The sequence below is a fragment of the Sciurus vulgaris genome (assembly GCF_902686455.1).
Source record: "Sciurus vulgaris genome assembly, chromosome: 8".
Classification (NCBI taxonomy): Eukaryota; Metazoa; Chordata; class Mammalia; order Rodentia; family Sciuridae; genus Sciurus; species Sciurus vulgaris.
This window is the reverse complement of record NC_136468.1, coordinates 42314944-42603301: the sequence shown is the minus strand read 5'-3', so window position 1 is coordinate 42603301 and position 288358 is coordinate 42314944. Positions and strand designations below refer to the sequence as shown.

At 36.0% G+C, this 288358-nt stretch overlaps 2 long non-coding RNA genes across 2 annotated transcripts; one reads left to right on the top strand and one right to left on the bottom strand.

The window, feature by feature from the left end:
- The first annotated feature begins 90299 nt into the window (after nt 1-90299).
- Nucleotides 90300-224252, top strand: LOC306668565. The gene is made up of 2 exons (XR_013765902.1): nt 90300-90780; nt 223733-224252. It is a non-coding gene; the product is annotated as an uncharacterized lncRNA (long non-coding RNA).
- LOC306668567 lies at nt 91594-227021 on the bottom strand. Its single transcript, XR_013765904.1, has 2 exons — nt 226358-227021; nt 91594-91924 (listed from the first exon to the last, which is right to left on the bottom strand). It is a non-coding gene; the product is annotated as an uncharacterized lncRNA (long non-coding RNA).
- Between the last annotated feature and the right edge of the window lie 61337 nt (nt 227022-288358).

Here is a 288358-nt window from a genome sequence, read left to right as displayed (position 1 = left end):
CTCTGGTCTGATTCTGAGGTCCTTGATCCTTTTTGAGTTGAGTATTGTGCATGGTGAGAGATACGGGTTTAGTTTCATTCTGTTGCATATAAATTTTCAATTTTCTCAGCACCATTTGTTGAAGAGGCTATTTTTTCTTCATAGCATATTTTTGGTACCTTTGTCTAGTATGAGAAAATTGTATTTATTTGGGTTTGTATCTGTGTTCTCGATTCTCTACCATTGATCTACCTGTCTATTTTGATACCAATATTGTGCCGTTTTTGTTACTATTGCTTTGTAGTAGAGTTGAAGATCTGATATTGCAATACCCCCAGCTTCATTTTTCCTATAAAGGATTGCTTTAGCTATTCTGGGTTTCTTATTCTTCCAGATAAATTTCATAATTGCTTGCTCTATTTCTGTAAGGAATGTCATTGGAATTGTAATTGGAATTGCATTGAATCTGTATAGCTCTTTTGGTAGTATGGCCATTTTGACAATATTAATTCTGCCTATCCAAGAACATGGGAGATCTTTCCATCTTCTAAGGTTTTCTTTAATTTCTTTCTTTAGTGTTCTGTAGTTTTCATTGTAGAGGTCTTTCACCTCTTTTGTTAGATTGATTCACAAGTATTTTATTTTTTTCGATGCTATTGTGAATGGGGTAGTTTTCCTAATTTTTCTTTCCAAAGATTCATCACCTATGTATAAAAATGCATTAGATTTATGAGCATTGATCTTATATCCCGCTACTTTACTAAATTCACTTATGAGTTCTAAAAGTTTTCTGGTGGAATTTCCTGGTTCCTCTAAGTATATAATCATATCATCAGCAAATAGGGATAGTTTGAGCTCTTCTTTTCCTATTCGAATCCCTTTAATTTCTTTGGTCTGTCTAATTGCTCTGACTAGAGTTTCAAGGATAATGTTCAATAGAAGTGGAGAAAGGGGGCATCCCTGCCTTGTTCCAGTTTTTAGGGGGAACGCTTTCAGTTTTACACCATTTAGAATGATATTAGCCATGGGCTTAGCATAGATAGCCTTTACAATATTAAGGAATGTTCCCACTATCCCTATTTTTTCTAGTGTTTTGAGCATGAAGGGGTGCTGTATTTTATCAAATGCTTTTTCTGCATCTATCAAAATAATCATGTGATTCTTGACTTTAAGTCTGTTCATATGGTGAATTGCACTTATTGATTTCCATATGTTGAACCAACCTTGCATCCCTGGGATAAAACCCACTTGATCGTGGTACACTATCTTTTTAATATGTTTTTGTATGCAATTTGCTAAAATTTTGTTGAGAATTTTTGCATCGATGTTCATTAAGGATATTGGTCTGAAATGCTCTTTCCTCAATGTGTCTCTGTCTGGTTTAGGTATCAGGGTGATATTGGCTTCATAGAATGAGTTTGGGAGGGTTCCCTCCTCTTCTATTTTATGGAATACTTTGAGGAGTATTGGAATGAGCTCTTCTTTAAAGGTTTTGTAGAAGTCGGCTGAGAACCCATCTGGTCCTGGACTTTTCTTTGTTGGTAGGCTTTTGATGACCTCTTCTTTTTCATTGGTTGAAATTGATTTATTTAAGTTGTGTATGTCCTCCTTGTTCAGTTTAGGTAATTCATATGTCTCTAGAAACTTGTTGATGTCTTCGAGGTTTTCTGTTTTGTTGGAGTATAGATTTTCAAAATAGCTTCTAATTATGTTTTGTATTTCACTCGTGTCTGTTGTGATATTTCCTTGTTCATTCCGAATTTTAGTAATTTGGGTTTTCTCCTTCTCTTTGTTAGTGTGGCTAAGGGTTTATCACTTTTGTTTATTTTTTCAAAGAACCAACTATTTATTTTGTCAATTTTTTGAATTGTTTCTTTTGTTTCAATTTCACAATTTCAGCTCTGATTTTAACTATTTCCTATCTTCTACTGAATTGGTGGTGGTCTGTTCTTCTTTTTCCAGCACTTTGAGCTGTAGTGTTAAGTCGTTTATTTGTTGATGTTTTTCTTCTTTTATTGAATGCGCTCCATGAAATAAATTTTCCTCTAAATACTGCTTTCATAGTGTCCCAGAGATTTTGATATGATGTGTCTTTGTTCTCATTAACCTCTAAGAATTTTTTAATTTCCTTCCTAATATCTTCTGTTATCCATTCAACATACAATAGCATATTGTTTAATCTCCAGGTGTTGGAGTAGTTTCTGTTTCTTACTCTTTCATTTATTTCTAATTTCAATCCATTATGATCTGATAGAATACAAGGTAGTGTCTCTATCTTCTTGTATTTGCTTATGTTAGCTTTGTGGCATAATATGTGGTCTATTTTAGAGAAGGATCCATGTGTTGCTGAGAAGAAAGTGTATTCGCTCTTTGTTGGATGATATAGTGTATAAATGTCTGTTAAGTCTAAATTACTGATTGTGTTATTGAGATCTATGATTTCTTTGTTCAATTTTTGTTTGGATGATCTGTCCAGTGGTGAGAGAGGTGTGTTAAAATCACCTAGTATTATTGTGTTATGGTCTATCTGGTTTCTGAAATTGAGAAGGATTTGTTGGACATACATGGAAGAGCCACTGTTTGGGGCATAGATATTTATGATTGTTATGTTTTGCTGATTTATGCTTCCCTTAAGCAGTATGAAATGTCCTTCTTATCCCTTCTGACTAACTTTGGCTTGAAGTCCACATTATCTGAAATGAGGATGGATACCCCAGCTTTTTTGCTGAGTCCATGTGCATGATGTTTTTTCCCCATCCTTTCACCTTTAGTCTATGGGTATCTTTTTCTATGAGATGAGTCTCTTGCAGGTAACATATTGTTGGATCTTTCTTTTTAATCCAATCTGCCAGTCTATGTCTTTTGATTTATGAGTTCAGGCCATTAGTATTCAGGGTTATTATTGAAATATGATTTGTATTCCCAGTCATTTGGCTCATTTTTGTTTTTTGACACGACTTGATTTCTCCTTTATTTGGCTGTTCCTTTAGGGATGTTCTTCCCTTTGCTGATTTGCATCATTGTTTTTCATCTCTTCCTCATGGAATATTTTACTGAGAATGTTCTGTAATGCTGGGTTTCTTTATGTAAATTCCTTTAGCTTTTGCTTATCATGGAAGGATTTTATTTCATCATCAAATTTGAAGGTAAGTTTTGCTGGGTATAAGATTCTTGGTTGGCATCCATGTTCTTTCAGGGCTTGAAAAATGTTGTTCCAGGCCCTTCTAGCTTTTAGTGTCTGGATTGAAAAATCTGCTGATATCCATGTTGGTTTCCCCCTGAATGTAATTTGTTTCTTTTCTCTCACAGCCTTTAAATTTCTGTCTTATTTTCTATGTTAGATATTTTCATAATAATGTGCCTTGGTGTGGGTCTGTTGTACTTTTGTGTATTTGGAGTCCTATAAGCCTCTTGTACTTGATTTTCCATTTCATTCTTCAGATTTGGGAAATTTCCTGATATTATTTTATTGAATAGATTGTTCATTCCTTTGGTTTGTTTCTCTAAGCCTTCTTCAATCCCAATAATTTTTAAATTTGACCTTTTCATGATATCCCATAGTTCTTGGAGATTCTGTTCATGATTTCTTACCATCTTCTCTGTTTGTTCAACTTTGTTTTCAAGATTAAATATTTTGTCTTCAATATCTGAGGTTCTGTCTTCCAGGTGTTGTATCCTATTGGTTATACTTTCTATGAAGTTCTTAATTTGGTTTATTGTTTCATTCATTTCAAGGATTTCTGTTTTTTTGCTTTTTTTCAATATCTCTAACTCTTTATTGAAATGATCTTTTGCTTCCTGTATTTGCTCTTTTAACTGTTGATTGGTGCGATCATTCAATACCTGCATTTGCTCTTTCATCTCATCATTCAATGCCTGCATTTGCCCTTTCATCTCATTGTTTGCTTCCCTGATCATTTTAATTAATTATGTACATTCTGACCTCCCTTTCTGTCATTTCTTCTGCCATGCTGTCATTGGATTTATTGATGTAACATCTAGATTTGTTTGCGGCATTTTCTTCCCTTGTTTTCTCATAGTGTTCAGGTATCACTGGGTCGCTAAGATTTTGCAGATTTCCTCTATTGACTTACAGTGTCTCTGAAGATTTCTAGTATATCCACTCTTAGCCTTTAGTAGCCTGAAGACTTGGAGGAAGTTGATAGTGCGGTGCTCCACAAGGATGCTGCCTCTCTAGGGTTGGTGGCCTTCAGGTGGGGTATATTCCCTGGTAGTGGGCAGAGGTGCCTCCACTTGTTGACCAATGGTCATCCAAAGGGGAACTGGGCTGTGGGCTGAGGCAAGACCTGTTTGTGCCTGTGTCTCTGGTTTTACCATCCCTGTGGGAATACCTCACCTGGCAGGGAAGACTCACCCAGTGGGGAGGTCTCACTGGTCAGTTCCCTCCTAGAGGTTCCCCTTAATCCACAACTACCACCTGGGTTGGGCAGCCTTCCTCTGCAACGTTCCCAGGGGACCGGACCTACCTCCTGGGCCTGGGAGCCTTGCCCTACACAGAAGAGTCTCCTTAGGCTGCTCCTCATCAGAGAAGCTGCCTGCAGTCCTGGAACCTTCGCTCCTCCCTTCAGCTTGTCTCTGTGCGACTCTTCCACCAAGAAGCCGCCTAGGTCCTGGGACCGTGCTCTGCACCTAATCGCTTGGAAGCAACCCTCCACATGCATCCTCCTTCGGGCAGCCACCCGAGCTCCGGTGTAGTCACTCCAAGTCCAAGCAACTAGCTGCGCACCTCCTCCTCTGGGCAGCCGCCCAGAGTCCCAGTGCAGTCTCTCCGAGTCCAAGCAACTCACTGTGCACCTCCTCCTCCTCCAGGCAGCTGCCCAGATTTCCAGAGAAATCACTCTGAGTCCAAACAACTTGTAGCACGCCTCCTCCTCTGCGCAGCCCCCGAGAGCTCCAGTGGGTTGCTCTGAGTCCCAGAATTGTGCTGAGTAGCCTCCTCTACAATGCTCCAATTGTCCAGGTTCACTGCTCCAGTGGGAGTAGGGGTGTCTCATTAGGCAACTCTACTTCACAAAGTTCCCTGCGTTCTAGGACTACCGTCCCATCTCGGATGCCTCCTCAACAGGAGAGACTCACCCAGTGGCTTTGAGTTGGTCCCAAGTCTCTCAATATCTCCTCTTATTGAATCCTGAGTCCTCGAGCAACATGAAATGCAGCCACCCTCTAGTCCACCATCTTGAAACCCCCTCTAGTATTTCTTGAGAGTATTTTCTTTACCCTGTCTCTTGTGGACTAAGGTTTTGATTAATATACCTTGGTTCAAGTTTATATTGAATTTTTTTGTTTTGTTGTCTTTTTTGTTATGTTTTGTTATTATTTCCTTATGTCATTTTTCTCTTATTTCCCTTGATTCTCCTCCTCTCTTTTCTTATGCAAACAAATTCCATTGTTCTCTCTTGCACTCTTCCTTTAACTCTTTACTAGTACTCTTTCTCATTCTGCCCCTCAAGTATTACATCCTACAACTCTTTTTCCTTTTTGCAATAGAAATCCCTTTTGTAAACATAATATTATTATTATTGGCAACTGCCTACCATATCATTTCTGTTTATGTGCCAATTAACATTGTAAATGGTAAAATAGGAACCAAGTGTTTAGTTTAATGGTGAATATTTATTTCAATGGTTGTTGTTATTTGTCTCCCCCTAAAACATGAGGAACTAGAAATATTCAGAAACATATAAATTCAAAGGGTGGAAGCTCTACTGCTTCAGATTCTTACTAATAAGTGGGTAGATATACAAACAACATGAAAAAGCAAGGGAACAAACCATCCGAAACAAATCAAAATACCTTATTCACAGAATTTGATGATATCACAATGGAGGAAATGTCAGAGAAGGAATTTAGAAAGTTCAGAGTTAAACTGATCTAGAGATCAATGATGATGGAAGGAGTGAAATTAGAGAGAAAATCCAAGAAGTGAAAGACAAATAAGGATATAGAAATTCTGAAGAAGAATCAATCATATATTCTTGAAATGAAGGAATCAAAAAAGTGAACTTTAAAATCAAGGGAAAGCATCCCCAGCAGACTAGACCACTTGGAAGACAGTTTCAGGCAATGGAGAATAATATATAATCTTGAATATAAAATTGACTACAGAGAAAAGATGTTAAGAGAACAGAAACAGAATTTTCAAGAAATATGGCATAACATGAAAATACAAAATTTAAGAGATATCAAGATATATGAAGACTTGGAGATACAAACCAAAGGAGTGAACAATCTTTTCATTGAAATAATATCAGAAAATTTCCCAAAACTTAAGGATGAAATGGGAAACCAATTGCAGGAGGCTTATAGAATTCCAAATATATATAAAAAATTACAAAAGACCTACACCAAGGCACATCATTATGAAAATTCCCAACATACAGAATAAGAATAAAATTTTAAAGGCTGCTAGAAAAAAATGACAGTAACATTGAGAGGGAAATTAATCCAGATCTCAACTGGTATCTCAACCCAGACCCTAAAAGCTAGGAGGTCCTGGAATAATATATACCAAGTCCTGAAAGAAAATAGATGCCAATCAAGAATACACTCTCCAGCAAAATTAAGCTTCAGATATGATGATGAAATAAAAATCTTCCACAATAACAATAGTTAAAAGAATTCACACTTAAAAAGCCTCACTACAAAACATACTCAATGAAATACTTCATGAAGAAATGAAAAATAAAATTGAAAACAAACAAAGAAAGGAAATATATGAGAATAGTCAAAGGAGAAACAAATTCAAACTAAAAATCAGAAATAAATCAAAATGACAGGGGATAAAAATTATTTCTCAATAATAACATTGAATGTCAGTGGTCTAAATTCATCAATCAAAAAACATAGATTGGCAGAGTGAATTAAAAAATAAGACCCAACAATATGCTGTCTCCAAAAGACTCACTTCATAAGGCAAAGACATCCACAGGATTGAAGGTAAAAGGATGGGACAAAACATATCCTTCACATGGATCTTGTAAATAAGCAGGGGTTTCTATCCTCATATCAGATAAAGTGGTTGTCAAACAAAAGTTAAACAGAAGAGACAAGATAGTCATTTCATACTGCTTAAGGGAATTATATGTCAACAAGATATAACAACCATTAACATTTATGTCCTAAACAATGGAGCATCTATGTAAATCAAACAAACCCTTCTCAATTTCAAGAACCAAACAGACCATAATACATTGATACTAGGTTACTTTAACATGCCTCTCTCATCACTGGATAGATATCCTAACAAAAACTAAACAAAGAAGCTATAGAAATAAGAAATGCAATTAATAATTTAGACTTAACAGACATATATAGAATACTTTATCCACCAATGTTTGAATACACTTTCTTCTCAACAGCACATGGAGCATTTTCTAAAGTAGACCACATCTTAGGCCACAAAGAAATGGTTACCAAATTCAAAAAAGAAAAACAGAACTAATACTTTGCATTCTATCAGACCATAATGGAATAAAATTAGAAATCAATGGTATAATAAAAATAGAAGCTCTAAAACCTAAAGACTAAATAAATCAATGAAAGTAAAACATTAAAAAAGCCAATTAAATTGATAAACCCTTAACTATGCTAACCAAGTGAAAGAGGAAAAAATAATCTAATTTCTAAAATTTGTAATGAAAAAGGAAATATCACCACGAACACAACCGAATACAGAGGATAATCAATACCTATGTTGAAAAATTATACTCCAATAAAATATAAAACCTTGAAGACTTCAATAAATTTCTAGAGACATATGACCAACCCAAATTGAACCAGGAGGACATATAAAATGTAAACAGATCAATTTCAAGCAATGAAATTGAAGATGCCAATGAATGCCTACCAACAAAGAAAATCCCAGGACCAGATGAATTCCCAGTTGAACTCTACCAGACCTTCAGGAAGAACTAACAATACTCCTAAAACTATTTTATGAAATAGAAACAGAAGGAACACTTTCAAACTCATTTCATGAAGCTTAGTATCACCCTGATTCCCAAACCAGACAAAGACACACTAAAGAAAGAAAACTTTAGGTCAATATCCCTGATGAACATAGATGCAAAAATTCTTAATAAAATATGTATGGCAAATCACACACAAAATCTCATTTAAAAGATAATGCACCATGATCAAGTTGGTTTCATTCCAGGGATGCAAGCTTGGTTCAACATACAGAAATCTATAAATGTAATTCACCACATCAATAGTCATGAGGACAAGAAATTTATGGTTATCTCAATAGAGGCAGAAAAAACATTTGATAAAATATGTCATTGATTCATGTTCAAACACTAAAAAATTTAGAGATAGTAGGAATATACCTGAACATTGTAAAACTTAAAGAAGTTAAACCCAAGGCCAAATAATTCTAAATGGAGAAAAACTGAAGCCATTCCCTCTAAAAACTGGAACAAGATATGGATGCCCTCTTTCACCATTTCTATTCAACAAATTCCTTGAAACTCTAGGAAAAAGAAGGAAATTAAAGGGATTCAAATAGGAAAAGAAGATCTTAAATTATCTTTATTTTCGACGACAAGATCCTATATTTAGAAGACCCAAAAACTCCACCAGAAAAGTACTAGAACTCATCAATGAATTCAGCAAAGTAGCAGGATATAAAATTAACACCCTTAAATCAATTGTGTGATTCCTCAAACACCAATGATGAATCAGTTGAAAGAGAAATTAAGAAAACTATCCCATTCACAATAGCTTCAAAAAACAAACAAACAACAACAACAACAAAAAAAAAAAAAAAAAACTGGGACTCAATCTAACAAAAAAGAGGTGAAAGAGCCCTATAATGAAAAATAAAGAACACTAAAGAAATTGAAGAAAACCAAACCTTAGAAGATGGAGAGATCTCCCAAGTACTTGGATAGGCAGAATTAATATTGTTAAAATGACCATACTACCAAAAGTGCTGTATAGATTTATTTCAATTCTTATTAAAATTCCAATGATGTTCTTCATAGAATTAGAAAAAGCAGTCATGAAATTCATTTGGAAAACTAAGAACCCAGAATGGCCATAACAATCCTTAGTGAGCAAAACAAGAGGCATCACAATACTAGACTGTAAATTATACCACAGAGCTATAGTAACAAAAACATCATGGTATTGGCACATAAACGGACATGAAGACAGAGGGAAAAGAATAGAAGACACAGAGACAAACCCACTTAAATACAGTTATCTCATTCTGGACAAGCTGTCGTAAGCATACATTGGAGAAAAGAGAGTCTTTTCAACAAATGGTGCTGGGAAAACTGGAAATTCATATGTAGTAGAATGAAATTAAACCCTGCACAAAACTCAATTCATAGTGGATCAAAGACTTAGACCTTAGAACAAACTACTAAAAGAAAAGATATGTCCAACACTCAATCATGCCAATTTAGGAACTGACTTCCTCCACAAGACTCCTAAATTGCAAGAAGTAAAATCAATAATCATAAATGGGATGGTATCAAACTAAAAAAGCTTCTTCACAGCAAAGGAAACTATCAAAAGCATGAACAGAGAATCTACAGAATAGGAGAAAACTTTTGCCACCTGCACATCAGATAGAGCATTAAATCTCCAGGATATATAATGAACTAAAAAAAAAAAAAAAAAAAAAAAAAATTAATGCCAAGAAAACAAATAGCCCAATTAATAAATGGGCAAAGGAACTGAATGGACACTTAAGGGAAGAAGAAATAAGAATGACCAACAAATATATGAAGTAGAATGAAATTAAATGCTCAACATCTCTAGCAATTAGAGAAATGCAAATTAAATTTACACTGAGATTTCATCTCACTCCAGTCAGAATGGCAATTAACAAGAATACAAGTAACAATAAATGTTGGTGAGGGTGTGGGGGAAAGGATACACTCCTACACTGCTGGTGGAATGGCAAATTGTTGGAACCACCCTAGAAAGCAGTATTGAAATTTCTCAGAAAACCTGGAATGGAACCACTATTTGATCTAGTTGTCCCACTCCTTTAAAGTCCCAAAGGACTTAAAAGCATACTACTGTGATGAAACCATATCAAATGTTTATAGTAGCTCAATTCACAATAGCTAAGCTATGGAACCAAATGGGGTGTCCTACAACAGATGAATGGATAAAGAAAATCTGGTATATATACAATAGAATATTACTAAGTCATAAAAAAGAATGATTTTATGACATTTGCTGAAAAATGGATGGATCTGGAGACCATTATACTAATGGAAATAAGCCAATCCCCAAAAAGCCAAAAGTTGAATGCTCTGTCTGACATGTGGATACTAATACACAACAGGGGCAGGGGGAAGGAGTAATAGAAGTTCAGTACACTAGACAAAGGGGAATGAAGGGAAGGGAGAGGGGACAGGAATAGGAAAGACAGTGGAATGATTCTTACATAACTTTCCTATGAATACACTATAATGAATCTCTACATCATGTGCAACCACAAGACTGGGATTCTAATTAGAATAAGATGTACTTTGTGTTTGTATAAATAGGTCAAATTTTACTCTACTGTCATGTATAACTACAAGAACAACAAAGCAAAACAAAACAAAACAAAAAAAGAATGTGGATTCCATTTAATAAATACTGATGGAGATAAAGTGTAGGTGATTCTTTAAGAAGCAGTTTGAAATTCTGGAATAATAAAAATGCATCAGAGCAAGTTATGGCCCACCTAGGCAACCTAATAAAACTGCTTAATTTTGAGCCATTGATAGAAGTTAATAAATGAGAATCTATTTGTGCAGACTGAAGCTGTATTCATTGAGTGGCAGAAGTTTCCTGACTCAAGATGATTTCATTTCCTCTTCTAGAAGTTCAGTTTTAGTAATTGGTTCCACAATGAATAATATTTCCATATACTTAACACTATTTGTTATTTTTAAATCTTCAGAATAAACATATTAACAATGTATAAAAGAAATTTTTCAAACTAGAATTTCTAAAATGTTAGCAATTCTGACATTGTAAAAACAGTAACACAGCTGGCAGCAGTTAGGGCAGGGGGTGGGGAAGAGGAGAGATATTTAGGGTCAAAGACAATAATCAAAAGATATTTGAAGTCTTAGAATGAGTTTCAGTAAATGATTTTATGCTATACTGGCAGTCAAAAAAAATGAAATGTGCATTACAATATTTTTCCTCCAATGGAATGAAGGTAAAGAAAAAATGGTATTAAAAAGCTAAATTCTACTTTCATCATCATAAATCAACATTATACGAATTTGATAATTAAAAATGGAGTTTTAGGCATATTATTTGCACAGTGGTAGCTACCAGGTGGACTAAAGCATGAATTCATTTGCTGAGTATTCACACTTCTTCAGAGGTTATCAGCTTGAACACTGTCAGGATGTGGCAGGTATTATAAACAGAGGAAGTCCTCAGGAGCCAGGATAGCTGAGGGACTGAGCCCGACACCTGAACTCCACGCTTTCCTTGCTAACCAAGAAACTGTGTTATCAGACTTTTTGCATGTGTAAGAGAGACTGAATATAAAAATTTTTGCATGATGTGTAGATTCGGTGAATCAGGGACTCCATAACAAATACTTTGAGTCAATGGTGCAGGCACCCAACAAAATGTGTCTTTTGTCTGTTACTGATGACAAGTTTTCCACCAAGGTAGCATAAATGCTCTTGTTCTGTAACCAAGGTCAAAAATCTGAATGGATATTGTTGTTCCCCATTTACTCAGAATTTGAACATGTTTGCAAGTTGTGAATACTGGACTGAAACAACTAGACATTTGCAAATAAATGGATGGAATTAGAGAATATCATGCTAAGTGAAATAAGCCAATCCCAAAAAACCAAAATGTTTTCCCTGATAAGTGAATGATGATATATTATGGGGGTGGGGTGGTGAGAGAACAATGAAGGAACTTTAGATTATGTAGAAGGAATGAGAGGGAAGGGGGTATGAAAAATGGTGGAATGAGACAGACATCATTACCCTATGTACATGTATGATTACATGAATGGTGTGAATCTACATTGAGCACAACCATAGAGATGAAATGATGTACCCCATTTGTGTACAAGGAATAAAAATGCAGTCTGTAAAACCTAAAAAATAAATAATTTGTTTTTAAAAAATCTTAGAAATTCTCAGCTTCTGTCGAAGTAAATTGTATTTTCTGTATTTCAGTTGATTTATCAAAAGAACAAATAAAGTTTAAATGGGAAAATTTTTTTAAATAAAAATCACTAGATTAGTAAATACACTTAGCATATACCTATTGAACAAAGAGTGAGCTTTTCAAGTATCTATCTGCCCCTCAATTTTCTGATTTTAGTACAATAATAGCTGACTTGTTTCTCTTGGAGAAAAATTTTCTTGGTTAGGGAGTCAGTGGCTAACTTTTATTTCTTGTGCTATGGGAGTCCTGTTAAGGAAGTCTGATCCTAAGTTCAGAACTATATGCCAAAAAAGTAAAAGCTACAAAGGAAAGAGGGGAGAATGTTGTTAATACTGTAGAACAACAGGAAGAATCTAGATTTAGTGGGAGTCAGTTACCTTGATGCAATTCAATAGCCACTGATTCCCTCGTGTCTCTCCTCTAAGCAAAGAACCCAAGTATTAAAGACCTTAAGAACTCACCAAGTTCTTCAATCCTATCATCACTAGCAAAAGCATCTACATTCAAAAGTATTCTGTTTTTGTGTTAACTTTTTATATCATTGTGCTCCCTAACCAAGAAAATAAAGCTGTGTTTTAAACTTTCAGACTCAATCTTGATTTCAAGAAGCAATGTAGAAAGCAATGCATTTAAAGTGGGATTTCTAGCAAGAGAATGTCCAAAATACGACCCTATCTCCATCTCTCTCAAAATTACATTTGAAGTTGGGTAAAGCGATTTTTCCCCACTATGGCAGAGTTGAATTCCATAGAGCAGCCCGCATCCTAGAATAATGTATGGATAGTAGGTGTGTCTCAAATCTCTCTTCTCTCCCAAGAGTGAAAAAAATTGGTGTAATATAAAGTGGTGTGAGATTATAAAATCTGCAGACTCGGGAAGGATAAGCCATGGAGGAAAGCATAGGAAGAGATGGAGTGGATTTCAATGGAGCTGCATGGAAGTATCTGTAAGAAAGAACTATAGTTTCAATCTTTCCTTACTGTGTTAGAGATTCATTCACCCTTCAGTCCACCCTGGAATTGATCACTTGCTCAGCAATGTGTGGAAGGAGCCTATCTTGGTCTTGAACAGACCTAAATGTCTATATGAGAAAAAAATATTAGCTATGACTTTCTTGTTAAACTGCCAAGAGCACACCAGGGCTTTTAAAAATGTCATTGGCCGGCTTTCTACTTACCCCTGGAGACTCTTTACTGCAGTGAGGAAAGAAGGGGCTGTATCACATTCATCATTTCTGACTCTATTCAACCACAGTAAGGTCTAAAACACCTGAAAAGAAATGGTGGGTCCCAGCTGAACATTACAGCAACTTAAGCTGCATGGAGAAGGCAAAGAAACCACATAAAGTTGAAAGGTGAACGTTTGCTTTGTGATTCCAGGGAGTCCAATGAACTTTCAGCAGTCTTTCTAAATTTTTTTCATCTGGATAACATTTTCATCTGGACATGGAATTATATAAAACAGAATTTTTATTAAAATATCTTTATTAAGTAGAACCTATACATCTTAAAACAAACCAAGTCTAATAAATCTTCACTGCTACCTGCCTGTGTGCCCTGGGTACATATGGGAGCAAGGAGTTGGGACACAAAGTAGCAGTTGCAGAAACATTGAGATAATAAATTCATTAACAAAAAAGAATAGAGATATAGGAATGTGTCATATTACAAATAAAAGGAGTAAATAAATATTTCACTACATACCACGCACTTCAGACCACATTATTAAGCTGTATTTAACCACCTCCTCTTGTGTTGCCATTTTTCAGGCACAGCAATTCTTTGGAATCCTATTCGATGTGCTGGCCTGTAACATTTGACCACACTTAGAGCGCAAGTGTAAAATCAATTTTCTGTTCTCCCATTTATCTCTGTGCTGATGTTAGTTGGCTCTCTAATGGAATGACTCTTCTTGAGAGGTAGTTATTTTACTTCAGAGTGGCATTTCAGAAGCCTTAAATGGGCTGAAGAGATGGCATGTGACCTTTAGGAATATTTTAGTTCTACATTTCTTTGAAAAAGAACTGTTTAACCCTGTGTATGTTACTACATCACTGACGCCTCTTTTGTTCCCTTTATATTCACTATACAAGAAAAAAGTTTGATTTTCTTTACACAGAACAATGTTGGGAATTTTGGTTCCTTTAAAATTTGATACTTATGTCTTTATGGAAAGTTATAATTTCACAAATAAGCAATCTATTATCCAATTTCCTGGTAATCATTTCTTTAAGGAATGTATCAGGACAATATCATGTTCTTACCTTGCTTATGATAACCTTTTAACTTGATGTATATAAATACCAAAAAGTCTACATGAAAAGGAAATAATTTAAATGGCCTATTGCAGATAATCTATTTCATTTAAAGACATACCCCAAAATCCTATTATTTAAAAAAAAACTAGAATTTTATAATTTCACTACGCTTAATAAAATCTCATGTATTTCACCTCCTATATCATTTTATTTTTTCTCATATAAATACCTATTTAATTTTATTTTAATATTATTTATGGTGTTGCATGCTGGTAATCCCAGCAGCCCTGAAGGCTGAAGAAGGAGGATCAGGAGTTCAAAGATAGCCTTAGCAGCAACAAGGCTCTAAGCAACTCAGTGAAACCCCATCTCTAAATCAAATACAAAAAAGGGCTGGGGATGTGGCTCAGTGGTTGAGTGCCCCTAAGTTAAATCCCCAGTACCTACCCCCCCAAAAAAATTATTTACAGTTATACTTCCTACAGCCATTCCAATATCACAAAAGCAAAGTTTGAAATTAAAAATGAAAAAATACACAACTTACATAAAGTATATGATAGGCCAGAATCTGAACACAAACTTTAGACACTGTATGGCTCACTACATTCATTATAATCACAGTTGTCTACTTCCTCTTCAACTGTAAATAACTCACAGTGTAAATGATTTTACGGAAATAGAAAATGTATTTGTGAAGTCTTCCTTTTGTGCTTCTCTAGGAAGGTAGGTAGTAAATCTGCTTCTGTTAGGAGGTTATACAAAATGGCCACATTAGCATCTACCAAGTGAACACCAGACAAAACACTTTAGTGTGCATTTTATAAATGCTGTTGGCCACCAATGACAATTTTTAATCATCAGGAAGAAGGAATCCTGTCCCTGTGGAATTTCAGGACTGAGCACATGGCAATAGGGAAGCTCTGCCCCAAGCCCACCCCATTTCCCAGTCAAGACATTTTATACAGATCAAAGTCAATCAGAAATCTCAAGCGTACCCTGGAAAAGGAAAGAATGACCCAGGGGGTTTATCTACACCAGACAATGAAATGGAAGGGATGTCTCCATGGGGCCAGGCAGATGAACTAAGTACTTAGAATTACTAAGTCCTGAATTCCTCCTTCCCCTTTGACTAATTCTCATAAGACCATGCCCTCTTTTAATTTGGAGAATATTGATTTGCTCTTAATAAGGAAGATACCTGAGTCTATATAAGTGGGGACTAGTGACAAGATCAATTGGCCCACCCTACCCACTGCAGGGAGCTCATCCTAACCAAGGCATCTGTATTCACAATAGGTCCTCAAGGGTAAACCCTAGGAAATCAGATTTGAGACTGTAGGTATGATCTTAATATTTTTTATCTTAGCAATATTCAATGTGAAGGACACATGTAAGGAGAAGAAGAGTCATTCTTTACTGAGGTCATCTGTTCCTATTTCTGTTTTGTTTTGCATTTTACCTACACTCTGTGGCTGATTTTAGTTTGGGGGACAGAGAGTTTCCTCTGCTTCTCTTCTGACCTTTGGTTTTAAAGCAAAGCAAGTTCCTCAATCCCTTCTCCCAAATGGGTGACCTGTGGTAATTTTTCAAATTATGTTGAAACAAGAGATTACTCTGTGAAGCAGTTTTTAGTTAAACTAAGACAATTGGTTTGAAAGCAACTTACTTATGCCTTCAATTCACCTCCAATCTAGGTCAAGTTCAACTTATTTGAGTACCAACTAAGTTCTAAAGTCAACGGTTGCTTAATTCTTGAAATGACAAAATATGGAGTCACCTCAAGTATCAAAACTTTCATTTTTTTCTAGTGTTATTTACAAATCAATGCTGCACAAAATTCACTGGAAAGCACTTGAGAAATCTCATTTATGAAATAGTACTTTAGAGTTATCCAGGGTTTTCTCTGTGCTTTAGCATTCTGGATGTCAGCATTCAAAAGTGTTTCTAAATTTTATACCCAACCACCAAGGAGAATGGTGATCATAATTGTATTTGAAAAAAGAAAAGTACTTTGGGAATCATAATAATATGATTTTATGAAAAGTCATCAGCATTCATTCATTTATGAAAAGATTATAGCAATGTTTAAATATGAATTTATTTTAAAAATATGAATATTAAACATAAAGATTTTTAAAACTTTTATGACCAGACAGCAAATATTTGTTACACATTGATAACATTGGGTTAGAATTTTATTAGGATCTAAAATAGATTCTTAAAGGAAAAATTTAATTTTAATACTTCTAATTAAGGCAAGAGTTTATTCAGGTCTCAGTCATTGTAACTGGGGGGTCCATATAACTGAGCACGTGATGGGTTCTGTCACCCTGATGGTGGTGACAGGACAGGGACATTGCCTAGTGCACTGAATGCCTCAGTTTTGGCTCCCAGAGGACTACCTCACCCATAGCAAATTCTCAACAAAAAGTCATTAAATAAAAGAAATGGGATCTAATATGATTAACATACTCTCCTGCCTCTTTAATAATAATGACAAAACATAAAAATGAATTAATTATGGCATTTGCTGGTGGATAGAATTGAAGAACATTCTCCAGGTGATGTTTCTAGATCCAGAAAGTAAAGGGACAAATCTTTTTTTTTTTTTTTTTTTTTTTTTTTTTTTTTTCTGATATGCAGAAGCCAGATCAAAATAAGGGGGAAAAAAGAACAAGAAAAAGCAATGGATTAGAGGAAGAGGATGGGGGGGGGGGGGGGAGGGAAGAGTGGTGGAATGAATCTGATCAAACTAATCTGTATACACTTATGAATATATCACCTTGATATGTATCCTTAGTGCACTGATTTAAAATAAAACCATAAACAAATAGAAGCAAGGGCAGTTGAACAGATGAAAGCAAATCAGGAGAGGGAGGAGGAGAGGGAAAGGGAAGTACTGGGCACTGCATTATAGCAAATTTTATTCCATAATTGCATAAGTATGTCAAAATGAACCCCAATATTATGTACATTTATATCAAGTGAATACAAAAATTTAAAGAAATAGTGGCAAAATTATTGGACATATTAGGTCAGCTCTGTTTCAACCTGATAGGGCAAGCAGGGTCTCATGCAAATATTTAATAATATATATGCTTTATGTAAAATTTCATTATACAACACAAATAGAATTGCTTTCAGTTACAGAAAGTGCATGTGAAGAAAAAATAAACTCTGTGAGGACCAGTATCCTCTTCTCTGAATTGTTTTATATACTACCTAAAGCATTCCTCAAAGGCATGCAAGTAGTTGCCACTAACAATTTATGCCATGCACTTTCATTTTGGGGCAATGCATTTAAATATAAAAGCATCATAGGAATTGCCTGATTTTTCTTTCTCCCTTCCTCTTTACAGTATTCTAAAATATGTGAAAATGTCATTTGGCCATAGTTCTATTTCCAATCTCATTTCTGTTCTTTATATAACATAGCTCTCATGAAGCAAATAAGCCCTGTACAGAAAATTGAAAAATTCTTATCAGTTTAACCAAAGCACAAACTTTGATCCATAAAGTCAGAGACACATTTCTTTTCATTATAAAACAGAGGAATTCAAGCCTTTACATCATGGAGAAGTTCAGTTTCGGCTTGTGTAGTTGCTTGAAATCTAAGGAGCTGAATGACAGAGCAATTCTCCCAGATACATCAAGCTTCACATCATTACACTAAACCTGTTTATTGTGTTGAGCATAACCTCCCACATCTTGTTTTCCTATTTTTTTTTCCTTTTTATAAGGAAGATTCAATTGAATAAGAAATGTGCTTATTTAGATGCCATAGTTAAACTTGTGAATCAAAGCAATGGTTTAACATTCAAATATTTACTTTTTCGTACAATAATACAAAGTTTTAAACCAAGTCAGATTTTTAAGGCCCCTATATAGTCCATTTTTATAAGACAGATACTATTTTAGGCACCTGACAACAATCTTTTAAAAATAAGTGCTGTTATACTTTCTATTTATTAAGCCCAAGTCACTTCTTTGCATTAAGCATAGATAATATTTAAATCAATAATTATTTGTGTTATTGTAAATCTCACAAAATACTTTTTATGAGAGCTTTCTAGAACATGGAAAGATATTAACATTTGGAATATCTCTATCTGGAACACACGTGTGCATGCATACACATGTGCGCACACACACACACAATGTTTAAAGCCAAGTTAGACTGAAACAGCAAAAGTAACTCCATGAGACTTCCTTATATTCCCTTACTGCACAAGTGAAAATTCAGTTTTTTTAAGTATTGGAATAAGATGAGTAGGAAAAGAATTGTAGCTGTATTTAGTCCCTGGAGTCTGCATTAGAAATTCAAAGGCAGCTAGACACTTTGTAATGTTTCAGTGGTTAAATTCAGCTCAAAATTTGTTTAGCAATCCTAGGTCTGATACACTGCATCTTTCAATTTTGCTGAGTAGTTAATGTTAAGTTCCCTGAAGGAATTTCTTCATAGAAGGTTAAAACATAAACTTGCCCCCTTTGAGCTTCTGAACTAGACCACTACACATTCAAAATTTCAAGAAAGCTGTTTATTTTGCAAATCTTCTCAGCCATCAAAATATGGATAGATTTTTTTCCTTAAAATGCCTGATGTTATTGTAATTTCTCTTTTGAGCTTTGGATTTGAATTCACCTAGTTCAAATTTGTTGGCTTTTCTATTTGTGCATTTCCAAGATACAAATAAAATTGATTTTTCTAACTGTCTAGTGTAGACTTGGTTCTTCAGTTTTATCACATCAATATTTTCAATAATTTGGGTCAAATAATTCTTTTCATGGGGGGTTGGGTTGTGTTTAAAAGTTTCATCGACATATACGGCCTCTACTTAGTAAACATCGGTAGCCATGCTCCCTTAACAATCAAAAATATCGTAAGACATTACAAAACAACTAATAAACAGTGAATTGAAGCAGGTATCAAAAGACTATTCTTAAATTTACATTTATTTTTAAGTGATTCATAAAACATAAGAGTGTATCTATTGACATGTTACAGTGTCATTTTATCATTTTGATGTATGTGTACATTGTGTAATGTTCAAATCAGGGTAAACATATCTGTCCCCTAAAATATTTATCAGCTATTTATGGTGAAAACCTCTGAACTCCTATCTTCAAGTTTTTTTTTTTTTTGAAGAGTGCAGTACATTATTGTTACGTATGATCACCCTACTATGCAACAGTTCCCAGAACTTTTTACTTCTAAATTATTACCCATTGATTAACCTCACCTCCTGCTTCTCTTCCTGTTATGGTTTAGGTATGAGGTATTCCCTGAAAGCTCATGTGTGAGACAACTGCAAAAAGAGAAACGATTGGATTATGAGAGCCTTAGACTAGTCACTGAGTTAATCTCCTGGTAGGGATTAACTGAGTGGTAATTGAAGGCAGGAAGAGTGTGGTTGGAGGTGAGTCCCTAGGGCCTTGCCTCAGGGGGTCTATATTTGTCCTTGTTGACCAAAGTGTTCCTCGCTACTTTCCTCTGCCACACACTTCCACCATGATGTTTTGCCACATCTTGGTCCTAAAGAATAGAGTTGGCAGTTTGTGAACTGAGACCTCTGAAACTAATGCCCCAAACAAACTTTTTCTCCTCTAATTGTTCTTGTCAAATCTTTTCATCGTGGCAGTGAAGAAGCTGACTAAAACATTCCCCCATACTATGCCAAGCTTCTGGTAACCACCATTCTCCTCTCAACTTGTATGAGATCAAATTTTTTAGATTCCACATGAGTAAGAACATATGGTACTTTTCTTTCTATACTTGGCTTACTTCACTTGCCATAATGATCTCCAGTTCTACCCAGAGTGTCACAAATGATGGGATTTTATTCTTTTCATAACCAAATAATATTCCCTTGTACATATGTACCACCTTGTCTTTATCTATTCATCAGTGATGGACACTTGGGTTGTTTCCATATCTTGGCTATTATGAATCCTCCTTCAGTTAACATGTTATAAAAATGGGAGTGCAGATGTCTCTTTAAAACACTGATTTCATTTGTCTGGATGTATACCCAGTAGTGGGATTGCAAGATCACATGGTAGTTCTATTTTTTAATTTTTGAGGAATTTCCATAATGACTGTACTAACTTATATCGCCACTAACAGTGTGCAAGGGTTTCCTTTTCTCCATAAACTCACCAGCTCTCTAGCAGCATGGGGGGACAGAGGACTATTCTCAACCCTGACTGGTCATGTAACATTGGATGAAAGTAAAAGATACGATGCTGTTAGATAATTAGTTAGTTACAGTACATCTTCAAATGATCCTGATTCACTCTAAAGCTTTTCACTTAACTGTATTGATTTGTTTGTTTTAATTGTGTTAATGTGTTCTTCCATAAAAGCTACATTAGAACAAAATCAACTAATTGGTTACTACATGATCACACATTTTCAAAAACACACAAAAGTATAAAACCAAAAAAATAACATTGTTTTAATAAGGGAGAGTACACTACAGAGCCATCAAACTTTTTTTTATTTGAGGGAGTGGGTAACCGGGTATTAAACTCAGGGTCATTTGATCACTGAGCCTTATTCCCAGCCCTATTTTGTATTTTATTTAGAAACAGGGTCTCATTGAATTGCTTAGTGCCTCACTTTTCCTGAGGCTGGCTTTGAACTCTCCATCCTCCTGTCTCAGCCTCCCCAGCCACTGGGATTACAGGCCTGGGCCACCATGCCTGGCCCATCAAACATTTTAGTGCTGATACCGCTTAGTCTGAATTTTATACACTGCCATAGTTGTGTAGTGCTCTACTTGTACATAAAAACAAAAATCCAGTCCTGTGATGCAGCCAAATGGAAATCTGTCAGAAATCACTAAAGTCATTTCTTTAAAACATCCACAGGGATGAAGAGTTAGAAGAATTAATATACTCAATGCATCATTACTTCCCAACCTCCTTCAACAAAAAGGAAATCAGCAATTGGTATACTATATATATTTCAGCACAGAACAATAAATAAATGTACATTATACATATAATTCTAAACACAATTGAATAAAGTAATTTTGTTTCTAAAGCAGCAAACAGAGGCATCCATCAATCAGTTTAAATACATTTTTATACAACCCTAGCGAAGAATAAAGTATGAGTTATAAGCAGTGTATCCATTTACATGCTCTCCAGTGAGAACTCTCTGGGAACTGCTGCCACCTGTTGGTCACCAGTTGTAATACATCAGATTCTGGCCCCAGTTGCTAGTCTATGTACACACTATATGGCTATTTACAATTATCAGAATTTATGAACATAATTTTTATCACTTGGAGTTAATCGTGCTTTATTGAAATAATTAGAATGTGTATGAGTGCACAGTTATCATAAGATTTAACTTGTAAAATGTTACTCCAAAAACTGTTAGTTTTGAAATGGAGTAAAACCTTGCTTACAATGGGGTGGCTTCAAAAAGCAGGCACGTAAGTAGGATGGTGGGTGGAAAAATATTTCCACAACAGGCTCTTGATTTTTATTAATAGTTTCTACAAGCTGATCCTTGTTCATTCTCACAACAATACTATCCTTTCACCGAAAGACACTGTTGTCAAACTAACTTCACTGTGGGAAGAGATATAAGAATGTAATCAAATTAAAAACATCAAAACCAATTCATCTCTAACAAGAGTGGGAACCCACATGTTACCAAAAGAGATCCACCATATACAAACACTTGCATAAACATTTAATGGGTTCTTTAAAAAACTGTCCACATGTCAAAATAAATCACTTATAAGGAAAACACAGAAAGATTTCTATGTCTGGCATATCCCACTTATTATAATGACCTCCAGATTCATCAATGTTGTGGCAAATGATAAGACTTCCTTCTTTTTAGACTGAATAGTACTCCACAGTGTTGTTTGCTTTATCCATCCATCCACCGATGAACACTTTGGTTGATCTTGGTTACTATGAATAGTACTGCAATAAACATAGATGTGCAGATGTACCTTCAACATTCTGATTTAATTTTCTTTGGATATACACTCAGAAATAAAATTGCTAATCACAGCAATATACAGATTTAATGTAATCTCTAACAAAATTCCAATGGCACTTCACAGAAATAGAAAAAATTAACACTAGAATTTGAATGGAAACACTAAAGACCCTAAGAGTTATCTAAAAAGGAATAAAGCTAGAAACATCACACTGCCTGATCCCCAAATAGACTACAGAGGCATAGTAATCAAAAAAGCATGATTATGACATAAAAACAAATGCACTGACCAATGGAGCAGACTAGAGAGCCCAGAAATGAATACTAACATTTACAACTAATTTATCTTTGACAAAGGAACCAAGAACACATGATGGGGGAAAAAGTAGTTTCTTCAATAAATACTATTGGAGAACTAGATATCCACTTACAAAATAATTAAGTTGAACCATAAGCTTACACCAAATTCAAAAAGCAGCTCAAAACTGGTTACAGACACATAAGACCTGAAATTCCAAAACATATTAGAAGAAAATAAAGGGGTAAAGCTTCCTGACATTGGTCTGGACATAGATTTATTTAGTATGACTCCAAAGCATAGACAACATAAACAGAATATTTAAATGGGATTACAACAAAATGAAAAGCTTCTGCACAGCAAAGGAAACAAAGAGACAACATACAGAATGGGAGAAGGTGTTTGAAAACCGTATCCAATGAGGGTTTGTTATTCAAAATATATAAGAAACTCAAACAATTGAATAACAAAAAAAAACTCATTAAAAATAGGCAAAAAGTCTGAATACACATTACTCTAAAGAAGATATGCAAATGGCCAATAGGCATATGAGAATATGCTCAACATTACTAATCATGAGGGTAATGAAAACTGAAACCACAATGAGATATCATTTCACAGTTGTTAAAATGGTTCTCTTCCAAAGCATAGAACAGAAAGTCTTGATAAAGATATGGAGAAAAGGAAAAACTAGTGCCCTGTCAGTAGGAGTGTAAATGAGTGTATCCATTGTACAAAACAGTAAAAAAAAAAAAAAAAAAAAAAAAAAAAAAAAGTTCCTTAGAAAGAGAATTACAATATGACCCAATGTGTATTCCTAAGCAAGAACTATATGTTCTAGGCAGCTTCTCTGTTCTCTGTTAGGTGCTAGAGTCTTTCTTAAAGTGTCAAATATTTAAAAAGGACATTTCTAAATGATATGCTTAAGCAAACTCCAGTTCGATTGCTGATGGTTCCAATGAAAACATTTTTCCTTTTTCTATGAGATAAGTAGCAGCTGGAAGAATCACAAAAGCAATGGATCCTGTGATATATCTCAGTGTCACTGAGGGATGCAGAAAGCAGTGGAAAAGAGTTTCAAAGATTAATACCATCCAGAGAGGTATAAAGGTAGAGAAAGACCATGACAGACACAGATCTTAACAGCATAATAACTTTGACATTTTGGAAATGAATATACTGACTCATTTGCCTTCAACCTGTATCCCCATAGTTAGCATCACATACTGGGAGAAATAAAACTGATTGACAGATGGCTCTTGACTTCAAGTAGGTAATGTTCAAGTGTAAAGTCCAAACACTAATATGTACAATAGTACTGTGCATGATAGTGGTATTCACAAGAAATAAACATACAGACCAGCAAGCACGTCTTGTGACAAGAAAGGAAAAAGCCAGAGGAGTCTGCCTAAAGGAAGGAGCTGCCCAACCTGAGGGAGGATGTCTCTAAGATGACTAGCAGTGTACACAGAAATAAGGATAGAGAAGGATCTTTTATATCATCAAAAGTCATGAAAAGAATAAACACAAATAAAAATAAAATCAAGAACAAGAAAGAGAGGTTTTAAAACAACACAAAAGAAAAATATATGATAATGATAACATGCTGTAGAATGCAATAAAATGATTAGAAAGAAGGTAATGGAGATTGAAGGCATCAACTTTATAATTCATATTTTTCTAAAAAACTAAAATTAATAAAAGAAACATATAAGTATTCAAATGTACAATAGAAGTGAATGCTCCTAAAAAAATTTCAAATCTTCATATTAAAATGAGCCAAAAATCTTGATACACAGTGATTAATGTTAACATATACAGTGGTAAAATTAGTAGATTTCAAGAATAAAGAAAAGGTATTGTGTGCAGTGGTACTACAAATACAAATCATTCACATGGAGGAAAAAAGACTAATTGAGACTTTTCTGTAGCATCATTTGATGTCAGAAGATAGCTGACATACAGGAGAAAATGTTAAGCAACTCCTAAGAGTCTGGTTGTCAGAGATAAGTTAGGATGTTTGCTGTAAAGTGAATGCCTATTAGTTGCTGTATCTTGCACTCCTCTCCTTTAATTAGGAAACAGAATGTTTGATGGCATATACTACATTTGGACCAACTATTCTTCCACAGGGGCCTAGGGTGGTCCCAGAGTGGTAAAAAATTTTCCAACTGAGTCGGATTAGAAAGCAAGGGGAGGAGCCCTCAATCCCCATAATTCAGAAGATCTCATGATCAGGGGATCTAGGTATTGATGAAGGACCAGGATGCTTTAAGTTTCCCCCAATAAGATCCAGTAGGGAAGGCACGATGATGTTCCTGAGTTATATGGTTACACTCACAGAGTCCCCAACACTGCCACTCTGATGTTCCTACCTCAGTCTGCACTTGTAAATGCATAGTTTACTGTGAAGGGCTGACTAAATATAAAACAATTTGATCTGGGATAACTCATAATTGTACATGTAATATTAACATTAACTGAAAGATGAACTGTTGAGGCTCTGATGAGAGTCCCATTCAGAAGTGTCACTAAGTAAAAATACAGTTTTCTTGGGGGGAAGAATATCTAGCTATTTATTTTAAGATATATATTTTTTTATAAAGAGATATAGGCCTGGCACAGTGGCACATACCTGTAATCCCAGCAATTTGGGAGGCTGAGGTAGGAGGATCACAATTTCAAAGTCAGTCTCAACAACTTGGCAAAGTCCTAAGCAGCTTGGTGAGAACTTGTCTCAAAATTAAAAAAAAGAAAACGGCTGGGGATGTGGCTCAGCAGTTAAGCATCCTCTGGGTTTAATCCCAGTATCAAAAAAGAAAAAAAAAAGAAAAAAGAAAAAAACAGGGCTTACATGAATTTCAGGGACTGTTGAACCAGCTGAGTAGGACACTGAAAGAACAATATTGGAGCACCAGTGACAAATATATTTGGGGAAATGGGATATGGATATACTGTTCATGCTTTAACTACCTGTCCCCAGGAAACTCACTTCAGTGCAAAAGAAATACACAGTGGGTTGAAGCCTATAAATTGATGGCTTTGTCATGTAGATCATCATCCAGCCATGGCCAACTTTATAAATTATGAAATGACTTATTAAGGAGTTGGAGGTAATTTAAGTTAAAGGAAAAATTATATCACACAGGATGAAATGTATGCTTTGTAGTAGTAATCAGTATATGATCTTACTTTATCCACACATGGAAATTCATGGATCCAGAAGAAAAGGGAAAGGTGGGGTAGTGCATATATCCGGATGGTCCCCAACTTACAATGGCTTCAGTCACGATTTTTCAACTTTACAATGGAATGAAAACAATAGAGTACAGTAGAGATCAAACTTCAGTTTGGGATTTTGATCTTTTCCTAGTCTAGTGATATGAAGTCTGATACTGAGCAGATGCTGGGCTTTGGCAGTGAGCCATGGCTACCAGTCACATGATCACAAGAGATAACAACCAATATTCTCCAGTGTTCTGTGTTGCCAATGTTTTTGGGATACAGGTTTTTATGGTTGGAATTTGAGGTGTCCCCCAAAGCTCCGGTGTTAATGTACAAATGTTCAGAGATGAAATTATTGGGTTACAGAGCTATAACCTGATCAGTACATCCTAGTGTGAGTGGACTGATTAGGTCATAAGTGTAGGCAGGTGGTGCATGACTGGAGTTTGTAGGTCACTAGGGTAATGCCCTAGAAGGTTTTATTTTTCCCAAAGCCTTTTTCTACCTTCTCCCTCTCTTTGCTTCCTAGCTATGAATGGAGTAATTTTCCTCTACCATGCCTTTCTATGACAAGTTTCACCTCACCTTGGGCACAGAGCAATGAACTCAGCTGACCATGAACTAAACCTCTGAACTTGTGAGCCATAATAAGTTTTCCCTACTCTCAGTTTTTCTTGCTGAGAATTTTGGTCACAGAGATGAAAAGCTGACTAGCTTAGAAATTTGCACCAAGAAACAGGGTCATTGTTGTGACTAATCTTGACCATGTGTTTCAGAAGCCTTTGGAACCTGTTTGTGGAGAGGAATTTGGAAAAGTTTAGAAACACAGGATGGAAAATCTTCAGAATGCTGTAAGCAGATTTTAATGGGCAATTCTGGTGGGAGCTCAGTCTAGAATGCCAATAGGAATGCAGGCTGTGCTCATGAGGTTTCAATGGGAATTGAAGAATCTATTGAAAATTGGAATAGAGGACATTTGTTTTATATTTTAGCAAAGAACCTGTCTAAATTTTGTTCATGTCATGAGACTTTGTGTGAGGCTGAATTTAAAAGTGATGGATTAATTTATCCAGTGGAGGAAATTTCAAGAGAGCAAAATATCCAATCAGTGCAATGGATATTATTGACAGTTTTTAGTCAGGTTTACTGATTTGTGAACTCAAAGAAGAGCTGAAGAATTTCAAAAACTTTCAGTTTGACCAGAAAAATGCATGAAAACTGAGACCAAGGAAAATGTGGTTGTTATAGAGATGACAGCAACTAAAGAGATGCTAAGTATTTTGCACAGATACATTAGGAAGGATAATAGAAAACCTGACTACCACACAGGTATTCAATAAATTACATGAGTTATTCAAAACTTCGTAATAAATTAAGGTTTGTGTTAGATGATTTTGTCCAACTCTAGACTACTTTAAGTTTTCTGAGCACATTTAAAGTAGGCTAGGCTAAGCTATGTTGCTTGGTAAGTTAGGTGAATCAAATGCTATTTTGATTTAGCTATATCCTCAATTCACAATGGGTTCATAAGAATCTAACCCTATCATAAGTCTAGTCTGTGCTACATATACCAAATTGTCCTCATAAATCACTTTTGCTATTTTTCAGTTGTAGGGATGGGAAAGGAAGTCTTTCCCTTTCCCTGTATTTTCAGAGCATTTGTCTCTAATCTCACTTCATGTCCCTCTTCTGTGTGCCTGAACAACATCACTTTTACAGTTACACAGTCATTTTCCTGAATAATACTCATACTGACAGAATAGCTGATCTGGAAGAATTCCAGCATCAGATAAGTACTATACCTATAATTGTTCATTAACATAACCTTGGGATACCACTGTTCTATTATCTAAGTAACCAATTCTATCCCCCATGATGTCCCATTTTGGAATAAGAAGATGTACTCCTAGAGACTCTGGGTCTTCACTTCTACCACCAGTCACATAATGGAGAGAGACAGAGAGAGAATGAAACTTTTGCAAAGCAACTTCCCCAGGATGACTCTTAAACTGGCCATCTTTGATTTTTTATTTTTGAGTCTGTTTTGCCTCAGTTCTCTGGATATTTCCCTGAAATGTGTGGTCATATTATGTAAAATATAATGCTAAGGTCAAGAAAAATTAATCAATTAGTGAAAAAGTGATTAAATAAGTATTGAAAAGATCTTTAAATTATTATATCTTGTACCATTGCTGATTCAACCATAAAGTATATGAGACTAACCTTAGAACATAAACCTCAAGAGGTTAAGAGGTTAATGTCCCAAATGTCAATATTCCATTCACAGAGAAAATTCTCCAGCTTAGGCCCTGGACCTTGAAATTTCAACAGAGACTCCAAAAAAAGAAGAAGAAAAAAATCCAAAAATGTCTAGGTCTTTATATAAGCCAGCACTCAAACAGATAGGAGCCAAGGAAAAAAATCAAACAACACATCAGCTATTTAACTCCTGATAATAAGAAATGCTATAAAGAACATAAAACTTGGAAATGTGATTAAAGCAGGTGTGGTGGCACATACCTATATTCCCAGCACTTGGGAGCTGAGGCAGGAGGATCGTAAGCCAGCCTTGGCAATTTAGCAAAGCCCTAAAAAACTTAGTGAGACCCTGTGTCAAAAATTAAAAAAGAACTGGGGATGTGGCTCAGTGGTTAAGTGGCTCTAGGTTCAATCCCTGGTACCAAAACAAAAAAAAGGTGATGACTTGGTTGTAAGTCTAATTTAGCTAGAGTAATTCGAGCAGAGACATTGAGGATGAAATGTTGAGAGGGAGGAAATGTTGAGAATGTGGGAAAGAGGCCTTCCAAGCAGAGAAGATAACTAATGCAAAGACTCCCTGATAGGAAGAGGCTTAGAATACAGTAAGTGAAGATGTGGCATAGTAAAGAAGGGGTAGTACATAGAGGGTGAGATCACAGAGAGAGGAAGACCACATCATGTGAGCCTGGGGGGTAGAGAAGAAGAGGAGGAGAGGGTGGATTGCACTCTAATGGCAATTAAGGCCAAGGGAGTATGTGAAGCAGGAAATGCGTATGATGTGGGTATGATGTGATTTCAGCCTCAAGAGATCACCATGGCTGCTACAGGGAGAATGAGAGGGAAGAAGGAGCTCAGGAAGATTAATTGGACAACTAAAATGATGGTGGTTAAGAGTAAAGTTGTGAAGATGCAGATTCAAAGACTAATCAGATCCAAAGTGTACTTTGGAGAAAGGCCATTAGCAATTCCTGATGGAACAGATGTGGAGTGATTTGAGAAATGAATGATACTTCCCTACGGGACTCGCGCATGAAATAGTTCTCAATTTTTGGTTAATGTATCATGATAGAGACTATAATATCTATGTTAAGCTAGAATTATATAGGAAGTGGTTAAAAGATCTTGAGATACAATTACCTTCCAGGTTTCCAAATTGGTACTATTCTAACCACATAACACCACTGGAATGAGTGCCAATTAAACCCTATCTCTCACCTTTCAAAACACACAATACTTTGGTTTTAGTTTTTAGCCTGTATAAAACAATCTAGTAAAATATACCACTGACAACTTCTTAAAGTTATTTATTTGTGCAGAAATGTTTATAAAATAAACAATAGCCCTTTAACAATAATGTTTGTAAATGTTGCTTCTTTCCTAGGGTTAAATTTTTATTTTGCTTTATCTATTTTTTCATGTATTTATTTCTTCAATTAATTACTAAACAAATATTTATTGAGCTGCTCAAATCTGGAAAGGAAGGTGCTAATGCCTAAGGATAAAAATGTAGGAAGGTGGGGACACAAGGATGAAAGACAGTTCCTACATCAAGAAGATTATGATCTAGTGAAAGAAACACACACACACACATACACACACACAGCAATAATAAAACTCTAAGATTTATAAATGAGATGTCCCCAAAAATTCATGTGTGAGATAATGCAAGAATTTTCAGAAGTGAAATGACTAGTTTATGAGAGATGTAACCTAATGGGTGAGTAAATCCACTTATTACCTGGAATAACTGGTAATAACTGGCAGGTAGGTCTTGGCTGGAGGAAGTAGTTTACTGGGGTGTGGTTTTGGGGTTTATATCTTGTCCCTGGTGAGTGGAGCTCACTCTCTCTGCTTCCTGTTGCCACCTTCTGAGCTGCTTTTCTCTGCCATGCCTTTCCATGATGTTCTATCTTGCCGTGGGTCCAGAGCTATGGAGTCAGACAATCATGGACTGAATCTTTGAAACCACCAACCAAAATAAACTTTTCTTCCCATAATTGTTCTTGTCAGGTCTTTTGGACACAGAAACACAAAAGTTGACTAAAATAAGCTTCATAACTTTTAAAAGCTGTGTGTCAGAAAAAAATCTAGTATTAACAAATTTAACAATATATAGAAGTATTAACTTTCAGGCTTTTGAATCACATCATGTTTAGAAATTCACATTAAATGACTATTATATTCCACAGTTATGCTATTTTAAAATGCATACATGTATCCTATTAGTGGCTTTAGAACAAGTTGTTTGATTATCTCAAACCTACCAGAGACACTGCTAGTAATTGTCTAGCAAGGTTAGAATCATTCCCTATTATTATTCCTAAGCCACCTAAGTGGCAAGGAAAATATTCACAACTAAACAAGATCCATAATACTTTGAGAGTATTTTAAAAATATCTTCTTTGAATATTTTCAAAATATAAATGTCAAAGCTGATTAGACTTTTTTCTGATTTTTATGATCTTTCAAAATAAACTCCTTTAGTTCTAGTGAAAAGAACTTGACCAAAAAAAAAAAGTAAAAAAGTAAACCTTAGACAACTATTGAAAACCAAAGCTCTTTCTCTTCAATTGACTTTAATTTGTGCATATTGCTATAATGTAATTATATTGTACATTACTTGGAACACAAAATCCTGGCAGAAAAAAGGAAGAGCTAAAAGTCCCTAACTCCAAATTTCAAAATTAATTAATTAATTAATATTTGAAGAAAAAGAAATGGGAATTAAGCAATTTCATGTCCCCGTGGAAAACAAAATGGAAGCAATAGGGAATTTTTAAGGAATTTGCTGAACATATACATTACTGGTTTACAGAACTACCTTCTACCATTTCTTCATGTAGAATTTGTGTTTAAAATGAGCCAAGTAGACTAAAAGCTTTTGTGAGGATAAAAATCCTTGAGGTTATTTAGGTAGAAGACATATTTGCACACATGGTCAGAACCACTTCAAAAAAGCAGTATCAGTTCTCAACAGGAGGAACAGCAGTGTTTGTCAGAGTACATTTGGGAAGGAATTTCTCCCAGGACCTTGATAGCGTAAGTGTGAACAGAATAAATAAATCTGTCATTGTGAACAAATTACTCACAAAGCCTGCTCTCAGGGGCTGTGTCTGTTCTCTCACTCGGGCCTTTGGAACTGTGGGATGTTTTCACCTGGGGACAGTGAGAAGAGGCAGACCCTGTCAGAGCAGCACACATATTGACTGAGTGCCATCCCAGACAAGCATCTCCACGTGAACACCTCACCTGGGGTCTGCCGCCCAGGTCCTGTCCTCCCAGCCCGTGACAGCCTGCTCCTCAGATCCTTCCCGAGAGCACTCTTTGTTGATAAAGTCCTGACAAATACCTGTCTGAAATATCATAAAACTGTTGAAAGCTCAATTAATTCCACTTAAAATAGAAATAATGTCTGGATTTCATTCAAATCCAGTTTGATGTGTGTGTCAGCCTAGAATCTATAAAGAGCTCCTGGGACTCGAGTCACTTCAGTAGACCCTACCGTGTTGAGAAGTTGGCACATGTGTGTTGAAAAACACAACCCCTTTTCTTAGTTACTAAATGGTTAAGCCTTGGGAAAACATGTTTTTTCTCCTAATTCTCTTCATGTTTCATTTATTTATTAATGCCTTCCAAATAGTTTAATAATCTTAAAAACGCATTGTATAGCATAGTGAATGAGTTTCCATCTTTGCAGTCTATATTAGTGAAACCTGGAAAGTAACAAGAGAGTGTGCAGAGAGTTGTCTTTCTGATGCAATAGATTCTCAGTCTCTAACACCAAGTCACTGTTTCAGTAAGTTTGCTTTTCCTGTGGACTAAAGATGGATTAAAGCAGTTATGACTCAAATGCTACATAGCTGCTGGGTGAAGAGGTCTGGTTTTTCTCAGAGAGAGTTTGCAAAGGTGAGGAAGAAAGCTTCCCACTTCCCTCTCACCTCTTTTGCCACCCTTTTGTTCTTTCAAATCCTCCCCTCGCAAACATCTGAAATGTGATCTCTGAACCACAGGATTCGAAGAAAAGAACATAGGATATTTTTGATGAAACCAGATCTTTTTTCCTGAGAAAAGAACAAAAACAGAATTATGATACATCATGCAGGTCATTAAACAAGAAAAGTTGTCTGTTTCCATGTCTTCAGGGTGGTTTGGGGGGACTCCTGGGTCAACACAGAGGGTCACTTTCTAGCATCTTTGTCAGTTCTTCTCAGGTCCTGATTCTCTGAGAGAGAAGAAAACACAAATGCACCAATGTGGTACATATCTAGGGAGAATAAAATGACTCAGTCTGTTAAAACATATCTATTGCTGTATATCTTCTTGATTGGTGTTAATAATATGTTACACAGAAATAAAATTTTGTCCATTATATGTTGACTCCAAATAATACATGCCATGAAGAGAAACAGTGCTCATGGCATAAAAGCTACTGTAATATTCATTTTCAATGCTAAGTGAATCCTGTACATGAGTAATGCTGGTTTTTACAAGCCAGGGAAAAAAGACTGAGCTTCTACCCAACTTCAAACTAACTCCCCAAGTTGTAAAGTGGGAGCTTATGTAGGCCCTCAATCGTTCTGAACATTGGTATAACATTTTACATAATTTAGAGAGTAAAAAACAATGAAGAGACTGAAGTATGTGTCTTAGAAGGTCATGTAGAGACTGCCTTATTTTATTAAAGAATCATTCATTTAGTGTGTACCTTGTGCAAGGTAATACATTAAGCAACAATGATACAAAAATAAATTTACCTGTTAAAAGAAAATGAATTTCAAGGGGTATTTAATATTTATAGAGCACCTTTGAGTAGCAGGCACATTACACACATTATCTTATTTAATCAGCACAGTAATCCTAAGAGGTGATTTTATAGGATAGAAAGGAAAGGTCACCTCAGAAAGACCTCTCTCTTACATGAGCCTGGACATCTAGGAGAGGGCAAAGTCATATTTTGATTCTATAACTATTATACAATTATGCTAAATGTTTGCAATGATAATTTCATGGCTAAAAATTATCAGAAGTCTCCTTGGTCGCTTCATCCATTATCATAATTAGATTCAGAGGCGCGAATATAGTCAAGTATAGTTAGAATCATAGGCTAGGAAGGAATTTCATTGTTCAAATAAAATTAAGTTCAGCTGAAAATAAAAGAAATTTATAATAATAGTGGCTTACACAAAGCAAAAACTTATTTCTTTCAAGTAAAGAAAATCTCTGAGAACATAATTTAATATTGGTCTTGATGTTAATGGAGTTTTCAGGGATGTAGGCTCCTTCCACCTTACTAATTTGTCATCCCTAGGTGTAGTCTTCCTTGTGAACCAATAAAGTCCTCAGCATTGCTCCAGCCATCACATCTGTATTCTAGGAAGCAGAATGGGTGAATGAAAGGGTAATGAAGGGCTTAACATCTCTTTTTAAGGAATTCCTTGATTTTACTCCTAAAACTATATCACATGTAATTTGCCCAAATCTGAAAGCTTATGTCCAAACCTTACTATAGGGGAAGCTGAGAAACATAATGTTTGGCTAGCGGCAATGTGCTCAGCTAATAATATCATTCAGGAAGAGAAGGAGAATGCAATGAGGAAACAACAAAAAGTATGCTGAAGAAATAAACTGTTGTATCAACCTGAGTTCAGAAGGAACAAAACCTATAGTCTCAGTTTTTATAAACAGCATAAAAATTTTACTTTTTCAACAGGCTGCATAAATCTCAGAACATAAGCATTTGATGTTAATTTTCATTCTACCCAGAGGTTGATATTCTAAATATTATGGTCTGGTGTGCCATCTGCCCAACAGAACAGATAGATGCCTGAACCTATCACAATGAACATCACCTATAAATAACCACTGCGTAGGCTGTATGGGTACACACTAGGCAGAGAGGAGCTCTGCATGCTTGCTTTCCATCTGTGATCTAAGACAAGCTACAAGACTATTGAACTGAATGTCAAAGGTTTATCTTAAATTTAAAAAAAAAAAAATGAAATGGAGTTTCAGTGTGTTAGCCTGAGGTACATAGGCTCAGCCAATCCAATGTGCCTGAGCCAACTGAAAAAACTAAAGGTTGCCAGAGAGCTTGCAAAGGCCAGGGCCCTATTGTGTAAAGAACTCCGATGACTTCTGGGAAGAAAAGTAATGAGTCACTTAGATTCTGATAGTTGCCTACACTGAGAGGAACAAAGACTCCTCCTGCCCAACTTCTTACTCCAAGATTCTACACAGGAGTTCACCCCGAATGGAATGAGAACTAAAACACCAAATCTGACATGAACATTAGAAAGGAGCAAGTTGGTCCCCTGAGACACATTAACATTAGAAAGGAGCAACTTGGTCCCCTGAGATGCATTAACATCGTTTCCTCTTGAACAATTTATCATGATCCCTGGGAGAGGAAATAAAATGAAAGCTTTGCCATCTCTTTCAAAAGGAGGCGTATGTGAGACAGTGATAATTTGTGACAAAACTCAGATGAAGAGGAAGCATTTCACAGTGGCCTGCAGATTTTCCAACTTTTTGAGATGCAGCATTACTGCCTTTGCTGGACAACCAACAGAGAAAATGAACTAGGTTAGAGGGATATAACTTGTTAATTAATCTGCTGAAAGCTCATACTGAACCAGACTCTGAAACCACTAGCCTTCCTGAAGGAGATAGGTGAACTTCCAGAGTAGACCCACTGATCTCATCCCATACTCTGTGAAACCAGTTGCGAGATGGGTTCCTCCTGTTGACTTATTGTTGTTAACGTGCATTTTAGTTGCCAGTTGAACAACAGCAGCAGCAGCAGCTGCAAGAGACCAGGTAGATTTTCCAAATGCCTGTGACAGCAGGGACTAAGAGCAACCAGATCCATTAGAATAGGACAAAACTTCCTTTGCTAGGACCAAGAATCCAATATGGAAAAGTTTGGAGAAAAGGAGAAATATGCAAAGGAGAAATATCCAGGAATCCCCCTTAGAGCCAGAAGCAGTGTCATTCAGGGCTCCCCAAGTACACCCACAGGTTCAATGATTAGTTATATGAATGCAGAAAACTCAAAAAAGCTATTATACTCAGGTATGATTTATTACAGCAAAAGGATCCATATTAAATTCAGCAACAGAAAAAGCACATTGGGCAAAGTCTCGAAGACAATAAATACCAAGTTTCCTATCGTCTTATCCCAGTGGGAGTCATGGTTGTACCATATAATTCTCCTATTGCTAGCCAGGGAAGCACACCCAAGCCTTGGTTTTCAGAGCTTGAATAAGGTTTGGTCATATAAGCATAGCAAACCACTCATGGCAGACGTTTGCCTCCACATCTGTCAGAGGATCAAGAAGTCAATCCCAAAGCCCCCACCATACATCTTGTTAGTACAGACAGTTTGGCCTGGACCAAGGACTCCAGATAAGCAAATACACCCTTATCAGGTAGAATATTCCAGGGACTTAGAGGTTCCCTCCCAGAAGCCAGACAATGATCAAACTTTTCTTGGGGATCTATAAAATTCAGACAAGGCAGACTTGCAGAAGTTTTTGTTGCCACAGGTAGAAAATGGATAAGTTTGGCATCCATGGAATTTCTATAGACTAAATAAAGCTAAAATGAGACAATTTTGTTACTATTTTCAATTACTTCATTTTACCAGAAGTTGAAATGAAAACCTATGTACACAATCTATTACTTTATTCTAAAAGAATCTTATACATTATATAGTCTGATCCCTTCCCTTAAACATGAGGAAGCAAAAAAGAAAAAAGAAAAACAGACGTAGGGACCGCCACTTGTTCATAAACTGTAACCTCAGACCTATTGGTATTCAACATGTTGCTCTTTTGCAATATTATTAAAATATCAGGTTTAATAATTATACCTTATTTTATGTAGACATAGAAAATACCTATTTAAAGCAAGGATTCACATAAAAGAAAATCTATATCCGTGAGGCCTTTGATTCAATTAATATTTATACATTTCTTTTTTTCTTATTAAATTCATTTTTTTAAATCATTTTACTGGAAACCCCCTTTAACAAGGATACACACAAATTCTAATCTAAGCTATACGTATTCCTGAACAAACCATTATGTGTTTTGGCATTTAAATGTTCTTACTGCTTACTTCACCTGATGCTCAAATTTGTATCAAACCTAATCATCTTATCAGACTTGAAGATTTAGTGTTTTGGTTTTGTTTGTTTGTTTATGTTTTGCTTTGTTTTTAAGCTCCAAGATTCATCTGGGGAAAAGAAGTAGAGAATACAATGGACTCTCAGCTACTTCCTCCTGATGTCCTTGGTCTGCCTTGCACAGGCAGCCATGTGAGGATGTTTGAGTTGTGCCCAAGAGCTCTCAGAAGAGAAGGGAAGGGGCCACATCCAGCCCATGTTCTGGTTGTCAAGTCGGGGGCCACCCACAGACACACCCACTTTCAGGTCTGCCTCTTTGCAAATGCTCTTCCAGGCCCTGTGTGGGCCAGCAGTGGCACAGGCCCCAGAGGTTGTTTGTTACCACCAAGTGACACTTGCCTTTCTGCTTCCATGTCAGATTTGACTTAACAGATTTATAGCAGTCACTGAATTATCAAAGCTGCACCCTCATCGGTAAAATCATACATAAACATTTGTTGTCACTTCAGATATATACATTAGCTTTCTAATTATATTTTATTATATATTATATATATTCTAATTATATTTATTACATATGATAAATTATATTCATGTTCTGATAAAGAAATCTGTTGTATACATTTGAAACCTAAAATAACAATATCAACATGATTATAATATAACATTAAAACATAATTTAAAAACAAACACAAATGGTAGTTATAATCTCTCTTCTCATTGCCTAATCCTTGGGAAAGACTCCTGCACTTCACATACTATTGTTCTAGAATCTGAATCTTGGTTCTAAAAATGCTGCAACCACAAAGCCCGCGTTCCTCTGAACCCTTCCTGGAGTACAATGACACGCCTTCCCTCTGAATCATCTCTATTGAATGCATTCAAACAGCTGCGGCTCTCAGCAGAAGCTCCCTAACAGCATTTCTAAAGGAAGGGCTGTTTCTTAAAACATTATAACATATTTTAAACACACAAAAAGAGTTTTTAAATGCACACTGATTTCCTCACACTGACCTAAATTCCTCCAAGTGCATTTTAAGGTTTCTGTATGCTGATTTGTCAACAGTGAGAATAAAAGACATCTGCTACCATTCTATGTGTGTGATTTCTTCAAATAATGCGAATATCACTATTATATGAAATGGCCACTTGTCTAATTTTAAGGCGTTTATTAATTGGCTATTGGTGTCCTAGTGCATTTTGCTGAACAGAATGATAGAGTCATTAGAAATCAAATCCAGTAACAATATATAACCATTTAAGGAAATGAATGCTCTTTGATTGTTTTAGCAATTCAAGATGAAGCCTGTGAATACAGCCCAAGCACCCAGCAGACTTGTGCAAAGCTGCAATTTTAAGCAGGCACATCAGCCCATTCGACTCCACTCCAATCACAAAGATGCAGGCATAGTAGAGATTCCAGGGAACTGTAGAAGGATTAACAACGTGAACTGTCTTTTGATTATGCCAACATTATTTAGATCACCCTTGTAATTCACAGGATCATGCATCCTCCAGACAAGACTTTGGACTCTGCACAAATGACCCCCTACAGGATTAGCAGGTTCAGCTCTGTCCCCTTGCCTTTGAGAATGATCCAGATCAAGACTACTGTCTTTTCAGACCTCAATTCCTTTAGAGTGTGTCCTCAATGGGACCAGCAAAGCTCTCTGTGATTGGATTTGGCACATTTAGAAAGATATATAATGTTAAGTTTCTTAGGCAATTTTGTATGAATATAGACAAAATTCAAAGAGCTTAAACTTCCAAAAGGTACAATTTACCAGTTTCCTTTGGGTAGACTAGGAATCTTGTTAATTAAATGACATATTGTTTTTCTGGGTATGCCTACAAGATAAAAATCCTAAATGTAACTGATGTCAACATCCGTAGCCTCAAAAATGAATGTCCAGAACCTACTTTCAGAGATTCACTGAGGAAGATAATACCCACACTTATTAAGATGAAGGTGGAAGTGAGACTAGAGCAGAGAGGTTAGGGAAGAGCTATTTAAGAGGAAGTAAGTTCACTTGAAAACAAAAGCCCCAGAGAATCTGATTCCTCCAGACCACACATGCACATATACATATACATATACCCATATCTTCCGAAATGTGCTTTTTTGACTCAAAGCTACATTTTTGCAACTTAACCAAGTTGATGTAAGTAACTATAGTCCACTTACTTACTGTGTACTATTCCATTAGGTTTATTTATCCATTCTCTGATTGAGGGAGATTTATGTTGATTCCAAATTTTAATGCCATCGGCAGTTCTCTTAAGCAATTCTTATATATGTTTTTGTCCATAAGTGTTATTATTTCTCTAAATTAGACTTAGAAATAAAATTGCTGATCCTGCAAATAAAAACATTTAGGTATTTAAGCATTGCTTTCCAAAGAAGATGTATAAATTTTCACCTGTCACCAGCATTTTTAGGACTTTCTGTTTTTTCCACATTTTTAACATAGGGCACTATGAATCTTAAACATCTATCATTTTGGTGGCTTTTAAGGTTTTCCATGGTATTTCACTGGTGCTTCTATTTATTTTGTAATACTGTTGTAAAAAAATGCCATAAACACAAGTTAATAATAACGCTAGTATATTCTCTCCCACTTCTAGAGGTCATAATCCAAAATGGGTCTAGAATCAAGAGGCTAGCAGAGCTACAGTCCTTCTGGAGTTCTAGGGCAGAATCTGTTTCCTTGCCATTTCCATTTTCTATAGACTGCCTCATTCCTTAGCTCATGGTCTCTCTTCCATCTTTGAAGCTGGCACTATGACATCTTCAAATTTCTCTCTGACTCTGATTCTTCTGCTTTCCTCTTCCACTTATAAGGACCCTTGTGATTACACAGAGCCCATCCGAATAATCCAGGATAATCTCCTTATCTAAAGGGTAGCTGATTAGTAACCTAATTCTATTTGCAGCCTTAATTCCTCTTTGCATTGTAACCTAACATATTTATAGTTCCTGGGGACATTTTTGGGGATGATTATTTTGCCTACTATTGGGTTTAATTTCACATTATCCCGCTTTCTATTGAGGTAGAATATTCTTACATGTTTATTGGCTATGGATTTTATGTCTGTGAATTTCTAATTTTTTTTACATTGAGTTTTTTCCTTTTTCATAATATTTGTTAAACATTTTTTAATGCTCAGGTTTCTAGTCTTTTGTAAATTATATGCATTTTAAATAACATCTCCAAGTCTCTAGCTCATTTTTTCCTTTTCTTTTGGTGTTTATAATTAAGAAGTGCTATTATTGCTTAAATGCAGTCAAAATTATCACCTTCTGGCTTATAGTTTTGATAGCATAAAGAATCTCTTCCCCACCTTACAGTTATCTTCATTATTTAAAGCTGTTATATAAAAAGCAAATAACTTCTGAATGTTCATTTTATTTTCAGGTATTTGTTATACTCTTTATCAGTCCTAGTAGTTTTATGTAAATTCTCTTGAATTTTCAAGATAGGTGATTATATGATCTTCAGGTAAGGAAAGATTTTATCTCTCTTTTAATACTTACACATTTTCTTTTCTTACTGTGCAGGCTAGAACCTCAAACATAATATTGAATAAAATTAGTAATAGCAGGTATTTAAAATTGCTTCCTCATGCTTTATCATGACATATATTCTTCCTATAAGTTTTTGGTAAATGTCTTTACAGAGTTATTTCCTTCAACTCTATTTCTATAAGTCTTATAAATATGTGTTAAATTTTATTAAACATTATTTCTCTATTGATCAGCCAGTTTTTCTATTATGAAATAATTTTAAAGGCAAATCTAGATTTGAATATTTGCATCTGAAAAATTATATGTAAATTCACATCTCTTATATTTTCAAGCACCAAATAATAAAAGTACATAGATTACGATTGAATAAAATCTTTCTACAATGTTTCTACATCTTTCTATTAAAATAAAATATACTAAAAGCTATGATAGTATTTCTTAATTCATCAAGATAATCAGAAACACTTACTAATCTATGCTAGAGTGCCAATATTGAAAAATTGTTTTTCTCCCTCTTTCCAGGTTTCAATTTCTTGTAGTAGTCTCCTCCACCTGCCTCTTGCAATTAACCACCAAATCCCAGGTTACTCCTTGTGGGTCCTTGGTTCTTGAAGGTTTCAGTTTTCTAGCTGCTGCTGCTGCTGCTAGAGAGCAACTAATTCTTGGGGTTAGTCATCATTTGTTGCTTTTCGTACCTAGCACTGTTAATTCATGTTAATTCCCTATCTTCAAATAGGGAAAGATGTCATTTCATGCAGTAAAGCCACCCTTGATTTTGTCATTACCAAAGGCTACAGCCTCATCCAACTCTGCATTTTAAGCTCTCTGCCCCCAACAGTAATCTGATTCCAACTCTCCCTTTCTTGTTTTCCTTCAGTTTTTTGTATTTCCAAATTAATACTTGATCAATTGACACCTTAGGGTTTTATGGTCCATCTCACCCTCAAATCTTTCTGAATTCTCTTGAGATATTACTGTCCCTTCAACATGCACTCAGCTCTCTTGCTCACCTTTTACTTTTGTTGCTTCCTCATTCTCACTTCAACCATAAAGAATCCAATACTCTACCCACTCCACATTCGTCCCTAGGGTATAAAAATTTCAGGACTTGCACACATACATACTTACAAGTTGGGCTTAATATTAAATTCAGTCACTAACACTAACCCATTTATTCATTCCTCCACTTGGATAAATGACTGGTTCATTTCATCTAATCTTTTCTCAAACTTATAATGTCTTCTTTTCCATTCTTGCTCTTCAACTGGTGACTTAGCTTTGTGTTTGTTTTTCTGGAAAAATAAGGAAGCCCCGAATGTCCCTACTCTCACTTTAGCTTACCCAGTGACTTCCAACTCTTATCTCCTTCCTCCTCCAAGGAAAAAGCTTCTACTTCCATAGATCTTATTGCCTCTTACTCAAAACATCATCCTAACAGTTCCTTATTCTCTTTCTGCTAAATCATTAAATTTTCTCTTTATACTGGATTTTCTCCATCAGCATAAAATTTTCACCATTATTAAACTATGTGACCCTACTTTCACAGCCAAGTACTGCTCCATAATTCTCCATCCCTCTACAGCAAACACTTTGAAAAGTTGTCCATAAACATTGTTCCTACTTTTGCTATAATCAGGTTGTTTTTCCACTGAACTGCACTTTTGTCAAGGTCACCAGTAAACTTCTTTTTGCTGAGTCCAAGAGGACTCATCTTCTTGGTCTATACAGATAGCTGCTTACGTTATTACCTTCTACTTGAAACCTGGGCATTGTGAAGGCAAGAATTCTGGACTCTTTTGTTTTGTTGTTTCACCTATGTATCTGTAATACCAATTGTCATTTCTGACACTCAGTACTCAACAAATATTTGTCAAATGAATTGTTTCCATTCTGGTGCATCTTTAGCTACCATTTGTTTCCATATTTTGACTGCCAGCCTCTAGCATTCTGATTCTATTCCTTTTCCTTTTTCCTACTTTTAGTATACTATTAATTGGGCTAACAAGATAATGATGTTAAACCTTGCTTAAAAAGACATTCATTATCACTAATAAGGGGTGAAGGATTCTACAGTAACTAAAATGTGTGAACCTGAATTAATTTCATGTTTATTTTGGGCTAACTAGAAACTTTTTTCTTTCTGATTTTGGTTTCTTAATATTTTTTTCATTGTATTTAGAACACTTAAAATGATATCTAACTTCTTAACAAATTTTAAGTGTACAATACATGATTGTTGACTATTGGTATGATGTTATCCAACAGTTCTCTAGAGCCTCCACATCCTGCTTAACTGAAACTATATACTTGTTCATTAGTAATTCTTCATCTCCCTTCCTCCATCCCTGGACTCACCATTCCCTTCCGATTTGATGGATTTGACATTTTTATTTTTTATTTTTATTTTTTTGGTACTGGAGATTGAATCCAGGGGTGCTTAACCACTGAGCCACCTCCTTAGTCCTTTAATGTTTTGAGATTGGGTCTCACAAAGTTGATTAGGGGCTCACTGAGTTGCTGAAGCTGGCTTTGAACTTGTGATCCTCCTTCCTCAGCCTCCCAAATCACTGGCATTATAGGTGTGTGTCATGGCGCCAGCTGAATTTGACATTTTTAGATAACTCATATAAATGACATGCAGTATTTGTCATCCTGTGACTCGTTTATTTTACTTAGCATTACATTCTCAAGGTTCATCCATGTTGTTGCACATTGCAGAATTTCTTGACACTGTTTAAATACAGTTAATTTTATCAGAAAAAGAGATAAGTGAAGTGTGATAATAATTAGCATTAATGATTTTTAAAGATTAAATTACAAGGCCCTTGAGTGTTTTTTCAATAGGAAGGTGATGTGATTTATGGAGAGATGTCAAAAGACACACTATTTTGATGTACAGTTTCATTATAGGATATTCACTGAGAAGTTAATGAAGTTGAATCTGTAGGATCCCACACTTGCTCAGGTCCCCTCTAAGCCCTGGGAGGTTCTAGCAAGCATTCTCATGGTAATAGTTCGGATAAAATGCAGAAACAATTTTTTTTCAAATACAAGTTGTGCAGATCCCTGATATTTCTATTCAATAAAACTCATCCTTAATATCTGTAGGACTGGAGCAAGAATATACTTCATCTTACCCCACCCCACATCCCCTTTCTATTCCAGATTCCATTCTAAGTAAAATTCCCAAACACGTTTGTCATCCCAACTACTCAACTGAACTCCATCTTTGAAGGGTATTCTTCCCACCTCACTTCACAGATGTACCCTTTTCAGACCTAGAGACTTGCACAACTGGAGTGTGGAATGGGATGTGTACCTGGGAGAGATTCCCAGTCATGTCCTGAAAACAGACTTGTGGCCATACAGAGCAGAAAGTTCCACAGACCCAGGTATCTTGATCATGATGGTGGAGGATGCTAGGGATAAGAGTGGGTTTAGGCATGGGACCTGGGTGGACAAATCCCCGTGACCCTCCAGATTCCTTGACCTATAGAAAGAGGCATATATGACAAAGAAACAAAGGAGAAACCCTCTGAAACACAGACACAGGATAGAGACCTCAGTTTCCTAGGTCTAGGAGTGGTGCTGGTCCCTACTTCTCTCTGTCAGTTTCCTTCATGTAATATAATGTGGGAGTGGCCTCAGGAATCTGCTAAGAAGCAGTTGATTTGGGGACAGTGTTTTGTTTTGTTTTTTTATCTATAGAATATGTATTGATATGGGTTTCATTCAGTTCCAAGTGTAGTTTAAGTGGTGCCAGAAATTCTGGTATAAACAGTTTTCAAGATTCTTCTCTCTGCTGTCTATACCAACTCACTCATTGAGGTGACACAGAAGGGCAGGACCAGGAGTTACATGACAAAATGATAGTCCAGTACCTGGAGCCAGAATATGTAGAAAGTGAAAGAGAAACAAGATTTGAGGCATAAAGCAACAGAAGCAAGTGGAGAAGAAACAAAGTTTGAAATGCTATAACTAGAAGACAATGTGCAGGAAATTCTAATCTTAGAATGAGTTTGGGAAATCTATTGAGAGAGATTTTCCCCAGTTTGACAAAAATCCTCTGCATGCATACAGCATCACCAAGTAATAATCCCAAAAGTAAATTTTAAAAATTGTCAATATTTTAAAAATACATGAATCAGCATGCTACAGGAAAGATCAACTGAACTTTTTATTCTTTCAAAGAAAATAATACTGAATCATTGCTACATAAATAGATACTACATAAACAGATGATCAGATACCCAAGACAGAGAAAATAAGATATTAATAAAGGTGTTCTTTTTCTCTAAATTGTGATGTTTGTCACATAGATAAGCTTTTGAAATTTGTGATTTATCAAAATTTATCCATCAAATTAGATATTTCTGCATTCACAATTTTACATTTTGTTTCCATAAGAAGGGTTACCAAAATTCCCTAAGTTTTAGGCCCTACCTAACCTCAATTCACCCTGGCAAAAAAATATGGTAACATATCAGTTTGGAAGTGACAATTCAAAGCAGAAGACATTATAATATGCTCTGAGACTAGGAAGGCCTAGCCCAAGATTTCAAAGCTTCCATGGTAGAACTACCACTGTTCCAGACAGCACTTCAGAGGGAGCAGCCAGATATGATACGCTCACCTTAGCTGTCTTTGAAGGGGAGAGGGATATGTGACTTTTTCTTCTACAGCATTCATTCAGCTGTTTTGGTGACACTGGTTACAAGCCTGTCTGCTTGCCAATCAGCACACATGCACACACACACACACACATACTCACACTCACATGTTCTTTCATTTTACTGCAAAACTTGGTGAATCAGAGCTCAATTGTCAGGTGTACCCATTAGCAAGACCAGGCTTTAGGTCAGTCTGAAAACCATGACTGTATTTTCCCCAAAGAATCCCATTTAAATGGTAAAAAGGATCCTCTTCAAAGAATAAGACTTTTAAATATATCTTTATGACTCTTCGCGAACACTCTAAAAGCTATTTTCAAACTACCTTTGGTACATAGATTTAACAAACAAAAATGTGATTTTATTGGGCCTAGATATTAAACCAGAAACAGACACTTTCGAAGTTAATTGCTGCCTACAAAATATAGAACTATGGCAACACACGTGTTTATTATATGTTGATGTTGCAAGGTTTCTGGAGTGGGTATCTAATAAACACTGATGTGCCTGGTATATCTGTTTCACAGATGAATGAGCAAGTCCCACACTGGGACCACCCAAAAAGGTAAGTTGAGAGAGGGACGAAGAATGGAAATGCATTTTACTTTTCTTTATAGACTCAAGGCACCTTAAACAGCAGGCAGCACTCCACCTGAGGACAAAGGACAAAGGAGAGCTGAAATTTTGTCACTCTCTCAAGCTTTTTATCATAGCAAATCAGACAAGACTCACGGCCATTAGTACACAGTCACTAGTGAGAAGCCATACAGCTGTTCCGCCCTACTACTTTCAGTGTCTGCTATTGGAGCTATCACTGTTCCTGACAAGAGCCCTGAACTATCTTGCCAGAAGGAGAAGCTAGCCAGGGAGCAGCACTCAGAGTGACTACACATCCTCTCCTGAAAGTTATGACAAGAGCCGATCAGTGCTGCCAGGGCAACTTATGCAGACCGTCACTACCCCTTGTTTCTCAGAGAATGCCAGAGGCCCTGACTTCTTAGACACATGCTGACATGAATCTGCTGTATTAAATAAGGAGTATAGGTCTATCCATTTTATTCTAAGAGCTTAGACAAGTCATATCTTAGATTTTGTCAAATAAATATTTATAGAGGGAATAAACGTCTCCATAAAAATCAAGGCAGTGATATCAAGCTAATCATCTTAAAACAATTATGCAAATTAAATAATTCTTGCTGTCTTTTAATCTACTCTTCCAAGCTACTCTAAGACACCAGCTCCCACTTTTGCTTCTTTTTTACCCCTTTTACTGATCCTGTACCCTTGAAGCTTAATTGGCATATTTTCATACTAAATTCATCGAAGGCAATTAAAAGATTCAAGTAAGGAAAACTGAACAGTGGAGGGCTAGCTTTCCTTTAATGTTAAAATGCCACCTGCTAATAATAGCAGGAGCAAAAGGTGCACAATAAGGCACTGATTATTTTATGAGTCTCTCACCTAACAAGAAACACTGTATAAATATGGAAATTTAATATCAAATAGGAAAAGTCACTCAATATTTTCACACAGTTCACTTTACCATCATCAAAAGTTTTCTTAAATCATATGAAAAGCTACTCTTCTAAGTAATTACATTCATTTGGTCCAGTCTGACAGTGCACAACATATGGTAATATGAAAATGTATAATTTTGGATTTTATTTTACTTATTTTTTTTTTTTGCATATTGAATCTTTTTTTTTTAATTGTAAACAAATGGGATACATGTTGTTTCTCTGTTTGTACATGGCGTAAAGGCATACCATTTGTGTCATCATAAATTTACATAGGGTAATGTTGTTTGATACATTGTTATTTTTTTCCCTTCCCCCACCCCTCCCACCCTTCTTTACCCTCTATACAGTACTTCCTTCTTCCATACTTGCCCCCCTCCCTAACCCTAACTCTAACCCTAACACTAACCCTTCCCTCCCCCCCATTATGTGTCATCCTCCACATATTAGCGATATCATTCGTCCTTTGGCTTTTTGAGATTGGCTTATCTGACTTAGCATGATATTCTCCAATTTCATCCATTTGCCTGCAAATGCCATAATTTTATCATTCTTTATGGCTGAGTAATATTCCATTGTATATACATACCACAGTTTCTTTATCCACTCATCAATTGAAGGGCATCTAGGTTGGTTCCACAGTCTGGCTATTGTGAATTGAGCAGCTATGAACATTGATGTGGCTGTATCTCTGTAGTATGCTGATTTTAAGTCCTTTGGGTATAGGCCAAGGAGTGGGATAGCTGGGTCAAATGGAGGGTCCATTCCAAGTTTTCTAAGGAATCTCCACACTGCTTTCCAGAGTGGCTGCACTAACTTGCAGCCCCACCAGCAATGTATGAGTGTACCTTTCTCCCCACATCGTCGCCAACACCTGTTGTTGCTCGTATTCTTCATAATCGCCATTCTAATTGGGGTGAGATGGAATCTTAGGGTGGTTTTGATTTGCATTTCTCTTATTACTAGAGATGTTGAACATTTTTTCATATATCTGGTGATTGCTTGTACATCCTCTTCTGTGAAGTGTGTATTCATTTCCTTAGCCCATTTGTCGACTGGATTATTTGAATTCTTGGAGTAGAGTTTTTTGAGTTCTTTATAGATTCTGGAGATTAGTGCTCTATCTGAAGTATGATTGGCAAAGATATTCTCGCACTCTGTAGGCTCTTTCTTCGCATTGCTGATAGTTTCCTTTGCTGAGAGAAAGCTTTTTAGTTTGAATCTATCCCAGTGGTTCATTCTAGCTTTTATTTCTTGTGCTATGGGAGTCCTGTTAAGGAAGTCTGATCCTAGACCAACAAGGTGAAGATTTGGACCTACTTTTTCTTCTATAATCTGCAGGGTCTCTGGTCTGATTCCGAGGTCCTTAATCCGTTTTGAGTTTAGTTTCGTGCATGGTGAGAGATATGGGTTCAGTTTCATTCTGTTGCATATGGATTTCCAATTCTTCCAGCACCATTTGTTGAAGAGGCTATCTTTTCTCCATTGCATATTTTTGGCACCTTTGTCTAGTATGAGAAAATTGTATTTATTTGGGTTTGTGTCCGTGTCCTCTATTCTGTACCATTGATCTACCTTTCTATTTTGGTACCAATACCATGCAGTTTTTGTTACTATTGCTTTGTAGTAGAGTTGAAGATCTGGTATTGCAATACCCCCTGTTTCACTCTTCCTGCTAAGGATTGCTTTAGCTATTCTGGGTTTCTTATTCTTCCAGATGAATTTCATAATTGCCTGCTCTATTTCTGTAAGGTACGTCATTGGGATTTTAATTGGAATTGCATTGAATTTGTATAGCACTTTAGGTAGTATGGCCATTTTGACAATATTAATTCTTCCTATCCAAGAACATGGAAGATCTTTCCATCTTCTAAGGTGTTCTTTAATTTCTTTCTTTAGTGTTGTATAGTTCTCATTGTAGAGGTCTTTCACCTCTTTTGTGAGATTGATTCCTAAGTATTTTATTTTTTTCGAGGCTACTGTGAATGGGGTAGTTTTCCTAATTTCTCTTTCTGAAGATTCATCACTTATGTATAAAAATGCGTTGGATTTATGGGCATTGATCTCGTAACCTGCTACTTTCCTTAATTCAATTATGAGTTCTAAGAGTTTTCTGGTGGAATTTCCAGGTTCCTCTAAATATATAATCATGTCATCAGCGAACAGGGATGAGTTCTTCTTTTCCAATTCATATCCCTTTAATTTCTTTGGTTTGTCTAATTGCTCTGGCCAGAGTCTCAAGAACGATGTTGAATAGAAGTGGTGAAAGAGGGCATCCCTGCCTTGTTCCAGTTTTTAGGGGGAATGCTTTCAGTTTTTCACCATTTAGAATGATATTAGCCATGGGCTTAGCATAAATGGCCTTTACAATGTTAAGGAATGTTCCCACTATCCCTATTTTTTCTAGTGTTTTGAGCATGAAGGGGTGCTGTATTTTATCAAATGTTTTTTCTGCATCTATTGAAATAATCATGTGATTCTTGACTTTAAGGCTATTAATATGGTGAATTACATTTATTGATTTCCTGATTGTTGAACCAACCTTGCATCCCTAGGATGAAACCCACTTGACCATGGTGCACTATCTTTTTAATATGTTTTTGTATGTGATTTGCTAAAATTTTGTTGAGAATTTTTGCATCGATGTTCATTAAGGATATTGGTCTGAAATTTTCTTTCCTTGATGAGTCTCTGTCTGGTTTAGGTATCAGGGTGATATTGGCTTCATAGAATGAGTTTGGGAGGGTTCCCTCCTCTTCTATTTTATGGAATACTTTGAGAAGTATTGGAATGAGCTCTTCTTTAAAGGTTTTGTAGAACTCGGCTGAGAACCCATCTTGTCCCGGACTTTTCTTTGTTGGTAGGCTTTTGATGACTTCTTCTATTTCAGTACTTGAAATTGGTCTATTTAAATTGTTTATGTCCTCCTCGTTCAGTTTAGGCAATTCATATGTCTCTAGAAACCTGTTGATGTCTTCGAAATTTTCTATTTTGTTGGAGTATAGATTTTCAAAATAGCTTCTAATTATGTTTTGTATTTCAATCCTGTCTGTTGTGATATTTCCTTGTTCATTCCGAATTTTAGTGATTTGGGTTTTCTCTCGTCTTCTCTTTGTTAGTGTGGCTAAAGGTTTATCATTTTTTTTTATTTTTTCGAAGAACCAACTATTTATTTTGTCAATTTTTTGTATTGTTTCTTTTGTTTCAATTTCATTGATTTCATCTCTGAGTTTAACTATTTCCTGTCTTCTACTACTTTTGGTGGTGTTCTGTTCTTCTTTTTCTAGGGCTTTGAGCTGTAGTGTTAGGTCGTTTATTTGTTGAGTTTTACTTCTTTTATTAAATGCGCTCCATGAAATAAATTTCCCTCTAAGTACTGCTTTCATAGTGTCCCAGAGATTTTGATATGATGTTTCTTTGTTCTCATTTACCTCTAAGAATTTTTTAATTTCCTTCCTAATATCTTCTATTATCCATTCATCATATAATAGCATATTGTTTAATCTCCAGATGTTGGAATAGTTTCTGTGTTTTACCCTTTCATTTATTTCTAACTTCAATCCATTATGATCTGATAGAATACATGGTAGTGTCTCTATCATCTTGTATTTGCTAACATTAGCTTTGTGGCATAAGACATGGTCTATTTTAGAGAAGGATCCATGTGCTGCTGAGAAGAAAGTGTATTCGCTCTTGGTTGGATGGTATATTCTATAAATGTCCGTTAAGTCTAAATTATTGATAGTGTTATTGAGATCTATGGTTTCTTTGTTCAATTTTTGTCTGGAAGATCTGTCCAGTGGTGAGAGAGGCGTGTTAAAATCACGTACTATTATTGTGTTATGGTCTATTTGGTTTCTGAAATTGAGAAGGATTTGTTTGACATACATGGATGAGCCACTGTTTGGGGCATAGATGTTTATGATTGTTATATCTTGCTGATTTATGCTTCCCTTAAGCAGTATGAAATGACCTTCTTTATCCCTTCTGACTAACTTTGGCTTGAAGTCCACATTATCGGAAATGAGGATGGATACTCCAGCTTTTTTGCTGAGTCCACGTGCATGGTATGTTTTTCCCCATCCTTTCACCTTTAGTCTATGGGTATCTTTTTCTTTGAGGTGAGTCTCTTGCAGGCAACATATTGTTGGATCTTTCTTTTTAATCCAATCTGCCAGTCTATGTCTTTTGATTGATGAATTCAGGCCATTAACATTCAGGGTTATTATAGAGATATGATTTGGTTTCCCGGTCATTTGGTTCATTTTTTAAATTTTATTTATTTATTTGTTTGACACAACTTGTTTCCTCCTTTATTTGACAATTCCTTTAGGCTAATTCCTCCCTTTGCCGATTTGCTTCTTTGTTTTTCATCTCTTCCTCATGGAATATTTTGCTGAGAATGTTCTGTAATGCTGGCTTTCTTTTTGTAAATTCTTTTAGCTTTTGTTTATCATGGAAGGATTTTATTTCATCGTCAAATTTGAAGGTAAGTTTTGCTGGATATAAGATTCTTGGCTGGCATCCATTTTCTTTCAGGGCTTGAAAAATGTTGTTTCAGGCCCTTCTAGCTTTTAGGGTCTGGATTGAAAAATCTGCTGATATCCGTATTGGTTTCCCCCTGAATGTAATTTGGTTCTTTTCTCTCACAGCCTTTAAAATTCTGTCTTTATTTTGTATGTTAGGTATTTTCATTATAATGTTCCTTGGTGTGGGTCTGTTGTAATTTTGTGTATTTGGAGTCCTATAAGCCTCTTGAACTTGATTTTCCATTTCATTCTTCAGATTTGGGAAATTTTCTGATATTATTTCATTGAATAAATTGTTCATTCCTTTGGCTTGTTTCTCTAGGCCTTCCTCAATCCCAATAATTCTTAAATTTGGCCTTTTCATGCTATCCCATAGTTCTTGGAGATTCTGTTCATGATTTCTTACCATCTTCTCTGTTTGTTCAACTTTGTTTTCAAGGTTAAATATTTTGTCTTCAATGTCTGAGGTTCTGTCTTCCAGGTGTTCAATCCTATTGGATATGCTTTCTATGGAGTTCTTAATTTGGTTTATTGTTTCCTTCATGTCAAGGATTTCTGTTTGGTTTTTTTTTTTTTCAATATCTCTAACTCTTTATTGAAATGATCTTTTGCTTCCTGTATTTGCTCTTTTAATTGTCGATTGGTGCGATCATTCAATGCTTGCATTTGCTCTTTCATCTCATCGTTTGCTTCTTTGATCATTTTAATTATGTACATTCTGTTCTCCTTTTCTGTCATTTCTTCTGCCATGCTGTCATTGGGTTTTATTGATGTAACACCTAGATTTGTTTGCAGCATTTTCTTTCCTTGTTTTCTCATAGTGTTCAGGTATCAGTGGACTGCTGAGGTATTGCAGATTTCCTCTATTGACTTACAATGTCACTAAAGATTTCTATATATATCCCCCCTTAGCCTTCAGTAGGCTGAAGTCTTAGAGGAAGTTGATAATGCGGTGCTCCACAAGGAAGCTGCCTCTCTAAGAGTGGTGGCCTTCAGGTGGGGTATAATCCCTGCTAGTGGGCAGAGGTGCCTCCACTTGTTGACCAATGGTCATCCAAAGGGGACCTAGGCTGCGTGCTGAGGCAAGGCCTGTTTGGGGCTGAGTCTCTGGTTTTACTGTCCTTGTGGGGAAACCTCACCCAGCAGGGAAGACTCACCTGATGGGGAGGTCTCGCTGGTCAGTTCCCTGCTAGAGGTTCCCCTCAATTTACAGCTACCGCCTGGGCTGGGCTGCCTTCCTCTGCAAAGTTCCCAGGGGCCCGGCCCTACCTCCTGGGCCTGGGAGCCTCTCCCTTCGCAGATGAATCTCCTTAGGCTGCCCCTCCTCAGAGAATCTGCCCGCAGGCCTGGAACCTTCGCTCTGCCCTAAGCCTGTCTCTGTGCGACTCTTCCACCAAGAAGCCTCCTAGATCCTGGGACCCTGCTCTGCACCTAATCGCCTGGCTATGCGGCCCCTCCTCTGAGCAGTCACCTGGGGCCCCGAACAATTGCTCTGAGTCCCAGAGACCCGCCACACGCCTGTTCCTCCAGACAGCCGCCCAGTATTCCGGTGCGGTCACTAGGAGTCCAAGAAACTCACTTTGTGCCTCCTCCTCCCACCAACCACCTGTAGCCCTGGGCAATCAATCACTCCGAGTCGAAGTGACCCTCCCCGTTTCTCCTCCTTCTCCAGATAACCCCCTGGGTGTTCAGGAGCGGTCGCTCTGAGTGGCTCTGAATCCACGTGACCCGCTGCACGGGTCCTCTGGGCTACCGCCCGGAGCTCTGGTGCGGCCACTCGAGACCAAGCGACCCACCACGCTTCTCCTCCAGGCAGCCCCCCTGTGTTCAGGAGCTGTCACTTTAAGTCCAAACAACTCACCACTCGCCTTCTCCTCTGAGCAGCTGCCTGGAGCGCTAATGCAGTCACTGCGAGTCCAAACGACCTGCCGCGCTCCTCCTCCTCCTCCTACTCCTCCAGGCAGGCCCCGGGGTTCAGAAGTGATCTGAGTCCAAACAGCTTGCCACGCAGCCCCTCTTCTGGCAACCGCCTGTAGCTCTAGTGTAGTCACCCCGAATCCAAGCGGCCGCGCTTCTCTTCCTCCTCCTCGTCCTCAGGGCAGGCCCCGGTGTTCAGAAGCAGTCATTCTGAGTCCAAACAGCTCGCCGCGCAGCTTCTCCTCTGGCAACCGCCTGTAGCTCTGGTGCAGTCACTCCGAATCCAAGCGGCCACGTTCCTCCTCCTCCTCCTCAGGGCAGGCCCCGGTGTTCTGAGTCCACACAGCTCTCCTCGCCACTCCTCCCCTGGGCAGCTGCTGGAGCCCCAGTGGTGGCTCCGAGTCCCAGCACTGTGCCGAGCGGCCTCCTTTACGGGGCTCCCAGTTGTCCAACTTCACTGCTCCAGCGGGGGGAGGGGCGTCTCGCCGGCAGCTCTACTTCACAAAGTTTCCTGCGTTCTGGGACCACCGTCCCATCCGGGACGCCTTCCCAACGGGTGACAGTCACCCGGCTGCTTTGAGTTGGTCCCAAGTGTCTCAATATCTCCTCTTTTGAATCCTGAGTCCTGGAGCAACATAGAATGCAGCCACCCTGTAGGCCGCCATCTTGAAACCTAATTTTGGATTTTAATTCATCCTTAGAAATCATTGTCCCATTTCAGATGAGAAAATAGGTTGAAGTTCAGTGACTTATCCAAGGTCAAACAGTTCTGTAACCACAGATTAGAACTAGAATTAAGTCCCTCAGTTCTTAGTCTAGTGTCCCTCCTCCAAAAATTATGGCATTTGCAGGCAAATGGATGAAGTTGCAGAATATCATGCTAAGTGAGATAAGACAATCCCAAAAAACCAAGGGACAAATGATCTATCCAATAAGCAGATGATGATACATAATGGGGGGTGGGAGGAGGCAAGAATGGAGGAAGGAGGGACTGTATAGAGGGAAAATAGGGGTGAGAGGGGTGAGGGGGATGGAAAAATAACAGAATGACACAAACATCATTACCCTATGTATATGTATGATTACACAAATGGTATGACTCTACTTCATGTACAACCACAGAAAGAAGTTGTACCCCTTTTGTTTACAATGAATCAAAATAAATAAATTATTTTTAAAAAATTCAGCAAAACCTATTAGGTCCACTGAGGAAAAAAGGTTGACCTCAGGGTTTTAAAAATTGTTTAACAATGCTATCTGGCTATTTAGTATTAGATTAAAATATGCACAAAATAGCCAAACAAAAGTATATTGATACTTTTAATGATTATGCAGCATTTAAATATTGTTTTAAAGTAAATTTGTATAAAAATTGACACCATAAAATGGGCCATGTAAAATGTTAAAGTTTGTTTTCTTCCTTAAAAATTAAAAAAAAAAAAAGATTGATTAAATGTCACAATGATATCAGCAAGAGGACAGGTTAGGATTTAGGAATTTGTCTCCCTCTGCCCCACCCCCAAAAAGTAATTAGATGAGATAAAAATAACCCTAGGAGATTTCAAATCTAACTAAGAACTTGAAGCACACAGTGGAGCAAAACATGGAGAATAACACACACACACACACACACACACACACACACACACAAATAAAACAGGATTGCAGGATTGCTGGGGAGATAAATGATCAATATATCTAAGACTTCCAAAGATGGCTTTTAAAAAAAGGATAGAAACTGGCTGTCCTTATCAGCCACACAGCCCCACTGAGGTACCCCCACAGTCCCCTGTGGCCTATTATGTGGGGGACTGTGGCAAAGGCACAAAACACAATAGAGTCAGGACCTCAGCAGACTCTATTTCAGCTGGGGATTCCCTATAGCTTTCATAGTAGAGAATTCCAAGAAGTTCACTGGTGAGATACCGGCAGCCTGCTCCACTGAGGATACCTTCAGCTTTTATCACTGAAGAACGCAATTGCCACTAACTAATAAGAGAAAGAGATGCTCTCCCGTCTGGAAGAAAATACTGTTGTGCCACCCTAGGAGATGGGCTGTCAATCCCATTCATGCTGCATACCCTGGACCTGGAGACATGGGTACTTGACACATGCCTGGGATCTGGATCCTGTCTTCATGGCCACATTATGAATGCCCCCACCTTGGACACTGGACCACCGCCACCCAGGTATAGGGTAGTTATTGCTCTGCACGTACCTTCACTCCACATTCTGTAGCCACAGCTCATCCAGGAACATCTCCAAAGTCACCAAAACCACCACTACAGCAGGCATATCCATACTGCAAACAAACCCTGGGAAAACATTCACTCTGTATATGCTCATAATTTTCACAGGTGTTTAACTTTAGGACAACAGAATAAAATTCTGTGTTCCCATGTTCTGAACCCTAGTTCCCCAGTTGCTTTATAAGCACCTGAACCTTGCACACCATTAAAAAGGCAAAAGCATTGGCAACTGTACTCTGGCCTTGTAACTGTCACCTCAGACTCAAGAGCTTTAGTCCCTCTATACAAACCACAATCTAGACCTTGGCTCCACATTAAACACCAGTGCCATTGCCATTAAGTGTGCCACAATCTGCATCCAGTTCCTTGATCCCTTGGCCACTACTTTCCTCATAGGAGAAAAGGAAATCAGAGGACTCACAACAGAACTGTGACCCAAAGTAAAACTCTTTTCTTTATGACTTAACTAGTGTATGGTATTATATTATTAATAACAGGAAATGGACTAATGCAGAAACCAAAATGGAAACATGACATAACAAAATGTATAGAATGAAGTAACAGCAGTAAAAAGAGGGAAGTGTACACTAATAAACAAACATATTAAAAAGAAAAATCTCAAATACATAGCCTAATGTCATACCTCAAGAAACCAGAAAAAGAAAAAAAAAATAAAAAACTGAGCCCAAAGGATAAAGTAAATAAGCAAGATCAGGGAAGAAATAAATGAATTAGAGATGAGAAAAATTTAATAGAAAAATTAAAGAAACTAAAAGTTAACCTTTTTTAAAGATAAGGAAAATTGATTAACCTTCAACTGGAAAGAGAACATTTAAATAAAAGCAAAATTTAAAGAGGAGGCATTACAACTGATATCACAGAAATACAAAGGAACATATGACTGTTATGAATTATAGGCTAACAGATAACCTAGAAGGGATGTCTACATTGATTGATGCATACAAACTACTAATCCCAAATCATAAAGAAATAGGCAAACTGACCATACCAATAACAAGAAAGGAGATTGAATCTGTAATAACTTGCCACAGAAGAAAATGACTATAAGAATATTTTAAAAATAACTAACATCAATTCTCCTCAAAATCTTATAAAAAATTAAAGAGAAGGAATAACTACTAAAATCAATTGATAAGGCCAGCATTACCCTGATACCAAAGCCAGACAGAGACTCTAACAAACAGAAAGTACAAGTCAATTCCTAATTAACATAGATGCAAAATTCTTCAAAAATATTATAAAATTGAATTCAATAACACAAAAAGGATTAGAAAACATGAGCAAGTGATATTTACCTCTAGGGTGTCAAGATGATACAACATATACAAATTAATAAATGTGACATACCACATTAACAGAATACAGAACAATAACTGAATGATCACATCAATAGGTGCAGAAAAAGCATTTAACAATATTCAACAAATTTTCATAATAATAACTCAAAAAAGTAGACGTAAAGAATGTACTTCAACATAATAATGGCCATGTGTCACAAGTCCTCAGCTAATACTCTCCTCAATAGGGAAAACCTGAAAAGTTTTCCTGTAGAATGAGGCACAAGTCATGGATGCCCACTCTTACCATTATACTAGAAGTTCAAGCCCCAGAAAGTACACAAGAAAAAGAAATGAAAGACATTCAAACTGGAAAGCAAGAAGTAAAATCATTTCGATCTGCAAATGACATGATCTTATAGAAAGAAAACCCTAAGACTCCATCACTCTTAGAAATAATGAAAAACAAAAGCCCAAAAAATCAAAGACTGAATGTTTTCTCTGATAAGTGCATGACAATATAAAATGAGGAGGGGGTGGCAGGGGGAAGAGAAGATTGAAGGAACTTTGGATAGTGTAGAAGAAAAAGGGGTGAGAGGGGGTGGGGAACAGAAAGATAGTAGAATGAAACAGACAGTATTATCCTATGTATATGTATGATTACATGAATGGTGTGAAATCTACATTGTGTACAACCACAGAAATGAAAAATTGTACCCCATTTATATACAATGAATCAGAATGTAGTCTGTAAAACTAAAAAAAAAAAAAAAAAAAAAAAAAAGAACTTTTAATTATTGAAAAAATACATTGAATTTGCAGGATGAAATATCAACATCCCAAAATCAGTAGCATTTCTATACACTAAACAAAAACTATCTGAATAACAAAGTAAGGAAACTATTCCTTTAAAAAAATAAGATACTAATGGGGTTGGAGTTGTAGCTTAGAAGTAGAGAGTTTGCCTCACACTTGGGAGCCACTGGGTTCCATCCTGAGCACCACATAAAAACAAAGTAGAGGTATTATGTTTGTATGCAACTAAAAAATATATTTTTTTAGAAAGTAAGATACTTAGGAATATATATAACCAAGGAGGTGAAAGATATGCACACCAAAAACCATAAACCATTGATCAAAGAAATTTAAGAAGACACAAGAAAATGGAAAGAGAACACTTGTTTATGTATTAGAGGAATTGATACTGTCCAAATGTCCATACTACCCAAAGTTATTTATAGATTTATCACAACTCCTATCAAAATTCCAGTGGTATTTTCACAGAAACAGAATAAAACTATCTTAAAATTCATATAGAACTACAGAAGACCCTGAATAGCTAAAACAATCTTGAACAAGAACAAAGCTAAAAACATCACACTTCTGATTCCAAATTGCATTTCCAAGATATAATAGTCAAACTAGTACAGTACTAGCATAAAAATGAATATATTAACAAAAAAAACAGAATGGAAAGCATAGACATAATACATACATATATGGTCAACAAAGATTTAACAAAGTATCAAGAATACACAATGTAGGAAAGATTAGTTCTGGAATAGATGGTTGTTTGAAAACTGGATATCCACATGAAAAAAAAATGAAATAGTAAACTTCCTTTCCATCATACACAAAAATCAACTCAAAATGGAACAATGAACATATGACTTGAACTAAACTAAAGCAAAACAAAAGAAAAAACCAGTAGAATAAAATCTTAACATTCATATCTGCAATGATTTTTTTGAATTGGGCACTGAACGCACAGACAACAAAAGCAAAAATAAGCAAATGCATTGTATCAAATAAGCAAAAACTCTATGGAAAATATTGATAAACAATGTAACTGATAAGCAATTATATTAGACAAAAAAGTTTTAAAAAAGGGCAACAGACTTGAAAAGACATTTTTGAAAAAATACATAACCATGATCCACAGTATATGAAATGGCATTCAAAAACACTGATCATCAGGATAATGCAAATCAATACTACAAAGAGTTGTTGTATTACTCCAGTTAAAATGAGTATGGTCAAAAATCAAAAGTTAACAAGTTTCTAAAAGGACAGGACAAAAAATAGCAAAATTTCAGTGGAAAAGTAAATTAATATAGTCATTATGGAAAACATTATGGTGGTTCCATCTAAAAATAAAAAGAAGAGTATCATTTGATCCAACAACCCAATTTCTGAATATAAATCCAAAGGAAATAAAACCACTTTCTCAAAAATGTATCTTCACTCACATGCATATTGCAGCATATTTTTCATAATTGCTAAGGTACAGAAACAATCTAGCATCAGTTGATAAAATGAGTAAAAATATATATACCTCTTTAAATATTTTATATATAGTAGAATATTATTCAGCCTTAAAAAAAATGAAATCCTTCCATTTTTATCATGGATAAACATGGAGGGCTTTATGCTAAGTGCAACAAGCCAGGCTTGGAAATAAAAAAACTACATGATTTCACTTACATGTAGAATCCAAAACAATCAAACCCAAAGAAACATAATAAGAGTGATTACCAGGTGCTAATGAGTGGGGAAATGGGATGTTGGTCAAAAGGTACAAACTTGGGATGAGAGTTCCAGGCAGGAGGATCCCATGTTCTAGAGTAGGCTCAGCAACATAGTAGCCAGACCCTAAACAAAACTAAACAAACAAACAAAAAAAAAAACACACGCATGAAGTAAAAATGACTGGGGTGTAGCTCAGTGGCAAAGCACCCTTGGTGCTTTTTTCAGTACCAGAAAAAAGACACAAACTTACAGTATTATAGAAGTTCTGGAGACCTATTGTATTTACATAGTGGCTATAGTTAATATACTTGAAATTTCATTTTCTAAGAGAGTAGATCTTAATTATTCTCACCACATACAACAAAAAAGGACAACCATGTGAGGTGATGGATACATTATTTAGCTTGATTGTGGTATTTCATAATGTATCAAAATATCAGTTTGTACATCTTGAATGTGTACAACTTTTATTTTGTCAAGTACACCTCAATAAAGCCAAAAAGAAAATATGTTACATATAAAAAATAAATTTAAATAAAATTTAAAATTTTTTTGTATTTCCAATGGTTCTTATCTTTTTTTTTACTTCCCTCTGTTTCTTTATTTTTTTTTTATTGTAAACAAATGGAATACATGCCGTTTCTCTGTTTGTACATGGCATAAAGGCATACCATTTGTGTAATCATAAATTTACATAGGGTATTGTTGTTTGATTCATTCTGTTATTTTTTCCCTTCCCCCCACCTCTCCCACCCCCTTTTCCCTCTATACAGACCTTCCTTCCTCCATTCTTGCCCCCCTCCCTAACCCTAACTCTAACCCTAACACTAACCCCTCCCTCCCCCCATTATGTGTCATCATCCACTTATTAGTGATATCATTCGTCCTTTGGTTTTTAGAGATTGGCTTATCTCACTTAGCATGATATTCTCCAGTTTCATCCATTTGCCTGCAAATGCCATAATTTTATCATTCTTTATGGCTGAGTAATATTCCATTGTATATATATACCATAGTTTCTTTATCCATTCATCAATTGAAGGACATCTAGGTTGGCTCCACAATCTGGCTATTGTGAATTGAGCAGCTATGAACATTGATGTGGCTGTATCTCTGTAGTATGCTGATTTTAAGTCCTTTGGGTATAGGCCAAGGAGTGGGATAGCTGGGTCAAACGGTGGTTCCAGTCCAAGTTTTCTAAGGAATCTCCACACTGCTTTCCGGTTGTTATCTTGTTACCTATAGTTTTGGTGAAAATTAGTGTCTAAGATTGGGTGAATTTAATAGAGATTTGTGATTCTATTGAGTAGTGTCAATAAATCAAAAATCTCTCAAAACCTGCATGATATAAAATTATTCATTAATATAAATATTTTAGGAAGAGCAAATTAATTTTTCATACCAGAAATTAAACCATTTATAAACTTTTTTAAAATGTTGAGAAAAAAATTATTATATTTTTATTTAAAAAATAGTATACCACATTTGATTCATAGCTACTGAAGACAATTAGTGTCTCAATTATTAATAGTTCACTTTTGGTCTTTCCTCCACATAGGAACTAAGTGTGGAAAATATTGAGAAGTAAATAGTATGTGAAAATACATGACTTGTCTTTTGCAAGTGTTATATGGAATAAATTCTAAGTTAAAATACTCTATGCATGAAGGTGAAACTAATTTCACAATTTTTTTACATGAAATTAAGCTCAGGAGGCTGATCTAAGAAATTCAACCACTGCATGAATTTCTCTTCTTCATTTGAATAATCACGTTTATATCTTGCTGTAATATATGGCAACTTTCCATACTCTTGTCTCCATGTTATTCATTATGAAAAGTTATATACCTAACGAATTTTATATCATTAGACTGAAAAAAGTCTTCATGGAAAAAAGAAATTTTGATTAACATAGACTCTGCTATCTTTAAAAAAAGCAATAGCTTTAAACATGAAGGAATTTAAGATTACTGAAGTCATAAAAATAAAATGTTAGCATATGTATTAAGAAATCTTAAATATTTTATTCAATAATGAGTAATTTTGTTATGTTAAGTAATGAATCAAACTAAATGATTCCATTTTGAAAATTTGGGGCTCAAAACTGAACACTTGATTTTTTTGCCCTATTCCTTCAAAACTCTCCTTTCCAAGTATTTCTTGTATGTATCCCTAAACATAAGCACAATGTGTCCAGGTATCCACAGCTTGGAATCACCAGATTCACCTGTTCTACAAAATTCACCAGTATATGTTATCCATTATATGAAATAGATATCAAACTCTAATCTGCACCCCCATCATTCCAACAATAACTTCTGAATGCACTTCTTGTTTTTGTTCTTATTCCTCTTCTTTTTATTCAGTGGCAGGGGTGATTCTTTAAAATGCTAATAAATTCTACCTCAACTTAACTAACATTTAGAAAAATAAAATTTCAGCGTAACCTTGCATAATCTGAAATGATAGACCTCTTACTGCAGGAAGGATCCTTCAGGAAGAATGTAATTCAAAGGCCCATGTGTTAAAGGCTTGGTCCCCAGCATGGCACTATTGGGAGGTGGTGGAATATTTAAGAAGTGGAGACTAGTAGCAGGTCTTAGGTCACTGGGGGGTGCACTCAAAAGTGATTGGGGGATATCAGTCTCTTCCTCTGTCTTTGCTTCCTAGCATATATTAAATGGGCTTCCTTTATTAACACTCCTATTATTATGCACTGCCTTGCCACAGATCCAAAAGCAATAGGGCCATCTGATCAAGGACTGACACCTTCAAAATTATAAGTCAAAATAAACCTTTCCCTTTTTAAGGTGATTATCTCTGGTATTTTGTTACAGTTATAAAACACTAATTCCTCGCCAACATTAGTAAATTCCTTACTCTTATTAAGCACATGTTCTCATTCACAGAGTACAACACATTTCTCCTTTCTCGACATTTGCACATTCTATTTCCTCTACTAAAGAGTGTTCTTCCTCTTTTCTCCTCATGACAGATCTCTCCTCATGGTTCACATCTCAGCTGGAATTTCTTTCAGGAAAAACCTTACCTTTCACCTCTATCTGAAATACATCCTCTGAATTCAATCCAACTTATCCCCATTATTTGACACCTCAATATGTAGTTGTTTAGATTATTAATTTCCACAACATTTAATTATTTGGTTTGTTTATTTCTTATGGCTTAGCCTTTCTCCTACTTTAACTATAACTTCTTTGAGTGCAAGGACCACATCTCTACAAGTTCACTAAAATATCTCCAATGTCTGACAAATTTAATTAATAAAAGATTAAGTTACATTAAGAAATAGTTGGTAAAGATGCAAGAAAAGCCTTTGAATACCCATACTATTTCATGGCTTCCAAAGCTTTTAAAAATAAAAGCAAAGAGGTTTAGGTGGGTAAATAATTCTGTAGATAAAGACATCCTAAGTATCTCTTTCCATGTCCTAATGACTACTCAAGGTATTTTTATTGAAATTTCTAAAGGTGTTTAAAATTAATAGAGAATTTGAGTGAAATCTTTCTGAAATATGACACATTTTTGTGTATTTAATTTTAGAATTTTTGGGGATATATATCTTCTGGGAAATAGAAATATCAAGATCAAATAATGTTATGTTGTCATTATTGGCAGTTTATGCATCAATTTTGATGGATTTTTGCTGATAATGAAGGGCTATATTACCCCTTATAACTTGCATGCATTGGCAATACAGCTGGCAAGAGTTCCTGAGTATCTCAGGCTCTGGAACAGAGATTTTCCTCAGTATGAAGCTAATTAAGCCACACAGGGGCTCCAACCCCTGAACTTGCCCTCATTAGCCCCATGCTGGAACCAACGAAGCCAACTAGCCAGATAGACTGAAGGCCAAACTCCTACTGACATTCTACTTTTTCTTTTCTATCAGGGAAGAATCAGCTTTTGATGTTTATCAGAAAGGCTGATACTAAATTCTATAAATTAATTACATAGATATTTCAAAAGGGAAGTCAAGGAAACAGTTAAAGCACTTTTATATTTTGTAGATATTGCCTATTTCATTATTCCCTGCATTATACCATTTTCCCAAATAATCTGTGCTTCAGAGTTGGAAAACTCATGACTGAAGCACAACGTCATTCAGCATAGAAAGAGTATAAATTAAGGATAAAGGCAAGGTAGCAACCCTAAGTCTATTTATCCTTTTAAAATTAAATAAATGCTTGCGTTAATGTTGCTGACTCATTACTATGTACATAGGCAAACACTGAACAGCAATGATGGAAGCAGCAACAATAGCACCCTATTCATATGTTTTCCCCATACTCTGAGAGCCATTATACACTCCAAGCCAACTAGTGGAATGCATTATCTTGATTGCTTTCAGTAAATGGGCCTTCTACTCTGAATTTTGAGTATCCTGAAATCTGTATTGTTTTTTCCACTTGCACTCTTAATGTTACTTATTTTTGTGTCGATGGTAAAAAACCATTAATCTTGGCAAGAGAAGAACAAGTCATAGTATAGGAGATGGTGGAAGTTCTTTGACATTTTGAAGGGCCTAATGAAAACCAATGCATTCTGGGGAAATATAATGGGATGACCAATAATCACCTAAATGTTAAATGCTTTCTGGATAAAATTTCAGATAAGGTACCAAAAAGCAACTGAAAAGAAAATGCTAGAAATCACATTTTGTTAAGAGTATATTGTATTGTCTGTGTACAGCCCTCTCATTTCTTAAAGTGTACTACCTATACTAAACAAAATATATAAACAACATTTAGTCATAGAGAAACCCAAAAGTTTTCAACTGTGTTTAGATCTTCTGCAAAGCTTCATCAAAGAATCAAAGAAAATAACTGAATATTGCTTTGCAGGAATAATCTTGCAGTCTGAAACTGATTTTTAAAAATACCTTGTCTTCATATGATGCTTTGGTCTCAGATATTAACTGGTATCATTATCCTTCTACCATAAACACTCATAAACCTTGAGAAATGCATGAGGCAACCAGTTTTGATCTTTTCATAGCAGATAGCAAAGGATGGTGATCCCTGAAAAAATGGAAATATAATAGGTAAGCCTAATGACTGCTCACCATTCTGCTGAGAGATATTTTTAAAATCATTGCCCAAGAAATAGAGGCCCAAGCAGAACATAGAAATCTCAGTGAGATTTAGAGGCAAAGATAGGTTAGGTAGAGCTCCTTAGTCAGCTGGATATTATGGGGTCTAGTGCCAGACAGGAGAAAATTAGGCAAGAAAGCAATCCTAAAACTCATCCTAGGAATGAATCTCCTTAAATCAAACTTGTTGAATGTTAGAATTTGCACACACAGGGCAAACACCTACGAGGTCTAAAAGATAGTAATTGGAGATCTGTGAGTTAACTATAGATTCAAAAGATTGAAAAATGCCAAGATTTTAAGGAGTTCTTACCAAACTACCAGAGTGGAGAGTCCTCCCTGAACATCCTAGATAGTCTATGAAAATCACGGAGGTCATTCCTTAGAAGTAAATATTATTTGAGACTCAACCTAATAAAGGTGAACAACAAGACTTGAAAAGTTGAACATATACAAAATAATTTTTCTCACTAAAATATAGCAATTGCTAAGGCAAACTAGTAACAAAATACAGTATTTATTATGTACAATAGGTATAATTAAAAAGAAGAGATGACCGATGGGATTAAATGAAATAATAGCCATTTACACACTTTTTCAAGAGAGAGATTTATTATAAAAGTACAAAGAGCCAGGAGCAGTGGCACATGCCTGTAATTCCAGGAACTTGGGAGACTGAGGCAAGAGGATCGTGAGTTCAAAGTCAGCCTCAGCAAAAATAAGGTGCTAAGCAACTCAGTGAAACCCTGTCTTCTAAATAAAATACAAAGTAGGACTGTGAATGTGGCTCAGTGGCCAAGTGCCCTTTAGTTCAATCCCCTGTACCCCATCCAAAAAAAATTTTTTTTTTAAGTACAGATAGATAAAATTAAAAGAATGGACAAAGACGACATTGAAATTCTCTCAGTAATTACCTCAATAATAATAGATTTAAAATGGAAAGAAAATCATTAAGGATATAGAAAATTCAAACAATGCTGTCAACTAGAATAACCAAATAGATACATATAGTACATTATAATCAAGGAATATAGAGGACATGGAGTTCTTTCCAGGAATTCTTGAATTCTTGAATGTTTGTCAAGACCAACTAGTTGCAAGGTCATTGAGAAAATGTCTCAGTAAGTTTCAAAGAACTGAAATCAAAAGAACATATTCTTTATTCAGGATATTAGACATCAATAATAAATTAGAAATCAAGAACAAAGTGGTACTTGAGAAATTTTCAATGTAATAAGAATTTTTGGAAAATTATACTCTTCCAAATAATCTGAGTCAAAGAAGTATTCACGATCAGAATTAGAAAATATTTTGAACCTAAGTAATAATAATAACATCATCTATCAAAATTTGTACTATATGTTTACAGGGAAATTTATGGCTTTCCGTGGTTATGGTAGCAAGAAAAAAAGGGTTAAAATTAGTGACAATGACAAAGCAGTGCTCAGGGAAATTAAGAAGGCCTTACTATTATAGTTTGATATTGAGTCCCTGAACATTCTAGATAGCCTATTCATAAAAATAGAATGATATTCTATTTTTAGAATATCATTTAAAAGAATCATGACTGAGTAGATTATACCCCAAAATGCAAGATGGGCTTAACATTAATCTAATGAGCATAATTTAATGATCCACATTAACAAAAGATGTAGTCTTATGGTTATTATGTGACCAGAAATATTTAATAAAATTCGACTTCCATTTATGATAATTTCAGCAAGCAAGAAAGGTAACACCACCTCAAACTGATGAAAGACCATCTATTTTTTCCCACATTATTTTATTGGTGTATTATAGTTGTACATAACAAAGGAATGTATTGCTACATATTTGTACATGCACACAATATAACCATATAATTTGGCCAATATCACTCCCCAGCACTTTCATCCTCCCTTCCTACCTCCTATTCCTTGGTCCCTTCCCTCTACTTATCTTCCTTTGGTTTTCATGAGATTCACCCCCACCTTTCTTTTCCTTTTTCCTCTCTAGCTTCTGCATATGAAAGAAAACATTAAGCTGACCCATGACCTTCTGAATTTGATTTATTTCATTTAACAAGAGAAAGACCATCTATTTTTTTAAGTCATGAATAATACTATACTCACCAATGAGAAACTGAACACTTCACATAATTGTAAAGAAATCAAGAATATTCACTCAAACCACTTCCGTTCAACATTGTACTAGAAGTGCTAACCTGTGTAACAAGAAAAGAAAACAAAGAAAAGATTATTCAGAGTCGAAAGAAAAGTGCAAAACTGTTTTTATTCACACATGGCATAATTACATATGGGGAATGAATACTAAAAAATGTTAACTTCTATGAAAACAACAAAGTAAATTTAACAAGATAGCATAATAAAAGATTAAATAAGTCATATTTCCACAGGTAGGAAAACAATAGAAAATAAAATTTTAAAATACCAGAATAAAATATATAAAAAATTATATATAAATTTTTATAAAATGTGCAAAACTATTTCCCTGATAATGACAAAATATTGCTAAGAGCAATAGATCTTAATTAAAAAAAGAGTTTTGCCATTTTTGTGTGAGAAGACTTGTTATTATTAAAACATCAGTTATTCCTAAATTGATATATAGATTCAATGCTGTGAAAATTCCCAGGATATTTTTATAGAAATTAACATGTTGCCTTTAAAATTTGTATGACCGTACAGAAAATTCACAATAGCTAAAATCATCTTGAAATATCTGACTTCGAGACTTAAAATACACTACAGCAATTAGCATTATATAATACTGAACTGACATACAGATAAGAAGCTCAATAAGACAGAAATAACCACAAGGTTACATCATATTTTCAGTAAATTCACCAAAGTAGTAAAGAAATTCTTTCAACAAACAGAACCATTTAAAACAAGGAAAAATAAACCTAGACTTACAGCTGATACTCTGAGCAAAAATTAATTCAATATGGACCATCAACCTTAATGTAAAATCTAAAAACATAGCTTCTAAAGAAAAACACGAGTAAATGTTTGCAGCCTATAGGTAAACAAAAATGTCTTCAAATAATGAAACTGACAGTAATAAAGGAAAATACTGATAAATTAGATTTCAAAAAATTCAAAAGCTTCTAATCGAAAGACAAAACTTTAAAGCTGAATTGGTAAACTGCAGACTGGAAGGTAATATTTGTTATACTACATTTGCAGTAAGAATTTCTATAACTCAATAATAAAAGAGAAAAACTAAATTTAAATAAGTGAAAGACATGATTGGACATTTTAAAAATAATATGAACAAATGGTCAATGAACACATTAAAAATAGGAAATTTAAGTTAAAACTCTTAAGAAGATGCTACTACACCCTCAGAATATACCAATTAAAACTGACACATTTTAGGAAATAGAAGGAACTTTTATACATTATTAATAGAGGTGTACAATGGTAACTGCCACCCTAGAAAATGATTTGGGAATTTTTTCTAAAGTTAAAGTTACCCTATAATCCAGCAATTCTATTTCTCAATATTTCTTGAAATAAATGAAAATACATGCCCACAATACCACTTGTACAAGTTCATAGTTGGGTTATTCATAATAGTAAAAAAAAAAGATGGAAGTAATCCAAATATGAATATATATCAGAAGTATGCAAACTTTAAAAAAAAAACAGATAGTAAATATACTTTGCAGGCCATACAACCTATGTCTCAAATACTCATCTCTACCAGTGATATGCAGAAGCCACAAACAGTATGTAAATAAATATATATGGATTTATTTACAAAAGCAAGCAACTGAATGTATTTAGTACATAACCTGTAGTTTGTGATTGCTTGTATAGTACTTAATGATTCTTTAACATAAGAGTAAGCTGATCTGTATATGAAAAAATGTATGCTATATGATTTTAGAATAGATAAAATCAAAACACAGTAATTGACATCTGGTGAGATTGCCTTTGGGGAATGTGTGGGAGATTGACTTGGAAAGGGAACAAAGAACATTTCTTGGATAATGGAAACTATACCTGATAGGGTGCATGGGTATTTACATTTTTCAAAACTCAGATTATGACTAAATAAAACAATCAAAGCTGTGACATCAAGACATAAAAACTCATGCTGATAATAATGTCTAGAGTTTATCTTTTGTGTTCTATTATGAAAGTAGGATCTGTATATAGGATTTCAATGAAATATTCATAAAAAGTACTTAAAATTTTTCCTCAAGTTTATATTATGAAAATGTTATATCATAATGAAAATATTTTGAAATTTCAGTATTAAAAATGGTAGATTAGGTGGTACATTTGTATTCCCCATTGTGTAAGCCAGTTTTCTATGACATTAAATCATTATACAGAATTTCTAGAGAGATGCAATTTTTCACTCCTAGAAATGAGGAAATGAATGAAAAACCCAAATAAAACTGCATAGATTAAGACAACATCTTTAAATATATATATTTGAAATTCTCTACTGTCCCATACGCATGTGTGCCTGTAAATAATGGCAATAAAGCATACTCCTTAGTGGCTTGGGCTTGGACAAACTTGGATTTAAGTATGACTCTACCACTTAAAAAGCTGTGTGACTTAACCTTTCTTTTGCTGAGTTCATACAGTGAAATGTGGGCAATAATTATATCTAACAAATAGACCTTTCTGAAAAGTCTATGAGAACATAAGAGGAGAATTTAGAACAATATTTTAAACATATCGTGGGCTTAATACTGATTATTTGGTATTGTTCTTATTTTATCAGATATGACAATAGAAAAAATATTGATACTAATATGGAAGCACATATGGATATGGATAGAAACAAATATTAACCATTTTAATAATGGATTCCTCTGGGTGCTGGGATTATGGTTAATTTTTAAGTTTTCTATTTTCCACATTTCCTCAAAAATGATTTTTCAAATAAAAAACTTTAATTTTAAATACTTTAAAAATTACTTATTGCCCCAAATCTCAAATATGCCAATGTCCTCAAATATAGTCCAGCTGCCCTTGAAACATGCAAAGGCATCATCCTTAGTGTGCTGTAACTCTGTGAAAATATCTCCTCAATAATTAAAGCATTAGCCAGTTGGCCTTTTCCATAAAATCATAACAGAAATAGCTGATCATCACATTATGTAGGAAATTCTGTATCCTGTGGCTGGAGATTAATAGAATGGCATATTCCATTGACATTGTCATACTAAGCAACAGTGTTCTCTCCACGCAGCCACAGAAGTGGGTACGCTGTTCAGAGCCAATCTAAGGTGATTACCACAGAACAGCACTCATTTTACTAACAGCAAGGCATATTATCCTTCATGCATGGTCTAGCATCCAAGTTTAATAAGATTCTAAAAGTGAAACTGAGGACATTTGGGAGAAGGACCCTAAATCCTGTCGAAAATATTTTGTCATATCTTATTTGTTTATAACTTGTGTGTCAAATAATCATCTCAATTATGCTAACAAATTGAATTATGAGAAGGGGAATCAGACCTATATCACAACAGAAAGAAGGCAATGATATTATATACTTGAAAGTTTAATTAAAGGAGCACTAAAGTGTCAGGTCTATGCTAAAGTCATTCAATGAAGGAAAAAAAGAGGACAATTTTATATTAGGAAGGCACAGATAAATCAGAAAGTAGCTTTTAAATTATGATCTTTGGCAAGTCTCAGAGATTACAAAAATCAGGACTGTCCTTACAGTTTAGTACCCTTCAGAAGCTTCCCCATCCCACAGAATAAAGTGAAAACTAACTGTGCTTAACAGGTCAGCGTATCCATAATAGGGCTATAACTTTATCCAGTTCCACTCCCATCACCTCTTCTGAGACTTTGGTAACACCCAGGTCCCTGCTGTTCCCTAATGATCCTTTGCTGTTGTGTACATCAATGCCTCAGCACATGCTATTTTCCACATATTAAAGGTTCCTCTCCCCTTTATTTACCTGACTTAGTACTACATATCTTTGCAATTAAGTTTTTAAATTTCCAAGTGCCAGACAGAATTAATGATCCCTTCTCTGTCTTCCTGCTGCCCATACTTTGCACATGCACATCATGTCAACACAGGGATTACTGACACAAGTATTTACTTTCCTAGTGGTGCTGTTTTGAGAGCAGGGCAGAGATTCTGTCTTGACTATGTTAATATCTCTCTGCAAGATAAATAGTAAATGTTTTATAAAAATGTATTAAATGTTGACCATTGAATAAACAAAGTTGAAAGAATCAATGATGTTTTTAAATTATCATAGAATTTAATTTAGAGAAAAACCAAATCACTATTTATGAGTTTTCTTTTCTAATTCTTCATTAAATTTATTTCGGCATGCTAAAATCTACTTTGGTGTATAATTTTTTGAATTATTTGGGTATGACTTATATCCGAATGGCTTCTTTGACCGGTTAGTCTTAAGTCTAAGGAAATCATAATAACAACCAAAGTGGAATACCAAATTCAAACAGGACCATTTCTCACTTGAATAATAGAAGTTATTGTCTGTCAGTGAACTCTACTTGAGACTGAGTGGGTTTCTATGCACACCTCATAATTGGTCCATAACAGAAGTATCAAACCAAGTTTTCCCAGAAATAATTTAATCTTTAGTAAAAAGTTAGATGAAGACTATTGGAGTCAAAATTAGGGAGGGGAAACCTGTGTTGTTTCATCTAAAACTCTGTTTTAGAATTTCTTGTTCCAGGATAACTTATGTACCAAAAAATTATACTTGATATTTTTCTAATTAGAATATTAAGAACAACAAAGTTGCATCCATGGGGTTTTCATTTGGAATGCTAAATCAATTATTGTACACAAATGACATATTTGTAGACTCTCACCAATGTCTGAGCATATATATAGAAATGCAACTTCAGAGGGAGCCAATTGGGCACAGACCAACAATGACAATCAAGGAAAGCAAAGTTTGGGGTGACAAAGAGAGGACAGACTTCAGGTCTGAGATGTTGGGAACCCAAGGTATGAGTTAACAATGGTTAAGACTCAAAGTTCCAGGCAAATAGTCAATTCCAGTCTGTCTATGGTGGATAGAGCACATTAACCATTCTGTAGAGGCTGAGCAGCAAGAGTCCTATCTGACATAAGAGAAACTAGTTAAAATTAAAGCAGCCTTCGTATCCTAGGGACACCAGAGCTTGTGGTCTAAATAAAAGTTCATGAGACTGTCATAATTGTCCTTATGCTGCCCCTTATTAGCTCTGAGACCTTTGGAAAAGTTCCTTGTGATAAACTCACAAGAAAAATTGGACAGTTTAATAAACTAATGCACATAGACCATCTAGAAAAATTCCTGTCACTCAAAAGTGTTTAGTCATCATTTGTTACTACCATCATTAACAAGTTTCCAAAATGGTGATTCAGAATTGGGATGAAGGTACAGAGGCACTTAAATACCCAAAGAAGATATGAACTGGGAACTTGCAATGTAGGCATCTCTTTATCAGAATGAGGACAAGAGAAAAATTAGGATACAGCTTAGAGGTCCAGGGAACAACACTGGATCATGTCCTATGTCTTATTCACTGTCGGGCACCATTTCAGATGCAGAGTGAGGTTCTTGCCCCTTGGAGAGCCATCTTCCCCCATGATCAGTCTTGCTCTGTATGTTCTCTTTTTCTCTCTTATTCATTCCTCTCTCTCTCTCTCTCTCTCTCTCTCTCTCTCTCTCTCTCTCTCTCTCTCTCTCTCTCTCTCTCTCTCTCTCTTTCTCTCAAGAGCAAAGAACACATAAGGATCACCTAGGAAGTCTCTGTAAATTAGTACTTATCGAATCAGCAATGGGTATTCCTGGGTTCTGTGAATGGCAGGCCAGTGTCAGTGTCTTAGTAATTCTGAAACACAGACATTGAAAGAGACATAACATGCTCACCCCAATCTTTTTGTTGTGCAAGGAAATATAATCCTTCACTGCAGGATTTGGGTCTATACATACACACACCCACTTTCATACCATCTTGTCATGACTAGTCCATTTCTCATATTCTGTTCTTGTAAACACCAACTCGAAATAATTTTTTAAAATTTTTTTCTTTGAATTTCAGCAGACAAAATCTGTTTGTCTTATAAATCAATGAAGAGAAAATATTTTCCTTCTAACACTCTTCCAGTATTACATTGTCACAGCCTTTGAATTGCCTATGAAGCCTACACTAATTCTAAATATCAGCCTCTGACTTGTACTTTCCTTGGTGAAAATCATCCTTTTGACTGACGTAAAAGTTTTCCAAGTAATGTGAAGAGGTTGCTAAGTGGAAAATATTTCAAGAGCTCTGAAAATATAAGCTTGACAGAGTTCTAGCCTTGAAATCCTCAGTTTACAAGGAAATTTATTGTGCTCACATGTTGTAGCAGTGGAACGCAGTGTGTGGTATTAAATCAAAACGAAAAGGAGACAGCCCAACACCTACGGTTCTATGCTAGAGAAAAAACTGTCACCGGGAGAAGGAAAAAAATTAAGTACCAGGGAAAAAAATGACTATAAAAAGCACCATGGGACTGTTATAAACTATTATTTTCTAGGCTCTGAGTTTGAGCTAGTAAGAGATCATCAGTTTCTTTAAATGACTTCAACAGACGGAAAATAAAAATTACCAATGAATACACTGGAACCGTGTTTTACAGCTCTATACATTTGAGACATTACAAAGCTAAAAGTAAAACTGAATGCCTTATATAAATAGACTGTAACAGTGCTAGAGGTGACAAGTATGCAGTTTGCCAGAAGGGGAAGACATTATAATTTTGCGTGATGGGGCATGTTGGTGTGCGCAGCCAGGAAGCCATCATTTCCAGAGGAAGACACAGCAGGTGTGGTGGTCACCTGCAGCAATGCTGTTTGGACTCAGTAAGAAGGAGGATCATTTCTAGAGTTAGAAGAGTGTATAAGGACCATCATTTGGACAACTGAAAAATACATATAGTCCATTTAGATAAAAATTAGTGATTTTGCAAGTAGGGATATCATCATTAGTACAGAGTCTTTGTGGTCCAGCTATTTAACACTCTTAACTCTGTGTCTTGGCCTTGAAAATATAATTCACAAGAGTGTCCACTATAACCTCCAACTTCTCATTACAGCCTCAGGTGTGAAAAACATAATAAGAACAAATAATTGAAGACTGTTCCCTGTAACAGGAACCCAGTCAGAATCCCAATTTAGCGCATGGAAAATCTGAGAAAGAGGAGGAGACAGAACAGGAGAATTCTCAGCACTCAAAACCATCATCATGACTCGACTTTGAACTGTCTTCTAAACTAGGAACACACACAGTGTTTCAACCATATTTTTCATCTGTTACACAGCAAATAGGAATAAAATAAGAATGGTGAATATGTATCCCCAACTCCCTGAAATCAGAGCCTGTAGTTTCATGTATCCTCCATAGACCATTCCAAGGTCCATGATTTTAAAAAGTTCTAAATGATAAAAGACAAAGGTGTGTGAGAAAAAAGTCAGACTTCTATGAATTTGGAGTTAGATGATTACCTTTCCTCTCATGTTCTTTACATAGGGCAGCTGCTAAGTTTTTTGCATGTTTCCTGGCAGGAGCTCCTTTGTTGGCTCTGTATATGCTCTGAAAAAAACAGACTCAGCTACTGGTATTTACTCAACAATAGCACAGCCCTATTCGCAACCCCTGCAGACACATACTGAATACAACCAAGTTTGAATTGTGCCAACTAGATTGTTAGGCTGACCCCGCAGAACACTTTATTGTATTTCAAACAACTATTAGTAGCATTTGCAAACAAAATGTGTGATGGTTTTAATTTTAATTAGGACTGTGCAGCTTGTTCAGTTGTTTACCTACCATCTGTCAACCCTTCCTCCTTCTTACCCCAACCTAGGCTTTTTTGGATATATGTACCTCCCGTAAACAGCTCTAATGATTTATAGGACACAGTATTTCTAACTTCCATATTTAATCCTAAATCATTCACCTCATCATTATGATATCCACCAGGAAAATATTACAAAAGTAGAGAGCTGAATATGTATCCATATCCTCTTCTGTTCATCTGGATAATGTTCAAACTTAAGCAGCAAATGAGGCTTTTAATCAAATCCTAATAGTGCAATTTGTTCTGCTGTCTACTCAGACATTCCAAGAGTCAAGGCAAGGCCCTATTATGGGCCCTTCTTATATACAAGATGTTTTCATGGCTCAGCCATGCTTCCTTAGCCTCACTGAACACTGTTCCCCCCAAATCCTCAGAATATTGTTGATAATTTTATTGATGCCTAAGCGTCCAGACATAATACTCCCCCAGGATTACCATCTACTGGATTGGGTTCCTGCCATAAAATTTACTTTTGATGAAGTTCATTCAATGATGATAAAGCACAAGTTAGATAATTTTGTTATAAATAAATGTCCAAACACAAGTTGCCCTGAAAATGATCAGCTTTTAAGGTAATATCACAGGCTTCTTCTAATTAGACTTATGCCACTCAGATATTTTTGAAACACTATAAAAATCCAGGGTCACTTAAAAGTCACAGAAAAAGAACCTAATTTCTTATACACCATGTACAAAATGATGGTGACTAAAACCAAGGTTATCCACTCAAATTCTCAAGGGATTGCATTCAGTGACCAGTCTTAAACCATGCCATGTATTCAAATATAAACTAGGGATACAGACATGTTTGCAAATGTTGACAAGGGTAAGATTTTAACATGAAAACATATTTTTGCTTGGAAATTTTCAAACTTTTTACCATTGCTTGAATAATTTTTTGAGGCAAAGCTCACATGGGGCAATATTTACTCAACAATATTAACCTGGACACATTCCCTAACATTCTATTTATTTTCTTTCATTTTCACTAGAATATAAGTTCCATGGATTTTATTTTTTATTGGTTTCTAGTTTAGAGAACTGCGTCTAGTACATAGGAGGCACCCAAGAAATATTTGTCAAATGAGCAAATGAGTGAGTAGACCTAGGACATAAAGCCAGGCCATGTACTTTGCAAAAGAACACTTAAGAAACACCCTTCCACATAGCCATAGTGCTGAGAACAAAGATAAACACCAAGTGATCATAGCATGTTGCTGGCTCAGTAATGTGGAAAGGATGTCTAAATCTTCACATGCAACCACAAGAAGCATCTTGATGCACTATGATGTTAACATTAATACTAAAAGTTAATCCTTTCTGGGAAATTGATAATCACTTGTCAGTTTTGATTTTTAAGTGTTAAGAGTTTATAGATTGTCTTAAGGGAGCATTCATGAATGATTGTGGGACATGACATCATGTTCATCAAATCATTTCATTCCTAGTACCAGGGGAACCCCGAACACTAAATTATGTCAAGTGCAAGACTTACAAAGAAAAGGTAGAGTGCCTAAGATCTGAAGCCATCACTCTCTATAAAAATACAGAGTTAGGAAACAGTGACTGAATTGTTTGTTTTAAAAGGTGAAACTGAGGTCCACATATTTGGAAACCAAAATTTGTATCCAATTGACAATGAGATACAAAAAAGTGGAAGGTTAGACAGCATATCTTATAATAAAAATAATACTAAAAGTATTTCATACAAGTCAACAAAATCTGTGCTAAGAGATAAATAAGAAGAAAGCTCTGCTTGACTTCAAGCATACAGTTTACATATTACTTTGTATTATTTGCACTAACAAGATAATGCTATTACTGTCAATAAAATTGACAAGACAGTTTTGTTTTTTGACAGCTGCAGCGTGCTTTACAATTAACATATAAAAAATAGAATGAAGTTGATATGTCCTTCTCATCTTCTCTACAACATATTTGAGAAAAACTACTTCTTGCCCTCTGCATTATGATCAACTTACAACATCCAAGTGGCTGCCATGAGCAGGCACTGTTATACCATTTTTATGTGGTTCCATCATGTCCTCTTCAGTGGCCAGTTCATAAAAGCATATGACATGACACCTCTCACATTTCCTTCATGAGGTAGCCTTTTCTAAGTGTCAGGTCCTTAGGAGAGTCTCTTCAACTTTCTACCTAATAATATCCTAGAAATGGTTTCTATATCTTTGCATCAAGACAAAACAGAAGAGAAGCATATTCTGCAAATCTATGCTTTTTACAGGGTGTATGCTATTTCATTTCTATTCTGAAAGATAGCGATGAACAGCCCTGTTTTATGAATTATGAAGCTGAGGGATGCAACCTGCTGAAAGTTAGGCAGCTTGACCATCAGTTTAGCTGTATCGATACCAGATCTTTATTCTCGTTTTCTTACACATGTGCTAGCAACCTTCCTGATGAACTTCTGAGTTGTTCAGTTCTCACAATATACTCTCACATTCCATATCATTGTAATGATCACTCACTGCATATTTGGAATAAGTTTTCCCAGGAGTAAAAAACAAATTAAAGACCTAATTCACAAATGACAGCATCCATGGCATGGAAAATAAAATAGCTATGCCACAAGTGTGAAAGACCATTTCTTCTGAAAACCTGCAGTCTGTGCACACAGACAAATGATTTGTATGCAGCTGGTAGCTTGTCTGAACCCTTCAGGTTATAACCATGACACTGGGATACTTTTGATTTTCTTCTTAATTGAAAATCACATGGTAACGAGGACCAAGTTCTGTGTAGCACAATCTCATCATCTCACAGGGGCAATCAATGACTTCAAAGCCGTCTGGCACTAACAAAAGCCCACTCAAATAGCTTTCAGGAGGACACAATCACTGCCTTTCTCTTTCCTAATTTTTCGGAATGATAGTTTGGAGCAGTGGAGAAAAAGTGTGTGACTAGCAGAGATGATGTGAGTTTTTATATTGGTTTTATTACCTTCTAACTAGGTTACCTTGAGCAAGTCAGTTAACCTCTCTGGGTTGAAATTATCTCCAAGGAAAGAACTGGAGATAATGAAACTTGACCTGCCAACCATAGGTAGGTAGAATTCACAGTACTATGTAAACATAAAGCTGGCAAGGAAGCCTGGAGATTCTCAATCAAAGCCTGACTTTCACTTTCATATTTTTAAAATTCTACTTAATCCTCCACAGTGTAAGAGAATGAGAATTTTTGCAAGATTTGTCTTAAAATTCATCATATTTTCCAGCAAGGTTTTTATTCTTAATTTTTAATGTGGGATGAGTTTTTGGTTTACTTTGAATTGTTTTGTTTCTCACTTCACAAGTTATATATACTCTTGAAGAAAGTCTTGAAATAAACATTGAATTAGTAGGAAAAATCAACCATGACAAATTCCACAAGCAACATTTTAACTTATTAATTTCATTCCTTTTCACTGCACAGATATTTACAAATAAATGTATATTGTTAATATGAAAATAACTTTGCTCTGTAGAAATTTAATTTTTCACTTATCAAGAGGATTTTCAGATTTATTAGTCTGTGAAAATATAAAATTTTTAAATTATACTGCATAAGTGGAACATTTAATTTTTGATCAAATCTCTTTCAATTTGAGACTATTGTCAATGATTATATGTCTATCCTTATATGTAAATTGTTGCCTTGTTTGTTATTTTTGTTTTATTTTATTTGAGCTTTACTTATGATTGGTTATTAAAAGTGGGATTCCTGTGTGAGATTCTTTGAATATTTTAAGACTTTTGTTATAGATTTTTTTTATTGTAAACAAATGGGATACATGCTGTTTCTCTGTTTGTACATGGCATAAAGGCATACCATTTGTGTAATCATAAATTTACATAGGGTATTGTTGTTTGATTCATTCTGTTATTTTTTCCCTTCCCCCCTCCCCGCCCACCCCTCTTTTCCCTCTATACAGTCCTTCCTTCCTCCATTCTTGCCCCCCTCCCTAATCCTAACTCTAACCCAACACTAACCCCTCCCTCCCCCCATTATGTGTCATCAACCACTTATTAGCAATATCATTCGACCTTTGGTTTTTTGAGATTGGATTATCTCACTTAGCATGATATTCTCCAATTTCATCCATTTGCCTGCAAATGCCATAATTTTATCATTCTTTTTGGCTGAGTAATATTCCATTGTATATATATACCACAGTTTCTTTATCCATTCATCAATTGAAGGACATCTAGGTTGGTTCCACAATCTGGCTATTGTGAATTGAGCAGCTATGAACGTTGATGTGGCTGTATCTCTGTAGTACGCTGATTTTAGGTCCTTTGGGTATAGGCCAAGGAGTGGGATAGCTGGGTCAAATGGTGGTTCCATTCCAAGTTTTCTAAGGAACCTCCACACTGCTTTCCAGAGTGGCTGCACTAATTTGCAGCCCCACCAGCAATGTATGAGTGTACCTTTCTCCCCACATCCTCACCAACATCTATTGTTGCTTGTATTCTTGATAATCGCCATTCTAATTGGGGTGAGATGGAATCTTAGGGTGGTTTTGATTTGCATTTCTCTTATTACTAGAGATGTTGAACATTTTTCCATATGATTGTTGATTGCTTGTAGATCTTCTTTGAAGTGTCTATTCATTTTTAAATGCTTTCATAATATCCAATTTAAAGGTTGTGTTTGGGGGCGGTGGGTGGTTGGATTTCAGAAAATACTTGAAGGGATTCTTGAATTGTTGAAGTGGCATAATTTTCTCTATATTTCAAGTTATTTCCAAATAAAAATACACTCTAAAACATGTCTATAATAAAACTGTGCAGATTTAAATTGACATAACTTATAAATGGAACTTCCTATCTTACATTACTCCCATTAAAATTTAACAACTCATCACATATATGTTCACACAGCACAACACAAACCAATCCATAGTAGCTTTACAAATCACAGCAAAAATAAATAAATGTTTTTATGTGGCTAAAAGATGTGTTCCAGTATCCTCTAGGAATATTTAGTGGGCCTAAACATTTTTATCTTTTTGTCTCTGATTATTTACTTAGGATATATTCCTAAAAACAAATTCATTGGAGCAAAAATTTATGAATAAGTTAAAAAAGAAAGCAATCCAATAACTCTTTACAGATACATTGTGAAATTTCTTTCTACAAAGTCATGTTGCTTTTGGAACCCACAAGTTAAATTTTAATTCCGTTTACCAGAACATACTGTTCACTTCCTCTGCATCAGACATTGTTCTAGGTACTAGGGCTACAATGGGAAAAAAAATGAACAGAAATTGCTTCACTCATGGAGTTTATGCACTAGTTAGGAGGAGGGAGAAATTAAACAGGCTCGATAAGTACAATATGTGTTACACTAGATGGGCATAACTGCTAAGAAGAAGCAGCAAGAGTAATGGAAGGAGCTGCTATAAACATTGATGTGGCTGCGTTACTGTAGTATGCTAATTTTAAGTCCTTTGAATATAGGCTGAGGAGTGGGATAGCTGGGTCAAATGTTGAGTTCATCCCAAGTTTTCTGAGGATTCTCCACACTGCTTTCTAGAGTGGCTGCACCAATTGCAACTCCACCAGCAATGTAATAGTGTGCCTTTTTCCCCACATCCATGCCAACATCTGTTATTGTTTGTGTTCTTGATAATAGCCACTCTAATTGGAGTAAGATGAAATCTTAGAGTTGTTTTAATTTGCATTTCTCTAATTACTAGAAATGTTGAACACTTTTTCATATATTTATTAATCACCTGTATGTCTTCTTCTGTAAAGTATTAGTCCAGTTTCTTGGCCCATTTATTGATTGGGTTCTTTGTATTTTTGGTGTAAAGTTCTGTAAATTCTTTATAAATTTTGGAGATTAGTGCTCTATCTGAAGCATGTGTGGAAAAGATTTTCTACCACTCTGTAGGCTCTCTTTTCACATTATTGTTTGAATCCTTTGCTGAGAAAAAGCTTTTTAGTTTGAGTCATTTATTGATTCTTGCTTTGATTTCTTCTGCTTTGGGAGTCTTGTTAAGGAAGTCTGATCCTAAGTCAACATGATGAAGATTCGGGCCTACTTTGTCTTCTATTTGATGCAGGGTCTATGGTCTAATTCCTAAAGTCCTTCATTCATTATGAGTTGAGTTTTGTGCAGGGTGAGAGATAGAAGTTTAATTTCATTTCACCATATATGGTTATAGCAGCTCAGTTCATAATAGCTAGATTGTGGAACCAAACTAGATGCCCTTCAACAGATGAATGGATAAAGAAAGAAACTGTGGTAAATATACACAATGGAATATTATTCAGCTATAAAGAAGAATAATATTATGGCATTTGCAAATAAATGGATGGAATTGGAGAATATCATGCTAAGTGAAATAAGTCAATCCCAAAAAACCAAAGGCCAAATGTTTTCCCTGATAAGTGGTTGATGATATATAATGGAGGTTGAAGGAGTGGGGAGTGAGAGAAAAATGAAGGAACTTTAGATTACATAGAGGGAAATGAGAGGGAGGGGTATGAAAAATGGCGGAATGAGACAGGCATCATTATCCAATGTACATGTATGATTACGTGAATGGTGTGAATCTACATTGTGCACAACCATAGAAACAAAATTAAGTACCCCATTTGATACAATGAATCAAAATGCAGTCTGTAAAAAATAAATAAATAATTTTTTAAAAGTACTGGAAGGAAAGTAATAATGGTGGGATCTATTGTAGATGGAATAGCCGGGAAAGACTTCAAAGAGAATATGACACATCCTGCTCCTGGTACATGATTATTAGCAAAATTTTGTCGTGTCAGGTACAACTGATAGGTTAATATGAAAGCCGAGAATTGGTCAATAGGTTTAACGATGTAGTGGTCCTTATTGACCTTGATAAGATCAGTTTCAGAGGGGTAATAGGAGTCAGAGCATGAACTTAAAGAGTGTCAATGAGGTCACTAGATCTGCAACTATTTCAGTACTTAAGCACGTAGGGAAAGACATTAGTCAGGATCAGGAGAACTGAGAACGCTATAGGATCAATGCCCGAGCTCACAATACACTTTGTTAATTTGGTTGGATTTCCCTTGTGTGTCATAGACCCAACGTAATATTGTCAACCTGGTATTTAATTTAAAATTCTTAAGTGTGGTCAATAAATTACACTGGGGCGAGGACTATAAAGGGTTACTTATCTTCACAAGTACCCTCACTCAGAATTTATTCTCAAGGGTAGCTGTAGAAGTGTTTCAGATTTATCCAAATACACCCCCAGAATATCCATTAATTAGCACAAGGTAAATTAGTAACAATTTTCATTGGCAAAATGAATGTGTTCAAGATATGCAACCAGCTAGAAAAATTTTTGCAATAGCACTTGTCTCAATAAATATTTAAGAATCTTAGTTAGCTAAGCAACCTATTTGAAATATCAATAAGTTAGGAGCTCCATTTAGACCTCTGCATGCTTGGCTAATGGAGAATTCTTATTCTAAATCCAGACTGGAAGGTTGATTGAGCTTACCTTCAGAATACTAACATATTTACCAGGCAGTAAACCCATGCAATGTGTTTGCCTGCAAAACTATGGCTTCCTATATCTCCTTCCATAGCTTATATTTCAATTTCATGCCTGGAGGGCCAGGGACACTTGTGAGCTAGCAAAAGCAAAGTCGGAATATTTCCTGAAAGTACAAAATATGCACAGCAGCTGCACCATCTTCAAGAGGTTCACATGCTATTTGTGTTGAGTTCATAACCTAGATGCCATAGAGGGCGCCATGGTCTCTGAGAAGAATCTGAATCAAGCCTTGCTGTGTATGAATAAGCTCTTTCAAGTGAATTCCTGGGGAGTTATTTCCTGGAATGTCAACAGTAGAGTCTTCAAGAAAATGGGTGACAACTGGTCAGCTGGCACAGGATGCAAGGCCCATTTTCCCTAGGTCATTACCTCTGGGAGAGGCTTGTTGTCAAGAATGGTAAGAGCACTCCACTGTGGGTCTTCTCATGGGGGTTGCTTCAACCTACTGGCCTAGACGCTTTGCTCTATTTGAGGTTCTGCGAACCCTAGAGAAGCCTTGAGTCATCATCACCCAATGATGACTCAAGTGGAAAAAGTAAAACTTCTTTACATTTTCCAAACAATTTGAGCTCAGTATTTTCTTTTAATATTTAAGAATGTTTTCATAACATTTGTATTCATTTATTTTATTTTATTTTCTACTGATTATTTTTGAAAGAATAATTATGTCTTCAGACATTTTTACCCACAAACATGTGGGTGGAATTCCCAGGTGTCCTTAATCACAATCCTGATTGCTATTAGAATATTATAAAACAATTTATTTGCAGAGTCTCTGGGCACATTTCCAGTATCATTCTGATGCTATACAGATAAATTTATTTCTTAAATATTTGAACTGTTCTAAAGCTAATTAGGTATAGAGACTTTAGAATCAAGCAGAAGTGGGTTCTACTAATTCTACAATTTTCAAGCTAAGTAATAATGAGCATATGATTTAATCTTTGTAGTTCATTCCAACCATTTGTAAAATAGATATGATAATACCTTTCCTGTGTTATTATAAGAATTAAAAACTATAGTGTATGTGGTATTTAGCAGAGTGCCTGGCATATAGCAAGTACTGAATATATGATATATTACTGCTGGAGTAGTAATATTTCTTGTAAGTATGTGTATAAAAACTAGCACTCTTGGCACACATGCTTTGGCACCTCCAGTTTCCACCCCTTTCTACAACAGATTCATACATAGTTGGACTATATCACCTTCTCCCCGTGGAAAAACTGCATTACTACCAGGGAAAGATATTAATAAGTCAGACAGTAATAAAATAGGTCTACATTAATCAGAAAGCTACTTGCTCGAACTAAGAGGATGGATTTAATTCTAGTTAGTATTCTACTGAGTATTCCAACTGAGCTTCGCTACTAAAAATTTCTTCTAGGATATGAGGCATGTGTAGATATACATATTTACATGTACTCTTACTAATCTGTATTGTTTCCTGAACTCTGGTTAGTTTTAGTTTTGTTATGGTTGTTCTTTGGGGTGTTTTGTGTGTTTTGTTTTCTATTCAGAGTCTCAATAACTTCCTTTTTACTAAGGATCCATTGAGCATACTTTAATGTATTCTTGTAACTGTTTGGGTATAATATCAAGTGTATTTTCAACCATACAAAGTAAAAATTCTATATCAACATATATCATCCAAAATTAATCCTTTAGAAAAGATTCAACAAATAATTCATGGGACTCAACTTATTATGAAACCACCTTAATCAATTTTCTTTACACAAAATTCTGAAAGAAGACTTAAAGGTCAATTTCATAACATGATTCCAGTATCTTCTGCCCCACTGGATTGCACCATCTTCTCCACTATGTCTAAACTTATTCATTCACATGTGACCTCAAGAATAAGCATCACAGAAATTAGACTGAGACACAACAATACAATTAGAATCTGCAACATACTAAAGAAAGAGAAGCCTTAAGACATTGTAATCCTGTGCTACTCCTGGAAGCCTGTGAGATTTCTTCAATAAATGAGTTAATAACTGCTACATACTCCCCAAGAAACTGAACAGAGAGCACATACAGAACAGTTCAGCACACATCACTGAGCAGGCTATGCTGGAACGTAGTCAGCAGTGGAATAAACTCAGTCAATGAATCTCAAAGCTTCCCAGATCATTTTATTTCAAGATTCCTTCAATGTGCATGTTCTGAGAATCCATAATTTCAGGGTCTTTCAGGGATGCAAAAAGTAAGAGGCCTGGCCCAGGATTTCTGACCCATGACCCATGGAGATAATTCAAATACTTAAGAGAAAAAGGACCTAAAACAAAAATATTGAATATGACGCCAAATATGTATTTGACATGAATAAGAAGTTAAATTGAAGTCAACAGAGAAGTATTCCCATTGGTTGAGGTATGGGGGATGTCTTCAAAGAGAACTTGAGGAATAGCAATAAAGACAAGCAAATTCCAAAATGGCAATACAAAAGATGACAGGTATTCCTTATCAAGTAAGGTTTATCCAACGTTATAGAAACAAATGTACAGGTGCAGTGGAAATTTCATACTCAAGACTTTAAAGAGTTTTGATGGCACTGTGGCAATTGTAGATAAAAATATAAGGTTGTCTTGTGTATTAACGTGTTATTTTCAGATCAAAAGATGTGTCCAGTATCTGGGGAACAAAACTTCACACACATGCACCCCCACACACAGCATGGAGAGGAAGTTTAGTCCCTTCTCTTACTCTCTTCGGATTTCCGAATCTCACTGTTGTGGTGACCTGCCTAGCCATTAATTCAGGTTACCGGACGAGGCAGTGAGGGCATGGGAAAAAGACAAACAGACACACAAATAGAGAAAAAGCTGGGTCTCAGTGGTTCACTAAACCTTGATATGAAAAGAGTGATCATTAACCAGCTCAGCACTTTTATTATATAGGTTTTATCATTAAAAGGATTATTGTGAGAAAGTTTCTTCAAAGCAAGCAGAACCAAAGTCATAAATATGAGCACCCCAATTATGGTTATCAGCTAGTGCCCACAACATTCTACCCCTGAGCAACTGGCATCTGAATCTCAAGGGCAATAACTGACTAGCTCTGTCACTGGCACAGAACCTCCTATTGAACAAGGTGTCATCACAGCAACTGGGCGGTCTCAACAGGCACCTTCAAACTGAGAGTTTCCAAGAGTGGCATCGCCTCTGCCATAGGACGGTTCAAGACCCATCATTCAGCCACCACTCCTAACACACTGTCACAGGTCCTGCCTCCTCTTTCCTTGATAATCATTGCAATTTCTTTCTTCCTCCAAAACCCTATTCTCCATTTAAAAATTCAGTTTAAGCTTATTTTGCCCTTTACCTTTTTATGAAAATTGTCTTCTTCATCAAAGTAGTATTGTAAGAGATGGTACATGTCCCATATTTTTTATTTATATTTATTTTCATTTATTAATCTAGTATTTCTAGTATTAATATCTTGATTATGAGTAAGGTCACGTTATATACTCTGGTGAAAAACAAGGGGAATTTAAAAATAAATTCTCACTATCTTTTAAATGAAGAGAATTAAAAAATAAAAATACATGAGTGTTTCTACTCTAACTATATAAGTGCTTCTAAAACAAGCACTTTTACATGTTATCTTCCAACGTATTTAGTCTAAAGGATGTTTTAATGCTAATATTTAAATCTCATAGACCAGAGTTTATAATTTGTTGGGAATTGGTCTCGGAAAAAAAATTATACCACCTTCTGGTGGATTTTCTTTTCAAATGATATCACTCCATATATTTAATCTCAGGGCGCATTTAATATATGGTAGTCATATGAAGTTGCTATGACAGATATAGAAATTCATTAAACATATTAGATTCTAATGTTAATTGGTTGGAATATCAGAAATTTCTGTACTTAGCATTGACTGAAAAAATATAAAGAAATTTCATGTGAGTATCAATTATAAAAAGTGATGTGTTTACTTAAGTACTGTTGGAGTTTAGAAGACACATTAAGTAAGTTTTTTTTTTTTTTAACCAAAATAAGGTGTACTGTGTAATAAACAAAGGAATCAGGTGGATGGAGAACCAAAATATCTTTATTTAACCAAAAATTCTTGGGTTAAAGATGTAGCTCAGTGGTAGAGTGCTCTGGTTCTTGAATAAATGAAGTTGCAACTAAAGAATGTTTCTCACCATAGCTTCAAATTATTATTTTCTAATCAAAAGTTGAGAATTTTCATGGATTTTAGTACATCATTTTGTTTATAGCAGTGCAAACATGTCTTCATGATTGAAATGTATAATGATAATAAGGGATATAAAAATCATCAGAGAAAAAAATCTAATATTTTGAACATAGAAAGACTGACAAGGTCCCTGCCTTTAGTGGGTTTACAATCTACCAGGAATGCTACTCAAACAATTGCCTACATGCATACACACACACACACACACACACACACACACACACACACACGCACAGTGTGTGAGATAAACATGACGAAAAAAGTGTATGAAATACTGTAATATTGTGGAAACACAACATAAAACCTGATGGAATCCACTGGATTAGGACAGACACAGCATTTGAATGAACATTAAAAAGTGAGGATACACTGAGAGAAGACAACAGAGGCAGTGATAGAGAGGAGGGTGCCAGGCAGAGGGTGTTACATAGAAAAGCCCAGAGAAAGTGTGGAGCATCATATTTGCCTCGACCTGAAGAAAGGTCAGTGGTGGGCAACCCAACTGAGGGGAAAGTGATGAGGAGAGAGATAGGCAGGACACAGGTGAAGAGAGGCTCCCTGGATCATACCATATTTCTTTAGCCTGTATATGATCTCATGAATTCTACTCTTACCCCCTTAAAATCAACTTCAAAAGAGTATCAATGAAGACCATATAATTTATGTACCTTACATTTCCAAAACCCTCCAATAATTTTATACTTACTTAGTGTAAGTGTTTTGACCCTCCTTGGCCTCAAAGCTATCTCTGACCTTTTCCCAGGCTCTGTTTCAGTTCTTAACCCCTAGTATCCACTCCATTACTCTATGCCAACCTTACTGGCCTCCTTGGTATTCCCCAATAATCCAATTACAACATCCCCACTGAGTCCTGGCACTAACCAAAAAGCCTCCATATTTTCTCTAAACTAATCTATTCTTCCTAGCATTTACCACTGTTTGTCAAAAAGCATTTATTTATCAGTTGTTGCCTCCCCAAATCAAATGTCAGTTTCATGTGGAACAAAGAGCTTGTTTTATCTGTTGTTGTATATCTGATGCCTAGAATTATGTATATTATTGATAGTGAATGAATAAATTTGTCTTGTACAGTTAAATAATAATGACAAGATGTTCAAAAGATACTATGAAGAACACATTTGTACTAAAAAAATGCATTGGTATCATGTTGAATATGTTGAACTGAAATGCTCTATGCCTTTGGGACATATTTATGAGCACTAGAACATGATCTGCAGCTTAGGAAAAGCACTGAGTAGCAGATGTAGTTTGCAGGTCATCTGCATAGAGATAAAAATTAAAACCACAAAAGATGTTTTAGTTTTATTTTCTGTTGATTTTTTTTTTTCAGACTGGGGATCAAACCCAGAGCCTTACAAATACTAGGCAAGTAATCTGCTACTGAGCTACATACACAGCCCACCAAACCACACCACATAAGAGATCTGAAAAGGAGAGAGTACACAGTGAAGACAGAGGAGCATCAAGTAGAAATTTGAAAATCTTCAACATAGGGCTATATCAAGAAAAGGAGAGATCCACAGCAAGTGGAAGAAGAAATAAAGGAAAACAGCAAAGGTGAGGGACAGCAAAGGTGAGCAAGCACCTCTCAAGTACTCAAACTTTGCTCGGAAGTAAATGTAAATGTTCGTGTTGAGAGTGACAGAGGCGATGCTGTAGAGGGCCAGGACCAAAAGGTCTTGTCTTACTCGGAAAATACAATGTGACATGGTTATTCATCTCTTCAATTCCAGCATGAAAAAATAGGTTGAACTAAGTGGATTAAGTTCCAGGTTTGGGGAAAGTGACATTCCTAAGGACATTAAATACTGAAAGCTTCTACTTCAGTTTTCAGTATTTTCTATATTTGAGCACTCAAGACAATATTTTTTACAAAAGGCTTTTATGTATCTAACCTCATTAAAAAGCTTCAGAAATACTGGGATAAATTATTCTAAAGAAAAGAATATGTTTTGATTGAATTGCAAAAAATTTAAAGATTTTACTTATCAGGACTTCTCAGTCTTTCCATAGTGATTGAAATTCCTCTATATTTAATCATCTAGAAGAAATTATTCCACAATATATGAATCAAGTGAATGGTTTAATATATCTTGTTTTGTTTTCACTCCCTCCAGTTGACCTTTATGGCTTTGGAAATAAATGCTAGAATTCATCAGGCTTTCAGAAATAAAGTGAATTTTTAGAAGCACTTCATATTACACAAGAAATTCACATAAGAATCATCAAAAAATTAATCAGATGAAAATGTCACCCATCAGGAATTAAGATGACTTAGGTATGCAAGAGTAAGCAGGAGATATTTTACAATCAAAGCACCAGAATGTAGAGTGAGTGGTGTATGCCAGTGACACAGTCATATATACCTTAAACCACTTTAAACAATCCACAGATATTTCATTCGAGAAAATGATTCTTCAATCACTGTAGTATTATTTAAACATAAGGAACTGAGGATGTATTTCAAAGGTAGAGAGAGCACTTGCCTTGCATGCACAAGGCCTTGGGTTCAGTCCCAGCATTAGGACAAAAATACACATAGTATCATGATTTCTTATATCTGAATTGCTCTTTCACTCAATTCCTTGAGATCCTATCTCATGCTACCCTCTCAGATGGGTCCTCTCTGAGAACTACAGATGAAATGACAATTCTTCTGTCAATTTTCACTTCCACTATTACTTATTTCCTGTTGTTGGGAACAGGGTGATATCTGTGCAGCTAACTGTCTTAATCACCAGGATGCAGGCAGTTGTGACTGCACCCTCAAGAGCCAATACAGCGCAAACAGGACTGCTGGGCCCCCGTGCTTACTGAGGTTGTTAAGAGATATTTGTCTGAGGAATGTGCAGTTGCCTAGAAACCTTATCTATCAAGGACGGGGGGCCTAAACCTGACCCATCTCCTGCACAGTTCACCCCTTCCCTCCACCCTTCTTCTTCTAGGGCCATTCAGTTCTGGTGGGACCCAATGAGAATCAAATAAATTGGCAGGACCCAACCAGAGGAGGACTAATGTTTAGCTGTTCAAATGTTAATAACATACAGGTCTTTGTGTGTGAATGCTTGGAAATCTCTTAAATAGAGGGCTTTCTCGCCCCTCGGTGCTGTTCCCTCCCCCCAGCCATTGTATCGGTCTGAGGGGCTGGTTGCGGTCCAGGCTCGAGCTTGCTTTAATAAAACCTCGTTGTGTGATTTGCATTACCGTGTGTTCACTTTGACTCTCCAGGGATTAGTCGGAATGGGACCCTAACATTTGGGGGCTCGTCCGGGATAAATTCATCTGACTCCCGCCCAGGAGAGACAAACTGCCCATGGTACCGAGGTTTCTAAGGAAATTTGCTGTGGAAGGAGGATTGGCCACCTCCTGGTAGGACGTAAGTCCTGGTTAGAGTTTGGGTGAGAATTCTCGTTTGGTGGAAGGAAAGGTTTGCGAGTTACCCTGGAGGTTCCACTGTCGAAAGTCGTGGGAGACGTCCCCGACGATCAGGAGTCACGCCGATGTCCCCAGTGGACGCTGGTTGGGTGGCTGTTTGGTAAGGATCCTTGGTCTGATTTGGTAGTGTGAATGAGAAGGGCATTGCGCCTGTGAGAGTGTGTGGCTGACCGGCTGGTGGATGTTGGAGAGTCCTGTGAAAATTTGTTTTACTGCGTGTATTGCCTCCTTTGTTCTTTTTGGTCTGCTTGGTCCTTTTCTCCTCATTATTATGGGACAGGCTCAGGTGACTCCTAAGACTTTCCTCCTGAGTCACTTCTCAGAGGTCTGGGCCAGAGAATGGAACTTTGGTGTGGACCACCTAAAGCAGGGTGAGTTTGCTACAGTCTGCTCCGCAGAGTAGCCAATCTTCACCAAGATCTACGCCGAGCGAGGTAAGTAAGCTTCTCTCTCCCTGCACCCCACATTTGTTTGAGGTGCAGCTTTCTGTCTCTTCACTTTTGGAGGGTAAAATGGGCTACACAACACTCCCGCACACCCACTCCCTCCTGGATGCTCCCCTTCCCTTGCCAGTCAGACATAGGAGTTCAAACTGTAGGATTAAGACCTGGGACAATTAGTATGGAAATGCCCAGGTTCCCTTTGTTCGAATAGTTAGCCGTCACTAGTCTATCTAGAGTCTCCCTCTTACTGTTCTTGTGCTTAGATGTGCTCACTGTGTTCTCTTTAAGCTGCAAGAGGGAGGCATTTAAAATCAACCCCTCCCATGAGACCCTTCAAGAAAAGGCACGAGAGCTGGCTTCAGTTACATGCCCCATCCCAGGTCTCCTTCTGTGGAAATTTTTACCGGAGACATAGTGCAGGACACATGGCTGTGATGTAATGACTCACAGAAGTTCCCCTGGAAGCACCAAAATATATGGATCCTAAACACCTCTTTGTCTGAGATAGGCTCCCTTTGTCCTCCCTCAGGTCCCCTATTCTTAGGCTTAGGGACACTCATTGCAGGGTACTTTACAGTCCTTCTCCTTGTTCCTAAGAGATTTGTTTACTCCAATCCCCCTAGGCAGAGAGCTCAGCAGCTCCATTCCTCAAAAGTAGTGGGAAATAATGTTTTGTGATTTTCTGCATTCAAACCTAACCTGATTTCTCAACCAGGAAAAAAAGGGTTAAAAAGTCCTGGGCAATCCCTCTCTCCCCCCTGCCTGGCCTTGCTGAAGCCTGCATTGGAATGTGAACTGTAGCAGTTTCAGTGGGAGAGGGGGGAGTAACCTGAGGGGAAAGGAAAAAAAAAAAAAAAGAGGTGCGTTTTAAACTCCTGGGCTGCTACACAGAACTAACTCATTTTCTAGGATTCTTGTTTTGTTTGTTTTTCTTTAATGCAGTATTTTTGAGCTCATAATTTTGATCCTACATACCTAGGTTAATGATTTTTTTTTGATCAGTTCTATTTTTATCCAACTCTAGAGTTAATTTTAAACATCTGTTACATTGCAATGGAGATAAACATTACAAGGCCTTTGCTTTTGTGTTATGTGTATATGTTATTGTTTAAGGTCGTATTGTCTATGTATGTACCTAGACAAAATTGACATAAATAATAAGCGCGCATAAAATTGAAACTTTAAAAATGGATCCAAATACTTTTATTCACGTGATTTAAAAGGGTTCAATTTAAATTGGGTAAACTAATAAAAGTAAAATGTCTTTAGAAATAATTCGCAAGTCTCTAGGTGGTCAAACTAATGAAATGTTGATGTTAAACAATGTCTAATATCAATTGTTTCTAGGACTTTTCTTCAACAGGAAAGAGACAGCAAATACTGTTCAGGACACTTGTTTGATATCTTGTTTTTTTCAAAATAAGTAAATTAAATTTAACATGTATGGGACTACTCAAATGTGTTTGTTAGCGACATCTGATTAATTTGCAAAGTTGAAATGCTAATTGTTAAATAACATTAAGTACTCTTAAGTCCTTAAATTCCATGGAGTAACATACTTAAACATTATTGGTGTTTTCATAGGTTGGTAAATTAAAAAGAGTTTAAAATTGCTTTGTATCATTACTAAAAACAAGGTTATTAAGAGTTATGCCCTAACAGGTAAAACCCCAACCCAGAGGGTGAGCATTCCATCTGCTCCCTTCCCACTTCCCCCTGCTCCCCCTCCAGTTCTGCAAAGCTCCAAGGAGCTCTTAGATTTGGATTTAGAGTTACCATCTCCCCTCTCACTGTGTTTCAGTTAGAGTACTATAAACAACAAAGTATTTTATCTTGTTAAAATGGAGTAATTTACCTAAATTCAGAAATTTCATAAGAGTTGTTTCAGAATGTGAACAAAAAGGGGTCAACAGATAGGAAAAAGAAAATAAAAGGCTCTAGAAATGGAACTATATTTAGTGTAGAACAAAATCTTTCTGGATAAGAAAGTGTTTATATGATGAAATATATGAGGGTCTAAGTGCTAAGAAAGTCTGTGTAAGTAAAGAGCAAATGTCAACAAGTTTGCCTATAACTAAGCTGGTTACAAGTATGTGAGACAATCAGTTAAAGCTGTTTAAGGTTTTTTTTTTTTAAAGTCAAATACTACTGTACTGATATAAACCGAAGTTTAATTTATATGTTAACTTGACAAGGATTTCTTAAAGATACTAATTTACTCTTAACATTATATCTGTTAAGTTTCATTCTTTAGGACAATTAGTCTTGAAAACTGACGTTTATACAATTATGGTTAAACAACTGTTAAAGTATTGTACTACATTAGAGTCTAAATTTTTCTTTCAAAACTAAATTTGGTTAATATAAAGGTATCAAGGTAATTGTAAAATGGTCACTCTTTGTATATTAAATGTGTTCATATTTTCCAGATATACATCTTTAAAGCAGGAAATTTATCAAGCTGCTATTCTCCAGAATAAACTTGTCTGTAATGGTAATTTTAAACTTAAAGAGTACATTTTATTGGGGATTTATTTCTATCATTTAATGTTCTATTATGGGACCTATTATCAATAAGATATATGTAAAATTGGTTACTTATTTCACTGAGATAAAAATTTAAATGTAAATATATTTCTATGAGTTAGTGACAGCCTGATTTGTTTAAAGGTTCATATAGTAGAAGGTGAAAGCATTGCGCTACACAAAAGAAAACTTAAAAGCTCTCTCAGCCTTTCTTTGATTGATTCCTGTTTTGGATATAATGTTAGACTGTGTTAACTAATGTTCATATAGATTCAGGAATCAATATATGTAAACTTCTTAAAATGACATTTAATAAAGAGTGTAATGCGCAATAGCAAAAATGAGACAACAATGACTGAGATTGGGGTCTCTGGCCACATGACTGTAGCATGCCTGGTGCCTGGAAGTGTTCCTGAGCAGGGGCACAAGATGCCTGGCTGCTGTGGCAGTACCCTCCCCGGGGAGGCTCTGTACAGGAGTCCTATCAGCTCTTACATTGATCTCAGGCACACAACTCTTGGGCAGAAAAAAATTGTTTTGCTAGATAATCAGTGTTTCATCAGCTCCCTTCTCTAGTTCCTGCCCACCTTACAGTAACTTTGGACAGTGGACTTCTTTGAGAGCTACACAGAGTTCCTAACATTGCACTTTGCAGTTGTAGAAAAAGCTATGTAGATGTTCTAGTCTCTGTAACTCTCCTGAAAACAAAGAATAATGCTTACATAGTCTTTAACCTAATAATAAGACCTGTATAAAGATTGCTAACATAACTCTTTAGATCTGCATCTCCATCAGAGAACAGAGCTCCATCTGATCTCAGCTTAATCTTCAAACTCTGTGTTTATAAACCTTTGTTTTCTAATACTCCTTTGCCCCTCACTGAACTTGAAAATTTGGTCATGCTGGTCATGGCAAAAAGTGTAAAAATTAGCTTCAGGATTAGAACGCTTTACTTAAGATTTGTGAAGAGCCCTGCCTTACCGGAGATAAGGCTCTGCCTCACCCTGCTGCATTTTAGAATGGCTCCAAAGTAAGCCAGACTTTTACTCATTAAAGTTGTATCCAAAAGTTTGATGTTTGTTGTAAAGATTACTGTGATCTCAAACAGGGTATATAATGTAGAACTCAGCCAAAATTCAAGAGAGCTATTATACAAATATGTTAAATATGTTTTTACTCCTGCTAATTTCATTTTGTAAAACTGTTGCCTGTTACTGTTTGCCGAAGTAGCTGCTTCCAGAACACACAACCTAGGTAACTTGTGATAATAAGCCATCACTTCTAGAACAGATAGTGGTAACTTCCAGTACTAATGCAGACTCCAGTTAGATAAAAGGGTAAATAACTGTAAAGTTATGGACATTAAAGTTAAAGCCCAGTACTCTTACTTTATGACTGGTGAGACTAGCTTGCTGGATGATTAAGATCAAACTTAGAAATTGGAATCAAATACAGAGGCCAAGAAAAAAAAAAAAAAAAAAAAAAAAACAGTATCTTGCCCTCAAAGTCAGCCTGAACCCAGGGAATAAGGGGACTTCTCTAAGAAGTGCTGCAATTCTGGGTCACACAACCTCCTGGTCAAGGAGATTGTTGAGACTAGAGGATGAAAAATCACTCAGTGCATCTGCTGCAGAGGAGGGTCATGGAAAAAAGGGAGACATCCTTGATGCTTCCAAAGGAAGCCACCTCATCAAGGAGACCCTGCCTAACTAATGGCACTAGTGGAGCTAAGAAGCCACTCTTAAGTTCTTCTCTATGAGTGACACCTGTGGGAACTCAGCTGACTCTTTAACAAGACAGGAACCAGGTCAATTTGACAAGCTTGATTTTAGACACCCAGCAAAACAGTTAAAACCAAAATATAGCCATTCTTGGGCATTTAAAAAAAATAATAGTTAAATGTAACTTAAGATGTACACTTGTACTAGCCCACTAAAATAAAGACTGGAAGCTACAAATGAAAGAAAGATTCTTCAGCAAATGTGCCTGATAACTATCAAGAGAAACTGCCAGAGTCAGAAGTTTTTAGTCAGTTCAAGGCCTGCAGAACTTCCTAAGCTACACAGGTAGACTTAATCTATGTTTGCTAGTATGATTATCTATCCCTAAGTAACAGACGTATAGAGATCTCTACTAAACACAGGTTATACCAATAAAGGAATATTTTACAAAATCAGATGACATTAAGTGCCTTAACTATATTTTATGGGGACATCTATGGCATTAAGAGTTAAATGTTGTGTTTACATTCCTGATAAACTGGACAATGTTAAAGTCCCCAAATAAAGGCCTTGTCCTCTCCAGCCTTTGCTAGGCCTAGTTATGGGAACAATTTCTCAGTTCTTCCACCTCCTTGTGAGAGATTAACTTCTGTCATTTTCATGATACTCAGGGACATGTTCCAGATGCTGCAACATTTACTTCATACCAATCTCATTTCAATACTCATGTCTTTTTGTTCTTCTCTCATAGAAGCACCCACCCCAGATGACTTTACAACCTGCTCCTCCCCAACCAGACTTCTAGCTTGGACCCCTCGATTGACCTGATTTTTAAAAGGGAACTCCAAACTGCTTGCCCCACGCTGCCCCCTTCCAGCTCGAAGCAGCCAGAATGGTTGTCACCCCCTTTCCCTACAGCAGCAAGGAGTTCCTAAAATTAGAGGGCGGGAACGAAGCCAGAATTGGGGACAGACAATTAGTGTAGAAATGGGGGATTGGGTCAAATCGAGGAAATGAAGGCCATGAAACCCATCTGCCTCTGGAAGTTGGAGACTGCCCCTGGGAGAATAAAATGTTAAGGATCTCCTAAGCTCATTGATTACCAAATTTACCTGCCTTTAAAGACTGTAAGCAAGGAGGTCTATGTGCAACCCTGGGAGAAGAGTGTTGGTTTTATGCTAATCATTCTGGAGTAGTGAGGGAATCCATGGTTAAGGTCAGAGAGGGTCTCGCCAAGAGAAAGCGAGAGAGGGAGGCCCAAGAAAATTAATTTGTAGCATGGTTCAATAGGTCCCCTTGGCTTGCTACCCTAATCTCTACCCTAGTAGGCCCCTTAGCTCTGCTTTTGCTTATTTTAACTTTGTACCCTGCATTTTAAGTAAGTTAATAGTTTTTGTTAAGGAACATGTAAGCATGGTCCAACTAATGGTGCTGAGACAACAATATGAGAGAATACCAGCCCCAGAAGATGAATATGCACGATGCCTGAATGAGCATGATTCTTCATTATGAACAACTGAAGGGGGGAATGTTGGGAACAGGGTGATATCTGTGCAGCTAACTGTCTTAATCATCAGTATGCAGACAGTTGCGACTGCACCCTCAAGAGCCAATACAGCGCACTGGGCCCCCGTGCTTACTGAGGTTGTTAAGAGATATTTGTCTGAGGAATGTGCAGTTGCCTAGAAACCTTATCTATCAAGGACGGGGGGCCTAAACCTGACCCATCTCCTGCACAGTTCACCCCTTCCCTCCACCCTTCTTCTTCTAGGACCGTTCAGTTCTGGCGGGACCCAATGAGAATCAAATAAATTGGCAGGACCCAACTAGAGGAGGACTAATGTTTAGCTGTTCAAATGTTAACCAATAACGTACAGGTCTTTGTGTGTGAATGCTTGGAAATCTCTTAAATAGAGGGCTTTCTCGCCCCTCGGGGCTGTTCCCTCCCCCCAGCCATTGTATCGGTCTGAGGGGCTGATTGCGGTCCAGGCTCGAGCTTGCTTTAATAAAACCTCGTTGTGTGATTGGCATTACCATGTGTTCACTTTGACTCTCCGGGGATTAGTCGGAATGGGACCCTAACACTGTCTGATCTTTACTCCACTCCAACTACCATGCGATGTCTTTTAAAGTAGTTCATACTATACACTGGGCATTGTACAATTGTATAATATGTGTATAGTATGAACTATGGAGTGGAGAGCAGTGACTTGGATCATGGTCTTTGACTATCTCAGAGTTCTGGCTGCACTTTGCCCTGGGAACTTTCTGTGCAAAGGTACAGGATGAGATTGCCAAGGAGCTATGGTAATGCCCTGCCTGAGGAAGTTCTGTGCAAAGGTATAGAGAAATAATAGTCCTGACCTTGAGCCTAGACACCAGCTGCCAGGACTAGAGAATTCTGAGCATAACAAGATAACCACAATATCTTGCAAGCACTACAAACTTCAAGCCTGCCTGCTTTGCAGAAACTCTGGACAATGGGCTTCTTGGGTACAGCAGGATAATAACAGGATATTCTTAGCACTGCAAGAATAGAATAGTTACAGAAATGTTTCTAGTTACGTCACGTTTTAGTGCATAAACAACAATGTGCACTAACTTCCTGATTGCCAGACCCTATATAATAAATGTGCTAAGTTTGCTCTGGGTCATTATTCCTCCATGAGAGATCAGTGTCCCACCTTTCTCTTTATAGGTATTTGTGTCTTTATTAATTTCCCTTTGCCTTTGCCAGTTTCTAGGAGTTTGACTGTGTGGGTCATGATACTCAAGAAACATTTCTTGTTTGTTTGAATTAATGAATAAATAAAACATAAGAAGAAAATATGCTCTGGGAAGATTAATTTCAAACTACTTTTTATAGCTATGTGATGTTTATAACTGTTCCAGAAAATTATATAATGTGAAAAAATTCTGAAGCAAAAACTTTTTGGATAAAAATCTCAGAGTTTGGTATTAATCTTCTTCCTGTTGCTTCCTAATCATGCAATATGGACAAATTTTTAGGTTTTTCATTTCTGTCAACCACTTATTCTTCCCAAAGACCACCAGTAAACCTACTAATTAAAACAAAGTTAATCTGCTTGACATTATGAGAATGACTTGGTAGGATACAGATCTGAGACATACAGTTCACTAGGCCTGGACTGGTTTTTCAAGCAGGACTGTCAAGGATTGAAAAGGGGCAGAATTTATGATGTAATACTTTTGTATTGATTATCCCAGTGCTGAGAAAGTTCTGAAAAGATTTTAAATTAACAAACTATTAGTCTTGATAAAGAAAACAAATGCTATATTATTTCATCTTCCTAGATTTAATGTATTAATAATCAGCTATGTTATTTTTTGCTTATTCTAAATATTGGGAAAGTTAAGTATGCCAGTGTCCAGTATTTGACACAGAACAAAAAATTACATTGGTTAAAATTCTCACCTATGAGGGTGATAATCCCTTCCCAACTTGCAAAGTGATAAGGAATAAATAAGATAATGTGTTTCAAAAGTTAAAGAAAGACATACTGCTGTTATTACAATATTTAATACAAGGCATGTATATTGAATTCTTGCCTTTGATGCAAAGGATTTTGCCAGTTGCATATGGGAATGAGTTCATGCCAGGCAAAAAGACAAATGCCCAGCATGTTAAGGCAACTTTTGCACAGCAGTGTTTTATTTCAGTGAGTTTAGGCTAGTCAAAATTAAGGAAATTTATTTATTGTAAGCCATTGTAGGTTTTCACATTTGAATATGTATTTTCTTACGAGAAGGACACAGAGTATACTCTCTTCCTTACTTTGTGAAATTATGGAATAACACTCTTCCCTATTTAGAGTAACTCACTGGACTTGTTACCAAAGACAATCTAGTTGACCCTAGAATGGAGAGAAATAAAAGTTGGGGTAGAGTGTAATGAAGGACAATGTCAGCAACGTTTCTTGGAGCTAAAAATGTTCTTGAGGTCCAAAGTCAAAAAATATTTGAGCAATCACAGAGGAGAATACATATAAAATTCTGCAGCAATGAAGGAAACAACAATAGAGTAGAGAAATTATGATTGAGCAATGCTTTATATTAATCAGTTTGTCAGTCTTATTGGCATCGGATCTGCTATTTTGTTGCCACCATTATTCTGCCTCCCCCACACCACTTTACAACTCAGATTGTTAGCCCACGAACCTCCTCGCCAGCCACTGGTCTGTTGTTATTGGCCCACGAAATTCCACTACTTAAGAATGACTCCACCACCATTCTCTCTCCCTCTCTCTCTCTCATTTTCTCTCTCTCACCCTGAAGGCAGACACTCTGCCTATCCACTTAATAAAATCTCTTACATGAGTTCCCACATCTGGAGTGGTTTCTGAGTCCTTTCAAGTCTTGTGTAAGATACACAGGGATAGGGAGAAAAAGCAGTCAGGAAGGCAGTTTGCAATGTTTCACAGTACCCAGAATGAAGACCTCAGGGAAACAGGTGGGGCCACAATACCCAAAATGAAGACCCCAGGGAAACAAATGGGGCCACAATACCCAAAATGAAGACCCCAGGGAAACAGGTGGGGCCACAATACCAAAATGAAGACCCCAGGGAAACAAGTGAGGCCACAATACCCAAAATGAAGACCCCAGGGAAACAGGTGGGGCCACAATACCCAAAATGAAGACCCCAGGGAAACAGGTGAGGCCACAATACCCAAAATGAAGACCTCAGAGAAACAGGTGGGGAGAGGTGGCAGTAGGGTAGTAATGAGTCAAGAAACAGTGAGGCAAACTCTACAGAACAAGGCATAGATTAAGATTTAAGTGCAGATTATGTCGTATTTGGTATAGAGGTGTGGAGTGTGATTCCTGGTAGGATCCTGGTGTCATTGAGAATCAGGAAATATTCAGGGATTAATTGTTAGACAAATGGATTAAAACAGATTTTGACATGGTACATTTCTTTTTCTACTTCTGTTTAAAAGAATGATATGTGAATCTGTGTAACAGCAAAGCTTTTAAGAAATTTCATTTTTCCAAAGTATCAATGCTTCTTAATTTTTAACTTTCCAGGAGAAATCCAATGCTATTAAAACATATTTCATATGTTAATGAAATATTAATTTTATTTTTCATTATACAGAATATACCTTGTAGTTACACCTTCTATCAGTGAGATTGTACCTTTAAAAATGTGTCAACGCAAATGCTTATCATAATTTATCCAAACTGACTCTTTGTCTTCGAAAAGAAAGCTTCACATCTATGGAACTACACTTCATTCAGATAATTAGCACTGTGTAAATTACTGGTAAACCAATTAAAAAAAAGAATAAGACTGTAAACTGAGGAAAAAATAGCTTCTCCTTCAGATGCTAAAGTCAATATTATAAAGGAAGTTTTAAACTCTACCCAAATTACTCAGACTTTCTCCAAAAAGTGTCTTGCCTTAAAAATCATCTGTTAATTCAGCCTAAAATGTCTTCATTTCATTTAACATAACATAAGCCTTGTCACAGTATGAAGTTACCTAAAATAGTTATTATGTCTTTGGGCAAAAATAGGCAGACAGCATTGGTGAAAAAAGTGTGTGAGTGCTTAGCTCCCCTACAGAGATGGAGATTATAATGTCTGGTGTCCCAAATACCAGAAGCAAGACTGGATTAAAACTGTGCCATCGAAAAATTTCCAAACGTAACTGGGTGCTGTCCAAAGTTCTTGCTTCCCAAATATACCTGGTTGCCAGGGATAGGAAGAAGGAAGATGAGGAAATATGATTAATTTTTCCTCATTTGTTAATGTGGGAAGCAACCTTACCTGAGTAAATGGCAAAAGGAGATGAAACACAGTTTCCCATGGTTATTATTTGGGAAGTTTTCTGTGACCTTGGTAAAGGTTTTCTGTCTCAACAAAACCAACAATAAAAATATCTTTCCTTTAGCTTCGGAGATTTGTTTAATTGGTAAAAGGCTCTAAGGTGCTGCGTAAGAAGTGCTAGACAAACATGATGTCTTTTCCATTATTAAGTCCATTTTAAAACATCAGTGAAGCAGTGTTACAAGATCTCTGTACCAACCTTGCCAATCACCAGGAAGATGGTTAATTTAGGGTAGAGAGAACAGAAGAAAAGAAAGGAATCCCCAGAAAGGATGTAAAGAAACATGCCTTTTGAAAGTACATGGGAACTGAGAGTAAAGGGTGTGGGGATAAAGAAAAAGAGGATGTAGATATAATGGTCAGTTCTTGAAATAGGTAAAGCACAGGGGACTTTTAGGGTAGGAAAATTATTAAGATATCTGTATTTGTCAAAATCCAAAGAACATTACAGCACAAATATTTATGTGAATATTTTTAATCAATCTTTTAAGAAATCAGGGGACTCTTATGAAGAAATGAAAACTGTGGAAAGAGAATCTAGTTATGTTATAAAGCCGAGAAACAACCCCACTGAACAGGATAGGGAATTAGGGTGGAGCCCTAAGTAACTTCATAAAGGAGGGGCATCTATAAGATTGTAGGCAGAAGGAACTGCTTATAAGTACTGTCAGCAGTTAATAATGTTCTTCCCAATGGGGCTGAAGGTCCTTAGTTCTGATACTGCCATGCATGTAAACTAGAAAGGAATATTTAAGTAAAGTTTCTTACTGTTGGAGTATGAGGTTACAGATAAGCAAGGGTAAGGTGCCAGAATAAGACAGGAGAGATCAGTATGGAACTTATGTTTGACTTAATATAGATTTAAATGGCTACATAAAAAAAAATCTATGTGTAAAGACACATAAATGGATTAATAGAAACACATTTTTTTTGGTTCTATCATCTGAGATAGCCTAAAAGAAAAACAGTCCAGTAGCAAGGACTACACCTACATCCAGGTCTTGGTCTCCAATGTTATTCTTCATTCTTTAATAAAGGAATCAAGATCCTTGGAGATATGGCTGATTCTAGTACTGGAGTGAGAAATAGAAAGATGAACCTGGAACATCTTATACCATCAGTTTATAAAGGAAGCTATCACATACACAACACATGCCACACACTGAGGGAGTACATCAAAGGAGCACAGTAGCCAATTGGAAGCTCCCAATGGCTAAATCTAAAATAATTTGATCAATATTACAAATTTGGTAGTATTTATTATAATCCAAAGTATAAAATAAATATTTAAGAATCAACACTGACATAAATAAATACATAAATGTGGGATACAATATACACATTCTTTCAGGATTCATATAGTTACTCTGCCTCTAAGCAACCTAACTACCACACCTCATGTCACAGCTATATATAGTTGCTTCCTTATAGAGAGTAAGAAAAGATGCAAAAGAATGACTTTACAGTGAAGAAATCTGACAACACTACCTTAGTCTGGTGATCAAGGCCAACAGGGATAAGTCATGTTGTTAGTAGGTCCTTTGATGTGAGGTGGTGAAAATGATATCTCCTAGTAAGCTATAGCCCCAGTCTTATCATGAGAAACACCAGACAGGCTACAAGAGTAGAGCATGCTACAAAATACCTGATCAGTACTCCTCCAAGCTATAAAGGTCACCAAAAACTAGGGATGTCTCAGAAGTCACCACAAGTCAAGAACAACCTTATGAAACATGATGACTACATATAATGAGACATACTGGATGGAATCCTGAAATGGAAAAACAACAGTAAGTAAAAACTAAGAAAATACTAATAAATCATTAACTTAGTTAAAATTAATGTATTGATATTGGTTTATTAATTATAAGAAATACACTAATATAAGATGTAAGTAATAAAAGAAATTGGATGAAACTGGATGTGAGGTATATGTGAACTCTATGTACTGTTTTAGTTTTTTTTTAATCCATAAATAAAATATATTAAGTTTTTTAAGAAAATAGAAATTTAGAGAAAAGGATTAAAAAAAAAAAAAGATGCATGGCAATAGTCATAATGGTTAAGGCCTGGATGGAGAGGAATTAAATAGGTGTGGGAGGGCTAAAAGGAGGGTAGAAAATGGCATTTTCAAATATTCCTTGATCAGATCTTAATATTTTTTACTTCACTCAGAGTTATTCCTTTTTTTAAAGTTCTGATACAGTTTAGAGGTCCTATGTTCCTCCCTCTTTTCTTCAATGAGGTATAGCAATAAGCACTTCCCCAGATACACACCTCGACCCTCATATTGTTTTGCTCACCAAGTCTGATTTGACCTTAGAGCTCCCTCTCCCTAATCTGTTTTCCAACCCAAGATTGTCCATCCATCCAGTTTGTAGTGAAAGAATGAACATTTTTTTAAGCTGTTTTAAAAAATGAACATTTTTTTTAGCTGTTTTATCTCAACTCCCTAAGGTCTCCCTCCCATTGTCTTAACTCCCTAAGGTCACCCTCCCAGGAATGGGAAAAAAGCCCCTAAAGCTGTTCCAAGAAATAGCCCCAAACAGAGAGTAAAAGAGTAAATTGAGCCAGATAGCTAGATAGTGCTCAAACAGTAGGATTACCAGAAACTATTGACCAGAATCTAGCCCTGTTGTTAAACATTGTAAAACATGTTGTATGTTATCAGACAACTCAGACCCCCTTTGGAATTTCCTGGCAGCTTTGCTCCCCCATTTTTTTCTTTTTTTTCCCTTTTTCTCCCTTTCATGTGCGACCCCTCCCGATGTGTGGTTTTCTGCCTTTATAAACTTGTAAGATTTTCTGCTGGGGACTCGACCCTTGGACTCCTGCGTGAGTCACGAGTCGGTTCCCAGGGCGCTGGAATAAACACCTCTTGTGGTTTGCATCAAGTGACGCCTCCTGTGGTTGATTGGGGTGGCCGTCGATCCAAGGGATAGAGTTGGGGTCTCCTTTTTGGAGGTCCTTCAGTAGTAGCCCATAGAGTTGGATCCAGACAATGCTAAATTAAAATAAAATATAAAGCATAAAATAAAGTAATATATGATAGAGTTTTCTAAAAAGAAAGCTCTTTGAAATTATCTTTCCCATATGAGCCAAGCCTATCTACAGCTATTGCTTTTCTTTTTTTTTTAATTTGTTCAGTTTCGATATACATAACAGTAAAATATATTTTTACATATCATACATACATGAAGCATAATGTAGGATCCCACTCTTCCTGGACATAATGTGGAGTTTCGCTGGTCACGTATTCAAATATAAACATAGGAGAGTTATGTCCGTTCATTCTGCTGTCTTTCCTATTTCCATCACCCTCCTTTCCTTCATTCCTCTTCTGTCTGCCCCCCTCCTTATTGCATGTTATCTCTGCATATCAGAGAGAACATTTGGCCTTTGTTTGTTTGTTTTTTTAGAATTGTCTTATTTCATTTAGCATGATAGTCTCCAGTTCCATTCATTTAGCAGCAAATGGTATAATTTAATTCTTCTTTATGGCTGAGTAATATTCCATTATGTATATATACCACATTTTCTTTATCCATTCCTGTGTTGAAGGGTTTTACAGCTTAGCTATTGTGAATTGAACTGCTATAAATATTGATGTGGCTGTATCACTGTAATATGCTGATTTTAAGTCCTTTTCAGTCTTATATACTGAGGAGTGGTATAATCTGGTTAAATGGTGGTTTCATTCCAAGTTTTCTGAGGAACTGTTGCTTTTCAAGAGATGATGTGTGCTCTCCCAGCTCCCATCAGCTGATGTCTGTGGCAAAGCAAAAAGTCATCCTGAGACTTTCTTCTCTGAGGTGGCTTCAGCTTTGGTAAAACCCTGCTAAGGAATTAGAGTAAAGAACTGTTTTAGTCAGTGTTTTTGCCACTGTGAAAAAGAGACCCGACCAGCAAACAGTAAAAGAAAAAAGTTTATTTGGGTACTCATGGTTTCAGAGGTCGTAGACAGCTGGCTCCATTCCTCAGGGATTGAGGTGAGGCAGGACATCATGGTAGAAGAATGTGGTGAAGGGAAGCAGCTCACAAGATGATCAGAAAGCAGAGAGAGACTCCACTGGCCAAATATAAATACATACCACAAAGTCACACTGCCAATGCCCCACCTCCTCCAGCCATACCCCACCTGCCTCCAGTCACCACTCAGCTAATCCCATCATGAATTAAGTCAGTGTTTAGTTTAAGGCTCTCAAAACCTAATCATTTCCTCTCTGAACCCTTTCACATTGTCTCACATGTGAACTTTTGGGGGACACCTCACATACAAACCCTAACAAGAACCATGATCTTCTGTATATTCATGGAGTATTGTAGAAAAGATTGCCAATGACACTGACATATCCAAAACTAGAAAAACTTTTTAACCTTGTGTGTCATTACCCAATAACGCCAAATTCCCTTTGCTCTGGGTTTTCTACTTTCCAATTATTCACAGTATAAACTGTAGGCTTATCATGGTCAATTTTCAAAGACTCAGACTGATTTTCTCACCACATTATCTACCTTTTGCAAGCCATATGCTCCGAACATATTGAACTACTCACAATTCACATTAATATCATATTCATGTGTTCATTCACTAACTAATCATCATACATCTACTATGTTTCAGGTACTTTACTAAATGGTAGGAAAACAAAGATGGATAAAAAAATTCATAATTACTTGGAAGATAAAATTACCATATGTCAGGGGAATCATCACACAAAACAAATATGCACAATTGGTGTCACAGGCTTGAAGGTAAGTGATTACAATGAAGAAAATGACTATTCATTTATTTATTTATCCATCCAAAAACATTTAAGTAGCTACTATGAGCCGACCGCCATGCTGGCCCCTGGGAATACAATGATGAACAAGATAGAATCCATTCCTGCCTTCACAGATCCTATATGAGTAAGTTAACAAGTTAACATGTTTGTGTATGTGTGCATGCAAACACACACACACACACACACACACACACACACACACACACTAAAGCTTGATAAGTGCCACAAAGAGATTAAAAAAAAAAAAAAAGAAAATTCAAAATACTTAAATTGAAGTGGTCTAGGAAAATTCTCTGAGAAATAATACTTGAACTAAAATTTGAGTGAAGAATGGTTAGAGAGTAAGAAAGAGTGTGTATGAATCATCTGAGCTAAGAAAGAACATAGCTTATTCAGGGAACTGAAAGAGCAGCCATGTGACTGGGCATGGTAGTATGTTTCTAGGCTAACAATAGAGGCCAAGCCTTAATGTTGCAAGACTATGTTAAAGAACTTGGATATCATCCACAAAATGGGAAGCACCTGAATTGTTCATGATCCAATAGACATTTTTTAAAATTCACTTTGACCCTCATGTAGAGAATGGATGATGGTAATAGTGGGACAGCCATGGTCAACACTAGGAGGAATAACCTCATATTTCTTTTGCTAAGAAAATAATAGTCTGTACCTAGAGCCAAAACAATGGAGATGGTTGGATGCAAGAATTATATTTAGAGTAGAATTGACAAGTTCTTGATGATATACCATTTCTTAAAAGCATTGGGAGATGTAAGAGGATCACAAGAAACTTGCTCTATTCTTTAGCTGAATCTTAAATGTTATTATGCAGGTGTGTGCTAATAAACAAGAAATTTGTACCAAACCAGTGTTGTTAAATTCCATGGCTTAACATTTGGGGTGTGGGAGAACATTACAAGTAACTATACTCATTTACTGAAGCCAATACTACTGACTGAAGCACTCTGCTGCGTAATACGGTGTGATTGTGAGCAAATCAGACTGTCGCTAATCCCATGGAGCTTATGGTTCAGTAAGAATCAAAGGATCAAATAAGTAAATAATCAAAACAAAGAATAGAAAACTTTTAGACATGCTAAAAAGGAAGAGTACATGGAGCCCTGAAAATCTATCCACCTATCTTAGAAGAAAGAAAAGCATCCTTAAGGTAACAAAATTTGACTCAAGATCTGAGAAGCAGGTGAGACTTCAAGAAAAGTGTACAGAAAAGTGCAGGAAGTCTTGAGTAACCTTGGAGTTGAAAGGAATGTGACAGATTAAGATATCTGAAAGAGCAGACATGGAAGAGTACAAAAGAAAAGAGGCACAGGGTAAGGAGAGGGTCATTCAGAGCTTTTCAACTAGTATTAAACGTTTTGGATTTTTTCCCAAAAAAAAAAAACTCTGTTGAAATCTTCATATGGTGATCTGGGAACCCAAGGAATATCATGGAGGGATTGCAGTGCATGTCATGGAGTTAGGGATCAAAGTGGTGTTTCTGTATTCAAACTATGAACTATGCAGATTTTTCCTAAATTTCTGGATTTGGATCTGTACTAGAGCTGGCCATATAAATCTATAACCATGAAATTCCACATTTAAAAAAAATTTTCTTTGTTTTAAGTAGTTATGCATGATAGTAGAATGCACTTTGATACATCATATATAATGGAGTATAATTTCCCATTCTTCTGGTTATACATGATGTAAAATCCCATCAGTTGTACAGTTACATATGCACATGGTGTAATAATGTCTGATTCATTCTACTATCCTTCCTACCTCCATACCTCCTCCCTTCCTTTCACTCCCCTCTGCCTAAAGTAACTCTATTCTTCCCTAGAAATCCCACATTTTTAACCCAAAAGGAATGCATTTTATAAAAAGTACATTTATCTTTTTTTAAATGCTAGACAAGAAATTTTTATTTAACTATCAATACACATAATGAGTCACAGAAACATACATAAATATCTTTTAAGATATGGATGTTTCTTCTCCCTTTTTATTCCTTAGGGCTGTAACTCCATGGGAAAATGCTTGCCTCGCATGTGTGAGGCATTGGGTTCTATCCTCAGCACCACATACAAAAAAATAAATAAATATTCCTTTGTTTTCAAACAGTTTAATGTACATAATCTTTGTCTTTTATTGTAGAACCTAAACTTTACACTGTGTTTGAATAAATCAGAAAATTTAAGCAGAGCTCTTGGTTATGTTCCATTTCTTATCATGAAGCAGCCTAGTCAGCATGAGCAATATTCAAAGGTGTAGCAAAGGAAAGACTTGCATATTTTATTTTTCTAGTGGGGGATTATAAATGAGTTCTGAAAAGGCCATAGGTATAGATTCGCTCACTCATTCAGTAGATATGAAATCAATGAGCCCAGGAACTGTGCTGAGAGAAAGGCAGGAAACCAGTTGTCCCCTGCCTCCATGAAGCTTATGATCTATGCCCCTGCTTCCCAAAGGACACCCTGAAGACCAGCATTGTAACCTAGGGTGCTTGTCAACTTTTCAAATTCTTAGGCTTCATCCCAAATCCAGAATCTCTCAGTATGGAAATCTTTCTGGAATTTGTGTCTTGACAAGCTCCAGGAGTGATTTTTAAGCATATATTTAAAATTTTTTTAGTTGACATATAACATTTGTATTTATTTATGCAGTTCCAAAAGCATAGAAGTCTTTTATTTTTGAGGAATATTTGTGTTTTATTTGATCAAGGGCCTTTTTATTAGCTGAATAAGTTTGCTTTTATTCACAAGGTAAAGGAGAAGACATTGTAGGACTATAGGAAAGATTCCATCAGCCAGGAAAATCATATAAATTGTAGCTTTAAGGATGATTTTTAGTGAAAAAGAAGTGAAGAGATATTTCCACAAGTTCATTTGCATAATTCAAGAAAGATACTGTAAGAACGGGAAAAATCTAAATTTATAACAGTGGGTAGAATTGAGAATAAAATTCTATCTGGGCTACATATTGATGGAACTTGATTATAGATGTGAAAAGGAAACGAAGCAGATCTGGGAATAAGAATATTTAAATTTCATTCATTTGCAATAGAAGCACTGATACATCCAACCAGAGATCTATGTAGATGACTACACAGGTCTGTAGTTCAGTGGCAAGGTAAAGGCTAGAAAAGTAAATTAATATATTAATATCAACTAGATAATATTTGATAAAAAAAGATGTGAAATAAATTTAAAAGTTAAAGGTCAAGTATGATGAATCCCAAAAGAGATAACTATTTAGCAATGAAAGGAGACCAAAGACAAGCCATCCTAATTGTAAAATACAGTCCCTCTTAGGTCAAAACTTTCAATGATCAGGAATCACACAGGAATTAGTAAAAATTTCCTATTTTTTATATTAGGATAACAATGCTTCATAGCCATCTTTATATTTCTACATCAGCAATATATTGAAGAAATCAAAAAAGCATTCATTATCTGAGTGAATATTTTTTATAAAAATTTAATTTAAAAAAAATGAATCTGTATGTGTTATATAGAGAGGTCTAAAGGGATATTGGCTAGATGGAGATACTGTGTGCGTCATTTATGAGAACAGTTCCCATTAATTATGCCATGTGTGTAACTCAGTTATTCACCCACTTTATCATGTGCTGGGAAAAGCTTTAAATATTCTAACAGACAAGTTCTTGTTTCCAATTAAAATTTGCCCACAGGAAAGAACTTACATAGCCAAAATTGGAAAACAAAAAGCCAGTTTTTGTTAGTTTTTAAATTTCTAAGTAGATTTTTGAGATTCATGGGGAAAAAATAATAGTTAAGAAAGCCAAAGACTTTTGCTCTTAAAAGCTGTGCTTTGGGAGAAAAAAATAGGGCTTATGTTCCAAAACTTTGAATATCAAAAAGGAAATCTCTGAAGGAAGAAGGGTACAAAATTTAGCATATAAATAAAGGGTTAGAAAATGACAATATAAAAAATCACTCTGACCCACTTCCAGAGTTTGATCAAGTCTGGGGTCTGGGGGTGAATCTGAAGGAAGAGGAGTGAATTGATGGAGAGACACTGTCCCTGTTTCCCATGCCCTAATATTAATTGTGTCATGGTGGGTGTAGGCAGAGAACTGGGGGAGATTTGATGGACCTAATATAATGCATGGAGTTTTTCTGATTGGGATAAAATTTAAGTAGATCTTCAAATCTTCTACAATCCACGAAGAATTGGAGAAATATCCAAAAGTTTTCTTTGACATCAAGAGAAAAATAAAAGAGAGGAAAGGAGAGTAGCCATAAAGCTCTCACCTGTCAAGAACAAAGTGAAGGTGGTAACACTGGCCAGGTTAGGAAAAGCCACATAGCCCAAATCAGATCATTTTAGAAAAGAAAAGGGGTGGTAGCTTAAAAGATAATGTGACAACCAAAGGAGACAGGGGTTTTCAGAATTATACAATGAGATCTTCATGAACAGGGAGTAAATACTAAAACTCTTAGCATAGTGATATATGCTGATGTTAGGTAGATAGTGATCAATACGCAATCATAAAATGATCACAACCTACTAATTGCTAAAGAACATTATTGCTGTAAGGCTACTATTGCTGAGAATTTCTATGAAAATCACATGGGGAAATGACCCCGACTGCCTCTCTAACAGAAAATCATTCACAGCTTTACTCTGCACTCCAGCTGTTGCTTGAATGCATACAGCATGCTTCTATTTTAGGGAATAAACACTTGCTAATTCCTCAGCCTCAAATATTCCACATATCTTGAGGATTCTTTTCCTCTCTTCCTTCCTCTTTTCGTCTCTAATCCAATGTCTCATCAGAAAACCTTTACTGAACAAACTTATTTAAAAGGTGGACATACACACACACACACACACACACATACACACACACATATTCATACACTTGCAAACAATCCTCATTTTCATTTTTCTACTTCCCTTTTCTCCATACTACTAATCGCTACATAATATGGTATGTATTTGTTTATTAACTATCTTAGCTCTTACAATGTATACTCTAAAGAGGTAAATTTTGTCTGATGTGCAACAAGTTATATTTCCAATTCCTATAACAGTACCCAACACACAGGCATTCTATAAATATTAGCAAATGAAGGAATAAAATTTTCGAGACAGATAAGACTTTTCTACATTAGAACTTAATTCTATGAAAATAAGTCTCACATCAGCTGGAGCTTTCTAATATTTTTATTAAACAGATTTTTATTGTTAATTCTTTTGTTTTAATGGGATGTGACTTGCCAGAGAATGATCTTTGTATTAATTTTTCATCACACCTGGAAATAGGCCATTTGCTTGTATCTGTGCTAATTGCATTATTTTCCACACATGGCTTTCTTGCTCAACCCAGTTTGCATAATAATCATTGCATTTAGAAAGAAAAAAAGTAGCTTTCAAATGTGGGCTGGAAATAAAACAGGAATAGGCCTAATTTGTTAGCTGAAAGGAGAAAGTTAATGATAAAAACCTGTTGGCATTTAATCACTTGGTGTCTTTACCAAATGGAAATTTCTTAGATCCCATATCCAGAAGCCTTTACCATATACCAGCCAAGAAATCTATTTCTTGTTTGTTTTAAATAGCTATGTATCCATCAAAACACAAATCTCAGATCCTTTCTAAGTCTGCTCATCATTCTAATAATTAATTTCCTTGAATGTCTTTGGCAGCACACCATCTGCACACCTGGAATGGGATTTTTTTTTCTTTTTCAGATAACTCTGAAAGATGGGCTGATGTATTTTCCTAGAGATGCCAATCACTCAGGCTACTAGTCTCAGGCTGCAGACTCAGGCCCAGTTTTAAAACCCTCGATAAATAGCTGAAGTAAACAGATATCCCATCTTTGAAATAAGCAAGTGTAAAAGGTTACAGTTGCAAGATATTATACCCAAGAGAATGTGTAAAAATATTGTTTAATAACATTTTCTTGTTTCTGAATAAATGGGACAGTCTTCTCAATTTGGACCAGATATAATAAAGATTCCCCACTACATTTCAACTAAATCTTGGGGTGCAGAGGACAAATGCTTTTGAATATAATTCTGGACTCATAGAAAGTAGTGGAAACCTTCAAACCTTTCCTAAAGTTCCAGGAATAAAAATGATGTAAGTATACACACACACACACACACACACACACACACACACACACACACTCACACACAATTTTTAAACTTAGAAGACATCCACTCCTGACAAATTCAAACTTTAAAAAGTTTGTTGGTTATAATAATATCAAAAGAAATACAGATTTTAAGTCTAATAGCATCACTGGGATTAAAAGGATCACATCTTGGTGATAAAAAGTCCAAACAACAACGACGACATAATAAATCTTACTTACATATACCTACTAAAATCCTCAAAATACATAAGAAAAAGTTACCAAAACTAAACTGCGAACTATGCTCTTTTCTCAATAACTGGCATAATAAATAGACCAAGAAATAGAAAAAATAGAATATTTGAACCACCTAATTGTGATTCAATGAACAGTTATTAATCTTTTTACTCAGTAGTTAAATTCATATTTGTGAGACACACATTTATTAATATTGACTATGTAATATATCATAAAAATATATAATGCTTCCAAAACATTCCTGCACATAATTTGACACACCTCCCATGAAAATGTGAGTTCTATGCTCTATTAATTCCTTATATCTGGGTGTGGTCAGAACTGCTTCAACCAGTGGAATACAATGGTAATGCACCATGTGACTTTCATGGCTAAATTATTAAATGGCATGCCAATTCTCCTTTATTTTCTCTTAGATCCCTGAGCCTCAAAATGAGAAGTCCACCTGGACTTAGGCCACCCACTTAAAGAGGCCACAGTTCTCTGGCCAACCATCCCAACTAAACCCAGTGTTACAATCTTAAGTGCTAGAAATGTAACACCATTCAGGACCCTCAAGACCAGTCGGTCTACTGATAACATACAGAACAAAAGAATCACCCTGAAAAGCGAGTGATGATACATAATGGGGCGGGGGAGGCAAGAATGGAGGAAGGAGGGACTGTGTAGAGGGAAAAGAGAGGTGGGAGGGGTGGGGGGAAGGAAAAATAACAGAATGAATCAAACACCATTACCCTATGTAGATGTATGATTACACAAATGGTATGCCTCTACTTTATGTACAACCAGAGAAACAAGTTATACCCCATTTGTTTACAATTTAAAAAAAGAAAAAAAAAGAATCACCCAGATGAGCCCTGAGTAAAACTCTCCTTGCTAAATGATAAGGTATTAAGATAGCTTTCTATACTTTGGTAGGTAACTAAAATAGCACATCTCAGCAACCTTCCAAGAATGAGAATTATATAGATCAGATTTTCTTATCTCAGTGAAATCAAGTTTGAAGTCTGTAACAGAAAGATAAATTAGAATGTGCATTATAGTTTGTGTGGGTGAAATGGAGCTTTGGAATTGAACTCCGTGCCTGTAAATGTTCCCCAAATTATTGTGTGCATATGATACCTGTATAATAAAAAGTATTCTCTATAGAATTCTTGAAAAAAAAAAAGATAAATTAAAACTTCCCTTATATTTAGTAAACTAAAAGTACATAACTGAAGAAAATTCAAATCAAGATGAAAGTTTTATCAATGCTTACTATTGACCATTAATTAAAATTCTACGTATGAAACCCTGTGAGGTAAACTAAAAATGATGACTTACGAAAAATGTTTAGGCTTAAGTGTTTACATTAGAAGAGAAAAAAGTTGAAAAAAAGCTGAGAAAGACTAAGTATGCAATTTAAGAATTAGCATAAGACAACATTTTATACATGATAAATATAAATAATTTTTATTTGCCCATTAAAATAAATAGGTATATAAATACAGAAAAGAATTAGCAAAGAAACTTTAAAATAAACTGAAAGGCATTTTATATTTAGCTTGTAACTTGGCCAGCACATAGATATTCAGGTTTAACCACACAACACGTACAATTCTCAGTCCACAGTGCAGTTAATCATCATCTTCTAATCCTTTTGTTATCTTCATAGAATTCGAAAATGCATATTTGCTTTAGGTTACTAAAGGGATAACTGCTCCAGTTGAACCGCATTTACCCATGAGACTGAACCCATTCACACAGTAGGGTCACAAGGCATATTGCTCTTTGAGATGTTGACTTATGTAAAGAGTTTTACAATGTAACATTTCTTTACCATTGCTCTCTCCTTTTATTCTCATTGTAGTTATCTGTGGATACTTTACAAGAATCTATAGGATGTTTTAAGCTACAATAATATTGTGATTCATGACACCAACCCTTTCCTAGAAAATTCTTACTGATTCATACATAAGATAAAAATGTAAAGGATGATATTCTCTTAATATTTTTATATATTATCTCCAAGATGCATGAATAAATCAATAAATCCTACAACCCAATATTCTTTACTGTAGTCACTTTTAATCTGGTATATTTTCTGATTTAGAGATTCATGTTTTTGCTGAACAGTGTATGTTTTACCACAAGTAAACAACTCAGCACATCCTGTCCCTTTGGCACTAAAAACAAGACTGTGTCCTCTCAAACTCTTCTTTGTTCTTCCCAGGTGCAAACTTATGTCTATTAATTATATAATAAACGAGAGATAAGACTTCATCTGGTAGCAACCTCCCTCTGCTATAAAAAACAGTAGTTGATGGTGAGAAAATGGATCAGAGGTGCAGCAAAAGAAATTGTCAAGAGCTCTTTGGTAAGTTTGAACAAGTAATTTTCATTGTTATCATTGAAAGATGAGCATATAATGATAATTTTATGACTAAATTTCCCATGAAATCAATGTTAGCTATGAAAGTCAGAAAAATTTTAATGACTATTTTACTATTATCCCACCAAATATATCCCCATCAACTGAGATAACCTGCGATTGACATATTCATCAGTACTTGTTTCCTGGTGCTAATCCAGATCCTGATAATGATGTTGCTGATTACTGAGCACTTACTAGATGCCAAGCAGTGCTCTAAGGGTTTTACATTTATTAGTTCATTTATTCCTCAAGATATTACCATAATATAGGTGATATTTTCACTCCATTTTGAAATGGGAGAACTGAGCACAGGAATGTACAACGCTGCGCAATGCCATAGTTTGTAAGTGACAGATTAAAATAAAGAGGTCTGTTATTTACATAAATTATTTTATCATCATAAAAAGAAAAAGAAGGGTGTCAGAGTTATACGCCAATCATATTATTGCAAAAGCTAGTGCAAACATAGAGACTGGTTAGGAACATTTACATTTTTTGCCTCCTTCTCCCACCCTCCCCACTCTCCTTATCCTTACTATAGTTCAAATGCTGAAATGAGCCAATAATTCTTCTTGAAATGCAATCGGTAACACACAGGGGATCTTAACAACATGAACTCATGAAAATATGCATGGTTAAAGGTTCAAAATACAGTGCTAAGTTTCCCTTATTTGTCATGAGATTGTTTTTGCTTCTCATTCAATCACGAACTCTGTGGTGAAAAGCACCATCCTAGACAACAGGAAAAAGACAAAACTAATAAAAGGCATGGTTTCTACCTGTCAAAAGGCAAAAAAAAAAAAAAAAAAAAAAAAAAGATTGGTTACCCTCAGTACATATGTAGGGAAGAAACAAAAATTTTAAATGAGGTATGTTGTCAAAACAGCGTATAAAATGAATATAAGAGATTGTGTTGTAAAGACAGCATCACCACACAAGAGAAATGTGACAATGACTTCTTTTTGTGGTCAAAGAGGAAGGCAAATTGAAGGTTCCCTGTGCAGTGGAATTCATAACGAGGTTTTACAGGTGTGACGGGGAAGATCATGGATAGTCAGGTGTATGCACCTGTCCTTTGTTTATCCATCCAGGTGAAGCTTTTGTCGCCAGCAACAGGCTACTCTTCTTCTGGCAATCGCCATGAGAGGATATCCAGGTGCACAATGCACGGTGGACTTCGTCAGGTGTAACACTTCACAGTTCTGTTACTGGATACGGTTTCCTCAATGCCACATTGCCTGAGTTCTTCATCTGTTATCCATTTTCTATGGAGTCAAAAACAGATTTTTTGCTATTTGAAATGACAGTTGTTACAGATAGCATCCTCCCTAACACACTTATAATCTGGAGGAATCTTTCAAAGCAAAACAGAAAAGCACAGTATCATTCATACTTTGTCCCTACTTTTCAGACTCTCTTGAAGAAATTATTTCATTTTGAACTTTCTCAGGGAGAAACCAAAATTTGAAGATTCTAAAGGCCTTAAAGGCCAGTCGTGGGACACCAGAGCTAGAGTTTAGCAAGAAAAGAATAAAAGTACGAGAAACAGGGGAAATTTATAAGGTAAGAGAGAGAAAAGAGGGCAAGAGAGGACTTACAGTAAAAGATCAAGGCAGAATTCTACATGCCAAAAAGTCTGAACTTGAAGAATTTTATAAACTTTCTTTCCTTCAGAGATTTGTTATGTTTAAGGTTGTCACAGAAAGTACAATGCCTAGCTCTGTTCCTCTCTCTACCCAACCTTTTGCAAAGTAAAAAGAAATCTATGTGTTGAAAACTGACAGTCAGAATAAGTGGTTTTAACAGCTGCTGCTCCAGGCTTTCATTTGGGAAGAAGGAGGGGCTGATACCCAACTCCCCAACCTTGCAGATTGGGTTCCATGCAGCTGTTTATAGCAGTGGGAGAACACATGCTTCTCCTCCCCTCCCTTGATCAGCTTTTGCCTGGTTCTGACATTTCAAGAGGTGGCTCCTGGGATGATCTCTGTAACTGGTAGATGAATCTCTGCTAAAATCTGAACAGATTAATGACCACCTCTTTTCAGAAACAGATCCACACTGTCCCTAATTCTGACTTGCTCCCCTTCCCCTGATTTCCTTGTCTAAATAAACTGTTATTCCTGTAAATCACAGAGGAGCCAGAGTTTCTCAAGTCCATCTATTGTAAATGTATAAGGAAAACAATGTCTTCTCATTGTCATAGCTCTGCAGGCAGAGTGAAGAAATCAGATGCAGCAAGACTCACCCAGGAGAAACTGCCAATGCAATTATATTGCTTTCTTTAATCTCCCCCTTTTTTTCCATATCTTGCTCTTATCACTAAGACAAGAGATCAGAAGCAACTGTCCAGAGCAGTCACTGGAGTATTTTACCATAAGCATCAAAAATTACCCAGAATATCACATTCGATTCCGTAATAGGCACTGGGACAGCACACCTCATTCAGCAGCTGTATTCATTTTGTGTTTGATGACCAAGAGGTAGATGTGCTATCTCTATAATTCAGTGTGGAAAAAGAAGTTAAGTTTCCTTTAAAACTCTATTGTCCAGAAATTTTTAAATAGAGGATAGAACCCAAAATTAATGAGGACTTTATAAATGTGTATGTTTATAAATCATGAAATCATGGAGTTGAAAACTATTTTAAAGATTAACTCCTGCCATCTTGAGTTTTAGTGTCAAATGCAAAAGACTCTCTAGCCACTTGGATCTGTTGCTTGATCTTAAAATTGTAGGAAGACTCATGGTTTTCCCCTAAACTGTTTTCCTCCAGTATATCAGAAAAAATAACTTTAAAAGACATTTCAAATTTCTTTAAAACACTTTCTGGGACAAGGAAGAAGGAAATGTGACACGTTGAGTTTTTTTCAAGGTTTGTGTCACAGTTGGTGATGCTGATGCAACTTGATATCTCAACATGTTCCCACAGAGATAACCAATTGTTTATTCTTTTAGCTATGCAACTTTAGAGAAGAGTGACTAGCATGTACTTATAACAATAATGTATACACTAGGTATTCTACAAATACTCTCATTTTCTTTTTATAGCAACTAAATGATTTTAATTACTTCTCCAGTTTCCAGATGACAAAACTAAAACTTAGAGAGGCCAGTCATAGACTAAAAAATGGTAGAGCTAGAATTTAACATCAGATCTGTCTGACCCCCAAATATACTTTTTCTCTTTATATATGAAAAAATCCAGAAAAAAGAAAAAAAAAAAACTACTGCCCCCAACAAAGCTGTATGTCCCATGAAAATGATAACAGCATATCAAAGTCACACCTGTACTCCCATGTTTATTGTGACACTACTCACAAGAGCAGAGCTAAGATATGGAATCAACATAGATGCCCACTGACAGATGAATGGATAAAGAAAATGTGGTATATAAACACAGTGGAATATTAGTCAGCCATAAAGAAGAATATTTGTTTTAGTCAGGTTTTTTTCACTACTGTGACCTAAAGACTTGATAAGAACACTATAAAGGAGGAAGAGTTTATTTGGGGCTCCCAGTTTCAGAAGTCTGTCTAAATATGTTTTAAGAGTGTGGTGGAGGAACACAGCTGGGAACATTGCACCATGAAGCAAAGAGAGAGCTCAGCTCAATAAGGACAAAATATATACTCAAAGGCATGCATGCCCAATGACCTATCTCTTCCATCCACACCTTACTTGCCTACAGTTACCATCCAGTAATCCCTATTAAAGAATTAATGCACCGATTAGGTTAAGACACTCATAACCCAATCATTTTACTTCTAAGCTTTCTTGCATTGTCTCACTCATGAGCTTTGGGGGGATATCTAACCTAAACCATAACACCATGGAGGACATGATGTTAAATGAAATAAGCCAGACACAGAAAGACTATTACATGTTCTTTCTTATATGTGGATCCTAAAACCACAAACAAAACAAAACAACACAAGTAGGTCGATTGATCTGAATGTAGAACAGTGATTACTAGAAGATAGGAGTTGGAGGTGGAGGTTGGCTAATGGGTACCAAAACAAATTTAGGTAGAAGTAGTGCATTCTAGAGCAGTGTAGTAACTATAGTTCATAACAACCTATTATATATTTTATGAATGCATAGAGGAGAAAAGCTTGAAGTCTCCAAACATAAAGTAATGATAAAGAGATGGAAATGTTAATTATCCTGATTTGGTCAGTAGACATGGTATACACTATACCTCAAATATGAACAATTATGATGTTAATCAAAATTTGAAAAATTTAAATGTTACAAGTTTGCCCATAAATATGTATAATACGTATGTTTTAATTTATCAGTTAAAATGAATTTAATTTTTTAAAGAATTTAAATATTTAAAGAGATGAAAATGCTAACTACCTTGATTTGATTATTTCACATTATATAAATTTATCAAATTATCACATTGCACCCAATCAATATGTACAATTAAAATAACAATAACCAAATTTTTTAAAAAAATCTATGATTTGCTTCTCCTAGACACAGAATATATTCTGCAAAGTGAATATTATTTACTTTGTTGAAAGAAAAAGAATAAGAAAAAAAATCTGTAAATTGTTCAGTTCAAACCTAACTTGGAAATGGTAAACATAATTCCCTCTCAAAAGAAATAATATATAAAGACAGTCAATGAAAATTAGTGACCCCTATAATTATGAAGTGTCTACACATAAGAACAATGAATTTCCAGATTGAAGGTGTCATGCAATTCACATATGTGCACCAAGTCTTCTAGCATATACTCAAAAAATAGTTGCTGAATACCTATTTGTAAAAAATTAGAAGTACTGCAACTACTCTTTCTTTAATGAGTTTTCAAGAGTTAGGAGGAATATCGATCAAAGAGAGTGTATCTCAAAATAAAGTTTTAAAAAAGGCTGAGTAGAATGCTTCTGGATTCAATCCCCAATAATAAAAAAAAAAAAAATTCCAGTATAAACTTATCCTAGAACAAATTTCTAGACAATTAAATATGAGAACATTTTCTATAAACCAGTTAAACATTTCTCATTTTTCTGGCTAAGATCAACAACAACTTCAGCTTTTAGGTAGCTGATCTACAAACTTTCTCTCTTCCAGTCATTTGTTTATTAGAGCCCGTCCTTGATTATGATGTTAAAATCATGCCAACTTCAATATAAGAGAACACCTGGCTGACACTTCACTCTTGAAGATGAAACTGCTCCTATATCATCTGAAAAGGCAATCAATTTATTTAATATATATTAAGTACATATTAAATATATACTTTTTAGTTGTGGATGAACACAGTACCTTTATTTTATTTATTTTTGTATTGTGCTAAGGATTGAACCTAGTGCCTCACACATGCTAGACAAATGCTCTATCACTGAGCTAGAACCCTAGCCCAGGAATCAATTTATTGATTTCATAATCAGTCGGAATATGTTAAAGAGACTAAAAGAGAGAGCTCCAAGGAATAGAGCGGGCCTTCTATGGAGTAAGACCTCTGAAACCATAGCCCTCAAATAAACTTTTCCTCTTTTAAAATTGTTCTGATCAAATCTTTTAGTCACAGTAGCAAAACAAAAAAGAAAAAAGAAAAGCTGACTAAAACATGAATACATACTATTTTTCATCAATTTGGAAATTGTACATCAAGAGATCATTTTATCTGATATTCTTTTGGTGCAGATGCAAACTAAGGACTCTTTGAACAGAAAAGTTTAACAATTATCTGCTCAGAGACTCAAGGCCAAAGAAAAGTTATAAAAAGCTGCAATATTGTATTATTATTGTATTATTCCTGGCATTTCACACAAGAGTACAGGTCACTAGTGGAAGTGATATACCACCCTGATCTCCTACCCCAATAAAATACAGAGCCATGTGTAAGTTTATAACTTACCAATCATAAATGTAAAATGTCTTAGAGTGAATCAGTTGTCCTTCATTGTGTTTACAATTTAGGGAAATCAAAGGGTTGCTCTGGGCCCAGTGCTGTAGCATCAGACTCACAGAACTGGTCAATGCAAACAAGTTTGCAAAATCTGACTTGGTACTGTTTAGTGATCTCAAGTACTCCCGGTGCAGGAAATCTTTTCCTCAGTGGCATTTGGCTGTTGAAACAGCACCTCTCTATCATGCTGCTTATTTCTAAACATATTAATTTCAGCTTGACATTTGCTTTATGAACATTTGATTCTCGGAGTTAAGAAAACAGCTTAACTAGGAGAACAGATATGCAAAATTAAAGGTTATTTATATAATCACTAACAGCGATGTTTAAGACTCTTGGAGGTGCTATTAAATTTTAAGGTTATTTTATCATGCCATACACTTTGAAAGATTAATTCAAATTAGGTTAGAAATGAACACTCTTAAACCCACAAAAAATTTCATTAATAATAGACTATGGGGTTATAACTAAAGAAATGGTAGAGCACAAGAAAGATGTCTACAGAGGTTAAAACTGGGTCCCTTTTTTATGTCTTCATTAAAGAGCTAAAAGTAATAATGAGAATAATATTCAAATCACAAAATATGAAGAAGAAATAATAAAATCATTAGAAGAGAATTGTAGTTGCTTAAAACTTAAATATCAAAATTAGATTAATTTTAAATGGCAAAGATCTGGAAAATGGATATAGAAATTAGAAAAAGAAGACAAAGATGTGAACAGTAATAGTGAAAATAAATAAATCTATAATATTATATGAAAATCTCAATATTAAATGAAAAGACTATTACAGCAGAAATGTTGAAGTTTTCTAGATATAACATAGACTCAGTTTTTCAGTGCTAGATATTACCCCAAAGAAAGCTTTGATGATTACTCTACAGTTATAAAATAGATACAGAATAATATAAAGCAACTAAAACCCACATCTTTTTCTTTTGATGATTTGGTTTTTGAAGTCTATTGGAAAGAGAGTCAATTGTTCAATACTCCTGGGCAGGCAAATTATCCATAATGAGTCTCCTATTCCACATGTTGCTCTTAAACCAAAATTAATCCCTCCAATTAAAGTCACCCACTTTGTGCTGATTCTCAGGGCTCCTATGGAAAATAGGCCTATAAAACGGTGTCCTCCTCAATTCCCAGCTATTAATTGTGGCTATATGAGAGTTCAGTCCACAATAAACTAACACATTCCCTCAAAATGGTACGCAGTATGTTAGTTTTCATTATTATCCAGGGTCACTGTGTGCCAGAGCAGAGAAAGGGGAATCATGAGAGACTCTGGCTCTGAGTATGACGACAAAGAAGCAGCCAGAGAATTGACCATCATGATTCAGGAATCCGTTCTTGGCACAGTACTCCAATGTATTGCCCAGAAGCGAATTCCTGTATTGAGTTTACAAGATCGTCTAGAATGGAGTGAAAACCCACACACCCAACATGACCATGAAGTGTCTCTTGGAAGACTCCAAAAAAGCACCACTGGAACACGATTTTTTGAAATTAGGGATTGAAGACAAATTTCAAAATGTATTCATGAGCAATCTTTTCTTTGAGATTAAGTAGACGCACTTAAGAAATGACACATCCTATCAACAAAGCAAAGAAATTCCTGATCTTTAAAACTCAGGGGACAAAAAGAGAGGAAGGAGCCTCTGAGAGATGCTCATCTGAAAGATGAACAGACCATGTCTCAAACATTAATATAGGTAAGAGTCAAGGGTGATAAGGGCAAAAGAGCAGAACTGTAATTCTTCCTTTTTTAGCTTTTCTAAATATCAGGGACAGACAGTCTAAAAAGGTTAATGCTAACGATGTTGACCATTGAAAAATGAGTGTAGGTACCCCCTCTGCCCATAATCTTTCCTTTGAGATAATCAGAACAAATAGCTGCTCCCTATGGTTAAACAACTGGGAAATGACTAAAATCATTTGCAGTAAACAGACATTTGTAATATAGAATTAGAAGAAAAGAAATGAACTGACATTTCAAAGGCATTCTACAGGAGGAATCTTGAACTGTGAAGACAACCTATCTCTGGATGATATTTCAATTTTGTTGTTTTCATTAGCACATCTTAAATTAATGTTTTAATTTCTAATATTTTCAATGTGCTAAGGCCAGTGAATCATCAATTAGTTAGTCCTCAAGAAAATACTAGAAAAGTAAAATTGTGAATAGCAAAATTCAAGATCCACAAGAAAGCCAAGATGGTTATAGTACTCATTTATGAATTTTTCCAGTGTTCTAAGGTAATCTCTATAATGTTTCTGTTCATAATTTTCCTTTGTTTGTATATTTCTTCTCCTAGATTATAGTCATTTCTAAGTAAGAGATTTTCACTGTAAACTTTTGTCATCTATCCCAGTACATTACATATATCATAAGCTAAAAAAAGTTTTCTAAATGAAAAAAAAAAAAAAACTAGAAGAATTTTCTGCTCTAGAACACATCCCCCTCTTCTTCACAATAAATTTCACTTTTACATTAATCCATTTCTCTTTATTATCAATTTCTTCCTCCATATTGGATTAAGATGTATGTCTGCAATTTTTCTAACTTCTCCCTTGATCCCACATATCATTCTGGGCTCTGTCCTAAATTGCTACTTATTATATCAAAATGTCTCTAAAAATATTTATTTCTAGTTACTGTTATCACTTGTTACTTTCTATTTATTCTTTCATACAGTTCAAACTGACTTCCTATCCTACCACTACAGACTCTCTTCATCAGTCCTCAATGGTGCCCATTTTACAAATCTGATAGATTTTTCTTTAATTTGGTTTTCCACCAATTCTCATGATTTTTACACAATCATTCCACCTTTCTTGACTTAAGGTTTTCTTTCGGAATTCAGACCTCAGCCCACTTTTCTATCAATGTTCTTCCTCTAAATAACTTCATTCATTTACTTTTAATTTTTATTTTATTTTATATTTATTGTTGTTGTTGTTTTCTTTTTGTGGTGCTGGGGATTTAACTAGAGCCTTTTTCTTGACAGGTAAGCACTCTATGAATTGAGCTATATGCCCAGCCCAACTTCATTCATTTCCAAGGCTTAAATTACTCTTTACTGATAACTTCCAAATTTATATTTCCATCCTTGAACTCCTTCAACTTGATTTCCCAACTAGTCTTTTCCATCTCAGTAAAGGATACCACTCTCCCACTCAATTGCTTAAGCCAAAACTATAGGACTTATCTTTCATTTGCCCTTTTCTTTAAACTACCTAAATAAAATCCATAAGCAAATTGTCAGTTCTACTTGTAAAGTAAACCCATATCTGGTCACTTCATTTTATTTTTATAACCATAGCTCTAGTTGAAGTCACTATCATTCTTGAAATGATTTCTACAATGGACAAAAATTTCCATGGTCTCCCTAATTCTACTTTTGTTCTCTCTACACCTCATTTATTCTTTACCCATCAACAACATGATCTTTATAAAAATCAAAACAAAGCATATTATTCTCCTTATCAGTAGATTGATACACTGATGTTTGAATGAACTACTGTAAAACCCTCAAAATTTCCCCAAAGCACTTTGAAAAATCCAACTCCTAGCCCAGGTTTATAAGATCCAGTCATGATCTCATGATCTGGCCCTGGTCTGTCTCTCCAATTTTATCTTTTACTTTCCAATCATTCATTCTTCCATTATTTCCATGAAAACAGTGACTTCTTTTCAAGGACGGTGCCTTTGAATTTGCATGTCTTTCATGATTTTTACACAATCTTCCTATGGCTCCTTATACGACTGAGTTCTTTTTCTTCAAGACTCCTTGCAAACAGAACCTTCTCAAAGAAACTTTTTATGAGCTCCTACCTAAAGTAGCCCTCCCCAGTCCAAGCCCACTCATTCCCTTTCACACAATTATTCTCATTTACTTCAAGAAAATAAATAAGATACAATCTTAATATTTTTATTTTTTTATCATTTGTACTAACTAAAATATAAGATCAAATTATCTTGTTTAAATGCTGTATTTCTAAACCCCAGAATCATGTATGACATATAATATTTTATTAATCTGTAAAAGAATAAATGACTGGATACATGAGAAGTACAGTAACCAAAAACACACATGATCTTAAAAATTTTATTATTACCTAAAATCTTAATCATTACTTATGGATTCCTTTCTCTGGTAGGAATCCACCAGAAAAACAAAACATATGAATTAAATTAGTTCATTAAACCCATTTACTGGGAGTATTGGTTTTTTTGTTTGTTTGTTTTATTTTTAGATTGTAGAAAATGGAGCTCTGGAGACCTTGCCCCTTCTCTTCACCTCAAGGCAGATCCAATATATTCATTGTGCAAAACTGTTGAGCTGTAATTCAATTCTATGTTTGTGGCTATGACCCTGTCACTAACCACCTCAAATACCTAAATGTCTGGCTTTTCAGAACTGATAACCTATGGGGTGCTTAACTCAAGTCTGGAACCATTTGAAGAAACAGGTATAAACTATGATTTGTTATTAAAATGGAGTTTCACTACTTTTCTATATGTTCGACACATGAAATAAGGCCAACTTAATGCCAGCTATTACCTCACTGCACACACACACACACACACACACACACACACACACACACACACACACATTGTAGATCCTTATAGATGTTATAGATCCTTTACTCAATCTGTACTCAATAATATATACTGCTTTAAAGTATAATATATACTGCTTTAAATATAAAGTATATATTATTGAGTACAGAACTAGTCAAGGATCTACAATAAATAGGATCCAAAGTTTTGCTTAGATTATAGCTATTTCCCTCACTGTCATCCATTGCACAAAATTTTGCACAAAATTTTAAATAGATTACTTATTGTTTGTTACTCAAAATTCCATGTGAACAAGATGTTCACATCTCTATTCTCCAGTAAGTTTCATTTTAATACCTTAATGTGTTGTTTAATTAGCAATCTAAAATAGCTATGTTTATGATTTGGATCTGGAATTTATCCATGTATTCAGAGGTAGGGCTTTTGGGAAATGATTGGGTTCTGAACTCATTAGTAGACTAATTCATAGGTGTTTGAATGGACTACTGGGAGGTGGGACCTAGTGGAGGAAGTATGTCTCTAAGAAAAGCCCTAGGAGGGTTTGTTTTTCCTCCAGCCTCTTTCCTGCCCCCTTGTCTTCCTGGCTACCAAAAGCTGAGCAGCAACCCTTGACCAAGCCCTACAACCATGATGTTTAGCCTTGTTTCAGGTTCAAAGCAATGAGGACAGCCAACCATGAGCTGAAACTGTCAACCAAAATAATTTTTCCTACTTTGCTTTATATCAGGTGTGTTGGTCACAGCAATGTAAGGCTGACTAATGCAGCTATATATTTATTTCAATAAAAATGGGAGTGTAACCCCCCTAAAGGATACAGTGCTTTCTTTTCCATGCTAGTTCAGTGACTTCCCACAATATTGCTACTTAAAAGAAATGGTTCTTAAATAAATAAGGTATCTCATTTAAGCCTTAAAACAATCATGTAACATATTTGAGTTATTAAATATTACCTTTAAACAGAACCTAATTCTAAAAAGAAGCCTCAAAGACATTAGAAGACTTGCCCAAGGGTATGCACCTAGTACAGAATTCAGCTTTCAACTTTGTTGTAAGGATGAAAAGAGAGTACAAGTGTTCTGTGAACTCTGGAGGTAATATGCCAACCTTAAAGGTGTTCACCGGAAATAGCAGCAGCAGCTTTCCGTGCTCATAGTTGTCGTTTGTTTTTCAAACTAACCCTGAAAGATGTTACCTTGGATTTTTATCACACTGAATTTTCTCTCTGTTTTTAGCACTAAATATTGTTTAAATGAATTATATTTCAAGTAATAACCAAAATAAAAATGTACAGAAATCTTGGAGGTAAGGAAAATGTCTGAAGAGTGTAGTAAATAGAGAAATATGTAAATAAATAGAATGAAGACCGGAAGAGAAGAAGAAATTGGGGGAAGGAGGAAGGGAAAGAAAGAAGAACTATTAAGCAATGAAATGGAGCAAATTATGTGCATATGCAATTATCACACGACAAAAACACACTATATCAATTATAGTGCCCTAAACAAGCAAACAAATAAATTATTTTTATGATAGTTTCAAAACCCAAAGGAAATTTAAAGATGCCACTCAGTATACATGTAATCGATAATGCCACTAACCAAGTTGGTCTTATGTTTCCCTCAGTTTCACTAAACTTTAGACGGACTTTCTGACTCTAGGCTATGACCTACCTTTTCTTAGAGTGTTTCCTTTAGAAAACCTGAAATCGTAAATTCTCTCTTTGCCCCTTTGAGATATAAATCTTTTTAAAAGCTTCTCGACAGTTTCACACCACGGCAATGTCTTTCTCAAAGACCTGAGAGTCATCTTTTTGGGTCTCATCATTAAAGAAGACAGCACTCCAGTCTCCTCGTTTCTGGGCAGGGTAAGGAGCCTAACTTCAGTGGGTGACCTGCTCCAAGAAATAAAACTACCTTCTGTCATAAAGATATGTAACTTAGTTTTCACTTTGGAAATGGCGATTAAAAAACACAAATGACCTGTGAACCCCCTACTGTCCTCTGGTACTTTCCCGTTAGCTCAGTCTTACCCTTTGAAACTCTACCCTCTCAGCTTCAGCGAAACTGATTCTCAACTTATTTCTGACCTCTCTTCCATGTGCAATAGTCTTGAATAAAAAGTCTTCTTGGCTACTTAACTCTGCTTGGTACAATTTTTAACTTGACACCACATTCATAGAATAGATCAATGTGGGTTAGGAAGATAACCTAACCAGCAGCAAAGCACCTCATTTAAACAAAACACAAACCAGCAGCAAGCACCTCATTTACCATAAAGATATCAACTTTGGAACCAAAATAAGTTTGGTAATGTCAAGTTTATAAACGATTGTCTGAGATAAATGTTTCTGACAAAAGTAAACTTTCCCCCAGTAAAAGGGTCGTTTTCATAGGCAAGAAAGACATGAGAACCATTTATATGAAAGCCATTCATTTCATGCTGTCAGAAATTGCAATAACTTAAATATTAAAAGAAAATTTAGAACTTGAATTTAGAATCATAACCACACAATTGTAATTAACAAATTCTACTAAAGGAACCTACACCAAGGTGCTCAATAGTCAAATGTGATCAATAGTAGACCTTTCCTGTGCCTAAAATACAGAGTTGTACCTTTTTCTTTTTCTACCCTGTCAACTAAAAGGACAATAAAAATAATTCAAGCTACTTGTCATGTGAGAATGTAAATGAGAAAAAAAAAATCAAAAAGAAGCAAAGCATTCAGAAGATAAAGTAAAAAAGAGGAAAATCAGTATTAAATGTCTAAAACCAATATTCAAATTAACATAATCAAGATTAAAAAAAATACCTCTTTAAATTGATACAGCTTGAGTGAAGAAATGAATTTAAACATAAGCTCAAGGTAGTCACAGCAATTTGCCCTTTTCTCATGGCTTGGCCACAGCAAAAATTTTAAATGTTATCTCATTAATATGAAACTTATGAAGAAGGCAGAGCAAGAAATAAAATAGAATCTAATTTCTCATAAATGTGAAGATGGTAGAAGATTAGGTAAGAGAGCAGTTTTCCTAGGGAAAAAAATAATATTGAGGTTGGAATGTGGATTCAAAAATATATGAAGATATATAACACTTTCAAAACTGCCTTACTGAACTGAGAGAAATAATCTTTACTAAAAAAAGAAAAGTTGATATTTGACAAAACCAGCCAAAAGTCTTGAATGATAAAAGTATCTCATATTTACTAAGATTTCAAAAACCAGACTTACTAGGAAATAACTTGACAAAAAAGAAAACATTTTTACAAGAATTAATTGTATATTTGGAAACATTATTTGGTCTTAAAAAATTCCCAAGTGAGAGTTAATAGTTATAAATCACTACTACTATTTCAATTACTCTTATAATGGACATTTGATTGTCAAGAAATATAAGAACCATGAAACAAGAAACATATTTCATCTATTAACATTCTATGTGATTTATACAGCACAGCAGAGCTCAGATAGATGTAATGAAATTCAATTGTACAATTAATTCAGTTCAATGTTTATTTATCAAATTAATTATGTAAAACTAAAAGTACAAATACTCTAATTTTTAAGTCATGGAATACTTATGCAACAGGTATTAGATTGGATCTTAAATCCATCTAAATCTCATTTACTTGGTCAAATCATTATAAAGAAGTTACAACTCAAAAATTGTAAAATGTACTTCTAATGAAATTTGAATCCTTATAGTATTCTCAAAGACTTACTAATACCACATGTAACACAATTAAACAGATAGTATTAAAATGTTATCATTGTTATTCATCATATAGTATCAACCACAACATGATTTAAATTCAATGCAACTTCTATACCAAAAATAAAAAATAAATTCTTCATTTGCACTTTTCCTCTCTTGGGTAATAGATGCCATTAGTCTCAATATTTGTTATCTTATTGATGTTCTTTCTTTTCCTAGAAATATATAGATGTCACCAAAAATCACCATTTGTACCCCTCTGCATTCAATAGTCATCTTTCCACTAAACAGTCAACATAGCACTCATGTTAAAATACAAAGACTTTATATAAGAAATTTGTAATCACCATAGCAAACCAAAAGAAAATACAACTTTTTCCTTTGGAATTTTTACCCAAATGAAGTTGTCTTTGAGGATACAGCAAATATATTTAATGATATTTTTAGTCATATTTATATTGCCATCTAGCTTTAATATAATCAAACAGAGATTCAGCTGAAGTCAGCATAATCATAATTAATCAGTACCTTTAATTCCCTCAAAAATGTCAGGCTTTTTTTAGTCAGGATTTTTATAAAGTGCTGACCCACACAGTGCCACACTTTTTTATTGTCAATTTATAATTTTCTTTTAAGTTTATGTGTGATGACTTTCTTAATTATGAAAATTTTTTAAAGCCTACATTTTGTTGTCTTAAAACTTAAACTTATAGAACTTAGATGGTATCTTTTTGCTCAGAATATAAACATATGTGAGTAAAATTTGCATGTGGAAAAGTATCAGTTCTTATGCTGTGTTTTATTTAAAATATAATGCTTGGTTTCAAAATTGATATTGAGAATTACACAATTTTATTACCCAAACTATACACTGACAGACTCTCCCACCATAAAATCCTGAAAGATCCCATAAATTCTTTCTTGAAAATTCCCATTGAGATAAAGTTCATGCCATTGTATTAAAGTCAAGATTCTGACTGTACAGTTCTGATAATTAGAAAGCCCTTCTTTATATCAAATCCCCCACACAAATATATGATTCTATCTAATTCTAACCAATCATTTTCTTGTGGAAAACCTTGAACTATTGAAACTGTATATGGATAGCTCTTCTTCATTCTCTCTTCCTTTCTGTAATGGGCAAATTCGGTCTTTACAAAATTAAGACATAATTTCATATTCATTTTTAAAGTGTTTGTCAAACTAACGAGAGTGACAACTTTAAATACTCATCAATGGAGGGAAATCTAAGACAGGAGAAGTCACTTGAAGCATCACTACAGGAAGCAAGAGAGAGACATTGATTAATTCTTAAAAAAGAAACCTTATATATCTGGTCAAAAGCAACTCCCATAGCTACTTAATTTAAAGCAAGTCCCCTGACTACAAAGATAGTAGATATTAATACCAATGTTCCTATCCCTAGGTAACAACTATTTCTATTTATAGTCACCATTTTTTAAAATTGATCACCAGTCCCCATTCTCTAGTAAAAGTTCTCTCATTTTCCTTGAGAGGACCAGTAAACTCTATTTTCTCCCTTTCTTTATGCTTTAAAAGGAGCTAATTCTTTGAGCAGTATGTGAATCAGAAATAGACACCTGGAGCATCCCATTTTCTATGGAGATAGTAGTAGGTTTAGCACTGGTCATGTGAATCAAATGGGAGAGAAGCAGGCAATGTTCGTTAATATTACAGAGAGATCTTCATTATATTATCCCCTTAATGCTAAAGAGGAAAAATATATAACCAGGGTTACTGTCAGCCTTCTAATTTTAAAGTCTAACAGAGAAGTATTAACAAATTCCCTGTTAGTAATTAATTTAAATGTAAATGGATTAAACACCCTTATTAAAAGATTAATTTGCTGAATAGATTTTTAAAAATAGTATCCAAAAATATGCTGTGTATAAAAGATTCATGTTAGGTCTAAGGACACACAAAGGCTAAAAGTGAAGAAAAGAGATTATTTAACAAAAAGAGAATACAGAAAGCTATACAAATTTCAGATAAAAATAAACTTTAAAAATTGGAATAAGAGACAAAGAAGGATATTATATAGTGATAATCAAAGATGTCAATTCTTGCCATTCAGTATATGTAAGAAAATATAACAATTAAAAATATTTGTGTACCAAACAACAGAGCTCTTAAACATATAAAGTGAAATTTGACAGAATTAAAGAGAGACAAAAATGAAATGCAATATTAGTAGGAGACTTTGGTACTTTAATTTCAATAACAGCTAAAACAACAACCAAATTTAAAAAAATAGAATTGAACTATAATATGAACCAATTGGACCTGATGTAGATAGATAGCTAGGTATATAAGATAGATAGATAGATAGATAGATAGATAGATAGATAGATAGATAGATAGATAGATAGATAGATAGATGATAGAACACTCAATCTAACCACAGAATATACATTCTTTCTTGTTGTGCATGGAACATTCTTTAGAATAAACCACATGGTAGGCAATAAATCAAGACAATAAATTCAGCAACACTGAAATAATACCAAGTATCTTTCAGATGACAATGAAAGAAGCCTGAGGAATAGTACAAGGAAAACTGGAAAATCCACAAATATGTGGAAATCAAACATGCACTCTTAAACAACTAATGGACCAACATAAAAGAATGCCCTGGAAACAAAAATTCCAAAATAAGAAATTCACAAGGGAAATTAGAAAAATTTAAATACAACAGACAAATTAAAATACAACAAATCAAAATGTATTTTGTTTAAAATATGACAAATCAAAACTTTCAGTAACTGAAAGTTTTACCTCTAATCTGCTACTAGGGATGGAGATATATCTTCATCTGTTCATAGTATAAAAGAAGGGAATTCTCAAATCACAGCCTAACCTTACACCTTCAGAAACTAGAAAAAAAAAAAAAAAGTTAAACCCAAATAGATCAGAAAGAAGAAGATAATAAAGATTAGAGCAGAGATAAATGAAGTAGGTAATATGAAAATAATTGAAAAAATAAACAAAACGAAGATTTAGTGATTTGAAAAGAGTAACAAAATTTTCAAACCCCTACCTCAATTAATAAGAAAAAAAGACAGAAAACTCAGTAACTAAAATCAGAAATTAAAGATAGAACATTACAACTATTGCCTGAGATATAAGTAGGAACAAAGACAATATTACGTACAATTGTATGCTAATACATTGAATAACCTAGAAGAAGTGAGAAAATTCTTAGAAACACACCTACCAAAACTGGATCATGAAGAAATAGAAAATCTGAACAGATTGATAACAAGAAAGGATACTGCATCAGTAAACAAAAACCTCTCAACAGAGAAAAGTTGAGAACCAAATAGTTCTACAGAATCCTACCGAACACTGAGAGGAGAATAAAGGCCAAACTTCCTGAAATTCTTCCAAAAATATTGAAAAGGAGAGAAGACTTATAAGTTCATTTTATGATGCCATAATATGATATCATTGACCATATATCAAAGGCATTTCAAAAAAGAGAACTCCAGAAAAAAATCCCAGCTGAATATTGATGTAAAACAGTAAAATAATAGCAAATCAAATGCAAGTCATATTAAAATAATTAAATACCATGAGCAAATGGGATTTAGTCCTGAAATGCAAGGACAGTTAAACACAAAAATCACTGTAATATTCCACATTAGCAAAATAAAAGCCAAAAATCACCTAATCATCTCTTTTGACTGTAGAATTTGACAAATTTCAACACCCTTTCATGATTAAAGCACTCAGCACCCTAGGAATGGGAAGAAATTGCCTTCATATAATGAAGATTAGTGAAAGTTTTTACCTCAAACATCAGTAACAAGATTACAGTGCCTACTCTTGCCATTTTGCTATTCAACACCAAAGTCCTAAACAGACCAGTTATGCAAGAAAAAAAGAAGTCATCAAACCTGAAAAGGAAAAATAAAATTTTCTCTTCATGGATGACATGGTAAAGATTCCCTTAAAAAATTAAAACTAATGATGTAGGAGATATGAATATACAAAATTAAGATATAACTTATGCTACAACTGATATTTGTTAAATACTTAAAATGCAACTTTTCCAAAATCAATGTCTTTATTCTTAATTAGAAAATTTGAAAATACACACCTCCATATATGTGACTTCTCTTTCCTTAATTTGTTTTATTAACAACAATAATTACTTCTGCAAATGTTTCTGGGTGCGTTGAGATGTAAACAATCCAGACCTATTTTCTGAAACTTATTTAATCCAGATATGAGTTCTCTCATAAATTTGGATTGTCCTAAATTTTGATTTATCTTTTGGAGTTTTAGAATCACTCTTCTTGATGGAAACATAGGAGAAAATATAAATGATACCAGTGCCTAGGAGTTCCATCTACTGATCTATGCCCAGGATGATATTCATCAGAAATGATCATCTATCTTTCTTATTTAACTTCCTTTTCAAGAAAAAGTGTAGGAAATTGCAGGAAACATCATTGTCTTTAACATGAGGCTTCTTATTACAAAGGAAATTACCTTTGCTGGAAAAGAATCTCTTGGGGTTAGTCCCTACGTAGAAGTAATATTGGGTGTTCATGCTAAAAACCCCACAGAAGCATACAAACCAACCCACAGAATACTAGAGAGAGTTTATTTGCTTTACAGAAAAAAGGGGAAATAAATGTAAACCAGAAAAATACGGGAAGGTATGATAGGGAGATGAAAATCAGTAGAAAATTAATTAAAAAATTAGAAAATTATGTGGACTTGATAGAGGCTTTCCTCTGGTCATACAAATATTTAGTAAGGAACACAAGACAGTGTTTAATGTGAACATGTTTTGCTTTGTTTTTCTCTGAAAACTGATAAAACAGCAGACTTTCATATGCAGATTGACATAAGGCTTCATGGAGATGCCATGTGAGGAAGGAGGAATGACGGGCCAGTGAAACAATAAGAACTGTGAAGCTCACAGACACATCAGACAGATTTTAAGTTGTGGCACAGGTTTTCATGAAGATCCTCCTAGATTTTAAGAAGTAGGGAGGCCACATCCAGTTACTAAATAGTTGACAATGACTTGGATGGAAGGAGCTTCATAGAGAGGTGTTTTTTTTGTTTTTTTGTTTTTTCAAATTAAACACTTAATTTATTAATTTAACTATGTGTCATGTAACATTATTTTTTAATTAAAAATCATAAATTTACATAGGGCAATGTTGTTTGATTCATTCTGTTATTTTTTTTCCCTTTCCCCCCCACCCCTCCCACCCCTCTTTTCCCTCTATACAGTTCTTCCTTACTCCATTCTTACCACCCTCCTTATCCCTAACCCTAAACCTAACCCTAACCCTAAGGCTAACCCCTCCTACCCCCCATTATATGTCCTCATCCGCTTATCAGCAAGATCATTCGTCCTTTAGTTTTTTGAGATTGGCTTATCTCACTTAGCATGATATTCGCCAATTTCATCCATTTGCCTACAAATACCATAATTTTATCATTCTTCATGATGGAGTAATATTCCATTGTATATATATATGCCACAGTTTCTTTATCCATTCATCAACTGAAGGGCATCTAGGTTGGTTCCACAATCTGGCTATGGTGAATTAAGCAGCTATGAACATTGATGTGTCTGTATCTCTGTAGTATGCTGATTTTAAGTCCTTTGGGTATAGGCCAAGGAGTGGGATAGCTGGGTCATATGGTGGTTCCATTCCAAGCTTTCTGAGGAATCTCCATACTGCTTTCCAGAGTGGCTGCACTAATTTGCTACCCCACCAGCAATGTATGAGTGTACCTTTTTCCCCACATCCTCGCCAACACCTATTGTTCCTTGTGTTCTTGATAATCGCCATTCTAATTGGGGTGAGATGAAAACTTAGGGTAGTTTTGATTTGCATTTCTCTTATTACTAGAGATGTTGAACATTTTTTCATATATCTGGTGATTGCTTGTACATCTTCTTCTGTGAAGTGTCTGTTCATTTCCTTAGCTCATTTGTTGATTGGATTATTTGTATTCTTGGTGTACAGTTTTTTGAGTTCTTTATAGATTCTGGAAATTAGTGCTCTATCTGAAGTATGAGTGGCAAAGATATTCTCCCACTCCGTAGGCTCTCTCTTCACATTACTGATAGTTTCCTTTGCTGAGAGAAAGCTTTTTAGTTTGAATCTATCCCAGTTGTTGATTTTTGCTTTTATTTCTTATGCTATGGGAGTCCTGTTAAGGAAGTCTGATCCTAAGCCAATAAGTTGAAGGTTTGGACCTACTTTTTCTTCTATAAGATGCAGGGTCTCTGGTCTGATTCCGAGGTCCTTGATCCATTTTGAGTTGAGTTTTGTGCAGGGTGAGAGATAGGGGTTTAATTTCATTCTGTTGCATATAGATTTCCAGTTTTCCCAGCACCATTTGTTGAAGAGGCTATCTTTTCTCCATTGCATATTTTTGGCACCTTTGTCTAGTATGAGAAAATTGTATTTACTTGGGTTTGTGTCCATGTCCTCTGTTCTGTACCATTGATCTACTTGTCTATTTGGGTACCAATACCATGCTGTTTTTGTTACTATTGCTTTGTAATAGAGTTGAAGATCTGGTATTGCAATACCCCCTGCTTCACTCTTTCTACTGAGGATTGCTTTAGCTATTCTGGGTTTCTTATTCTTCCAGATGAATCTCATAATTGCTTGCTCTATTTCTGTAAGGTACATCATTGGGATTTTAATTGGAATTGCATTGAATTTGTATAGCACTTTAGGTAGTATGGCCATTTTGACAATATTAATTCTGCCTATCCAAGAACATGGGAGATCTTTCCATCTTCTAAGGTTTTCTTTAATTTTTTTCTTTAGTGTTCTGTAGTTCTCATTGTAGAGGTCTTTCACCTCTTTTGTGAGACTGATTCCCAAGTAATTTATTTTTTTCGATGCTATTGTGAATGGGGTAGTTTTCCTAATTTCTCTTTCTGAAGATTCATCACTTATGTATAAAAATGCATTGGCTTTATGAGCATTGATCTTGTAACCTGCTACTTTACTGAATTCACTTATGAGTTCTAAGAGTTTTCTGGTGGAATTTCCAGGTTCCTCTAAATATATAATCATGTCATCAGCGAACAGGGATAGTTTGAGTTCTTCTTTTCCAATTCGTATCCCTTTAATTTCTTTGGTTTGTGTAATTGCTCTGGCTAGAGTTTCCAGGACAATGTTGAATAGAAGTGGTAAAAGAGGGCATCCCTGCCTTGTTCCAGTTTTTAGGGGGAATGCTTTCAGTTTTTCACCATTTAGAATGATATTGGCCATGGGCTTAGCATAGATGGCCTTTACAATGTTAAGGAATGTTCCCACTACCCTGATTTTTTCTAGTGTTTTGAGCATGAAGGGGTGCTGTATTTTATCGAATGCTTTTTCTGTATCTATTGAAATAATCATGTGATTCTTAACTTTTAGTCTGTTGATATGGTGAATGACATTTATTGATTTCTGGATGTTGAATCAAACTTGCTTCCCTGGGATAAAACCCACTTGATTGTGGTGCACTATCTTTTTAATATGTTTTTGTATGCAATTTGCTAAAATTTTGTTGAGAATTTTTGCGTCAATGTTCATTATGGATATTGGTCTGAAATTTTCTTTCCTCAATGTGTCTCTGTCTGGTTTAGGTATCAGGGTGATATTGGCTTCATAGAATGAGTTTGGGAGGGTTCCCTCCTCTTCTATTTCATGGAATACTTTGAGAAGTACTGGAATGAGCTCTTCTTTAAAGGTTTTGTAGAAGTCGGCTGAGAACCCATCTGGTCCCGGACTGTTCTTTGTTGGTAGGCTTTTGATGACCTCTTCTATTTCATTGCTTGAAATTGATTTATTTAAGTTGTGTATGTCCTCCTCATTCAGTTTAGGTAATTCATATGTCTCTAGAAACTTGTTGATGTCTTTGAGGTTTTCTGTTTTGTTGGAGTATAGATTTTCAAAATAGCTTTTAATTATGTTTTGTATTTCACTCGTGTCTGTTGTGATATTTCCTTGTTCATTCCGAATTTTAGTAATTTGAGTTTTCTCCCTCTTTCTCTTTGTTAATGTGGCTAAGGGTTTATCAATTTTGTTTATTTTTTCAAAGAACCAACTCTTTATTTTGTTAATTTTTCTAATTGTTTCATTTGTTTCAATTTCGTTGATTTCAGCTCTGACTTTAACTATTTCCTGTCTTCTACTACTTTTGGTGTTGGTCTGCTCTTCTTTTTCTAGGGCTTTGAGCTGTAGTGTTAAGTCGTTTATTTTGATTTCTACTTCTTTTGTTGAATGCGCCCCATGAAATAAATCTTCCTCTAACTACTGCTTTCATAGTGTCCCAGAGATTTTGATATGATATGTCTTTGTTCTCGTTTACTTCTAAGAATTTTTGTATTTCCCTCCTGATATCTTCTGTTGTCCATTCATCATATAATAGTGTATTATTTAATCTCCAGGTATTGGAGAAGTTTCTGTTTTTTATTCTGTCATTTATTTCTAATTTCAATCCATTATGATCTGATAGAGTACAAGGTAGTATCTCTATCTTCTTGTATTTGCTAACAGTAGCTTTGTGGCATAAAACATGGTCTATTTTAGAAAAGGATCCATGTGCTGCTGAGATGAAAGTGTATTCGTTCTTTGTTGGATGGTATATTCTATATAAGTCGGTTAAGTCTAAATTGTTGAGTGTGTTATTGAGATCTATGGTTTCTTTATTCAATTTTTGTTTGGACAATCTATCCAGGGGTGAGAGAGTGTGTTAAAATTGCCTAGTATTATTGTGTTGTGGTCTAGTTGATTTCTGGAATTGAGAAGGATTTGTTTGACATATATGGATGAGCCAATGTTCGGGGCATAGATATTTATGATTGTTATGTCTTGCTGATTTATGCTTCCCTTAAGCAGTATGTAATGTCCTTCTTTATCCCTTCTGAGTAGTTTTGGCTTGAAGTCCACATTATCTGAAATGAGGATGGATACTCCAGCTTTTTTGCTGTGTCCGAGTGCATTGTATGTTTTTTTCCCATCCTTTCACCTTTAGTCTATGGATATCTCTTTCTATGAGATGAGTCTCTTGCTGGCAGCATATTGTTGGATTTTTCTTTTTAATCCAATCTGCCAGTCTATGTCTTTTGATTGATGAGTTCAGGCCATTAACATTCAGGGTTATTATTGTGATATGATTTGTATTCCCAGTCGTTTGACTCATTTTTGTTTTTTGACATGATTTGGTTTCTCCTTTATTTGGCTATTCCTTTAGGCTAGTTCCTCCCATTGCTGATTTGCATTGTTGTTTTTCATCTCTTCCTCATGGAATATTTTGCTGTGAATGTTTTGTAATGCTGGATTTCTTTTTGTAAATTCCTTTAGCTTTTGTTTATCATGGAAGGATCTTATTTCGTCGTCAAATCTGTGTGTGGGAGGGTTGTGTTTTTGTTGTTGTTTTCTTTTCTTTTGTCAAGTTATTCTTCATTCCTGGATTCTAGCACAATTTCTTATTGACTAAGCTTTTCCTACTATATTTATTTTTCTGGTTTTAGAGCTTCCTTCCTGTATTAGTCAGGGATCTCTAGAGAAATAGAACCAATAAAATTTACCTACATTTTTACAGAGAGGAAAATACATAGATATAGATGATATTCAGTAGGGTAGATATCACATTTATATATCATACAAATATTGATACCCAGTAGGATAGCTAGCTATCTTAGATATTGGTATAGATAAATAGATATTAAAGACTTATTTGGAGGAATCCACTTCCATGATTATGGAGGTTGAAAAGTCCCACAGGCTGCTATCTGCAACCTAGAGACCCAGGAAAGCCAGTGGCAGGATTTCGGGCTGGGTTCAGAGACCTGAGAACAAGAGAACAAGGGAACCTATATTGTAAATTCCAGTCCAGGGAAAGGAAAAGACAAATGAACCAGTTCAAAGGGCAGGCTGGAAACAAACAGGAAATAACTCCTCCCTCCTCAGCAGTTTGGATGATGACCACGTGCACTGGTGAGGGCAGTGTACTTTACAAAGACTGTCCATTCAAATGCTAACATCATTCAGAAACAACCTCACAGGCAGAAAAAAATGTTTAATTTGTGCACCTTTGGCCCACTCAAGGTGACATATAAAATTAACAATCACACTTCTGACATCAGTGACAATTGTTATAGTCTCCCCCCTCTTTTTTTTTTTTCTTTCCAGCTAAAACTCCCTTAGAGAAACTGTCATCTTTGTAAGAGCAATCTGAGAGTGCTGACATACCCAAAGGGCACAGACTGAGTGGCTTAAACAACCGGATTTATTTTCTCATACTTCTGTAGCTTAGAAATCCAAGATCAAGGTATCAGCAGATTTGGTTCATCTGAAACCTTTCTACTTCACACACACAGATCAGAGATCTTGGTACAGGCACATTTGTGTCTTGATTCTAAAAAATAATATTTATCCTCCATTTACTGGATTGTGTTTAGGAGGTGTGTGTGTGTGTGTGTGTGTGTGTGTGTGTGTGTGTGTGTTTGTATGTGACTTTGTATGTATATTTATCTTAATTACTCTCAATATTCCAAAACTGGGTCTAGAAATAACTGATTCTTAGTATTATTGTAGAAGTAGTAACGTTTGAATGAAGTGAATCCCACAAATAATTTTTTTTATTGAAAATGGAACGTGTCCATTGGAATTGGTCATTTGGGTCAAAAAAAATCTCAATTTTCACTAGGTAAAGAAGGAAGAGGTAGAAAACTAAGTATAAAATTTTAGCCAAGAACAAACACAAATGAGAACCTAGAAAACAAATGTATTTTGACATGATCTCAGATGTGGGTTATAGAAACGCCACCATTCCTTGAGTGTGAATCCTCTCTTATGGATTTCCAGCACAATGCAGAGACTTCTTAAAAATTAACAGTAAGAAAATATTCAAGGCGCTTTGAGTTCCTCAGAAGGTAGGCATAAAATAAAACCAAGTTACTGACATTATTATCATTATTATTCTTTAAACAGATTGCTTCAGACAGATCATTCCTGGGACTGTAAAGACTAGTATTAGAGTTGACAATATGATAAGTTAATTAATATTAATATTTTTAAAGAGATATGAGAATATTTGGTCCTTAGAATTTTATCTTTCTTTAATCAAATTACTAAATGTAAGTATTAAAGCAATACTCCATACTATCAACAAATACTCAAGTTTTCACATAAAGAGACTACATTTGCATGGAATATATATAGATTTGTCTTCACATGCAATACCAACAGAATTTAAGTATTTAGAAATAATATAATAACATCTTAACTCAAATCTAACTATTTGAAAAGTATAGAAATTTTTAATAAATGTCCTTTTTTAGTATTGTAGAACAAAAGCTGTCACAGACAGGAATCTAACCTTTAGCAGAACTTTCCATTTGATCCTATCAGGCACCAATCTAATAATGACTAGAAATGAGATAATAATGTCTGAAATAAAGTCTGCATATTTGATCATTTTAATAAATGTTCTTTGTAGTCTCGAAAATACATAAGCTGTCACAGCCAGGAATCTAACCTTTAACAAAACAAAAAGATGCTTCGTGTGCTTTCGGATGCATTGTTGGTATTACCCACTTTTGCATACTCACCAGAGACAAAACTCTATGTTAAAGGATTTGTATACAATTTCAATGAGGTATTTGAGTGCCATGAAGAGCTAGAATGAATCAAAATTCAAATATGTTCACTTGTCCAATACATCCAAAAAGGCCAGCCAATTCAAATGTGGCTAAAAAATTCAAATATATAAATTATCATCCATCTTGGTCATAGGTCAATTACTATATGCCAACAAAAATATCAATTTCTTGTGGGGAGTTCTAAACTATTACTCATTCCTTATAAAATGTTCACATAAATGTTACAGTTCTTTTTGAAAACTACCAATAAATAACAGAATTTATTGCAAGCAAATTTACCTTACAAGTAATACTAAATGAATATTTTTCAGAATGAAAGTAAGTGATCCCAGGAGGTAGTTTATCAAAGAAAGAGAACCAGGAAAAACAATTATGTAATTATGAACAAATAAAAAAGTATAAGTGTATATCATTCTTTCTTCTCATAACTGATTTAAAATCAACTGTATAAAATAATATATATATATATACACAACATATTGTTGAGCTTATGATGTAAGAAATGTAATATATCTGCTAAAATCAGTACAAAGAAGGTGTGGGAGAGGAAAGTTGTATTGAGCTAAACAATACAACTACATTTGGTAAGTTACTAATTATGACAATGTATTATTGAGTTTGTAATACTAATTGTTATAATATGAATAGCAATAACCACAAAAAGGAGGAAAGTGAAATGGAGCTAGATAGGAGCAACATTTCTAAATATTACCAGAATTAAGCTAATTCTGCTCAGATATATATGGTAAGCCTTAGAGCAACTTCTAAAATTAAAATCTCAAAACATATAGTGAAAAAAATTAAAGGAATTAAGATGCTACATTAGAAAACATTTAATGATAAAAAAAGTAGTAAAAGAAGAATATAAGACAAGAAGACATGAAAGATATAGAAAATGAAAAGTAAAATAACAAATGTAAATAATATAATTAATAACATTAATATGAATGGATTAAACACTCAATAAAAAAAGGCAGAGATTGACAGACTAGATTAGAAAACATGATCCAACTAAATGTTGTCTATAGGAGGCATGTTTGAAATTTAAAAATACAAGAATATTAAAAATAAAAGGATGAGAAAAGAAAGATACAAATGCTAACCACAAGAAAACTGGAAAGACAATACTAATAAACAAAAGAGACTTTGGGGAAAAATTACTAGAGATAAACACAGGCATTATATAATCATAAGAGGGTCAATCCATCAAGAAGATAAAATAATTGTAATCATTTATGCACCAAATAAGAGATCCAAAATACATAAAGCAAACAAACAGAAATAAAAGGAGAAAATGTTGGAGATTTTACTACTCCACTTTCAATAATGGATAGAATAACTAGACAGAAGACCAAAAAGGACATGAAAGACTTAAGACTATAAACCAACAAGACCAAAAAAACACATCTGTAGAACACCCCATGCACTGAAGCATATGGAACATTCATCTCCATAGAACATATACTAAACCAAAACACAACCTCAATAAACATAAAAGGATAGAAATAATTGAACAAGGAATGAAATTAGAAACCAATAGTTTAAAAAAAAGGGAAATGCAAATATGTATGTAACACACTTCTATATAACAAATAAAGAATAAAAGGAAAATCAGAAAATATGTTGAAATAGTTCTTAAAAAGATATAATATACCCCAATCATAGCTTATATAGAAAACAAAGAAAAATTTAGAGCTGTTAAGTGCCTATATTAACACTGAAAGCAAAAGTAACAGAAATAGGGACGGACCTCAACAGATCAATCGTGCTTTTATTAAGCAATGCAGGGGCACATTTTCAGGGAAGAAAATGGCACCAGGCTACAACAAGGGTCTGAGTTTTGTAGGGTTCAGCAGAGCCAGATCACTGGATGAGTAGGTCGGGTGGGCTCATTTAGGGTGTTACAGGAGGGCAGATAGGGAAGTTCCTGGGGCCTGTTGTCCTGCAGTCAGCTGATTCAGTCAGCAGGGGATCAGGTGTGAGTTCCTTTTGTGTTCTCTCACTTTCCCTTCCCACCTTCCCTCCCACCAAGGCCCTGGCTTCTAAATGCAAAACTTTCAATTTACCACAGACATGTGGCAGTAAGACTGGTGGGAGAACAGCTGCAGGTAGGGGAAATGCCCTAGGGCTTGTTCTCCTTGGCCTTCATTCCAGACTCAGAAAGGGGTATAATAAGTTGGGGAGATGTCATCATATCTGGCTGATTTCCACTGAGAAGGCGTATTGCCAGGGCATCTTCTAGAGTCTTAAGGCAGAACATAGATTTCACGTGTTCTTGGATGGTAGAACTGGAGATGGAGGAGACGCATTCTGTTAGAAATGTCTGGAAAAGATTAATAAAACACGGAAGAAGGGCAAGAAATGAGATGATCAAGAGAATGGGGGTCACAATGGACCAAATCCAGGTTGAGAGTCCTCCCTACCCTCCAAGGGAGGAGGAGGTAGTTGCTAGGTTAAGTTTTGTTCTTTTAGTTTTTTGTTTTTGTTTTTGTTTTTTTATCTTATCCCTTACTAATTCTGACATTAACATAGAAGCAACATTCTTCCCTGAGGAAGAGGCAAAGGTCACCTCTTTCAGCAGTAAGGAGATCTAGGCCCTAATTATTTTGCAGAATGACAGACTCCAGAAAATCCAATTGATTTTCTAAAGTCAGTGCCAATTTGGTGACCTGTTGGATATCTTCAATAACCTGTACTGACAATTCTTTACAGTAGTAAAGAGACATTCCTAATCCCGCTGCTCCTGTTCTGATCCCAGCAGATATCTTTAACTGATGAGTAAAGGAATAAGTTAAAGGGCTCTCTTGTATCTGGTGTGCACCATTATTGGTAAAGGCAAACTTTGGTTGTTAGGTAAAACATCAATTGGAGGAGTAAGGAAGACAGAGGTACAGAGCCCAGTACAATTTTTGGTAGGCAGGGGTAAATATGAGCCTCACAAAGGAAAAACTGCCTCAGAATTTGGGGAACACCAAGGCTGTGGGGATGACACAATTGTACATCTTAGATTCTATTAAAAGAACTATTGTCTTTTATTTTAAATGCCCAGGTATGACTGTACTTTGGTTATAACTGTTTTTGCCAGGTGTTCAAGACCAAATTGATAAAATTGGCATTGTTCCTATCTATTGTTAAGAGTTAGCTGAGTTCCCTCAGGGGGTTACTCTTGGGGAACTTGAGAGCAGCCTCTTAGGTCTTTTAGTGCCATCTGCTAGGATGGTTTAGGGTCTCCTTGATAATGTGGCTTCCCTTGGAAGCATCAGGTATGTCTCCCTTCCCCAGTGACCTTTCTCTTTTGCAGCATGTACACTGGTGTGCTTTCTGTTCTTCAGGGTCTCCTAGATCCCCCAGATCTGGAGGTCACATGGCCCAGAGTTGCAAAGCCTTTAGACATGTCCCCATATTCCCTAGGTTCAAGCTGACTCAGAAGGCAAAAGCCAAATATTGGATAGTTTCTTTCTTAGTCCCTTTACTTCCTTAACTTTAACCTCCAAGTCTTGGTCTTAAACATTCAACAAGCCAGTTTCAGTTTGTTCTAATTAGTACATGACAGTAGAATGCATCTTTACACATTGTACACAAATGGAGCACAACTTCTCATTCCAATGGCTGTATATGGTGCAGTCACACTGGTAGTGTAATCATAAATGTATACGGGATAATAATGTGCTTCTCATTCCACTATCTTTCCCAACCCCACACCGCCTCCTCTCCCCTATTCCCTCTGCCCAATCCAAAGTTTCTTCATACTTCCCTAACACCCCCGCCATTATGGATCAGCATCCACTTATCAGAGAAAACATTCTTGTTTAGGGGGTTTGGCTTATTTCACTTAGCATGATATTCTCTAATTCCATCTACTTACCAGCAAATGCCATAATTTCATTCTTTTTAAGCTGTATAATATTTCATCATAGATAGATAGTTAGATACCACATTCTCTTTATCAATATATCTGTTGAAGGGCATCTAGCTTGGTTCCACATTTTAGCTATTGTGAATTGAGCTGCTATAAAAACTGATATGGCTGCGTCACTATAGTATGCTGATTTTAAGTCCTTTGGGTATAGGCCAAGGAGTGGAATAGCTGAGTCAAATGGTGGTGCCATTCCAAGTTTTCTGAGGAATCTCCATATGGCTTTCCATAGTAGTTGCACAAATTTGCAGTCTCACCAGCAATGTATTAGTGTACCCTTTTCCCCACATCCTCACCAACACTTATTAATGCTTGTATTCTTGATAATTGCTATTCTGACTAGAGTAAGATAAAATCTTAGAGTACTTATGATTTACATTTATCTAATTGCTAGAGATGATGAACATTTTTTCATATATTTGTTGATCAATTGTCAATTGTATGTTTTCTTCTGTGAAGTGCCTGTTCAGTTACTTAACCCATTTATTGATTAGGTTATTTTTCTTTTTTTTTTGGTGGTAAGTTTTTTTGAGTTCTTTATGTATCCTGGAGATTAGTGCTCTATCTGATATGTGTCTGGTAAATATTTTCTCCCATTCTGTAAGTAATCTCTTCATGTTCTTGATTGTTTCCTTTGCTGAGAAAAAAATTTTTAAGTTTGAATCCATCCCATTTATTGATTTTTTATTTTATTTTGTGCACTTTAGGAATCTCATTAAGGAAATCAGGAACTAAGACCACATTATAAATATTTGGGCCTATTTTTTCTTCTATTAAGTGCAGGGTCTTTGTTCTGGTACCTAATTCTTTAATCCACTTTGAGTTAATTTTTGTGCAGAGTGAGAGAGATTTAATTTCATTTCGCTACATAAGTATTTCTAGTTTTCCCAGCACTGTTTGTTGAATAGGCTATCTTTTCTCCAATGTATGTTTTCAGTGCCTTTGTCTAGTATGAGATAACCATATTTATGTGGGTTTGTCTCTGTGTCTTCTATACCATTGGTCTACATGTCCATTTTGGTGTCAATACTATGCCATTTTTGTTACTATTGCTCTGTAGTATAGTTTAAGGTCTAGTTTCTTCATCCTTCATTCTTTTTGCTAAGGGTTGCTTTAGCTCTTCTGGGTCTCTTATTTTTCCAAATTCATTTCATGATTATTCTTTCTAGTTCTATGAAGAATGTCATTGGGATTTTAAGAGGAATTGCATTGAATCTGTATAACACTTTTGGCAGTATGGCCATTTTGACAATGTTAATTCTGCCTATCCAAGAACATGGGAGATCTTTCCATCTTCTAAGGTCTTATTCAATTTCTTTCTTTAGTGTTCTGTAGTTTTCATTGTAGAGCTCTTTCACCTCTTTTGTTAGATTGATTCCCAAGTTTTGTTTTTGTTTTTGTTTTTTTTTGAGGCTACTGTGAATGGGGTAGTTTTCCTAATTTATCTTGTAGTAGATTCATCACAGATGTATGGGAATGCATTTGATTTATGGGTATTGATTTTATATCCTGCTACTTTGCTGAATTCATTTATTAGTTCTAGAAGTATTCTGGTAGAATTTATTGGATATTCTAAATATAGAATCATGTCATTAGCAAATAGTGATAATTTGAGTTCTTTTCCTATTTGTATCTCTTTAATTTCTATTGTCTGTCTAATTGCACTGGCTAGAGTTTCAAGGACTATATTGAATAGAAGTGACGAAAGAGGGCATCACTTTCTTGTTCCAATTTTTAGAGGGAATGCTTTAAATTTTTCTCCATTTAGAATGATGTTGGCCTCGGCTTAGCATAGATAGCTTTTAGAGTGTTGAGGCATGTTTCTACTATCCCTAGTTTTTCCAATGTTTGAACATTTAGAGGTGCTATATTTTGTCAAATGCTTTCTCTGCATCTATTGAGATGATCACATGATTCTTTAAGTCTATTAATGTGATGAATTACATTTATTGATTTCTATGTGTTGAACCAACCTCATACCCCTGGGGTGAACCCCACATGTTTGTGGTGCACTCTCTTTTAAATAAGTATTTGTATGCAATTTGCCAGAATTTTATTCAGCATTTTTACACCTATGTTCATCAGAGATACTGGTCTGAAGTTTTCTTTCTCTCATGTGTCTCCATCTGGTTTTAGTATCAGGGTGATACTAGCCTCATAGAATGAGTTTGGAAGTTCCCTCCTTTTCTATCTCATGGAATAATTTGAGGAGTATTGGTATTAACTCTTCTTTGAAGGTCTTGTAGAACTCAGCTTAGAATCCATCTGGTCCTAGACTTTTCTTGGTTGGCAGGCTTTTGATGGCCTCTTCTATTTCATTACTTGAAATTGATCTGTTTAAATTGTGTATGTCTTCCTGATTCAGTTTGGGTAGATCATATGTCTCTAGAAATGTGTCGATGTCTTTGAAATTTTCTATTTTATTTGAGTATAAATTTTCAAAATGGTTTCTAATTAGCTTTTGTATTTCAGTAGTGTCCATCATATCTGATTTTTCATCACAAATTTTAGTAATTTGAGTTTTCTCTTTCTCTTCATTAGCATAGCTAAGGGCTTATCAATTTTATTTATGTTTTCAAAGAACAATTTTTCATTTTGTCAATTTTTTTTCATTGTTTCTTTTTCAATTTCACTGATTTTAGCTCTGATTTTAATAATTTCCTGTCTTCTACTGCTTATGGTGTTGATTTGTTTTTCTTGTTCTAAGGCTTTGAGCTGTAATGTTAGGTCATTTATTTGTTGACTTTTTATTCTTTTAATGAATGCTCAGGCAATGAACTTTCTTCTTAATCCTACCATCATAGTGTCACAGAGATTTTGATATATTGTATCAGTGTTCTCATTTACCTCTAAATATTTTTTTTATTTCCTCTCTGATTTCTTTTGCTATCTATTTGTCATTCAATACCATGTTTTTTAGTCTCCAAGTATTGAAGTAGCTACTATTTTTTTTGTTTTATCATTGATTTCTAATTTCATTCCATTATGATATGATAGAATGCAGGGTAGTATTTCTACTTTTATGTATTTGCTAAGAGTTTCTTTTGTGGCAATATATATGATCTATTTTAGAGAAGGATCCATGTGCTGCTGAGAAGAACGTATATTCACTTGTTGATGAATGAAATATTCTATATGTTTTTTAAGTCTAAATTGTTAATTTTATTATTGAGTTCTATAGTTTCTTTGTTTATTTTGTGTTTGGAAAATCTATCCAGTGCTGAAAGATAATACTGGGTGTTAAAGTCACCCAGTATTATTGATTTGTGATCTATTTGATTCCTGAAATTGAGAAGAATTTGTTTGATTTACATAGATGCTCCATTGTTTTGGACATAAATATTTATGATTATTATGTCTTATTACTATATGATTCCCTTAAGCAGTATGTAATGTCCTTCTTTATCCCTTCTGACTAACTTTAGCTTGAAGTCCACTTTATCTGATTTGAGGATGGAAATTCCTGCTTGTTTGTACAGTTCATGTGAGTGATACGTTTTTCCCAACCTTTCACCTTTAGTCCCAATTATCTATGCCAATTTTGATATCATATATATGATATGTGGACCCGAACACATGTAGACATGACAACACAATACACAGGTGTGTATGCATAACCAAAAAGGACAAGAAAGAAAGGTTTTGTAGCTTTTTGTAGGTAGGTCTCTACTGCAATGCCTTAGATATTTATTAAAGCCTCTATTAGATTGAGAGATAACCCTTGAAAACCTCTGAACAAAAATAGAGTGTAAGACCTTCTATAATTAGATAACATAAGACTCATCAGAAAAATATATTAATTTATGGGCACAGAATCAAATGTGAATTCACCATAAAACCATGAGCTCAAAAATATAGACTTTAGAAAAACAGCAGTCCTAAAAATCAAAAAATAACTCTGCGGTAATTAGTAAAGAAGCATGCACAACATCTTTATCAGATCAAATTTTACTTTTGGCTCAGAGTAGAGTGAGTTCAGATATTGAAAAAATAAGAGAGAGCTCTGTAATACTTAGATAAAAATTCTCAAGATAAAGGAGGTTTGACCATTTCATTTTTCCTCCCTCAGGATGATCAGCCACAAGCAGTTGGAATTTAAAAGAGACACATCCACCCCACTCCTGGTCCCAAGTCCTATCAGCTCAGCAGGCCTCTGAAATTTGCATTTCAATGCGAGTCTTGGCAAGATAGGGATCTGGTAGAAGCCAAGGGAATCTGCTATTTGAGATACAACTCAAACAATGGGCATTTTTAACATTTTTCCTTTGTAATATCAGTCTCTTAAGGTGTGATCCTGTAATTTATGTTTCCTCAGGAGATCAGTGTTCTTCCCCAGCTGGTAATCAGGCCAGATTTTAGTGGGGTCTTTTAGTTGGATTTGAATAGGGGTTTGGTGTTTAGAAATGTTGGATTGAGAGGTGTCCCAAACTGTAGGGTCAATCCCACAGTAAGGAATAATCAAGAGACTCAAGGGGCACAGAGACCAGGTCTGCACTGGAATGTATTAAGGAAAAAATGGTAGTAGATCTTAAAGGAAGAATGATGATAGAGGTTTTTAATTTGGAGATTCCTACAATAGGAGTATTTACTTCAGAAGTAGGTCCATGCTGTTGTGTTGAAAGGGAAAATCTTGCCCTAGCATTGATCACAGGAGAAATCACCGGGCTATTCACCATCCCTGTAACCTGCTGCTCCTCAGATGTATCATCTGAGGTGATTGGGCAGTGGAGTTTAGACTGCCTCATTCCAGTAATTCAGCATATGGGGCTTGGGAAGGAGGTTGTACTGAGGGGAGGGGTGTCCTTCCCTGGAGACAGTCCTTTTTCCAGTATCCCCATGGTCTGCAGTTGGGACAGGGCTTGATGGGGTGGAGGGGAGGGACTCAGGTTAGGGCAGGCTCTTGCCCAGTGGAGTCTTAGGGCCCTTTTCTAATTAAGTTTCTTATGACTATTAGGTGCAGCTCTGTTGATAAATTGGACATGAGAAAGAGAGTACCAGCGGGGTTGTATATTTGGTAATAGCCTCAGTAGTAGGATTTTCAGAAAGCTAGTCTAATCTGTCCGCAATTTGGGATATATCCATCATAGAAAAGGGAATGTGAACCAGGTCCAATCCCTTCAACCCTGCCACCACCCAGAGAGGGAACATGTGTTTTATTGGAAGAATTTTAAGAGGAGGTCATGTCGAGGGGGAGGGATAGTGTGGGGTTTGAGGAGGGGGTGGGATGAGGGAGCAGAGGGACCCTGGGGTCTGTAAGGACAGTGTTCACCTGCTATTCTGGGGACAGTGAATGAGGAAGAGAGTTGTGACTCAGCAAGGATTAGTTGTGGAGCAGGGCAGGGCTGGCATAGTGAGGGCTTTGAGTAAAGGTAAAAGAGAGTTTGGAGACAGGGAACCTCAGGTCATTTGCCATTTCATTGGAGGAAATTGTCTAAATCTTGGAGAATTTTTTGATCAATGGTGCCAAACTCAGGCCATTGATACAGACTTTCTAATATGTGTTGTGGTCAGATCAGAGTACTCAGCCCAATAAGGTGTTTGCTTTTGAAGTCAGATTGGAAGTGAAATATTTTGAGAGTTTTAAAGAGATAATGTAGGGGCACAGACCCATGAGATGGATTGGTTAGTCCTCCAATGTTGGAGAAGTTTGACCAGTTGGTGATTTAGATCAAAGCATCCCTTGATATCTCTCTCCCATCACCAGAGTTCCACTGGAGAATGAGAGGATGTCCCCTTACACAATCTCAATGGTGGAGGACCCCTGGGGTCTGGATGTGCCAAAAAAGGTGAGGGTCTCAGGCAGGGTGCCTCTGTAAGAGGCCTTAGTGTGAGAGACCAGGGATCTTACCTCTCCAAAGAATGAGAAGGCTTGTGTGGCATGTAGGAACAAAATGGAAGAAAGTGGCCTCTGATATATAGGTCTTAAGTGCAGGGAAGAGGTCTAAGTACAGGGAGGGACTGTGGAGGAAAGTTTAGGAGGATGCCTCCAACACCAGTGAAGGACCCTATACAGATCCTTGCTCCATTCATGCAGCAAGAAGGCAGCAAAAACGTAGCCCAAGAATGGGGCTTTTTTGGCTTGTGTACTGGCCACCTTTTAACCAAAGGAGATTTCTAGGATGTGAAGGGCCTCCTTCTATAAGGCAGAAGGAAAGAGGAGGGGAGAGTCAGCCTGGGAATTCAACCATGGCTGCACCTAGTCACTGGGGTCTTCCCAGAACTCAGGGAACCGTAGGAGTGCTGAATGATCAATGGCCACTTCCCAGGTCTCAGTGGCCATTTAGCATGACTGTTGGGCAAAAAGGCAAAAGGTATGTGTGTGGGGGAGGGGGGCATTCATTGGAATGAGAAAGCATTTAAAAAAAAATACTCACATTCATGGGTTTTTGCATCAAAATGAAAGCAAAAATACCTGAAATGAAGATAGACCTTGACTGATCCATGATGCTTTTATTAAGCAACGGAGGGGCACATTTTCGGGGGAGAAAATGGAAGCAGGCTACAACAAGGGTCTGAGTTTTATAGGTTTCAGTAGAGCCAGATCACCAGGATGAGCAGATTTGGCGGGCTCATTTAGGGTGGGACCCAGGGCAGGCCGGGAAGTTCCTGGGGTCTGTTGTCTTGTGATCAGCCAATTCAGTCAGGTTCAAGTTCCTTTTGTGTTCTCACTTTTCCCTTTCTGCCTTCCCTCTGGCTGAGACCTGGGCTTCTAAATGACAAAAACTTACCACAGACATCTCCCTGTGCACAAGTGGCAAGAAGGCAGGCAGGTGAACAGCTGCAGATAGGGGAAATGCCCCAGGACTTATTCTCCATGTCCTTCAAGACAATAGAGAAATCTCAAATCAATAATCAGATCTACTATCTTAAAATTCTACAAAAAAATAAAATAAAATAAAAATGTACTGGGGATGTGGTTCAGTGGTAGAGTGTTTTCCTGACATGCTTGAGGTCCTGGATTCAATCCCCAGCAAAAAAAAAGAAAAAAAAAAAAAAATGACAAAGAATAGGAATGAAATTTTAACCTAAAGTAGGCAGAAGGAAGGAAAATATAAAGATCAGAGTGGAAATTGATGAAATAAGAATAGAAAAACAATATAAAATAGCAATGAAACCAAAAGCTAGTTTTTTGGAAAGATCAAGAAAATTGATAAAATTTTAGCTATAATCACCAAGAGAAAAAGAGAGAACACTTGGGAAAATAGTCTGTCAGATCTTAAAATGATTAAACTTATAGTTACCAGAAGACCAAGAGAGTCTATTCCAGAAATGAAAAACATATCCACACAAAAATTGTACAGGAGTTTATAGCAACATTATGGTTAAAAGATGAAACAACCTAAATGTCCATCAAGAGACAAATGGATAAACAAATGTGGTATATTCATACAATAGAATGTTATCGATTATTACAAAACTGAAGTATAGCTATGTGCTACACCATGAAAGGACTTGAAACATTATGCTAAGTGAAAGAAGCCAGTCACAACATGCCATACATCATATGATTCCTTTGGTATGAAATTACAGGGTCGAGAAATGTACAGACAAAGAGTCAATCTGTGTGTGGGGATTGGGGTGAGGAGAAGTAGAGGGGTGGTAGATAAAGGATACAGGGCTTCTTTCTGAGGCAATAAAGTGGTCTAAAATCATGGTGCTGAGTACACATATTTATGAAAAAACTAAAACCATTAAATGACACACTTGAAAAGAAATGAAGTTATGGTATGTGAATTATATCTCAATAAAGCTGTTTTAAAAAAAAAAACAAATATATGAAGGGCTTGAAACTATCTATAGCAAAGCAAAGACTTTATAGTATTTGTAATTTGCTACCAGATCCTACTCCAGAGTAACTCTTTAGAATCAGTTTATAAATATGCTGTTTGCCAAACACTCCTCCTTTCTGCTACCAATTTGTACCACTGGTAAAATGTTCAATAAACATTTGTTACATTTTTATGAGATGTCAGTATCCTAGGTCCCAGTAAAATAACAAAAAACATATAGACAAGCATATGGCCCTCAAGGCATTTAGATTCTAGTGGGAAAAGACAGGTAAAACATAATAACGCATCAACATGGTAATTTCAGATTGCCATGAGTACTATGAAAGAAGTAAAGGGTGTAGTGTTAGAGTGATTGAGGAAAGCAATGCTTCTGTAATTCGTGGCTGGGAAAAGTTCTCTAAGAAGATGAGATTTTGAGGCAATAGCCATATGAAGAACGTGAGAACACCTGCCCTCTAGGTTTAGGGGAAAACAAGTGTAAAGAACTAGAGTAAAGTAAAAAAATTAAATTAAATTAAATTAATTTAAATGCTTTCTGTGCTCATGAAACAAAATGGAGGCCAGAGTGAGAGTAACAGGAAAAAGAGCAGGAAGAAGTCAGGTGGGAGGACTGCAGTCAGGTGTGTGGTCTGCAGGGGCCACGGCTGAGTTCATTGTTCATCCTAAGAGATAAGAAGTCATCAAAGGGTTGGAGGCAGTAGAATAACACTAATTAATTTTTATTTCCAAGGAGAATAAGTGGGTGGAGGTAAGACAGCATGGGCAGCAATGCCTCTACGAAGTTAACTCTGAGGACACACAGCTGCATGAAAACTTGGAGTCTTTTAATGGGCTCTTCCATTTGCCAAGCTTCATTCTAAGCATTTTATTCACATGTTTTCATTAACGTCTTCAACCAATCCATGATTTGGAAATATTTCTCATTCAAAAGGTTGGAGAACTCACCGTTCAGAAAAGCTGCCCAGATCACACAGGGAGTTTGCAGCATCTGTTCGTCAAATCAAATTGCACTACTAAAGTTACGATCAAATGCTTCCATTTTTCATACAACTTTGCAAATGAATGACTAGCAGAGGTAAATTCTGAAATATATCCATATTTTAAGGATGCAAATTTCCAGTATCACTCTAATGATGAAATACTGTGGCACAGAATTTCCCCTAGACTTCCAACCACATTTGAAAGTAATCCTTCAATTCTTAAATGTTTTGATACTAGCCAGCTTGCACAGAAGCAACATCTTCCTCAAAAGCTCACCCCAAATTAGGGTCAAAAAAATCAAGGAATGGTACCATGTGCTACACAACTACACTTCTGTCTAGTTCAGAACACTTTCAAACACATTGTTCAGAAAGCCTCTGGTCAAGTTTTCCACTACTGTAAATTCATTTCTTTAGTCTTACTTAGTTCTCTCTACATCTATCTCCCCCCACTTCCCTTTCTCCTCTTCCCCCTCTCAACTAAAGTTTCGATAATATAGAACTTGAAAATAGCGTTTATTTCCAACTACTGCCCACATCTTCAGCTGAGGCATGCAAGTAAAGATCAGTCCTGGACCTGTATTCTCCACTCTGCTTCTGCAGTAGTTTATACATACAGATTTTCTACAGCAGCAAAGCTTTAGAGTTTTTTAATACCTACCAGTTGCAAATTTCACCCTTGTCAGTATTATATCTGTAGGAACCGCCCTGTGCATGGATTATATCCCCCTTCTTCAAGAATATAAGGAGCAAAGGATGTTTTTGGAAAATCAACATAATGGAAGGCATTTCAAATTCTTTTCTCACATGAAGGAACAGCTTATGAGGAAATTGGCAGCTTTTGGTTTATTTGGATAAACGTTTCTGCCATGGATTCTATTTTAAATAATCTTCTTGACTTTTGTCCTACATGTCTGTAGGTGGTATTTGAATTTCACGAGATAGAAAAATAACAAAGCATGATTCTTTTTATGGAATTGCTCTGCAGTGTTCATATTAAAACCAAGACTATCATTACTCTACACACTGTGTAATGAAAGGAAGATTCTTGTGGTGCCTAAGACATGACCCATAATTCTATATAATGCCTGCTACCTTGATATTGTAGGGCCTTTTAATTGTAGAATAGAAAATGGAATCAAATGCTAATGCATTGGTGTAGGGAATATGCATAGGAAATAGGCAAGATTTTCACTCATTAGGAATGACATAACTTTCTTAAAATATTATTAGATTTGTATATTGATTTTATAGGTTCATAGTGTTTTTATATGTGACATTTTATCTGATCTTCAGAATGGGAACTAAAATCCAGGATAAAGTAAAAGAAAGTATCCCTTTACCAATAATGTCTTCATTTTTTATGATGAAACATGGCTAAAAGTCACTCTGTGTCATGCGTTTTATGAAGAAAAATAATGGTTTTTCTTCCTATATTCAAGAGGGTCATCAAGATCATATGCTTAACATTTAGCTGGTATAGATTTATGCCTGACCTAGGCTATTATAAAAGTATGAACTTTTTTTAAAAAGCAATTTCTATTTGCAGTTAATCAAATGAGTGATTTCTTTAAGATAGTATCCTAGCAACTTCAGATAGAAGAGGAAGTCCCTGCTGATATTAAAAAGAGATTTGTTTATCACATATCCAGATCTGACTTCTAAGTGTGCTTCAAAGTGTTGCTTTGATCAAACAACTATCAAAAATTTCCTGTTATAGAAATAACAAGGTTGTAGGAATCTTCATTTCACAATTTCTGATTTTGAGATACTCATAAAGAGATAATGGTTGTTGTCATTTAAACAAACAGTTTTCTTTAAGGAATGTTTTTAGTAAAACTATATCTCTGAAATTCAAACATGTTATCAATCACAAAATATTTAGCTAAAACTTTTCAAATTCTACTGGGTTGACAATGAAAGAAACTTTCTAAACAATCCTTAAACAAACCTCATCTAGCATACTATTCAACTGTAATTCTCAGTCAGCAAGAAAGCAGAACAGTCTGAAGAGCTGCTATCACCCTCAGTCCTATAGGAGCCCATGTGTGTTGCTTTCAGCCAACAAGCATTGAATTCAGTTCTTTCAGGATGTTCCATGATTTCAAGTTTCCTTTAAACTTTACTTAGATAATGTGGTATGATAGGAGAAATTTGAGTTAGAGACATGGCTTTGCCCTACTACTTTTAATGCAGAAGTGCAAGAGATATAGGATAATAAGAGATTATAAGAGATAATCTGTTGCTCAGATTAGACCAGGAGAAGGGAGCAGGACATTCGTAATCAAATATGAATTTGAGTATTGATATCCCAGAAATTATCTAACCTGCACTATAAAATAAACAACTGAATGAGAACCAAGTCATGTAGGACTTTTAATCTGGACTTGAGGAGAACACATCAACAAGATATGCAGAGAAGAAGGTCTTTTTTTTTTTTTTTCAAGTTTTATAATTTGCAATACCATAGAATTTTATACTTTTTTCAATAAAGATAAGAATTTCACATCTTAAATCTTATGCTTCATAATTAGCTCCTAACAGCTAAAGAAAACACGTCTGCAATATTTGTAAAGCTTTACCCTTATATTTTTTCCCTGCTAAATTTGATACTTTAGGAAGAAATTTCCAACAATTTACAGTACTTCTTTGTTTTCTACCTTCCTCCTTATCCTTCTCCACAAATTAGTCACTATTAAGAGAAGTAGGTTAGGACAGGAACAATGCTGAGCACCACAGATATTGGGGGTGATAATGTTTAAGAATCAAGATTTGGGACAATCCATTCAATTTGGAAGGAAAAAGAATCATCTACCTTTAATATAAAAAGCTATGACAGTAACAACATCTGATAAGTCCAGGTCATAATAAATGCTTGGTACTATGTTAAATTTTTACATGCATTAGCTCATATAATTTTCATACAAAAAAGCCCTACAACATATAAATCATTATTATGTCTAATTTATAGATGAGGAAAATGAGGTTTAGAGAGATTATACAACCTTCCCAAAGTCATCCAAGTAGTAGCAAAGTTGAAATCCAACTCTGATCTCCAGCCTTCCAAGCATATGGGCTTATGCATGATGCTATCCAGCCATCCAACAATCCACTTTTAATCCAGTAAATTCAAATACCTCTAGATAATGTAGTATGTCTGGTTCTAGGACCAACAACTCCTTTAAGATTATGTTTGGAAAACAGAACTAACACCGTAACTCCCATGTGTTGTTTCCTCACATTAAAAATGTCAATTTGGGAATATAGTAGGTAGGATTAGCTTTGCCTGCCTATAACAAACCACCACCACCACCACCAAACACAACAATATTTTAAGCAAGAAAGATGTTTATTTTCACTAAAGTAGAAAAAGTTCAGATGTGCACAGTCCAGAGCTGATATGGCAGTTCTGGGATCCAAGTTTTGTCTATCTTCATGCTTCCTAATCTTTAGAACTTACTTCCATTGTCAACATCACTTCATGATCCAAGCTGGTTGTTTAAGTGTTAGCATCTAGTTTGAGTTAAGAAGAAGGAAGAGAAGAGAAAGGGAGAGGGACAAGGGGAAGAATCCAAATGTCTGTGAAAACAAATAACATTTCTAGAAACACCTACACCACATCTTCTACTCATACCTCATTCGCCACCCATAACTCCAAGGGAGGTTGAAAAATGGTCTGATACCTGGGCAGATTTGTGTTAGTCAAGTAGAATGCATAACAGATTATATACCAACAAGTTCCTATCACTGAGATTGAGAGAGAATTAGCAGGAAGGTTGTTCAATATTTTCTTAAGAAACTGGAAGCTGAATCCACTACATGAAAAGGATGGCATCTTCAGATTAGAAAGAACATTTATTGACTCTCTAAGAATTATGTGACTGTACAAAATCTCATAATAGGATTCTATTGCTAATTTAACAAATAAACATTCTTCTAATCATTTATGATTTAAAGTTTGCTATTTTAATATGAAATACAAATTTGATACAAGTAATAAAAGGCTAACCAGAAAAATCCTAAACTATTAGATGTCACATCTGTCTAATATTCCATTTTATTTGGCTCTATTCCTTGAAAAGATGTCATGAATTTATGGCAAACTCTGGTCAAATGTCCAGTGCCTATAATTGACCCTACCAACCTCATGCTTCATATTTTTTTGCTTGCTTTGTTCTTCATTAGCAAATCCACCTTAGAAGCAACACTTTCTCCTCCACCTCCCTTAGTCTAAATAAATCAGAAATATATCCTCTGGAGGCATATTTAATCTGGCTCATAATCGAATAACCTTTTCTCTTTGACACTTTCTTGAGAACAAAAACCACATCATCCCTGCTGCTCCTTCTTCTTCCAAAACTTTACTATGTTTACTTCATTTCTTTCAAGTAGCCACACATGTATTTGCCCAGATCCTCCTTTATATTATCATAAATAATTTGCAGGCACAATAAAGTGTGCTAAAATAAACATTTTACGTGACATCATATTATGCAAACTTATAGGTTGAAGAGATAGAGAGGCAGATTTAGGTTATGGTTTTCTTATCCTTTAAATTTACCCCATATTGGAAAAGGCTCTCTTAAGTAAAAGAAAATAAACATCATGAACAGCCAAGCAAAGGCTAGATGCCAACCAGCAGGGACACTAAGGAATGAATGGTCGTATTGAGTGGACAGTCAATTGATTCCCTAACGTTTTCTCACTAAAATATTTTGTAGAAATTTAAAGGAAATTGAGTTGTACCACAACCCTCCAAATAATAGCTAATAAAACCTCATATTTTATTGGATATTAGCCTAGCTGGTGAAATTACACTTGAACCTCTTATGGGAGTGCCTGTGTAAAATATTTAATACTAATTAGACAATAAATTTCAGATATAGCATTGACATAGGGAGGAGAAGCAAAGAGGTTATTAAATAGAGATGATAATCACTCTGATTTTCACTGCTTTTAAGAGAACTTAAAACCTAATCACCTCTTCAAATGTCTCAGTATTTACATTGATGACAAAGGATGAAATATTGAGAAAAAAAAGGCAAGAGCTCTGAGAAAAGCTAAGTAAAAACCTACTTGTCATTATTAACTACAGTAAATCTAGTTAATTAGTACTAGAAAATTAGATAAAGTTCTATGACTAAATGACTTCCTTGTTCAAAACTATTGAATAAACTAATATGACAACATTAAACAATTCCAATATTTTTAAAAAATTATTGTTACCAAAATAATTTTTCTAAGATTAATGAGGCTTTTAAATTTTTTTGTTTTAACAGTATCATCAAGTAGATTATGGTAATCCTGAGAATAAAGTCTCAAATTTTAATAATTTTACTGTTTTAGAGTTATAGATACAAAGAATAAATGTTTAAGACCCATTTAGAATAAAAACTCTACAAAGTACAAAGCAGAATTTAAAAGGAGAGACCCAGGTCAAGGTGTATACTGCCTCGTAGATTTCCTCTTGATCTTCCTGTCAGTAGTGTGTTAGTTTAATAAGAAATGAAGCATTTTCCCATAATATAACTTGCATTTTCATGGGCAACGTAGAAGAACTGAGGCTAAAGATAATGCAGTTATGGCTTAGAACTCCTGAAAACACTGTTGGAAAAGAAAACAACTAGCTGAATTTAATTTATAAAGAGTTAGGAGAACATGACGCACAGGGTGCTGACTCAATTTCATCTTCAAATTGGAAAATAGCAGTATTAACATAGTTGTTAAGAGAAAAATAGCTTCCTTGTACTATTGCAAAGCATTCTAACAAATTGATATGTTTAATACTAAAATTATGCTTTGAGATTTTGGTGGTATTTTATATTAATTGATTTCTAAAATGGCTTTATTTTTACTGCATCAGTTCATTATGGAAGTCTCTGAAGTAATGTTTTGAAAGAAGTGTGCTGCAATTATATGCACAATAAACCATACCAGTAAAAACTCAGTCTAGACTCATAGATGTTGCATGATGTGGAGACGGCACCAAGTAGAGGAAAGAATATTCAGTTCAAAATTTAAGACAAGATTCATGGTGTAATCTGCTTAGTTTATGAAATTAACAAAGTAATTAATCCCTCAAACTTTCATAAAACTGATATGAAAAATTAAGATTATAATATGAAATAATAAAAGTAAGATAAATAATGTTTGCTGCCTCTTACATCTAAAGAAATGCATATAGTTTAGCAGCTACTCAAAAATGGACAGTTGTCTGCCCCTTTTTCCTTCCATTATTGTTCCACAGTGGAATTTCAACCCTGGAAATAGGAGACAACCAAGTGATCTTTTGTTTTCAGATTTTTTTTAGTTGTAGATGGATACAATACCTTTGTTTTATTTATTTATTTATTTTTATGTGGTGCTGAGGATCCAACCCAATGCCTCCCATGTGCTAGGCAAGCGCTATCACTGAGCTACACCCCCAGCCCCCATGTGATCATTTTTATCACACACACAAAAAAACATACTGAGAAGCATCCAGTCAAGATGACTATGAAAAAAACTACTTAATATTTCCTCTTTACTATTATTTCATCAAATAATAGTAAATTTTAAAATCATTTAGATGTGCAGCATATTTCTGATGGTGAGAAAACACTGAGAGATAAAGCACAGAGACTTCATCTTACCAAAGCAGCTGACTTAGTGAGCAGACTCAGATGCAGGAAAGAGTCTGTACAGCCAAAGAGAGAGTGTTAATTAAAGTTTTACATACTAAACTATTTATCAGCCTCAAACCTTCCTTCTTAATCAGAGGATAAAGGGCATCAGACATTAGAGGGAGGATAGGAAAGCTGTATTATAAAGGAATTCAATTAACCACCTAAGGGGTGTGCAAGGGAGGAATGTGAATGTTGATGCTCCAGGGTAAACCCTTTTGCATGCTGGCATTTAGGCCAGCCCCATGAAAATGGCCAAGTCCCCTTCCCACTTATCTTAAATCCAAACATGTCACAGGACACATTTATAAAGTTACACAGAATTCCCCACCTGCTTTCCTAATGGCTCATTTTCAAAACACAGTTGGACAGTCAAATGTCACCATTCACAGAGAGAAAAGTTGATTCCAGAGCAAAGTAACAATCTAAGAAACAAAAGGAGTGTGAATTTGTTTACTCCAAGAAATGTAAAAGATATGTATCCATAAACTAAGAATCAGTAGCTTTAAAAAAGGAACAAGTAGATAATGAAAGTTCTTGGATAGACCATACGAAATATGATTAGGAGAGAAATAGAACTAGAAGAACTCAAGAAACAATAATCAACTAAACCAACCTGAGGGAAATAAGATTTACCTCAGCCGCCTGAGCTCAAGTCCAAAACTGGATATTATGGATGATTTGATCCCTGATCTTCAAATTCTCTAACTTTCATCAGTAGAAGAGGAACTGAGAGCATTCATCCACAAAGCCCCCTAACTATTAATACCTTCAAGCTTCTGTATAGTGAGCTAGTGTACAGAGAGAGTGGGATTCTGTATAGACAATGGGACCAAAAAGACAACACGGTCTTATTAAGAGAAGTGAACCCTAATAAGCAGAGGAGGAAGAATGGCTGCAGGTTACACATGCTTTCTGAATATATGGCAACAGCAGCCTGTTTGCTCAGTACTAAAGGAACATGTGGAACCCAGGACTTGGCTTTAAAGAAATTCAACTCTTAAGAAACAAATCTTATTTAAATAGAGGCTCATGAACATCAGGCCACAAATACAGAAAACAAGCAAAAAATAATAGGAGAAGCATAGGGAATGGGTGACTGTGCATTTGAAGATATACAAAGTAGGGCTTCATTCATCTCATTTATGGAAAAACTTTTAATGCTTTATACAGATACAGTGTTATTAACAGTGTAACAAAGTTATTAACAAATTTATTAACAGTGTAACAAAATTCAATAGTTGGGAGTATCTGCCCCTACTCCCCCAAAAGTAAGTCTCCTGCCCAACTTCTGGTCTTATTTCTCTGCCATCTCAAACCAAGTGATAGATCATATAGTAATGATTGCATATGCAGTTTATCACTTAAAAGTGATTATCTATGGGATATAACATTATGGTCTTATCTGCTGCAACACCACCAAATTAAGTAGAGATTTTCATTCCCTTCTTTCTTCTCCTATTTCTTGTGCTTTTTATTTATTTTTTATTGTAAACAAATGGGATACATGTTGTTTCTCTGTTTGTACATGGCGTAAAGGCATACCATTTGTGTAATCATAAATTTATATAGGGTATTGTTGTTTGATTCATTCTGTAATTTTTCCCTTCCCCCACCCCTCTCACCCCTCTTTTCCCTCTATACAGACCTTCCTTCCTCCATTCTTGCCCCCCTCCCTAACCCTAACTCTAAACCTAACACTAACCCCTCCTTCCCCCCATTATGTGTCCTCATCCACTTATTAGCAATATCATTCGACCTTTGGTTTTTTGACATTGGCTTATCTCACTTAGCATGATATTCGCCAATTTCATCCATTTGCCTGCAAATGCAATAATTTTATCATTCTTTATGGCTGACTAATATTCCATTGTGTATATATATACCACAATTTCTTTATCCATTCATCAATTGAAGGACATCTAGGTTAGTTCCACAATCTGGCTATTGTGAATTGAGCAGCTATGAACATTGATGTGGCTGTATCTCTATAGTATGCTGATTTTAAGTCCTTTGGGTATAGGCCGAGGAGTGGGATAGCTGAGTCAAATGGTGGTTCCATTCCAAGTTTTCTAAGGAATCTCCACACTGCTTTCCAGAGTGGCTGCACTAATTTGCAGCCCCACCAGCAACGTATGAGTGTACCTTTCTCCCCACATCCTCGCCAACACCTGTTGTTGCTTGTATTCTTGATAATCGCCATTCTAATTGGGGTGAGTGGAATCTTAGGGTGGTTTTGATTTGCATTTCTCTTGTTACTAGAGATGTTGAGCATTTTTCCATATGTTTGTTGATTGCTTGTACATCTTCCTCTGTGAAGTGTCTATTCATTTCCTTAGTCCATTTGTCAATTGGACTTGGTGTAGAGTTTTTTGAGTTCTTTATAGATTCTGAAAATTAGTGCTCTATCTGAAGTATGATTGGCAAAGATTTTCTCCCACTCTGTAGGCTCTCTCGTTGCATTGCTGATAGTTTCCTTTGCTGAGAGAAAGCTTTTTAGTTTGAATCTATCCCAGTTATTGATTCTTGCTTTTATTTCTTATGCTATGGGAGTCCTGTTGAGGAAGTCTGGTCCTAAGCCAACATGTTGAAGGTTTGGACCTACTTTTTCTTCTATAATTTGCAGGGTCTCTGGTCTGATTCCGAGGTCCTTAATCCATTTTGAGTTTAGTTTCGTGCATGGTGAGAGATATGGGTTTAGTTTCATTCTGTGGCATATGGATTTCCAATTCTCCCAGCACCATTTGTTGAAGAGGCTATCTTTTCTCCATTGCATATTTTTGGAACCTTTGTCTAGTATGAGAAAATTGTATTTATTTGGGTTTGTGTCCATGTCCTCTATTCTGTACCATTGATCTACCTTCCTATTTTGGTACCAATACCATACTCTTTTTGTTACTATTGCTTTGTAGTAGAGTTGAAGATCTGGTATTGCGATACCCCCTGCTTCATTCTTCCTGCTAAGGATTGCTTTAGCTATTCTGGGTTTCTTATTCTTCCAGATGAATTTCATAATTGCTTGATCTATTTCTGTAAGGTACGTCATTGGGATTTTAATTGGAATTGCATTGAATTTGTATAGCACTTTAGGTAGTATGGCCATTTTGACAATATTAATTCTTCCTATCCAAGAACATGGGAGATCTTTCCATCTTCTAAGGTTTTCTTTTATTTCTTTCTATAGTGTACTGTAGTTCTCATTGTAGAGGTCTTTCACCTCTTTTGTGAGATTGATTCCCAAGTATTTTATTTTTTTCGAGGCTATTGTGAATGGGGTAGTTTTCCTGATTGTTCTTTCCAAAGATTCATCACTTATGTATAAAAATGCATTAGATTGATGTGCATTGGTCTTATATCCTGCTACTTTACTGAATTCACTTATGAGTTCTAAAAGTTTTCTGGTGGAATTTCGTGGTTCCTCTAAGTATATAATCATATCATCAGCAAATAGGGATAGTTTGAGTTCTTCTTTTCCTATTCATATCCCTTTAATTTCTTTGGTCTGTCTAATTGCTCTGGATAGAGTTTCAAGGACGATATTGAATAGAAGTGGTGAAAGACGGCATCCCTGCCTTGTTCCAGTTTTTAGGGGAAATGCTTTCAGTTTTTCACCATTTAGAATGATATTAGCCATGGGCTTAGCATAAATGGCCTTCACAATGTCATTGCTTGAAATTGATTTATTTAAGTGTGTATGTCCTCCTCGTTCAGTTTAGGTAATTCATATGTCTCTAGAAACTTGTTGATGTCTTCGAGGTTTTCTGTTTTGTTGGAGTATAGGTTTTCAAAATAGCTTCTAATTATGTTTTGTATTTCACTCGTGTCTGTTGTGATATTTCCTTGTTCATTCCGAATTTTAGTAATTTGAGTTTCCTCCCTCTTTCTCTTTGTTTGTGTGGCTAAGGGTTTATCAATTTTGTTTATTTTTTCAAAGAACCAACTATTTATTTTGCCAATTTTTTGTATTGTTTCTTTTGTTTCAATTTCGTTGGTTTCAGCTCTGAGTTTAACTATTTCCTGTCTTCTACTACTTTTGGTGCTGGTCTGTTCTTCTTTTTCTAGGGCTTTGAGCTGTAGTGTTAGGTTGTTTATTTGTTGAGTTTTACTTCTTTTATTAAATGCGCTCCATGAAATAAATTTCCCTCTAAGTACTGCTTTCATAGTGTCCCAGAGATTTTGATATGATGTTTCTTTGTTCTCATTTACCTCTAAGAATTTTTTAATTTCCTTCCTAATATCTTCTGTTATCCATTCCTCATGTAATAGCATATTGTTTAAACTCCAGGTGTTGGAATAGTTTCTGTTTTTTACTCTTTCATTTATTTCTAACTTCAATCCATTATGATCTGATAGAATACAAGGTAGTGTCTCTATCTTCCTGTATTTGCTAACAGTAGCTTTGTGGCATAATATATGGTCTATTTTAGAGAAGGATCCACGTGCTACTGAGAAGAAAGTGTATTGGCTCTTGGTTGGATGGTATATTCTATAAATGTCCGTTAAGTCTAAATTATTGATTGTGTTATTGAGATCTATGGTTTCTTTGTTCAATTTTTGTTTGGAAGATCTGTCCAGTGGTGAGAGAAGCGTGTTAAAATCACCTATTTTTATTGTGTTATGGTCTATTTGGTTTCTGAAATTGAGAAGTATTTGTTTGACATACATGGATGAGCCACTGTTTGGGGCATAGATGTTTATGATTGTTATATCTTGCTGATTTATGCTTCCCTTAAGCAGTATGAAATGTCCTTCTTTATCCCTTCTGAATAACTTTGGCTTGAAGTCCACATTATCTGAAATGAAGATGGATACTCCAGCTTTATTGCTGAGTCCATGTGCATGGCATGTTTTTCCCCATCTTTTCTCCTTTAGTGTATGAGTATCTTTTTCTATGAGGTGAGTCTGTTGCAGGCAACATATTGTTGGATCTTTCTTTTTAATCCAATCTGCCAGTCTATGTATTTTGATTGATGAATTCAGGCCATTAACATTCAGGGTTATTATTGAGATATGATTTGTATTCCCGGTCATTTGGTTCATTTTTAAATTTTATCTATTTATTTATTTATTTATTTATTTGACACAACTTGGTTCCTCCGTTATTTGACAATTCATTTAGGATAATTCCTCCCTTTGCTGATTTGCTTCTTTGTTTTTCATCTCTTCCTCATGGAATATTTCGCAGAGAATGTTCTGTAATGCTGGCTTTCTTTTTGTAAATTCTTTTAGCTTTTGTTTATCATGGAAGGATTTTATTTCATCGTCAAATTCGAAGGTAAGTTTTGTTTTGCTGGGTATAAGATTCTTGGATGGCTTCCATTTTCTTTCAGAGCTTGAAAAATGTTGTTCCAGGCCCTTCTAGCTTTTAGGGTCTGGATTGAAAAATCTGCTGATATTCTTATTGGTTTCCCCCTGAATGTAATTTGGTTCTTTTCTCTCACATCCTTTAAAATTCTGTCTTTATTTTGTATGTTAGGTGTTTTCATAATAATGTGCCTTGGTGTGGGTCTGTTCTAATTTTGTGTATTGGGAGTCCTATATAACCCTCTTGAACTTGATTTTCCATTTCATTCTTCAGATTTGGGAAATTTCCTGATATTATTTCATTGAATAGATTGTTCATTCCTTTGGTTTGTTTCTCTAAGCCTTCCTCAATCCCAATAATTCTTAAATTTGGCCTTTTCATGATATCCCATAGTTCTTGGAGATTCTGTTCATGATTTCTTACCATCTTCTCTGTTTGTTCAACTTTGTTTTCAAGGTTAAATATTTTGTCTTCAATGTCTGAGCTTCTGTCTTCCAGGTGTTCAATCCTATTGGATATGCTTTCTATGGAGTTCTTAATTTGGTTTATTGTTTCCTTCATTTCAAGGATTTCTGTTTGGTTTTTTTTCAATATCTCTAACTCTTTATTGAAATGATCTTTTGCTTCCTGTATTTGCTCTTTTAACTGTCGATTGGTGTGATCATTCAATGCCTGCATTTGCTCTTTCATCTCATCGTTTGCTTCCCTGATCATTTTAATTATGTACATTCTGAACTCCTTTTCTGTTTTCTTCTGCCATGCTGTCATTGGGTTTTATTGATGTAACATCTAGATTTGTTTGGAGCATTTTCTTCCCCTGTTTTCTCATATTGTTCAGGTATCAGTGGACTTTTGAGATACTGCAGATTTCCTCTGTTGACTTATAATGTCCCTGGAGATTTCTAGTATATCCCCTCTTAGCCTTCAGTAGGCTGACATCTTGGAGGACGTTGATAGCGTGGTGCTCCACAAGGAAGCTGCCTCTCTACGGGTGGTGGCCTTCAATTGGGGTATTTTCCCTGCTAGTGGGCAAAGGTGCCTCCACTTGTTGACCAATGGTCATCCAAAGGGGAACTAGGCTGTGGGCTGAGGCAAGGCCTGTTTGGGCCTGTGTCTCGGGTTTTACCGTCCTTGTGGGAAAACCTCACCTGGCAGGGAAGACTCACCTGGTGGGGAGGTCTCGCTGGTCAGTTCCCCTCCTAGAGGTTCCCGTCAATCTACAGCTACCGCCTGGGCTGGTCTGCCTTCCTCTGCAATGTTCCCAGGGGCCTGGACCTAACTCCTGGGCCTGGGAGCCTCACCCTTCACCGACGAGTCTCCTTAGGCTGCCTCTCCTCAGAGAATCTGCCCGCAGTCCTGGAACCTTCACTCTGCCCCTAAGCATGTCTCTGTGCAGCTCTTCCACCAAGAAGCCTCCTAGGTCCTGGGACCCTGCTCTGCACCTAATCGCCTTGCTATGTGGCCCCTCCTCTGAGCAGCCACCTGGAGCCCCGTACAATCGCTCCGAGTCCCAGAGACCCACCGCATGCCTCTTCCTCCAGATAGCCGCCTGGTATTCGGTGCAGTCACTAGGAGTCCAAGCAACTCACTGCGTGCCTCCTCCTCCCGCCAACCACCCATAGCCCTGGGCAGTCACTCCGAGTCCAAGTGACCTGCCCCATTCCTCCTCCTCCTCCAGGCAGCCCCCCAGGTGTTCAGGAGCGGCCACTCTGAGTCGCTCTGAGTCCATGTGACCCGCTGCACGCCTCCTCCGGGCAACCGCCCAGAGCTCTGGTGCGGCCACTGGAGACCAAGCGACCCACGGCACTCCTCCTCCAGGCAGCCCCCCGGTGTTCAGGAGCAGTCGCCTTGAGTCCAACTCACCACTCGCCTCCTCCTCTGAGCAGCCGCCTGGAGCTCTAATGCAGTCACTGCGAGTCCAAGCGACCCACCGCGCTCTTCCTCCTCCTCCTCCTACTCCTCCTCCTCCTCCAGGCAGGCCCCAGTGTTCAGGAACGGTCTCTTTGAGTCCAGACAGCTTGTCACGCGGCTCCTCCTCTGGCAACTGCCTGTAGCTCTGGTATAGTCACTCCAAATCCAAGCGGCCACGCTCCTCCTCCTTCTTCTCCTCCTCCGGGCCGGCCCTGGCATTCAGGAGTGGTTGCTCTGAGTCCAAACAGCTCGCTGAGCAGCTCCTCCTCTGGCAACTGCCTGTAGCTCTGGTGTAGTTGCTCCCAGTCTAAGCGCCTCGCTGCGCTGCTCCTCCTTCTCCTCGGGGCAGGCCCCGGTGTTCAGGAGTGGTTGCTCTGAGTCCAAACAGCTGTCCTCGCAGCCCCTCCTCTGGGCCACCGCCCAGAGCCCCAGTGGTTGCTCCGAGTCCAAGCACTGTGCTGAGTGGCCTCCTCTACGATGCTCCCAGTTGTCTGAGTTCACTGCTCCAGTGGGGGTAGGGGTGTCTCACAGGGGAGCTATACTTCACAAAGTTCCCTGCGTTCCGGGACTACCGCCCCATCCAGGATGCCTCCCCAACGGGAGAGACTCACCCGGCTGCTTTGAGTTGGTCCCAAGTCTCTCAATATCTCCTTTTTTGAATCCTGAGTCCTGGAGCAACATGAAATGCAGCCACCCTCTAGTCTGCCATCTTGAAAACCCCCCTTCTTGTGCTTTCTAAAGTCTGCATTTATACAATGACTTTCTTCTTTTTTCTGGTTTAAAGAAGGTATTACTCTGAAAAAAGAGTAATTCCTAAAATAAAAAATTGCAATGGAAAAGTCCAGAAAATAAGGCCAAAGAAATTTCCTAAAAACAACTGTGTCAATAAATAGGTATTCAAGAATGAGAAATTGTATTGGAAAGTCTTATCAAAGAAAAAATTGTGAAGAAATTTCCAGGTGAAGAGAATCCTGAGATATCATATTGAAAGGCCACAAGAGGTTGAAGTAAGACGAATTTTAATGAACACACTGAGAAATTTCAAAGCATCAAGGATAAAAAGAAGATTCTGAAAAATGCTGGATGAGGGACAAAAATACTACAGGTCACCACTAAAGAATAAAAATTAAACAGAGGTCTCACGTTTAAAATGGGGAGAAAAATTCTAAAAACATAATATAAAATTCACTTAGCAAGCACCTACTTCAAATTTTGTTTCAAATTACTCGATACTACTGTGTGAATAGAGAAATCTTTCTAAAAAAATAAATCTAAAGGGAGAATACCATAAAAATACAGCAAAGTGCTTATTTATGCACACACATGTATATTTATTTAAATGTTTTTTCTGAAGTTTCTAAATTTTAATTCCTTAGTTATTAAAATTTAATATGTGCTTCTTCAGCTAAATGTTTATAATTAATGAAGAAGAGTATTTTCATTTTAATTTGCTGTCTCACTTACTTCATGCTCACTGTTCAGTAAAACTAGAAGCAGGTATACAAGAAACCTTTAGACTTCAAGTTAAACTCTGCCTACAACATAAGAAACACTCTGAGTGTCCCTGGGGGCATAGCTCATGGCCACTCAGATAGGATTGAGAGCTCCAGAGCCTTTAGCCCTGAGATACCTCTCTACTCAGAGTAGACTAAGTGTCTTGCTTGACTAGACATCAAATTCCAAAAAGGGGTGAGATGGAGAAGAGATTGAGACTCTACCCAGCTCTACAAGGTAGCCCACTCTACTGTTGGGAGAGGTAAAGAATAGGTAGGAATTGGAAATACTTTGAAGGAAAAATTATATTTTCACAAAAACCTTACTAAAGTGAGAAATGTATCCCTCAATAATAGAATAATAATAGAAAGTAGAATTACTTTCTACTTTCTTAGAAACTTATTGGGCCCCAAGTCGAAACTACTAATTAGAACCTCTCAAAACTCTGCATGGCTCTATCACAAAATTTCATGGCTCATTCTGGATGCACATACTTAATGAAGCACCTTAGAAGAAAGTGAAAAAGGAATAAAATTATTCTGAGTAAAAATCAGACCAATCATTTAATTCACTTGGTGTATGTGTCCATTTTCAGAGGATATTTAAGAAGTGATAGAGGAATTTGTTGATTCAACAAAGACTGATGTTATGCTGGGTACCACACTATATTCTAGGGGCTTAGGTTTTTTTTCCAGAAAGAAATCAGAGAACCCTGCCTTTTGAAGTTTGCACATCCCCACTCTGACAAGCATGAGTAACCAATATGACATGAAAATCAAATAGTTGCTTAGTAGATTAAAAGTTAATAATTGAGAACTATAAAAAAGAAAGAAAATTTGGGCAACATAAAGGATGTTGGGAATAGAAGCCAACAGAATCAGATCATGTGAAGCCTTTTAGCTTATTGTAGAACTTTAGCAATTCACTCTGAGTAAATTGAGGGCCACTTCTAATAACATAATTGTATTTAATTGTAAAAAATTACTCTGGATTTCTTCTTGCAGCACTGCTATGCAAAAAGCTAGAAAAGTATCATTTCCCTGTTAATAATGAGTAAAAACTGGTGAAAATGAAAATCAATAACTTTCCTTGGGCCCATAAGGAAGTCAAACTACCACTCTAAATCTAGAAAAACAGATGAATCCAGATCTTTCCTGGAGCAGAAACTCTTAGGCCATAAGCTGAAAGGAAGATGGTTTTAATAAGCTTATCTTCATACTGGGCACAGCTGAAGAAAGAACCAGTGAACTCGAAGATATGTTAATAGAAACTTTCAAAAGTGAAATGCAAAACAGAAAACAAGAAGAAAAAGAAAGAAAAATAAATTCAAGAACTTTGATGCCATTTCAAAACGTGGGACATATCTAATTTTAAAAACCATTTTTGCTGATTACACTGGATAAGGATACAAAGCAGGAAAAACCATAGGAGTCATTTTTAATTTCAAGAATGCAAAACAGAAAGTATGCTTGTCTAGGCCACATTGTAATGGTAGAGCTGGTGAAATGTGGTCGGATTCTGGATATATTTAAAATCCTGTTAGACCTACTTTCTAACATAACAAATAGTTTATTTTCATGTTATGAGTTAGAATTCACATGCATAGCTGGAAAAATCCTTAAAAACACAGAGAATACTTTATAGTGGACAAAACTATTCTGGAGTTTATGAGATACAAAATAGGGTTTTTTAGTGCCATGACTGTTCAACTTTTGGTTACACAGTTTTCAAGGCTAATTTTGATTCTTTTGGTAACTACCAGAGAGTGCATTATCATTTGTGACAAAGGCTATACATATATGACTATACATAGTCTTACAGCCAGAAAAAGTAGACTATGTTGACACCGAAGCATTCTGCACTTTGAACTAAGTCAATTGTGTGGAACCATGATTGCCACAAATTTCCAAATAGGAATCATTCTGATTATTTTGCTCCATTAGTGATTATAGCACATTCATTCAGAAGAAAGTTAAAGAAAACCACGTAATAACTTGTTTCCTTTGCACGTAGACACTGCCAATTGCAGCATTTATTATCTGTGAATAACATAAACATAAAATTCATTAACATAAAAATGTTAAATATGCTAATCATATTAGATAGCAATTCTGCTATAATTATTATTAATGATGGAATTATACATACTCTTGTCACATTAGTGTAAGGCAAGGCAATATGCAGTCACCTCTTAGGATAACAACATTGCTTCCCCTTTTTATAACTCTTCTCATTCTTGGCTCCTAAGTGGTTGTACAAACATTAATTAAGATTTACATTACCTCTGTGAGACTGGAAACTGCCATAGCTGTCATCTTGATGTGAGGCTAGAGATGAAACCATATTATTAGAAGCACGAAAGCAGTGCTGGGATTAAAGCTCAAGAAAACCTCACTTGAAAACTGAACCTTTAACCAATACCATTTACCTGCTCCATCATCCTTCATTCATACATTGGTCCAAATTTTGATATTCTGCAGCAGATATCCATGCTTTTGTGAAAACTGTACACAGATTGTAAAAGTCTTCAAATTAAAGTACACTTACTTTGCATATCTTCCCCATTTTAAAAAACTAAAAAAATTTAGTAAGTCATCTTTGCTGGTATCAGTTAATATGATCTTTTATAGACATTTTGAGAAGGCAATCAGGCTTCCAGAATGTTATTCACAACCCCAAGATTACATAGCACTTGAGTTACAGGGTCTGGAATCGAACTTCTGATCCTCTAACTTTCCATTGGACGTGCTCTACTGAGCCGTACTGCAGTGCCCTAAAATGGAGCATGCTAAGAATTTAAATTTACTTTTAGAAGGTCAACTTTGTGGGAAGATTGCTGATCTTTTCCTCACCATTAAAAAAATAAGTAAAAAATAAAAAGCTGTGTTCACATAGCCTATCCTCCATACTTGAAAGTAAAACTGAGAAAGCTTCAATGCTGTTATGGGATCACATTGAAGAAGTTTCCAATTTTCTCACAAATCATCTCCACTTTCATTAAGCATCCTGTTAAAACACCTAAAAGCACATGCTTTCATTTCTTTCTCAATTTTTATTACTTGAAGTATCAAATGTTGATACTTCAAAGTATCAACATTTAATCTAAGATCATTTTGATTGCTTATAAACATTAGCATAATCATTCAGTCTTATTAGGTACAATACTACCCTGTCAGTCATCTTTTTAAAGTGAATTTCTGCATAAATTGGAAAAAACACTTTTAGCTTCAGGGGGTTTTGCCATTTATTCTAAGCCCTCTAAGTAGGTTTGCACAGATAGAATGAGCAACAGTCCAACCATATAGAGACAGCAAAGTGTCTTTTAACTGCATCTTTTTCATGTCAAAGGGTAAAACCAATCATCTCCCTTATATGTTAAAGGGAATCAGAGTCCACACTTCAAAGAGAATGTAGAGCAAGTACTGATCTCGACATTTTCAACATTAAATTACCATCAGTAATGGGCTTCTAAACACACCACCAAATACAACAAAACTTCAGTATTTTCTAGGTCATAATATTGATATTGATATTGATATTTATTTTTTAGCCAAAGCTCCCTACTTGAGGAAAAAATTAAATTATTACTGATATGTAGATTGTGGGTTTCTGTATTATACTATCCTAGGTGCTAATTTTTAAGAATAAATGAGATAAGAAAGAAAATTTTATCACTTTGAAGTGATTTTCAAATACAAAGTAAGATCTTTCACTATGCTTTTTTAAGAGCTATTGAATAATCCCTGACTTACAGAATAAAAAATAAAAAATATTCACTCCTTTAAAATATGTATCCATTTTAATGTAATTATCAATTATCTAAATATGAATATGCTATTTTAAAAGGTTACATAGTTTACTATAGGATGTTAGCTACATTGCTTACTTGGTTAATATTTTTGTGTCATTATTGAACTTCAAAAACTTTTGAAGAAACAATAAAATTCCAAAACATAGTAGAAAAGAGAGGTAGTATCTCTTTCATAATAATAGAAAAGAGATGTAGGATCTCTTTCATACTCTTCCATTACAATTTGATAAAATTATTGAAACTTCCTTAAAAATCATAAAAATAGAGAGGTTGTTGTATTATTTAAAGAAGTTATTTTTCTCTTTTATGTATTTGAGGGGAATTTGTTATTCCACCTGAAAAATTAATAATTGAAGTATGCTAACTTCTGGATAGCAATTTGGGCACATGTAAACATAAAGAATCATTATTACTACATTTGTAGAATCACAAATACTACAAAGGTAGTATTACAAAGGTAAAATATTCTGTTTGAGCTAAAGTTTCCAAAGTAGATATTGACTGAGATTCTATTTTAACACCACAGAGTGTAAAGAACTATTTTGCATGTAAAAAATTAGAGTAAATATTGTTCCCTTTTCCCTTAATAATAGAATATTCAACATTATTGTTATTCTGAATGTTTTAAGTAGCAGGATGTTCTAAACTCCCTGCCCCCAAAAAATCTATCCTAAGATAATTAAACAAATTGATCCATATTGGTAATAATTTTTATTGTCTATTGGAATTTTGAAAACGTTAGACAATTCTCATACATTATTTTGGTATACTTGTTGATACCGACATTCATTCCTGCAATAACTAGGCAAAAAGGGCATTTGCTTGGTCACTTCTGATTTATTAATGTTATCAGTGAGAAGTAGTTTGATCTCCTATTTCCTGTCTTACTAAAGTGTTCATCTATTTCAACTCCTGCGTCTCATCAAGATATCCAGCTATACATTAAAAAGAGGTTGTTTAAGATACAATTTTGCATCAAGTTATGAAAAATTTTGCATCAAGTTATATCTGGTAAGCCAATAAATACCCACAGATAATTAAAGGGTTTAATTTATAAAGAGGCTCTGCCAATCTATGTTGAACTTATTCAACCAGTTTCCTGGCTGCTTTCTGCCAAAGTCCAACAAGGAAAAAGAATATTGGAAATATGTTTTCTAAACATGTCAAAATTTTATACCTCAATATTTCCATCCCTAGACCAGAAGACTTATCTGTCAAATGATAGTATAAAATAATAAATTAATAAAAAGTCTTCTACTTGTTTTAGTTTTTTGTCTTGACTTTTGGCCAGTCTTATGATGGAAAGAATAATTATCTTGCTTTCACCTTCCTCAAGGAAACATTGAAATCTTGCCTCACTTTAAAAATAATATCAGTCATCTACTATTTGGAAGATTATCCATCTGAGCACATGATAAGTGTTTTTGTTTACTTCATATAATTGTTGATTTTATCATGACATTAGAACTGAAAATATTTTCCTGTTTCATAAAGTATTAGAATCCCTATCCCAAGGCTATTACTGAAACCCCACAGAGACCAAATGCATAATTTATGTCTTCTGCATTATATCCTCCTCTACTGTCTTACCCTTTACATAGTTCAAGCTTCACTGAAATAAGGTGGATTTTCAAGGCATGTTCCCCACAAGCTGGTTGAGAGAACCTAGTCACTCTGAGACATCAATAGTTATCAACAGCCTGATTTGGACAAATAAATCAGTCATTTAAAAATAAACAATTAAAACTGTATGAAATTCAGACCTACATCTAATGGTTTTCCTTTTTGGAAATATTTTTATAAAATAATCAGATGCATATAAAACAATGTGCTACACATTAGGGATCTAATCAGTGAAGCAAAGCCTATTATCTATTCCTTTGTAGCATGTATTTGTGAATTATCTTTATTTAAATAAGTAATGCTTCTTGATCAGATATCAGAATTTTCCCCTTCCTCCCTGTACATCTATTCAGAGCTTCTCACTGTCACTGTGAGTTCTTGAAGCTAAAACATCTCAGGTAATTTCCAGAACTCTAAGATAAAGATTAAATAGCATTTGTTCTTACTGTGAGCTTTTCTTCAGCTTCTGATAAAAAAAGGTTTCTAAACCTCAATACTATTAACATTTTAGGTGAGATATTTCATGAGTTTTGGGTTATGTGGGGGACAGATGGAGTGTTCTCTGTTGTGTAAGATGTTTGGCATCATCCCTGGTCTCAACCAACCAGATGCCAGTAATGCCCCTTCCCTACTGTAACAACCAAAATTTCTCCTGTCATTTCCAGATGTTCTAGGAGTCAAGCAAGGGGAAGTGGAATAAAAACTATACCTAATTAATGACCACTTTGATAAAGCTTATAATTGATCTTTCATTGCAGCCATATTACTTCTTCCCTTTGTCCTTCTTCTGTTTGATTTTAGTCTGAAATAGGAAAACCCAAAATATCTTAGATTAAAAGATTTTAGTTCAGTTAGGGAAACTTTCTTCCCTCTCTATACCAGCCCTACTTGGTCTAATTTCAGAATAACAATAAATATTTTTTAATTAGAACAAATTTTCAAATGATGATAATTATTAAATGCTTACAGGTATGCAGACATTTTAGCTAAGAAATTATAATTCTTTAAATACATCCTAAGAAAAGAAATAGACACAGAGATGTACACAGAATCATAGAATCCACAGGAAAAAATTGGAAACAGCCCAATTCTCCAACAATAGGGAGGGGCTAAATAAACTATGTTCTAGAGACATTGGAAAATGCTATGCAGAGTTGTTTGTTTAAATAAGCATTAAAGAGTAATACTTATGGGCACCAAATATAATCAGAATATTTCTGATACAACCCAAAAAATAATGTGTACATTATAGTACCATTTGATAAACTGAAAAATATACTTAGATTAAAAAATGATGTATTGGGGATATGGATTTTATTTTTGTATTTTTCCTTTTTAATTTTCTGTTTTATATATTAGGCATGTATTACTTTTATAAGAAGAAAAGAGTGTTGCTTATTCATTTTCAGCTATTAAATTAACAATTAAAATTATTGCTGAATATATGACTATAGTTTTCTCCTAATTCTCAAAACTGCACTAAAATGGGTAAATTTTACAGTATGTCAGCTATTTGGAGGCAATTATAAATCCTGTGTGCACCATACCAATCCAGGTATTATTTCTGCACCAAAGACTTCTTAAATTAGCAAGAAAAATTATATTTACACTGATGCTATTTTCTGCCAATGTTTGTATTTAAAATTTTACTGCTAGAAAAAAAGCTATCTGATCTTTAATATAAAACCTTTAAATTTTAAGAGCATTCACAATAATAGCAGATATTTTACTTTTAACTGAATTTCCAAAATCTTTACTTTGGCTCTATGAATTGAATGGGAAAATAAAGTTCATTGCTGAAGTTGGCTGATTGTCTATTGAAGCATCTAATGATACTGATATAAAACTGGCATCATTTATGTCTGAAGTTCTTCTGTTAACAGAACCAAAGTTTTCTTTAGTTCTCAAATATGCACAAGAAAACTTATATTTAAAAATAAGCAAAACTAATTTAGAAGATCCATTCAATCTAAGTAAAAGTCATGCTTCAAAGAGCGATGTGTAAATATGCTTTCTGCTGCCACTTGAGTTAAATCCTCACATTTGGCATCATATTTTTAAAAGAACTACTAACTCTGGAAGTAGTTGCTGATGATTCTCCAGCAGGTATTGGTCTTCTGGTTTTCATGTGGTCAGTGATAACACCATAGGCCCAATACTGGGGGTAGTGAATTCAATCATTATTAATGGAATTTTAATTCATTCTTAAATCTATACTTTTATTTAAGTCATTCTTTTAAAAATTTAAGGATTTTACAAAATTAAAATGCAGTGCAAAATAATAAAATAAATGCCTGAAAAGTAAAAAATAAATGATAAAATAATCCTCAGGAGATTGTCAGCAGAGTCAGGATTAGGGCGAGATGAATTAAGACATTCTCCTATGCATATAATTTAAGAGGAACCCAAAAATGGCAATGATGACAATAAATAATATTTAAATGCAATAACTTTTTTTTTTTTGTACCAGGAATTGAACTGAAGGGCACTAAACCACTAAGCCACATCCCCAGATCTTTTTATGTTTTATTTTGACACAGGGTCTCACTAAGTTGCTTAGGGCCTCATTAAATTGCTGAGATTGGTTTTGAACTTGCAATCCCCCTACCTAATCCTCCCAAGCCACTGGGATTACAGTTGTGCACCATCACACCCAGTTAGAAGCAGTAACTTTTAAAAATCAAAATTAATGCAAAAATTCATGATGAAAAAACTACAATTTTTAAAATAGAGACTGTTGTTTGTTTTGGGGTCCTTTATTTTTAAGCAATGGGAACAGCTGTTTCCAACTGGATTCCAGGATATCCCCACCTGCCCCACACAGCTTGGCATACCCTGGTTGGTGAATTTTTAACGGTCGATTGTTGCAAGCAAACAGATTGGGTAATATGGAGATTTGCATATAATCTTCTTCTTTTAATTATAAAGCTTATATACTGAGAGTACTCTAGATCATAATTTTAGAAATTCTAAAATATTTTTATATTTCATACTTGTGGGCTTCTACTGCAAATTAATTTGATTGTATTTTTTCCCTAAAAATAAATTATTTTTAAGTAGTATACATATATACACAATTCTGGAATGAATATGAAAATATTTATGCTCTTTATCCCATGGTTCCTAAGGAATGTGAAAAAGAACAATTACAGATGTGAAATTGTTCTATTTAGTAAGGAAATGAAGTGCTATTTTCAATGAACATTTCTTATAGTAAAATTGTATTTGTGAAGTACTGCCCTCAAAACTGCCACTTAATTATATCTGAAACCTAATCAGGTCACTTATTTAAGGAAAGAGACTATAGGATTCCATTAAATACTAAGCCAAGAAACAATTGAATTCTGGAGTTTATTTATTCTCCTATCTGTAAGGAAGTTATCTAGAAATATTACTTCAATTAGAGTTCTTTGTATTAGCTTTTCTCATCCTTTCAATTTTAAAATAAATATTTTTATATCTGAATAATTTAAAGAATTTTCCGCTAAGGCTGAATAACTGCTACTTCCCCTGGCCTATTTTTCTTGGGTTAAAATTTTTGTTAGGTCCATTATGAGTAAAGTATCAATAAAGAGATAAGAGCTAGCATAAAGCCATCACGGTTCAGGGACTGCACAGATTAGATGCAAATTGACTTAGGGAAAGGAGACAAGCTGGTCTCCCAATCTTCTCATGTTATCTCTCCTCCACCACACCTCCAAGAAACACCTTCCAAATAACCTCGAATAATCACTAAGTTGGGTTTCAGTAGGCAAGAGTTGTCTTTAAGGAAGTCAATGAAACTCCTCCTTCCATTGTTGTGATTTCTCGGCCTCACATGATTAGACCATGAAGAAAAGCACTTCAAACTTATTAAAAACAGTACCCTTCAAATCTTGTCCCATCAGTTCTGTGGCAGTTCAATCAATATTAGATAGCATCAAAAATCTATTTCCTGTCCCTGACAAGAAAAGGAGGTCCAGAAGATTATCAGTCCTGAATGGCAAATGCAAACTGCACACTATCTCAAGTTGCCAACTATGTTTTTTTTTTTTTTTTTTTTTCACACATTTTTGTACCTATGGTCAAAGGCAGATTCTTATAATTAAATAAACTTTAATTTTTAATTATGATTGAAAGATAGTGAAAAGGCAAGCCACCAAATCACCTCACTGCAATGCTCACATTATTTTCTGCTGGACATTTTATCCACGTTAATCAATTGTAGCTACAGTCCTTTAAAATTACTTTCCTCTAAATGGCCATCAAAGATAAAACAGGGGAAAATATGAGAAAGAAACAGGGTACCAGTAAAATTGCAAGAATGAGAATAGTGCATGTACAAATTTGTCAAATATAGTTTGTCAGGAAAAAAAAATAGAAATCTCTATAGCTTTCAATTTCCTTTAAAGAAAAATAATTAAAATATAAGAAATTCCTCACTTTCTTTTAGTAATATATCTGAAGCATAAATATTGAAATCCCACATGCTAATTCAAGATTTCTGCTAGTAATCTATGTTTGACTTTCATAACATCTATTATTTTTCTGAAAATAAAAATCATGGATGATTTTGGAAAAAGAGAAAAAAATAAAGGCCAACTATCACTTAGAACTGAATAGGTCCCTGACAATGTAGTAAGTCACCTTCTGGTTTGGATCTGACATGCCCATCCCCAAAGGCCATGTGTGGAAGGCTGGTGCTATTAGGAAGTGGTGGAAACTTTAGGGGTCTACTTGGGGTTGTGATGTTGAAAAGCATATTTTGTCCCCAGTCCCTTCCTCCCCGACTTGCTGCCAGCCATGGGGTGTGTTGCTTTCCTCTGCCACACCTTTCCCACCATGATGTTCTGCCTCATCACAGGCCCCAAAACAAAGGAGCCAAGCAACCATGGACTAAACCCTCTGAAACCATAAATGAAAATGAATCTTTCCTCCCTTAAGTTGGTTTGCTCAGATATTTTGTCACAGCATCAAAAAGTCCACTAATGCAGTATATTAACTTAATACTTAAAGTAAGCCTCATGGTTGGCACTATTATAATCACCATTTTTAGGATGCAGAAACCTACATAGGGATTCAAATCCACCTAACCTGGTTCCAGGATCCAAGTGATAAGAAAAGAAAAACAATTAACCACAATCCTGCTCCTCAGAGAACATATATTATTAGTCTCACCAATTTATTCTTTTTTTATATATTTTCAGATGTTGATAGGCCTTTATTTTATTCATTTATTTATATGTGGTGCTCAGACTTGAACCCAGTGCCTCTCACCTGCCAGGCAAGCACTGGACCACTGAGCCACCACCCCACTCCCACCCATTTATTTTTCCCAGTGAATTTTCAAGTCGATTCATTGTGGTTCAAAAAAATTACAAAATGGAAGATGTCAATTTTATTGGGAAATTATGCAAAAAAAGAAAAACAATTTTTGTTCTATTCATGAAATACAATTACTCTTACAATCTACTTTTGTTTAAAAAAAAAATTACTAGGATCCAAATTTGCATTCTAAACTTAAATATATAAAAATAAATTTAGATTTGTGTACTAGACTTCCCAAATCCTACTAAAAACAGGGGAAAAAATGAACTGCCAATTAAAAGTACCTACATCTCATCTTATTTGATTCTCTTTTCTGTAAACATTCACACAATTCTGAGTTCAGACTCCATAAGTCTGTTTCCCACCTCCTTGTTTCTCCTTCTAGCCCACTTTTCTTCCCCAATTAGAGATTTTTCAGGGAGAAGTTTTTACAGCCTCCTTCTTAAGGAATTGGAAGAAGTACCCAAGGCCAAGTCCTGTGAACTTCCTCACTACAGGCACCATCTCTGATCCTGTATCTCTGCTCTAAATGTTTGGAATAACATCGTTCTGGTCTCTGATTATTATGATGTTTCCTGAAGAGTTCAGCCATCTCCATTGACAATGCCCTGCCTCAGCAGTAATGGCACCCACTGAAATTTTGAGTCTGGCTGCCACTCCAGTTCTTTCCTTTTCTGGGGGGCCACCTTTCAACCTCTTCTACAGAGATTCCTTGTTCCTCTCTGAAGCAACATTTTCCACCCCAGTCCCCACCATCAGCTGTCTTAGCTCCCTCCATGATCTCCACGGTAGGGAAGTAACTTTGGTATATTCCATGAGACCTCTATGAAAAATTAGATTGTAATAAATCAGTCCCAATAATCATACAACTCCTTCTATCACCTGTACTTTAATCGGTAAGGGCTTTTAAATTCTCTAAGAAACAGAAAGAAAGAAATTTTTCTATCGAACCCACCTGCTATCCTTTTAAGTCCTCCGCCACTTACTCTGTGCCCCCAGAGATTCAGAAACATTAACAGAACTAAAATACCTAAGTTACACACACACACTCAGACTCAGCCACAACATGAGTTTGTGTCATCTTTTGTCTGGTGGGAGTTGCTCCAGGTCAATGGTTCTTAAACTTTTAAGGAGCATCAGAGTCATCTGCAGGGCTTAGTAAAACACAGATTACTTGACTCCACTTTCAGATTTTGTAATCCAGTCTTCCTGAGTCAAAGCCTGAGATTCTGCAAGTCTGACAGTTTCCCACAACAATACAGAGGCTGTCCTTCTGGGGACCTTACAGAAAGAACCACTGCTCTGGTCTTGCTCAAGTGTAATCCATGGACCAGCAGGCACAGCCATCATTCAGGCACATATTATAAATCCAGAGTCTCAGGACCAATCCAGACAAACAGAATCAGAACTTTATAACTTTATACAGTCATTGTTCTATTATTTCAGTGGTCATTTTTTAATAAGCATTTAATGAGCAATCTTATGCATTCTAATATCCCCAGGTGACTGCTTTAAAGTCTTAGAAGCATTGCTCTAAGTGATGAATCTTCCTTCTTCCTTTTTGCATTATCTTTGATACTGCCCATTCTCTTTTAGACAATGAACATACCTTACCTATAAATAGACATAGCTATGGAGTCAAACAGAAAATATGTTTCGAAACATAATTCCCATATTCATAAATGAAGTAATTTATTCATAAATGATTAATTTATTCATAAAATAAATCAACTTTTGCAATTTTTATTACCAATCAAAAATGTTTTCACCACAAAGAACCATGGAATCTTGCTTCTTATTTTAAATGAATTAAGTTTTGGTATAAATATATAACCTCTGGTATGTTTTCTAGTTTATGAAAAAGTCTTATTTTATATACTACAGCAAAATATTTTAGTTTTCTTCCTATTAGTCCATATTTTATATTTCTTATTAAGTTTAATCTTTAGTAGTTTATTTTCTGCTTTGCTATTTGAGTGAATCTTTTTCCACTGTTCCTACCATTCATTCTTAGTAACAGTTATTGCTTTATAAAGTCATCGTTCTACTATTTCAACAGTCACTTTGTAATAAGCACTTAATGAACAATCTTATAGACCAACGGTTCACATGCCTTATTCATATCCACATGTACTACTCCAAAACAAATTTCTTGTTCAGTGTAGTCTTTAAAATAAAGAGTGGGAATTTTTTTCTTTCAAAGAACAATCTCTAATATTGAACATTTATATTCTTTTTGTTCCTATCTTCTAAAGAAAAATATAAAAAAGTAGGTCACAGGGAAAGAGAAAGAACCTCTAAATTTTATGACAGAAATTTATAAGACCATATCACTCCCTAAATAATGTGCATAAATGATGTTATTTAAAAAAATAAAAATTAAATTAAAAATGAATAAATTGCATGGGTTACTATAGTACAAAGACACCAAACTGGTACTGCCTTCACTATATTCTCTTTCAGAGAGTTCACTCCATTATCGGCTATGTGAAATCATTGTTTCAGAACATTTCTTTCTGCTTTTCTGTAATAAATTACTTAAATAATACCCTATCTCCATCTCAAATACTATGTTCAACTTTTTAAAAAATGCTGACCAAGTATGGTAAGAATCACATTGCTATTGATTGGTTTCACTTTGTGCTTATTCAGAAGTCAGGAACACAAGTCTCCCCAAGCCTGGAATGAGACTAGAGGTGATTTTTCTTGATTCTACTCACTTTCTACCTTGTTATAGAATTCTCTCAACAAGCGTTAAGCCATAACTTTACGAGAATAAACACATCGTTATTTCAGCAATTTTAGTCTTTGGGAGAGGCAAGAACATAGTTTCTGGGAACTCTCAGCACTGGAAACTGATTTCCATACTACTTCCTCGCTAGTGAAGCCATCAGATTTGAAGACAACACTCTGGTTTAGTTCAATTTCTGTGATTTGTACAGAATCATTTATACTTGTGACTGACTGGTACCTTTCCTGTTTTAGAAACAAACCATCTGCTGCTGACTTTCATTTGTGGTGTCCAGTGAGAAAAAGTCAGAGCTCACTGATAGATAGCACTTTGATGTTGTTTAACAAATTTTTTTTAAAAAAAAAAGCAATTTCCAAAACTTGACCCCAGATCTCCCTTTTGTCGTGTCATGCCTGCCTTCTGTATTTTTCTCTAAGGAAATATAGTAAGGAACAACTGCTAATTAATCTCCACAAATGTCTGTGTTAGCTCAGGTTGCTATAACAAAAATACCAGTGACTGGGTTATTTAAACACTAAGGATTTAGTTCTTACTGTTCTGGAAGAAATTCAAGATCAAGGCTCAGTGTCTCGTGAGAGCCTGCTCCAAACCCTTTCCCTTAGAAAAGATCTGAGTCACCACTAATAAAATCATTTACTTAATTGTATACAATGGTCTAATAATTACTATTAATATATTATAGAGTAAAAAATAAGACAAGTAAGAGTAAGCCTCCATTCCTTCCCTGGCTTTTCAGTGATAAAGATTCTTACTTTTGGGGTCAGCCCCTGGGTTCCACTTTTTCACACAAAGTCTGAATAAGGAGATGAAATTAAAAAAAAAAAAGAAGAACAAAAAGACAAGGTTGATTTATTTAAGAGAAAGAAGATTGGTAAAGGAGGTAAAAGATGCATGACTTGGGTGTCAGGGAAGTTCTAGGATTGGGACTTGAGAATTACAAGTGAGCTTTGAGGAATGATTGATATTATTAGGAAGGAATAAATAGGGGCAGTTATAGAGAGGAGAGACTTTCCACTTAGAGTCATAAGAGGCTGAGTGGTGTCACTGAAAAGATATATCCATGCCCTAATCCCTGCGACTATTACCTCATTTGGAAAAAGGGTCATTGCAGATGCAAAGTCAAGGATCTTGAGATAAAAAGACTCTCCTGAATTATCTAGGTGGGTCCTAAATACCACTACAAGTGTCCTTACAAGAGACAAGGCAGAGGGATATCAGACAACACACAGAGGGGAAGGCAGCATGGAAATGGAGGAAGAGACTAGAATATTTCAACCCCAAACTGAGGAACTCCTGCAGCACCCAGAAGCTGGATGAAGGAATAGTTCCTCTTCTATAGCTTCCAGAGTGTGGCAAGGCTAACACCTTGATGGCAGACTTCTAGCTTCCAAATTGTGAGAGAACAAATTTTTGTTATTTGGAGCTACTCAGTTTGTGATAATCTGACAGAGATGAACTAAGATATTAATAATGCTTTCCTCTCCTTGATAATTATCAAGGGATGAGGTCAGAATTTAAAGTATTTTTAATTATATTTGCTGCATTTGGATAAGGATTTCCAAAAGCCCCTGTATTAAAGGCTGGGTCTCCAGCCCGTGCTGCTATTGGGAGGTAGTGGAGCCTTTAAGAGACAGGACCTCTTTGGCAGTCTTCCATCATATGGGGTATGCTCTTAAAGAAGATACTGGGACTCTGGACTCTCCTCTATCTGATTCCCAGCTTCCATGAGGTGAGAAGATTCTCCTGCCACTTGCTCCCACAATTATATATGTGCTACCTAGCAATAGGCCCAAAAGCAATGAGCCAAGCAAACATGGACTGAAACCCCCAAAACTATGAATCAAAATAAACCTTTCCTCTTTCTAAGTTATCTTAAGAATTTTATTACAGTAAAAAAATACTTAACTAACAATACTTTATGGAGTTTAAAGTCAGGGTACACAATGCCAACTGACATTAACTGTTTCCTACATGCAGGCACTTTTCTGGATATTTTACATATATTTTTTCCCTCACCAAAAGAAGAATCTGAGGCTTACTGTTTGAGCAGTTTACCCAAGATCAAAAGCAAATGCACAGTGGTAGACCTGGAATTAAAACCAAGGTCTTCTGAATTGGAAACCTAATCTTCTAGTAGCTACAAAGCACTATGCTGCTTTTCATTTAAACTTGCAGTCAAGGGAATAGTTAGATGCTTGTGTGTTTGTCTCTTTATCGAAATGTTCTCTTCCCTTTAAATTAAAAAAAAATATTTTAGTTTGTATGAAAATTCCTTTAAAACTACACACTAATATAGTATCAGTACAAGCTTGGGGAAACAATGTCACTGCCACCTGGGATCTCCACTGCCAACAGCAGAGGTGCCCGGTTAGAGTCTGTTGTTCCCAGCCTCATTCAGCCCCTAACACTGAGGAACTCCTCCCTCTTCTCTTGACAAAATAACTCTTAAGTAGTCACCCTAGGTTTCTGAAAACTTCTAATTAACATCATTTCCCCTCTGTAACATTTACATAATCATTTTTTAGGATGACTATCATTGTGTAAACCAGAAAATTCTTGAAACCAAGAGGTGAATTCTGTTGATTAATTACACAAAGACGAAAGCCTTAAATCAGATTGGCCTTGGCAAACCAGAATATATGGTCATTCTAGTCATTCATTTACTGGGAAAAATATTTTGACCCTGTCTTCCCTTATGGACCATAAGTCCTGGAGGAAAAGGACCTAATTTACTTCTGCCTTCATTTTGTGCCCAATACTGGGAACAGTGTCGGCCACTGGCATTCAGTATATACCCAATAAATACTTGATGAATGAGCAAATCAACCTTGGTCATCAGAGTTTTTGTTTTGTTTTGTATTTTTAATATGGTTGTAAGAGCATGACATATTCTTAAAGTTTATGGTAAATATTTTTAAGATTCTTAAATACCTATCCTTGAAAATTGCTAGAATTATAAGATGATTTAAATTGCGGAAAATAACCTGTGCCAAGGCATAAGGAGCATATGAAAATCAGAACAGCACCCTGTGAACATAGGGCAGTTTTAGCACAATGAGGCAGGTATGTTTTTTTCCTTTGCATAGCAAATACTTGTTATGACAAGTCAGCCTTTCATCGCATCCAATTTGATCTTGTTCCTAGATCCACAGGCTGAGTCACCTCTAATATGTAGTCCAATTTATTATAGCAGTAAACACTGAGAATCCTGTAGTTCCAAATTCTGTAAAACATCAAAACACATTTTTCACTGTTAGAAAAAAAAAATATTGAATACTTTTCAGAAGACCATGGAAATTATCTTTATGATTTTGCTAAAAGACCTAAAGTTATTACCTGATTCTAGCAAATTGTGACATATTTAAGATGCTTAAATATGTCAGTTTTTTCTGTAGAAACCCTATTGTGTTACTTCACAATCTTCAGAAAGACTTATTCTAGTTTTTCTTAATATGAATAGATGATATTCAAGTTTCATTTAAAGAAATAATAATTCTAAAGGCCCTTACAGCTTACCAACTATTACTCAGAAGTAGAAATAGGTTGAATTTGTGTCTTATAAACTAAATTGCACATTTTGGCCTTCTTTACTCTTTTGAGCTATTTGAAAGCATAATGCATATCACATAAATGGATATAAAGCTTGTCTTGACTGTGGGCTTGTAATTGGGCCATTAATAAGAACTAAGTGCCAGCATATACTTTTTCTGAGAAAACATGATAAGGATGGCACAGAAAATCTGGCATCCTTACAGTTCCATTATCAGCTCCAGAAAAAATCTTGGCTGAATTGAAGCAGAAAAACAATTTACCACATCACCAGTTGAAGCAGAATGTTCCAGTTCATCCAAAGACTACTTACTGTACATTTGACTCACTCCTCCAAGAGGCTTAGAAATTGCTCCTGGTCAGATAACTAGCTATCCAAAGATAGACTGACAAGCACAATGTAGGCAAGGGAGATGCTTGTACTGATTCCACTCCAGCCCACCACAGTTGGGCTACTCAACTGCTAAGGGATTAAAAAGATAAGGAATAAGCTATATGGACCAGAAACTGAGTTAATACTTTGAAGAGTTATACCTAAGGCATGAAAAATCCTAATTAAATGAAAGTTGCTCTCACTACATGTCTCACTCTCTCAAAATCTCTTTTTTCCTAAAAAGTAAATAAAATATATTTTCTCCTCAAATTCAACATGTTAAAATATCAATGGCACTGTTTTAGTCAGCTTTTTTTAATACCATAACCAAAAGACCTGACAAGAGGATAAAAAGTTTATGTGACTCTCAGTTTCAGAGGTCTCAGTAAATAGATGCTATGAGGCCAAGGTGAGGCAGAAATCAAGGTGGAAGGGAGTTGCCGAGAAAACTGCACAGGACATGATAACAAGGACACAGAGAGAGCATGCCACTCACCAGGGACAAAATATACACTCCAAAGGCACAGCCCCAGTGACCAACCTCCTCCAGTCACACCCTACTTGCCTACAGTTACAGCCCAGTTAATGCATTCAAGTAGATTAATGCACTGATTAGGTTAAGGTTCTCATAACCTAATCATTCACCTCTAAACTTTCTTGCATTATCTCATACTTGAGTTTTAGGCAACACCTCATATCTAAACCATAACAGGCACGTAACCTTGGATATTGTTCTTTACAAATGTCTATTCAGAATTTTATGTTTCAAAACATTATACGTCTGTGTTGGATAACATACATAATTCTAACAGAACTGAATGTTAGAGGTTAAATATTGAAACAAAAGGAAGGAGAATCAAAACACTTGGTCTTTACTTGAAAGGCTCTCTGAAGAGGTTGATCAATGGAAAGATATTCAAGTATGGAAATCAATCCAGCTGTCAGGAGAGTTTCACCCTTGTCCTTTAGAAAAGGTTAATAAGAATTTATTATTAATGGGTTTGAACTTATGGTTCCACATGAAATGTGAGTAATAGTAGTAAGCTAGGTACATCATTTGAGAAGTAAAGTAATGGCATGAGGTTATTTCTGGGTCAGTAAATGACGATTACTTCATTCTAGGGCAGCCAGAAGTAGAGAACACTTTCTTCATCAGATGTATGACGAACCACAATTTCTCAAAGATAGCTCTGAACAACTCACCTTCCCTCCCTCATCAGTAAGCAGGGACACACCTGGAGCAAAACTCCAGCATCTAAGATGCTCCCGTGGAGCTCCAGTGGCGCAGTCAGTTAGTGCGCAGTACTTCTAAGATGCTCCCATGGTGTGGCCGCTTTAATGCACCATGGCCAGATGCTGGGTCCAATTTTACAGTCCAATCTTATTCCAAATAACTCAACTAAGTTTTTCTCATAAATTATGCTTTTCCGAATGCTCTTTATTAACATTAATATGGATTTATAGAATGAAAAGAGTGTTCTGCTGATATCTAATCTTCTTTTACTTCATTCCTGTCCAAATCATATACCTTTAAAACCACATTATCCTACTCTCATCATATAAGATTCTTTATTATTTAAATTATATACCTGTTATATTGCTATTCATCACTTTTTTGTAAAGTAATATGTGGTGATTTTGGACCAAGGATTTGCTGATGAATATTAATTTTATCTCTTCCTCCTTCCCCAATTACACTTTTGTAGAGTTATTCATCACCATTGAAACAGAGGCTGTGACATTGCAGGAGAGAAACAGTCTCCAGAAGTTACAAATCAAATAATAAGCTCTTATAAACTTTTAAGCACTCTCTATTTAGAGAATTAACATCCTGTAATATTAAGTCATATCCTTCCCAGCTGAGCTTCTTTACTACAGAGGGGAAGTCATATGTAGAAAATAGCATAACTTAAAAATAAAGCTTTCTTTTTAAGACAGCAAGCATGAATGATTAATCTATTTTAATTTGTTTCTTCAGAAAGTAAGTAAAGGATAAAAGTATTGATGTAAAGAATACTAGCTCTAAATAGAAGTACAGATCCTTTGCATTTAAAAAAAACAGTTTCTGAAAATAGATACACAGATTTTAAAATGTGGTTTCCATCATGTATGGAATTATAAGGTAAGGTCTTCATTTCAATTACTCAAAAGTCAAAGGAGTGTAAATAAAACTAACTTCCCTTGCCTACGTCAGGTCAATGGGTCTTCCTGAAGTGTTGATTTCCCAGGGTATATAAAACACTGTGACCACTGCTATGGTCACATACTGTGATGAAACAGAGCTTCTCTAGGCTGTGGTGTTGTCCTGCTCAGCACTGGGTTGCCTAAAAGAACATTCATTTCCCCCAGCTTTATTAAGATATAATTGACAATTAAAAATGATATAATTGTATGGTGTACAATATGTTTTAGTATTTATATAGTAAAGCTATTAAATCAAACATTAATATATCCATCATCTCACAAACTTACCATTTATTACAGTGAGAACATTTAAAATCTATTTTCTTGGATAATTTCAAGCGCTTTATTATTAATTATGCTCACCGTGCTATACAATAGATCTATAGGTTTTATTCATCCTGTTCATTTTAGTCAGCTTTTCCTGATATGACCAAAACATCCACCAAAACAACTTAGAGAAGTAAAAGTTTATTTTGGGCTCACAATTTCAGAGGTCTCAGTACATGGTCAGTCAGCTTCATTGCTCTGGGCCCAAGCAGAGGTGGAGCCTCATGGCAAAAGTGTATGGCAGAGGAAAGCTGCTCACCTCTTGGCAGCCAGGAAGTAGGTAGGGAGGAGGAACCAGAGATAAAATATATATTCCCCAAGTCGCACCCCCAGTTAACTCACTTATTCCAGTCCTGCCCTACCTACCTACAATTACCATTCAGTAATCCATTCAAATTATTAACCCACCAAATGGATTACCATTTGATTAGGTTACAGCTCCCATAATCTAACCGTTGAATCTCCTGCATTAATACAGGAACTGTTGGGGTCACCTCTCATCTAAACTATCTAACTGAAACTCTCTACCCTTTGATGAACATCTCCCCAAGTTCCCCTCCCTGACCCTTGGCAACCATTATTCTACTCTGCTTCTGAGATCAACAGTTTTAGATTCCACAGATAAGTGTGATCACACAATATTTGTGTTTCTCTTGGGGCTTATTTCATACAGTATAAAGTCCCTGAAGTTCATCCATATTGTTGTAAGTGACAGAATTTTCTTCATTTTTTTTAAATGAGTAATATTCTACTGTGTCTTTCTTATACATAAAGAAATACTTTATCCATTTATTAATTGATGGAAACAGACTATTATGAATAATTCTGCAAGGAACGTAGGTGTGCAGATAACTCTTTAACGTGTGGAATTCATTTCTTTTGGATACATATCACAAGTTCATCTTGATGGGTCATAAGGTTAGCTTTACTAATTTACATTCCCACCAAAATGTACAAGGATTCACCACCTAAAAGACCAATTCTAAGAAGATTACCCAACATTTTCCAAAAGAAATATCAAAACTTGCATATCATTAAGCCTTATTTTCTTATTTATTTCAGTCATAACAAACATTCCCTCATTTATAAACAGATCTGTACACTCTCTAAACTGACCCAATTTCTGCCCTGCCCTGTCTTTCAAACTCTGCCACTGGACTGCACTGTATTCTTATCTTCTTCTCTGAACTCCCCTTCACTGCCATAGGGGAAACCTGGCTCTCCATTAAAAGTCTATTACCTCTCAGCCACCTTTCCTTCCACATTTCCATACTGTGCAGCCCAAAAGTGTCTTGCTACAAGTGTCCTCCTTGTTCTTCTTTTTCACAAATATTGGAATTCTATTTTTCATGAAAAGCTCCAGCTTCCTTAAAGAGTTTTCCATCAATCCTCCATTCTCAAAACAGTCTCCCCACGCTACACACCCCCACTTGATTTCTTGTAGTGCTCCTGTGTGACCCCTGGTCATTGACACTCACTTTGAAATTTTAGCACTTACATTATTGTCTTACTGTAGTCTTTACCAACTATATAAGACTAGCATCCAACTCCTCACCTCCAGCACTCGAATATTCTATCCCACCTCAGTCAAGAGTTTTCCTCAATAAATATACACCAGGAAAATTTTAATTTCTAGCATCCCACTTTCTGACCAAAGGCTTTTATCTTTACAGTGTACTTACTTTAGTACCTCCGCCTTCATCTTTATCCCCAGGAATATGTCAGTAGACAAATCTTACTTGTATTACTTTTCTATTGCTGATAACAAATAAAAAATTCACTGGCTTAAAACAGCATACATTTATTATATCACAGTTTCTGAAAGTCAGAAACTCAGACACAATGCAGATCATCTCATTCTCTAGCTACAAGACCCTCTCTCAAAAGACCCAATGCAGGCATTTTCCTTTCTGAGGGTTCTCAAAATGTTTCCACTTCCAAGCTTATTCAGGTTGCTGGGAATTTGTTTCCCTGAAGTTCTAAGACAGGTTCTTATTCCCTTGTTGGCTGTCATCAGGATTTTTTTCTCATCTTCTAGAAGCCACCCAGATCAGTTGGCTTTTGTGCTATACTTTCTCCATCTTTGAAGCCAGCTACAGCAGGCCAAGTCCTACTGTTGGCTTTAAACCACTCAGATCATCCTCTTCCTGTGCTATTTCTCCTCTGCTTCCAGCTATATGAGCTTTTTCACATTTAAGATTTCATGTGATTAGATTGGGTGCACCCAAATAACCCAGGAAATTTTCCCCATCTCAAGGTTTACAACCATAATTACACCTGTAAAGTGGCTTTGGTTACATAGCAGAGTTTATCCACAGGCTCAGGAGCATGGCAGGGATGTCTTTAGGAGTTATTATTATGCCTTCCACTCCACTTTTTAAATTTTTTAAAATATCTTACTGGGGATTGAACCCAGAGTCACCTAACCACTAACATGGAGCCGCATTCCCAGCCCTTTTTTTTTTTTTTTTGTCTTTGTTTTTGTCTTTGTGATAGGGTCTCAGTAAGTTTCTGAGGGCCTCACTAAATTTCTGAGTCTGGCTTTGAATTTGTGATTCTCCTGCCTCAATCTCCCAATTGCTAAGATTCCAGGCTGTGTCACTGGTGCCCAGCTTTCCACTCTACTTCTGACTTCCAAAATTTCTCTCATGACCCCTCTTTTCCCTTCTTACCCAGTTTAGATTTCATGAATCACTATAGCTCCCCCTTTGTAAAATTCCTTCATTGTATCCCTCTCATTCTATCTTATTTGCCTAGAAAAATCCTAATTCTGACTAACAACAACTTCATTCCAAATTCATACTTGTATCTAACAAACATACTGGAGAAAAACACATTAGAATTCATAGCTTCGGTCTCTTTTTAGTCCATGTCTGCCAGCAACTTTCTATGTATTCACTATAAATTCAGTTTCCCACTCTTCAATACACTATTTTACATATTTCCCTTTCTCTTTCAATCTCCAAATCCTAACACTCCAATCTACAACACTCTACTCCCCAATCTCTTTTCAACAATTAACTTTCTTTAATTTCACTGAAACAAAAAATGGTACTGATGAAAAAAGAACTATCCTCATATTCCCACCACCATATTTAATCTACAAACTGTGTTTTGCTTCCACCACAATTGATGAATTTTTCTTTTTTCCTTCTCTTCTCTTTCTTTTCCCCTCAACTCGTGCATTGGATCTAAGACCTAGCTGATTTTTCAAAGTGATACTTCCACAATTACCAATCTTTGCTCCACATACTCAAGTTTCTCCATTCATCTGTATTATTCCCTTCCTTTAATTACCTCTGAATTTTTTGTTACCATTGTAGAATAACTTAAAAGAGTTTTCTATGCCTAGTACTTCTTCTCCCTCACTTCTCCTTAATTCACTGTAATCATGCTATTGTTTTTTTTTTCTTTTTCTTTCTTTGAAATCATTATTCTCTCCATCACCAGTGACCTCTGCCTTGTTAAATCCAATGGTCAATTCTAGGTTTTCACCACACTAAGCCTCTTGGCAGAAGCTGACACCAATAAACCAATAACCACTTTCTTTTTTTTTTTTTTTTTTTTTTTTTTTTTTTTTGGTGATACTGGGGACTGAACCTGGGGCATTGTGCTTACAAGGCAAGCACTCTACCAACTGAGCTATCTCCCCAGTCCCCAATGACCACTTTCTATTTCTTGAAACACTTTGTTCGTTCAACTCTTGGACACCACTTCCCATTGTATTTCTTGTATATCACACTTACCAGTCATCCTTAATCTTTTGGTGTGGATCCTTCTCTTCTCAACCTGTATTAGCATGCACACATCTCAGAAATCCTAAGCCATCTTATTTACTATCTATAAACTAGTTCTCTAGTTAATCTCATGGTTTTAAGTAACATCTATGTGATTAATCCCAAATCTCCAGTCCTATTATTTTCTCTAATTGAATATCAAATCTCCTCTTCCTCTCTCCACATAGGTCTAACTGGCATTTCAAACTTAATGAAATCAAAACAAATTCTTCATTTTATTCCCTGAGACAGAGGCCACTCATAGCTCCCAGATATCAACTATCTTTCTTCCCTTAGTAAATGTTTCCAAATTTTCAACAGGGCATGTGACTAATTGGAATAAAGACCACATTTTTTAGACTTCCTTACAACTAGATATGGCTATATTACAAAGGTTGGGCTAATAGGATGTAAGAGGAAATATCACATAAACCATGGAAAGTGCTATGTGGAATTTCTGGACTATGTCCTGGGAGGAAGGAGGAAACTCCCTTGCCTTTGGTCATGTTAGTGGGCAAAGATAGCACATCCTCCCCAAATAAGAACTTTATGACTGAATTATACTGCCGCCTGCAGAGGCGTTTCTATGGATATTAGGTTTTGAATACAGATTCTTGAGGAACAAACTTTCCTGGACATGGTGAGAGAGTTGGCTAATTTTTCATTTAAAAAAAATTAGACCTTACTTTCCCTCAATCAGCAATATCCCACTAATATGAATCAACAGAAAGCACATTCTGGTTTTTTAAATCTAAAATGAGGATATGAAGCAAAAGTACAACCATAATCTCACTTGCAGTTCAGTGTCCCACCAATTCCCTGTTGACTGATCACTCCATAAATATTTCAGTGAGTTTATCATATGCAAAGCACTGGTTTTGGGCCCAGCAGGTCCTTACCCAGGATACCTAAGCAAGGAATAAAACCCACCAAATCTGGAAGCTCCAACACCATACATGCACTATACAGATCTGTAGACTTAGTTGTGAGGTAAGAGGTTAATTCCTGGATGCTCAGACCAAGCTGCCATACATATTATACCTACATGTATCTATAAATCAAACATTCCACAGTAAATTCTTCCACATATCCAGGGCACAGCTGTATACTAATTCTTTCTTTATGAACCATATAAGGATATTGCTGATTGTGTTGTTTTTTTCAAGTGGAAATTTTAGCTACTACGGAAATCTGAGTGTATATTTTTATGTGCTAGTTGTCTTTCCCTTCCTTATTTTGCTGTGCCATTTTAACATTGCTCATTCCTTCACTTACTAATTGTATCTATAACTTCCATTTAACTGAATTTTTTGAACTACCTAAAACTGGAATAGGACTGGGATGATTACACAATAAAATTAAAATCTGGTGAGTAGAATGGGTTAAAATGATTCCCAAAGTAGTCAACAGGAAGAGGGGGCATGGATTCAGGGCTATATTTAGGTAGCAACTTGGTGCTTCTTCAACATACAGTTTCAGGAATGTTTACCCTTGCTTCAATTTAACAGATTATGCATTGTCATACTTTTATTTTAATATCTTCTCTTTAAATGTGTTTTGAGATAGCTGACTATGAAAGAGATCTGCTATCTGGAATAAGCATTTCATAAATCAATCACTTCTAGACTGTTCAGACCATCAGTAGTCATTTTTCTCATATAGAAAAGCAAACAAACACTACAAAAGCCTTTCATAAATAAAGGCTGAAATTATTCTGAACAGATGAGGTTCAGCTGGAACAATACCAGCATAAACAGAGAAACCAGGAAGGGGATATGGAGGATCAGCTGGTAGAATATGAGGTGACACTGGCCTGTTATTTGTTAGATAGATTATAAAAATTATTAAAAATAAAATATGTAATAAATGTTAGAATTTGTCTCCTTTGTACATTGAGTTATTGAACATTTTACACATTCAAAGGTGATGCTTCTACATTATTTAAATGAAAAGAAACATGACAAACTGAAAGAACTACCTGTGTCTCCTTTAACCTCAAATCTAATGTTATCATGAAGGAAAGAAAAAACAGAGCTGTTGTCCACTATTCTTTTTCTTTTATCTTTATATCATATTTTCTAGTCACAATTTTCACACATCCAAATATTATGTATTAGTATTTTTACACCTTTCATATATTAGAGAGTCATGCCTGGGGTCTACATTTTGAACATGCAATGTTAACTGACATAAGAGAGTAGTACAATCATGACTTCATTCATACGATAATTTCCTTACAGGTTACAGACACTTCCCAGGGCAGCTCAAAATCCACTAACTCAAAGTGATTACGCAATGAAAATACAGCATTAGGTACATCATTCATTTCAGAAGCAGAAAGTAGGACTCTGAATTTAATGTCTTGGGTCAATGATTTTAAAAGATTAACCCTTTAGTTGAAATTTCTCTGCTCATCATAAACAGCAGTTCAGATCATGTGGTGATTTTATATTAACTTAGGAAACCAAACTTCATTTCCCACAATTCCCTTTCCTTTATATTTCCCATGAAGGAGAGAATTTTGTGAGAGATTTGAATGGCCCAAGTGAAGAGCAGTCATTTTGTAGCTCACCCACATTATCATTGCTCAGTTGACTTACCTCATTAACATGAGTCTGCACGTTTGCAGGTTTTATCTTGCTCTTGATCATTCCTACCTTACATTCATCCTTCCTTATAACTGCCTGACTTACGGAGTTCAAGCTACAGGGTTATACAGAAGGCAAAGACCATATAGATATTGCTTAACTCACTCTAAATATTGTGTAGGGTCAAATCCCTGTAACAAAAACAAACTTTTTAATATATATGTACGTACATTTCTTAATTGTTCTGCTTGATTAATTGAGCCCTGAGGTTAAGTCTGAATTTCTACCTTTTATCTTCACCTATATACATGTGATTAAATACAAAAGTCCTCTCTATTCTCATAGACCTCTATCTAGGGGTCAGCTAGCTGGAAAGAGGAGAAAAACTCATTTATTTTCAAAGGCAAGCACAAAAGTAACTCTTTTGTTGCTTCTGAAGTACTTAATTACAATATTTTCTCCTTTTAAATCTTATATTGTATCCTATTTTGAATGGTTTGATGAACATTAAACTCTTATCAATTCTTTGCATAATCTCAGATTGTGTTAAGTCAGCTCTTCATCACTATGACCAAAATACCTTAAAAAACTTAAAGGAGGAGCCTCACTCCTACAATTCCAGTGATTCAGGAAGCTGAAAGGGATGCCAGCCTCAACAATTTAGCAAGACCCTAAGTAGCTTAGCACAACCCTGTTTCAAAAAAGGGAAGGGGGACTGAGGATGTAACTTAGTGGTAAAGCACCACTGGGTTCAATCTCCAGTGTAAAAAACAAAAAACAATTAATTTTAGCTAAAGATTTCAGAAACGTCAGTCCATGGTAAGGCAGGCAGGCAGAAGAGGCCAGGTGGAAGAGGCACGGCAGAAGATCATGGTGGAAAGGCATGGTAGAGGAAATCTTCTCAACTCATAGCAAGTGAGAAGCAGCGAAAGAGAGGAAGGGGCCAAGAATAAGATATCATCCCCAAGGACATGGCCCCAGTGATCTACTTCCTCCAACAATGTGTCACCTGCCTATAGTTCTCACAGTTTTCCAGTAGTCCATTCAAATTATGAATCCATCATAATATATTAAGCCACTATGAGGTCAGAATACTCATGATCACATCATTTTCTTAAACTCCCACCTCTGGACACTGCTGCATTGAGGACCAACTCTTCCACACATGAGCTCTTAGGGACATTCCAAATTCAAACCATAACAGACTGTAAATTCTCTATCTTGTATTCTTTTTTCTCCTGTTTTGGACCCACTGAGATTTCACCAGGAGGGTTTCTTTATTCCTTCAGATAATGAGAGGAAATTTTGTACAGATTACTCATGTAAGAAGAAACATCATGTTTTGGATGAATACATACATAAATATTCATCAAGCTATACTTCAAGATTTGTCCACTATACTGTATATAAATAATATCTTGGCTTTAAAAAGGAAAATATGTTTATATTCCAGTAAATGCTAAAGCATATACTTAAATAGAATACCCTAGAACTGAATCTGGGAAAAATATAACTTTACAATATGTTTCCTCATTAGACATGATAAGAAGAAAATAAATGCATCATTATTCTTGTCCAAAAATCATTGCAGTATTGACTTCTTATAAATTCAATTATGTGCTCATTAGAAAGAGAATAATTCAATCTATTCATGAAATTGTTTAAAAGGAGAAATGCCACCACCCAGTGATAATGAATAATTTGAAAAGTTCATTCTAAATATCTTTAAGAATGCACATGTATAAACAGAAAACTAGGTAGACAAACAACTTGATAGTGGTATAAATAAAATAATATTTACCAATGGGATCTTACCATAGCTAAAAAAAAGAGCACTAATTATGAGTTCAAATCCCCACATCCTCAAGTAAACCAAACAAGTTAAATAATCTTTCTGTGTATCAGTTTTCTCTATGTAAAATTGAGATGAAAGAATTATTTTTCTTATATAATTGTTGTAAGGATCAAATCATGCATTAGCTGTAAAACACATAAATAAATGTTAACTGATATTTTATAGATGAAGATATCTTATTCTATATAGATTTTATAAAGGAAAAAGAAACTGAAGAAATGACTAGTCAATGTTTCTTTAGTACGAGCCCTAAAGATCTCTGTAACCAAGAAGAGAAATGTTAAAAGATATACTATTGTCAAGTTATTTTTGGATATGTTTCTTTTTAGACAGTAGTACTAGTAACTTGTTAATAAGAAAAAAAATGGTGTAAGGATAAGCACTGATGTTTATATTTTCGTTACATTATTTTTTTTATTTCCTCAAAATTTAAAAGATTTTTTCTCAATATCTGTGTTAATAATTCTTCATTATACACAATCTATCCTAAAGTTGATACTTAAGTGGATTCAATATTTATGATCTATCATTCTGCTACTGCTTATACATTTCTGAGTTCTTAATTTGGATTCATCATTTGACAAGTTGAATTTCAGTTTACTCATTTATTCCAGAAAAATTTTGGATTCTGTATCTACTAAATTTTTCCATGTTTGAGAATGGTTTCCTGTTGCCTTAATTCCAAAATAAATATCTCCCTAAAAATAGCCAACCTTCTTTCCTCAAGGTTTTCTTCCTTTGCAAATCTTAGATAGTTTTCCACTGTCCTTAGCTTGACTGCTGTAGAGAAGACTGGAATTTATGCTGGGACGTTTTCCTTTATAACTGTACTTACTTGTTTGGGTTCATTTGCTGATGTCTCTACTTTGGGAATACTAACTATCCTTATAGTTTATCTTCTCTATTGGTTCTTATTTCTATAATTTTCTCTATTCTTGTTTTGCAATTTTTACTTTTTCTTTTCTCTCCTTTTCTGATCATATTTTTCGATGTCAATAATCGGACTTCGTAAGAAACCCAGAATAGCCAAAGCAATCCTTAGCAAGAAGAATGAATCAGGAGGCATCACAGCACAAGACTTTAAATTATACTACACAGCCATAGTAACAAAAAACAGCATGGTATTGGCACCAAAACAGACATGTAGACCTATGGTATAGAATAGAAGACACAGAGACAAACCCACATAAATATGGTTATCTCATACTAGACAAAGTCACCAAAAACATACATTGGAGAAAAGATAGCCTCGTCAACAAATGGTGCTGGGAAAACTGGAAATCCATATGTAGCAAAATGAAATTAAACCCCTACCTCTTACCCTGCATGAAACTCAACTGAAAGTGGATCAAAGATTTAGGTACTTGAAGAGAGACCCTGCGCCTAATAGAAGAAAATAGGTCCAAATCTTCACGTCAGCTTAGGATCTGACTTCCTTAAAAAGACCCTTAAAGCGCAAGAAGTAAAATCAAGACTCAATAAATGGGATGGATTCAAAGTAAAAAGTTTCTTCTCAGCAAAAGAAACAATTGATAACATCAAGAGAGAGCCTTCAGGATGGGAGAAAATCTTTACCACCTGCACCTCAGATAGAGTATTAATCTCCAGGATATAAAAGAACTCAAAAAGCTCAGCACCAAAATAACAAATAACCCAAACAATAAATGGGCTGAGGAACTGAATGGACACTTCACAGAAGAAATATAATGGATCAACGAATAATATGAAAAAATAAGTTCAATATCTCTAGGAATTAGAGAAATGCAAATCAAAACTACTGTAAGATTTCATCTCCTTATAGTCAGAACAGCAGTTATCAAGAATATAAACCAGGTGTGGTGGGGCTCACTTGTAATCCCAGCAGCTTTGGAGACTGAGGCAGGAAGATTGTGAGTTCAAAGCTAACCTCAGCAATGACGAGGCAATAAGCAACTCAGCAAGACCCTATGGCTAAATAAAATACAAACTAGGATGGGAATGTTGCTAGTGCTGAGTGCTCCTGAGTTCAATTCCTAGTACCAAAAAAAAAAAAAAAAGAAAAAAAAATTCAAGCAACAATAAATGTTGGTGAGGATGTGAGGGAAAAAGTACACTCATACGTTGCTGATTGGACTGCAAATTGGTGCAACCATTATGGAAAGCAGTATGGAGATTCCTCAGAAAATTTGGAATAGAGAGTTTACATTGGTATCTTTATTAGAACCCCTACTTTCTCTAATATCATATGAATGAATTCTCTTCAATCCTTTCTTCTGTATCTCGGAAAGTCCTCCCCCCTCCCCTGTACCTAATCTTTCCACCTCTGGGCATTTCAGCAAAAGTCCTGTTTACTCTTTCTTGTATGTTTTACTGATGCCTGAAGGCATGCAGATGAGGTCACATTTAGTTGGGAGGGCATAATTCTTGTGAAAAACCATAAACATTCTGATCCATGCCCATTCAAATAGAGAGGGTCTTATCTCACTCTCATTGGCTTCCACTCATTCTCCTATCACAGACCTTTTAGCCCTGCTTCTGAACACTGATTTTCAATGGAAGAGAGACATGTTTACTTTCAAATGTTTTTGGGGTCTATCATCTGCCATTTGCCTGCCTCTCGCCTGTCCATCGCCTGCCTTACCCCTATCCATCACCCAACGCTCAAGGTTCACCTCCCAATCGTCCAACAACTGCCAGCAGACTGACCACAGACCGCCAGTGGAGCACCAGCTGCCTGCTGCTGCCTGGAAGTTCACTGTTACAGTACCTGCAGGTTTGATTACACGTGGCTGCCGCCATTTTGAGACAACAGCCAAGCCCTGTAGGACCCCTGGCCGGACTGACTGAGTCCCGTCTCCAGGATCCCTCAGCCCAACCACTCCCTGCCTCTGGGGCCCTCACATCAACTGACTGCTCCCTGCCGCCAGGACCCCCAGACCAACTGACTGCGCCCTATCACCAGGAACCCAGACCGACTGATTGCACCCGGCCTCCTGGATCCCAAAACCACACCAAACACACCTGACCTCCAGGACCACTGCTGGACCAACTGCATCCTGTCTCCAGGACCTCCAGCTGACCACGTCCACCCCTGAACTGCAGCTCCCCATTTGCCAACACATTAGGAAGCCAGAGCAGCCATCTTGGATAATCCTGGAAGCCATAGCTCCGATCTTCGGGTGGGGCAAATTCCATCCTGAGATACCTGTTGGAGGCTTGAAGCTCATTGTCAGGTACCTCTCATACATCAGGCTACTGAACACTGGGAGGTTTCATTAGTATATGACTGTTATACAGTAGATTTTTTTTCTCCTTTTTAAAAAAAAATATTTAAGTTTTTATTTCTTTACGTTTCTTGCTTTCTTTTCCTTTTGTTTACCTGTTCCCTCAGAGTCACTTTCTCCCTTATTTACATGCTAACATCCGATTTCTTTTGATTACACTCTCACCTTTCTATTTTCTAGAACTTCTATATATTCTTTTATTATCCCATTAACAGCCATATTCTTCATCCCTCTGCATCCTCTTTGTCCTCCATTAGAAACTGCAGACATTATTGTAAACCTGTTTGTTTTACCGAAGATAACATTTGAACTCATTTTGTTTATTATGACAATTTTGTTATTGTCCCCATAGGGGCTATTTGGTCTAGGATTGCATAGTGTCTGATTTGGGCACTGCTAATATTGATCTCCCCTTAAAGAAAGGGTTTTGGAAACCTATAGGGCCACTATAAGCCTATAGGGGGAAATCTGCAATACTCCAGATCTGCACTGCTAGAGGGGAAGATACATGAACAACATGAAAAAACAAGGGAAGAAAATGATCCAAGCAAATCTAGATTCCATATTAATAGAATCCAATGACAGTATGTTAGAAGAAATGTCAGAAAAGGACTTCAGATTATACATGATTAAGATGATTCACGAAGCAAAGGATGAGATAAGAGAGCAAATGCAGGCAATGAATGATAATACCAATAAGCTGAAAGAGCACCTGCAGGAAGCAAAAGATCATTTCAACAAAGAGATAGAGATTCTCAAAAAAACCCAAACGGAAACCCTTGAAATGAAGGAGACAATAAACCAAATAAAAAACTCAATGGAAAGCATCACCAACAGACTGGACCACTTGGAAGACAGAACCTCAGACAATGAAGACAAAATATTTAATCTTGATAATAAAGTCGCCCAGAGAAGATGGTAAGAAATCATGAACGAAATCTCCAAGAACTATGGGAGATCATGAAAAAACCAAATTTAAGAATTATTGGGATTGAGGAAGGCACAGAGATACAAACCAAAGGAATGAACAACCTATTCAATGAACTAATATCAGAAAATTTCCCAAACCTGAAGAATGAAATGGAAAATCAAATATAAGAGGCTTATAGAACAGCAAATGCACAGAATCACAACAGATCCACACCAAGGCACATTATAATGAAAATGCCTAACATTCAAAATAAAGATAGGATTTTGAAGGCCGCGAGAGAAAAGCATCAGATTACATATAGGGGGAGACCAATATGGATAGCAGCTGACTTCTCAACCCAGACTCTAAAAGCTAGAAGGTCCTGGACCAACATATTTCAAGCTCTGAAAGAACATGGTTGCCAACCAAGAATCCTATACCCAGCAAAACTAACCTTCACATTTGAAGATGAAATAAAATCCTTCCATGATAAACAAAAGTTAAAAGAATTTACAAATAGAAAGCCTGCACTACAGAATGTTCTCAACAAAATATTCCATGAGGAGGAAACGAAAAACAACAATGGAGGTCAGCAAAGGGAGGAACTACCTTAGAGAAAAACCACTCAAAGGAGAAACAAAGCCAAATTAAAAACCAAAAATAAGTCAAATGACTGGGAATACAAATCATTTCTCAATAATAACCCTGAACGTTAATGGCCTAAACTCATCAATCAAAAGACATAGACTGGCAGAATGGATTAAAAAGAAAGACCCAACAATATGCTGCCTGCAAGAGACTCATCTCATAGAAAAAGACATCCACAGATTAAAGGTGAAAGGATGAGAAAAAACCTACCACACACATGGACTCAGTAAAAAAGCGGGGGTTTCCATCCTTATATCAGATAAAGTGGACTTCAAGCCAAAGTTAGTCAGAAGGGACAAAGAAGGACATTTCATACTGCTTAAGGGAACCATAAATCCGGAAGACATAATGATAGTAAATATTTATGCCCCAAACAATAGTGCATCCCTGTACATCAAACAAATCCTTCTCAATTACAAGAATCACATAGACCACAACACAATAATTCTGGGCGACTTTAACGCACCGCTGTCACCACTAGATAGATCTTCCAAACAAAATCCAACCAAAGAAACCATAGAACTCAATAACACAATCAATAACCTAGACTTAATAGACATATATAGAATATTCCATCCATCAACGAGCGGATACACTTTCTTCTCAGCAGCACATGGAACCTTCTCGAAAATAGACCATATGTTATGCCACAAAGCAGCCCTTAAGAAATGCAAAAAAATAGAGATACTGCCTTGTGTTCTATCAGATCATAATGGACTGAGAGTAGAAATCAATGACAAAGTAAAAAACGGAAATTACTCCAACACTTGGAGACTAAATAATATGTTATTGAATGAAACATGGATAACAAAAAACATCAGGGAGGAGATTAAAAAATTCTTAGAGGTCAATGAGAATGATGATACAACATATCAAAATCTCTGGGACACTATGAAAGCGGTACTAAGAGGAAAATTCATTACATGGAGCGCATTCCAGAAAAGAATGAAAAGTCAACAATTAAATGACCTAACATTACAGCTCAAAGCCCTAGAAAAAGAAGAAGAGAATAACAGCAAAAGTAGAAGACAGGAAGTAATTAAAATCAGAGCTGAAATCAATGAAATTGAAACAAAAGAAACTATTCAAAAAATTGACATAACAAAAAGTTGGTTCTTTGAGAAAGTAAACAAAATAGATAAACCCTTAGCCACACTAACAAAGAGAAGGAGAGAGAAGACTCAAATTACTAAAATACATGATGCAAAAGGAAATATCACAACAGACACCACTGAGATACAGAACATAATGAGAAGCTACTTTGAAAATCTGTATTCCAACAAAATAGAAAGTACCAAAGACATTGACAAATTTCTAGAGACATATGCTCCTCCCAAACTGAACCAGGAGGACATACACGATTTAAACAGATCAATATCAAGCAATGAAATTGAAGAAGCCATGAAAAATCTACCATCCAAGAAAAGCCCAGGACCAGATGGATTCTCAGCCGAGTTCTACAAGACCTTCAAAGAAGAACTCATTCCAATACTTCTCAAAGTATTCCAGGAAATAGAAAAGGAGGATACCCTACCGAACTCATTCTATGAAGCTAATATCACCCTCATACCCAAACCAGGCAAAGACACATCAAGGAAAGAAAATTTTAGACCAATATCCTTGATGAATATAGATGCAAAGATCCTTAACAAAATATTGGCAAACCGTATACAAAAACATATTAAGAAAATTGTGCACCACGATCAAGTGGGGTTCATTCCTGGAATGCAAGGATGGTTCAACATTCGTAAATCAATAAACATAATCCATCATGTCAATAGATTTAAGGATAAGAATCATATGGTTATTTCAATTGACGCAGAAAAAGCATTTGACAAAATACAACACCCCTTCATGCTCAAAACACTAGAAAAAAATAGGGATAGTAGGAACATACCTGAACTTTGTAAAGGCTATTTATGCTAAGCCCATGGCCAACATCATTCTTAATGGAGAAAAATGGAAACCATTCCCTTTAAAAACGGGAACAACAGGGATGTCCACTTTCACCACTTCTATTCAACATTGTCCTTGAAACTCTAGCCAGAGCAATTAGGCAGACTAAAGAAATTAAAGGGATACAAATAGGAAAAGAGGAACTTAAGCTGTCACTATTTGCAGATGACATGATTCTATATTTAGAGGATCCAAAAACCTCTCCAGAAAACTTCTAGACCTCATCAATGAATTCAGCAAAATAGCAGGCTATAAAATCAACACGCATAAGTCTACAGCATTTTTATATGCAAGCGATGAAATAGCTGAAAGGGAAATGAGGAAAACAACTCCATTTGCAATAGCCTCAAAAAAAAAAATAAAATACTTGGGTATCAATCTAAGCAAAGAGGTAAAAGATCTCTACAATGAAAACTACAAAACACTGAAGAAAGAAATTAAGGAAGACCTTAGAAGATGGAAAGATCTCCCATGTTCTTGGATAGGAAGAATTAATATTGTCAAAATGGCCATACTACCTAAAGTGCTATACAAATTCAATGCAATTCCAATTAAAATCCCAATGATGGACCTCACAGAAATAGAGCAAGCAATCATGAAATTCATGTGGAAGAATAAGAAACCCAGAATATCTAAAGCAAACCTTAGCAGAAAGAATGAAACAGGGGGTATCGCAATACCAGAACTTCAACTATACTACAAAGCAATAGTAACAAAAACAGCATGGTATTGGCACCAAAATAGACAGGTAGACCAATGGTACAGAATAGAGGACATGGACACAAACCCAAATAAATACAATTTTCTAATACTAGATGAAGGTGCCAAAAATATGCAATGGAGAAAAGATAGCCTATTCAACAAATGGTGCTGGGAAAACTGGAAATCCATATGCAACAGAATGAAACTAAACCCCTATCTCTCACCCTGCACAAAACTCAACTCACAATGGATCAAGGACCTTTAAATCAGACCAGAGACCCTGCATCTTATAGAAGAAAAAGTAGGTCCAAACCTTCACCTTGTTGGCTTAGAATCAGACTTCCTTAACAGGACTCCCATAGCACAAGAAATAAAAGCAAGAATCAATAACTGGGATAGATTCAAACTAAAAAGCTTTCTCTCAGCAAAGGAAACTATCAGCAATGTGAAGAGAGAGCCCACAGAGTGGGAGAATATCTTTGCCACTCATACTTCAGATAGAGCGCTAATCTCCAGAATCTATAAAGAACTCAAAAAACTCTACACCAAGAATACAAATAATCCAATCAACAAATGGGCTAAGGAAATGAACAGACACTTCACAGAAGAAGATGTATAAGCAATCAACAGATATATGAAAAAATGTTCAACATCTTTAGTAATAAGAGAAATGCAAATCAAAACTACCCTAAGATTCCATCTCACCCCCATTAGAATGGTGATTATCAAGAATACAAGCAACAATAGGTGTTGGAGAGGATGTGGGGAAAAAGGTATACTCATACCTTGCTGGTGGGACTGCAAATTAGTGCAGCCACTCTGGAAAGCAGTGTGGAGATTCCTTAGAAAACTTGGAATGGACCTACCATTTGACCCAGCTATCCCACTCCTCGGCCTATACCCAAAGGACTTAAAATCAGCATACTACAGAGATACAGCCACATCAATGTTCATAGCGGCTCAATTCACAATAGCCAAACTATGGAACCAACCTAGGTGCCCTTCAATTGATGAATGGATAAAGAAACTGTGGTATATATATATACAATGGAATATTACTCAGCTATAATGAATAATAAAATTATGGCATTTGCAGGTAAATGGATGAAATTGGAGAATATCATGTTAAGTGAGATAAGCCAATCTCAAAAATCCAAAAGAGGAATGATCTCACTGATAAGTGGATGATGACACTTAATGGAGGGTGGGAGGGGGTCAAGAATGGAGGAAGGAGGGACTGTATAGAGGGAAAAGAGAGGTGGGTGCGGTGGGGGAGAAGGAAAAAATAACGGAATGAATCAAACATCATTACTCTATGTAAATATATGAATATGCAAATGGTATGCTGTTACTCCATGTACAAACTGAAACAACATGTATCCCATTTGTTTACAATAAAAATAAATTTTAAAAAATTGTTTTTGGTCATTTTAATTTCATATATTTTCTCCTGTGTTTCCTTTTCTTTGCTTTTTTATTAGAGCTTTACAGTTATACATAGTATTAGGTTCATTCCAACAAAATCATACATGCATGGAATTAGATTTCAGTACACGATCCCTGCTTTATCCCCTTTTCCCTTCCTGTCTTCTCTCACCTTGCCTATTCTCCTCCCTCTACATGGCTAGACTTCCATTCACTCATCAATTTATTCATATTTGATTATTTCTTTTTACTTATAAATAAAGGTGAAATTTCCTGTGGTATATTTACATATGCACGTAACTTGGATTTTTAAAGAATTTACTCCATATTGCCCCCCTTTCCCATCACTCCACTCTACCTCTCAATCTCCTTCTTCTATGCTACTAGTTTTCCCTTTATATTTATGATGTCCTATCTTTCCCCCTCCTTTCCTTTATTTTACTTTCACTTTCACATATGAGAGAAAACATTTGGCCTTTGAGTTTCTAATTCTGCATTATTTCACTTAGCATGAAAATTCTATTGACTTAGCTGTCAATTTCTATTCATTTACCAGCAAGTGCCATAATTTCATTCTTCTTTAAGGCTGAGTAGAACTCTGCCATGTATATGTACCACAATTTCTTAATCCATTCATCTATTTATGGGCTATTGTGAATTATGCTGCTATAAACATTGAGATGGCTGTATCACTATAGTATGATGATTTTAGTCCTTTGGGGAAAATATCAATGAGTGGAATAGCTGCGTCATATGGTGGTTCCATCCCTAGATTTTTGAGGAATCTCCATATGCTTTCCAGGGTGGTTGTACTAATATACAGTTCCACCAAAAATGCACAAGTGTATATTTTTCCCCATATCCTCTCTAGCAATTATTGTTTGTATTCTTGATCATTGTCATTATTAACTAACTGGAGTGAGATGAAAACTAGTGTAGTTTTGATTTGCATTTCCCTGATTGCTAGAGATGTTGCAAATTTTTGCATATATTGGTTGACTATCTGTGCTTCCTTTTTTTTTTAGAACTTTCTATTTAGTTCTTTCCCTATTTATTGATTGGGTTGTGTTTTGGTGTTAAGTTTTTTGAGTTTTTTATGTATTCTGGATATTAATTCCAATCAGAGGAATAGCTGGCCAAGATTTTCTTCCATTCTGTAAGCTCTCTCTTCACATTCTAAACCATTTCCTTTGCTGTGCAGAAGCTTTTGAATTCTATGGCATTCCTCTTACTGATTTTTGGTTTTCTTTCTTGTACTTTGGAGATGGTGTTACAAGCACCAAAATGGAGAAGTTTTGACTCTATGTTTTCTTCTGTCATTTGGAAGATTTCTGATTAAATCCCTAAGTCTTTGATCCATTTTAATTTGACTTTTGTGCAGGATGAGAGAGAGGGATCTAGTTTTATTTTTCTCCATATAGCTACCCAATTTCCCCAGAAACATATGCTCAAAAGGCTGTATTTTCTCCAAAATATATTTTTGGCATCTTTGTCAAGTATCAGATGGCTGCAAGTACATTGGTTTGTCTCCATGTCTTCTGTTCTGTTCTGGTGCACTTCATATTTATTTTGATGCTGATACCAAGCTGTTGTTGTTACTATAGCTCTGTAGAGTAATCTCAGATCAGGTACTGTGATGCCTCCTGTCTCTTTCTTTTCTTGCTCAGTAATGCTTTGGTGGTTTTGGTGGTTCTGCATCTCTTATTCTTCCAAATGAATTTAAGGATTTTTTTCCCTAATTCTGTGAGGAATGTCATTGGGATTGCATTGAATCTATATTTTGCTTTGGTAGTATGGCCATTTTCACAGTACTACTTCTACCTATCCAAGAACATAGGAGGTCTTTTCATCTTCTAAGTTCTTCAATTTCTTTTTTCAGTGTCCTATAATTTTCATTGTAGAGGTCTTTTACCTCCTTGGTTAGATTAATTTCCAAGTTCATTATTTTATTTTATTTTTGAGGTTATTGTGAATAGAATGGGATGGTTTTCCTGATTTCTTCCTCAGCTGAATCACTTTTGAGTATAGGAGGGAAAGCTATTGATGTATGGATATTCTTGTATCCTGCTGCTTTGCTAAACTCGTGATGGACTTTTGTGGGTGTTCTATAGGATCATGTCATTAGCAAAAAGAATAGTTTGGCTTCTTTTCCTATTTGTATCCCTTTGATTTCCTTATCTTGCCTGATTGCTCTAGCTAATATTTCAAGGATTCTATTGAATAAGAGTGGTAAGAGTGGACAGCCTTTTCTTGATCCTAATTTTAGAGGAAATTTTTTTGTTGTTTTTTTTTTTCATTCAGTATGATGCTGGCTTTGGGTTTGTCATAAGTAGCCTTTATGATGTTGAGGTAAGTTCCTTCCATCCCTAGCTTCTCTAGCATTTTTAACATGAATGGTTGATGGATTTGATCAAAGGCCTTTTCTGCATCTGTTGAGATGATCATGTGATTCTTGTCCTTAATTTTGTTAAAGTGGTGAATTACATTTATTGATTTGCATATATTGAACCAAACTTGCATCCCAGAAATGAAATGCACTTGATCATGGTGTGTTACTTTCTTGATGTGTTTTTGAATACTGTCAGCTAATATTTAATTAAAGATTTTTGCACTTATGTTTATCAGGGATACTGATCTGTAGTCTTCTTTCTCTGATGCTTCTTTCTCTGGTTTTGGTATCAGGGTTATATTGGTTTCATAGAATATATTTTGAATATATTTTGTTCCCTCCATTCCAATTTCATGGAATAATTTGAGAAAAACTGGTACTGATTCATCTTTAAAGGTGTGGTAGAACTCAGCTGAGAATCCACCTGGTCCTGGGCTTTTCCTTTTGGGGAGATTTTAATGGCTGTTTCAATTTCATTACTTGATATTGATCTGATTAGGTTTTCTATATCTTGATGGTTGGATTTAGGCAGGTCTTATGCGACTAAAAATTGATCTATGTCTTCTAGATTTTCCTGTTCATTGGAATATAAATTTTCATAATAGTTTCTGAGTATCCTCTGGATTTCAAAGGGGTCTATGGTGATATTTCCTTTTTAATTTCTAATTTTATAGATTTTGATTGTCTCTTTCTTTCTTTTGGTTACTTTGGCTAGGGGTATAGACATCCTATTTATCTCTATGAAGAACCAACTCTTCTTTGCATTGATCCTGTGTATTCTTTCTTTTAAATTCTCAATTTCATTAATTTTGCCTCTGATCTTAATTCCTATTTTATACTGATACTGGAATTAGTTTGTTCTTTTTCTAAGGTCTTAAGGTGAAATATAAGCTTACCTATTTGGGAATCTCTCTATTTTTTTAATGTAGGCACTCAGTGCATAAGTTTTCCTTTTAGAACAGATTGCATACTGTCCCAGAAATTTTTATACATTATATCTCTATTCTCATTCATTTCTAAAAATTTCTTGATTTCTATTCTCATTTCTTCTTTAATCCATTCTTCATTTAGGAGAATATTTGTTCAATCTCCATGTGTTTACATGATTTCAATTATTTTTCTTACTGTTCTAGTTTCATTCCATTATGATTACATAAGATGCATAGGGTCATAACTTTTTTTGTATTTGTTAAGGTTTACTTTGTGACCTAGAATATGTTATATTTTGAAAAAAGTTCCATAAGCTGCTAAGAAGAAGGCAAATTCAGCTGAATTGGTGTGAAATATTCTGTAGATGACTGTTACGTCCATTTGATTTATAGTTTTATTTAGGTTGGAAATGTTTTATTAATTTTTGTTTTGATCTGTTGGTGATAAGGCTATATTGAATTATCCGGTATTATTATGTTGGAGTCTACCTGAGATATAATGTCATGGAGTATATATACATATATATATACATATATTTATATATTTATAAATAAAATTTATATATTTTATATATATATATAAAAAATATATATATATAAAATATATATAAATATATGTATGTATACATATGTATATGTAGTTGGGTGTGCTGTTATTTGAGGTACAAATATTATCTTTAAATCTTCTTGTTGGATTATTCCCTTACCAGGATATAGTGGCCTTCTTTGTCTCTTCTGATTAACTTTTGCTTGAAATTTGTTTTGTCAGATATGAGAATCCCACTCCTGCTTGTTTTCAGAGCCTGTTTGCATGAAATATATTTTTCCATCCTTATATCTTCAGCCTGTGGGTGTCTTTACCTGTAAGTCTCTTGTAAACAATATACAGTTAGATCAAGTTTTTTGATCCATTCTGCTAATCTGTGTCTTTTAGTTGGGGAGTTGAGACCATTAACATTCATTGTTAGTATGGCTATGTGTTTGTGGTGTCCCACCATTTTGATTTTTTGCTGTATTTAATAATGTCTTGATTCTCATGTAGTAGATTATTTTTCAATTGATCTTACTCTATTTGGTAGCTTTGAGATTTGTTTTTCAGTTCCTCTTTATGGAGTTTATTTTTGACTATTCTTTGTAGTACTAGCTTTTTGGTCATGAATTCTTTTAATTTATTCTTGTCATGGAAAGTTTTTATTTCCCCCTCAAATTTGAAACTGAGCTTTGCTGGGTATAGTAAACTTGGCTGACAGTTAGTTTCTTTTAGTACTTGGAATATCTCATTCCAGGCCCTCCTTGATTTTAGATTCTGAATTGAGAAATCAGACATAAGCCTAATTGGCTTACATCTAAATGTGACTATATTTATCTCTTGCAGCTTTTAATATTCTTTCCTTATTTTCTATGTTAGGTATTTTGATGATGTATCTTGGAGAACTTCTCTTCTGATCACAGGTATTTGGGGTCCTGAATATACCCTACACGAGCATGTCTATCTCATTTCTGAAATGGGGGAAGTTTTCTGTGACTATTTCATTAAAAGTGTTCTTAATACTTTAGCTTGTATCTCTATGTTCTTCTCTATCCCAGTGATTCACAAGTGTGATCTCTTGATGTTGCCCCAGAGTTCTCATATATTCCCATCAGGTTCTATCATTTTTCCTTTTAATGCATTCTGTGTACTCAAGTTTATATATCCTGTCTTCAAGGTCTGAAGTTCTATCTTCAAGGGCTAAAGTTCTACTTTCTACACAATCTAATATGTTAGTGATGCTTTCAAGGGAAATTTTAATTTAATGGTGTCTTTAATTTCTAGGATTTATGACTGGTTCCTTTTCAAGCTTTCTATTTTTTTTTTTTTTTTTTTTAATCAAAGTGGTCTGTCTCACCCTGCACAAAACTCAACTCAAAATGGATCAAGGACCTCGGGATCAGACCAGAGACCCTGCATCTTATAGAAGAAAAAGTAGGTCCAAACCTTCAACTTGTTGGCTTAGGATCAAACTTCCTTAACAGGACTCCCATAGCACAAGAAATAAAAGCTAGAATCAACCACTGGGATAGATTCAAACTAAAAAGCTTTCTCTCAGCAAAGGAAACTATCAGTAATATGAAGAGAGAGCCTACAGAGTGGGAGAATATCTTTGCCACTCATACTTCAGATAGAGCACTAATCTCCAGAATCTATAAAGAACTCAAAAAACTCTACACCAAGAATACAAATAATCCAATCAACAAATGGGCTAAGGAAATGAACAGACACTTCACAGAAGAAGATGTACAAGCAATCAACAGATATATGAAAAAATGTTCAACATCTCTAGTAATAAGAGAAATGCATATCAAAACTACCCTAAGATTTCATATCACCCCAATTAGAATGGCGATTATCAAGAACACAAGGAACAATAGGTGTTGCCAAGGATGTGGGTAAAAAGGTACACTCATACATTGCTGGTGGGGTTACAAACTAGTGCAGCCACTCTGGAAAGCAGTATGGAGATTCCTCAGAAAGCTTGGACTGGAACCACCATTTGACCCAGCTATCCCACTCCTCGGCCTATACCCAAAGGACAAAATCAGCATACTACAGAGATACAGCCACATCAATGTTCATAGCTGCTCAATTCACTATAGCCAGATTGTGGAACCAACCTAGATGCCCTTCAGTTGATGAATGGATAAAGAAACTGTGGCATATATATATACAATGGAATATTACTCAGACATGAAGAATGATAAAATTATGGCATTTGCAGGCAAATGGATGAAATTGGAGGATATCATGCTAAGTGTGATAAGCCAATCTCAAAAAACTAAAGGACGAATGATCTCACTGATAAGCGGATGAGGACATATAAGGGGGTGTAGGAGGGGTTAGTGTTAGGGTTAGGGTTAGGGTTAGGTTTAGGGTTAGGGATAAGGAGGGTGGTAAGAATGGAGGAAGGAAGGACTGTATAGAGGGAAAAGAGAGGTGGGAGGTGTGGGGGGAAGGGGAAAAAAATAACAGAATGAATCAAACAACATTGCCCTATGTAAATTTATGATTTTTAATTAAAATAAATTTTAAAAAATACTTTATATACCCTTCCAAAAGCAGGCTTACAAATCAAGTTATAATGTACTATTATTCTATTTGAGATCATTAAAACTCACTGATTAAAAAAAAAAAGTGGTCTGTCATTGCCTGCATTTGCTCTCTTAATTCATTCCTTTGATCTTTTAGTTTATTGGACATTTTAATCATCAGTTTTTTAAATAATTTTTATCTGGATTTCACCTACTTCAGTATCAGTGGGTTCCTTTGTTGGGGGTTATGAATTTGGGGGGAAGATTTGTTTTCTTGTTTCCTCATATTTTCAGAGATCCTGGGCTTGTGCATGAATTGAGATGAATTTCCCTTCCTCTTTTTTATGTGTGTCTTTTGTGTATAATTATCTTATTTGTTCTGAGACTTCTCTTTGCTTTTGATATATTAGTAGATATCAAGGAGTGGGACCTGAGGTCCCTCTCTGATTGCTCCTCCTTAGGTGCTGGGTGCTATTTCGGGGATTTTATTGGAATAATGGAATTATTGGAATTATTCCATATAATTGAAATAATGTTAAGACTCAGGTGGCACTAGGTTGTGTGTGGAATGAGATTTATTGTTCCTTGGTTGAAATGTATTTCTCAGCATCAGGCTCCCTACTCTGTGATCTTGAAGTGTCCCAACTTCTTTCCAGCCCCTCTTGGAGAGAGTGGGGAACCAGGTTTGGCACTAACATTAGCAACAGATGAACAGCCATAAGATAAATGTCCATTATCTACTTTGCCATCTAAAATACTAATCGCTACCTCTATTGAATTGGTGAGGTCAGCATTAACAACAGTACCAACAATAAAAAACTCAACTAGATCAGCATTCAATGGCAGGTGTCTGCTGTGTAGACACTGTATTAATAAACATGACAACTTGAATGGGGTAGGATTTACATGATCCATATAATTTCTTTTAGTGGGATTACAATTTCTTAAGTAAGAGAAAATAGGGGAAGAAGGCAAGAGAAAAATTTGCAGTGTTTGAAAAGGTAATCAGAGGGGAGGCAAGAGAGAGGGAGCAGGTGTCAGTGGCAAAGAAAAAGGAAAAATAAGTTAACTGGAAAGGAATGAAAACCAGAGAAAGCAGAGGAGGGAAGAGGAAATGTTGGCTGTTACTGGGGGAAGAGAGTGAAGAAGGGGAGTTAGGAGGGCCCAGAACCTAGGTATGAACAAAAAGCAAATGTAAGATCGAAACAACTCAAACCCTCATGTAACTGTGTTCCATCTAATTCTAATCAAGGTTAAATAATGAACACATGCAGAAGAACCCTATTAATGAAGTAAAGTTATATGTATATATTCAAACCTACCCATGTAGGGAGAGCATACACAACCACACACACACACATACACAAAACCAGGCATAATGAAAAAAGTGAAGAATAAGACAATAAAATTATGCTTGAAAAAAATTAAAAAGAATAAAAAATGGTGATATGGAGTAAAAAAAGGAATTTAAAAAAGGAAAAAAATCTTAAAAAGAGACAGAAGGTTGTTTCTGCTGCAGTCGTCAAATCTGTTAGCAGGGATGGATTTTCAGTCTTTATTTTTGGCTCTGTGTTTTCCACCACTGTCCTTGTGTTTCTCACCTAGCTGCCTAGCTTTCAGCTTTCCATCTCCCAGTATTGGGTGGGATAGACTGGGGAGGATTATCCTGCAGCCAGGGTGATGCATAGATTGGAGTTTCCAGTTGTTGGTTTTTCGACTTTGGTGGATTTTGAAACTTTGTTGGTGGGTATTTGAGATTTGGAGCTTCCTATCTCTGCTGGGAGTCTGGATCTCTGGGACCTCCAGAAAAATTCACTTTTAGGGCCTAGGAATTAAGACTCCAGAGGTTTCACCTTCACTCCTGTGAATATGATTTACTACCCTGCAGTGCAGATGTACTCGTGTGGCTGAACTGAGAGTCTTTGCAATAGCTTTAATGGATTTCCAACTATTTGTGAGATTTTTTTTTTTCTCCCTTGGGATCTAGAGGCTGAATGGTCCAGGTAAAATTTTATTTCAGCCTCTCTGGGTAAGGCACCTTCTGGGAAATTTTCCATCAACTCTGGTCACTTCCTTTATGAGTTCGCAATCCCCATCCCTAGTGTCCCTTCCCCTACTCCCACCCCCTGCTGGAGCTGCCCAAGACAGCTCTCAACACCTGGGAACATTCTCCTCACCTGCCACTGTTCCCTGCCATACAGGACTTTCCATGCCCCTCCTAGGGGGAGGGCTCACCGCCCCTACAGAAGGCTTTCAGCCAAGGGGACCGCTATGGACTTGCTTCCACTGAACCACTTACCCCACCAACTCTGTACCTATTAAAAACAGACTTCCTCTGTAAACCACAGGTTTGCCCAGGTTGAATTTTCTTTGTTTTTTAACTTCTTTACTGCAGGCCTGGTGTCTCTTTCATCTGTGCTCTCCTGCTCCACTCTGCTGGTGGCCAGAGCTCAGTGTTCTCTAAAGTATTATTTCTGGTTCTCATGTTACCGGCTTTCTGTGTCTTTGTAAACTTCTTTTTACAGTTCAGCCTTGGGTTTCAGTCAGGTTCCTCTTTTACTCACCTCACTGAGGAGCACCTTTCCCACTTTCTAAACCCAGAGCTGAGGAACTTCTGGGCCTAGATTCCTTTCTCTACTCCACTATCTTGTCCCCCTTCCCTGACTTTTCATGAGGTTACCCACTCACCTTAATAGCCACTTCTCTTCAAATTGAATCATAAGTAAAATATTTCAGAATTTTATTGTGTAGCTGAAGCCAGAATTAAGGACAAGTAGTTAGTATAGAAATAGGGGATCCCGTCAAATCCAGGAAATGAAGCCATGAAGCCATCTGCCTCTGGAAGTTGGAGACTACCCCTGGAAGAATGGAATGTCAAGGATCTCCGGAGCAGATTGATTACCAAATTTACCTGCCTTTATCAAGGACTGCAAGCCAGGAGCTGCTAATTAATGCCCCCTGGGCCCTTATCTGCCTGAATCACCTTGGCCCTCCCCCTGCCCATGGCTTCTCACTTAATGCAAAACCAGGCCTAGTCACGTAGGCAGGAAGGAGAGATAAGGGGGGAGAGAACTGGAGAACAAAAGAGACTTTAACCTATAAAAGATGTAGGGTGCGCTCACTTCTGGTGATTTTAGAACATCAGCCATGGCCCCCTTCTTCCTGCTGGGAGAAGTCTGTATTATTACCTTTAAATAAAACCTGCTTAATATGCTTGCCTTGGCGTGCTTCTCTAGTGTTCAGTCTTCAACATTAGAAGGAGCAGAACTCGTCACCATTAAATGGCGGTATCAGATTTGGAGGTCCCACCGAGATTTACACTGAGGTAAGTAAGCTTCTTTCTCCACGCACCCCACATGTGTTTGAGGTGCATTTTCCTGTCTCTTTATATTTGGAGGGCAAAATGGGCACCCGTCGGCTACATAAACACAGTTAGTGCAGCCGCCATTCTTCAAGACTCGGGTGAGAGGTTTCCCGGCGCAGGCAAGTTCCAATCACCTGCTCTGTAGGCATGTTGGACTCTGCCAAAGCCATTTCCTACTTTTCTGTCCAGGCCCGGAGCGCAATTGCCACCAGTACACCGTGCCCCTAGTCCTATCTGCCCAGGATGCATGGAGGAGGAGGAAAGTTTGGAACAACTGTGGGGTTTTCTGGCCTAGACTACTCTCAGGTGGACCCCAAAGGTTTCTTCTCTGGACTCCCCCTCCTGACCGCCCTAATGGGTATCCACAGTGATCAGTAGGCTAATGGCACTGAGGGAAAGCGCCAATTACCTTTGCCTCCATATGGGCCACACAGCACTCTCCAGCACATCCACTCCCTCCTGGGTGCTCCCCTTCCCTTGCCGGTCAGACATTAGGAATTCAAACTGTAGGATTAAGGCCTGGGATGATTAGTATGAAAATGCCCAGGTTCCCTTTGTTCGCATATTTAGCCTTCACTAGTCTAGACATCTAGAGTCTCCCCATTACTGTTTCTGTGCTTAAAGGTGTCCACTGTGTTCTCTTTAAGCTGCAAGAGGGAGGCATTTAAAAACCCCTCCTGTGAGACCCTCCAAGCAAAGGGCATTATATGCATAACAATCAACAGATGTCCCCTCACCCTCCGGAGATTCCTTTAGTCTACAGGGCAAAAAGATAGGCAAAAATGCACACTTTTTACTTTTGTCATCATTTTCATAATTAGGAGTTTTTAGTGGCAGGGAGGAAAGCAGTAATGCCCTTAAATCTGAATCCTCCCAGGGTCTCTAGCACAGGGCAAACTAGGACCCTAGCACTTTGCCAAAGAAGGCCAGAAATAACTTTGGCAAAGCCAGGTAGTAAGAGATGGGTTTTTCTGGACCAGAAGGAAGCTCATAGTTAGGGAGATGTCCCTAATACTTCTAACTCAGAAGGGAGCTTCTCTCTCAACAGTATTGCCAGGTTCACCACTAGCCTGCATACTGCTAAATTGGAAATGAAAAGCGCCTTTCATATGTTACCATGCTTGACATCAATAATCTCTGCCATGAGAGGAGAAAGCCTTGAGGAATCACCTACTAAGGGAGGAAAATTGAGGGGACCCTCCCAACTTAAGACAGACAAAAATAAATTTAAGGAGGCTTTTGGAGGATCCTAATGAATATTGAGATGTTTCAAAACTTATTCCAGGTATTTGAGTTCACCTGGAAAATTATGCTATTAACCATCTAGAGCACAGGCAGTTCCCAGAAACCATCCTAAATGGGATTCAAATAATGAGTAGGATGCCTAAAAAACTATGGGGCCTTCAGGAAAATTCCACTATTTTCATGGAGAGACTTAGGAAAGCAATGAGAAAACACACCACCCTGAATCCTGAATCCATAAAGGGCCACCTACTTTTAAAGTATAAATTTATCATTCAGTCAGCCCCAAACCTTTAGAGGAAATTACAAAAATTGGCACGTGGCCCTGATCAATCCTCAGATGATCTTCTCCAGCTTGCATCTTCCATTTTTTAATAGACATCAAAAAGAAAGAAAAGGGGGGAGCAATCCAAGATGGCAGACTAGAGGGTGACTGCATCTCCAGTCGCTCCAGAACACAGGATTCAAGAAGGGGAGGCATTGAGAGACTCGGACTAAAATAAACCACAGGGTGAGTCTCCCCCACCTGGTGAACCTCGGCCCAGGTGGCAAGCCTGGATTCGGATGGCTTATTACAGTAGGGCAGGGCAGCTAGAGTCTCCCCCAGGCAGCCCTGAGTACTCTGGCAGTGGGCTCTTCCCACAGGGCCAGATACTCCAGCTTCTCGGAGCAGACCCCCAGTGAGAGCCTTCCTGCACACAACCAGCTGTAAGTCCCTGAGCCAGTGCACAGCGAGCTCCAGCCTGCACACAGGTTGCTTCAGAGACCAGGACAGGGCAGGCAGTGACTTCCCCAAGCAGCCCAACTCCCTCCAGCAGGAAGTGCCTTTCCAGGCTAGCTTCTTGGAGCAGACCGCCCAGTGAGAGCCTTTCTACACAGAGCCAGCCACAAGTCCCCAAGCGAGCAGAGACCTACAACCCGCAAGCAGACTTTGGGACCAGGACAGGGCAGACAGAGACCTCCAGCCACAGGCTTTTTCCACGGGGCGATCCAAGATGGCGGACTAGAGGGTGACTGCATCTCCAGTCACTCCAGAACCCAGGATTCAAGAAGGGGAGGCATTGAGAGACTCGGACTAAAATAGAACCATGGGGTGAGTCTCCCCCACCTGGTGAAGCTTGGCCCGGGCAGCAGGCCCGGATTTGGGCAGCTTATTAGAGTAGGGCAGTGCAGAAAACCACTGCTGCTAGCCGACGGGCTGCTTCAAGCAGGTCACACCACTCTTATGAAAGGCTGCAGCTTCCTTGCCCGGCGGCTCCAAGCAGCTCCACTTACGGAAAGCCGCTTCTCGCACGTTCGGCCCGAACGGCGGGACAAAAGACACGTACTCTTAAAAAGTTCATGAAGCAGCTTCCCCTTTATTCAAATAACACCCTCAATTTATAAGCAGTCTCATGCATAAGCAATTGTAACTAGATATGTCCATCCAATCCTGTTAAAGGACAAGCAATCACTCACTCGAGCATACATGCAAAATATATCTGTCCATGTGCTAGGCAGCTGAACTGATTATAATACAGCCAATTGTAAATGCGTTCTGCCTCTCTTCATGAATAATCAGAATGCCATTTGCTCTCTGCCAGTCCCCATCTTTGGATGCACGTGGCGTAACCCTAGGCCCCGGGTTCCACCCGCCACAGGGCAGGGCAGCTAGAGTCTTCCCCAGGCAGCCCTGGGCACTCCAGCGGTGGGCTCCTCCAACATGGCCAGCTTCTCGGAGCACGCCCCCCGAGTGAGAGCCTTTCCACACAGAGCCAGCTCCAAGCCCTGGACCAGTAGCAGGCTAGGGACAGCTTTCTTCGGAAGTACTGCATTATCAAGTTACTCCAAGACTTCAGGCTACTGAAGGCTGGGAGATAATACACTGGAAATCTACAGGGACACTATAAGCAAATAGAGGAAATCTGTAATAGCACGGAGTCCCACTGACATCTGACCAATATGAGAAAATAAGGTAAGAAAATGTCCCAAACAAACCTAGATGCTATATCAATAAAACTCAATGACACCACAGTAGAAGAAATGTCAGAAAGGAGTTCAGAATGTACATAATTAAAACAATCAGGGAAGTAAACGAGGAGATGAAAGAGCAAATGCAGGCATTAAATGATCGCACCAATCAACAGTTAAAAGAGTAAGAGAAGAAAGAGATCATTTCAATAAAGAGTTAGAGATACTGAAAAAAAACAAACAGAAATCCTTGAAATGAAGGAAACAATAAACCAAGTGAAAAACTCCATAGAAAGCATAACCAATAGGACAGAACACCTGCAAGAAAGAACCTCAGATATTGAAGACAAAATATTTAATCGTGAAAACAAAGTTGACCAAACAGAAAAGATGGTAAGAAATCATGAACAGAATCTACAAGAATTATGGGATATCATGAAGAGGCCAAATTTAAGAATTATTCGGATAAGATTATTGAGGAAGGCTTAGAGAAACAAACCAAAGGAATGAACAATCTATTCAATGAAATAATATCAGAAAATTTCCCAACTCTAAAGAATGAAATGGAAAACCAAGTACAAGAGGCTTATAGGACTCCAAATATACAAAATTACAACAGACCCACACCAAGGCACATTATTATGAAAATACCTAACATACAAAATAAAGACAGAATTTTAAAGGCCGCGAGAGAAAAGAATCTGATTACATTCAGGGGGAAACCAATAAGAATATCAGCAGATTTTTTAATCCAGACCCTAAAAGCTAGAAGGGCCTGGAACAACATTTTTCAAGCCCTGAAAGAAAAGGGATGCCAAACAAGAATCTTATACCCAGCAAAACTTACCTTCAGATTTGACGATGAAATAAGATCCTTCCATGATAAACAAAAGCTAAAGGAATTTACAAAAAGAAAGCCAGCATTACAGAACATTCTCAGCAAAATATTCCATGAGGAAGAAATGAAAAACAACGATGCAAATCAGCAATGGGAGGAACTAGCCTAAAGGAATAGCCAAATAAAGGAGAAACCAAATCATGTCAAAAAAACAAAAATGAGTCAAATGACTGAAATACAAATCACATCACAATAATAACCCTGAAAGTTAATGGCCTGAACTCATCAATCAAAAGACATAGACTGGCAGATTGGATTAAAAAGAAAAATCCAACAATATGCTGCCAGCAAGAGACTCATCTCATAGAAAGAGATACCCATAGACTAAAGGTGAAAGGATGGGAAAAAACATACCATGCACACGGACACAGCAAAAAAGCTGGAGTATCCATCCTCATTTCAGATAATGTGGACTTCAAGCCAAAACTAGTCAGAAGGGATAAAGAAGGACATTACATACTGCTTAAGGGAAGCATAAATCAGCAAGACATAACAATCAAATATCTATGCCCCAAACATTGACTCATCCATGTACGTCAAACAAATCCTTCTCAATTCCAGAAATCAAATAGACCACAAAACAATAATACTAGGTGATTTTAACACACCTCTCTCACCGCTGGATAGATCGTCGAAGCAAAAATTGAATAAAGAAACCATAGATCTCAATAACACAATCAACAATTTAGACTTAACGGACTTACATAGAATATACCATCCAACAAAGAACGAATACACTTTCTTCTCAGCAGCACATGGATCCTTCTCTAAAATAGACCATGTTTTATGCCACAAAGGTACTGTTAGCAAATAAAGATAGAGATACTACCTTGTGCTCTATCAGATCATAATGGATTGAAATTAGAAATAAATGACAGAATAAAAAACAGGAACTTCTCCAATACTTGGAGATTAAATAATACACTATTATACGATGAATGGATAACAGAAGACATCAGGAGGGAAATTTAAAAATTCTTAGAAGTAAATGAGAACAAAGACATATCATATCAAAATCTCTGGGACACTATGAAAGCAGTACTTAAAGGAAGATTTATTTCATGGGGTGCATTCAACAAAAGAAGTAGAAATCAAAATAAATGACTTAACACTACAGCTCAAAGCCCTAGAAAAAGAAGAGCAGACCAACACCAAAAGTAGTAGAAGACAGGAAATAGTTAAATTCAGAGCCAAAATCAACGAAATTGAAACAAAAGAAACAATCAGAAAAATTAACAAAATAAAGAGTTGGTTCTTTGAAAAAATAAACAAAATTGATAAACCCTTAGCCACACTAACAAAGAGAAAGAGGGAGAAAACTCAAATTACTAAAATTCAGAATGAACAAGGAAATACCACAACAGACATGAGTGAAATACAAAACATAATTAGAAGCTATTTTGAAAATCTATACTCCAACAAAACAGAAAACCTCGAAGAAATCAACAAGTTTCTAGAGACATATGAATTACCTGAACTGAACGAGGAGGACATACACAACTTAAATAAAAAAATTTCAAGCAATGAAATAGAAGAGGTCATCAAAAGCCTACCAACAAAGAAAAGTCCGGGACCAGATGGGTTTTCAGCCGAGTTCTACAAAATCTTTAAGGAAGAGCTCATTCCAATACTTCAAGTATTCCATGAAAAAGAAGAGGAGGGATACCTCCCAAACTCATTCTATGAAGCCAATATCACCCTGATATGTAAACCAGACAGAGACACATCGAGGAAAGAAAATTTCAGACCAATATCCTTAATGAACATCGACGCAAAAATTATCAATAAAATTTTAGCAAATAACATACAAAAATATATTTAAAAGATGATGCACCATGACCAAGTGGGTTTCCTCCCAGGGATGCAAGGTTGGTTCAACATCAGGAAATCAATAAATGTCATTCACCATATCAATAGACTAAAAGTTAAGAATCACATGATTATTTCAATAGATGCAGAAAAAGCATTCGATAAAATACAGCATTCCTTCATGCTCAAATCACTAGAAAAAAACAAGGTGGTGGGAACATTCCTTAACATTGTAAAGGCCATCTACACTAAGCCCATGGCCAATATCATTCTAAATGGTGAAATACTGAAAGCATTCCCCCTAAAAACTGGAACAAAGCAGGGATGCCCTCTTTCACCACTTCTATTCAACATCGACTTGAGACTCTAGCCAGAGCATTAGACAAACCCAAAGAAATTAAAGGGATATGAATTGGAAAAGAGGAACTCAAACTATCCCTGATTGCTGATGACATGATTATATATTTAGAGGAACCTGGAAATTCCACCAGAAAACTCTTAGAACTCATAAGTGGGGCTGGGGATATAGCTCAGTTGGTAGAGTGCTTGCCTCGCAAGCAGAAGGCCCTGGGTTCAAATCCCCAGCACCACCAAAAAAAAAAAAAAAAAAAAAAAATAGACTAAATGGAAAAGAACTCATAAGTGAATTCAGTAAAGTAGCAGGTTACAAGATCAATGCTCATAAAGCCAACGCATTTTTATACATAAGTGATGAATCTTCAGAAAGAGAAATTAGGAAAACTACCCCATTCACAATAGCATTGAAAAAAATAAAATACTTGGGAATCAATCTCACAAAAGAGGTGAAAGACCTCTACAATGAGAACTACAGAACACTAAAGAAAGAAATTAAAGAAAACCTTAGAAGATGGAAAGATCTCCCATGTTCTTGGATAGGCCGAATTAATATTGTCAAAATGGCCATACTACCTAAAGTGCTATACAGATTCAATGCAATTCCAATTAAAATCCCAATGATGGACCTTACAGAAATAGAGCAAGCAATCATGAAATTCATCTGGAAGAATAAGAAACCCAGAATAGCTAAAGCAATCCTCAGTAGAAAGAGTGAAGCAGGGGGTATCGCAATACCAGATCTTGAACTCTTATTACAAAGCAATAGTAGCAAAAACAGCATGGTCTTGGTACCAAAATAGACAAGCAGATCAATGGTACAGAACAGAGGACATGGACACAAACCCAAATAAATACAATTTTCTCATACTAGACAAAGGGGCCAAAAATATGCAATGGAGAAAAGATAGCCTCTTCAGCATATGGTGCTAGGAAAACTGGAAAACCATATGCAATAGAATGAAACTAAACCCCTATCTCTCTCTCTGCACAAAACTCAACTCAAAATGGATCAAGGACCTCAGAATAAGACCATAGACCCTGCATCTTATAGAGGAAAAAGTAGGCCCAAACCTTCAACTTTTTGGCTTAGGAGCAGACTTCCTTAACAGGACTCCCATAGCACAAGAAATAAAAGCTAGAATCAACAACTGGGAAAGATTCAAACTAAAAAGCTTTCTCTCAGCAAAGGAAACTATCAGTAATGTGAAGAGAGAGCCTACAGAGTGGGAGAATATCTTTGCCACTCATACTTCAGATAAAGCGCTAATTTCCAGAATCTATAAAGAACTCAAAAAACTCTACACCAAGACTACAAATAATCCAATCAACAAATGGGCTAAGGAAATGAACAGACACTTCACAGAAGAAGATGTACAAGCAATCAACAGATATATGAAAAAATGTTCAACATCTCTAGTAATAAGAGAAATGCAAATCAAAACTACCCTAAGATTCCATCTCACCCCAATTAGAATGGTGATTATCAAGAACACAAGCAACAATAGGTGTTGGCGAGGATGTGGGGAAAAAGGTACACTCATACATTGCTGGTGGGGCTGCAAATTAGTGCAGCCACTCTGGAAAGCAGTATGGAGATTCCTCAGAAAGCTTGGAATGGAACCACCATTTGACCCAGCTATCCCACTCCTTGGCCTATACCCAAAGGACCTAAAATCAGCATACTACAGAGATACAGCCACATCGATGTTCATAGCTGCTCAATTCACCATAGCCAGATTGTGGAACCAACCTAGATGCCCTTCAGTTGATGAATGGATTAAGAAACTGTGGCATATATATATATATATATATATATATATATATATATATATATATAATGGAATATTACTCTGCCATGAAGAATGATAAATTTATGGCATTTGCAGGTAAATGGATTAAATTGGAGGATATCATGCTAAGTGAGATAAGGCACTCTCAAAAAACTAAAGTACAAATGATCTCGCTGATAAGCTGATGAGGACATATAATGGGGAGTAGGAGGGGTTAGTGTTAGGGTTAGGGTTAGGTTTAGGGTTAGGGATAAGGAGGGTGGTAAGAATGGAGGAAGGAAGGACTGTATAGAGGGAAAAGAGGGGTGGGAGGGAGGGAAAAAATAACACAATGAATCAAGCAACATTGCCCTATGTAAATTTATGATTTTTAATTTTTTAAAAAAAAAAGGGAGCATAAAGACAAGAAAAAGGACTTATTAAAGATCATTGAAAATGACAGAAACTTTTAATGCCTTGCAATAGTCCATGCAATTCATCCATTTTAGGAGTTGAAAAGCAAACTGCCTAGTCCAAAACCTTAGAATAATGAAGCAGGAATTTCCCCCACCCTGTAGTTCTTAATCCATACACGTTTATCTTGGATTCCAACTGCTGCTTGGTTTACTAAGTTAGATTTAAAAAGATGGCTTTTCCTGTTTATGCTAGACTCTGAATAGCAATTTCTGTTTGCCTTTGAGGAGCCAGATACTGTGTCTCAACTAACCTAGACAGTGTAGCCTCAGGATTTAGATGGCCTTCACCTGTTCCGGACAAACCTTAGCTAAGGACTTAAGAAAAATTCAGAGATAAAATATCTTTGATTGTTCCCCAGTAAGTAAAGGACATCCTTTATGTGCCTCCACCAGGAGGAATGTCAAAAGGCCATTGCAGAACTCCTAAACTTCTTAACTGGTAGGAATTATGAGATCTCAAAAAAATAAAGCTTAATTATGCCATCAACAGGTTCAATACTACAGGAATTAGCCACCATAGGAAAATATTCTGTCTCAGGAATATAAAAAAGGGGTCTTACTTCAAGTTCCTGTCCTCAGCTTACCTATGAAGCAAGATTTAACCTGTTTGTCACTGAAGGGAAAATAAACCCCGGATAGGCAGCAATAGGCAGCTCAATAACCAATGGTATATCTCAGTGAGGAACTCAGCAAAGTAGCTTCATTCTCAAAAATAATGGAAAATGAGGTCTCATAATTTTCTTTGACATCCAAGCCTGTCCTGATAGAAATGGCTAAAATGTCCTAGGCACAAGGTTTCTGTTAAAACCTGTTAGATCCTTCCAGATCTCAGTCAAGGCTTACATTGAAATGTAAATAGAGGAAGCCTAAAGGCTCCAGTAGGAGACAGATCTTAAACCCAAGGATGGAAAAAAAGGTAAAAAGAGTCTTACCTAAACTCCAGCAAAAGTAAATTTTATGGTGCTTTCCTAAAGTAATTAACAGCCATATCATTTTTCCAGGACTCTTGTCTTTTTATGAATTCTACATTATTTTTGAGCTCATGACTTTTTGATCAGTTCTATTTTTTTTATTCAACTAGAGTTTTTGAACATCTGTTACACTGCAATGGACATTCACCTATAAGCTTACAAGGCCTTTGATTTTGTGTTCTGTGTATGTCGTGCTGTTTGACGTCATATTTTGTCTGTATCAAAATTGAACACTCCTAAAATTAAAATTTAAAAATGGATCCAGATATTTTTAATTCACATGATTTAAAAGGTTCAATTCAAATTGGATAATTAATAAAAGTAAAATGTCTTTAAAAATAATTCACAAGTCTCTAGGTGGTCAAGCTAATAAAATATTGATGTTAATAAAATGTCTAATATCAATTGTTTCTAGAACTTTTCTTCACAAAAAAGAGATGGCAAATACTGTTCAGGACACTTGTCTGATATCTTGGTTTTTACAGAATAAGTGAATTAGAGTTAACATGTATGGGATTACTCAAATGTGTTTGTAGAGACATCTGATTAATTTACAAAGTTAAAATGCTAATTGTTAAATAACATCAAGTACTCTTAACTCCTTAAATTCCATGGGGTATCATACTTAAACATTATTGGTGTTTTCATAGGTTGGTAAATAAAAGGGTTTGAACTTGCTTTGTGTCATCACTAAACTAAAAACAAGGTTACTAAGAGTTATGTCCTAACAAGTGCAATTCTATATACAAAGGGTCCAAAAGTTTCAACTGTGTTTCAATTAGAGTACTATAAATAACAAAATATTTAATCTTATTAAAATAGAGTAATTTATCTAAATTCAGAAATTTCATAAGAGTTGTTTCAGAATGTGAACAAAAAGGGGTCAACAGATAGGAAAGAGAAAATAAAAGGTTCTGGGTATGGAAATATATTTAGTAAAAGGGAAAAGGAAATGTTTCTGGGTAAGAAAGTGCTTGTGTGATGAAATACATGAGGGTCTAAGTAAGTGCTAAGAAAGTCTGTGTAAGTAAAGGGCAAGTTTCAACAAGTTTGCATGTAACTAAGTTGGTTGTATGTATGTGAGACAGCTAAAGCTATTTAAGGTTTTTCCTAAGGTGAAATACTAATGTTCTGATATAAAACAAAGTTTAATCTATATGGTAAAATGACAAGTATTTCTTAGAAACACTAATTTACTCTTAACTTTGTGTCTATTAAGTTTTATTCTTTAGAACAATTAGTCTTAAAATTGGGATTTATACAATTATGGTTAAACAATTGTTAGAGTATTGTACTACATTACAGAGTCTAAATTTTTCTTTAAAAACTAAATTTGGTAATATAAAAGTGTCAAGGTAATTGTGAAATGGTCACTCTCTGTATATTAAATGTGTTCATATTTTCCAGGTATACAAGCTTTTAAAAAAGGAAATTTATCAAGCTGCTATTCTCCAAACTCAACTTGTCTGTAATTGTAATTTTAAACTTATAAAGAATAAATTTCATTGGGTATTTATTTCTATCATTTAGTGTTCTATTATAGGACCTGTTATCAATAGGGTATATGTAAAATTTGTTACTTTTTACACTGAGATAAAGAATCTTAAATGTAAATGTATTTCTAAAAGTTAGAGCCTGATTTGTTTAAAGGTTAATATTGTGAAACATAAAAGCATTTTGCCACTTTGTCACACAAGGAAAGTTAGAAGCTCTCTCAGCCTTTCTTTAATTCATGTTTTAGATATAATGTTAAATTGTGTTAACTAGTGTTCATATAGACTCAGGAATCAATATATGTAAACTTCTTAAAATGGCATTTAAGAAAGAAGCAAAGATCAACATCAGAATTAGAACACTTAAGATTTGTAAAGAGCCACACCTTACCTGAGATAAGGCTCTGCCGCCCACCTTACTGAATATTAGAACAGCTCCAAAATAAGTCAGACTTCAGCTCATTTAAAGTTATAGTCAAAAGATTGGTTCTTGTTGTAAAAGTATTGTGATCTCAAATAGGGGATATAACATGGTGCTCAGTCAAAATTCAAGATAGCTATTATAAAAGCTGAATGTATTTTTACTCTTGCTAATTTCATTTTATAAAACTATTACCTGTTAATGTTTTGCAGAAGTAGCTGCTTCCAGAACACACAACCTAGGTAACTTATGATAATAAGCCATCACCTATAGAACAGATAGTGGTAACTTCCAGTACTAAAACAGACTCCAGTTAGATAAAGGGGGTAAATAACTGTAAAGTTATAGACATTAAACTTAAAGTCCAGTACTCTTACTTTATGACTGTTGAGACTGGCTTGCTGGATGGTTAAGATCAAATTTAGAGATTGAGATTAAATACAGAGGGCAAGATAGACCAGTATTTGGATCTTTTGCCCTCAGTCAGCCTGAACCCAGGGAACAAGAGGACTTCTCTAAGGAGCGTTGCAACTCTAGGTCACACAACCTCCTGATCAAGGAGATTGATGAGGTCACTAGAGAATGAAAAGTCAGTGCACCTGCTGCAGAGGAGGGTCATAGAAAAAGGGAGACATCCCTTGATGCTTCCAAAGGAAGCCACCTCATCGAGGAGACCCTGCCTAGTCAATGGCACTGGTGGAGCTAAGAAGCTGCTCTTAAGTTCTCTACAAGTGACCCCTGTGGGAACTCAGCTGACTCTTTAACAAGACAGGAACAAGTCAATTTGACCAGCTTGATCTTAGACAAAAACCCAGCAAAACAGTTAAAACCAAAATATAGCCATTCTTGGGCATTTAAAAGAAATAATAGTTAAGTGTAACTAAAGATGTAAATTTGTGTGTTAGTCCACTAGAATAAAGACTGAAAGCTACAAATGAAAGATTCTTAGGCAAATGTGCCTGATAACTATCAAGAGAAACTGCCAGAGTCAGAAGTTTTTAATCAGTTTAAGGCCTGCAGACCTTCCTAAGCTACACAGGTAGACTTAATCTATGTTTGCTCATATGATTATCTAGCCCTAAGTAATAGAAGTATAGAGATGTCTACTAAATGTTGTGTTTACATTCCTGATAACCTGGACAATGTTAAAGTCCCCAAATAAAGGCCTTGTTCTCTCCAGCCTTTGCTAGGCCTTGTTAAGAACTTCTCAGTTCTTCTACCCCCTGGTGAGGAATTGACTTCTGTCATCTTTATGATATTCATTGGCATGTTCCAGATTCTGCAACATTTATATTATATTAATCTCATTTCAGTACTCATGTCTTTTTGATCATCTATCGTAGAAGCACCCACCCTCAGATGACTTTACAACCTGCTCTTCCCCAACCGGACTTCTAACTTGGACCCCTCGATTGACCCGATTTTAAAAGCGAACTCCAAACTGCTTGCCCCTCGCTGCCCCCTTCCAGCTTCGAAGCAGCCAGAACGATCGGCGCCCCCTTTTCCTTACAGAAGTAAGGAGTTCCTAAAGCAAAAGGGGGGGAAATGAAGCCAGAATTAAGGACAGGTAGTTAGTGTAGAAATAGGGGATTGGGTCAAACCGAGGAAATGAAGCCATGAAGCCATCTGCCTCTGGAAGTTGGAGACTGCCCCTGGAAGAATGGAATGTCAAGGATCTCCAGAGCCCATTGATTACCAAATTTACCTGCCTTTATCAAGGACTGCAAGCCAGGAGCTGCTAATTAATGCCCCCTGGGCCCTTATCTGCCTGAATCACCTTGGCCCTCCCCCTGCCCATGGCTTTTCACTTAATGCAAAACCAGGCCTAGTCATGTAGGCAGGAAGGAGAGATAAGGGGGCAGAGAACTGGAGAACAAAAGAGACTTTAACCTATAAAAGATGTAGGGTGCACTCACTTCTGGTGATTTTAGAACATCAGCCATGCCCCCTTCTTCCTGCCGGGAGAAGTCTGTATTATTACCTTTAAATAAAACCTGCTTAATATGCTTGCCTTGGCGTGCTTCTCTAGCGTTCAATCTTCAACATTAGAAGGAGCAGAACTCGTCACTGGTGAACGGCGGTATCATAGCTCTTTTGTCTTCCATCAACAAAAAACAGGTATTAGAAACTGGAGACTAGACTATGCCTTACCAGAATCTTCTTTCTCCTTCCTCATCTGCACTTTTTAAAGTACATTGCTCAATATTATACCTCTTTTCATTCAATTTTGGTTACTTGTAATTTAAAGGTTATTTTTCCATTCTGATTTGTATTTATTATTTTTAGGCATAAGAATGAGAGGGATTTTACTTTAGGTTATGGTCATGTATGTGTCACATTACATACAAGGGTATGCACATAACTTTCCATTTCTCTGTTACCTCCAGAGAAGTCAAACCTTGATAAAATAAAACACTCCATTTGCCTGAAAAGTTGACTATGTGTCACTTCAATTGTGTAGTTACTCCTGCCCTAAAGATCATTACCACTTAGGAGACAGCTGGGAAGTCTTCTGATTTCTAACTGGGTGATGATAACACTTACAACAAGTATCCACAGTTAGAGAGGTCTCCACTCACATAAAATGAGGGTGAGCTGTTCTAGGAAGCCATTTGAGACACGGGGGATTCTTAAACCTGCCCAGGTCTTTTTCCTTTATTCTCCTAGCCAGAACCCTTCATACAGATTAAGTGCTCTCCCAGGCCTAAAGCTTCCTGCACTTCTTTTGTCCTCATGCTTAAAAGGCCTTATGTTGGAGAATCCCTCACATTCTGCCTCCTTTTTTCATTCTCAAAGCAGGCCTTCCAGGGACACTCACTTTAAGCTAGAGAGGTTTTATATTGCAGCTTATTGTGTGTTTAAGAATATAATAAATTAGTGACCTCCCTTCCCCTATCTGCAACGTAGAGTTTATTTAATGTGACTTTTTGATGTTCAACTGGTGTAAACTAGGAGGGTGCAAAGAAGGGCTGAAGAGTCCTGCTGGGCAACCACACATAAGACTCTCCAGTGCCTGTGGAACTTTACAAATCCCCAGGAGAAAGACTTCAAATGGAACCCTGAAGAGGAACATCAAAAGCACCCACTTTTTTCCCTCTCCTTCAATGATTTTCAACTATTGTAGGACACATATTTCTTTGATAAAGGAATTATATTTGGAGGAATTTTGGTAAAATAATATAATGCAGACATGAAATAATAGTATATAAATTTTCTGTGATGGCTTTTCAAATCAGACCTGAGTTGGCACATTGCCTGTTTTTGTATTGTCTCAGTTACAAACCTACAAACAACTCCTAGGATCATAGCAATGCTTTTGTAAAACAAAGGATAACATGGAAAGGTCACAGGTAGAGCCACAGACTTATACTCTAATCCATGCATTATATCTAAAATATGGTATCACTGTTTACTGTAACTATTGTGATCATTCTAAATAAAGGAGCCCATCTATTTGCATCATAATCATTGAAAAGAATGAAAAGAAGTAAAATATGAAAGTTTCATAAAAGGATTATTTTTATTTTTTAGCATATTACTTAACTGCAAAGGTGGTTGTAGGTGACATGAGTTGATTCTGTATCCTCAACCTCTGAAGCCCTCTGCTTTTGCTACGGGGACCTACTCTTACCCATTTAACAAAGAGTGTGGTAGACCATTGTTCAGGGCAACTCTCCCTCTCCTGGCTAAGAGGTGGTGGGTACAAAACCCAAACCAGGAAAAACAGATTGTCCTCAACCCAAATGCAGAATTTTAATAAGAGCTTTCATCATCCAAAGGTGAAATTATGAAACACGTTTTGCTTGAGGAATTTTAAAATCTACTGATGCCTGAGTCCACCCAAGACATTCTGGTCTGGATGGTGTATGACCTGAGAATCAGGGCTTTTAAAAGTTGCCCAGTATGCTGATTTTAAGTCTTTTAGATATAGGCCAAGGAGTGGGATAGCTGGATCAAATGGTGGTTCCATTCCAAGTTTTCTAAGGAATCTCCACACTGCTTTCCAGAGTGGCTGCACTAATTTGCAACCCTACCAGTAATGTATGAGTGTACCTTTTCCCCTACATCCTCACCAATACCTATTGTTGCTTATATTCTTGATAATAGCCATTCTAATTGGAGTGAGATGAAATCTTAAGGTAGTTTTGATTTGCATTTCTCTTATTACTAGAGATGTTGAACACTTTTTCACATGTCTGTTGTGCTTGAAGATCTTCTGTGAAGTGTCTGCTCATTTCCTTAACCCATTTATTGATTGGGTTATGTGTATTCTTGGTGTAAAGTTTTTTGAGTTCTTTATAAATTCTGTAGATTAGTGCTCTGTGTGAAGTGCATGTGGCAGAGATTTTCTCCCACTCTGTAGGCTCTCTCTTCCTACATGCCCTTCAATAGATGAATGGATAAAGAAACTTTGGTATATACACACAATGGAATATTATTCAGCCAAAAAGAAGAATAAAATGATGGCATTTGCAGGTAAATGGATGGAGTTGGAGAATATCATGATAAGTGAAATAAGTCAATCCCCAAAACCCAAAGACTCACTGACTTCTCTGATAAGTGGATGATGATATATAACAGGGGGGTGGGGTAAGGGAAGACTGGAGGAAGGATGGATGTGTAGAGGAAAATGAGGGATTGAGAGGGGGCAGGGAGAAGGAAAGATAATAGAATGAGACAAACATCATTACCCTATGTACATGTATGATTACACAAATGGTGCCACTACTTCATGTATAACCAGAGAAATGAAAATTGTACCCCATTTGTGTAAAATGAATCAAAAAATAATTCTAAAATTTTAAAAAATGAAAAAATAAAAAATAAAAGTTAACTGGGTTATTATGAATCTCAGTGATAACTGAGAGCCAGTGCTCTAGGTTAAAATAACTCCCCTGATTTCCTTCTACCTGAACCTATAAGAGAACCCACCTGGTTTGTGTCCTTTTAAAGGCTGGCTCCTCAGCTTTTTCTTTAATACTATGAATGATATATTACTCAAATAAATATTATCTACATTAACCAAAGTCAGTTTCTATGACTTATAACCAAACACCTTTTATTGTTACATTGTTGAAGGCTGAGGACAAGATGTTAATTTTTAGCAGTCTTTCCAATATTCTTCCATCCCTCTAAAACAAAACTATCTTCTCCCAGTCACAGGAACACCATGAATGGATGAGCAGAATATTGAATGCTCATGGCCTTTAGCCAAGGAGGGAGTAGAGACCATAATTCAGTCCACAGTCTTCTTGCCAAGCCACATACCCTGGCAAAGGACTGATCTACCCAGAGGAAGAGATGCTTTTGTAAAAAATGTATACAAAAGCACCACCTGCTTTTCAAGCCAGAAACTCACAGAACTAATCTTCCATAAGAGATATCTTTTCTAATTTTCACAAAGAATATATATGGGTAGTGGTCCTGACTGTCCACTGTTTTTCTAGCATGGTCAATCAATTATTTTCTCTGTTAAACTCTAACACTTAGAATTTATTAGCCACCTAAAGACTCTATCTCCCTGCTTTCAAGATCTACCACATAGTTACTTCTCTTCAAATAACTCTGGACAAGTACAAAGAAGACTAGCTCTTATATTATGCATCTGTTTATGTCACTATTTGTTTATTAAATATCTCTATATGTTTTACCATTGTCTACAGAGGACTTTGAGTCACACAAGAAAGGAAAATGTCTTTCCTGTTCCTAGTGCCAAAGATTATAGAATCATAAAGTAAATAGATCAAGAATCATAACAACTGTCTGCAGGGTGTGCCAGGCTAGGTCAGGCACAGGTAAGAGCTACGGATTCAGGACCTAGACCCTGGGAGTTGGGTAGGAGCAGGCTGTGGCAAGCAGCCTGCAAACTCGTTTATTGCAGGAAAAACCATACATTTTATAAACATTTTGCCCAATCACAATGTGCCACGGGAATCAGACCACCAGGCTCCTATACAGGTTTCCTTGGTAACACTGGGTCAATTTGGGGCACTTGTTTACATTCTTAGGTGGTCAGAATGGAATGCTCCTCTCTGCAAGTTTACACACTTGAGACATAAACTGTTGTGAGCTAAGAACTAGGATTTCTCCCAACATCTGTCTACTAAATTAAGGTGTATACTGGGATATTGGGTGTTTCTCTTTTTCCACCCTAAGTGAAAAGACATTTAATAAAGAAAATTAGGCATTGATTTATTTGTCTAAAAAAATCAAAAGTTTTCACTGAATTCACAAAGTTCTTAAAATAAATATGTTAAACCTAAAAATTTTGCTATCAAAAGATCTGTCATGATTGGAAGTTTCCAAAATATTTTGCCAATTGGCAGCTATGATGTTTGAGTATTGTTTTCTAATGATAAGTCTCTCATACCAAATTCCTAAGCAGCCTCATAATGAAATCTAACACAAGATTCCCAGCCATAATACCTATTGCCTACCCAGTCATGATCCAGCAGATGCATCTTTTTATCTATTACAAAACTGATGATTGTCAGTTTCTACTTGTGGTGGATTTATATTGTTAATACACAGGATTTTATTCATTACTTCTACATGGGAATAATTCTCCATTTATAGTTTAACATGGCCAACTAAGATTTTCACTTAGCTCAGTTTATTTGAGTTTTATATTTTGTTAATTTCTCAGTATAAATCTTTAACAGATAATACCGGTTTTTAAAAGATAATGGTAGATGACTAAACAATTAAAAAAATTCTGCACACAAAATCACCCAGTTGTGTTTGTTATTTGAGAATATCAGCATGAAATGAAAGGTGTAATCCTTTCAGTTTAATGTTAATTAAATCCTGTGTAGAGTTCATAGACATCTGAAAGAAGGACACACATCAACCAAAAGAGGGATATTTACATAAAATATATGAGAGCTATAAAATGAAAAGTAATAGAACTAATAGATTTAAGCCTAAGACTAGCACTCCAGTTTTCTGAAGCCCTAAGGAGAAATTATTAATATATTATGTTAAATTAGGAAAAGAATTTGACATCAATAATGAGCTGTCATTAAAAGGCGTTGTTTACACTTCTACAACAGTCATTGTCTCTGGAGCTATGGGATAGACAGCCCTGATTCAAGTTCATACATTTCCACTGAGCTTTCATGTACCACGGCTAAATACCTATCAAAAACTGACTACAGAGTGTTTTCAGGTCTGAGCATACACTATGACCAGTGAGAAGAAAATATAAAATACCTCACAAAATAACCAATCCCTCATGAATGGGTTAAATGACCTATTTTTACAAAATACACATTAGATTGTCTCTTATGGCACTCCATGATCTTCAGGATCTCAATTAATCTATGATTCTTTCTCTTTTATTAGTTTTATATCACATATAATTTAGTAGAAGTAGGAATCTAACATGACTTATGAAGGTTTGTCATGGAGATGATATTTACATCCATAACTTTTAAGATTTGAATAAAACTGGTAATTGATCGCAGAACTGATTGGAGAATCTGCTGTTTTGTTCAGTTGCCAAAGTAGTCCCCTATCAATGTTTTTTTTTTTTGGAACATTTGAATTATTGCTTGGCATTATTGACAATATCCTTGTAACAGCTGTTTTGCTTACATTCCCTCTTAAACACAATATTATTGAGGCTCGGTTGTGTGTGTATATGTGTGTGTGTGTGTGTGTGTGTGTGTGTGTGTATTTGCACACATGTAATGATAGAGATTTCACTCTCCCCTCCAGAGCATATAGTTTCAACCCTACATATAAACTCAATCAAATTAATAATATAACTTGAATAAATTACTGTTCCAGTTATGAATTACTATACAACATGTTGCTGCAAAACTTAAAACAAGAAACAAATATTATCTCACAGTTTGTGTCAGGAATCTGGTTGTGGTTTAGCTGGTGCCTCTAATGAGACTGTACTCAAGCTAAGGCTACATCAGTGAAGGCTGTGATCTCATCTGAAAGCCCAGTTGAGGAAGGGAAAGGGTGCTTTTGAGTACACTTGTGCATTTGTTGGAAATCTTGGTCCCTAACCACACATACACAAGTTTTTCAGGGAGCTAGCTTCCCCAGATCAAGTCCTCCAAGCATAAAAGAGAGCAATCAAGATAGAAGTCAATATTATTTTCACAACATCATCTCAGAAGTGACATTCTATTTTTTTCTGTTGTCTTCAGTTCCTTAGAGACAATTCAGTAAATCCAGTCCATACTTAATGCATAGGTGTGAATACCAGAAGGCAGGGATTTTTAGGGGCCTTGTAGAAGATGCCTATTGTCTACTTCTCTCTAATACAAAATATTCAAGTCTGACCGATGGTACCCTCTACCATATAAATGTTTCTCCTTGTTTCTCTGTAATAACACCCTCCCTACCAACCAGGATCATAGCTTCATGTATCTCTCACACCTATAGAAACTCTGATGTAACTTGTTGAGGCTTAAGTTTCTTGAACATTGTACTGTGATGTGTTTCCCATTTCTATTACCACAGTCTTAATTCATACTCCATAGTCTTTTTTTGATATACTTAATCATCTCAAGAACTGGCCTTGTCCTTTTACTTTCTTGCAACTGTATGTTACCAGGAATTCTCACTCTAAATATTTTAGATGTCCCCTATTGCTGACAAGAATGATTCCCAACATCTTAAACTGCCTTTCTACTTAATTCATTTACTTCATCCCATGATATGACTGGCATGTTTCTGGTTTAATGTCTGTGTTCATACAATTCCTAACTCAGATAAATTGTTTTAAATTCCTAATTCAAGCATCCTTCAGGATTCATTCAAATACAATGCCCTCCTCATTCTTATTCCCTAATCCATTCATTCAAAAAAAATGAAATTATCACTTGTTAGATACAAAGCACTATATGAATGATAACTAAATGTGTATTTTTTAAGTTAATAAACTATGAAGTCATCAGTTATACAAAAAATTTGAGTTAACAATTAACTAACAGTTTTCACATCCAAATTGATATGTCTAGTAGTCACTTACCAAGTAATCAAGGACATTGATTACTTGACTTGACTATAAACCATCCCTTTTCACAGCTGAAAGTATTTTCCTTCCTCCAAATTTCTGTACAATGTGTACCTAGAGAGTTATGTGACTATCACATTCTATTTCAGAGTAATTATACTTTTAAATTCATACTCTCTGTGTCCCACCTAGATTGTAAAATTACAACATGATCTTTTTCTGCTTTGTATATGCAAGCACTCAAGAAAAATTAATTAGATCAATGGTTGGATAATCCAGAGAAAACAAATTAATTTAGCCTGAATTACATCATTAAAGTAATGAAAATCTTACCATTCTCTTTCTTTTTTAATGCACTTCCCATTTATCATATTCAAAAAATACTTAAATGTCTCTTTCCCTAGAATGTATTATCTAATCTAGTTGCCCTATCAAAACTAATTAAATATCTAAAGGGCTTCATTCTTAAAACATAAATGTTTATTATTAAGCACTATCTAGCACTTCTTTAAGGAAACAGTAATTTTTTTAGGTTTTTTTATCATTTGATCTTTTTAGATATACCTGACTGTACAGTATATTTTGACATATTGTATGTACGTAGAGTATAACTTCCCTTTATTGTGGTTGTACATACTGTGTAGTTATACTGTTGTATATTCATATATGAACAAAGGAAAGTTATGGGAAATAGTAATTTAACTGTTTCAACCATTAACAATTACCAAAGGATATCATCAAGACCTAATATATTTGCAGCCAAATAAACAATGTCAAAGGCTCAAAGTTTATCTGTTTGAAAGTTTATAAATGGCAGACAGTTTGGACACCTAATCAACCAACATCTTCCCCATACCTCCTTTCCCGTTCCCTCCTTTCCAGCTGAATTCTAGTTTGGTTCAATCTTGTTGCAAATAGGCCGCAGATTAATAATTTAGAAATAAGAATTTGCTGTTTATAAGAAACATATTTCAGGGGTTTTCAAGATGGCAGACTAGAGGGTGACTGCATTTCATGTTGCTCAGGGACTCAGGATTCAAAAGAGGAGATATTGAGAGACTTGGGACCAACTCAAAGCAGCCAGGTGAGTCTCTCCCATTGGGGAGGCATCCTGGATGGGGCGGTAGTCCTGGAGCGCAGGGAACTTTGTGAAGTACAGCTGCCCAACGAGACATTCCTCCCCCCACTGGAGCAGTGAACTCGGACAACTGAGAGCATCATAGAGGAGGCCGCTCAGCACAGTGCTTGGACTCGAAGCAACCACTGGGGCTCTCGGTGGCTGCCCAGAGAAGGAGCTGGAAGGAGAGCTGTTTGGACTCAGAGCAACCATTCCTGAACACTGGGGCCTGCCCGAAGGAGGAGGAGGAGCACAGCAAGACACTTGGACTCTGAGCAACTTGCACCAGAGCTACAAGCGGTAGCCAGAGGAGGAGCTGCGCAGAGAGCTGTTTGAACTCAGAGCGACCGCTCCTGAACACAGGGGCCTGCCTGGAGGAGGAGGAAGAGGAGCGCGGCAGGTTGCTTGGACTGGGAGTGACAGCATCAGAGATCCAGGCAGCTGCTCAGAGGAGGAGGCGAGTGGTGAGTTGTTTGGATTCAAAGCGACCACTCCTAAATACCGGGGGGCTGCCCGGAGGAAGAGCGTGGTGGTTCACTTGGTCTCAGAGTGGCCGCAACAGAGCACCGGGCAGCCACCACAGAAGCATGCAGTGGGTCGCTTGGACTCAGAGCAACTCAGAGCGACCGCTCCTGAACACCCAAGGGGCTACCCGGAGGAGGAGGAGGAGGAACGGGGCAGGTCACTTGGACGCGGAGTGACTGCCCAGGGCTATGGGCAGTAGGTGGGAGGAGGAAGCATGCAGTGAGTTGCTTGAACTCCTAGTGATGGCTCCGGAACACCGGGCGGCTGTCCGGAGGAAGAGGCATGCGGCGGGTCCCTGGGATTCTGAGCGATTGTATGGGACTCCAGGTGGCTGCTCAGAGGAGGGGCCACATAGCCAGGCGATTAGGTGCAGAGCAGGATTCCAGGACCTAGGAGGCTTCTTGGTAGAAGAGCCACACAGAGACACACTTAGGGGCAGAGTGAAGGTTCCAGGACTGTGGGCAGATTCTCTGAGGAAAGGCAGCCTAAGGAGACACATCTGTGAAGGGTGAGGCTCCCAGGCCCAGGAGGTAGGTTCGGGCCCCTGGGAACATTGCAGAGGAAGGCAGCCCAGCCCAGGTGGCTGTAGATTGACGGGAACCTCTAGAAAGGGAACTGACCAGCGAGACCTCCCCACCAGGTGAGTTTTCCCTGCCGGGTGAGGTTTTCCCACAAGGACGGTAAAACCAGAGACACAGGCCCAAACAGGCCTTGCCTCAGTCCACAGCCTAGTTCCCCTTTGGATGACCACTGATCAACAAGTGGAGGCACCTCTGCCCACTAGCAGGGATTATACCCCACCTGAAGGCCACCACTCCTAGAGAGGCAGCTTCCTTGTAGAGCACCGCACTATCAACCTCCTCCAAGATGTCAGCCTACTAAAGGTTAAGAAGGGATATACTAGAAATTTTCAGGGACATTGTAAGTCAATAGAGGAAATGTGCAATATCTGATATTGCAGATACCACTGATACCTGAACAATATGAGAAAACAGGGGAAGAAAATGCCCCAAACAAATCTAGAGGTTACATCAATAAAACCCAATGACAGCATGGCAGAAGAAAACAGAAAAGGAGTTCAGAATGTACATAATTAAAATGATCAGGGAAGCAAACGATGAGATGAAAGAGCAAATGCAGGCATTGAATGATGAGATGAAAGAGCAAATGCAGGCATTGAATGATCGCACCAATCAACAGTTAAAAGAGCAAATACAGGAAGCAAAAGATCATTTCAATAAAGAGTTAGAGATATTGAAAAAAAAAACAAACAGAAATCCATGAAATGAAGGAAACAATAACCAAATTAAGAACTCCATAGAAAGCATATCCAATAGGATAGAACACCTGGAAGACAGAACCTCAGACATTGAAGACAAAATATTTAACCTTGAAAACAAAGTTGAAGAAACAGAGAAGATGGTAAGAAATCATGAACAGAATCTACAAGAACTATGGGATATCATGAAAAGGCCAAATTTAAGAATTATTGGGATTGAGGAAGGCTTAGAGAAACAAACCAAAGGAATGAACAATCTATTCAATGAAATAATATCAGAAAATTTCCCTAATCTGAAGAATGAAATGGAAAATCAAGTTCAAGAGGCTTATATAGGACTCCCAATACACAAAATTAGAACAGACCCACACCAAGGCATATTATTATGAAAACACCTAACATACAAAATAAAGACAGAATTTTAAAGGCCACGAGAGAAAAGAATCCAATTACATTCAGGGGGAAACCAATAAGAATATCAGCAGATTTTTCAATCCAGACCCTAAAAGCTAGAAGGGCCCGGAACAACATTTTTCAAGCCCTGAAAGAAAATGAATGCCAGCCAAGAATCTTATACCCAGCAAAACTTACCTTCAGATTTGACGACGAAATAAAATCCTTCCATGATAAACAAAAGCTAAAGGAATTTACAAAAAGAGAGCCAGCATTACAGAACATTCTCAGCAAAATATTCCATGAGGAAGAGATGAAAAACAAAGAAGCAAATCAGCAAAGGGAGGAATTATCCTAAAGGAATTGTCAAATAAAGGAGGAACCAAGTCGTGTCAAATAAATAAATAAATAAATAAAATTAAAAAATGAACCAAATGACTGGGAATACAAATCATATCTCAATAATAACCCTGATTGTTAATGGCCTGAATTCATCAATCAAAAGACATACACTGGCAGATTGGATTAAAAAGAAAGATCCAACAATATGTTGCTATAACAGACTCACCTCATAGAAAAAGATACCCATAGACTAAAGGTGAAAGGATGGGGAAAAACATACCATGCACATGGACTCAGCATAAAAGCTGGAGTATCCATCTTCATTTCAGATAATGTGGACTTCAAGCCAAAGTTATTCAGAAGGGATAAAGAAGGACATTTCATACTGCTTAAGGGAAGCATAAATCAGCAAGATATAACAATCATAAACATCTATGCCCCAAACAGTGCTTCATACATGTATGTCAAACACATCCTTCTCAATTTCAGAAACCAAATAGACCATAACACAATAATACTAGGTGATTTTAAGACACCTCTCTCACCATTGGACAGATCGTCAAAACAAAACTTGAACAAAGAAACCATAGATCTCAAAAACACAATCAATAATTTAGACTTAATAGACATTTATAGAGTATACCATCTGACCAAGAGCAAATACACTTTCTTCTCAGCAGCATATGGATCCTTCTCTAAAATAGACCATATATTATGCCACAAAGCTAATGTTAGCAAATACAAGAAGATAGAGACACTACCTTGTATTCTATCAGATCATAATGGATTGAAGTTAGAAAAAAATGAATGAGTAAAAAACAGAAACTACTCCAACACCTGGAGATTAAACAATATGCTATTATATGATGAATGGATAACAGAAGATATTAGGAAGGAAATTAAAAAATTCTTAGAGGTAAATGAGAACAAAGAAACATCATATCAAAATCTCTGGGACACTATGAAAGCAGTACTTAGAGGGAAATTTATTTCATGGAGCACATTTAATAACAGAAGTAAAACTCAACAAATAAAAAACCTAACACTACAGCTGAAAGCCCTAGAAAAAGAAGAACAGACCAACACCAAAAGTAGTAGAAGACAGGAAATAGTTAAACTCAGAGCTGAAATCAACGAAATTGAAACAAAAGAAACAATACAAAAAATTGACAAAATAAATAGTTGGTTCTTCGAAAAAATAAACAAAATTGATAAACCTTTTGCCACACTAACAAAGAGAAGACGAGAGAAAACCAAATCACTAAAATTCAGAATGAACAAGGAAATATCACAACAGACATGAGTGAAATACAAAATATAATTAGAAGCTATTTTGAAAATCTATACTCCAACAAAATAGAAAATTTCGAAGACATCAACAGGTTTCTAGAGACATATGAATTGTCTAAACTGAACAAGGAGGACATACACAATTCAAATATATTAATTTCAAGTAATGAAATAGAAGAAGTCATCAAAAGCCTACCAACAAAAAAAAAGTCCGAGACCAGATGGGTTCTCAGCCAAGTAATACAAAACCTTTAAAGAAGAGCTCATTCTAATAATTCTCAAAGTATTCCATAAAATAGAAGAGCAGGGAACCCTCCCAAACTCATTCTATGAAGCCAATATCACCCTGATCCCTAAACCAGACAGAGACACATCGGGGAAAGAAAATTTCAGACCAATATCTTTAATGAACATCGATGCAAAAATTCTCAACAAAATTTTAGCAAATCGCATACAAAAACATATTAAAAAGATAGCGCACCATGAACAAGTGGATTTCATCCCAGGGATGAAAGGTTGGTTCAACGTCAGTAAATCAATAAATGTCATTCACCATATCAATAGACTTAAAGTCAAGAATCACATGATTATTTCAATAGATGCAGAAAAAGCATTTGTTAAAATACAGCATCCCTTCATGCTCAAAACACTAGAAAAAATAGGAATAGTGGGAACATTCCTTAACATTGTAAAGGCCATCTATGCTAAGCCCATGGCCAATATCATTCTAAATGGTGAAAAACTGAAAGCATTCCCCCTAAAAACTGGAACAAGGCAGGGATGCCCTCTTTCACCACTTTTATTCAATATTGTCCTCGAAATTATCCAGAGCAATTAGACAGACCAAGGAAATTAAAGGAATACAAATAGGAAAAGAAGAATTCAAACTATCCCTATTTGCTGATGATATGATTATATACTTAGAGGAACCAGGAAATTCCACCAGAAAACTTTTAGAACTCATAAGTGAATTTAGTAAAGTAGCAGGATATAAGATCAATGCACATAAATCTAATGCATTTTTATACATAAGTGATGAATCTTCAGAAAGAGAAATTAGAAAAACTACCCCATTCACAATAGCCTCGAAAAAAATAAAATACTTGGGAATCAATCTCACAAAAGAGGTGAAAGACCTCTACAATGAGAACTACAGAACACTAAAGAAAGAAATTAAAGAAAACCTTAGAAGATGGAAAGATCTCCCATGTTCTTGGAGAGGCCGAATTAATATTGTCAAAATGGCCATACTACCTAAAGTGCTATACAAATTCAATGCAATTCCAATTAAAATCTCAATGATGTACCTTACAGAAATAGAGCAAGCAATTATGAAATTCATCTGGAAGAATAAGAAACCCAGAATATCTAAAGCAATCCTTAGCAGAAAGTGTGAAGCAGGGGGTATCACAATACCAGATCTTCAACTCTACTACAAAGCAATAGTAACAAAAACTGCTAGGTAGTGGTACCAAAATAGAAAGGTAGATCAATGGTACAGAATAGAGGACACAGACACAAACCCAAATAAATACAATTTTCTCATACTAGACAAAGGGGCCAAAAATATGCAATGGAGAAAAGATAGCCTCTTCAACAAATGGTGCTGGGAGAATTGGAAATCCATATGCAACAGAATGAAACTAAACCCATATCTCCCACCATGCACAAAACTAAACTCAGAATGGATTAAGGACCTCGGAATCAGACCAGAGACCCTGCAGATTATAGAAGAAAAAGTAGGTCCAGATCTTCAACATGTCGGCTTAGGACCAGACTTCCTCAACAGGACTCCCATAGCACAAGAAATAAAAGCAAGAATCAATAACTGGGATAGATTCAAACTAAAAAGCTTTCTCTCAGCAAAGGAAACTCTCGGCAATGTGAAGAGAGAGCCTACAGAGTGGGAGAAAATCTTTGCCAATCGTACTTCAGATAGAGCACTAATCTCCAGAATCTATAAAGAACTCAAAAAACTCTACACCAAGACTACAAATAACCCAATCAACAAATGGGCTAAGGAAATGAACAGACACTTCACAGAAGAAGATGTACAAGCAATCAATAAACATATGGAAAAATGTAGAACATCTCTAGTAATAAGAGAAATGCAAATCAAAACCACACTAAGATTCCATCTCACTCCAATTAGAATGGCGATTATCCAGAATACAAGCAACATCAGGTGTTGGCGAGGACGTGGGTAGAAAGGTACACTCATACATTGCTGGTGGGGCTGCAAATTAGTGCAGCCACTCTGGAAAGCAGTATGGAGATTCCTTAGAAAATTTGGAATGGAACCACCATTTGACCCAGCTATCCCACTCCACCTATACCCAAAGGACTTAAAATCAGCAGACTACAGAGATACAGCCACATCGATGTTCATAGCTACTCATTTCACAATAGCCAGATTGTGTAACCAACCTAGATGTCCTTCAATTGATGAATGGATAAAGAAATTCTGATATATATATATATATATATATATATATGAGATATATATATATGCACAATGGAATATTACTCCGCCATGAAGAATGATAAAATTATGGCATTTGCAGGCAAATGGATGAAATTGGAGGATATCATGCTAAGTGAGATAAGCCAATCTCAATAAACCAAAGGAGGAATGATATCGCTAATAAGTGGATGATGACACAAAATGGGGGGAGGGAAGGGTTAGTTAGAGTTAGAGTTAGGGTTAGGGAGGGGGGCAAGAATGGAGGGAGGAAGGAATGACTGTATAGTGGGAAAAGAGCGGTGGGAGGGGTGGGAGGAAGGGAAAAAAATAACAGAATGAATCAAACAACATTACCTTATGTAAATTCATGATTACACAAATGGTATGTCTTTATGCCATGTACAAACAGAGAAACAACATGTATCCCATTTGTTTGCAATAAAAAAAAGAATGAAAAATTAAAAAAGGTACAAACTCTAACATATATTAATATATTTACCGAAAAACATAAAATACCAGATATTTAAATGTGAACACACAAAAGGGAGAACGTAATGAAAATTATAAATAAAAATACACTGAGACATTTGTAATAACTATAAAAAAAAGATCATGGAGAATGGATTTTATCTCAAATGATTTTACTATTATAGTAAATATTTTTAAGTATAAATGCATATGAAAGAATTACAGACTCCAAAGAGAAAAAAATTGTTTTCAAGTTTTAAATAAAAATTATATAAATTTAAAAAAATTGAAACATATTTCAGAAAAGAAGAGGGATGAGTTCACCAGCCAGGAACTGAGAACGCCCACACCCCAGTTCCTTAAGGCCTCATAGCTCCACCCTGGTTTTCATGTCAGCGCATTCCCGAGACTCCCTTCATAATTTACTTTGTGATCAGCAGGAAAGGAAGATTCCTGTGATACTGAGGTAAGGAAGAGAAAACTTCAAGAGGCTTAGCATGTTGGGGGAAAAGAAACCTTAATATCTAAATAAACAAACTTCAAAAAACTGTTTGAAAGGATATGAATAAGATATATCTGGAAGTTAAAATATTTACCCACTAAAACACACAGGAATTAACACAGGGGTTACATTTATCCAGAAGAATAAAAGTTTAAAGATTCTACAAAGAGATTTCACTGTTCATCCCAAGAAATAAAAAATTAAGAATTTCTTTGTTAAGTAAGGCTTTTATCTTTTGGCAAACACGGCATGAAGTTCTGTTTATGAAGGATGGATTGGTTTTTAACATGAGCTAAGATAAGAGATTAGGGAAGGCCCCTCCCCAGATCCCTACAGTGAAATGATAGGGTTAAATTAATCATTGTAGATACTTTATAGTTGCAACTATTGGTTTAGGGATGAATATGTAAATAAGTCTTGGCTGTTAAATATGAATTTCTTGGTGACTTTGTGGTCAACTTTTGTATTCAGGAAAAAGCATACATTTACTCTGATTTTTAAAAATTAAACTTTAGTATAAATATGTAACAACAAATCTCATTATTACATATAATTGTAATATACCAATAAAAATATGGAAATTTTTTTCATTAAAATGTATTTCATTAGAGTCACATGTTTAATGAACCAGTTCTCCTTAAGTTTTCAGCTTATAGAGTTTATTATAATTCTACTAATAACCAAGCAAAGTTTTAATAATTAATTTTCAAGTTCCTTGCATTAATGCTTGGCACCATTTACAAATTTAAACCATTTCAAGTATATTTTAAATTGTGTGTATAAATGTATTCAAATTTTAAAGTACCTAAATTACTGAATAATACAAACATTTAGAGTTCTAAAATAATTTTTATACTTAATAAATTATACTTATTATTAAATGTATGGTCTCATAATATTTCAACATTGTAAATAAACCTAGTAAGATTTTACATATAAGACAAGTCAAAACTTCATATGCTTTTAACATTATGTCAAAATGAATCCTATTTTCATGTGTAACTAAAAGGAACCTATAAAAATTATCCCCCACCAATTCTTACCCTCGGAATAGAGGTAACCTCCTTACTTGATACAAAGAATATACACAAAAGTCTCATCATAATAAACAGTGAAAGACTGAATTCTTTTCCCCAAATAAGGGATGAGACAAGGGTATCTACTCACCCCTGTTCTGTTGAAAAGTACAGGCATTCTAACCAGTGCAATAAGGCAAGAAAAAAAATAAAAGGCATTCATATTAGAAAAAGTAACATGATGTTCTTTGTAGAAAACAATGCAGTAAATATGAAACTATTAGAAGTAACGTGAGGTTTGGAAGTCTTCAGAATACAAAAATCAATGCACAAAAATCTATTGTAAGCTTCCAACTTATATAATATGTATAAAGGGCCTGGCTATTTTTGCCAGCAACAGCAACAAAAAAAAGTTCATTTTACATTGTAATGGGAAAAACAAAGTTGACTGGTAATCCTACTAGACCAAATTCCTTAAAATTTACTAATATATACAACATTAAATATGCATGTCAACTTCATGGTTTGATTGTCATAAAATTTTAATCACTGAATCCTCAATCTTCCCAGTGTTGAAAGGTATGTAACTAGTAAGTAATACTTATGTCACAACAAGCAATTTTTATTGTAATTGCTTAACAAACAGATTTCAGGTGGATCATTCACCAAATTTTCTTTTTTTACAATCCCTGACAGACTATTGAGTTCTGTTCACAGTCTGTAAGGAGAATTTTAAAACTAAGAAATCAGTTGATATCAATGCCTCAGAGCTGGCAGATTCTGTCTCCACTGTATATTCGTCATAATTAAATGATTGTTTCTTTTATTTCTAACACAAAGATCAGTGATTTCCTGGTCCCACCAAAAAAGATTAAACTCAACCCAATTTAGTCTTCCCTTCATAAACTTCCTAGCTTTTAGTATATCACGTCTATGTTTAATATAACATCTAATCTATAATCTGTAATGTTTAATACAATCATGGACATGTGATATGATACCTGATTCTCAAGTCATTCCCAAGATCCTTTGATTGATCTTGACTAATATCCCCTAATAGGAAATCTGTTATAGACCTTTGCCAAAATAAAAGAGGTATATGGGAGGAAAGTCATTCTTCTTGAGCATGATGTGTTCCTGTCTTAATGTGGTATAAGGAACTCAAGAGCCATTATGTGACATTGAAAAGGAAAGCCTAAAATCTAGAAAAGATGTCAAGGTTGACAGGGCCAAGTCTAGGGTCATACTATCTTCTTATCACATGAGATAATGTATGTCTTACTGTTCAACCACTTTCAGTTGGGTTGATTAGCTGTTACTTGCAGCCCAAATCACCCTACCTAATAAAATAATACATCAAAATATCCACATAATCACCAAGATAAGAGGTTTGATCTGCATAAAGTGGGTAAACAGGATACAGAGAACCACACTAACTAACTCTACATGTCAAATATCCTACAAAGTTCAGAGGGTTTATACAGAATAGATACCACACAAAAAATTCCTGGAGGTATTGTTATCTACTGGTTATGCAAGAGTAATGGAAATAATAGAAACAAATAGAAGCCACAAAGCTTTTATCAATAGTGTTCCAGACTAAATACACAAGTAAAAGTTTGGTTGGGTTTCTGTGGATTCTTGTTGTCTATGAATGCAAATAGTCACCCCAAAACAACGCATTTACTTACTTATAAAGCTGCCAACTGGTTAGTACTTAGCATGGATATCTCTGCTCCACTCAGTGTCTGCAGAGGACACTTGTAGGCAGGGTACTATAACCACATAAAGGCCCAGTTTTCAGGGGGAATGCAAATACCCGGGGCTCACACAGCTGAGATACTCAGGCATCTCTAACTCCATGAGCTCTCCCCACAGGGTCTCTCCAGCATGGTGGAGTCAGGGGAAGTTCCAAGAGGAAGAAAGCCAGGCAGACACTGTCTTAAATTGTGACCTAGCCTTGGAAATCAAGTAGCCTCACTTCTACTTCATCCTATTTAAGCGAGTCACAAAGACCTATCTCAGCTCTAGGGAAAAGTGACAAAAAGACTACATTCAAGCAGCAATACCAATGCACCTATCGCTGATGCGATCTACAACTCTGTGACATCGTGACAATTCCTCAGCAACATTTAAGGTGTTTCGTTTTGTTTTGTTAAAGAAATAGATTTTTAACCAAATCTTGAAGAACTGGCAGAAACCTGAACTATCAAAGGAAGTCTGTTATTTTTAAGATAACATGATTTTTAAGCAGGCATTTCTTAAGCATACACTTTATAGTCAAACGTTATCCATGCCTTCACTATCTTAATTTATAAATATACAATCCTTGTTCCTTTTATCACATGTGCAAAAATAATCTAAGAAGTAGACATTGTGGAAGTTTCTTGTGACACAGAATTTGGCTGAATAAACACAAGTATCTTTTACTTTTAAACCTCTCTTCAAACTTAAATGAAACTGAGCTATGAAATAAACTCCAGTGGATTCTAATACAGGACAAAAATCGCCTTAACTTGTGACATATATATTTACATTATTAATTATAAGCCCCATTTTATAAAATAAGAAAGATGAGAAATCAATAAATAAATTTTCCAAAGTCACAGATAAAGAGTAGGAGATAAGAGTTGAAACGTAACTCTCTATCCTATTTAAAAAAAAAAAAGAAAGGAATTCCAGATCTTTCTACTGATTGTTAATAAAGTTTACATATTTTCATGATTTTTCTCTAAAATATGACTTTCTGGCATGGATTTTTTTTTTGTTTTAATTAGTACATTATAATTGTATATAATAGTGGGGTTCATTGTGACATATCCATATATGTATATACATGGGTGGCCCTAATTAATTCCCAGTACTTCCCTTTTTCCTTCCCTTCTTCCCTCCCCTATTCCCTTTGCTCTACCCTTCTGAACTTCATTCTATTTATTTACATTTTTATTGAGACATTATATTATACATAAAAGTTGAATTTATTGTGATATATTCATACATTCTTACAGTGTAATTTGGTTAATTTTATTCCCTGTGTTCCCCCTTCCTTTCCTTCCTTCTTTCCCCCTTTATCTTCTACCTCTTCTCTACTGACCTCCCTTCTATGTCCATGAGCTCCTCTCACTTTTTGTCCTATAATTCTATTTTTTCTCTCTCGATTTCATATGTGAGAGAAAGCATTGGAACCCTGATGAAGTCTGGCTTATTTCACTTATAACCACTATGGAAATCAGTATGGAGATTCCACAAAGGACTAGAAATAGAACCACCATATGACCCAACTCTTCCACTCCTTATATTTATCCAAACGAAATGAAATCAGCATCCTGTAATGCAGCATGCATTCCAATGTTTATATCAAATTATGGAACAGCCTAGGTTCCATCAACACATTAAAGGGTAAAGAAAAGGTGGCATATATGTACAATGGAGTTCTACTCAGGCCCTAAAGAAGAATGAAATTATATTTTTTGCTGGTGTATGGCATGGATCTTCACTTTGCTTGACCTCCAAAAATATCCTTAAAATACGTAAACCCATTATCTTTAGATGTCACAACTCCACTGTCATGACAATTGTTATTTTAAAATTTCTAGAGATAGAATTTTTCATCTTCCATTTTATTCATTTATTAGTGTCTCTAATATCACCCCATGAATATTTTCAACACTAATAGTTAGCATAGACCCCAAATGTCTTTTCAATCAAATATAGCTACAGTGCTCAGATTATGCAGGTTTTACAATGTTAAGTTTAGAAAAAAAAAAATTGTAAAAGAAAGGGTCAATATCTGGTAGCATGTTAACTTATCAAAGCAACAATAAATATTTAATACATGGAAAGATCTAATAACAGAAACAAATTATGTTACAAGGAAGGGCATATTCATATGTAATGCATGGCCATAATTAGGGTACATTTGCATATTTACCTTGGGGAACTTTTCTCAGGGAATTTAATTTGCATTTTGACCCAGAATATCTCTAAAGAGAGATATATAAAGAAAAATGAAAGGAATTTTTCAAATTCACATTTATCAGAGTTTAGAAACTCTCTAGCACTCAGTTTTCCCATATATTAAGTATTGTTGAACAGGTTAAATGAGATAATAGGCTGCAAAGAAGAGACAGACATCAGTTCCTCTCAATGGTATCATCCTCTTCCGTATTCTGCAAGAACAGCTCAGAGGAAGTTGCCTTATTGCTGAGACTTCAGAGGCCATGGTGTAAGAAAATCTAAGTTTCCTCAAGGGTTATCTACAAGACAAAGCTTCCGGATATTTCCTATCTAGAAAACAGAAAAAAAAAATTATCTTTAGGATAAGATGCCCTCTCTTTATAGAGAAACCACCCAGGAGGTCTGAGAGTAAAACCATGAAGCAAATTTGATGCACTGTAACAAAATGAAGCCTCCAAAATACTGTCAGTAAAATGCTACCTGGAACTCCATGTGAGACCCCTCCCTTTCTCTCCCTTCAGAAGAAGCAGGATCAGGACCTAGAGGGAAGACTTGAATGCAAACACTTACAGGAATCCTTCCTGTGTTCTGTGGATCAGAGAAAGGATCACCCTCCAAGAAAGACAAGAGCAAGCAAGGATGGCAGCATTTCACTGGATATCAATGTAGAATTTAAGAATGAAGAACAGCTCAAGGAATCACAAACTAGAATAAGACATCACCTCCGTGTAAGGACAGAGCAACAGGGAGGTGAGAGATGTAGTAACAAACAGAGCAAGTTCCCTGGAAAGCTTTAGATGTTTTGAGCTATCACAACACTACCCTAGATTCCTTCACTGTCCCTTCATTGAAACAGGATGTTTCAAAGTCTGAAGTAGCACGCATCCTGTAGTGCAGGGGAGGTGGTGGATGGTTAAGTAGACTTAGCAAGTGGGCACCATGGAGAGAGGTAAGGAGCATGCAAGAAGAATCACACCCATTATCCTCAGTTGTCTCACAGATGAGAGGCCAGGAAGCCTCAGATGTTCTCCATCCACTGAAAGCCACAGCAGGAAGCTGAGTATCTCCCAGCCAAGAGAGGCTGAGGCCACTGCAGGCAGGAAGGTTTTCCATCAGGGTCACTACCGGAAGGTCAACTGCTGAAAGCTTGCCTGGGAATGGCTGCTGAGGTTGACACAGCAAGAGCCCATGCCACCAGGCACTGCTGGGTGCAACAGGTCATTTCCTGCCAGGCAACACCTTCCAGTCCAGAAACCTCTGGCTCACTCCATTTCACCTGAGACTACCTCAGGGAGAAAGGGGAGTTATTCCCCCCATCTAAGAGGAAGGGTGAAGATTGTTGTTCTTTATTTTCTTTCTTACTATAGAGAAAAAATAAATGCTTATGCCAATGAAACGACCTCAACATCACCTAAGCCTCACATTTCCCACCAGGAGAAAGAGGGGCAGGAAAAGAGGGATCCATACATGACTGGGTGAAGAATGAGCTCAGAATGAGCATGCCATTTACAACAGAAAGAAAAAAATAATTCTTTCTCTCAACCACGAGACTAAGGTTAGTTTTTTTCTAATTTTAGAGAACACAAAAGTCAAATCTCACCTTTTCCACAGGTGGTAATGTTCTTATTCTCACTGTTAAAAGCTAATTAATAGGACTGGGGATGTAGCTCAGTGGCAGAGCACTTGCCAAGCATGAGTGAAGCCCTGGGTTAGATCCTGAGCACCACAAAAATAAACAAACAAAATAAGGCCAACTAATCCTGTGCTGTTACTATGAATAATTAACTCTTTAGGGAGTTTTGTTGTTGTTGTTGTTTGTTATTGCTGTTGTTTTACAATTAACATAAATAATTAACATACCTAAAATTTTCCAGTTTTGTAAGTGTGTCCAGCCTATGTAAACTATGACCTCTGCTGGGAACTTTCACTGAACAAAGTGAACTTGTTATGTCAAATCAAAATTCAAGAAAATCTGACACCAACACTGAAGTCCATCCACAAGTGACCAAATATTTTAATGCAAGAAATATGAAAAGATAACATACTTTAAAATGTATTTTAATACTAAGATTGAAAGTCAGGATTTGCTTCACATGAAAGCTTGCAGTATAATTCTAAGAAATTAGTTTAATATTTTCAAATATAAAAAGGCAATGACAGTCCTTTGAAGCAAATGTTATAGGCAGACTTTTAACTAAAATGAGAGCTATTTGGTTAAAAACATTTTTTTTTTCCCTCTGCTTCTCTCAAAGTCTGATTCAAGTTGTGTGTGTTGGGGGGGGGGGGGTCACATAACATTCTAGATACCTCACTGCATTTTCTTTTGACTAGTTATTCCTCCCCTCATTCCTCTTTATATGCTTTAGTGAAACTTTAGTAGGAGGCATTTGAGATCTTCCTTTCCTTGCTTAGTCAGGGAATTAGATATTACTTAATTATTTGTTAGTGATCACCAATTTGAGATCTTATACCTAAATCTTGCTATTGATCAACCTGGGTTGTCATTCATGGTAAATGTAAGACTATCTATGCATAGTTGTTGCATTTAAAATCCCCTTTCATTATCTTTAGATCTTGAAGATGAGAATACATAAAGTAAGATCTGGTGTGAGTACTCTGCATAATGCAGTTATACATGGGTTGTAAAATATCTGTGATAAGCCCAAGTAACAATTTTAGCCATAAAATAACTAGCGCATACTAAATATTTATAACAGTAAGAAGAAACACAATAAAGAATATCACAAAATATATCAAATATATTTTCACAATGTAGAATTACAGATTTTTTAAAATTCCTTTCTATAGTTTTCAAATTTTAAGCAATAAATATATATCAGTTTATAATAAAACAAATTATGCAACTGTTAATAATATATAAATACAAGTGGTAGCTGGGTGCAGTGACACACACCTGTAATCCCAGAAGCTGAGGAGACTGACACAGGAGGATGGCAAGTTCAAAGCCAGCCTCCGCAAAAGCAAGATGCTAAGCAACTCAGTGAGAACCTGTCTCTAAAAAAAATACAAAATAGGGTTGGGGATGTGACTCAGTGGTTGAGTGTCCCTGAGTTCAATCCCCAGTATCCAAAAATAAATAAATAAATAAATAAACAAATACAAGTGGTACTATCATTGGATAAATTAAATAATCACCTAAACAAAATTTTACACTTATATCCAAAATAAGTCAATCCCACTCCACAAATAAGAAGAAAGAGAAAATGCTTTAATGCCATTGTTTCCAGCTGCTTCATGGTGTGATGATGAGGCTGTGCTCTGCCCAGGCCCAGATCTTCCTAGGAACAGAGACCAATATACATCTTCTGGGCTCCTAATTAATGTTAACCCACACCCTTATGGTCAGAATTACACAGGTGTCTCAGGGAACAAAAATCTAGTCAAGAAAAATCAAATAACATTTTAATCTCACAATCATGGTTGCCTCCATACTCTACCTTTGATTATAGTGGCATTCAAACATCCTGACCTCAACTACAAGGCCCATGCTAGAAGCCTTACCTCTCAGACCCTGGAGATGCTGGCATTTGTGGTGTCTTCAAAGCAAGCATCCTATTTAACCTCACTCTATTATATTTACTTTCCAATCACTTTGTAAGTTAATGTTTGGAATTAGAACCAGGATCAAAACCCTGTCATATATAAGTACAATACTTTTCATTGGGAAATATTTTGTCTAATTTACTCTTTTACTTTGAATATATCACCAAAAGATGAGTCCCACCCACCTTCCCATATCCCATCCCACACACCACCCTTCTAAACAGAATATAAATGTATTCCCCTTCCTGGAAAATTCTGCAGACTCTAGTCACCAGCAATTGGAAAGCATCTTGAAGGTAAGCAGAATAGACTATCAACCTGTAGATTTCAGTGATGAATTTTGTGAAGTGTTCATTGTCTTTTAAATGTGTAATAGAGTTAAGAAAGTGAAAAATCTATTTCATTTAAAGACAATCACAGTGTGACATTTTCCCACAGGAAGAAATAATGAAGAAAGCAAAGTGTGTTCTAAACTATGTTAGATGACTTCTGTAATCAGATTATATCCTTCAGGCACCACTAAGTCTTACCATACGCACAAAGTTTGGTATTTGTTTCCCATGTCTGATTACTTGAAAGAGACAAACATTTCTAGAAAGGAGAATCAAAGAGGGCAAGTATTATAAAAATGATAAAGACAGAAAAAAGGAAAAATCTAAGAAGGTGCCACAAGCAGACATAAAAGTTGGACTATGATGCTTAGGGATTATTAAGGGAAGAGAAAGGAAGATGGGAAGGGTAGATTCTTTCTAATTCCCAAAAGGAGAAGTAGTTACAAAAACAAAAAATAAAATTCTGGATACATTTCACCTACTTAAAAAAAAAAAAAAAAAAAAAAAAAAAGAACACATTCAGGAAAGAAGCAATTGCTATTCAAATGAATATGAGAGGACTTGGGGAAGCCAATATACATGGGAGCAGCCTGCTGAGAATTGAATAGTAACAGCAAACATTTATTGACCACTTACTATGTGCCAGGCTCAGTTTTAAACACTTTAAATGTATTAACTTATTTAATCTTTATAATAATTCTATGAGGAACTGATGTCAAAGAAAATCTGGGAACAAAGTAAGGGGTGAAGACAGAAAATTTCTCCTAGCTTCTCAGGGATTAGATTGATCCAGTGCCCTTCTTAATGTTGAACTTTGTTCACCTGGACATTGTGGAATTCTTGGTCAGCTCCTGCAAGCTGAAAATCCAATGTTTGGTGTTCCCAAGTAAACAAAAACTTCTTAATGAAGAACGTTTAACAAGGAGCAATAGAATATCTAGTATATTTTGGGGGGGCTGACTGAAGTCAAATATTGCCAAAGACAATTATGACAAAGGCTTATCAATGGTCAGTATAATCTGAACTGAGAGCTTCATACTTGTGTTCAGAGAAAAAGAAGACAAAGTAATGCATGTATTTTTATTATTATTACTGTTGTTACTATTATTAGTGTTATTATCTGCATAAACAAATGAAAGAGCAGCATCCCTGGAAAGGTGTCTAATTATGGTTTCCTTTGTGCTTTTCTTGGGGTTAGGGGACCTAAGTTTTAATGGAAGCATTGACCCTAAAAAAATAAGAGGAAATATAAAAAGAAAAGAATAGAAAATACAAAGTAAGGTGATGTTTTCACACTGTTTTTATCATTTCTTGGAAATTTTTGAGTTTTCATTTAGACCAAGAAATACACAAAGAAAATGTGTACCTAAGTTTTCTAGTTTAAAAAAAAAAAAAAAATCCATCCACTTCATGAAGGATGCCTTTTCTCTTCACTTTAATTTTATGCAAAATTTTCTTTCTGCTCTCTTAGCAGTATTCCTTGCTCCTTTAAATTTCCAAATTCTGTTCTAAAGTTGTTTTATGATTGTTTTCAAAGATTTCTGGTAAAGTGTTACTGGTTATGTGTGTGTGTGTGTGCATGAACACACACACACACACACACACACACACAAGTGCATTCATGTGTGTTTTTAACAGTAAAAATAAGAAACTACCTTTCCATTTGGGTTAGAACTGAGATGAAATGAGGAATGGCCGCCACCAAGCAGAAAATGTGCTCACTTTATGTGTGCCAGTTAATTACGACACTTCAGAGGCGCTTCCGAAAGGATAAGGCAAGCTGCATAAATTTAGCTGTAATCCAGGCAGGCAAAACTAATTTGCAGGGGATGGCCTTATCTAGCCACTGCAGCTTTCTCAGAAAATTAACCTTGGATATTTGGGCCCAATTCAGAAAGTGTTTGATTTTTTTCCTTTCCCTGCTCAGCATAAGAGAATTTTTGAATTCAATACAATACCTGACTTTTAAGAGGCACGATGAATGCTGTAGGCAGTTCAGAGTTATTACTGACAAGCAAAAATATATTTTTATATATACATATAGATGATTGTCCTTCATGCCCATTATCCTGCCTTCTTACATGTGCATCAGAAGGTTTATCAGTGTAGGTATAGGGGGTTTCTCGGATTAAGAGAAGGATGCAACTCATTTTTAATGTACTTAGAAAAATTCATCAAAGTTCATTGCAGAATAAGTCATGCATACTGACTTGTTCATTCCAGTGGAAATGAAGAAATCCCCATAAAAATAGAAGTTTAATGAAGTGTTGGAGCCAAGTCTTGCCTGTCATTGCAATTATCACTGATTTAGACCCTTGATCTTCCACTTTTAATTAAATTCACACTGCACGGTTAAAAGTTTACCTTATTTTTTACCATGCAATCATTCATTCCATCAACATTTACTCAAGTCAGTGTGCTTTTCATATGTTTTCTCATTTAATCCGCCTACTAGTCCTGTTTGTATTTCACTAATTTCATCAGCCAGCATCAAGCAAGAATCTTATATGTCAATGCTTCCAATCCATCTTAAAATTTCTCAAAACAATGGCAATATAAGCATAGATAGAGTTCCACTGTTTGGAGAGTAAAATTTAAGGGATTTTTCCAAAAATACTTTTAATTTAATTTTAGTAATTTTTTAAAAAAGTCCTTTTAGTAATATCTTTAGAATATAAACATATATCGTTTCCATTTTTCTGTGTTTTAAATGGCAATATGAACTTTCATCAACCAGTTTGATAATAAAGTCATAATAAATCCCACATGACCACTGATAGTGGCTGAGCTGAACTTTAAAGAAAAAGTTTTTTTTAAATATCCCATCTACAATATAATTACCACTTCACTCATTTCAAACCATAGGAGTTACTTATTTTAAAGTGCCATGAACTCAATTGGCAATAATTGTTCTTGAAGATGTCACAATTAGGCAGAGAGGAATATATTTATAATAATAAAAGAGCCATTTAAAACATAGATTGCACATTGAATCATGAAATGTGAAGCAATGACTCCCATTTGGATCTAAATTTTCCTCATGCTTGCTCAATAGCCAGGACTAAATGTTATAGCTATTTATAGTTATACCCCAGGGTGGCAGAGGGAAGGAATTAGATGGCACAAAGAATCATACATAATACATAAAGACTTAAACTATATTTATGAGAACTGAAAAACTGAAGAAACTCTAGCTGAAATATGGAAATATCACATCAAGCAGAACTTCCTCATATACAACAACCTTAGTATAAAGATTTAACAGACAAGAACACAGCAAACCCTTGAACCACTGAGGAGTTATCTGCACTTCTGTAACATGCAGTAGTAACACTTAATGAATAATTAGAACAAATACAGAGACTAAGTTTGAAGGTTGTTAGAAGAAAAAAAAAATCATCGTACATGTTAATGCAATAAATATTAGTAATCTGTGGATCAAAATTACAAAACAACCAAGCAGATGCTTGGCAACCTATGAGTCATTTTGTAATTGGCTTTTAAAAGATAAATTCCATTTCAGCCAGTTTGTAAAAAATTGATTAACTTGATTATAAGAGATCCCATTCATCATAACACCACAACATAGAACAAAGTTCTACAATGGATCACACCCTGCAGTAACCTCCCACAACATCTAAAATATTGTGTCCTTTGAAGTCAGGGAGTCCACATAATCACCTTAATTCCCCAGGGTCTAATATAGCATCTGTGACATAAAAGAGGTACCATAAATTTTAGACAAATGAATGTATAATTAGATAAATTTGTCCTAAATGGACAAATGATGAGGATATGTAGGAACAACAGTTAAGTTGTTTAACAAAAGGAGCTCTGTGCTTGATCTTCTCAGTGCTCTGGGAAGCTCTGGGGTTTCCTTGCTGGTAACTCAAAGATAGAGGACCTGAAGACATTCCCACTATCTTCCATTCCTCTCAGCCCACAAACATACCCTTCAACTTCAGCAGGAAAAATTCTAATTCAAAAGGTTTACAAAATTGGCAATACTTTCCAAGAATAGTTTAAGTAAAAGTTTGATGCTCCTAAAAATTTCCACAAACACTTCTAGTATATAAAATAAAGTGCACTCATTTTCTATTTGTTTGGGCTTTCTGAAAGAATGAGTTAATCTTATTATGTCACACTGTTACAAAGAATGTGGTTTTTGTTGTCATTGTTTAGATTGTGTTTCATTTTGTTTTCTCTCTGTGCTGGGGATCAAACCTAGGGCCTCTGCCACTAAGCTACATCCCCAGCCATTCATTGTTTCGTTTTAACAATTATATTTACTGTTTCACAGATTTAAAAAAAAAAAAAACTATTTCTGCATTTTTACCTGACATTTTCTCAGTTATTCAAAAAGGACCTTTCATCATTGGCCAACATTTCCGAAACTAAAATCAAACTCATAATCTTTCATTAGACTACCATAGATTTTAAGGAATTTTACTGATCAAATAGTTTTAATTAACATGACCTACTCTCTGTTTTATCCAACCATTATTTGCCAGTTGTCCCCCATGACCTGGTGCCTTGCATGACCCTGGGGGTTTTACAATTCTATTCTCATCCAGTGAGTGATACATTCATTGACTTTTGACTTTTGAGAACATTTATATGCTTTTGGAATCATAAGTATACATAGCTTATGGTAATCAGATTTTGCAAATATACTTTAAACTATAGTACTCCCTAAATTTTCATCTTTGCCTCACTTGATGAACACACAGCAGAAGTCACAATTTACTTCTGGTTGCGAGCAATGGCAACCAAACCAAGTTCTTTAAAAGAAGCACACTAAAAGAGGAAATGATGAATGTTTTCAAAAGTAGGTTGTGAAATCCATGAATATAAACAAAATTATGCATGTAGCAGGGAGCCCTATACATTTTTAAAACTTATCCCTTGTCCCAGTGTCTTCTTTTGGGACTAGACATGGTTTTATTTCTTTTAGTATTTCAAGCATTATTCATAAGCATCCTGAGGAACATAGTTCAAATTTGCCTGATTCTCTGTAGAACTGAGTGGCAGTCACAAAAATTGGTACGCATTTCTCAAGATGTGTTTTAATCAGCTTTTTTTGTTGCTGTGACTAAAGGATCCAACCAGAACAATGATAGAGAAGAAAAAGTTTGGGGGCTGACAATTTCAGAGGTCTTAGTCCATAGAAGGCCAGCTCCATTCCTTGGGGCTTGAGGTGAGGATGAACATCATGGCAGGAGAGTGTGGCACAGGGAAGCAGCTCACATCATGGTGATCAGAGAGCAGAGAGAGAGACTCAATTTGCCAAATACAAAATATATATATACCCCATAGTCATGCCCCCAATAAGCCACTTCCTCCAGTCACACTTCATCTGCCTCCAGTTACCACTCAATTAATCCCATCAGGTAATTAATTTATTGATTGTGCAAAGGATCTATAACTTAATCATTTCTCTTCCAAACCTTCTTGCATTGTCTCACACATGAGCTTTTCAGTGACACCACATCTAAACCATAACAGAATGTTTCCAAGAGGATTAATTAATTGAAGTGCAAGAAAAACAGTATTAGTATTCCAACATATATTTATGATTATCAGAGATACTAATTGACACAGATGTCTATTTATGATTATCAGAGATACTAATTGACACAGATGTCTTCCCTCGGCCCACACATCGAGGTGAGGCATTCTCAGGAAACCAAGCAGTCCTACCATGAAGCGGAGCATGCGACAGTACCTCTGCCTTTCCTTTTTGTCCTTTTTAGCGTATTATGATAAATTTCAGTTACGCATGCCTTATTGCATTATATAGCAGAGTCAACCATCGGAAAATAGATATATGGATTAAAAAGATTCATACACTTAACCTCAGATTAAAAATATTAAATCTCAAGTGAACATTAAAGATGGGGCTAGCACTTCTACACCCACAGCAAGCTCCCGTTAGTCATATTACAAGTCTAAAGGTACACTAATCCTATCTGCCAAAACACCAGCCTAAATCTTCCAAAGTTATAAAACTACTTCAGTGATAGATTCCATTCTAATTAACTATGGTCTGTCAAAAAAAAAAAGTTATTTCTAAAAGATTGTATAGTCTATTTTTATCTTCTTTTCACTCCATTTTTGTGTATACTCTACATACATAGACTAGCAATATAATTTATACATAAATAGCAGAAGGCAAATACAGAATTATTTTACTAATAGTCTCACACAATTAAAAATTTTGGAGCCTATTGACTCAGGAGATTTAACTCTACTGCTACCAAGAATCCAGGCAGAGATACAAATGCCCCTTTCCATTTTTGTAAGAATCCTGGAAATTTCCTACTTCCACAGTCAGAAGATGATGTCTGAAAAAGATCCACAAGTATTGCAGAGATGAGACACTTCCAATTCTATTATTCCTAGCAGCATGCCTCTTATTTGAACTTCCCATAAAAATAAGTTCGTGTAAAATGTCTTTTACCATCATCCACTAGAGAACTAGCAAACAGATTCTAATATAACTGTTTATCCTGCGTATTTAGCTTTATATCTATCTAAAGCAGAATAGTAAGTCAGATTCTAATATTTAATAGGTTAACCTGATTTCCCATGAGAGGCAGGCTGGGGATCTGTGCCATTATGAGTGTGTACACTGGACAGATGGTCAGGATGAGCCATCATTGTCTAGTCACACATATCCTGTAGCCCAAGGGAGCCTCATGTCTGCTTCTTTTTGCAGGTCTTAGGAAGACTAGGAACTGGAATTTGTTTCCAACTGGAATGTAAAATAATTCTCTTTAGATCTAGATCTCCCATGAGTATATCCGTCATTATGTCATTTATTCAAGCTTTTCTTTGAACTTGATTTGGGTCTAAGCCCAAATTTTCAGATCACAAGCCCAAACAAATTCCTGTCTTCTAGATTCATGTAGTCAACACTCCCTGAGTGTTGTGAAGGGACAAAATTATAAATAGAGAAGAAACACTGTGATAAGTGACATAATAGAGGTGTGAATAAAATAATATGGAAGCCAGACACAGTGGCACATGCCTGTAATTCCAGCAGCTCAGGAGGCTGAGGCAGGAGGATTGCAAGTTTAAAGTCAGCCTCAGCAAAAGTGAGAACCTGTCTCTAATAAAATTAAAAAAAAATGGCTTGGAATGTGATTCAGTGGTTGAGTGCCTCTGAGTTCAATCCCTGGTATACACACACACACACACACACACGTAATATGGAATCACTAGTGGCCAACTAACTTGATCTGGATAACTCAAGAAAACTTAGGGTACACTATATTTTAAATAGACCCAAGGGGTTCATGGACAGAGATGGAAGTGTGCTGCCCTTGCTGAAGAATGAAGGCCTGGGTGTTCACAATGGCAATAGAACTTAACAGACTGTGTAGTGTGACTGGAAACTTCCTGGGCGAGGTTGGAGAATGGAAACCAAGAGAAAGGAGGGGTAAAGTGGTAGAATGTGAGGTCAAGAAAACAGATTAAGCTATATTGACTTTTTAACGCTTTCAAAGAATTTAGATATTGTCCTGGGGTATTAAAGAATCCTCATGGGCTTTAAGTTATAAGAGTGGCTAAATTTACTTTTTCTTAAAAAGAGCTGCTCTGGGCCTCTACTTCTCACCCATTTTGCAGCTTCTAACCCAATATTTACTCTGAGTTTTGATGGTGTTTCTGAACACTTCACATCTTCCTGATAGTGGCTGACCCACCATCTCTTAAACAAGGACTTTACACTGTTCTCTGGCTATGAGTTCTAGCTTTCTGTATTATCCATAATCTTTCATAATGACTCTGAGCTTGGCTTTGGCTTACATTAAACTCTCAATGATGTAACTGAAAAAAGAATTTTTGAATATTGTGCTTTTCAGAAGCAAAAATTTATATTTTAATGTTTCAGGAAATTTAAACACTGTTGAAATTTCTATAAAGAGAATTGGAATAATTGAACAAGTCTTTTTCTGATCTTTGTAATTTAGGAAAGTAAGTTAAAAACCATGTCTTCAATTATTCTTTGTTTTATTACTTCTATAAAATTGTAATGACATGAATTCCCCTTTCTACACTTTGAAGGTGAAGCTGTGCACCTTTACAGACAGGGAGAAAAGGTACTCAGCAGCCTCTGAACAACTCTGACCACATCACAGCTGTTAGAGTCTTCATGTGAATATTCAGTATACAAAACTTATGGCTGCAGGAAATCACAAAAGTTAGTATCGTGGCAGCAGAAACCATTGAATCACTCCTGAAACTGCCATGATCTTGCCCTATTCCTCATGTCTGCACCAATTGACCTGTGTTTGGTTAAATCTTTTCTTCAGTTTTAATGTTTGCAAGTTAGTCACAGAAATGATTGCAAGCATCCTCTATAATGACTTTTAAAGGACCAAAAGCATGAATACACTATAATATGATTTAGATACGAGGTGTCCCCCAAAAGCTCATCTATGAGACAATGCAAGAATTTTCAGAGGTGAAATGATTCATTTACAAGAGGATTAACTGGGTACTAATTGTAGGCAGGTAGAGTGTGGCTGGAGGAGGTGGGTCACTGAGGGTGTGCCTTTGGGGTTTACGGTTCACAGTTGGTGCCAGAGCTCTCTGTGCTTCCTGGTTGTGGCATCCTGAGCTGCGTTCTGCCTCGCCTCTAGCCCAGAGTTGTGGAGTTGACCTGGGAATAAACCTCTGAAATCATGAGCCAAAGTCAGCTTTTCTTCCTCTACATTATTCTCACAGGTCTTTTGGTCACAATGTGAAAAAAGCTACCTAAAACAGATCTTAAGGATAACTAATTATTAACAAATTCTACACACTATCTAAAACTGCAAATTCCCAAAACATTATTTTCTCAAAATAACTTCTGTATATCTTGTTCCTCTAAGCACAGTTTTGCAGAGATTGCTTTCCTAGAATTTAGCCACAGTGGTATCTAATGAAAGAAGTTTTACTACCAAGATGTCAAAACACTAAGTGGATACTTTTTAATTTAGCCTAAGGTAGAATTGTGTAGTTTAAAGTCAGTGATCCATTGTGAAATTCAATTTCCCAACTGTTTAATTAATTTATGTATACAATTTAATGATATTTAATATGGTATGCACATTCAAAATGCAGTAATGTTCCAAGGAAAAATCTAGGACAGGATTCCAAAAATACCTGAGGTCTTTTTTTTTTTTTCTTTTCTGAAGACAATCAGCAAGCACTTAAAAAATTAATTTTGTCTTACCCATTATGAAGCATGTACCATTAAAAGACCAAAAATAGTCAGCCATTTATTTGTGAAATATAGAAATGAATAAGCTAAACTGCTTTTCCTACTCATATATAGCCGCTATTTAAACTACCTATTGATAACAGCAGACTAAATTAAACTTTTGCAGAATGAATCTTAAAACATACACAAAAACACTTTTCTTTGTCTTTCTTGATAATCAAGTAAGTCCATCATCTCATTGGCTCACTTTGTGGGGTGTCTTTGGTGTCATCAATCAGTGAATGATTCCTTGTTGAGGGAATCAGGAGGAAAACTCCACAAAGGTATCTGAAGTACAGCTTCAGGTGAGAGCGGTGGGAGAAACATCAAGGGGTAGAGCACCTTGTTTCAAACCATGTGAATGTGTTTCTCAAGTGCTTAACCAAGAACAAAACAGTCCTGCTCCTATAAGAATGACTTCTATTGGAGGTAGGTGAAAACATTGGTCAAACATGGTCTTCATGAAAGGCTGAAAACATACAGCCCGCAGCCTGGAACAGACCTTCAAGTACATTCTATTTGACTCATAAACTTTGTTGTTGTTAATTTAATCCTATGAATTCCCAACATTTAAAAACAGAAGATTTCTCATAAAATTCCAGTTGAAGTCTTCTCTTGAGAAAAAAACAACAATAACTGGGGAGAAAGTTCCATGGTAAAGCATGTATTTAACACACATAAGACCCTGGAAAGAAAGAAAGAAAGAAAGAAAGAAAGGAAGGAAGGAAGGAGGGAAGGAAGGAAGGAAGGAAGGGAGAGAGAAAAGAAGTAACACACATGTAATCCCAGCAGTTCAGGAGGCTAAGACAAGAGGATCATGAGTTCAAAGTCAACCTCAGCAACTTAGTAAGACTCTGTCTCAAAATAAAATATAAAAAAGGACTGGGGATGTTGCTTAGTAGTTAAGTTTCCTGGGTTCAATCCCCCATACCAAAAAAAAATTGTCACTTTTTCCCTTTACAAAGCAGTCTTTTGTCCAAGTCACCAAGGTCCTGTGAAGCTGCTTTACCCAGTGATTTCTGATTTCTGGCTAGTTCTTGCAAACATTTGAAATAAAAATTACCCTAATTCTATTTTTGCCATTTATTACTAATTCGACAAACTTTTTTCAGTGAGTAGAAATCTACTGACAAGTCAAAGGGACCACTCTATTATACTAGCAATGAATATGTTAATGTCACATTCAAATTAAATTTGTACAATCACCCAAGTGAACACAAATCATTTAACATTGTGGAAAACTATATCAGGAAAATCTTCTATTGTGATGTTTTTCTTTAATATTTTGACTTCGTGATACTGAGAGAAAATTTAGAATACTACTGAAAAACTTACTCTGGAATAGTTGGTGTGTTAGTCAGTTTTTTGTCATTGTGACCAAAACACCTGACAAGAGCAAGGAGGAGAAAAGATTTATTTTGGCTCACGGTTTCAGAGGTCTGAGACAATGGGCAGCTGAAGTCAAGTTTTGGTCCTGAAGTGAGGCAGAAAAACATGGAAGAAGGGTATGGTGGAAGAAATTTGCTCTACTCATAGCAGCTGTGAAGTGGGAGAAATGGGGGTTGTGGGGAAGGGATCAGGAACAGATATAGTCCCAAAGGCCATGATCCCAGTGATGTATTTCCTTTAGCTATGCCCCATATGTCTATCATTTGTACCACCTCCCAATAAATTAATTTGAATAGATTAATCCACTGATATAGTCAGAGCCTTTATAATCCATTTGATTCACCTCTTAACATTGCTGCATTGCCTAAGACATGGGGTTTCGGGGATATTTCAGATCATCCGAACCATGACAAGAGGTAAAAAGGAAATAAATGTACTTTTAGTGGAAAACTTTGAGTGTGGAAAGAGCATGGAGTTTAGGTGAATTCAACCAGGGCTCTCAACCTCCATCGCTTACCATGTAAGCTTTAGTTCTTCATTGGAAAATAACTACTCATTTATTCACTCATTCATTCACCAAATATTTACCCAACAACAACCTGGGCAAAGTACTGTGCAAAGCTGTGGAGATTTACAGTATGTGTAAAACATCTGTCCCTTGCCCTCCTGGGCCCTATTTTGTAGCGAGGGAAATAAATATTAGACATCTAATTATACAAATCCATGTTTAATTACCATTGTGGCAACTCTGAAGGAAGAGCATTAACAGAGAGTCTTGACCTCTCTAATCTAGAGTCAAGGAAAGCTCCTGGAGGAAGTGAGATCTGACATAAATTTGAAAGGATAGGGAGTAATTAAATATGTATATTAGGGCAGAGAGGCCTGAAGAGAAGCAGCAGCAAACTGGAGAGTGACCCAAGAGCAGAAAGAATCTCTACTTCTTCAGAAAACTGGAAGAGGGCCAGGGAGAAGGAATGCAGAGAGGAAGGGAATGATATCAGAGTCTGGTGAAGTAGTCAGGGGCCTTAGTATATGTGTGAGTATTCTAGTTTCTATTCTAAAGGCAAGGGGAAGCTACAGAAGTGGTTTTTTATATATTTTGGAAAAGTCACTTGGCTGTGGCGGGGACAATGGATTCAAAGGAAAAGTGTGGGTGGAAACATTGAAAAACCATTACAGCAATCCAATGGAGAACATCTATAATGAAGTGGTAGAAAGGTAAATGAAGGGAAATCAACTTTAAAAAATATTGGACTCAGAGACATTGTATTGTGCATGAGGGGAATGAGGTGGACATAGTTTGGGACATCCTGAGTGTAGGATGCTATAAGATATCCAAATGGAAATGCCCATTATGCAATGGACATATATAGATATAGGTACACATCATTTTACCCATATTGTGATCAACAATAGTTGGCATATACCATGGTGATTCCATAAGATTATAATGTAGCTGAAAATTTCCTATCCTCTAATGACATCTTAGCTTTTGTAATGTCATAGAACAATGTATTACTCATATTTGTAAATAATAGATACATCAACCCACTGCACTGCCAGTCATGTACAAGAATAACACATATAATTTTGTGCAATATGTAATAATTGAAAATGATAATAAACAACCATGCTACTTGTTACTATTATACTTTTATCATTATTTTAGAGTCTAATCCACTTATAAAAATAGTTTAGTATAAAACAGTATGCCATAAACACCAGAAACTGCCTCGTACATTTTCTGTATACTGCATCTCTTGATTGATATGATGTTATCTTGTTTGATATAATCTCGTATAGCCTAGTTTATAATGAACCTAATACCAAATAGCCTCTGTGTGTGGTAGTGGTAGGCTATACCATCTACGTATTGTACAAAATTGTCCAATAATGTATTTCTTAGACCATCACCACATCAATATATAACATAAAACTTTACAGAGTACCAGGTAGAAATCAGAGCAACAAAATTAATGTACGTAACAATATTACTTCAAATATGTTAAGAAACTTCAATACTAAAAGTGCCTAATGATGCATAAAGCATAGCAGGTACTCGCCCCTGTCCAAAGCAACCTCATCTTCTACTTGGGGAATTTCTTCCCTTCAGGGAAGACATGTAGTCTTTAATAAGATCCATAAATGAGAAGAAGTAGTTATTTTGATTCCATTCACTATTCAGGCTTTTTTTAAGAAACCGTCAATGTGTCTAGGACCATCCCATGGTTAACTGATAATAATAGAAGTTATGTAGTGGAGCCCTTGCCTGCCTTCTGGCAGAAGAGAGGAGACAAATAAGAATCCTAAATTTTATGTAGAAAGTTTCATTGATAAAGCATATGTTAAATTCACAATGTTCAAATTGTTCAAATTCCAAATCACAAAGCAACATTTTTCAAAAGAAACTATTGTTCTGAGAAACAGTTACATTTCTCATCCTGTGTGCTCCCTCCTTGACTTTTATGAACCCCCAGTTATTCTGGAGTTTCTTACATGGTGGTTATATTTATAGTTTGAACACAGCCCTTTCAGAAAACATATCATTTGGGAGAAAATCAGCCCTAGTAACAAGATACTACTTACCAGAACTCTAGGTACAAGACTATTCCCAAGAAAGAAATGTATAGGCTTGTGCTGAGAGGAAGATTTGTTATAAAAAAAAAATACATGTCTCCCTATCCAAGCTCCAGATGAAGCGGAAACACCTCTCTCCCTCCCTCCCACTTTCCCCTAGAGCAGGTTATAATTAATCTCAAGAAATTGAGTAGGTGAGTATATATAATCCATGTTCAGAATTTATGGCATACATCCAAATTTTGTGCATTTCAATTTAAAAAGAATCTTCAGAAATATAATTCTTGTCAGTCAGCCAGTAACTGCCTCCACATTGTTATAAGCAATAGTGGTTGAAGCTTTTACTTTTTTTTTTACCCTATATTGACTCCTTTGCACTAAAGTGTTTTATCTCTTCTGAGAAATGACAACACGATGCTATTTAAGAAAGGTTTGAGGTCTAGCTGGGTGTGGTGGCGCATGCCTATAATCCCAGCAACTCAGGAGTCTGAGGCAGGAAGATGGAAAGTTCAAAGCCAGTCTCAACAACATAGCCAGGCACTAAGCAACTTGGTGAGAACTTGTCTCAAAATAAAAAATAAAAACTGGTGAGTAAATGGCTCAGTAGTTAAGCACTCCTGGGTTCAATTCCTGGTACCAGATAAATAAATAAATAAATAAATAAGGCTTGAAATCTAAAATCAGATTTACTTAAGCAGAAATTATAGATGATTAGATGGGTAACCAGGCAATTAATAGATGATAGATAGTTAGATGGATAGATCAAACCTGCATGAAATCTTTGGATTTTATGTGAATCAGCCCAATCAAAGAGGTCTTTTCCTTTTTCCAGTCTAAGGAATGTAGATTCTCATTGAGTCCACATATAATGGAATCAATTAAATTTTTATGAAACACAAAATACTGAAAAAAAAAAAAGAGTGTAATGTAAGGAAAGTTTTTATTTTCTTCTGTGAAAAATTTAAACTGAAATAAAAGCACAATCTATTAACCTTATGTCACAGCTCACATAGTCTCTAAGATCAAGGCTAGTGACAACTTGCTGTGTGCAGAAAGCAGCACAGAATATTAGAAAGGCTACCGATTGTGGGACTTTGGCAAGTCCCTTAAATTGAGTCTTTTTGCCACCTCTGAATGAGGTGATAATTACTACCAGCAAAACTATTTGAGCATTAAACTATTGTATATGATGCTATTGTCACACAGGGAATACTCATAAGTGGGAGTCGTTATTATTTATTATTGTTATAAGTGTTATTGATCTGAATTTCCTATTAAGATAATTTATTTAGGTATCACAGCATTTCTTACACAGTGTCAGTTTATCACAGGAAAAAAAAGATGTTTATTGTCAGGAACCCTTCATATGCATTACTCAGTAATTAATAAGTAGGCTAGGGTGTTTTCTATCAAAATGTTCTATCAAACCTCAAAAAAATTGTTCAGATCATTCAATGTCAAATTACTCTGTTCCATCAAGTTGTTCTACTTACCTACGTGTTTTATTTTTTAATACAAAGCTGGTTGCAACTTTTTCATTCTGGCCATTTACAATGAGAACTAGGAATTTTTAAAAATGATCTAACTGGATTAATTAATCTGAAGTTTCAAAAGGTGTAAAACCGTAATTTGTTCTAAACCATTACATAAACAATATGCTGATGAACATGTACCTAAAATGCTAGAGTAAATATTCTATGACAAAAAAGGATATATCATATCCAACCTGACAAAAATATGAACTGCAAATGTGCATGTATACATCTGTTTCTTGATGCTGCTGTTTCAACTATATTTAAACCACCCAAGTGCTAGTCTACTTTTCATCATTGTGATCAAAATACCTGACAAGAACAACTTAGAGAAGAAAAAGTTTATTTGGGGATCATGATTTTAGAGGTTCAGTTCACGGTCAGCCAACTCCATAGCTCTGGGGCTGAGGTGAGGCAGAACATCATGACAAAGAGGTGTAATGGTATTTTTAAGCTTAATAATAAAATAGATTATGTGGCAAAGAGATAACTCACATGGCAAAGGCCTTCAGCAAGGAAAGAGGGGATTAGGGGACTGTGTTTGGGGAATGTAAGAGGAATGATGTAAGAGGACATCATTTCTTGAATGAACAAGACAGAAGCTCTCTCACCATTATGTAGTCAGGAGAAGAATATTGATTATATCATTGGTGGTAGGATGAGACTCAAGTGGAGCTTCTTTTCTTACAACATAGAGAAAGGAGAAAAACTAACACAGGAACTTCAGCTTACAAGAGAGCTCTTCAACCTAGGGCAACCTGAAAAGACAGGGAAATTTAAAAAAATGATTTCTTGATCCTCAACATCTATATATTCTTCCTGTGGAACCATTCAGGTACAGGTTCTTATCTTTCCACTCCTCCTCTCACACTTATCTGCCATCCATGTAACAAAAGAGTCACAGATCTCACATGGTCATTGCCCTCCAAAAGGTAAACCTTACACAGCTACAAAAGAATAACTTTACTATTCCTTTAATCAAAGCACCATAATCAACCCTCCCAACCATATAATTTGATATTTTAAGTTTCATAAATATATGTGAAATTTTTTAACTTGTTTATATTATTTGGATCAAGTGTGTGTTCATATCAATGTTTATTCAAGATGGGGTGTCATGGTTTAGATATTAGGTGTCCCCCCAAATCTCAGTGAGATGATGCAAGAACATTGAGGTGAAATGACTGAGTTATGAGAATTAACCCAATCAATGAATTAACCCTGATGGGGATTAACTGAGTGGTAACTGAAGGTGGGTAGTGTGGGGCTGGAGGAGGTGAGTCATTGGGGACCGACCTTTAGGGTATATATTTTGTATTTGTGAGAGGAGTCTCTTTCTCTCTCTCCCTCCCCCCCCCCCTCTCTCTCTCTCTCTCTCTTTGCCTCCTGATTATCATGTGAGCTGCTTTCCTCCACCACACTCTTCTACCATGATGTTCTGCCTCACCTTGAGCCCCACGGGATGGAGCTGGCTATCTATGGGCTGAGACCTCTGAAACCATGAGCCCTCAAATTAACTTTTCCTCCTCTAACATTGTTCTTGTTGGGTATTTTACTCACAACGGCAAAAAAGCTGACTAAAACATGGGAGGAAAAGCTTAATATTTAAAGCCTTTGTTTATATGAAAAAAATAGATTTATAAATGACTTTTGTTATAAACAAGTATGATAGGGTAACCAATAAAAGTCCATCAAGCAAAAAGTATTAGTATAAAATGCTTTGCAGAGAGTGGAACAGAAGTATGATTTCAGGGAGAAAGAACAATGTAAATTTCCAACTGGTTACATTAGATATCTCTGTCTCTGCCTCTTTCACTCTCTAGTCAGCTTTGCATCACTGTGTTCAAAGTACCTGACAAGAACAACTTAGACTAGATAAAGTTTATTTGGTTTATGGTGTTGGAGCTTCAACTCATGGTAGACTGACTCCATTGCTATGGTCCCAAGATAAAGCAGCATATCATGGAGGAAGGATATGGTAGAGGACAGCTGCTCCCCACATGACAGCAAGGAAGCAGAGACATGGAATCACAAGGTAGATGGACCTTGCCAGCACATGTCCCCAGTGACCCACTTCCTTCAGTCACACCTCACTGACCTCTGGTTCCTGCCAGTCCATTCAAACTAGGATGGACTGATTAGGTTTAGTACTCACAATCAAATCAATTTACTTCTGAATGCTCTTATATTAACACAGAACATTTAAGGGTACCTCTCATATCCAAACCATACACACACAAACCCATACACATATACACATACATGTACACACACACATGCACACACATACACACACTTGCATGTAAATATATACTTTAGTGGATGATTATCAGACTACTTATGACTATTTTGTACTATTTTGAATACAGTTAAAAAACAATGAAAATTTTTATTTTTGATGTCAATATTTATAACATACTAGAAATTACATGCTTTCTAATTATTTTTAAAATATTTCAATTGGTTACAAAAAATTATAAATACCTACTTAAAGTATGTGAAGAGTACCTGTTATGGTTTGGATATGAAATGTCCCTCAAAGAAGTCTCATGTGCTCAAAGGTGGGACTTTGGGGATTAATCCATTTGTTGGATCAATCCACTGATAACTGCATGGACTACTATGAGACAAGACCTAGTCAGAGGAAGTATGTCGCTGGGGGTGTTCCCTGGAAGGGTTAGGCCCTTTCTTCTCTCCCTCTCTCTCCCTCTCTCTTCCTCACTCTCTCATTTTGAGCAGCCATGAGCTGAGCAGCTTGTATGTGTCACACACTTCCATCATGTTGTTCTATCTCACTTCTGGCCCAAAGAAATGGATCTGGCTGATATGGTGCTGAAACCTCTGAAACTGTAAGCCACAATAAACTGCTCCTCCTCTAAGTTGTCCTTGTCAGATAATTTGGCCACATCATGTAAAGTTAAGTACCATTTTAAAATATATATATATATATATTTTTAGAAAGATATGGGCAACAAAAAGGCCATAAGCTTAGAACTAAAAGGCCCCTGAGGGTACTGGCTACCCCTACCTCTAAAGTAGAAGAAAATGAAGAAAAGAAGCAGCTGTTGCTGTTTGGTAATACACACACACACACACACACACACACACACACACACACACACACACACACACACTGTCCTTCCCTTAGTCCCTTTGCCTATCTTCACCAGTTCCACTGCTGACAAACCTACTTAGATCCAAGCCTTTCCTTCCCCGGTAAGAACTTAAAATCATGGAATCTTAAAGTACTCCAGGACTATGACCTTTGAGTCTCACCTGACTTCCACCCTAGACTGAGTCACATACTGTAACTGGAGGATGCTGCAAGGAAGCTCCCAAGCAAGTGAGAGCCAGGACCTGGTGGAGCATCTCTGGGAAGGCACAAGACTTTTTCAGTGAAGATGGCCTCTGGCCACTTCAGAAGTTGAACAGTCCCAGCGACAAGGCTATAACTTCAGACACTGAGCAGCTCCACACACTCAGCCTAAAAGACGAAGGAGTCGGCTTTATAGACAGAAGCAGTGAAACACTCGTGTGCCCTTCCTGGACCTTGTCAGGAAGGAGAGATTTGGGTTCAGTGAGAGGACATGATGGCTTTGCCCCTGGTCCTCTGCTTTCTCGGGTTGAAGACCTCTGTTGTTTATGGGCCATACCTATGGTTTTTGTTCTATAAGCTTTGAAAACCTGTCTTGGAATTGTTGTCACTGTCCTCTTCAATCCTGGTGTTAGAATCACAGAGAGCTAAGAAAATATTTACTTAATTAAGGTTTAAACATGCACAATTGAAGGAAAAAATAGCTTGAGATGCTAAAATTTTTCATGTTGATTTTCCACATTAATCAAATTCTGAAGATAATTACTTAATCTTCCACTTCATTTACCTGTGTAGATCAGACTGCCTTCGCCTGAGGGGAAAGCACCAGATCATGACATTTTCAGGGCCATTTTCAGACCACAGGATGGCAGGTTTAGTTTTGCCAAGGACGGGAACAATGGCAAGTGTGATCCAAGTGTTTAGTATCACCAAAATATGTCAGTAGCAATGATTTTTTTCTCTTTCCCCCACACAAATATACACATTTTCATTTGTTTTCCAAGATGTAAATTCACTTATAATGGTTGATTGGTTTTTCTCCACAGACCATAGCCAAGAAAGTAAGCCTCTACAATTTATTTCTGACCCAAGAAAGTCCTCCGAAGTTCCCTTAGATAAATCTTTCTCCATACCTGGGAGCCGTGTGCTGTGACTTGGAGAAATGAGCACTCCCTTGGAGTCGGATGACCTCAATTCCAACCCAGCTCTACCATTTATTATTTGTGTGACCTTAGCACCCCCTATACTTTCTCATAAAATGAAGGTAGTATCTGCCTCAAGAGGCTTTTAAATAAGAACATAAGTAAAATTGGAGTCAATGTTAATTTTCTTCCTTTCTTTTTGACAACTGAAAAGCATTATCACAGCATAAAGTGCTTGGCTTTGAATCGGTGTCCATTTGAGAGCAGAAGAACAATGTGATGAAATAGAAATAAACAAGTATAAGGACAGACTTGTGGATTCAGCAAAAGGACCAACCTTAGAAAAGGCAACAATCTGCAAATTACATGAAACTAGGTTAATTGTTCAGGAGTTTTCTGATTGTAATGAGCAGTTACAAACTTAAATCACTTTCATTCATGAATATTAAACCAAATACATCTAATTTAACCTAAATTGATATCCCAACATAAATAAGTGAGTCATATAATGAATCACATAAGAATATTAATTTTTTTAAATAAAAGAAATACCACAGAATGATCTTAAGGAATTGATTTTATTTTTTAAAGCAACCGAGACTATAGAAATGCCAGTGGAAAATATTTTAAGGGATGATGATGATGGTGGTGATGGTGGTGGTGATGATAATGATAAATAGCTAAGTTTCCTGACACTGTGTTCCAGGTACTACTAGCTAAGGTCTTAATGTGTTACAGGCATTGATGGGGAGGTCCTACAAATGTTAATTCCTTTCAGTATCATGACAACCTTACAAAATAGGTATCATGATTATTATCATTCTCATAGTAAAGGTGAAAAGTGTGAAGCACAGAAAGTTCCCTCAGGTGGAACAGTAAAGAGCAATGGAGCAGTTCTGTATTCTTCATGTTTAATCACTCCCAGTAATATTTCTGCAAACAGTATGTGAGAACTAAAGAAACTGGAAATAAAAATAACCAGCCAAAGCAATTGTTCTTTCTGACCCTCTTCTCGTTCTATGTGCCCAGGGAGCTGAGATAAGTATAGACTTTCTTTTGGAACCAAAAAAGGGGGAAAAAAAGAAGAAGAAGAAGAAGAAGAATATTCTAAAAAATTGACTTTTATTAGAGCAAGTTTAATTATGCTTTTAGCAGTTTGATTGGAAAGACTCATTAACTTAAGAAAATATTGGGAAGATACTCATGGTTTTTGTTTTTAAAATAAGAAAGACAATGTTAATGAAATACTCATATAATTGAGAATTTTTTAAAGTACTCCTACTTCTATTTTGATATGCAGAATTAAAGTTTAGCATATTATAAAACATATGTTATAATAGGTTCCCATTTACCAAGATGAGACATGGTAACGAAGTTTTCTACAGGACTCAAACATGAAAGGGTAGAGAGCTTCTAGTGAAGTCTTGGCATCCTCATCACCATCATCACAATGATCCTCACTTTTATTTCAGAACTTGTGAAACAGTACTCTTGTATGAAACTGCATTCTAATTAAGAAAGAGAATCTTAATTGCCACTGGCAAAACAATCATCTCTAGTGCATGCCTAAAATTCAACTTGATCATAAGGTATTCAGCACATTTTAAAAATTCAGTTTACATGACTACAAAATTGTTCCCTAGTGCTCAGGAGCCCGATCTAACCTGTGACACCATTCATGAATCTCAAGTGATCACATATACCTTCATAGAAAGAGAAAGACTTTTATGTAGAGAAATAAACAGAAAACTCTAAACAATATATTTTGTGTCAAGAAACCAACTCATATCTAATAAAAAAAAAATTCTAATAAAGAATTGCACAGCAATGGTAATAACAAAAGCAGCAACAACCAAATTATTTAATGTAATAAATACTATTTGGCCTATTATTCATAAAACAGTGTCTTTAGATCTTTGCCAGACTGAAATTCTTTCAGACATTAAATAATCTGGGGTTCTTGTCATGTGACTAGGCTACAGGATGAAGCGGAGAGTTCGTTAGCAGATAGTCTCAGACCTTGTTTTGTGGAGTATATGTCTGTTCTTTCTGATGGAGACTGGATTCTATGCAGGAGACCAAGAAATGATGGACAGCAGCAAGATGACCAGGTAAAGTGGGACAAAAGGATGAAAAGAAAAAAGGGTGAGATAACGGAATACATTCAAGAGTGGAAAGAAAAAAGAGCCTCACAGATGCCGAATGCCCACCAGTGCGTTATCGTTGCTCTACGAGCACCCAGCTTATAACTTTCATAATACCACAACCTTTCCATTGTCAGAGCATTCTTCATGAGGAGAGTAACTATATTCTCAAATTAATATTTATGGCTTCTAAGGCAAATAGTAAGTTCCCATATTTTATTATATTATATTGTCTCTTCTTTTTCATTAAAACTAACATGGGACAGAGATCAGATCTGACAATGAGGTGATAAAAAGTGAAAAATGGTAAATGTCAGATTCTTAGGCAGCCATTATAGCTTAATGATTAATACTGGTGCAGAAATGTGTATAGATACAACACATGCATTAATTAATGTTTTATCAACTGAATGTATTTTACAAAATTACTTATAAACAGGAATAAATAAACTTAATTTTGATGTAAAATCTTTTATTTCTAAAATAGATGGTTTTTTCTATGTAAATGTATATGATATGTATAGTATATAAGTCTATATATTATATGTTGTATGTTTCACAGTTGTTTCAAAAAATTTTTAATGCTTTATAGTACAGATATTTCCTACATTCCTTTACAAGCTTTCTTTTGATTCTTAGTAAAATTCGTTCCTGTTGTTTATTTGAAGATAACTATTTAATGAAAATAACTTAAATCTTAGTCTCAGTCAAAATTTTTAACGTGATTTACATTAACAATAATTAAGGAAAGTGATCAAAACTATATTCTTTATACAAGGAAATCATTTGTAGCATAGTCTTATCATCTCTGTCATGGTACTAAAGATTATTTAAATAGAATCCTCTGGCAATGGAAAACTTCTTAGGTAGAATTAGTGCTGGAAGTTCAGTGGTAAATGAAGCAAAAATGATTGCTGGATCTTAGTGCAACCAGATTAAGGGAATATCAAGAGTAAATCTCTATTTTAGGCATTATAAGAAGATCAGAAATTATTATTTGAAAATAACCTGTAGTCTATAATATGCTAACTACCATTTATTAAAATTTCACATAATAAATAACTTTTTCACTATATCCTAAGTTAGTATGGAGTTGATTTTACTCCATACCTGGTTCATTAGGTAGTTACTCTATTTCTAAGATGCCCCTGGCTATAAGTGCATTTTTTAATGTTCTACTAAGAATGAAAAAGTGCTGTCAATTAATGATGATGCAACTTTGTTAATAAGACACATCCCATTTTCAGGAATGCTAAGTATAAAAAATGTGCATGTTTGAATCAATGAAATCTAAAGAAAATCTTAAATCTCCACTTATTCTAGTCTTTTCATCAATCATCTCTCTACAGTGTCCTAAATTGCTTCATGTCCTATATTAAGTGTCAGAATGGTTTGCAGCAAACTTTCTTTACTAAATGTTGAATACTCTCCTCTTCCTGTGATAAACCAACAGAGCCACTGTGAAAAGTGTCCTTACTGATATTTCTGTGTCTTCCCATGGCTCCTTCCAATAGCACATATCTATACAATTCCTGAGACTGAGGAACTTTGTGGATTTCTGAATTACCTCCTGACAAAAGTCTGCCTATCATATTGCTCACCTACTGGACTGTTGTCACAAAGGAAGAGCTGGAGTGACTGATGGAAAGACAAGAAAATAAGTAACTTCACTACAAATAAAGAATACAACAAAGTCTTGCATGAAGTACAACTAATCAGAGCAGGAAATATGAGCTTTCCCAGGTGTAAACCAGCTCTTGCAGATGATGAAATTGCCTGGTTGAAGTAAAGATCCTGGGATTTTCAATACCTTACTATCACCCACACTACCTCAGCTATGCTAAAGACTCTGATTATACAATGCCTGCTTGACAGAAAGATTCAATAAGCATTAAAACTTCAGAGCATTCAGAATTGCTGCAAGACCACGTGAAGCAAAGGTCAATTCCCCAGACATAATATCCCCTGCCCAATAGGGTAATGTTTTGAACTAGAAATGATTTATCCTTGTGTATATTCAATTTTTCCATTCTGTTTTTTATTTTTCCATTTTTAAAGACTGCATTTTGATTCACGATACACAAATGAGGTACAACTTTTCTTTTCTATGGTTGTACATGGTGTAGGTTCACACCATTCATGTAATCATATATGTACATAAGGTAATGATGTCTGTCTCATTCCACCATCTTTCCATTCTGTTTTTTGTTTGTTTTGTTTCTTGTTTTGTAGGGGGGAACACTTTTATTTATGTTGAATGTTTCCAGAAATAATCTCTCTTTCTGAAAGGGCATCAACAACTTTGTTATAATCAAAATGACACAATCAAGCATTGCCTATTTACAAAAGCAAAGGGCATTAATGTCTGTGTCTCAACTATTTAAAGTCCAATTATAAGTGTAATAGTCTACAGAGTTCCTAGTGCAGAGTGCTATTAGAATTTTGATTCCACCAATATTCCAATGGCCCTTTGTTTAAGAGAGAAAAAAATGGCCATTTGAAATCATAGAAAGTTCAATTTCAGCACCTACCCAGAGACATGTAAAGTGGCTGATGAGAGGAAATTGTGTCTCACACGGAATATATGCAGCCCCTGAATTCTTTCAGCTCAGTTCCCACATCAAGAAAAATGATCATTAGGGATAAATGCCTACACTGTCTTATTTTTAGTTCTTTTGAGGAGAAACCTATTATTTCTTTCATTCCTTGGATGAGGCAGGATGTATTCTCTTACATTCTAACAACAGAAACAATTGTGCTGATTTTTCAAATTGTGGTAAAACCACTATATCTTATTGTAAATAGGGGATGGATTATGAATCATAGAAGTAAAAAATTATTTCAATTTTCTAAAACTCGATTTTGGTTACAACTAACACCAGTGACAACCTACTTCAGGATGTAATGACCGGAAATGGTCCTGAAAAGACTCTGGTAAGGTTGGGGCTAGGACTTCCGTTTTTATGATTCTCTGTGGTAGGCTGGAGTCAGAGGATATTCTGATTGTCCTAGGTCACTTTCTCACCTCTGTGGTTCAGGAAGAGTCAGCACCAACCAAATTATATGAAATGAGCTTCCCGAAAAGAAAGGGGAGAGGTAATAGTAGAAAGGATGCTGAGCAGACACAAATAATCAAGATTTTATTCTCCTCAGTGAGTTTTGGTGATGTGGGTCCACCATAAATCCAACATGCTTGGTTTGTCACTAGGGTATCATCTACTACTACACCCTTCTGACATCAGGCAGCATATTAATACCCCTTCCAATGTCATTACAGTCAGTATTCCCTCCATGCATCTCCTAAGATGGGTAGTACATCACAACCACCCAAACATTGAAAGATCATCAGCTTCAGCATGATCCCAGTCACAATGTCAGCTTAATATTTATAAATGGTTTTCAACTCCTGCTCCATGAAATAGAAACATAGCAATTCATTAGCTACCACTGACCAATTATTATTAAATAATAAACAAGTAAATCCTGTTTACAATGACTTAGATGCTTGCCTTAGTTCTTAATTATGCACTCTTACTGTTTTCAGTTTTGGAAGGTCTTATTTTAAGGAAAATAGAAACATCCTTTACATCAAATGCTGAGGGTGCTTTTAATTTTTGCTCCAGTTAGAAATATATTTATGGTACATTGAGAATTTCTTGACATGCCAAAAATCTGAAATTCATACAGACACGCCATTTGCTTGTTTTCTGCAAAAGTTTGCCTAAATGGTTGTATGTAGACTAAATGTAGTTTAACAAAAACTATTCAAACTACTATCAGTAAATAATGTGATATAAATTAGGAAACACTGAAAATTAACATAATTTCTAAATAGAATTAATTATTCTTCTAATTACTCATTTAGAGTTCAAATCCATTTTATGCAACTGCTTGACTAAATAAATGTTTAGCTTTGTTATAAGAATGTAATAGTTCACTATTTTTCATGTTGATTCTGCTTTTAGGATTATAGTCTCTATACTTTAAAAAAATTCCGAATATTTTAATGTACCTATCTGTTGGAATGGCTTCAGCAGCAAATAAAAGAACATTTAACTTAAACTAATTTAAATACCCCATAATTTGTTGACTTGCCTTCCCAAGAGACCAAAGTAGAGTGGGCTCTGGCTTGACTTATAATTAAGAAGTTTCTCTACAATCTTTTATAGGTCAGTGTCATATTCAAGCTGCAGCATTCTGTTTCTCACATCTCTGTAGAGTGACATATAGAAGAGAAATAATGTCCTGGTTTCCCTGTAAAGCAAGAACAACCTTTGTAGAAGTCTTTAGCAAACTTTCATCATAACCAAATCATATCAAATACCCATTGATACATAAATAATAGATAAAAACAAAGAACTGATCATTTTCACCCCTGCAGCTTGACAGGATTTTACAGTAATGAGCTACAGTAAGTCAGAGTTGTGGGAGGAAGAAAGGGACAATGGGTGTTGGGTAGGCAATCAACTACTGCCATAGTATAACATTAAAGAAGTATGTTTTGCTAAAGAACATGGCGGAATTACATAGTTTAGAGAGATGTTCGAATGTTGGCTTTGCCAACATTCTAAGTGCTACATTACACGAATGTGCCATGGGAATTTTCTGCAGCCAACATCCTTGGATCCCTGCCAACATTTGGCATGAATCTTCTATTTGGATAGTACACAGATGTAATAGAGTACCCCATCACAACTTTTCCATTGATATATTTTATTTATTTACACAAAATACTCTTAATTTGGCTAATTTGGTTCAAAGTCATGGGTATTTCAGAACAATAAGCATGCATTTAACTTTTTTGAATTGTGACAGGATTTATTTTCACTGTAAGAGTAATGTCATTTAAAATCTTAAAAAGTCATATTTAAAAATCACTGGTAATTCAACATCTTTAACATTCCTTTTTTTTTTCCACTAAGTACATTATAAACATCTCTACATATTGTTATATAGTTTTTATATCACTTATTCTTTTTATCTGCATAGAATTCTGACAAGCATAAGTACATAATGTAATATAATCCACAATATTTAATTAGAGACAGTAACTCTAAAATATTTGACTTTTTCCTACATTTTTCATTACTTTAAGGATTTGAGGAAACTAATTTCGTTTCAATCAATCCTAAAAATGTACAAAAATCTGAATATGAAAAATATAAAATTCTGATGAAAAAATCAAAGAACTAAACAAATGGAGAGATGGTTCATGTTCATGGACAGGAAGATTCAATAGTATCAAGATGTCAGTTCTTCCCAACTGAATTTATAGATTGCAATCCCAATCAGAATCCCAGCAAGTTATTTTGTAAATATACTGATTCTGACATTAACATTGAAAAGCAAAAGACTCAGAATACCCAGCTCAATCTAGAAGGAGAAGAACAAAGTCAGAAGGCTGGTGCCACCCAACTTCAAGCTTTACTGTAAAGCTATAGTAACCAAGAAGAGACAAATAGATGCATGGGACAGAGTACAGAATCCAGTAAAAGGCCCACATAAAGAAAGTCAACTGATCTTCAACAAAGAAGCAAGGGCAGTAAAATGAAGAAAAGATAGTCTTTTCAACAAAAGGTACCAGGACATCCAGACATTCAAACACACACACACACACACACACACAAAGAATATAGACACAGGCTTTATGTCCTTCAAAATGGATGTTGATAGATAGGCTATATGTGTGTGGGACAGAAAAGACATGGGAATTCTCTGTACTTTCCACTCAATTTTGCATTGAACTCAAAACCACTCTAAAAATGGTTTATTAATTATTCAAACATAAAACAATGTTATTGGTTCCCATGAGACAGAGATAGCAGTGTGACTGCTTATCTCTCACTTGAATGCCACTTTTTAAAAAAACTCTAAATCCAAAAAAAAGCAAAGAAGCATTCCATGATATGATATAGATAAGTACATGCTAATTTTGAATGACAAAAAAAATCAAGAACATCATTTGGAAGGGAGGTGTACTAGGCTATGAATCAGAATATACACTTCAGTACAATGCTAAGGAACTCTCATAGAGACCTCTTAACTTTTCAGATTTAGCCCGTCCATATCTTTGTCATCCAAGGATAAAATGGGAAAAGTAATCACATACCTCCCTGATGCCAAGAGGTATAGGGATTAAGTTGATAAAAATTTATAGTTCTTGAAATAGTACCTACTTTTCTGGTTATAAAAATTAGTATATGCCCATTATATATGCTATTCTTAAATTCAGGAAATATATTAAAAAGTAAAAATAAGTTACCTGTCAAGCTGCTGTTCAGAGATGACTTTTAATATTTCCTTTAAAGTTGTTTCTACAATTGGTATTTTTAACAGAATGTAGTTGAAAGTATCAGTACCACCCATTTTTCTCTTCCTTTGACCTATTTTTGTAATTCTATACTTTTATCATTCCAGTTGTGCATGTATGCTTAGTCTGCCATGGTGGGTTGGAAATTCTTTATTAAATTTGTACTGTGGCCATTCATGAAAGCTGCATGGCATTCTGATTTGGAATCAGAACTATAGGCCAATCTTCACTCCATCATTCAATAGTTATGTGACTTTAGATAAGTGAGGGAATTTCTCTAAACTTCAGTATCCTTGTTTGAAAACGAGTGAACACTGCCAAACCTTCTTGCATGAGTTACTTTGAGTTTCCTTGAGATAATGTTCATTAGGAAATTAACTCACTAAAATGCAAATGCTATCATAGCGTCTTTCCTTAAACAGTTGAATGATTCCTCTCTCACTTTGGAATAAAGACCAAAATACTTATAGAGACCTTATTCTGCCCCATTTTTATCCAGCCTTGTCTCCTACATTTCCCTTCCAGCACTCAACAATCCACGCACACTGGCTCATGTTACTAAGCTCCTTCATTTTCAAATATGAAGTAAGGGAAGAGGTCAACTTAACCATCTTTTCAAAACATCTGCTACCTGAAGGTAAAACTTACCTCCAAAATGGCCTGTTAGGATATAAATCACAACTGGCAAATCTTTTCATGCTGTTCTACAGCTACTGCAAAAGATCCTTTGAGCACCAGAAATGTAATATTAATGCCAGTAATCTTGTTATTATGAGTTTATATCTGGCTTTCACAAAACATCATTTGCTTATTTCAAAGCTGTAACTCTTCCTATATCAACAGGTGTTGAACCCTGTTTAGCTAATTCAGAATGGAGTCAACAGCAGACGGAAAAACAGCTTGGCATCTGGCTTTGGCGCTGCTGCAGAATTGCCAAAAGAAGCCCAAGCATCCTGCATCACCTGCCTCTTCTGTTGTCATATGAAAGACTCATTTTGTGGGTCCAGCAATGCTTGAAATTGGCTGCCTGGTCACAGAATGCCTGACCCTGACCAGGGGGCAAATGTCAAACCATGCCAGAATGCTTGGCTTGGTTTTACAATGACTAGCCAAATTCATTTTTCAGAAGAAGGGCATTGTGCTGGTTTGATGCCAACTTCTTCTGAAATTAATCCATACTTAATTTAAAAGTTCACTTAGTTGATTGATAATTTGGCATTATAAATACTGAAATTATAGAATTGTACCCCCTACTTCTATCTTTTCTCCTATCTTTTGTTACTACCATCCATCAAAAAAAAAAAAAAAAAAAACTGAAAATACAAAACATTCAATGTAGTCTGACTTTGCTGACTTATCTTAGATCAAGTTCCCTAGAGGAACTTAAAATATGTATCACTGAGAAAGTGATCTATTGGGGGAATGTTTCTGAGAAACTAAAGGGAACAGATAATAGAGGGGAAGAAGTTGGACAATGGTATAGCTTCAAAAGTCTGGCTTCAAATTTGTCCCACAGGGAGCAAGGCAACCTGAATCGAACTTCACAGGTGATGCCAACTGAAGACAAAAGGCCTGAGTTCTCACACCTCCATGGCAGTCAGGAGTCTCCCAGGCACCTCTAGGGTGGTTGTCTCCTCTCTACCAAGAGTCAATCCCCAGAAAAGGGTGCAGCTGTGAACCCTCAGCAGCCAGCAGCTGCAGAAGCTCGAGATGGGAGCATCATCTTAGTAGAGCAAATCTAGGCAGGGCATCAAAAGTCATGTGCACCTTCACAGGTCACTTAAACTTTTCCTATTAACTTTTGCTATCGTAATTATTCCAATGTTATCCTAACCACTGTTCATTTTAAGGAAGCCTATATCCAAATGAGACCTACCTTTGAATTCTCAACTAGACTCTACTTATTCTGAACTCATAAAAATAGCAAGAAACTGAGAATCTGGAAAGGATGTAGTTAATTTGTATCCCAGCTTATTATAGAGAGTTGATTGTGACCTATAGGAAACATAAAACAAAGGATCAGTCACAATTATTTTTTTCCTATACCATTTTATTTCCATTCCCCAATCGTTATTGCAAAGGGTTATTCTCAGAAAACAAATTAAAAGATAACTTGTCCTTTAAGACTCATAACCTGTGATGACAAAACAGTGATTTATCTCACCAGTTGGAATTCAGTAGAATTTATTTTTCAGAGGAGCCAGCCTGGAATTGCAATCCTGAATGCAAACTACAGGGCTTCAGATGGCATTTTCCTGAAAAATAATTTTATCATTAAAGTCCAATGACTTAGAGAGTTTTTAGCTCTGGGTTTTCTTTGAGAGCTTTCCAACATTCAGTATCTGTTTCCAATGTTCTCTTATACAAACATTCTGAGGCATTTTTTTTTCTCCCATTCTTTTACAAGATAGTTTCAAGGCTAAAATAAATGGGCATTTTGGCTCTTACTCTTCAAATAATGTTTTGTTTTATCCTGCATAGTATGCCGAGAATTGCAAGGGCACTAACTGGCCAGACCTAAAATAATTCAAACTGGGTGTGCTTCTTTGCAACACTCTTGAAACGGCTTCAGTGCCTGGGGCAACGCTGCAAGCATATCATAACACAGCAGAACTCATGTGAGTTAAACACTGAACTGGGGGGCCTAAACTGTTGACTAGTGGAGAAATAGTCTTCATGCCTTCCCTTCTCAACTACTCTAGAAGCAGAGGGTCCTTCATGACAAAGATTTAAAACATGAATTTCAGTGTCCTTCCTTTGCTTCTTTCCTGACCAAAAGCCTGGGAAGGTGGCTCTTGATGTTTTCACACGGCCATATATTTTTGTAAATTTTGTAAAAACAATATATTTCACATCCTTTTTCTTAAAAAAGACCCCCCCACACACAAAAATACTGATCAATTTTATGCTCTGTAAGATTTAGCTCTGTCAGGCTTACCCATTACCAAAATCATATTTTTTTCACCTAAGTAGCCAAGTTGGGAATGATGTGGAACTGATTCTCTAGCCCACTAGAGGTCCACACACCTTCTGAGAAAAACAAGAAGATTCAGAGCCTACCATCATCAATTCATTATCTCTATGATCATAATCTTCCCTTGGAGAGGCTTGTCATGTGCATGCCCACCACACCTTACAGACACAGCAACCTGCAAAGCATATGAATGTGCAACCTTCCTGGTTTCTTTTGATTTCCCTACCCCCATTTGCCACACATCCTTAAATAATGGTTAGGCACAAGGCCCCCATGCATTTTTTCAAAGAAGAAAGACTGTCTCTTTAATAGTATGTCTGCAGCACCTGAGTCTGCAGATGCCATTTAAAATAAAAAGGCCACATTTCAGATTCAATCTTAAGGCTGCCAATTAAGGTAGCATTTGTCCTTGCATAAAAATCATTTGGAAGAATGTTTTTCTTTTATGATAGGCTCTTATTTACTATAAATTTCCAGTAGTTGGTAATGACTACAGCTTATCAACCTATTTGAAAACTATCCAGTGCAGATTCATGCAAATGGACACTAAATAAATATTCATTGATGATATCAGATGATCTGGGAGAGATTTTCATTAAAGATATTTGACAGGAATAAAATCTTTATGAAAACACTTGTGACTTTCTCAGATTCCTGATTGAACCACTTCCAGACTGTGCAGATGGAAATTCCCTCTATTTACACCAACTCCAGGAATTATAGAATACCTTTGAAACCTGAATCCAATCACAGAGTCAGAAAATATGTTTTAAGTATAAGAACTAAAAATAATTTCTTCTCTAACAGGAACTCAGAAATACTAATTTTGCTCAAAAATGATCTGCCAGTGCAAGCTCTTCTTTGCACAATAAATTCTGCTTTTGGATATACATATTCACTTATTATTTTCAATAAAATACATACCATATTTTTAAACAAGGAAATACATGCCAAGGCTTTGAACAATGAAGTAACTGTAAACAATTGTCCTTGCTAGTCAGGTAATGCTTGTTCTTGTAAAATAATAATGCCCACACTTTATTTTCTCCACCCTAGCTGGAGGAATAGGCCTATATTTCCTTAATAACTTTTTCTGGACTGTTTCTTCCCCTTAGGGACAGCTTGGATTTTATTTCGAGATTACAATAGGGGAGGTAATATGATTTTATAAAACCAAAGAAAAAGAAATCTGAATTTTTGGTTTCTTTTTTTCCCCCTACATTTCTAAAAAGATCTGCCATTCTGTTGTTCTGCGTACACATTCTGAACAGACCTTTTATAGTATAGATCTGTAATGTCTCCAAAGGCTCGTGTGTTGAAGGCTTGGTTCCCAACCTGTGGCACTGTTGGGAGGTGATGAAAACTTCAGGGGGTGTATAGTCAGAAGAGCAGATTGACTGAGGGCCTGCCATGATGGGTATATTTTATGTCCGCACCCTTACATATTCATTCTCTCTCTTTCTTTCTCTCTCTCTCTCTCAAATCACACCCAACATTTCTGCTTCAAGACCACCAGGAGGTAAGAAGTTTTGTTCCACCATCCACCACATGCTCTTTGCCATGATACTCTGCCTCACCACAAGCCCACAATAACATGGCCAAGTGATGATGGACTAATACCCTTGAAACTGTGAGCCAAAATAAACTCTTCCCTCCTTTAAGTTGATTTTCTCAAGTCATTTTGTCACACTAACACGGACTCTGGACTCTTTCTCCGAAGTACTCCAACCGCTCTAGCAACAAATGTATCTATATCCTATTAGCTCAATCATCAGATTTTGCTGTTCACATTGAAGTTAGATGTGAGGGAAAAAAAATAGTAAATCCGTCCCTAGTTTGTTGTTGCTGTTGTTTCCTTAAACTTGACTCAAAAATAGAAGTCATTGCTTTTTTTTTTTTTTTTTTTTTTTTTTTTTGTGGTGCTGGGGATCGAACGCAGGGCCTTGTGCTTGCAAGGCAAGCACTCTAGTGACTGAGCTATCTCCCCAGCCCTGCTTTTTTTTTTTTATGCTTCAAAAAGTTAGCCCAAATGAATTGGGTCTTAACAACATACTGTTAATATACTGTTCTTTCTTTCTCCCACCAGTATGTATTTACACATTTCACATAATATAAGAAATGGAGCTTCCTGACATTTCCTAATACTTTGATATAATAAGCTGAAATTACCCTTTGGAAAGCAAAATTGTTAGTAATAAAAAGCTGCTACACTTTACTATGAAGATTTTTACTGATATACAAAAAGTATACACATTTGTGGAGTACCATATGATGTTTCAATAAATGTACACATCTTGTGATATTCAAATCAAGGTAAGCATGTTTCTTCAATTATCACATCTTTATGGTGAAAACATTCAAAATCGGCCCTTCTAGTTTTTTTTTTTAAATATAGCACATTATTGTCATCTACAGTCACCCTACTGTGCCATAGCACACCAGAACTTCCTTCTCCTTTCTAACTATAACTTAGGGCCCATTGACCAGCTCTGCCCATCACTCTCTACCCTAGCCTACTCTACTTCCCCAGCCTCTTGTAACCACTGTTCTGCTCTCAGCTTCTATGAGATCAACAGTTTTTAGATCCATACATGAGTGAGCTTCTTTGATTTAACATAATGACCTGCAGTTCCATCCATGTTGTCACAAATGACCAAATTTCATTCTCATTTATGTCTGAATAGTATTGTATTGTGTATGTATACTACATTTTCTTTATCTGTTCCTCAGTTAATGGACACTCTCATGGTTTAAATATGAGGTGCCCCCCAAAAGCTCATGTGTAAGACAATACAAGGAAGTTGAGTTTTGAGAGCCTTAACATAATCAGTAGGTTAATCCACTGATATGAATTAATTGGGCAGTAACTGTAGGCAGGTAGGGTGTGGTTGGGGGAGGCAGGTCACTGGAGCTCCCTAGTGAGTGGAGCTTTCTGCATCCCAATTGCCCTGTCCTGAGCTGTTTTCCTTTTCATACCTTTCTGCCATGATGTTCTGCCTCACCTAGGCCCAGAGCAATGAAGTCAGCTGTCTACTGGACTGAGATCTCTGAAACAATGTGCACCAAATAAACTTTTCCTTTCTAAAAATTTCTTTGCCAGGTTTTCTGGTCACAGCAACAGAAGTTGACTAAAATAGATATTATGGTCGTTTCCATTTCTTGGCTATTGTGAATAATGCTGCAATGAACATGAGAGGGAAGACATCCCATGGACATATTGGTTTCAATATCTTTACAGATATACCAGAAAAGGAATTGCTGTGTCATATAATGGTTCTATTTTTAGTTTCTTAAAGGACCTCCATACTGATTTCCAGAATGGTTATGCAGATTTGCACAAACACCAATAATGTCACTGCCTATCATTTTAACATGATATAAAAATGGGAAATTGAGGCATTTATTTTTGTCATGATATCTTGATTTGATCTAAAGTATCTGAAAATGAATTTTAGTAATCAGACTTTTTATCTATTGTAATCACCTGCTAATTAAGTAGCAAAGGATACCTGTTCTGCACCTTTGACCTTTCAGGTACTGAGGCTAGGCTAGACAGAAAAATTCTCAGCTCAGCACTGGTCAGTTTCCAAGGCAAACATCTGCTTAACACCATAATCCATTTCACTTATTGTTGTAGAATGGGTCTATCTACAAGTTCAGAAATTCTAAATGAAGGTCAGCTTCTTCTTCCCCAGGACTCAGAACTCTGGATAATCATATGTAAAGCAAATGGACCAAGGAGGATGATCAGAAAGTCAGATACTTTCTGGGTTATGACAATCCAATAGCTTGTCAGTAATATTATGAGGACCAAGTTGTATGTCTCCCTCACATCCATGTTAACCTGTTGGGACTAATGACACGTTAACTAACTCAGGCTGACTCCTTACTCCCTGGCGAGTGAGCAAGATCAAGGCCTCAAAGGCCGTTTCAATTATAAGGAGGATCAATCGGACTACCATGAGGGATTGGTTAACAACAGTTCCGCTAACGTGATCAGTTCCTGCTTGCCATATAGTCCTATGGGACTCTCGCCTGCGAGAACAACCGCCACCCCCCACCCCCACCTTGCTGACCTTTAAGCCGATTGGTTCCGCCTAGCCTCCACCCTACCTAAAAGCTGTGTGACTTCCTCAATAAACGAGGTCCTGCTGTAACTGGTCTCCCTGGCGCATCTGATTGTCCTCCACCAGGAGGGCTGGGTGCGGGCAGTCAGTTGGCCCTAACTTTCCCAGTTTGACCTTGTTGGGGAGTGCTCCCTTCCCTTGTCGCTGGTTGAAAAGAGCAAGGGGTCTTAAGACCTCGACATTAACCCTTAACCCTGATGACAGATCCCAGTAAGAAGATCTGTGTCAGGTGGCACTGATAGAGAAATACAGAGTATCTTCTGTAAAAGTGTACAATTTTGAGCTAACAGAGACACTGAAGTATCACCCAAAGGTTTAGTGGAAAAAGAGCTGTTCATTATTTAAGTTCTCTCCCGAGGAACCCAAAACACTATTAGAAGTTATATTATCTGTATTAGAAGTTATATTATCTGCAACTTACCAGTTAAATGTGAAGATACTTGATGAATGTTTTCCATATGAAATGCATCAGTGCCAAATAACAATGGTAAAAGATAATAATGGCTAATGTGTACTGGGCACTTAGTCTGTGATGGGAACTAGCCTGAAGACTGTGTACATTTTTTCATTTGGCCCTTATGACATTTGTATAAGGTCATAGAAGTACAATTAATCTTATGATTAGAACATTGAATTCACATTCCCATTTTCCTACCTATGTAAAGAGTGACCCTATAGAATCTTGTATGACCTTCTGTCTCTTCACCTTAGACTCACTTTACCCATATCAAACTCAAGTGCCATTAGCTGCTTTCCATACTCTATTGAATTATTATGAAGATCAAAATAAAATGGACGGTAAGCTTTCTATATAAACTAATAAATGCACAGGTAAGATTATTATCTGCAAAATAAGGTATTTATATAGCCGTACTTTAGTCTTTGATCATCCTAAGAAAGAATTTTAATGCATCATTGTTTGCTTAAATCAGAAAGCCCTCCTATTAGTATGAGCAATGAATCTCCCTTAACATGATCCACCAAAATAGAGAGTTCAGAATTTTGATAGCATATGTTAAGATATCCATGAAGTGTGTAAAAGCTTTCACAAAGGCCAAGAAGTTCTGTGAAAGCTGCAGGTGGTGAAATTATCAATTCTATCTAGGTTTTATTTTTAATAAGTTCCTTTAAAGATGGGTTTTTATTATGTCCCACAGCTATTTAAAAGGTGTTTTAATAAACACTTCTCTTTTATAGCTGCCAATCTTTTTCATCATCTCCCTGTGTCTCACAGAAGTTATCAACATCCACTTACCATATCTTAAAAGTCTTCATTAACCAGGCTAATTATTTGAGAGTTGGTTCTCTTTTTCACTTCATGTCCTTAATCAATGGTTCTGCAGAGAGTTGTTTCGTGATGTGGGATTTTGTGGGCTGGGCATTTTTCCCCCTCCATTTTGGGTCACATGAGGGCTACTTCTGTGAAATTCAATTAGAACCTTATAATAGTTCTCTATAAATTTCATTACTTCAAAAGCAAACGGTAAGATCTTGAAAGGAGCCTACAACTGCTGCAGAGAGTTTATTAACACTTTGTCAGAAAATGTGTTTTTTGTTTTAGGCAGATCAATCAAACCTACTTCAATTGGCAAGTCCCTCAGCTCTCAATGTGGAAGAATACAGACTTGTCTGGTCCCCTCAAACAGGGTTAAAAACAACCTGTTCTTCACAGCCATAACACTGTTGAGGAAATTTCCCCTCTCACTTGGGAAAAAAAAATGAGTCACCTTTCATTTGGTATAATAATTATCTAGAGACCACAAACAAGTTAGCAAAAAAGAAGAAGAAAAAAAAAAAAAAACAGATTGTTTTGGAGTAAGGAGCCTTGAAAGAAAATTCCGTAATTTTAACAATATTTAAACCTCGTTTTCCATACTCTTTATGGAAAGTAAAGGGGAAACAAGTTTATCAAATCATTGCAATTATGAGCATATTGAAAAACACACAGGGAAGCAAACTGATCAGAAATAGGTAATATCAGCATTTAAAATTTATCTCTGAAATCAACAACCTCTATTTGATTTTTTGAGATTATGGACAAGCAATAAGTGAGACAATAATTTCATTTAAGAAATGACTATAGTTTTAAAGCTACAACTTTAAATAAGTTGGGTAGTAATAATAGCAAGTAAGATACAAAACAGAACAAAGCAAACACTCATAACCTCAACTTCACCAACTTTGAAGGTATTTTATTGCCTCTGAGCCCTAATGAGCTAATTCCTTCCAAAATCACTGCAATAGCCAACTACAGGTACTTGGGAGTAAAACATTAAGATTGAATGACAGCACCCTCAGGGCAGACATAAAAACCTGCATGGATGAGAAAGGAGGTTGATAAAGAAATCTGACATGAGGAAAGGGATTGGGAACTGAATACAGGAACCTTGGACACTACTGGGATGTGGGGGAGGGTCACTACAGTAGGAGTAAGGAGACATTGAACAATTTTTTTACAGAATTAAATGCATCATTTTGAACAGTTAGAATTGATTATGTGATTGTTGGTATATATGCACCTAATACCTACTAATGGGACTTTGTTTGAGCTTCCTCTTTGTAAATTGTGAACTATTAAAAGACAGAAATACAAGATCTGTGACTAACCCCTTTTGAGTTCCTGGTTCAGAGCCCTCACAGTGTTCTATAAAATTTA